This window comes from Oncorhynchus tshawytscha, linkage group LG09, assembly GCF_018296145.1.
Source record: "Oncorhynchus tshawytscha isolate Ot180627B linkage group LG09, Otsh_v2.0, whole genome shotgun sequence".
Classification (NCBI taxonomy): Eukaryota; Metazoa; Chordata; class Actinopteri; order Salmoniformes; family Salmonidae; genus Oncorhynchus; species Oncorhynchus tshawytscha.
The window spans coordinates 20,029,241-20,317,598 of NC_056437.1; the positions used below are offsets into that span (position 1 = coordinate 20,029,241).

The window sequence follows — 288,358 nt, forward strand, 5'->3', positions numbered from 1 at the left end:
TCGTTACAAGTCACCTGTAATGCATTTCAATTAACAGTTGTGCCTTGTTAAAAGTTCATTTGTGGAATTTCTTTCCTTCATAATGTGTTTGAGCCAATCAGTTGTGTTGTGACAAAGGGTGGTATATAGAAGATAGCCCTATTTGGTAAAATACCAAGTCTATATTATTGTCAAGAACAGCTCAAATAAGCAAAGAGAAATGACAGTCCATCATTACTTTAAGAGATGAAGGTCAGTCAATCCGGAACATTTCAAGAACTTTTAAAGTTTCTTCAAGTCCAGTCGCAAAAACCATCAAGTGCTATGATGAAACTGGCTCTCATGAGGACCGCCACAGGAAAGGAAGACCCAGAGTTACCTCTGCTGCAGAGGATTAATTCATTAGAGTTAACTGCACCTCAGATTGCAGCCCAAATGAATGCTTCACAGAGTTCAAGTAACATACAGATCTCAACATCAACTGTTCAGAGGAGACTGTGTGAATCAGGCCTTCATGGTTGAATTGCTGCAAACAAACCACTACTAAAGGACACCAATAATAAGAGACTTGCTTGGGCCAAGAAACCCGAGCAATGGACATTAGACCGGTGGAAATCCGTCTAATTTGGTCTGATGAGTCGAAATGTGAGATTTTTGGATCCAACCGTCGTGTCTTTGTGAGATGCAGAGTAGGTGAACGGAAGATCTCCGCATGTGAGGTTCCCACCGTGAAGCATGGAGGAGAAGTTGTGATGGTGTGGGGTGCTTTTCTGGTGAATGTTTGTGTTTTATTTACAATTCAAGGCACATTTAACCAGCATGACTACCACAGCATTCTGCAGTGATACGCCATCCCATCTGGTTTGAGCTTAGTGGGACTATCATTTGTTTTTCAACAGGGCAATGAGTCAGGGCTATTTGACCAATAAGGAGAGTGATGGAATGCTGCATCAAGTGACCTGGCCTCCACAATCACCCGACCTCAACCCAGTTGAAATGGTGTGGGATGAATTGGACCACAGAGTGAAGGCAAGGCAGCCAACAAGTGCTCAGCATATGTGGGAACTCCTTCAAGACTGCTGGAAAAGCATTCCTCATGATGCTGGTTGAGAGAATGCCAAGAGTGTGCAATGCTGCCATCAAGGCAAAAGGGGCTACTTTGAAGAATCTCAAATATAAAACATATTATGATTTGTTTAACACTTTTTTGGTTACTACATGATTCCATATGTGTTATTTCATAATGTTGATGTCTTCACTATTATGTCGAAAATAGTCAAAGTAAAGAAAAACCCTTGAATAAGTAGGTGTGTCCAAACTTTTGACTGGTACTGTATGTGTTTGGTATATGTGTTTTGAAATATGTGTTTTGATATATGTGTTTTGATATATGTGTTTGATAATGCATTTGAGAAATAATGTCATGTGATGATGATGAGACATTCTATTATTTTGCGTCTGTTGAAGTCATGCTTTATTAATATTTTGTAGTTGTTTTGACAAATAAAAAAGTGACTGTTTTGTTCCTTTTTTTGTATTAGTTGTTGTTTTTGCCACAAGCTTCATGTTCAACCCTAACCCAGGCTTCATGTCCACATCCCAGTTCAACCCTAACCCAGGCTTCATGTCCACATCCCAGTTCAACCCTAACCCAGGCTTCATGTCCACATCCCAGTTCAACCCTAACCCAGGCTTCATGTCCACATCCCAGTTCAACCCTAACCCAGGCTTCATGTCCACATCCCAGTTCAACCCTAACCCAGGCTTCATGTCCACATCCCAGTTCAACCCTAACCCAGGCTTCATGTCCACATCCCAGTTCAACCCTAACCCAGGCTTCATGTCCACATCCCAGTTCAACCCTAACCCAGGCTTCATGTCCACATCCCAGTTCAACCCTAACCCAGGCTTCATGTCCACATCCCAGTTCAACCCTAACCCAGGCTTCATGTCCACATCCCAGTTCAACCCTAACCCAGGCTTCATGTCCACATCCCAGTTCAACCCTAACCCAGGCTTCATGTCCACATCCCAGTTCAACCCTAACCCAGGCTTCATGTCCACATCCCAGTTCAACCCTAACCCAGGCTTCATGTCCACATCCCAGTTCAACCCTAACCCAGGCTTCATGTCCACATCCCAGTTCAAACCTAACCCTAGCTTCATGTCCACATCCTAGTTCAACCCTAACCCTAACCCTAGCTTCATGTCCACATCCCAGTTCAACCCTAACCCTAGCTTCATGTCTACATCCTAGTTCAACCCTAACTCTAGCTTCATGTACACATCCCAGTTCAACCCTAACCCTAACCCTATCTTTATGTCAACATCCCAGTTCAACCCTAACCCTAGCTTCATGTCCACATTCCAGTTCAATCTTAACCCTAACCCTATCTTCATGTCCACATCCCAGTTCCAGCCTAACCCTAACCCTAGCTTCATATCCACATCCCAGTTCAAACTTAACCCTAACCCTAGCTTCATATCAACATCCCAGTTCAACCCTAACCATAGCTTTATGTCAACATCCCAGTTCAACTCTAACCCTAACCCGAGCTTCATGTCCACATCCCAGTTCAAACCTAACCCTAGCTTCATATCCACATCCCAGTTCAACCCTAACCCTAGCTTCATGTCCACATCCCAGTTCAACCCTAACCCTAACCCTAGCTTCATGTCCACATCCCAGTTCAACCCTAACCCTACCTTCATGTCCACATCCCAGTTCAACCCTAACCCTAGCTTCATGTCAACATCCCATTTCAACCCTAACCCTAACTTCATGTACACATCCCAGTTCAACCCTAACCCTAGCTTCATGTCAACATCCCATTTCAACCCAAACCCTATTTTCATGTACACATTACAGTTCAACCCTAACCCTAGCTTCATGTCCACATCCCAGTTAAACTCTAACCCCAACCCTAGCTTCATGTCCACATCCTAGTTCAAACCTAACCCTAGCTTCATATCCACATCCCAGTTCAACGCTAACCCTAGCTTCATGTCCACATCCCAGTTCAACCCTAATCCTAACCCTAGCTTCATGTCCACATTACAGTTCAACCCTAACCCTAGCTTCATGTACACAACCCAGTTCAACCCTAACCCTAGCTTCATGTCCAGATCCCAGTTCAACCCTAACCCTAGCTTCATGTCCACATCCCAGTTCAAACCTAACCCTAGCTTCATGTCCACATCCTAGTTCAAATCTAACCCTAGCTTCATATCCACATCCCAGTTCAACGCTAACCCTAGCTTCATATCCACATCCCAGTTCAACGCTAACCCTAGCTTCATGTCCACATCCCAGTTCAACCCTAATCCTAGCTTTATGTCAACATCCCAGTTCAACCCTAACCCTAGCTTCATGTCCACATCCCAGTTCAACCCTAATCCTAGCTTCATGTCCAGATCCCAGTTCAACCCTAACCCTAACCCTAGCTTCATGTCCAGATCCCAGTTCAACCCTAACCCTAACCCTAGCTTCATGTACACATCCCAGTTCAACCCTAACCCTAGCTTCATGTCCACATTACAGTTCAACCCTAACCCTAGCTTCATGTCCACATCCCAGTTCAACCCTAACCCTAGCTTCATGTCCACATCCCAGTTCAACTCTAACTCTAGCCTCAACCAGAACCCTAACTCTTGCTTTATATCCACATTCCAGTTCAATCCTAATTCTTGCCTCAACCACAACTCCAACCCTAACCTCTGTTTATCTTACTTTTGATCCTACATTTGTCTTTGGACCTGTAAGGTGCTGGAGCTCGGCTCCACCTGGCTCTCCCTTTGACACAAGGTGTTGGAATCCAGCTCAAATCAACATTTGTACAGATAGTACGACAAATTGGCACCCCCTACTGGATTTACCTGTGAGTAGAAAATAGAAAAATTCCACAAGAGAATTTGAGTGGGAAAACCTATAGGTTCTACTCTTTTGATTGTCGACTTGCTGAGCTCAACTAAGTATTTCAGAGAAGTATGTATTGTATATCCTAAACAAATGAAGCCTTCAGGATTGAGATACTGTAATTCCACTGAGATTGTATTTTACACTAGAATTATGATGCTGTGATATTTCTCTGACTGCCAGTGATGGTTGCCATAGCCACAGAGAGATTGAGGCAGTATTCCAGAACTGTAGGATGGCACTGAGAAGTACTGACAACATCATCAAGCGGTTACACAGGGTCAGGTGCTCATAATACAAAAGAAAGTGGAATGAACAGCCTTTTTTAACAGTAGACTATCCCTGCTGCAATCTTTCCGTTTCTACGGTTCTGCAGTTGGCAGCAGTCTTTTTCTCATTCCTTTTATCACAGAACCGTGTGGCTTCACAGAACATGTGTTTTGTAGATGCATGTGTCTGGGAGTCCCAACCAATGCACTATTCATGACCATTCATCTCTTCTTAGGGCTAGAAAATCACATGACAACAGCTCCTGGTCTCCTCTGTTTCCCCCCCTTCATTTTACCTATCAATTGTTGTATGTCAAATTCTACTGTTCTTCAGACTTTGGTTCATCCTTTCATTTTCTTCTTCTTCTCTTTGTTCTTCTCTGAATCCCCCCTGATTATGAGGTGGTGCTCACTGCAACCCTACTGTGTCTAATCACCAGTGTGAATGAGCGCTTTTGATCTTCACCAAGCTTGTAGGAATCATGATTGGCACATCAACTGTCTGAAGTCTAGCAATGGGATCGCTTTAAAATCTGTTAATCAAATATTAATCCTGGTTTTCTGTTCACGTGTGTTTTTAGCATTGGCCCAGTTACAGATCTCTGAGCTTCTGCTTTTGATGTAGTTTTGATACTATTAAACCCCTTCTCTCTCTCTCTCGCCTGGGGTAATATGCTAATGGGGAAGGCTGCTGTGAAAAAGAGGGTTTGTGGTTTGTTGACTGTGAAGCAGATTCTGGTGTCAGCGTAGCACACCATCTTATGGTTATGTTTCGGTGACCAATGGTGATAAAGTTATTTCAGAGGCGCACCACACACACACACACACACACACACACACACACACACACACACACACACAACACACACACACACACACACACACACACACACACACACACACACACACACACACCTAATTGATATGCCAAATCGATCAGGTTCATTAGTGCCTTGCTGATTGCCAAATTCAGATTACCGTGGCGCTGATGCGTTTAATTTTCTCCCTGGGTTGCTTATGATGAAGGGTTTCCTGTGGTGACACTTGACAGGAAGGATCAGTATAAATCACAACACTCTGGCTAGTTCAGGTCTCTGGGGGGCCCTGGTTTACATTCATTATTTATCACAATTCAAGGAGACTTATATATCATGTATTAGCTATTATACAGGTATAGGATCTTAAATTGATCACCCGGTTGCAGGAGAACGTTCCTGCAATGCAGGAAAAGTAAAACTTGGAGTGTCACACCCTGATCTGTTTCACCTGTCCTCGTTATTGTCTCCACCCCCTCCAGGTGTTGCTTGTTTTCCCCAGTGTATTTATCCCTGTGTTTCCTGTCTCTCTGTGCCAGTTTGCCTTGTTTGTCCAAGCCTACCATTTTGTATTTTCCTGCTTTGCCTTGACTCCTTTTTCTAGTCCTCCTGCTTTTGACCCTTGCCTGGACTCTGTACCCACCTGCCTGACCATTCTACCTGCCCTGACCTCGAGCCTGCCTGCCACTCTGTACCTCCTGGATTCGGATCTGGTTATGACCTTTTGCCTGTCCACGCCCATTCTCTTGCCTATCCCCTTTTAATTTATTAAACATCTTAAATTCCAATCATCTGCCTCCTGTGTCTGCATTTGGGTCTCGCCTAGTGTCATGATATCTAGTGTATCGGAGGTTAAAAAAGGCTTCTCACATTAGAATTTATTTGATTTTCCTTTATGAAAAATGTATCAACCCCTGCTAAAATGTCCATTATTATCATCCACATAATACTTAACATTTTATGTTGCTGCAGGATTCTTTTCCTGTTTTAGCAAACTGACTCAAATGAAAATCCTACATCTGTAGAACTTTAACATCCCATTGGTGCTTTGTTGGCCTGTCTGAATGTCCATTCCTTTTCCTTTTTTCTTTTTCCTGTTTTTTTTGTGGATTATTCTGATTGGCAGGTACTGCTGTACTTCCAACTGTGTCGAGAACTAAATACAGAACATTATCCTGTGTTATAGCTCATTGTTGACCTTTATTGGTATTTCCAGATACAGCCTAATTTCAATGGACTACGCTGCTGAGTCAACAAGATCTACCAATTCACTTTAATCTCCTTGGTCACAGTTTATTATACACAATTGTGTATTTTAGCCATCCTTAGACGCTAACTTCTCTGCTTATTAAACTAGCTGTATTGTGAAGTCCTCCATGTTAATTCTACTACTAAATTAGCCTTGGTCACATCAGACTTTCACAGAGGTGTGTGGGGGAAGGAGGGGTACGAGGGTTTAGTAGGGATGAACAGGAGGCATTGAATGTGTCTCTGTGAATGTGGGAATTTTATTTTTATTTATCCATTATTTTACCAGGTAAGTTGACTCAGAACACATTCTCATTTACAGCAACAACCTGGGGAATAGCTACAGTGGAGAGGAGAGGGATGAATGAGCCAATTGTAAACTGGGGATTATTAGGTGACCGTGACGGTTTGAGGGCCAGATTGGAAATTTAGCCAAGGCACCGGGGTTAACACCCCTACTCTTACGATAAGTGCCATGGGATCTTAAATGAACTTAGAGAGTCAGGACACCTGTTTAACTTCCCATCCGAAAGACGGCACCCTGCACAGAGCAGGGTGTCCCCAGTCACAGCCCTGTGGCATTGGAATATTTTTTTAGACTAAAGACTGCCTCCTACTGGCCCTTCAACACCAGTTCCAGCAGCATCTGGTCTCCCAGCCAGGGACTAACCAGGACCAATCCTGCTTAGCTTCAGAAGCAAGCCAGCAGTGTTATGCAGGGTGGTATGCTGCTGGCATGAGTGGATGTGGAGGAATGCAATGCTGAGCATGACACGATGTGTGTCTATTTGAGCAAATGATTACTCTACTGTACTGTACAATGTCCATAACATACGTACAGTATTTCTGTGTGGGATCCCGGATGCATGAACATGCTCGTATGGGTAGGTCTATTGGCATGTTTCTTACTAGCTGTGCCCCTTGTTCTCGTGTATTATCTTTATATGTAGAGGCTGGCATTCTTAGCCCCCCGATATGCAACCTTTCAGGGAAGTTAGGAACCAATATACACAGGCAGTTAAGAAAGCAAAGGCTAGCTTTTTCAAACAAATTTGCATCCTGTAGCACAAACTCCAAAAGATTCTGGGACACTAAAGTCCATGGAGAATAAAAGCACCTCCTCCCAGCTGCCCACTGCTCTGAGTCTAGGAAACACTGTCACCACCGATAAATCCACGATAATTGAGAATTTCAATAAGCATTTGTCTACGGCTGGCCATGCTTTCCACCTGGCTACCCCTACCCCGATCAACAGCCCTGCACCCCGACAGCAACTTGCCCAAGCCTCCCTATTTGTCCTTCACCCAAATCCAGACAGCTGATGTTCTGAAAGAGTTGCAAAATCTGGACCCATACAAATCAGCTGTGCTAGACAATCTGGACCCTCTCTTTCTAAAATTATCCACCGCAATTGTTGAAACCCCTATTACTAGCATGTTCAACCTCTCTTTCGTATCATCTGAGTTCCCCAAAGCTGCCGCGGTCATCACCCTCTTCAAAGGGGGTGACACTCTAGACCCAAACTTTTACAGACCTATATGCATCCTACCCTGCCTTTCTAAGGTCTTCGAAAGCCAAGCCAAACAGATTACCGACCATTTCGAATCCCACCGTACCTTCTCCACTATGCAATCTGGTTTCCGAGCTGGTCATGAGTACACCTCAGCCATGCTCAAGGTCCTAAACGATATCAATAAAAGACAATACTGTGTAGCCATATTCATCGACCTGGCCAAGGCTTTCGACTCTGTCAATCACCACATTCTTATCGGCAGAATCAACAGCCTTGGTTTCTCAAATGACTGCCTCGCCTGGTTCACCAACTACTTCTCAGATAGAGTTCAGTGTGTCAAATCGGAGGGCCTGTTGTCCAGACCTCTGGCAGTCTCTATGGGGGTGCCACAGGGTTAAATTCTCGGGCTGACTCTTTTCTCTGTATACATCAATAATGTCGCTCTTGCTGCTGATGATTCTCTGATCCACCTCTATGCAGACCACACCATTCTGTATACTTCTGGCCCTTCTTTGGACACTGTGTTAACTAACCTCCAGATGAGCTTCAATGCCATACAACTCTCCTTCCATGGCCTCTAACTGCTCTTAAATGCAAGTAAAACTAAATGCATGCTCTTCAACCGATCGCTGCCCGCACCTGCCCGCCCGTCCAACATCACTACTCTGGATGGTTCTGACTTAGAATATGTGGACAACTACAAATACCTAGGTGTCTGGTTAGACTGTAAACTCTCCTTCCAGACTCACATTAAGTATCTCCAATCCAAAATTAAATCTAGAATCGGCTTCCTATTTCACAACAAGGCCTCCCTCACTCATGCTGCCAAACATACCCCCGTAAAACTGACTATCCTACCGATCCGTGACTTCGGCGATGTAATTTACAAATAGCCTCCAACACTACTCAGCAAACTGGATGTAGTCTATCACAGTGCCATCCATTTTGTCACCAAAGCCCCATATACTACTCACCACTGCGACCTGTATGCTCTCGTTGGCTGGCCCTCGCTTCATATTCATCACCAGACCCACTGGCTCCAGGTCATCTATAAGTCTTTGCTAGGTAAAGCCACGTCTTATCTCAGCTCACTGGTCACCATAGCAGCACCCACCAATATCACGCGCTCCAGCAGGTATATCTCACTGGTCACCCCCAAAGCCAATTCTTACTTTGGCCGCCTTTCCTTCCAGTTCTCTGCTGCCAATGACTGGAACGAATTGCAAAAACCGCTGATGCTGGAGACTCATATCTCCCTCACTAACTTTAAGCATCAGCTGTCAGAGCAGCTCACAGATCATTGCACCTGTACATAGCCCATCTGTAAATAGCTCATCCAACAACCTCATCCCCATATTGTTCTTTATTTTTTGTTCCTTTGCACCCCAGTATCTCTACTTCTCACATTCTTCTTCTGCACATCTGTCAATCCAGTGTTTAATTGCTAAATTGAAATTACTTTGCCACTACGGCCTATTTATTGCCTTACCTCTGTAAGGTCCTGGGTGTCGTGAGGGTGAAATCAGGCGCAGGAAAGCAGAGTTCCATAAGTGCTTTTTTTTATGCACACACGGTGAACTACGGTCACCCCACTTACGGGTGCTCAAACCAAATGCCCCAGACACAGGGAAACGAAAACAGTCTAGCACTAAATACACGAACATGTACATCTAATGCAAACACCAGGGTTACAATAATCAATCCCGCACAAAGAACCAGGCCGGCTGACTAATTAAGCCTCACTAATTATAACCAACTCTCAACAGGTGTACTCAATAAACACATAAGGAGGGAGAGAAAATAATCAGTGGCAGCTAGTAGGCCTGCGACAACGACCGCTGAGCGCCACCCGAACGGGAAGGGGAGCTACCTTCGGTCGGAGTCGTGACAACCTCCCTAATCTTACCTCATTTGCACACACTGTATATAGATTATTTTCTATTGTGTTATTGACTGTACGTTTGTTTATTCCATGTGTAACTCTATGCTGTTTGTGTTGCACTGCTTTGCTTTATCTTGGCCAGGTCGCAGTTGTAAATGAGAACTTGTTCTCAACTGGCCTACATGGTTAAATAAAGGTGAAATAAAAAAATTAAAACAATTCTTAAAGGCCCAGTGCAGTCAAACATGTGATTTTTTCCTCTGTTTTATATATATTTCCACACTATGAGGTTGGAATATTACTGTGAAATTGTGAAAATGATGATGATAGTGCAAGGGCTGTATGAAAAGACTGCCGGATATATATTCAGCCTGTTTTGTTTGAATGGAGTTTTGGCCTACTTGGTGACATCACCAGGTGATAAATTAGTTAATAGACCAATAAGAAAGAGAGCTCCAAACCTCTCTGCCAAAAACAACTAGTTGTCACTTTTCCCCTCCCCACTCAGACCACTCCTAGACAGTTCTAGCAAGATTCTAGCTTGAGAAATTGCTCTTTGCTAAGAAGCTATTATTTGCTATTTTTGACCATTTTAATTTAAAGCAATCACACTAAGGTGCTTTAAAAATATTTTCATTTTTTGTTGTACTTTTTCATGATATCCAATTGGTAGTTACAATCTTGTCCTGTCACGATCGTTATAATGATTGGACCAAGGCGCAGCGTGCATAGAATTCCACATGATTAATAAAAGATAAACTCACCAAACAAAACAGAAGAAAAAATTAAACGTGACGTTCTGGGTTGCTCACAGGCAGCTACACAAAAACATAGTCAAGATCCCACAAATCACAATGGGGAAATGGCTACCTAAATATGATCCCCAATCAGAGACAAAGATAAACAGCTGGATCTGATTGGGAACCATACCAGGCCAACATAGATATCTAATTCCCCTAGATAACCCACCCTTAATCACACCCCGACCTAACCAACATAGAACAGCTCTCTATGGTCAAGGCGTCCTATCGCTGCAACTCCTGTATCGACTCAGGAGAGGCGATGGTTGAGAGCCATGTGTTCCCCAAAATCCAACCAGCCAAGCTGCATTGCTTCTTGACACACTGCTCGCTTAGCCCAGAAGCCAACTGCACCAATGTGTCAGAGGAAACACTGGACACCTGGCGACTGTGTATGTACCCGGCCCGCCACAGGAGTCATTAGAGCGCGATGGGACAAAGACACCCCAGCCAGCCAAACCCAGATGACACTGGGCCAGTTGTGCGCTGCCTCATGCCTGGTATCGAACCCAGATCTGCAGTGACACCGCTAGTGCTGCGATGCAGTGCCTTAGACCACTGCGCCACTCAGGAGGCCCAAGGTACTTAATAGATATCCAGTGGCTGCATTGGACCTTTAAGCCATCCTATTACTGCCTAGTTAAATAAAGGTTCAATTTAAAAAGTCATATTACTGTAATATTCAAATCAATGACAAACATATTTTGTTCACTATGTGTAGCTTTCTGTTTTGCATTTGCATTTCATTGACCATGAGTTGGAGCTTACATGGTGCAAGGCACTCTATGGTGCAAGGTATGTTTTCACAGAGCACTATAGGATTTTAGTGTCTCGTTAGATGAGTGGGTTTAATATTCAAATGTAATGTTGTATCATTTAATTACATGCAAATGTCTAGTTTTACTGGAGGCTGTTATCTCAGTATGCGGGGCTCTCTTTTCCTGCTGTACCCAGAGTGTCCTTCCTCTCCTCCTCTCCTCTATTCCTCCATCCTTCTCTCCCTCCAGCCCCTTTTTCCCTATATCCCTCCCTCGGTCTGTCCTGCACGTGGGTGACAGGGCTGGGCTAGTGCAGCCTTCTCCTTGCTCCAGCTGCATCTGTTTGTCAGCCCAGAGGGAAATGTGTGTGTGTGTGTGTGTGTTTCACTGTTTCTCTCTGCTTGGGCGAGAGAGTATACAGAGCATACAGATTACTGGTCTTTACAACTATGTAATCAGCGTTTATATAGCAGTATTTAGCAGTGTTTCTTTTGGTGTGATTTAACCACCATCTTGCTACTAACCCAGAACTTGGATACAGCTGTTTGTTTCTATGACAACAGAGAGGGTTGTGTAGTGATGAGGTTGCCTTTTTGTTGTTGATTCAGCATCTCTTTCACAAGGGAAAGTGCAGCATTCATCTGAGCCCACTGTGTGAATGTGTGAGAGAGTGTGTGCCAGTGTGTCCATATGTGTGTGTCTGTGTGTGTGTGTGAGAGAGAGAGAGAGCGTGTGCATGTGCCTGCGCGCGTATGTGCGTTATTGAGAGCCCGGGAGGAAGGATGGTTGCTCATGTCTGAACTGCCTCCACACTCGCAGGGAAAGTCAAGGCAGAAAATAGCAGAAGGGGGGAAACAGACGCAGTGGTCTCATCTCACAGAGGACTGATTCTGTCCATCATTTGTTGGGGAAGCTAATCAAAGGGATTTGGCAATGCCTGCAGAGGTGAAAGGGGTAAGTGTTTTGATTTAGTATTTGTTTTCTCTTCTCTAGCCTCCCTATTTTCCCTCTGATGCTTTCCCTACAGGAGCCTCATCTGCAGCTGCGCTGTATTCTGTATGCTATGCTTGTTTCATGAAGGGGAAAGCATTATTTTCTCCTCTCAGATCAGTGTGTTGCAGTTTCCCATTCCTCGTGTGTGCTCAGGGACATGCTGTTAACACCTCTGCTCAGTGTGTATACTGCAGGCCATATGGAGAGGCTGTTAATCATGGTAACATTATGAGAGGAGGCTGAGTGATAACCACCCACAGGGGAATGTGCTGCTGCTGCTTCATACGCTTTTACAACCAGCACACCGCCAGCCAGCCAACCACCCAGCACACCGCCAGCCCGCCAGCCAGCCAGCCAGCCAGCCAACCACCCAGCACACCGCCAGCCAGCCAACCACCCAGCACACCGCCAGCCAGCCAACCACCCAGCACACCGCCAGCCAGCCAGCCAACCACCCAGCACACCGCCAGCCAGCCAGCCACCACCCAGCACACCGCCAGCCAGCCAACCACCCAGCACACCGCCAGCCAGCCAGCCAACCACCCAGCACACCGCCAGCCAGCCAGCCAACCAGCCAACCACCCAGCACACCGCCAGCCCAACCTGGTCTCAGAGCATTTTGCATTATTCTGAATGTAAATTCGAGACACTCCATTTAATATGATATGTTACATTTCGTATGGATGTCCATCACCTATTTCGTATGATATGTTGTAAATTATTGGTATTATATGTTATGAATTTGCGAAACGTACAATATGTTACGAATTTGCAAAACGTATGATATGTTACGACTTTGTGATATGTTACGAATTCTAGCTAGCTCGTTAACGTTAGGGTTAAGATTAGGGTTAAGTTTAGCAGTTAGGTTAAGGGGTTAAAGTTATGGTTAGGTAAAAAGGTTAAGGTTAGCTAACATGCTATCTAGTTGCAAAGTTGCTAATTAGCTAAAGTTGCCCGTGATGAGATTTGAACTTATAACCTTTGGGTTGCTAGACATTTGTGTTATACACCCACCCATCCACCCCAGGTTGCTAGATGTTCAGGTTATATGTCCACCCATCCATCCATCCCGACCAACCAACCTACTTTCGGTATTGCCTTAAGTAAAAGGTCCAATGCAGCCATTTTTATCTGTTTTATGTAACCATACCAAACGTAACAGTGTCTTGGATTAACATGCAGAATAATACAAAATGCTCTGAGACCAGGTTGGCCAGCCAGAAACTGCAAGTTAGAATGACATTAAATATGACCATGCAGTATTTCATTGTTTGTGCACCAGGGGGCTTCCTGCCACCTGCTTCCTGTTTCCTGCATCCCGCACAGACAAACACAAGGGATGAGAGGTGTCCTGTCCTCATTTTCAATGGTAATTAGTCTTGGCACCGCAGTGAATAAGATGGGAATTCCTAATGGCGGCAGATCACCTAGCAATTAAGTGTGTTGGGCTAGTAACCAAAAGATTGCTTGTTTGAATCTCCAATAATCTGTCATTGTACCCTTAAGCAAGGCACTTAACCCTAATTGCTCTGGATAAGATAATTTCATAAATGGCTTAAGCATCGCTGTGCTGGGAGATTGGACAATGCTGTGTTTGTGTAATGTGGACAGAAAATGTTTTCCTCGCACATCTTGACTGCGTTACAGCACAAAAACAAGTAACTTCTTGCTCTGATCCTGTCTAATTATGAACCCTGGGAGTAGATCTATTATGACAGATGATTACTGTATCTACATACATTTTGAGCACACGTTCATTTGACATCAAGTACTGGAGCAATACACATTCCTCTCTCCTCTATCTGATGAACACAAATTGACTGCATTGTCAGTGTTAATTCCAACAGGATCACAGTTTCTCCTCTGATCTGCATTAATACCTGGATAGAGGGCAGCATGATTCATCTATCAAAATGAGCTTGTGACAAGTATTAACTGTGGCTTGCGTCTGAAGTGCCCTTGACCCGGCGACTAAATCTGAACTCACTCAGCATAAGATCAGACTGTGGGCCTTTCCGCTATACTGTCGTACAGTCAGCCCCCATTGGACAGCTGAATGTAACAAGACACTAATCGTGTCACTTTGTCCCCTGCTTCAGTGCCTCTAACATCTATCTAATTCATCTCATTGGTAAACAGCAAATACAGGCTGTAGATTAAGGAATATGAGGATATTTATTTGATGTGATGGAGGAAAAGATATGAGGGTAGTTGAACAGTGTTCTATGGATGGATGAGTGCTTTGAGTGTTTGATGATAAGTGATGGCTGGTCAAATGGAGGTATGGCTGCAGTGTCTGAAAGATTTGTTGGATTGTCTAATCTAAAAACAGGGCCAGGTGTGATTTTTTTTCACAAGTCCCTAACCTCACTATCTATCCCTCTTTCAAACCCTATTACCATCGCTCAAGCCCTCCATCAAGCCTTCCTTTAGAGAACAGAGATACCCTGCCTATTCTAGCCACGCAGCTATTCATTTACCTCTGCTTTGCAATACCTCCAGTCATTCATCCCTCCAAGGCTGTTTAAGCCTGCATCATCTCCTGTCCTTTCCTCTCTTTCGCTCTCTCTCTCTTTCTCTCGCTCTCTCTTTCTCTTTCGCTCTCTCTCTTTCTCTCGCTCTCTCTTTCTCTCGCTCTCTCTTTCTCTCGCTCTCTCTTTCTCTCGCTCTCTCTTTCTCTCTGCTGTGTGACAACCATTGGGCTTTCATCTCTCCTTCTCTCTCTCTCTACTCTGACAAACGTATTTGCATGAAGATGAGGGCTCTCATGTTTGACATTGTATGTTTGGGAAATGGAGGCTGCGAGTGAATTGAGCTCTCCCATTGCATTAATGAGTTATCCATTATTATTATACCTCCTGCTCCACATTCTGTGGACTATTTTACATTCAGGCCCCTACTATTAAACCTTTGGATTTTATGTGGACTATTTTACATATTGCTCAATGAAGTTGGAATACCCCTGAATTCAGTTCTAGTATGTTTCAATAAGACAAGCAACCTGGTATTCTCATTTGTTTCTGCACAGTAGGATTGAGAGCACTTTCATTTAGTATGGTGAGATATGATGCAGTGAATTTTATGTTGACAGATTATCTGCTGGCTTGCAACAGATATTGGCACATAAATCTAAATTCTCCCTCATGGTGAATGCGGTTCTAATGATGATCCTATTGACTAAGATCTCAGATTCAGACACTCTTGGTCTTTAGTATGTGATCAAAACCGAATTGTCCTTGTCTAAAGACTATTAAGCAAAAACATAGAAACATTTATTATGGATCATTATGTTCTTATTTTATGCCTCTTTAGTCTATTTATAGACACATTTTAAGTGTTTATGTTGTATATTTAATAAATCCTTGTTTTGGGGAAAACTACAATCCCACTGGGCACAGATGTCAATTCAACATCTATTCCACGTTGGTTCAACGTTATTTAGTTGAAATGACGTGGAAATAACGTTGTTAAACCAGTGTGTTAGTTTCTTCTTGAAGTAAATAAGCATACATAACTAAATTACCCTGTATGCCTGAGGCTAGCTGCTGGATGGAAAGGACTGATTAAAGGCAGGACATTGTTATATCTCAGTAATTATGCCAAAACATTTCTCCTCATTAATCTTTTAACACATCAACTCTATCAGCATCTGAACCTCCATAATTACTACCCGGGCCAGCCCTAGGCACAAGTGACATAGGGGGTTGGCTAGCCGGGGGCCCCCGACCAGTTTAGGAACTTAGTCGGGGACTCAACTTACTGTTGAGCGTTAGAATAGTAGAATACGGCCTACCGAGTGGCGCAGCGTTCTAAGGCACTGCATCACAGTGCTATAGGCGTCACTACAGATCTGGGTTCAATCCCGGACTGTGTCACAGCCGGCCACAACCGGGAGACCCATGAAGTGGTGTACAATTGGCACAGAGTCGTCCGGGTTAGGGGAGGGTTTGGCCAGCCAGGATGTCCTTGTCCCATCGCGCTCTAGAAACTCCTTGTGGCAGGCCGGGTGCATGCACACTGATTCGTATCACCAGTTGTATGGTGATTCGTTCGACACATTGGTGGGGCTGTTTCGGAGGACGCATGGCAGTGAGTGGTGGGACAAGACTGTAACTACCAAATGGCGAGACATAGGGGTAAAAAAAAGAATAATAGAATTCACAAGGTGCAATAAAAAAATGGTTGTTCATCAGCAGTTCCTCTTGTTATGTCAGTCACTCAATTAGCTCATGTCAGCTATTTTTTGATTGGTAAGGTAGTCTACCCAACTATCTAAACTTGTAGTAATCATGGCACGAAGGGTGAAGGGTGCCCAGGGGCCCTGACCTCCAGGGGACCCCATTGATTTTCTTAGTTACTCTCACTCAGATATCATATTAACATGGCATAAGTAATGGAGAAATTTAGCCTTAAAATGGCAAAAATGTCTCTCCACTCCATGACAAAATGTGTAGAATTGCAGGAAATCAACTTGAAAACGTACATTTTTTCTCTCTGCCGTCAAGAGGGGGGCCACTAAAATGTTTTGCCCACGAGTTGGTGGGCTAGTGCCAACCCTGATTACTACAGCCTTCTCTACTCTTTTCCATTCCCCATACATGGCCACACATCAGTGTGGAAATTCTGAATAGTTTTATGGCCTTGCTCTATAGCCTATACAGTGAGGTGGGTGTTTGAAAGCGAGGGCTTAAAAATGAACAATTGCGAGCAAGTCAGCAGGGGAAGTGAAAGGTCAGCAGAATGGCAGTAGCAGATTGGTCCACGGGGCGAGAGGGTCTCAGGAGAAATCAAACCACCGCACTTTAATTAAACAGGTGGAGCTCATTCTCACATTTAGATAATACCCTCTCCGGCTCTCACCGGGCCTGTCACCTTTAGTTCATGTCTTTATTTCTCCCTCTCTTTACAAAGGGTACTGGGCCCTTTCTCTCTCTCTCTCTCTCTGTGAAACTTTCTCTTCTGCACTTGGTCTGTAGGAGTAGGACGTCTCTAACTAAATCTCTTCCCTTTGCTGTGCGTGCCATGTCTGTTGTGTAGGAGTCTGAGTGTGTAGCTAACTCTTTCTCCTGTTGTGTAGGAGCAGATCCCAGAGGGACCCTCCTCTCTGGGGGCCATGATCCTGGAGCCCAAGGAGCCCCCGGTGGAGCATCCATTGCCTGCAGATGATGACCTGGACACACCCACCTCCAACACCTCCGTGGTCACCTCCACTAATGGCAGTTCCACTACAGAGATACAATACTCAGAGGCAGAGGTCTTTATCCCCTATATAACGCTTACTCTAATTACTTAATTTATCACCCATATCCCCTATATAATGCTTACTTTAATTTCTTCATTTATCACCCATATCCCCTATATAATGCTTACTTTAATTTCTTCATTTATCACACATATCCCCTATATAATGCTTGCTTTAATTACCTCATTTAGCAATCAGCAGTCATCTCCCCCAGGATCATACTGTAATCATTCTCTGCTCCACTGTAATCTGAAGCATGGATTACTCCTTCATCATATCTCCTATAAAACTCCCTATCTCTGTGCATTAAGATTTCTCCCAGAACAATGGGAAACAATAATAAACCATTTCCTGTTGGACTGTGTTTTTCATCTGCAGCCCTGGCGAGCCATGATTTTAATCTGAGCCATCCGCCAGAGACTAATTGCAATTCAACAGAATGTACATTTAATGGCCATATTTTTTTGAACTGAAGACTGGTGTGTGCCAGGCTGACAGACTTTATCTTGGGGAAGTAGCAGCTAACAGAGAAGGACCCAAAGCTTATCCTAGTGTAGAGAATGGCTAGTGGTTACTATTTCCACAATCATACACTACATGACCAAAAGTATGTGGACACCTGCTTGTCGAACATCTCATTCCAAAATCATGGGCATTAATATGGAGTTGGTCACCCCTTTGCCGCTATAACAGCCTCCACTCTTATATGAAGGCTTTCCACTAGGTGTTGGAACACTGCTGCAAGGACTTGCTACTATTCAGCCACAAGAACATTAGTGAGGTTGGCCACTGATGTTGGGCAATTAAGCCTGTCTCGCAGTCTGCACTCCAACTCCTCCCAAAGGTGTTTGATGGGGTTGAAGTCATGGCTCTGTGCAGGCCAGTCAAGTTCTTCCACACCGTTCCCGACGAAATATTTCTGTATGGACCTCACTATGTGCACGGAGCATTGTCATGCTGAAACAGGAAAGGGCCTTCCCCAAACTGTTGCCACAAAGTTGGAAGCATAGAATCGTCTTGAATGTCATTGAATGCTGTAGCATTAGGATTTCCCTTCACTGGAACTAAGGGGCCGAGCCCGAAACATGAAAAACAGCTCCAGACCATTATTCTTCCTACACCAAACTTTACAGTTGGCACTATACATTGGGGCAGGTAGCGTTCTCCTGGTGTCTGCCAAGCCCAGATTTGTCCATCAGACTGCCAGATGGTGAAGCGTGATCCATCACTCCAGAGAATGTGTTTCCACTGCTCCAGAGTCTAATGGCGGCGAGCTTTACACCCCTCCAGCCGACGCTTGGCATTGCGCATGGTGATCTTAGGCTTGTGTGCGGCTGCTCGGCCATGGAAACCCATTTCATGAAGCTCCCGATGAACAGTTATTGTGCTGACGTTGCTTCCAGAGGGAGTTTGGAACTGGTAGTGAGTGTTGCAACCGAGCTACGCGCATCAGTACTCGGCGGTCCAGTTCTGTGAGCTTGTGTGGACTACCACTACACGGCTGAGCCGTTGTTGCTCCTAGATGTTTACACTTCACAATGACAACACATACAGTTGACCGGGATAGCTCTAGCAGGGCAGAAATGTTAAAAACAGACTTGTTGGAAAAGTGACATCCTATGATGGTGCTATGTTGAAAGTCACTGAGCTCTTCAGTACGGGCCATTCTACTGCTAGTGTTTGTCTATGGAGATTGCATGGCTGTGTGCTCGATTTTATACACCTGTCAGCAACGGGTGTGGCTGAAGTAGCCAAATCCACTAATTTGAAGCAGTGTCCATATACTTTTTGCCATGTGGTGTACTATAATTCTGAGTCAGACTATTTGAGTCATCTGACTTCATACATATTTACATCATATTTGTAGTGGTGCAAGATAAAAACACTGATTATATGTTGACCTTATTCTATCAAACAGATCATTTACATTTTCTGCAGTTTACTGTAGTTCTCAACACTACTAGCTGGACCTCAGCTTGTTTCATCACGGTCCAATCTAAACTCTAGGGAAATACAATTTCACTGGCAGTCAAACAGAATTCTTTATTTACTGGCCCACCTCAAAGCCAGAAATCTGCTGGAATAAAAATGATGGATCATTCCTGTGAGACAAGAGCTGGTGGGGGATTTTTGTTTTGTTTAATGGAGAGTTAAATGTTTATCAAACTGTGCCATTTTGTGTTCTCTGCTGGTGGGAAAAGAATTGTAGTAGTAGTTTTGTTGGTAGATGTACTAGTGGTGTCGTAATAGTGATAAACATAGTTTAAGGCACTGAGCACAGGTTGAGAATGTAGTCTCATTGGTTGGACTGGAGATGGGATTATTAGATGCTATATTGAGACTGAGTCTGACAGATGTACTGAGATTAACTGTTTGACTTCCTCTCTACAGGACCCCAAGGCTGTTAAACTGGGGAATGACCAGGCAGACACTCCGGGCACTCCAGACACCACCGCCCTTCAGCTTCCCCCAGCCCCGCAGCCTCCCTCGGTTCCCCACATCCCCTTGGTTTCAGACGACCCATCTCTGAAGCCCAGTCCTCTAACCAACGGCCAACACTCCTCTGAGTCCCTCACAACCCCTATCACAACCACTGTTACCACCAACACTCTCCCTCCTCCCTACAACAACACCAACAGTGAGCCCCAGACAGAGAAGCCTGAAGGGCAGAACAGCGCTTACACCCTCCCTGACCCTCCCTTTCCTGGCCTGGGTGGTGGCATGTGTGCTGGGTATGGCAGCCTGTCTCGTGGTGGTGTCCACCACAGCTCCCTCCACACCTACTGGCCCTCCAGGAACTACCAGCCCCAGCCTGGGGGTCACTACACCCTGCCCCTCCCCAGGGACATCTACGGCCAGGTGGGCCTGACCAACCAAACCGAGAGGGAAGGACCAGGGGATGACACACTGGGTGGAATTCACCAGCTCAGACCCATCACTACCATGGAGCTCCTGAGGGAACCTTCCAGAACCAGGTTAGGATATGGGCTAGCTAGTTAGGCACAAGCATGACAGCAGAACTCCATAGCAGCAGATCCAAGCTAATAAGACTGGTGAGTTACTTAAACTCAGAGGATGGACAATAGTAAAAGGATATTACATTTTTACCACACAAATATCAATACTCTCTCTGTAAATGAGTTTACCCTTAACAAAAGCTAATGCTTTCTTCAAGACAGGGCATTGATTTTCGCTGTGTGTATGTAGTCATTCGGAAAATGAGGGCATATTCTGTGTAATACTGATAAATAGAAGAGGAGTCATGTACTCTATCATTATCTGCATAAATGCTGTTTTCAGTGAAGAGAGAACTCTTCATCATACATACTGACCCTCACAATCTGATTCAATTGCTTGTATGTAGTTTATGAACACATTTCCAAAAGAGGAGACTAGCGAATCATACCATACAACTCAACACATTATTTCAGCTCAATATGGATTAGAACCTGTCAATGTCCATATTGCATTCCATAGCAGTGTGCCCCAGTAGGAGCTGCTAGCTGTAGTAGTCCCTGTGGTGTCAACATGGTGAGTAGGGCAAGAGAGATGACCAGCGGTTTAGGAGCATGTGGTGTCAATCAGGGGAAGCTGCTTGCCACCAGTCGATAAATAAGGTTTCACCTGTATTACTGACTGACAGCAGCACTTTCCTCAGCTCATAAGCTGTGAATGAGCTGTTTACAGAGGCTACTGGACACCCTCTCTCCTCCCTCTACCTCTGTCTCTCTTTCCATATCTTTTGCGCTCTCTCTTTCTCTCCATATACCAGGAACTCAGGCTGTGAAGATAAAATATCTGTTTGCACAACTGTTCAGCTAAAACACCTGAGCAAATAACAGTGATTGTTCAACAAATAAAATCTAATTGTTTTCTGTGCTTTCTGTCTGTCTCTCTCTACATATAGGCCTCTCTCTTTCCCTTGTCTCAGCCCCCCCTCCCCACTTAACCCCTCCATCCCTTTATATTTTTTCAGAGGTGGATACGAGGAGGCTCTCATGTCCCAGGTGGATGGGGATCCCATCTCCTTCTTCCAGGCCATGTCCAGGACCCAGATGCTACAGTTCCCCCACAAGCGCAGTAGCATGGTCAGCCTGGACAGCATCCGTAAGGACCCCCGCTGGAGGGACCCCAACCTGAGTGAGGTCATCACCATGCTCAGCCACCCCATGGACCCGGTCAAGTCCAACGCCGCCGCCTACTTGCAGCACCTGTGCTACGAGAACGACCGCATAAAGCAGGACGTCAGGCAGCTGAAGGGGGTTCCAGTACTGGTGGGCCTCCTGGACCACCCTAAAGCCGAGGTTCACCGCAAGGCCTGTGGAGCCCTGAGGAACATCTCCTACGGGAAAGACCACCACAACAAGGTGGCCATCAAGAACTGTGACGGCATCCCGGCCCTGGTCAGACTGCTGAGGAAGTCCAGTAACATGGAGGTCACAGAGTTGGTCACAGGTACAGTGAGCCTATGACAGAATTCCTGTACGAACATCTCTGCAATGGTCATGAGTCACCCTGATTATTACCCAAACACCTCACTTGACTAACAGTAACTTACATATCCATATTATTTTACGTATAGGAACCCTGTGGAATCTGTCCTCCCATGAGCCTCTGAAGATGATGGTCATCAATCACGGGCTCCAGACGCTGACTGATGAGGTCATCATCCCCCACTCTGGCTGGAGGAGAGACCTCACTGAGCACTCAAGACCCCAGGAGACAGAGTGGACAACCGTGTTCAAGAACACCTCAGGGTGTCTCAGGTACAATATAGCAGCTACATAGATGACAAGGTCATGGAACCTTACATGAGTAATTGAGGGTTTATTGCTCCATTAATAGGACATTTCTAAATTGAACGTAATGGTAAATGAGTTACTGACAGCTTGCTAATAGTGACGCTATGCTAACTAATAGTGACGCTATGCTAACTTAATCCGCTCCACTAATAGACCTGTGTTGTCCCAGGAATGTGAGCTCAGATGGGGCAGAGGCTCGCCAGAGGCTGAGGGAGTGTGAGGGGCTGGTGGACGCTCTCCTCCATGCCCTACAGTCAGCGGTTGCCAACAAGAAGACAGACAATAAGGTGACCGCAGACATGGTTGAGCACATGTGAATTCCAACTAAAACACTATGGCGGGAGTGCGAATCAGTAAGGTAAACTCACCCCATTCCGTACAAATGTGCGCAACCGCAACATTCAAACGAGGCTACAAAGAAAACTAATGGGACTGTAGCGACTGTGTTGGCTTCAAAATCGGGGGTGTGAACTAGGTTTCTATTCAAGCGTTGATCGACATGGTCATGGCTCTATAGTATTGGAGAAAAGTTGAAAAAAATGGACCCTCCGTTACATCGTGACGTGTCATGTCGTAACGTACAGCATGCATAAAGCAACTATTTCTGTCTTACAATCTCTCTCCACCAGGTGTAGCACTTCTATCATCCTTTAAAAACAAGAAATGGACAGTGACGGGGTAAGGGGGGATACCTAGTCATTTTTTTCGTCATCATTACATGCAATCATCATTCTCAAAGCCGCTGTTTACTTCTAAGATCACTTTAGCGCCGCCCTAAAAACCCGATTCAAATTCGATTCAAACCTTCAAATAGGTATGTAATGACACATTATATAAACTCTTTATAGTGTTCTATTTACATTTTAGAGGCGATAAGGTTATAAGTTGGACAGATCGAGTGAAAAAAAGCAATTTTCCCACACGACATCTCTCCTTCTCACTATCACGCGTTAGTTTCACTTCGCCACCCGCCAATTTTTTAAAATACCCTACGGGGCTCATTGCCTGCTTGAATTATGCAGAAACGGGCAGTGTTTAGGTCATGTAATTGATTCTGTTGGAAAGGGGAGAAATTGTGCTTTACAATGGTATTGACATTACAGTTGATCTGGAAGTATTACGATTTTGGGGCGCTAAAATAAGGGCAATTGTACGGACCAAGGTGAGTTTATGTGAGTTTACGTTACATCAACCAAAAGTATTCTGGACCACATGTGTGAATCAGATCCTCCCTATATTCTATGCATCTTCTGTCTTTGATAAGCATCTTTGTGTTGTTTGTGCTCCTCTCTCTCAGTCAGTAGAGAACTGCGTCTGTATCCTGAGAAACCTCTCCTACCACGTCCACAAAGAGGTGCCAGGAGCGGAGCGATTTCAGGAACCCGTAGCCAATCAGGTGCCACGGTCAGGATCAGGAGGGAAGAAGAAGAATGAGGCAGACTGTTTTGGAGGGAAAAAGCCCAAGGGTCAGTTACCGTTTTGTTTTTTTCAATGACTTTGGCAAATTTTTCAGATGTAAGTGGTATATTAAAAAAACTCTGAGTACAAAACTCTTAACTGATAACACTTAATTCCCCCTATCTTATGTTCAGAATCTTTGATTGTGCATTCATTGGGGTTTAGTCATTCATGCAATATCAAAGTTCTGTGAAATACCATGAGCACCTTTTGTTTAGTCACCAATACATCAGATAATGTTAGGCTCAACAGTCAGTCATTTTAACTACATTTTAATCCAATAGCAAAAAATACAAGATACACATTTCAAAACTGTGCTTTTTGAAGTACTAAATAGAAAGAATAGTAGATGGTGAATACAATTTTCCATACAGTATTTGAATATCTAAATTGACATGCATAAAACAATAAAGAAATGATATGTACCCAATGGCAGGTTGTGAGAAAAATATTTCAGTCTTACAGTTTCATTATCCTTATACAGTACATAAGCAGGACAAATAATCAGAAATAGGGGTATTGTAAAGCAGTTGGCTACTGTAAAAACGTACCTGTAACGATCGTCGTTGGAATGAGGTGAGGACCAAAGCGCAGAGTGGTATATGTTCATGATGATATTTATTTAAACTCAGAACACTAAACAAAATAACAAAGAGAAAGAAACGAAACAGTTCTATAAGGTGACAAAACACACTAGACAGAAAATAACCACCCACAAAACACAATCGAAAACAGGCTAACTAAATATGGTTCTCAATCAGGGACAACGATTGACAGCTGCCTCTGATTGAAAACCATACCAGGCCAAACACAGAAATAGAAAATCATAGAAAAACGTACATAGACAACCCACCCAAATCACACCCTGACCATACTAAAACAAAAGAACAAAACAAAGGAAGGCCAGAACGTGACAGTACCATGGTGTTGTATGCTATTTCTGCCCCATGCAACATCAAATCAAATCAAATCAAATCAAATTTTATTTGTCACATACACATGGTTAGCAGATGTTAATGCGAGTGTAGCGAAATGCTTGTGCTTCTAGTTCCGACAATGCAGTAATAACGAGCAAGTAATCTAACTAACAATTCCAAAAAAAACTACTGTCATACACAGTGTAAGGGGATAAAGAATATGTACATAAGGATATATGAATGAGTGATGGTACAGAGCAGCATAGGCAAGATACAGTAGATGATATCGAGTACAGTATATACATATGAGATAAGTATGTAAACCAAGTGGCATAGTTAAAGTGGCTAGTGATACATGTATTACATAAGGATGCAGTCGATGATATAGAGTACAGTATCAACGTATGCATATGAGATGAACAATGTAGGGTAAGTAACATTATATAAGGTAGCATTGTTTAAAGTGGCTAGTGATATATTTACATCATTTCCCATCGATTCCCATGATTAAAGTGGCTGGAGTAGAGTCAGTGTCATTGACAGTGTGTTGGCAGTAGCCACTCAATGTTAGTGGTGGCTGTTTAACAGTCTGATGGCCTTGAGATAGAAGCTGTTTTTCAGTCTCTCGGTCCCAGCTTTGATGCACCTGTACTGACCTCGCCTTCTGGATGGCAGCGGGGTGAACAGGCAGTGGCTCGGGTGGTTGATGTCCTTGATGATCTTTATGGCCTTCCTGTAGCATCGGGTGGTGTAGGTGTCCTGGAGGGCAGGTAGTTTGCCCCCGGTGATGCGTTGTGCAGACCTCACTACCCTCTGGAGAGCCTTACGGTTGAGGGCGGTGCAGTTGCCATACCAGGCGGTGATACAGCCCGCCAGGATGCTCTCGATTGTGCATCTGTAGAAGTTTGTGAGTGCTTTTGGTGACAAGCCGAATTTCTTCAGCCTCCTGAGGTTGAAGAGGCGCTGCTGCGCCTTCCTCACGATGCTGTCTGTGTGAGTGGACCAATTCAGTTTGTCTGTGATGTGTATGCCGAGGAACTTAAAACTTGCTACCCTCTCCACTACTGTTCCATCGATGTGGATGGGGGGATGTTCCCTCTGCTGTTTCCTGAAGTCCACAATCATCTCCTTAGTTTTGTTGACGTTGAGTGTGAGGTTATTTTCCTGACACCACACTCCGAGGGCCCTCACCTCCTCCCTGTAGGCCGTCTCGTCGTAGTTGGTAATCAAGCCTACCACTGTTGTGTCGTCCGCAAACTTGATGATTGAGTTGGAGGCGTGCATGGCCACGCAGTCGTGGGTGAACAGGGAGTACAGGAGAGGGCTCAGAACGCACCCTTGTGGGGCCCCAGTGTTGAGGATCAGCGGGGAGGAGATGTTGTTGCCTACCCTCACCACCTGGGGGCGGCCCGTCAGGAAGTCCAGTACCCAGTTGCACAGGGCGGGGTCGAGACCCAGGGTCTCGAGCTTGATGACGAGCTTGGAGGGTACTATGGTGTTGAATGCCGAGCTGTAGTCGATGAACAGCATTCTCACATAGGTATTCCTCTTGTCCAGATGGGTTAGGGCAGTGTGCAGTGTGGTTGAGATTGCATCGTCTGTGGACCTATTTGGGCGGTAAGCAAATTGGAGTGGGTCAAGGGTGTCAGGTAGGGTGGAGGTGATATGGTCCTTGACTAGTCTCTCAAAGCACTTCATGATGACGGATGTGAGTGCTACGGGCGGTAGTCGTTTAGCTCAGTTACCTTAGCTTTCTTGGGAACAGGAACAATGGTGGCCCTCTTGAAGCATGTGGGAACAGCAGACTGGTATAGGGATTGATTGAATATGTCCGTAAACACACCGGCCAGCTGGTCTGCGCATGCTCTGAGGGCGCGGCTGGGGATGCCGTCTGGGCCTGCAGCCTTGCGAGGGTTAACACGTTTAAATGTCTTACTCACTTCGGCTGCAGTGAAGGAGAGACCGCATGTTTCCGTTGCAGGCCGTGTCAGTGGCACTGTATTGTCCTCAAAGCGGGCAAAAAGTTATTTAGTCTGCCTGGGAGCAAGACATCCTGGTCCGTGACTGGGCTGGGTTTCTTCCTGTAGTCCGTGATTGACTGTAGACCCTGCCACATACCTCTTGTGTCTGAGCCGTTGAATTGAGATTCTACTTTGTCTCTGTACTGGCGCTTAGCTTGTTTGATAGCCTTGCGGAGGGAATAGCTGCACTGTTTGTATTCAGCCATGTTACCAGACACCTTGCCCTGATTAAAAGCAGTGGTTCGTGCCTTCAGTTTCACACGAATGCTGCCATCAATCCACGGTTTCTGGTTAGGGAATGTTTTAATCGTTGCTATGGGAACGACATCTTCAACGCACGTTCTAATGAACTCGCACACCGTATCAGCGTATTCGTCAATGTTGTTGTCTGACGCAATACGAAACATCTCCCAGTCCACGTGATGGAAGCAGTCTTGGAGTGTGGAGTCAGCTTGGTCGGACCAGCGTTGGACAGACCTCAGCGTGGGAGCTTCTTGTTTTAGTTTCTGTCTGTAGGCAGGGATCAACAAAATGGAGTCGTGGTCAGCTTTTCCGAAAGGGGGGCGGGGCAGGGCCTTATATGCGTTGCGGAAGTTAGAGTAACAATGATCCAGGGTCTTTCCACCCCTGGTTGCGCAATCGATATGCTGATAAAATTTAGGGAGTCTTGTTTTCAGATTAGCCTTGTTAAAATCCCCAGCTACAATGAATGCAGCCTCGGATAAATCGTTTCCAGTTTGCAGAGAGTTAAGTAAAGTTCGTTCAGAGCCATCGATGTGTCTGCTTGGGGGGGGATATATACGGCTGTGATTATAATCGAAGAGAATTCTCTTGGTAGATAATGCGGTCTACATTTGATTGTGAGGAATTCTAAATCAGGTGAACAGAAGGATTTGAGTTCCTGTATGTTTCTTTCATCACACCATGTCACGTTGGCCATAAGACATACGCCCCCGCCCCTCTTCTTACCAGAAAGATGTTTGTTTCTGTCGGCGCGATGCGTGGAGAAACCCGCTGGCTGCACCGCTTCGGATTGCGTCTCTCCAGTTAGCCATGTTTCCGTGAAGCAGAGAACGTTACAGTCTCTGATGTCCCTCTGGAATGCTACCCTTGCTCGGATTTCATCAACCTTGTTGTCAAGAGACTGGACATTGGCAAGAAGAATGCTAGGGAGTGGTGCACGATGTGCCCGTCTCCGGAGTCTGACCAGAAGACCGCTTCGTTTCCCTCTTTTTCTGAGTCGTTTTTTTTTTTTTTTTTTGGTTGCTGCATGTGATCCACTCGGTTACACTGGTTGTAAGGCAGAACACAGGATCCGCGTCGCGAAAAACATATTCTTGGTCGTACTGATGGTGAGTTGACGCTGATCTTATATTCAGTAGTTCTTGTCGGCTGTATGTAAAGAAACCTAAGATGACCTGGGGTACTAGTGTAAGAAATAACACGTAAAAAAACAAAAAACTGCATAGTTTCCTAGGAACGCGAAGCGAGGCGGCCATCTCTGTCGGCGCCGGAAGTACAACATTGTTCAAGCGCAATGGCAATTGCGCAATGGCAATTTTAGCATGTAACTCTTGGTGGAGCAAACTCAACCATTTTTTGGGGGGATGCATGCCAGCAAAGCCACTACACAATACAACACTAAACAATACATTAATTGCATTATAACGGTGACAAACGCGCCCAAAAACTGTTAGGGCCTACATAAATCTGTCCCAACAGCAGAACTTTCTTTTCAGCACCATGGAGGGAATCCTTACCACTGCGACACCCGGCTATCAGCGGAGCCTATTCTGGCAGCAAAACAGTTCATTCGGCCTAATTTACTGCCTTAAAAAAACATAGCTGATATGGCTGACTTGCTTAAACAAATGTGGTTTCTACTGACAATTAAGATATACAAACTATGGAATAAGGGAATGATGAGCGGTAAGAGGCAATCTGTAATTTCGATTAAGTCATTAATGAGCGAGCTAAGATGGACTAAGTCAATACAACGATTTGTTCAGTACTTTTGAAATGTACAGCGACAGAATTCAGAACATGGACTGTTCTTACAGTATTCTCCCTGTACACCAAGTCATAACTGTAGGATAAATAAAGGGGGCATATAAGCAGAGACGATGAAAGCTCTTACAATATTCAATGATGACATTTATCTAAAACAGGCTATAGGCTACATGTGCACCACCAAGTCAGAACAGTAGGCTAAGTTATTCTTAGGGCTAGTTAATCTAACTGCATTGTCCGATTTACAATAGGCTTTACAGCAAAAGCATGCCATGCGATTGTTTGAGGACGGCGCCCCACATCAAAATATTTTTCAACCAGCACAGGCTTCATATAATCACAAATAACGATTAAATATTCACTTACTTTTTGAAAATCTTCCTCTGATTTGCAATCCAAAGGGTCCCAGCTACAACATGTATGGTCATTTTGTTAGATAAAATCCTTCTTTATATCCCAAAAAGTCTGTTTAGTTGGTGCCATCGATTTGCGTAATCCACTTGTTCAACATGCAGAGAAAGGAATTCAAAAAGCTACCTCTAAACTTTGTTAAAACAAGTCAAAATACATTTATATCTAATCCTCAGGTACCCTAAAATGTAATTAAACTATAATATTTCATACGGGTAGATGTATGTTCAATAGGAAAGTAAAATTAGCAGGTGCATGTCCTCTTCATCGTGCGTGCGCACAGACTGATTTCCAACTCTGACTCCCTGTACCAAAACTAAAAATTCTTCCTCGTTTGGGAAGAAACAAGCCTGAAACCTCGAACAAAGACTGTTGACATCTAGTGGAAGCCATAGGAATTGCAATCTGGGAGCTGGAATTGCAAATGCCCCATGGTCCATGCTCCTACAGTGGAATGCTATCAAAAAAAATACATTCTGGTTGGTTTTTCCTTTGGAATTTTTCCTACCATATCAATTGTGTTATAGTCTCATACATTATTTTAACATTTATAAAAACTTCAAAGTGTTTTATATCCAATGGTACCAGTTATATGCATATCCTGGCTTCTGGGCCTGAGTAACAGGAAGTTTAGCTTGGGCATGTCAGTCAGACAGGAAGTGGAGAAAAATAGACCCTAGCCTGAAATGATGAGTGGGAAAGGGACCAAATTATTAGGGTGAGGCACATGGGATACTAACATCTTACTACACAACATAGTATTACTTTCTTAGCTATACTATACATATCTCCCTGGCAAATTACATAATTTACACAGCAGCATACAAAATATTTTTGGACTCACCTTGTTGTGCTGGGCTCACTTGAACAGGAATGTGGCGTGGCGGTCCTTCTTGTGGGAAGAGTTTGTCATCAAACTTTGCCATCAAAGTCTGGCATTCTCTGGATTTATGGTGCTTTCAAGACAACTGGAAACAAAAACAAAAAACAAGGTCGAATCATGATGTCGGTGATCTTCAGGTTGGAGCTCTAGAAAGAGGCCAGAGTTCCCAATTTAGATTTCTGACTCCACAAATTTCTTGTTGATAAACTATAGTTTTGGCAAGTCTGTTAGGACATCTACTTTGTGCATAACACAAGTATTTTTTCTAACAATTGCTAACAGACAGATTATTTCACTGTATCACAATTCTAGTGGGTCAGAAGTTTACATACACTAAGTTGACTGTGCCTTTAAACAGCTTGGAAAATTCCATAAAATTATGTCATGGCTTTAGAAGCTTCTGATAGGCTAATTGACATCACTTGAGTCAATTGGAGGTGTACCTGTGGATGCATTTCAAGGCCTACCTTCAAACTCAGTGCCTCTTTGCTTGACATCAAGGGAAAATCCAAAGAAATCAGACAAGACTTCAGAAAAAATATTGTAGACCTCCACAAGTCTGGTTTATCCTTGGGAGCAATTTTCAAACGCCTGAAGGTACCATGTTCATCTGTACAAACAATAGTACGCAAGTATAAACAACATGGGACCACGCAGCCGTCATACCGCTCAGGAAGGAGACGCGTTCTGTCTCCTAGAGATGAACGTACTTTGGTGTGAAAAGTGCAACTCAATCCAAGAACAACAGCAAAGGACCTTGTGAAGATGCTGGAGGAAACAGGTACAAAAGTATCTATGTCCACAGTAAAACGAGTCCAATATCATCATAACCTGAAAGGCCGCTCAGCAAGGAAGAAGCTACTGCTCCAAAACTGCAATAAAAAAGCCAGACTACGGTTTGTAACTGTACATGGGGACAAAGATCGTACTTTTTGGAGAAATGTCCTCTGGTCTGATGAAATAAAAATAGAACTGTTTGGCCATAATGACCATTGTTATGTTTGGAGGGAAAAGGGGGAGGCTTGCAAGCCGAAGAACACCATCCCAACCATGAAGCACAGAGGATGGCAGCATCATGATGTGGGGGTGCTTTGCTGCAGGAGGGACTGGTGCACTTCACAAAATAGATGGCTTCATGAGGGAGGAAAATTATGTGAATATATTGAAGCAACATCTCAAGACATCAGTCAGGAAGTTAGAGCTTGGTCGCAAATTGGTCTTCCAAATGGACAATGACCCCAGGCATACTTCCAAAGGACAACAAAGTCAAGGTATTGGAGTGGCCGTCACAAAGCCCTAACCTCAATCCCATAGAAAATTTGTGGGCAGAACTGAAAAAGCGTGTGCGAGCAAGGAGGCATACAAACCTGACTCTACACCAGCTCTGTCAGGAAGAGTCAAAATTCACCAAACTTATTGTAGGAAACTTGTCGAAGGCTACCGAAATGTTTGACCCAAGTTAAACAATTTAAAGGCAATGCTACCAAATACTAATTGAGTGTATGTGAACTTCTGACCCACTGGGAATGTGATAAAAGAAATAAAAGCTGAAATATATCATTCTCTCTACTATTATTCTGACATTTCACATTCTTAAAATAAAGTGGTTATCCTAACTGACCTCAAACAGGGAATTGTTACTCTGATGATTTATTTATTTCACCTTTATTTAACCAGGTAGGCAAGTTGAGAACAAGTTCTCATTTACAATTGCGACCTGGCCAAGATAAAGCAAAGCAGGTCGACACATACAACAACACAGAGTCATACATGGAGTAAAACAAACATACAGTCAATAATACAGTAGAAAAATAAGTCTATGTGAGCAAATGTGCTAATGTGAGCAAGTGAGGTGAGATAAGGGAGGTAAAGGCAAAAAAAGGCCATGGTGGCGAAGTAAATACAATATAGCAAGTAAAACACTGGAATGGTTGATTTGCAGTGGAAGAATGTGCAAAGTAGAGATATAAACAATGTGGTGCAAAGGAGCAAAATAAATAAATAAATAAATACAGTAGGGAAAGAGGTAGTTGTTTGGGCTAAATTATAGATGGGCTATGTACAGGTGCAGTAATCTGTGAGCTGCTCTGTCAGCTTGTGCTTAAAGCTAGTGAGGGAGATGTGTTTCCAGTTTCAGAGATTTTTGTAGTTTGTTCCAGTCATTGGCAGCAGAGAACTGGAAGGAGAGGCGGCCAAAGGTGGTTTTGGGGGTGACCAGAGAGATATACCTACTGGAGCGCGTGCTACAGGTGGGTGCTGCTATGGTGACCATTGAGCTGAGATAAGGGGGGACTTACCTAGCAGGGTCTTGTAGATGACCTGGAGCCAGTGGGTTTGGCGACGAGTATGAAGCGAGGGTCAGCCAACGATAGCGTACAGGTCGCAGTGGTGGGTAGTATATGGGGCTTTGGTGACAAAGCGGATGGCACTGTAATAGACTGCATCCAATTTATTAAGTAGGGTATTGGAGGCTATTTTGTAAATGACATCGCCGAAGTCGAGGATTGGTAGGATGATCAGTTTTACAAGGGTATGTTTGGCAGCATGAGTGAAGGATGCTTTGTTGCGAAATAGGAAGCCAATTCTAGATTTAACTTTGAATTGGAGATGTTTGATGTGAGTCTGGAAGGAGAGTTTACAGTCTAACCAGACACCTAGGTATATTAAATGTCAGGAAGTGTGAAAAACTGAGTTTAAATGTATTTGGCTAAGGTGTATGTAAACTTCCGACTTCAACTGTACTTTTTATCTATAATTTCTCTTCATATGACAAGGACTGAAAAGGATTTGCCACTAGATTGTTGACTTGATTCATGATGATGACTGCTTGTCTAGCTTGCTAGCTAAGATTTTGAAAGTATGAAGTTGACATGATCAGTCCAATCAAAGCTTCAGTAAATATAACGTGATTTGATGCCATTTTATCTGTGACCAATGATCTTGAGCCTTCTTGGATGGGCACTTCTAATGTAACTCTGTGGAGGCACCCAAGGGGCATGAATTTTCGAGCTCTCCTTGTAGACTTTGCAGTGACGTAGTGTCCTCATGAGTGACAGAACACTGAGCCAATCACGGCGCAACTAGAGAACTTTACCAATGGCTACGCTCTGTATTTTCCGCTGGCTGCCCCACCACCACAGAAAGCACTGAGCTAGGCTGAAATACATGCATTTTGGAGCTGCCTTAGGCAAGAAAGCAAAAAAGAGCCCACGTTTGTATGTGGCTTTATTAACTCAAAATATATATTTTTAACATTGTTTGCAAACTGATTTAGGGCTCAGAGCCCCACCTGCCCTGAATGTATCAATGAAATCAGATAATGAATGGAAAACAGCATATTGTTACACATACAACCCAGGTATTTCAGCAGTGCATTGTTCCAAATGGTAGCACATGAGTGACTCTTTTCATTTTGTCCTATTGACGCACACTGGCTGATCAAGAATGATCATGCAGTAATTAAGGCCACATCCAGTTCATTGTATTGTTAACAAATTAAAAGAAAATCATATAAAAAGTTAAAAAAGTGAATATTGCATTTTGAAAAGCAGATAGATTAAATATGTATCCAAATGAAAAGGTGCAGCGAACAAGTGCCTTTGTGAATTTGTTTGTTGTACTTGGTCAATTGAAAGTGTGCTTAGAGTTTCTAAAAATGAGCCATTTTGATGGTCTGTTAAGATTTTTGTGCTTAGAGTTGTGAAATGTACCACATACTTTGGCAAGCATGTAATAGGTGTAGAATTGGGTGATTTCTGGGGTGTCGTTTGTATTGCTGTAATGCTATATTTGTCATTTGAAAATGTCTTCCTTATTTGTCTTTTGATTTGTTTCCTTCCATCACCATTCACAAGAGGAGTGGTTCAATCAAAGTAAGTCTGTCTAAATAAATGAATTATATTTGACAATCAAAAAATGTAGTTTAATTCCAAAACGCTATATATGTATATATTCTCAAAAATGTTGGTAAAATAGCCTTTATTGTTTAAAGAAATTATGAAAGAGATTGATGAGTTTTCTCACTAACTATGGCATGGTATTGTTCAATGATAGACATGTATTTGTTTAAAATCTATTACTTGGTTTCATTTCAGAGAGACAAATAATACTATATATCTGCCTCACTCTCAGAGAAATAAGTTGTATTGCTAGGTATTGCACAGATAAATGTAATAAATAACTACATTTTTTATGAAGAAATTTACAAATGATACATTTATCAAATCAAATGAAATTGTATTTGACACAGGCACCGAATACAGCAAGTGTAGACCTTACAGTGAAATGCTTACTTACAAGGCCTTATCCAACAATGTAGTTTTCAGAAGAAATACCAAAACAATAAGAAATAAAAGTACAAATAATTAAAGAGCAAATAGGGGCAATGCAAATAGCCTGGGTAGCCATGTGATTAGATGTTCAGGAGTCTTATGGCTTGGGGGTAGAAGCTGTTTAGAAGCCTCTTGGACCTAGACTTGGCGCTCCGGTACCGCTTGCCTTGTGGTAGCAGAAAGAACAGTCTGTGATTAGGGTGGCAGGAGACAATTTTTAGGTCCTTCCTCTGACACCGACTAGTATAGAGATCCTGGATGGCAGTAAGCTTTGCCCCAGTGATGTACTGTGCCGTACGCACTACCCTCTGTAGTGACGTGCGATTGGAGGCCGAGCAGTTGCCCTTCCAGGCAGTGATGCAACCCGTCAGGATGCTCTCGATGGTGCAGCTGTAGAATGTTTTGAGGACCTGAGGACCCATGCCAAATAATTTCAGTCTCCTGGGGGGGAATAGGTTTTGTTGTGCCCTCTTCACGACTGTCTTGGTGTGCTTGGACCATGTTAGTTTGTTGGTGATGTGGACGCCAAGGAACTTGAAGCTCTCAACCTGCTCCACTACAGCCATGTCGATGAGAATGGGGGCATGCTCGGCCCTCCTTTTCCTGTAGTCCACAATAATTTCCTTTGTCTTGATCACATTGAGGGAGAGGTTGTTATCCTTGCACCATCCTTCCTCTCTATAGGCTGTCTCGTCGTTGTCGGTGATCAGGCCATCGGCAAACTTAATGACGGTCTTGGAGTTGTGCCTGGCCGGACTGAGCACGCACCCCTGAGGGGCCCCCGTGTTGAGGATCAGCTTGGCTGATGTGTTGTTACCTACCCTTACCACCTAGGGGCGACCTATCAGGAAGTCCAGGATCCAGTTGCAGAGGGACGTGTTTAGTCCCAGGGTCCTTAGCTTAGTGATGAGCTTTGAGGGCACGACTTCAACACCATCATTAAGTTTGCTGATGACACAACAGTGGTAGGTCTGATCACCGACAACGACGAGACAGCCTATAGGGAGGAGGTCAGAGACCTGACCGTGTGGTGACATCAATATAAGAATTTGTTTTAATTTCAATACAGTAATATGAAGCTCTTATCGACTGACTCTTTAGTCCAGGGGTTCCCAAACTGTTTCACTCAGGCCCCCCTTCCACCGTTGGGAAACATCCCTTGCCCACCCTGCACGCCACATCTATTTCTATGGGCACAAGCACTGTTCATGACATAAACTGTTTAGGTTTGAAGCATATTTGAAGCAATTTTACACTTTGTCATGGAGTGCAGAAGATATTGTGCAGTTTTAAAGCTAATGTTCTTGCAATTCTATGCATTTTGCCATTTCTAATGTGTATTCATGTGATGTTTGAGTGACTCAAACAATACGACATGATTCAGGGATTCAGGATTCCCACAGATTGAGAAGTTCTAGTTCATTATTGATGCTTTGCCTATTTGTTGGTTAGTCACAAAGCGTAGCAGGATTTCTGTGGGGCCGACGTTGTTGATGCACTTATTAATGAAGCTGGTGACAGATGTAGGAAAATCGCTGAACGTATTCCATATTCCATAGAGCAGGGTTCCCAACTGGCAGCGATTTTATTTGTCCCCCAAAGTTTTCAGAGCAAAAAAAAAACGTTTTAATTGTTGGACCTAAAATATTGTAAAAACTCTAGCATATCAGCTCTGAGTGATTTTCATTTAGGAAATCTGTATTCCCACATATGTGCAACTATGGGGCTTCTTGTGGTTCATTTGCAGTCTACAAATGATTTGTAATTATATTCTGGCCCCCTGACCTTCCGTTCAAGAAAAAAAATCAGTCCGCAGCTGAATTTAGTTGATGATCCCAGCCAAAGAGTTATGTTCAGATTTGCCAAATGGAGGGCGAGGGAGAGCTTTGTATGCATCTCTGTGTGTGGAGTAAAGATGATCTACAGTTTTTTTTGCCTTTAGCTGCACGGTGACATACTGTTAGAAATGAGGTACAACAGATTTCAGTTTTCAAAAACAATATTTTCATTCACATCTAAAATCAATGAATAAAAAAATCAGAAAACAGTAATATTTTACACACGCATGAAGGTACTCATAAGCAATCAATTCTGATGAAAAAAAAAACACAAATGTAAAAAATAGGTGCATATAGCGTTTTGGAAATAAACTCTTCAAATACATAATAATGTTCGGTCAACTATGAGACTCCAGGACCTCTTCTCTGTGGTTGCTTGCCCTGTTGTCTACCTCAAGTCTTGAGCTTCAATAGAAGACCTTGGTATTTCTGACTCATTATCATCGTCATGTCTTTATACACTTCCCATGTTTTGATATTTCCTATTTACTGTGTGTCATACCTTGAGATTTCAATTGTGCTTTTTGCTAACCACGGTCTGTGTGTGTGTGTGTGTGCATGCGTGCGTGCCTGCGTGTGTGTATTTTGTCTAGGCTGGAGAAACGGACCAGGTGACAAAAAATATGGTACACTGGATTTACCCAAACGCACACAACCAACGAAAGGTAAATATGTAGCATCTTTAGTGATCTGTGGATCTGCATTCCAAAGACCTACAGTGTGGAAAGCCTTAACCTTGGCATGAGGCATCTATAAAATGTATTGTGCATGATGTAGAATAGTTCCCAATGTGTTATAATGTCAAGAAGTGACTGGATTGTATGGGAACCAATCAGACACAAAAGTAGACCGTCTGAATGCTTTGATAGAACAACATGGTCCATACAAATGCTGTATGTCAGTTACTGTATGAGTACAATACAATATGGAATAGCTTGATGTGGTTTCTGTGGTTGCAGTACCTTCAGAAAGTATTCATACCCAAATCAAATCAAATTTGATTTGTCACATACACATGGTTAGCAGATGTTAATGCCAGTGTAGCGAAATGCTTGTGCTTTTAGTTCCGACCATGAAGTAATATCTAACCTAACAATTTCACAACAACTACCTTATACACACAAGTGTAAAGGAATGAATAAGAATATGTACATAAAAATATATAAATGAGTGATGACCGAACGACATAGAGTACAGAGTACAGTATATACATATGAGGTGAGTAATGGAGGGTATGTAAACATTATATAAAGTGGCATTGTTTAAAGTGGCTTGTGATACATTTATTACATTAATTTTTCCATTATTAAAGCGGCTAGAGTTGAGTCAGTATGTTGGCAGCAGCTACTCAATGTTAGTGATGGCTGTTTAACAGTCTGATGGCCTTGAGACAGAAGCTGTTTTTCAGTCTCTCGGTCCCCGCTTTGATGGACCTCGATTGTGCATCTGTAAAAGTTTGTGAGTGGTTTTGGTGACAAGCCAAATTTCTTCAGCCTCCTGAGGTTGAAGAGGCGCTGCTGCTCCTTCTTCACCACGCTGTCTGTGTGGGTGGACCATTTCAGTTTGTCCATGATGTGTAAGCCGAGGAACTTAAAACTTTACACCCTCTCCACTATTGTCCCGTCGATGTGGATAAGGGGCTGCTCCCTCTGCTGTTTCCTGAAGTCCACAATCATCTCCTTTGTTGTGTTGATGTTGAGTGTTAGGTTATTTTTTCTGACACCACACTCCGAGGGCCCTCACCTCCTCCCTGTAGGCCGTCTCGTCGTTGTTGGTAATCAAGCCTACCACTGTAGTGTCATCTGCAAACTTGATGATTGAGTTGGAAGCATGCATGGCCACGCAGTCGTGGGTGAACAGGGAGTTCAGGAGAGGGCTGAGAACGCACCCTTGTGGGGCCCCAGTGTTGAGGATCAGCGGGGTGGAGATGTTGTTACCTACCCTCACCACCTGGGGAGGCCCGTCAGGAAGTCCAGTACCCAGTTGCACAGGGCGAGGTCGAGAACCAGGGTCTCGAGCTTAATGACGAGTTTGGAGGGTACTATGGTGTTAAATGCTGAATATGTCCGTAAACACACCAGCCAGCTGGTCTGCGCATGCTCTGAGGACGCGGCTTGGGATGCCGTCTGGGCCTGCAGTCTTGCGAGGAGTTAACACGTTTAAATGTTTTACTCACGTTGGCTGCAGTGAAGGAGAGCCCACAGGTTTTGGTAGCGGGCCATGTCAGTGGCACTGTATTGTCCTCAAAGCGAGCAAAGAAGTTGTTTAGTTTGTCTGGGAGCAAGACATCGTGGTCCGCGACAGTAAGACATTGTGGTCCGCGACGGGGCTGGTTTTTCTTTTGTAGTCCGTGATTGACTGTAGACCCTGCCACATACATTACTCTATACTGACCCTTAGCTTGTTTGATTGCCTTGTGGAGGGAATAGCTACACTGTTGGTATTCGGTCATGTTTCCGGTCACGTTGCCCTGATTAAAAGCAGTGGTTCGCGCTTTCAGTTTTGCGCGAATGCTGCCATCAATCCACGTTTCTGGTTGAGGAATGTTTTAATAGACGCTGTGGGTACAACATCACCGATGCACTTGCTAATAAACTCGCTCACCGAATCAGCGTATTCATCAATGTTGTTGTTGGACGCTATGCGGAACATAATCCAGTCCAAGTGATCAAAGCAATCTTGAAGCGTGGAATCCAATTGGTCGGACCAGCTTTGAACAGACCTGAGCGCAGGTGCTTTCTGTTTTAGTTTCTGTCTATAGGCTGGGAGCAACAAAATGGAGTCATGTTCAGCTGTTGTGTTACAGCCTGAATTCAAAATGGATTCAATTGTTGTTGTTTTTTCCCTCACCCATCGACACACAGTACTCCATAATGACAAAGTGAAACACGTTTTTAGAAATGTTTGCAAATGTATTCATTTACATAAGTATTTACACGCCTGAGTCAATATATGTTGGCATCACCTTTGGCAGCGATTACCAATGTAAGTCTTTCTGGGTAAATCTAAGAGCTTTGCATACCTGGATTAAACAATATTTGCACATTCTATTTAAAAGTCTTCAAGCTCTGTCAAGTTGGTTATTGATCATTGCTAGACAGCCATTTCCAAGTCTTTCCATAGATTTTCAAGCTGATTTTAAGTAAAAACTGTAACTACGCCACGCGGTAACATTCAAAGTAATCTTGGTAAGCAACTCCAGTGACCTTGTGTTTTAGGTTATTGTCCTGCTGAAAGGTGAATTTATCTCCCAGTGTCTGTTGGAAAGCAGACTGAACCAGCTTTTCCTCTAGAATTCTGCCTGTGCATAGCCCTATTCCGTTTATTTTTATCCTAAAAAACTCTCTAGTCCTTGCCGATGACAAGCATACCCATAACATGATGCAACCACTACTTGAAAATATGAAGAGTGGTACTGTAATGTATTGTGTTTGCCACATTTATTGCAGTTTTACAGTATTTTAGTGTCTTATTGCAAACAGGATTCATTTTGGGAATATTTTTATTCTGTACAGACTTCCTTCTTTTCACTCTGCCATTTGGGTTAGTATTGTGGAGTAACTACAATGTTGTTGATCCATTGACAGTTTTCTCCTATCACAGCCATTAAACTCTGTGACTGTTTTAAAAGTGACCATTGGCCTCATGGTGAAATCTCTGAGCAGTTTCCTTCCTCTCAGGCAATTGAGTTAGGAAGGATGCCTGTATCATTGTAGTGACTGGGTGTATTGATACACCATCCAAAGTGTAATTAATAACTTTGCATTGTTCAATGTCTACTTTTTTTTTACCCATCTACCAATAGGGGGCCTTCTTTGCGAGGCACTGGAAAACCTCCCTGGTCTTTGTGGTTGAATCTGATTTTGAAATTCACAGATAATTGTATGTGTGGGGTACAGAGATGAGGTAGTTATTCAAAAGTAATGTTAAACACTATTATTGCACACAGAGTGAGTCCATGCAACTTATTATGTGACTTGTTAAGCACATTTTTACTCCTGAACTTATTTAGGATTGCCATAACAAAGGGGTTGAATAGTTATTGACTCAAGACATTTTAGCTTTTACTTTTTATTAATTTGTAAAAATGTCTAAAAACAGAATTCCACATTGCACATTGACATTGTAGGGAATTGTGTGAAAGCCAGTGACACAAATCTCAATTTAATCCATTTTAAATTCAGGCTGTAACACAAAGTCAAGGGGTGTGAATAATTTCTGAATGCCTTATATAGTGTTTGTATGTGCTTTTGTGTTTGAGGTGGGGGGAGGGAGCGGTGTGAACAGCTATTATAGGTTATATTCAGCATCAAATTAAGTGAGGATTTTAAGTATTTTGTGTCATGATGTGATTATAAGGCACTATGGATTTTTTTTCTTTTTTTGTGTATGAAATATGTGTGATTTATGCAGGCATTGTGTGATATCCCAGACTGTTGATAAGATTCTATACTAGTCATTGACATTCAGAAGATCAGACAGAAGATGACACCTTAGGAAAGAAGAGTTAGAACTGAATTGATTATACAACTCTCTTCTTTATGACGTTGACATCATCGCAGCAGCTCTGCCGCTGTGGTTTGGATATGTTCAGATACATTGTGTTTCACTTACATACATATTTATAAGGCAAGATATTTAAAAAAATCCCTGAGCATTGTAGATGTCTTTTGATGTAGAAGTCGTCGGGTTCAAATGGAAAGTTTGGTCATGGCCCACTAGAGCCCATCTGAGTGTGTATGAGGATTACTGAGGACACTGGGTAGCCATCCAGGTAGCACAAGTCTATACCCTCAACAGAACCTGTGCGTCCGGATGTAGAGCCTTCCCGCGCTCCTGCCAGAGGATGCAATCCTTGTGATAATCAGGTTACAAGCCCATGTAAGGATTAGATGGCATGTAAGCCTCGCAGCCAGCGGCAGCTTCCCAGCAGCTTCAGCTGGCTGAATATGGATGGAAAGCCTCTGGAAGACAGATTGTAACAGAGTTCCTGTGTATTTTCACTCCTTATGTACTCTAGCCAGGCTGCTGGGGATGTGGGTATAGCTAGAAGCCTCTCACTCCAGTAAAATAGTACAGTCTGTGAATGAATATGGCTGAAGTTAGTGGGGGATACCGTATGTACACAGATGGATTTGTTAGCGGAGAATAGCTCTGTGAGAGCTGATAAGATGTGGAGCCTACAGCATTCAGTTGTTAATAATAGAATAGACATCCATGTTTACATGCTGTGTGGGTGTTTGCACGTGTTTGTACAAAATTAAAGTTGGGAAAACATTTTGTAATTTCAAGCACAGTCCAAATCCCATAGCCAGGCAGAACATTCCTTCAACATAAAACCAGTGTGAATATTGAATTTGCGCACACACAAGTATGGCTGAGCTTTTAATTGGGATTATTATCTATTTTGTGTACATTATATATTCTTTCTGAAATACTAATCCAATGATAATTTTGTGCTTCATAGTCTGTCTATATTCTCTAGAGGAGGCATCTGATAGATCATAAATATTTGCTCCTTGTCTTGCAGTGATCTGTTCATGGTTCTGGACCATAAAACCATGACTATGAAAGAAGAGGTGTTTTGAGATTTTGTTTTTGATGTCATAGGAAACAACTATTGCATTTTTTATGTCATCCTGCGCTAAATCATCACACTTTGGCCTAAAAACTCCAATTTGTCAGAAAAAGTATACTCTACCACTTCATAAAAGAAACAGTAGGGTGCAAGTCCTCAGTTCTATCAAATCGGTTTTTCACTATGAAGTCTGAACTGTGCTAGCTTTATAAGCGCTATATGTGCTGTTTGGTTGCTGATTGGTGGCTTGAGAATCCACTGTGTCTCATCATATCAGTTCCAATGTGTATGAGAGTTCTCTACTGGTTGCAGATGTGCTGTTTCTCTCCCTCTTTCTCTGTAGGTCTGGAGCTGCTGTACCAGCCAGAGGTGGTGAGGCTGTACCTGTCTCTCCTCACTCGCAGTCAAAACCACAACACCCTGGAGGCAGCAGCCGGAGCTCTGCAGAACCTTGCTGCAGGTCACTGGGCTGTGAGTGAAGGGCAAAGGGGGAGAAGTTTATCTGAGGCTGTGGGAGAACAGAATATTTGTTTCTCATCCCCTCTCTACCCCCCTCTCTGTGTGATGGGTGTAATGAAATGTGGTTGAAAAGCTATCATGTATATACAAGTATGATGTGTGAATCCTCACAAGTAGCACAATAGGGGTGTGCAATTTATACATGACATCCTTCTATTATTCTCTCTCTGTGCCTTTTCTCAGTGGTCCAGTTACATCCGGGCCACAGTTAGAAAGGAGAAAGGTCTGCCTGTCCTGGTGGAGCTACTGCGTTCAGATGGTGATAAAGTGGTCCGGGCAGTAGCTATTGCTCTACGCAACCTGGCCATAGATCGACGGAACAAAGACCTCATAGGTACATGCACATAAACACGTATGCACACATCAATGCATGCACACACACGCGAGTGCACACACACGATACATAATTTTACCCATTGCCCCATAGGAAGCTATGCCATGAGGGACCTGGTCAGTAACCTGCCCAGTGGTCAGCAGCGACCAGCCAAGAACCTGGAAGGGGACACAGTGGTGGCCATTCTGAACACTATCCATGAGATCATCTCAGACAGCCCTGAGAATGCCCGTGGTCTCATACAGGGTCACGGCATCCAGAAACTGGTGGCCATCAACAAGACAAGGTAGATTTTCATAGCATAGTATCTTTGGTGTTGGTTATGGGAGATGGTTTCAATTGGCTAGATGCTCAGTTCACCGTGTTGTACTCTCTCCTTTATGCTAGCTCTGGTTTATTCTGTTGTTTCTTTGCTAGCCAATCTGTGCGGGAGACCAAAGCAGCATCTCATGTCCTGCAGACAGTGTGGGCCTACAAGGACCTGAGAAATAGCCTCTACAAGGGAGGCTGGAACAAGAGCCACTTTAAGGTTTCGCATGGCATGCTGTAGAAGGCTGTATTCCCCATTCACTACACAGTCCAAATGGGTGGCACAAACACAGTCTGATATTGAGCACTGTATGGGACACAATTAGTTCATAATGGCATACTGAGTCTTCTTTCTTTTTTACCTTCAGTCAACCACTAGTGGAATACCCAAAAAAACTAAGAGCGGAAAGGCAGCCTATGATGACATCACACTCCCTCTGATGGAGAAAAACCAAGGTCAGCATGAGACTGTAGCTTCAGCATAAGTGTGTGTGTGTGTGTGTGTGTGTAGGGAGATTGACATTGAAATTGGAAGTCTATCCATTCCTGAGGACATCAGGAAATGTCTTCAAAATCGGCCACTAGGGGCAACAGTGAGCGCTATTACTATCAAGTAGACTTGATTAATCCCATGACTCTGGATCAGGTTAGTTGTTTGATCCCAGTCATGGACACTGTTTTTTGTCATATCCCAAACAATAACCTTTACCATAACCATTCGGAATGAGTGCCTAACTTTACCCTTAACTTCGGTTTGGAGAAATGGAACATACAGGGCAGCAGGAGTCAACCCACAGATTCAAAAACACTTCAATATTTGATCTTTGGAGCAAATTCGAAATTTTCCTCATTTAGAGAACGTGGATGAATGTCTAATTCTGCAGTGAGACTGTGAGAACTTGTTGAAAGTGTGTGTGTTCATGCAGATGTAGGATCTTCATTTGAGCCAGTTTTCTACAGAAGGAAAATAATCATGCAGCCAGAGGACATTTGGATTATTATGTGGATTGCAATGAATAGACATTTGTCTGTGTTTCTTTAGGGCAAATCAATTCTGAAATGTCAAAGTGGAAATTACAAACTTAAATTTTAGAAGCCTTTTTAAAACTCAAATACACTACAAGTTTACATTTCCTGCTGTGCAGGAAAATTGTCAGAAACAAAAGAGTGATTAAATGAAGATCCTACATCTGTGTGTGAGCCTGTTTCTTGTCATTTGATCACAAAATGACCTTTGTTTATTGTATCCTGTCTGTTTTTCCCACAGATGGATACTCCACCGTGGAGCTAAGTGACAGAGTGGGCGATGGGTTACTCCAGGTCAGTAACACGGTACATATGAGCTCCTTACTATACCTAAAGGTCAGGTGTTTTTCAATGGTGACTCAAGATTTTAAGGGCCAGCGCAGTGAAAAATGTGATTTTCTAATTCCACACTATGAGGTTGGAATAACACTGTTGTAGTGCCATTTTATTGTAAGAGCTGTTTTAAAAGACTGAACATTTCTACCAGTTTTGGTGGGATGGAGGTTTGGCTTGTCTAGTGACATCACCAGGCAGTAAATTAGTTAGACCAATAAGAAAGAGTTCTAAACCTCTCTGCTAATAACAGACCATTCAGACCACTCCCAGACAATCCTAGCAAAATTGTTCCTTGAGAAATGGCTCTTTACTAAGAAGCTATTTTTGTGTTGTTTTTTTTACAATTTTAATTGAAAACAATCACAGTGTGTAACTTACCTGTTACTCAGAAATGATTTGATATTGAGATACAAACAGCCGCATTGGACCTTTAACTAAATAATGGTTCTATTTTGTTGCAGAGTATCCCAGAGAGGAAGCACTTCATCCGGGCTGGAAGGCCTGCAGTGGGTCTGGTGGAAAGCAAACCTCCACCCCTCGATTCCTGGGTCTGAGGTTGGCAGAAGGGATTATAGAGCAGGAAAATTACATTTCACTTAACCATTTTAGGATTGATGTTATACACATGTTCATTGCTTTTGCTATTGGGGGAGTCATAGATTACGAAAAAAATGATCATTGTTCTTTTTCTTTTTTTGTTTACAGGAGACGTGACAGTAAAAGAGCAAGTGGAACATCAACATTTGTGGAGGTCATTGTGGTGTTTATTCTTTAGACGGACTTTCTGTAGGTCAATTCACCATTCAGGACAACATGGTTATTCTCCCACCAGAAAATCAGAATGGAGTGAATATAGGATCTTACATTTACATGTTCAAAGTGTTATTCAAACTCTGGCTGCAGTTGAACATAACCTCTACTATATTTTATACATACTGGACAGTGGGATGAGTGGAGTGACACAGCTGAATGTAGTGCAGGATGAAAAACACAATACTAACACTTTCTATGAAATTAGGATTTGTCAAAACAAATTTTTTTCTTGACCTGCCTTTTCCTCGTGTTTCCATACTGTGTTGTTTCACTTCTGCAAATTGTCCATTACTTTCATGTGAGAGACAAGTTGGAAATGGGATTGTAAATGTGTAATAAAAGATTCATATTCTAAATGAAGGCATTTATATTGTAATATTCATGTTATTTATTAACAGTTGTGAACGTTATCTTGTAACCAAAAATGGAATGGATACGTTAACATTATACACTACCAAGTAATAGTGCCATTTTATCAGGAGCTGACATGATGAATTTGCTATATGCAGTGTTTGTTCTTGCGATGTTGAACTGAAAATGTAAGCAAATAAAATCCATAATTTCTCAATGTTGTATGGACTTAAATTTATCATATTTGTTCTCGTCTTTTTCTATTAGGACAAGGGCCAGGGGTGTATTCCACATACAGTTTAATAGCAGTTGTCCTGTGGTTATTTTACTTTCAGCATTATTTTACTTTCAGCAATGGACAGTTCCATCGTGGTCTTGCTAAACTACAGTGCTTGGAACAGAGACGAGAAACACAAACGAAATGAAGGGTGTGTTCGGAGTGCGCTTACGTAAATTCAGAGCATTGTCAGATTGTCCGTTCATAAATTCAGAGCGTTCTGGCCGAGAAGTAGGGTTGAACGGCAGTCAAGCACCTGTAGATTTTACGTCCGTCCCAACGCCCCGACCTGGGCGCGAACCAGGGATGCTCTGCACACGTCAACGGTCACCCTCGAAGCATCATTACCCATCGCTCCACAAAAGCCACGGCTCTTGCAGAGCAAGGGGAACCATTACTTCAAGGTCTCAGAGCAAGTGACATCACCGATTGAAATGCTACTAGCGCGCACCACCGCTAACTAGCTAGCCATTTCACACCCAAGCTAACTGGCTAAAGTTGGCTAGCTTACTAGCCACTTACAGTCAAGTGAGAGAACACCTTACTCTGAACATTTTATGCCCTAGCAGAGATGGTGTTTTCATGTTATCTAGAGCGTTAGTGACTAACTGTGCTGCTGGCAACAATTTAATTACTCGACATTTACTGACACCGGTCATATTCAACGGGTGTTTCACGTTCATAAATTCATCAGTTATTCTGCGCTCTGGTACACTCAGGCGAGAGTGCTCTGAAATTGAAGTAGATTGCCAGAGTGAATTTACGAACAAGTGTGCAGCAAGTTTGAAGGGTAATGCATTTTTTTTTGTTTATTATACCGTTGATGATATCACTTTTGTTTATTTTAGCCAATGAATGACACATTTGTTACAAGATGTAACCAAAATATACTCAGCCAAAGGTGAAAAAAGGTTGCTACGTTTGAATACACGACTCAAGTTCAGCACATCAGGTTTGCTAACAGCTTGCTAGCAACACATTGCTGTCCACCAAATTGGATGGTAGTTATCAATCAATCTCGTGTGGCTAGCTAAATTCATGTCATCTGAAATGCGCTAGCTAGCAGGCAAGAGCTAACTATGTTAACTAAAGTTTGAATGCTGTCTTTTGTTGGTGTTTACATACTGGAGAGGAAATGCAAAACAACGACGCTGGACAGAGTGGAATCAGGTGTATCAAAAATAAAGTTTATTGAGTCAAAGATATCTTGTCCTGCCGTTTATCGTGCACGGACCTAAGCAATATGACTCTGTGAGGAGTCAGAAAAATTAGGCTGCCCAGCCAGAGTTTACAGCAGAATGTATACACAGAATAATGTAGGTGGAGTCTCGTCGTGTTGATCTTCTGACTGGTCCTGAAGAGTTGGAGGCGGGCCTGCTCTTAGCCAGAGCAGGAGCCCCATTGGTGCACAGCAAAGTCCTTTGCTCTTGGCACCCGACCAGTAGGGGGGGGGTAGAGTGTGAGTGTACAGTGCTCATGAAATGTATGTGTGTCAAGGAAGCGTGGATATTGGTAATGTCTGCTTTAGGCTCAGGTGTTTCCTGTTTATGCAGGAGTGCATGTAGGGTTCAATGTCAGTGAGATAGCTTGGCACTCTAAGCTCGTTAGTGTTGCAGGATGATCTTTGTAGTTTACAGGGGACTATATTTGCGTGATGGCAGCTGTGTGTCCTTCGGATAATCATGTTATTGCACGTAGGCTCTAAACTTGACTGAGGACACTGGGCCCAGAGTTATCTGAGGGCATCCGGTTTAACCAGAGCTTTGGTCTGCTAGTAATGCTTTATATTAGATTATTTATATAACACTTTCAATCATAAATGTAAAAAAGAAAAGATTAGCTAACTAATAATGCTGGAAAAAGTTTAAGAAAAACACTGCTTTTTTCTTAGGTCCCAGAACAGAAGGAGGGAGGAGTCAATGCAAGGAAATGTTCACATTTATCTGGTGAGGACTTTAAATAATCTATTAGCTAGCTACAGTAGCTAGACAATCTAACTTAATAGATGTCTATTTTTAAATTTAAACCTGTTTATTCAATCATGCAGGAGAAGGGCCATCTACAGCCCCCCCTCAGACCACTGCCCTTGTCCCACCGGGCCTCGGTAGCAAGTACCCCCTGCTCTCTCAGCTAAGACAAAGATGTGGATGCCAGTGCAAAAGACCTGGAAAGGAGAACCTTATGATAAGTCTTTGCTCAAATACACCACAGACCTCCCTATTGGTAGGCGCCACTGTAGACTTTGTCCAATAAAACGACCCATCCCCAACCCAACTGATAAGAGTGGTTCAAACATCCAGAGGCCACACTCCGTTTAATCTCAGTGAGGCCAGACTTAGAGAAGCTCACCAGGCAGAGAACCCTCCCTGGTGGTCAGCTGGTTAGGCCAGTGACTCAGACCAGAGCCCACCAAGCAACCCCCCTCTGGAGACCAGAGCCCCCTTGACGTTTTCCTCTCACAGATCCCTTGTTAAGGTGCATGCTGCTGGAGGTGAGGACAGGGGAGGGAGAGGAGATGGTGGCTCCCTATCCCGTTCTCAGGGATCTTTGAGCCTCTGTTCTGATGCACCACCCCTGCTTTCCTCATCCACCGCTATCAGAATAGTTTGAAATGGTACCAGGCCATGCGCAATGAGAAGACCAAACATCATAAGAAGAAGCTTGAGCAGCTTTGGGATAAAGTAATCCCTATGCTCAGTATTTGCTCAATCCATCCATTTTAAAGGCCTTTTTAAAAAGTTCCAGGCTAACAGGGTATATGAGAGGAAGTGGGTTTGTCAACAAAATCGGAATATTGGCTCTCATAAGCAATATTACTGTATTCTCTCACTTTTTCCCCCCATTATGAGACATCAGAAGGGCCTCATGCTGAAAGAGGTAGGGGCTTTATTCTACAACATTTGAGACATAAAAAAAGAATCATAGTCATTCTAATGCAATGTCAATGGTTACTGAATTTATTCCCTTCTATGAATGTGATTCTCTTTTGCAAGATACCCTCTACTAATGATTGTAATTAGGGTTACAAAATTATGGGAAATTTCAATAAATTCCCTGGTTTTCCAGAAATCCCAGTTGGAGGATTCACATAGTCAGGAGGGAATAAGCATGAAATGCAGAATCCTCCAACCAAGATTTCTGGAAAACCAAGGAATTTATTGAAAGTTCCCATAATTGTGCAACCCTAATTGTAATTACCTATTCCCTGTCCTACCATTTGTTAGCAGGACCCTCTGGTATCCAGGGAAAACCCACCACCACTCTGGATACTGGGGAGGGGATGTCTGTCTTTAAACCCTGCCCAGGAGTGAACTTAAAATAGCTCCGGAAGAAGTTTTACGTGTGCTCCGGGCATGTGCTGACCAACTGGCAGGTGTGTTCACTGACATTTTCAACATGTCCCTGATAGAGTCTAATACCAACATGTTTCAAGCAGACCACCATAGTCCCTGTGCCCAAGAACACAAAGGAAACCTGCTTAAATGACTACAGACCCGTAGCACTCACGTCCGTAGCAATGAAGTGCTTTGAAAGGTTGGTAATGGCTCACATCAACACCATAATCCCATAAACCCTGGTCCCGCTCCAATTTGCATACCACTCAAACAGATCCACAGATGATGCAATCTCTATTGCACTCCACACTGCCCTTTCTCACCTGGACAAAAGGAACACTTATGTGAGAATGCTATTCATCGACTACAGCTCAGCGTTCATCACCATAGTGCGTTCAACACCATAGTACCCTCAAAGCTCTTCACTAAGCTAAGGATCCTGGGACTAAACACCTCCCTCAGCAACTGGATCCTGGACTTCCTGACGGGCTGCCCCCAGGTGGTGAGGGTGGGTAGCAACACATCTGCCATGCTGATCCTCAACACTGGAGCTCCACAGGGGTGCGTGCTCAGTCCCCTTCTGTACTCCCTGTTCACCCACAACTGCATGGCCAGGCACGACTCCAACACCATCATTAAGTTTGCAGACAACACAACAGTGGTAGGCCTGATCACAGACAACGAGACAGCCTATAGGGAGGTCAGAGACCTGGCCGTGTGGTGCCAGAATAACAACCTATCCCTCAACGTAGCCAAGACTAAGGAGATGATTGTGGACTACAGGAAAAGGTGGACCGAGCACGCCCCCATTGCTCGGCCTCTGACCGCAAGGCACTACAGAGGGTCGTGCGTATGGCCCAGTACATCACAGGGCCTAAGCTGCCTGCCATCCAGGACCTCTACACCAGGCGGTGTCAGAGGAAGGCCCTAAAAATTGTCAAAGACCCCAGCCACCCTAGTCAGACTGTTCTCTCTACTACCGCATGGCAAGCGGTACCGGAGTGCCAAGTCTAGGACAAAAAGGCTTCTCAACAGTCACTTTAACTATACATTCATGTACATACTACCTCAATTGGGCCGACCAACCAGTGCTCCCGCACATTGGCTAACCAGGCTATCTGCATTGTGTCCCGCCACCCACCAACCCCTCTTTTACACTACTGCTACTCTCTGTTCATCATATATGCATAGTCACTTTAACCATATGTACATACTACCTCAATCAGCCTGACTAACCGGTGTCTGCATGTAGCCTCGCTACTTTTATAGCCTCGTTACTATATATAGCCTGTCTTTTTACTGTTCTTTTATTTCTTTACTTACCTATTGTTCCCCTAACACCTTTTTTTGCACTATTGGTTAGAGCCTGTAAGTAAGCATTTCACTGTAAGGTCTACACTTGTTGTATTCGGCGCACGTGACAAATAAACTTTGATTTGAAGAGGAAAAGGAGCCCGTCCCCTGTCACCCAGCTGGGCGAGGAGATGGGGCTGCCAGTCATGGCGCCGGCAGCAGTGCCTCAGACTCCCCAGCATCTGAGTTTATGCTCAGCCCACCCTACACCCACTCCTCCCCCACAGATACCAGCGTTCCTCCTCACCCTGCTCCTCTTTCTAGCACATCTCTCAACACCCCAATACTTTCCCCTTCCTTCTCTCTCAGTATGTCTTCCAGTGCCCTTAGCACCCTATTACGCACACTGTTATTCACCTCAAATGCCCCTTGTACCCCGACAATATGGGACTTTTCGCAGGGAGTCAATGCTCCACACCAGCAGCGACATCTCAGGAAATAGGACTACATGTTGTGGGCTGGAGAGCTGTCCACCAGCAGCTAAAGGGACAGTAACTGTGCCAACCCTAAAGACTCTGTAACCATCCCTAAAGCTAGATGTCAAGCAGCTAGATGTCACACTCCATGCCCAGACATGTTCAATATTATAGAGGATACAGCGAAGCTGATTCTGATATGTTAAGGAGCAGTGAAATGAAGAAGACTTCAACACCAAAGAAAATAACTGAGAAATGTTCTCCTGCCATAGCGAAGACTTCCGTATCATCACATGCCAGTCCCACTCTGAAAGAATCGTAAGATTCCACCAGCTGACCCACGACTACAGAAACCAATGAAACCACCAGCCTCACCTGATGTTTCGTCAACTGAGCTAGACCTTGGGACACCCATCCCAGGCAGTAAGCCAACACTCACCTTCATTTTTTTCTACACTAATGATATACCACAGACCAAGAGATGTCCAGGTAAAAGTCCTAAATCCTCTCAAAAATCTTTTCTTGTCTCACATCATTATTTGGATACGGTATATTGATGATATTTTTGTTCTATGGAGGGGTGATGCAAAACAGCTCCAGGCGTTCCATACTTTTCTTAACTCCTGTTCTGAGCATCTGAGATTTACTATGCAATCTGATACACGTCAAATCAGTTTTATTGATCTTCTGATCTTGTGTGAAGATAATGTTCTATACACTGATCTTTACAGGAAGCCCTACTGATTGTAACAGTTTGTTGAGGGCTGATAGTTGTCACCCACTTCCCTTGAAAAATTGTTTGCACTACAGTCAATTCTGTCGAATCAAAAGAATTTGCAAAAAAACTAAATCAGATTGACAGAAATATGGCTGAGACGCAAAGAAAGTTCAAGGAGAGGGGCTACAAGAATGATCAGATTAATATTGCCATTGAGAAAATTCAAAACAAAACATGACCTTTTTCAAGGTCAGTCTCGCAAAAAGACGCATTCTTGCGTTCTAACTACCCGCTATTCAAAGTGCTCTGAACAAATTAAGGGAATTGTTCACAAACATTGGCACGTCCTAAAATCCGATGATAGTCTCGGTAATGTGTTTTCGACCCGTCCCTTGGTCGTATTCTCGCGGGGCAGAAATCTCAGACCAATTGGTAAACTCTGATTTACCACCCCAAGATATTACTGAACAACGTCTATTTGCGCCGCTACCTGGATGGAAATTACAAATGTAATGGCTGTGCTCAATGCAATGGCACTTATAAATGTAGATCCTTCAAACACCCACAAACAGGGGAATCGATCCCAATCAAATGTGTTATTACGTGCTCCACTAAGGCAGTTATTTACCTTATAACTTGTCCTTTTGGTAAAAATTATGTAGGTAAAACAAAACGCTAATTAAAAGTACGCATCTCAGAGCATCGTAGCACCATCAGGTGTAAAAACTTTACTTATCCAGTTGCGGCCCACTTCTTGGAGGCAGGCCACTCGATTTCGTCCCTACGTTATATCGGCATCGAACATGTCACCCTCCCTAGGAAAGGGGGTGACCTTGATAATTCATTGTTAAAACGAGAGGCTGCCTGGATCTTTAATTGAAAGACCCTTGCGCCCTTCAGTCTCAACGTAGACTTTGATCTGAAGCCATTCTTGTGACTTTGCCATTGTAATTGTTTGTAAGCTCGTGTAGTCAAATTAATCTATGATCGTATGCTATCCATTTGTTGTTTGTATGACATTTTAGTATTTGATTATTAACCAATGATATTAGGCCACTCTTGGTCATGATTACAGACACCTGTGTCTTTTGACACTATATAAATGAGTCATCCCGCAGTGTTTGTGATTATACCCTGATGAAGACAGCTTGGCTGTTGAAACGTTGGTAATTACATTTTTTGCATCTGAGCTCCTAGAGTGTATGGCTCTCTTATTTTCAAAAAGTCCTAAATTGCCATGTAAGTCATCTCCTCAGTCAACTACAGATCAGCAGGAACACAAGTCTCCTCAAGATAAGAAAAGTCCTAAAACCAAGACCTCTGATTCACCTAAATTAACACCTGCACAATCTTCATCAGAGAAGCAGACAGACAAAACTGAGTGTCATTTCAATACATCACCTCAGAGTGTTGTCAGTAGGAAGGCAGGCTCTGTAGTGTCACAACATGCTCTGTCCACCAAAAATACCAAATCCGAGTGCTGGAGGGAGACGGTTGTTACGCACGCCTCTATGAAGAGGGAACGCAACACCCTGCTACAACTCAATTATCTGTGAAATGAAAGAGGTATGGGACTGTAGATGTGAGTAAGGATGACAAAGGCAGAGCGAGTGGTACCGTTTACAAGGAATTTATTCCGTCACACGGTAATATGGGGAAAAGGGGCTGGACGGAACCAAAGCAAAGAAAGTAAATCTCAAAGCCCCCTCTGCTACCTTACCTGCCTACCCACTACTTACCTAATTTAGCACCACCTGGTGCCCTAACCAAAATACAGGGGGTGTTCCGCCCAGGTCTTACCTAGTGTGCCTAGACAGTGAATATACTATGGGTATATGTATGCCCGCGGGCCTCTTGCCTAATCACTCCCTCGGTGCCTTCCCCTTCCCCCCTGGGAACAAATGAGACAGAATATTAAACAATATCACAAAAACTAAGAAACAAAAAGGATATCAAATAAGCTCTATCTGATAATGCAACAAACTAACACAGTACATACCAACTGCCTGTATCACTCTCAGAAACAACAAACATAATATGACCATCAGCCATCAGCCTCCTCTCTCAGCCATCAGCCTCCTCTCTCAGCCATCAGCCTCCTCTCTCAGCCATCAGCCTCCTCTCTCAGCCATCAGCCTCCTCTCTCAGCCATCAGCCTCCTCTCTCAGCCATCAGCCTCCTCTCTCAGCCATGATCTTTCTGCAATGACCTCCCAGCAATGATTTCTCTACTGAACAACAGAATATTGGCTTTTATAACTGGAGAAGGAGTCTAATGGTATACAGCTGTAACTTGATGAGGGGGCGGGGTCAGCTCCAATTAGTCGTGGAGTCGACCCATCAGCTGCTTGGGGAGAATTCAGGAAGCTGTCTCCTGAAACACACTCAAATACACAAGCTCCAACACAGAAACTGGGGAATTTAACAACGGTCAACCAACAAGAGTTTTCCTCCCAGTGACATTCGTCTTAATACTTAAGGTTCTACAATCACAGCTTGTGAGTCAAAGTCAAAGTAGGACAGTGGGAGGAAAGAGAGACCTTCCCTTCCTAGCCTTAGAGACATGAAGGAGACATGTATAGCCCTTTGACAGCCTGTAGTAGCTAAACTCTCCAGCGGATTGTCTAGGGCTCCGACTGACACACAGAGGTTGTTCCCCTTCCCCAATAAGCCCTCACCCAAGATTCAGAGTAGAGGTCTTCACGGATCTACCCAGGATCAGAGGATCCAAGAGCCAATCCAGGATCAGAGCTCGTCTATGCGGCCCACCTCCAGCACAACCAACAACCCAGAAAGGAGACCTGCAGCCTCAAACCTGTTCGGTGCAGCCCCAATCCTGTTCAGAGCAAAAAAATGGTTTCTAGACACCGGACAAACCCAGGCCAAATAGCTACCCCCCTCAAAAAAAATCCCTGAATTATAGAGGTACTGGTACTCCTTTCCGGGGAAGTGAGGGGAATTTAACAACTACCCCTACCTCTAGGGGCCTGGCAACCTCCCATGACTGTCCATCTCAGAGTAAAGCCTCATATTCTGCCACACTACCACAGGGGGGAAAGAAAGAAAGAGAAAGAGAGAGAGAGAGAGAGGTGTCCACCCTCACCCAGAAGGCTTTAGAAAGAAAACAAGACTGCTAGAGGACAGGAGGACTTTAGAACTAAAGTCAAAATACAATGCACCAACTCAAAAACCCTCTAACTCTCACAAGGGTTAGACAAATGTACCCTCACCCTTCCAGAATCCTCCACCTGTGAGAAATGGTTCTCAGTCACATTCCAAAAAGACCAAAGGCACCCACTCACCCACAGCTCAGATTAACTGTAAATTAATATGGATTAAGTACAAGTGAAAGAGTAGACGCTTGTTGCTATGGAATAGTAGTCAGAAATGTTTTGCATTCTACAAGATCTGTGTGTGATGGGTGAGGACATGGATGGAAGTGAGTGTGCCAAAGGGCACTTGTTTATCTATGACTGTGTGTTCACTAGCTACTTATCTACAGTATATTTAGTGGGGCAAAAAAGTATTTAGTCAGCCACCAATTGTGCAAGTTCTCTCACTTAAAAAGATGAGAGAGGCCTGTAATTTTCATCATAGGTACACTTCAACTATGACAGACAAAATGAGAAAAAAAATCCAGAAAATCACATGGTAGGATTTTTAATTAACTTATTTGCAAATTATGGTGGAAAATAAACTTTTGTTTTTGACCAATACTTATCTCAATACTTTGTTATATACCCTTTGTTGGCAATGACGAGGTCAAACGTTTTCTGTAAGTCTTCACAAGGTTTTCACACAGTGTTGCTGGTATTTTGGCCCATTCCTCCATGCAGATCTCCTCTGGAGCAGTGATGTTTTGGGGCTGTTGCTGGCCAACACGGACTTTCAACTCCCTCCAAAGATTTTCTATGGGGTTGAGATCTGGAGACTGGCTAGGCCATTCCAGGACCTTGAAATGCTTCTTACGAAGCCACTCCTTCGTTGCCCGGGCGGTGTGTTTGGGATCATTGTCATGCTGAAAGACCCAGCCACGTTTCATCTTCAATGCCCTTGCTGATGGAAGGAGGTTTTCACTCAAAATCTCACGATACATGGCCCCATTCATTCTTTCCTTTACACGGATCAGTCGTCCTGGTCCCTTTTGCAGAAAACAGCCCCAAAGCATGATGTTTCCCCCATGCTTCACAGTAGGTATGGTGTTCTTTGGATGCAACTCAGCATTCTTTGTCCTCCAAACACGACGAGTTGAGTTTATTTTGGTTTCATCTGACCATATGACATTCTCCCAATCTTCTTCTGGATCATCCAAATGCTCTCTAGCAAACTTCAGATGGGCCTGGACATGTACTGGCTTAAGCAGGGGGACACGTCTGGCACTGCAGGATTTGAGTCCCTAGCGGCGTAGTGTGTTACTGATGGTAGGCTTTGTTACTTTGGTCCCAGCTCTCTGCAGGTCATTCACTAGGTCCCCCCGTGTGGTTCTGGGATTTTTGCTCAACGTTCTTGTGATCACTTTGACCCCACGGGGTGAGATCTTGTGTGGAGCCCCAGATCGAGGGAGATTATCAGTGGTCTTGTAGGTCTTCCATTTCCTAATAATTGCTCCCACAGTTGATTTCTTCAAACCAAGCTGCTTACCTATTGCAGATTCAGTCTTCCCAGCCTGGTGCAGGTCTACAATTTTGTTTCTGGTGTCCTTTGACAGCTCTTTGGTCTTGGCCATAGTGGAGTTTGGAGTGTGACTGTTTGAGGTTGTGGACAGGTGTCTTTTATACTGATAACAAGTTCAAACAGGTGCCATTAATACAGGTAACAAGTGGAGGACAGAGGAGCCTCTTAAAGAAGAAGTTACAGGTCTGTGAGAGCCAGAAATCTTGCTTGTTTGTAGGTGACCAAATACTTATTTTCCACCATAATTTGCAAATAAATTCATAAAGAATCCTACAATGTGATTTTATGGATTTTTTTTCTCATTTTGTCTGTCATAGTTGAAGTGTACCTATGATGAAAATTACAGGCCTCTCTCATCTTTTTAAGTGGGAGAACTTGCACAATTGGTGGCTGACTAAATACTTTTTTGCCCCACTGTATGTCCTCTGTTCACTCCATACTGTAGCTAAAGTACCAGGAGAGAAGACAGGCTTTCAGAATATCAGATCCCCCCCCCCCCTGCCCCACAGCAGGTACCTCAGGAGCCAGTGTCCCCTCTCATGTCCCCCTGCTACAGACCTAGCCCCAGTAGTCCAGAGCCCATGGCACTCAATGACATGGATAAGCTATCTGCTTGGTGTGCCACCCACCTCCACCCTTGGCCTCTGCCCTTCACCTGAAGACCCTGGTACATCCTCAACCCCTGGCCTCTGCCCTTCACCTGAAGACCCTGGTACATCCTCCACCCCTGGCCTCTGCCCTTCACCTGAAGACCCTGGTACAGCCGCCACCCCTGGCCTCTGCCCTTCACCTGAAGACCCTGGTACAGCTGCCACCCCTGGCCTCCGCCCTTCACCTGAAGACCCTGGTACATCCTCCACCCCTGGCCTCTGCCCTTCACCTGAAGACCCTGGTACATCCTCAACCCCTGGCCTCTGCCCTTCACCTGAAGACCCTGGTACATCCTCCACCCCTGGCCTCTGCCCTTCACCTGAAGACCCTGGTACAGCTGCCACCCCTGGCCTCTGCCCTTCACCTGAAGACCCTGGTATATCCTCCACCACTGACTCATCTTTTCATTTGGACCCTGGCCAGCCCCCATGGACTGAAGAACTACAACTCCTCCGGCAAAGACTCAGTAGGCCTAGGCCTAAGGGTTCAACCCTTAGTTTCCCAACCACACCCAGCTACCCTCCAGACTAGACGACACACACAGGACAGGTGAAAGAAGGCATTTAGTGATCATGCTTGTTTCGCTCACTCTTTTTTTTCTGCTCTAATGTAGATTTTGTTTTAACCCCGAGTGTCCTTACGTTGAAATGAATCATTTGACAGTGTGCTTTCACATGGATCCTCCTCTATACAGAGGGAAGAGACATCTACACAATCAATGGCACCACCACTGAAAAATAATACAAAGATGTGAGTCACACATGCTGCCTTTTAGCTGCACAAAACATGTTTACACACACACACACACACACAGCCACCCCTGGCTGTAAGATATTTCCCTGGTGTAGTACATGCAGACCCACACGGTATAGACTATGAACCCTGTGTTCACCATAGCTTTATTTCATCTTTTGGGGAGTATTGTCTTTGTGAATTCCCAGGTGAGAGAGGTTAGGATGAAGATAAGACTACAACATGCTGCACTGCGGAGCTGCAAGGAGTCATAAAGCAGCTGTTCAGAGACAGGACTTGCCTGACTAACTGGTGGAAACAGAAGAAGTTCACTTCAACAGGCTGAACATCTGCTCATACACCTGGGTTGTGTTTCTAACCTGTTCTCTGAGATGTATTTAGATAGAATAATTGAATAAGTACAGAGTCAAATATGTTTTGTAATTATATATTTTCCACTGGACTGGTTGTTTATCACCTTGAATATATGCTTTTAATGCTTGTGATACTGCTTTAGTTTGAGATCGGATTTGATCTTGCTTTCATTTTAACAAGCAGTCTGAAGAGTATAATGTTTTATTTCCTGTCCTTGTTGCACATGTGACCACACGAGGGCAGTCTCATGCCAACCTAAACATGTCATGACCTAGTCATAATGAAACAGGAAAAAGGAAATCAGATGTACAAAACACTGATTTTTTATCAAACTTTTGACATATTGAGGACCCTAAATCTATGCAACATTCTGTTTAGATTTGTTTGCTTGCATGATAAGTTACCACATGACAAGCTTCTGATGTGCTTTACCCTACAGCACAGACAGACTCTTGTCAGAGGTTCCTTTATTAACCATTCAGTCATGAGTCCACTACATTTCCTTATGTCAGATAGCGCAATGGACACACACACACACACACCACACGGGTTCTGCTTTGTCTTTATTGAATGTCCAAACCATTCCCTCTGGCCTCTTACAGTTTCTCTCAATCACTTTGGCACATTTTTCAGATGTCAGTGCTATATTTTCAAAACTCAACACAAAGCTCATTACTGATAACGAACCATGTCTTATGTTCAGCACCTTTGATTGTGCATACATTGGAGTTGAACACATCTTTCACCTCCGAGTCATTCAAGTTTGACATACCATGACAACATTTTGTTAGCAAGAAATCATTTTCACAATGGATCATTTTGAAGTGCTAAATAGGAATAATAAAGGGTAAATACAATTTTCCATACAGAATTTAGTTATGTACCGGTATGTACAAATTTTCAAGTTGATTGCAAAAGAGTTAATTTGAATCCTAAAAGCCCAACAGGGGTACATTGACCTTCTGAAATTGTAGGAATTTGCCAAGCCACTAGTTACTGACAAGAAACAATTTACGATGATTTATGTGTTACTACGGAGGAATGAAAAATCACCTCTCTTGTATATATTAGTGGTGTACTGCTAAGCAAGAAAAGTTGACTCAATGGTTTACTTTGTGATAAAAGCACCACATTTTGCACAGAGGTAGATGTACAGTTTATGTTGGAAGTTTACATACACCTTAGCCAAATACATTTAAACTCCGTTTTTCACAATTCCTGACATTTAATCAGAGTAAAAATTCCCTGTCTTTCAGGTTGTCGATATAGGACTCATTTTACTGTGGATATGGATACTTTTGTACCCGTTTCCTTCAGCATCTTCACAAGGTCCTTTGCTGTTGTTCTAGGATTGATTTGCACTTTTTGCACCAAAGTACATTCATCTCTAGGAGACAGAACGCGTCTCCTTCCTGAGCGGTATGACGGCTGCGTGGTCCCATGGTGTTTCATCTTGCGTACTATTGTTTGTACAGATGAACGTGGTAGCTTCAGGCATTTGGAAATTGCTCCCAAGGATGAACCAGACTTGTGGTCTACGATTTTTTTGCTGAGGTCTTGGCTGATTTCTTTGGATTTTCCCATGATGTCAAGCAAAGAGGCACTGAGTTTGAAGGTAGGCCTTGAAATACATCCACAGCTACACCTCCAATTGACTCAAGTGATGTCAATTAGCCTATCAGAAGCTTCAAAAGCCATGGCATCATTTTCTGGAATTTTTCAAGCTGTTTGAAGGCACAGTCAACTTAGTGTATGTAAACTTCTGACCCACTGGAATTGTGATACAGTGAATTATAAGTTTAATTATCTGTTTGTAAACAATTGTTGGAAAAATTACTTGTGTCATGCACAAAGTAGATGTCCTAACCGACTTGCCAAAACTATAGTTTGTTAACAAGGTATTTGTGGAGTGGTTGAAAAACAAGTTTTAATTACTCTAACCTAAGTGTAAGTAAACTTCCGACTTCAACTGTATGTACCCTGAAAATATATTTATATGGAGCCACCCACGATTTGGCCCTTAGGCAGCCACTTTAACAAAAAAAATACTTTAAAATGTAAATCCATATTTAGATTCCAGTCAATGTCTCTATACCAAGTCTAGAGTCTAACATTTTCACTTAGGGGTGTACTCACTTTTGTTGCCAGTGGTTTAGACATTAATGGCTGTGTGTTGAGTTATTTTGAGGGGTCAGCAAATTTGCACTGTCATACAAGCTGTACACTCACTACTTTACATTGTAGCAAAGTGTCATTTCTTCAGTGTTGTCACATGGAAAGATATACTCAAATATTCACAAAAATGTGAGGGGTGTACTCACTTTTGTGATATACTGTATGTATGCAAAGTTTGGACCATGTTGTGAAAAATGTTAGTCTTCTTTCTCTTGTACTGCTAGATATTGCTGCGCTGTTAAAGCTAGAAACATAAACGTTTTGCTGCACCTGCAAAACTGTGTAGGCAACCCATAAACGTTTATTATATTTTATTTAATAAATCAATCATTTATTTCCATACATATATGTTTCATATCAATATAATTAACTTTTTCTCATAATAGCAGAAACAAGTGTCATTAATATTAACAATGCACGATTCCACCCTTTCATTGAAAGTAATGCTGCAGCAATGAGGCACTTTCAGAGCAGGGAAGAGAAAACAAATAAGAAAAAAAAAATGTCAGAAAAATTACCACAGTTAACACATTTATTTTGTAAAAAGACAGGGCCGCTGATAATACTTCAATCATCAGCGAGGCAGAGGACATAAGTCATAAAGGCGACGAGGCCAGAGACAGTCCCAGGCCTAGCTAGAACTTCAACAACCACTAGCATTAGCCTGGCTTGCACTTCAACCAGTAGCATGACGTGGATAATTCTAATCAAGTGAGAGAGACTTTGTCATTTCTTCAAACAATTATCTTAATTTAATATTGATTAATTATTGCCTTAATGAGACTGGTCGACCCCACACTCTTGAGTGTTGGACCGAGAGCCTAACCTTTACAGAAAATATTGGTTCTTATATAGCGGACACTAAAAATGCTTAGTTATGGCTGGTTCCACCCCACCCATGCAGATCGGGGGCATCATAAGCAACTTTGGGTTAATATTGTGGTTATCTGCACCTGGTGTTGTTTTAACTCCCACCTGGCTTAGTCTCCCAGATCCAAGGATGATTTTGAGACAATGAAGGATTTTTCTTCTCCTAAACTATCTCTAATAAAACCTATTCTTGACCATACACCCAGATTAGCTGCAGGGAGCTAGAGTAGAGACCATAAAAACACAGCATTAGTAGAACAGAAATGTCTTACTATTGTTAAATATATAATTGTTAAATATCAAACAAATCAGCGAAATATGTATTTTTTCTCTCACATTCATTACTGCCTTTGTTGCATCATCATTAGTAGCGGCTAGCACTAGCAGCAGCGTGTTCAGTCAAGGTGGAGGGATGGAGAACTTTCAGCTAGATAGGGAGACACACCTGCATTGCCATGATGAACCAGGACCATTACCCAGTGAAATTGGGCATCAACTCAGACCTGAGCTCCACAGTAAGTACACAGTTATTTTGTTCCCACTACCTGGTATAAAAAGTTTTTAAAAACTTAATATTTTTCATAAACATTCTTTCCAATTCATCTGATCTCTCCTCTTCTCCATTTTCTCCCTGCCTATTTTTTCTTCCCTCTCTCTGCAGATTGTTCAGATGCAGTATGATTTCAGCATGTCTGTGTTCCTCCCTGATGAGGTCACTGCCAACATGTCCCTAATGGAGGAGAGCCTGATGGCTGAAAGTTTGTCTAGGACCTCTCCCTCACATTGCCTTCCTAGAATTGAGCTACTCTGCTTACCTCTGCTCACTGACCAGGGTGAGTATTCATTCATTCAACCTCATCCTGTCTTCAAATGGTTGTCTCCCTTCTCCTCTACCCCTCTCTTCTAAACCCTTAGGACCAATAAAACTTTAGAGTAAAGTAAAAATAACTATTTCTTTAAAAAATATGATGGAAGATAATATGTGTAAGGTCAGGTGTATATAATGAGTTAATGTCAAAAGTGGAGGGAATCATCTCAGTTTCTAACCTGTCAAGTACATGGTGCCTTCTCTCTTCTCTCTCCAGGTCTATCTGAGTGGCGGACACAGACATGATGAAGATCACCAATCAGGCAGCAAAGCACAGCAACCTCATTCACAAGGTGGCACACACACACACACACACACACACACACACACACACACACACACACACACACACACACACACACACACACACACACACACACACACACACACACACACACACACACACACACACACACACACACAGAGAGAGAGAGAGAGAGAGAGAGAGACTTAGCAGGTCCTAAGAGGGGACCAGCCAATAAATATAATATTTATTCATCTAAAGCTATCCCTTTAAAAATGGTGTACCTTTAATTAGAATTTTCTCGACAGACTCACTAGAATATATATCGAGAGACAGGTTCAGAATAGGCATCAAGGAAAGAAAGCCATCTAAATACGGGCATATTCGACTCAATTTCAGGACCAATTGGTAGATTAAAAAAATATCTGATCTTGTAGATTACTTAGGGTTAAGAAAGTATGTACGAATCATACATGATCAGGGTGGGAGATCCTCTAAGCACAAGATTTATTGAAGGAATCAAAAAACACTGTGTTTTGATTCATCCTGAAAGTTGCCATATTCAATTGTTCAAGCCATAAAATATTGGAAGGTGAGAAATGTGTACAATAGGGGTTGAATAATAGTCCTATATATATCTACCCTAATCCTCATTAATCACGGAACTGGGATGACAATGGTCCAGTTATCATGAACCGTGCTCCAGGCTCAAGGTTTAAACTGCTGCAGCATGTATGGTCTACCTTCCATAATGATTCAAATAGGCTACATGTCTCAAATTATTGGTCATCACTGCCGCAAAGTCCTAATAATGGCTAAACCCAGCCTATTTCAGCAATTGTTCTTCTTAAAATCTGATTTTAAACCAAACCCAAACCGAACCACAGTGCTAACCTTATGCCTAACCCTAACCTAAATTAAGACCAACGAACACATTTTGGTTTTCATGAGTTGTTACGATATAGCTATTCAAGTCCATTTGAACCTCTAAATAGCCTAATGTGATCTACTCCTATTATTTCTAGTGACCATCAGGAACAACCACATGGACATGACAGAGGAAAGAAAGGTAAACTAAAGATGTAACGGAATGATCCAAAATGTAGGTTACAAACTGAAGTAAACTAAAAGTCACTGCACTAAAGTGAGTTATTATGTATGTGGGTATTACTGACGGTGGGTACCGATAGTGAGTTATTATGTATGTGGGTATTACTGACGGTGGGTACCGATAGTGAGTTATTATGTATGTGGGTATTACTGACGGTGGGTACCGATAGTGAGTTATTTTGTATGTGGGTATTACTGACGGTGGGTACCGATAGTGAGTTATTATGTATGTGGGAATTACTGACGGTGGGTACCGATAGTGGCTAATATTTGACATGGGTTTTTTTAAAGGAAAAGTCTGGTCATATAATTAAACATTATACAGTGTGTGAATAAACTCGGTAGGTTAGGTGCTACTATCAGTGCGCTACTAGTAGTGCGCAGGGATTTCCATAGGCTACAGCCTAGGCTTGTGTCTCCAAATGTCACCCCCGCAAATTATGAAACCATAGAATAAAGACACAGCTATTTATACTTCACTGTGGAAAAGAGACCGAAATACCTGTCATTTTGACATGCTCTTATCAAATTATAAATTACAGTGCATGGAGATTGGTGTTATTTTTATTTGGAAAAAAACAAGTTGAGCTTTTCCACAAGTTGAGCTTGATCCATTTTCCACTTATTCATGGTTTCCTGGGCTTAAATGTTATGGAATTCTGAGGGAATTAAGTCAAAGTCAAAATACAGTTTATCTGTAGACACATCTCTGCCACACCTCAGTCGTAATGATCTCCACCCCAAACGAATAGCTGGCTGGTATATGCTTTACCACAGGCTTACATTGAAGGTCAGAATAAGGGTAGAGAAAAAGGTGCATAAAAAGGGAATGAAGTTGTGTGCATTACTCAGGTCTGGATTCCCCTTGAAGAATAGCCCACACAACTGTTTTTCTCATTTGGAAACTAATGGCTACATGTATTTGAACAACTTTCATCACCCAGTCATACTATGTATGGCAGTATAGCTAAAGACCACTGTGACTTCCGGCGCCGACAGAGATGGCCGCCTCGCTTCGCGTTCCTAGGAAACTATGCAGTTTTTTGTTTTTTTACGTGTTATTTCTTACACTAGTACCCCAGGTCATCTTAGGTTTCATTACATACAGCCGAGAAGAACTACTGAATATAAGATCAGCGTCAACTCACCATCAGTACGACCAAGAATATGTTTTTCGCGATGCGGATCCTGTGTTCTGCCTTACAACCAGTGTAACGGAGTGGATCACATGCAGCGACCAAAAAAAAAAAAAAGACTCAGAAAAAGAGGGAAACGAAGCGGTCTTCTGGTCAGACTCCGGAGACGGGCACACCGTGCACCACTCCCTAGCATTCTTCTTGCCAATGTCCAGTCTCTTGACAACAAGGTTGATGAAATCCGAGCAAGGGTAGCATTCCAGAGGGACATCAGAGACTGTAACGTTCTCTGCTTCACGGAAACATGGCTAACTGGAGAGACGCAATCCGAAGCGGTGCAGCCAGCGGGTTGATCCACGCATCGCGCCGACAGAAACAAACATCTTTCTGGTAAGAAGACGGGCGGGGGCGTATGCCTTATGGCCAACGTGACATGGTGTGATGAAAGAAACATACAGGAACTCAAATCCTTCTGTTCACCTGATTTAGAATTCCTCACAATCAAATGTAGACCGCATTATCTACCAAGAGAATTCTCTTCGATTATAATCACAGCCGTATATATCCCCCAAGCAGACACATCGATGGCTCTGAACGAACTTTATTTAACTCTCTGCAAACTGGAAACGATTTATCCGGAGGCTGCATTCATTGTAGCTGGGGATTTTAACAAGGCTAATCTGAAAACAAGACTCCCTAAATTTTATCAGCATATCGATTGCGCAACCAGGAGTGGAAAGACCCTGGATCATTGTTACTCTAACTTCCGCGACGCATATAAGGCCCTGCCCCGCCCCCTTTCGGAAAAGCTGACCACGACTCCATTTTGTTGATCCCTGCCTACAGACAGAAACTAAAACAAGAAGCTCCCACGCTGAGGTCTGTCCAACGCTGGTCCGACCAAGCTGACTCCACACTCCAAGACTGCTTCCATCACGTGGACTGGGAGATGTTTCGTATTGCGTCAGACAACAACATTGACGAATACGCTGATACGGTGTGCGAGTTCATTAGAACGTGCGTTGAAGATGTCGTTCCCATAGCAACGATTAAAACATTCCCTAACCAGAAACCGTGGATTGATGGCAGCATTTGTGTGAAACTGAAGGCACGAACCACTGCTTTTAATCAGGGCAAGGTGTCTGGTAACATGACTGAATACAAACAGTGCAGCTATTCCCTCCGCAAGGCTATCAAACAAGCTAAGCGCCAGTACAGAGACAAAGTAGAATCTCAATTCAACGGCTCAGACACAAGAGGCATGTAGCAGGGTCTACAGTAAATCACGGACTACAGGAAGAAACCCAGCCCAGTCACGGACCAGGATGTCTTGCTCCCAGGCAGACTAAATAACTTTTTTGCCCGCTTTGAGGACAATACAGTGCCACTGACACGGCCTGCAACGGAAACATGCGGTCTCTCCTTCACTGCAGCCGAAGTGAGTAAGACATTTAAACGTGTTAACCCTCGCAAGGCTGCAGGCCCAGACGGCATCCCCAGCCGCGCCCTCAGAGCATGCGCAGACCAGCTGGCCGGTGTGTTTACGGACATATTCAATCAATCCCTATACCAGTCTGCTGTTCCCACATGCTTCAAGAGGGCCACCATTGTTCCTGTTCCCAAGAAAGCTAAGGTAACTGAGCTAAACGACTACCGCCCGTAGCACTCACATCCGTCATCATGAAGTGCTTTGAGAGACTAGTCAAGGACCATATCACCTCCACCCTACCTGACACCCTTGACCCACTCCAATTTGCTTACCGCCCAAATAGGTCCACAGACGATGCAATCTCAACCACACTGCACACTGCCCTAACCCATCTGGACAAGAGGGATACCTATGTGAGAATGCTGTTCATCGACTACAGCTCGGCATTCAACACCATAGTACCCTCCAAGCTCGTCATCAAGCTCGAGACCCTGGGTTCCTGGGTCTCGACCCCGCCCTGTGCAACTGGGTACTGGACTTCCTGACGGGCCGCCCCCAGGTGGTGAGGGTAGGCAACAACATCTCCTCCCCGCTGATCCTCAACACTGGGGCCCCACAAGGGTGCGTTCTGAGCCCTCTCCTGTACTCCCTGTTCACCCACGACTGCGTGGCCATGCACGCCTCCAACTCAATCATCAAGTTTGCGGACGACACAACAGTGGTAGGCTTGATTACCAACAACGACGAGACGGCCTACAGGGAGGAGGTGAGGGCCCTCGGAGTGTGGTGTCAGGAAAATAACCTCACACTCAACGTCAACAAAACTAAGGAGATGATTGTGGACTTCAGGAAACAGCAGAGGGAACACCCCCATCCACATCGATGGAACAGTAGTGGAGAGGGTAGCAAGTTTTAAGTTCCTCGGCATACACATCACAGACAAACTGAATTGGTCCACTCACACAGACAGCATCGTGAGGAAGGCGCAGCAGCGCCTCTTCAAACTCAGGAGGCTGAAGAAATTCGGCTTGTCACCAAAAGCACTCACAAACTTCTACAGATGCACAATCGAGAGCATCCTGGCGGGCTGTATCACCGCCTGGTATGGCAACTGCACCGCCCTCAACCGTAAGGCTCTCCAGAGGGTAGTGAGGTCTGCACAACGCATCACCGGGGGCAAACTACCTGCCCTCCAGGACACCTACACCACCCGATGCTACAGGAAGGCCATAAAGATCATCAAGGACATCAACCACCCGAGCCACTGCCTGTTCACCCCGCTGTCATCCAGAAGGCGAGGTCAGTACAGGTGCATCAAAGCTGGGACCGAGAGACTGAAAAACAGCTTCTATCTCAAGGCCATCAGACTGTTAAACAGCCACCACTAACATTGAGTGGCTACTGCCAACACACTGTCAATGACACTGACTCTACTCCAGCCACTTTAATCATGGGAATTGATGGGAAATGATGTAAATATATCACTAGCCACTTTAAACAATGCTACCTTATATAATGTTACTTACCCTACATTGTTCATCTCATATGCATACGTTGATACTGTACTCTATATCATCGACTGCATCCTTATGTAATACATGTATCACTAGCCACTTTAACTATGCCACTTGGTTTACATACTTATCTCATATGTATATACTGTACTCGATATCATCTACTGTATCTTGCCTATGCTGCTCTGTACCATCACTCATTCATATATCCTTATGTACATATTCTTTATCCCCTTACACTGTGTATAAGACAGTAGTTTTTTTGGAATTGTTAGTTAGATTACTTGCTCGTTATTACTGCATTGTCGGAACTAGAAGCACAAGCATTTCGCTACACTCGCATTAACATCTGCTAACCATGTGTATGTGACAAATAAAATTTGATTTGATTTGATTTGATTTGAGTCCGTTCTTAAAACCGGCGCGCACATGCGCCATCGTGCGCTATCGTGCATACATTTATTTTGTCCACCTACACCAAACGCAATCACCACACGCAGGTTAAAATATCAAAACAAACTCTGAACCGATTACATTAATTTGGGGACGAACAGTGTGGGTGCAATAATTGAATAACATGGATTTTTAAATGTATTTTGCGATGTGTCCGGTCTCGTCAGCATGTTACTGTGCCTTTATGCGTGACGCCTACACTGAAGCTGTTTGTGCAATAGACATTGATATAGGCTATGAGTTGATGATAGGGCGGCAGGTAGCTTAGCAGTTAGAGTGCTGGGCCAGTAACCGAAGGGTTGCTGATTTGAATAACTGAGATAAGGTGAAGAATCTGTCTATGTGCCTTTGAGTAAGGCACTTAACCCACATTTGCGCCAGGGGTGCAGTACTATTATGGCTGACCCTATAAAACAGCACATTTCACTGCACAGATCTGGTGTATGTGACAATAATATATATATATTTATATGCACAAAGTATGTAGACACACTATTTCAGCCACACCTGTTGCTAGCAGGTGTATACAATTGAACACACTGCCATGCAATCTCCATAGACAAACATTGGCAGTAGAATGGCTTTACTGAAAAGCTCAGTGACTTTAAACATAGCATTGTCATAGGATGCTATGATGCCACTTTTCCAACAAGTCTGTTAGTCAAATTTTTGCCCTGCTAGAGCTGCCCGGTTAACTTTAAGTGCTGTTATTGTGAAGTGGAAATGTCTAGGAGCAACAATGGTGAAGTGGTGGGCTACACAAGCTAACAGAACGGGACCTCTGAGCGTCCTCTGTTGCAACACTCACTACCGAGTTACAAACTGCCTCTGGAAACAACGTCAGCACAATAACTGTTTGTTGGGAGCTTCATGAAATGGGTTTCGTTACCTGCCCCAACGCATAGTGCAAACTGTAAAGTTTGGTGAGGAGGAATACTGTTCTGGGGCTGTTTTTCATGGTTTGGGATAGGCCCCTTAGTTCCAGTAAAGGGAAATCTTAATGCTAAGCCATACAATAACATTCTAGATAATTCTGTGCTTCCAACATTGTGGCAACAGTTTGGGTGTCACGTTCGTCATAGTGAGGAGACCAAGGCGCAGCATGATTAGAATACATTATTTTTTAAATAAACGAACAACACTTGACAAACTATACAAAACAACAAAACTATCGTGCCGCTATGCACAACGAGTGCTGACACAGGCAACTTTACATAGACAATAACCCACAAACTATCCAAGGCATATGGCTACCTAAATATGGTCCCCAATCAGAGACAACGAAAAACAGCTGCCTCTGATTGAGAACCAATCTAGGCAAACATAGACATAAAAATACCTATTCTGGAAAAACCCCATAAACATACAAAAACCCTAGATAGGACAAAAACACATATATCACCCTCGTCACACCCTGACCTAACCAAAATAATAAAGAAAACAAAGATAACTAAGGTCAGGGCGTGACATTGGGGAAGGCCCTTTCTTGTTTCAGCATGACAATGCCCCCACGCACAAAGCGAGGTCCATATAGAAATGGTTTGTCGAGATCAGTGTGGAAGAACTTGACTGGCCTGCACAAGGGCCCTGACCTCAACCCCATCGAACACCTTTGGAATGAATTGGAACGTCGATTGCGTGCCAGGCCTAATCGCCCAACATCAGTGCCTGACCTCACTAATGCTATTGTTGCTGAATGGAAGCAAGTCTCTGCAGTAATGTTCCAACATCTAGTGGAATTCATTCACATAAGAGTGGAGGCTGTTATAGCAGCAAAGGGGGGACCATCTCCATATTAATGCCTATGATTTGGAATAAGATGTTCGATGAGGAGCTGTCCACATACTTTTCATGTAGTGTATATACAGTGCCATCGGAAAGTAGTCAGATCCCTTGACTTTTTCTACATTTTGTTACTTTACAGCCTTATTCTAAAATGGATTAAATAAATAAAAAATCCTCAGCCATCTACACACAATACCCCATAAGTATTCAGACCCTGTGCTATGAGACTCGGAATTGAGTTCAGGTGCATCCTGTTTCCATTGATCATCCATGAGATGTCTCTACAACTTGATTGGAGTCCACCTGTGGTAAATTCAATTGATTGGACATGATTTGGAAAGGCACACATTTGTCTATATAAGGTCCCACAGTTGACAGTGCATGTCAGAGTAAAAATTGTCTGTAGAGCGCCGAGACAGGATTGTGTCGAATTTTTGCAACATTGAAGGTCCCAATGAACACAGTGGCCTCCATCATTCTTAAATGGAAGAAGTTTGGAACCACCAAGCCTCTTCCTAGAGCTAGCCGCCCGGCCAAACTGAGCAATTGGGGGAGAAGGGCCTTGGTCAGGGAGGTGACCAAGAACCCGATGGTCACTCTGACAGAGCTCTAGAGTTCTCCTCCTTCCAGGAGGACAAGCATATCTGCAGCACTCCACCAAACAGGCCTTTATGGTAGAGTGGCCAAACGGAAGCCACTCCTCAGTAAAAGGCACACGACAGGCTACTTGGAGTTTGCCATGAGGCACCTAAAGACTCTCAGACTATGAGAAACAAGATTCTCTGGTCTGATGAACCAAGATTGAACTCTTTGGCCTGAATGCCAAGCGTCACGTCTGGAGGAAACCTGGCACCATCCCTATGGTGAAGCATGGTGGTGGCATCATCATGCTGTGGGGATGTTTTTCAGTGGCAGGGACTGGGAGACTAGTCAGGATCGAGGGAAAGATGAACTGAGCAAAGTACAGAGAGATTCTTGATGAAAATCGGCTCCAGAGCGCTCAGGACCTCAAACTGGGGCAAACCTTCCGACCCTAAGCACACAGCCAAGACAACGCAGGTGTGATTTCGGACAAGTCTCTGAATGTCCTTGAGTGGCCCAGCCAGAGCCCGGACTTGAACCCGATCAAACATCTCTGAAGAGACCTGAAAATAGCTGTGCAGCAACACTCCCCATACAACCTGACAGAGCTTTAGAGGCTCTGCAGAGAAGAATGGGAGAAACTCCCCAAATATGGGTGTGCCAAGCTTGTAGCATCATACCCAAGAAGACTTGAGGCTATAATCGCTGCCAAAGGTGCTTCAACAAAGTACTGAGTAAAGGGTCTGAATACTTATGTACATGTGATTTTTCCATTTTTAATAAATTAGCAAACATTTCCAAAAACCTGTTTCTGCTTTGTCGTTATGGGGTATTATGTGTATATTGATCAGAAATCCATTTTAGAATAAGGCTGTAACCTAACAAAATATGGAAAAAGTTAAGGGGCTGAATACTTTCTGTATATATGATCTCATGGTAATCAATTGCCTTGGGTTTCATGGGGAAAGGGGGATCTTAGTTGGATGTAGAAAGGGTTTTAGGCTAAGACTAGCTCTTAAAAGTGCAACCACAAGTAGCAGCAGACTATCACTTGTCATGGGTCATGGCTAGGGTCACAGCTAAGGTAAAAAAATACATATAGTATCAGCGTTGACTTGTGACCCCTATTGATGCTGACAGTGGAGTAAACCCTGTATGCCTAACTAACACAATTGATTCCTTCTGTGAAGCAATCTTTATAGGCCTACAGTATTCTGACATGGTAGGCTGATTTCATTGTTGGGATGTATTGGTATTGTCAAGTAAAGTAATAATCTAGATCATAGATTTTCGGAAACACATGAGTATGAGGTCTCTAGAATGTCTCCATGTGGAGCACGCGCGACTGCCGCTGTAGCTATAAATGCAGTTCATGCGCACGGTGCACGCCTCCTCGTTCGCCGGATGCGTAGACCGGTATGGATCCGATGTGAGAATGAAACAAACAAGCTAAATAGTATTTGAAGGTCTTTTAGTGCATTGGGAAAAGTTCAGTCGCTCTCTCTGTATCTATTTCATATTTAGTGTGGGGACTATCTGATATTTTGTTGTCTTTTTTTTTATTTCACCGCACACGTGGAGGTCTTTAAAAAGGCACGTAAGGTATGGGCTTTCTTCTACAAATCTACGTATTACAATTTGTCTTTATATTTTTCTTTCTCAACTGAATGACATTGATAAGATAGAGAGATCGCCTTCACTTTATTTCGGGAAATGTAAGGTTAATGAAATAATAACGAGTATGAAAGAACTCTGTCAGATTCTCGTTATAGGAATGTCAAATTTATATCAGAATAAAATTAATTAGGATGTTTAAAAAAAAATCCCATTCCCATGCATAAAAGTTCAATTGAAATTGACTTGAGATTCATTCCTATCAGAACATCTCTGTGAATACTTGTTTCGATAATGTGTTAATAAATAACCCCAAATAATGATATTGTATATATTTTATGCATTTTTAAAATTATAACGTGAGAAATAATGAATTTTTATTATTTATTGTTTGATTTAAATGAAATGCTTTTGCATGATAGTATAGGGTGTACAAAAAAAGTACAAAACCGCCCTATTTAATAAGGTTTAACATTGGCTGTGTATGTTTAGAAATCTTTATACACATTATAAGCATATCATAAACATGATAGTATAGTTATAAAGAGCATTATCAAAGCTGAATGAATAAGAGATATCAGAACTAACTGGAGTTGTTGAACGTAAAACATCTTTGTTGACAGTGCTTTCAAAGAGGATGAAAGATGTTTGTGACAGTCATTGGTATTACTTATGACAATCATTGGCATTGTGATATTATCATAATGCCAATGACTGTCACAAACATCTCTCATCCCATTTGAAAAACAGAATATATTCAGGCAAATAGAATGGTTGTTGAGCGCTCCAAGCTGAGTGGTTGTCATAGAGAAGTTCTGATATTCATTAATCGACATTCACCATCTTGCTATACTTACAACATCATTGTCACCTCACTACCCATAATTAATTGTAATGCTTCTTATGCATATCATTGTCGCTTCATGGAGACAGCTAACGAACATGCCTTTTTTGGTGGATTACTGAAACATACTGTACACAGGATCCTGAGGTTCCTACAGTGGATTGGCCTAAACCATACACTGCATTCTCAATTGATCACCTGGACAACCATATATATCTACCAGAAGTCGATAAAACAAGTCAACAAAAAACATAATAAACCAAAGTGACGAAAGACTAAATGTGATTTAGCTTTTTTTTTTAAAGACGCCAAATATTTGTAATGATTTACTCCCGTTTAATAAATATGTTATTGTTTTTTGGGGTATTTTTAGCCTGGTCTAATAAGAGGAGTTCAAGATGGAGGACACATTGGAACTTCAATTGACCACTACTCATTACATGACCTCTGACCTTATTCTCTCAACAAACCTCACCAACCTGACCGACTGCACCAACACCAACTCCAGCTGCACCGTCTCTAGCATCAAGCTCTCCCCTTACTACCAACACTCTTTGGCTATAGCAGCCAGCTTTACCCTAGCCTACCTGTTCATCTTCATGCCATGCATGGTGGGTAATTGCCTGGTGTGCCTCATTGTGGTTAAGAACCGTCACATGCGGACAGTTACCAACCTCTTCATCCTCAACCTGGCTATCAGTGACCTGCTGGTGGGCATCTTCTGCATCCCGACTACGCTGGTGGACAACCTCATCACAGGTACAGTAATACCTTATAGAAGCATGGCAAATCTCTTGTACATCAAGCTGCCTCACACTACAGAGACAAGTACACCCACTGGACAGGAGGCTAGTCTATCGCAGGGCCTTACCTCCAATCCATCTCATTAATGCTGAGTGTCAAGCAGAGAGGTATAGAGTCCTACCATTTTTCGAGTCTTTTTGGTATGACCTTCCAATCTCAGGGAGGAAACTCTAACCACAAAGCCACTGAGTTGGTTTTACCCTACTGCTATAATGATTCTGTAAATTAATAAAACACGATACTCTGTATTCATTGCTGTTAGCTTTGATGAAAAGAATGATGCAACCTTTAGAAAAAGACAGTTATTTCTCTAACTGATTTGCCAGTTTCCTTTAGCTATTGATTACAAACAAGATAAACTCATCTTGTGCCTTGAAAGAAACATAATTCTAGCTATCCCCAGTAGTCATTCACATGTATTGTATGACTCTGTTTCAGCAGGGGTCTTATATATGTCTGAAGTTGCACATGCCCCAGCCTAGCCAGCTCTGCAATGGTTTAGATAAATTCAATTAATTCTCACAGTAATAAATCTGCACACATCTCACAAGCTGAACTGCCAGTCTGTTATTGAATTGTATTATTTTAATTTGTACTATTAATAATAGCAAGCCTTTTTAACATTGTCTTGAAAAAAAAGCCTTTGGTGAACTAACACTCGCACATGACTCTTTTCAACCTTACTAGCTCTGACTTTGCTGATAGCTACTTTATTGAGGAAAATATACTTACCATGACTGTGCTATGTGGTTGTCCCACCTAGTTATCTTAAGATGAATGCACTAACTGTAAGTCACTCTGGATAAGAGCATCTGCTAAATGACAAAAATGTAAATGTAAATTGGATATTGCAGATTCATGTTTGAATAGTTCAGAACTGAGAGAAAAATAGTAGGTCTGAACATGATGATTTCAGCTGTCTTTCATTTGACAGCCTGATGAATAGCTTTACATTTTTAGACAGTTCTTCACAATCTCTTCATCTCTTCAATACAGACATTAGTTGAGTCCAGGCAGTAAAAGTGCTTTTAGAAAACCCCAAATGTACAAAAGTGTGAAATAATCATTGCCATAAAATCACTCAGGCGGTAAGTCTTAACTTACAGTAATTACTTTTTCAAAACACACCTTTTGTTGGCTACATATTCACGCTGGGTAGGTATAAATACTTGATCCACTCTTGTGCAAAAAGGTATTTTGGCATCTTTCATGCAGGTTTTAAATGTACAGTACTCCTGAAGTTGTTTATTATTTGTGACCAAATCATGTGTACCAAACTAACGCACGTGTACCAAACTAACTCATGTGTACCAAAAATGCCCAAAACACATGTTCACAGTATGGCTATTGACTCTCATTGACATGTCTGGCAGCTCACCAATAAAGTGTTATTGTTGCTATTGTTGTTTGGCAGGCTGGCCCTTCAGCAATGCAGTGTGTAAGTTAAGTGGCCTGGTACAGGGGATATCAGTGGCTGCATCTGTCTTCACCTTGGTTGCCATCGCCGTGGACAGGTAAGTCCCCCACCTCTTCCCTCCCCCATTGTCTCCTTTAGGCATGCAGGGTACTTGTTAGTATCTGCACATGTGAATTGGAAGGGGAAAGAAACGCTTTCGTGTATGCATGTTAAACACTTTGTGTTTTACAGTAAATTGTTTAATCTACAGATTTAGGATCTTAATTTGAGCCGGTTTGCTACAGCAGAAAAAGAATCCTGCAGCAACAGGAAATATGAATTATAATTAATCAACATTTTTTTGTTGATAGATTTTTCATTAGGGAAAATCAAGTCTGAAATGTTAAAGTAGTAATTACAAACTTTAGAAGCCATTTAACCCTTGAATACTCTACAAGTTTGCATTTCCTGCTCAGCAACAAAATAGTGATCAAATGAAGATCCTACATCTGTATGCGGCAAGAATCCTTGGTGAAATGAATCGCTTCATCACTTCTCACCTATCTCTCCTCTCTCTCTCTCCCATTAGATTCCGCTGTATTGTTTACCCCTTTAAGCCCAAGCTAACCCTTCTCGTTGCTAAGGCAACTATAGGGCTGGTGTGGGCTCTTGCACTGGTGATCATGCTTCCGTCGGCTGTGATGCTGACGGTGGATCAAGAGAAGGGTCACTTCGTGGTATCCAGTGACAACAAAATCTACCCTCTCTACTACTGCTATGAGACCTGGCCTGACCCGGAGATGAGGAAAGTTTACACCATGGTCCTGTTTACACACATCTACCTGATGCCCTTAGCTCTTATCATGATCATGTATGGCTGCATCGGAGCCAAGCTTTCTGCTACAGCTGTTCTATCCAACAGTGGGCACCCAGATATTAAGTCCCCTATCTCCCAGAGGAAGGTCAAGGTAGTTAAAATGCTAATCGTGGTGGCTCTCCTCTTCATGCTGTCCTGGCTGCCACTCTGGACCCTGATGCTCCTCACAGACTACGCCAGACCTGAAGGGGACCAGCTGGACCTTCTGACAGGCTACATCTTCCCTTTCTCCCACTGGCTGGCCTTCTCCAACTCCAGCATCAACCCCATCATCTATGGCTACTTCAATGAAAACTTTAAGAAGGGCTTCCAGGCTGCCTGTCGTCCTGGATCCTGTTGCAGCGTGGTCCCCCAGGAGCAGGCGGTGAGCAAGGATCATCAGGGGTGCAAGGCCAGAACCACCCGGGACACAGCCCTCAGTGCCAACCCTCTCACCAGCCGGGGGGTGAGAAACCGCATCCACACCGACAGCGACCTGACAGGCTGCGTGTGTCTAGAGATGGAGCAGAGGAAGGCAGAGTGCTCGGCTGAGGCAGGAGGCTGGCGGGGCTCAGAGGCAGAGGGAAGTAACAGTAACGGTGGAGTGTCAATAAAAAGGGGTGTTCATGCGGAGGATGTCGATGGACTCTCTCCAATGGGGGTTGCTGTGTGTCAGGCGTGGGAGCATTGAAAGGCAGTGGGGTGGACAACAACAGTGGGGTGGACAACGACAGTGGGGTGGACAACAACAATGGGGTGGACAACAGTGGGATGGACAACAACAGTGGGGTGGACAACGACAGTGGGGTGGACAACGACAGTGGGGTGGACAACAGTGGGATGGACAATGACAGTGGGGTGGACAACAACAATGGGGTGGACAACAACAGTGGGGTGGACAACAACAGTGAGGTGGACAACAACAGTGAGGTGGACAACAACAGTGAGGTGGACAACAACAGTGGGGTGGACAACAACAGTGGGGTGGACATCAACAGTGGGGTGGACAACGACAGTGGGGTGGACAACGACAGTGGGGTGGACAACAGTGGGATGGACAACAACAGTGGGGTGGACAATGACAGTGGGGTGGACAACAACAATGGGGTGGACAACAACAGTGGGGTGGACAACAACAGTGAGGTGGACAACAACAGTGAGGTGGACAACAACAGTGAGGTGGACAACAACAGTGGGGTGGACAACAACAGTGGGGTGGACATCAACAGTGGGGTGGACAACAACAGTGGGGTGGACAACAACAGTGAGGTGGACAACAGTGGGGTGGACAACAGTGGGGTGGACAACAACAGTGAGGTGGACAACAGTGAGGTGGACAACAGTGGGGTGGACAACAGTGGGGTGGACAACAACAGTGGGGTGGACAACAACAATGGGGTGGACAACAGTGGGATGGACAACAACAGTGGGGTGGACAACGACAGTGGGGTGGACAACAGTGGGATGGACAACAACAGTGGGGTGGACAATGACAGTGGGGTGGACAACAACAATGGGGTGGACAACAACAGTGGGGTGGACAACAACAGTGAGGTGGACAACAACAGTGAGGTGGACAACAACAGTGAGGTGGACAACAACAGTGGGGTGGACAACAGTGGGATGGACAACAACAGTGAGGTGGACAACAACAGTGGGGTGGACAACAACAGTGGGGTGGACAACAACAGTGAGGTGGACAACAACAGTGGGGTGGACAACAACAGTGGGGTGGACAACAACAGTGGGGTGGACAACAACAGTGAGGTGGACAACAGTGAGGTGGACAACAGTGGGGTGGACAACAGTGGGGTGGACAACAACAGTGGGGTGGACAACAACAGTGGGGTGGACAACAACAGTGGGGTGGACAATAGTGGGGTGGACAACAACAGTGGGGTGGACAACAACAGTGGGGTGGACATCAACAGTGGGGTGGACAACAACAGTGGGGTGGACAACAACAGTGGGGTGGACATCAACAGTGGGGTGGACAACAACAGTGGGGTGGACAACAACAGTGAGGTGGACAACAGTGGGGTGGACAACAGTGGGGTGGACAACAACAGTGAGGTGGACAACAGTGAGGTGGACAACAGTGGTGTGGACAACAGTGGGGTGGACAACAACAGTGGGGTGGACAACAACAGTGGGGTGGACAACAACAGTGGGGTGGACAACAACAGTGGGGTGGACAACAGTGGGGTGGACAACAACAGTGGGGTGGACAACAACAGTGGGGTGGACAACAACAGTGGGGTGGACAACAACAGTGGGGTGGACAACAACAGTGGGGTGGACAACAGTGGGGTGGACAACAACAGTGGGGTGGACAACAACAGTGGGGTGGACAACAACAGTGGGGTGGACAACAACAGTGGGGTGGACAACAGTGGGGTGGACAACAACAGTGGGGTGTATACATGGTGAGGTTGGATAATGAACAGGTTGGGGATAAGAGGGTATTGTCATGACATTTTACTGTGAAAGAGCTCTTTCCACCTGACTGTAATGCTAGACGTGTCCTATACAGGAGCCCTCAAATCAACTGTCATTACAGAGACCCATTATAATATAATACATGTGAGGGAATAATAAAGTGAACCACCTCCATTTCTGTCCTCCAGCTCAGCTTACTGTCCTCCAGCTCAGTTTACTGTCCTCCAGCTCAGTTTACTGTCCTCCAGCTCAGTTTACTGTCCTCCAGCTCAGCTTACTGTCCTCCAGCTCAGCTTACTGTCCTCCAGCTACAGAGTTGTTCGCTACAGGTTGCTTAGATACATAATGGTCTAGGGAAATCTTTAGGTAATGTAGGAGGACATTCATATGTTACTACTAACTGGGTATTACTGACATTCATTAACCATTTGAGTTGACCTTATGGCTGATATCCAATACACTCCCCCAGAGAGCCAAGAAAGAGTTGGCCACAAAAAAAGACAATGGAGATCACATTTTCACATGCAAATAGCACGTTGTTTGATTTCTTCTGGTCAAGGAATGACATTCCATGATAGCAACATTTCTTTGAGTTAAACTATACAAATTCTGTTCACAATGTTTGCTGTTACTTACTGCATGAATATTGATGTGTTGTGAACCATATTATGAGCCTATTCCGGATGGTAGAATGCAGAGCAGATATGACGCCGAGAAAGTAACTGAAATCAACTGGCAACGGTAATGCAATTGTGTGTTTTCTTGGTGTAACCTTACATGCTCTAATACAGGGGTTCTCAAAGTGGGGGCCACAGGCAGTGGAGGCTGCTGAGGGGAGGACGGCTCATAATATTGGCTGGAATGGAGCAAATGGAATGGCATCAAACACATGAAAGCCATGTATTTGATTAAATTCCACCAATTCTGCTCCAGCCATTACCATGAGCCCGTCCTCCCCAATTAAGATGCCGCCAGCCTCCTGTGCACAGAGGTACTGCAGGGGGTCCGCGACCAGAACAAATGTTTTGCATTTTATAGATTTTTATATGAATATTACCTACAGCAACAGATTAAACACATTTTAGGGATTAGTGGAATACGTTTAGAGGGTGTAATACTATACAATGTTGTATTATGAATCTAAAATTGATGTTCTGAATAATATTATGAATCTACAATTTAGGTTCTTAACCCTGGGCAACATAGGCCTGGGAGGCTTACAGGCATGTTGGTATCCACTGTACTCCACCAGTTATAGCATTTTCAACTCAATACTTCTTGTAGTCCTCCAATTTGTGGGGGGACATAAATGCACTGTAATTTATGCTTTAAAACGGCAACGTTTTCTCTCTGCCTCATGGCAACGTGTAGAAATTCAGGATATTAGCTTTAAAGCTGCAGCAACAAAAAATCTCTCTGCCCATGGCTAAATGTGCAGAATTGCAGGAAATTTGTTGAAAACTGCTAAATCTTCTCTACAATGTCAAGAGGTGGGCCTTTCAAATGTTCCTTTACAGGGCCGGAGACTTGTTTTTTTTCTTCCATGCACTGCCAAAGTCAGAGTAATTATTTACTTGAGTTGTATTCTGATTATGAGGGGTCCCTGATGAATTTGCTATCACAAAATGGGTCCCCGGAACCAAAAGGTTTGAGAACCCTTGCACTAACAGGTGGCTTGCAAACTTGAATTATAAACAGGTTGATGTTGGTGTGGACTGTGTATGACTACAGATCAAAGTGTTGTGTTTACAATGTGAAAAAGTTATTTATCTGTGTTTGTGATTGTCAGTATATTTTTGTGTATTTATTTTTGCAGCTTCTACAGAATGTTGCTTTAACTATTGGAGTAGTAAAATAGGGTCACGCTTATTTGGATAGTCCGGATAGCATCTACAGATGGTCATATTATCAACAAACTATCTATTGATAAGCAGCTACTAGCTACGGTTACGGTTAGTGTTAGGGTTCGTTTTAGAATAAGGGTAAGGGTTAAGGTTAGAGTGACTAGATACCTAGCTGAAATGTACTGATAGTCTGTAAAGCATCTACCGATGTACTATCCAAATAATGTGTAACCTAAAATAGTGCAAGACGATGATATGGTTGTCTATAGTATAGAAGTGATCTTGAGATACGTTTGCATTACCAGATTGCAGTTTGTCGATGGACTGTTCTAGATAAGTATGTTTCGTAGCTTTCAGTTTAAATAAGACTGATATCCACCTCACACAGAGTTTCGAGCTATTTGTAATAATTGTGTCATGTTAGATATTGTCTTTAGGTGCTGCTTTGGCTGTTAAGTGGAAATTGTTGTTAAATGGTCTTCTTGTATAAAGTGTTATCAGGTGAAGCTTTGATGGAAATTTGAGTGAAACTATCCAAATGACAAAAACGACTCCCATTTCTTCTATACTGTACTGCATGAGACAGGTTGTACTGCATGTGGATGTTTTTGTTTCAGAATAGTCCCCATCCTCTCATCGTATTCATCCCATCAAATGTTATTTTCCTGTTGATTGCTCGTTAGTGCATGTGGTATGGAGATAGCTCCAATTAGTTCCTTTTCACGTCAAATCCCTAAATCAGAAACAGAAGGTAATAACTCCCCTGATCAATAATGTATCATAATTGTTTGTTATCTTTGAATAAATTCCACTAAAACATGCACACCCCCATGTTGTGTCTTGTTACTGGGGTTAAAAAAACAGTACAGGTGTAATATCTTAATTTCTTTACCAGTTTCTCACAGCAGGAAAATAATCCTACAGCAACAGGACATGTGAATTAATATGTGGATTATAATTAATTGACATTTTTAAGTGGAAATTACACATTTTAGAAACCTTTTTAAACCTTGAATACAATACAAGTTTGCATTTCCTGCTGTGCAGGGAAAATTCTCTGCGACAATAGTGATCAAATTAAGATAGCCATCTGTACTTCAGTAGTCATCAGTAATAAAAACATTAGTTGTTAACGGGATTTACCATTTCGATCATGTCTATCTAATGTAATTTCTCGACATGTATAAAACATGATGCAGAACGTGTGCGTTTATGTTTAAACATAGATTAATGAGTGACAGTTCGTGTCATTTAAAGACATCCTCCAGCGATTGAAAAAAAACTTTTACTGTTGAAAAGTGATATCCCAAGTATAAATACAGTATATTAGTGGTACACACACTAAAGAGGGAAAAAAACAGTTTGGGGCAAAATAGACACAACTGCACATTTCAAGGAGAAGGGCATTCATGGAGTTGGTCTTTTGGGGATTTGTGATGTCATCTGCCTCCCCCTGCTTGAGGAACAATAAATAAAATAAAATTGTATTTGTTACATGCGCTGAATACAACAGGTGTAGACCTTACAGTGAAATACTTACTTACAAGCCCTTAAACAACAATGCAGTTTTAAGCAAAATACCTGCTAAGTAAAAAGAGAGACTTTTTATAGCTTGGCTATATACAGGGAGAACGGCACAGTACAGAGTCAATGTGCGGGGGCACAGGTTAGTCGAGGTATTTGAGGTAATATGTACATGTAGGTAGAGTTATAAAAGTAACTATGCATAGATAATAAACAGAGTAGCGGCAGCATAAAAGAGGGGGGCAAATCAAATAGTCTGGGTAGCCATTTGATTAGCTGTTCAGGAGTCTTATGGCTTGGGGGTAGAAGCTGTTTAGAAGCCTCCTGGACCTTGACTTTGAGCTCCAGTACCGCTTGCCGTGCAGTATCAGAGAGAACAGTCTATGACTGGGGTGGCAGGAGTCTTTGAGTCAATTTTTGACAATTCCAGGTCCTGGAAGGCAGGAAGCTTGGCCCCAGTGATGTACTACGCTGTTTGCACTACCCTCTGTAGTGCCTTGATGTCGGAGGCCAAGCAGTTGCCATACCAGGCAGTGATGCAACCAGTCAGAATGCTCTCGATGGTGTAGCTGTAGAACCTTTTGAGGATCTGAGGATGCATGCCAAATCTTTTCAGTCTCCTGAGGGGGAATAGGTTTTGTCGTGCCCCCTTCACAACTGTCTTGGTGTACTTGGACCATGTTAGTTTGTTGTTGATGTGGACAACTAGGAACTTGAAGCTCTCAACCTGATCCACTACAGCCCCGTCTATGAGAATGCTCGGTCCTCCTTTTCCTGTAGTCCACAATTATCTCCTTTGTCTTGATCACGTGGAGGGAGGTTGTTGTCCTGGCACCACATGGCCATTGTCAGGGATCAGTCCTACCACTGTTGTGTCATTGGCAAACTTAATGGAGTTGGAGTCATACCTGGCCATGAAGTCATGAGTGAACAGGGAGTACAGGAGGGGACTGAGCATGCACCCTTGAGGGCCCCCCGTGTTGAGGATCAGCGTGGCAGGTTTGTTGTTACCCACAGTACCCTTACCACCTGGGGGCGGCCCATCAGGAAGTCCAGGATCCAGTTTCAGAGGGAGGTATTTAGTCCTCAGAGGTACAATAGTGAACAAAAGTACTATGTCACAAGGATACCTGGGCCACCTATTGAGATGTGCCTTTTGTTAAGGAAATCAGGTAATAAATGAGCTGAAAAGGAGACTGAGTAGGACCTTAATAGTGACTGGCTGCCAGTCAGCAGATGATAAAAAGCTAGCGGTGAGATACACTGTGTATCGCTGTGCTTGCCATGTCATCAGGCCTCCCCTAATCACCATAATACATAACAAGGGATCTTGAGGATACCGTTAAATGGGGTACATGTTCCATATTTAGGAGGCAGTCCAGAGTGGATTTAATTTGACTGGTTGACTCTATAGCCATGCGGCCTAGATCCAGTAGATGCTATTTGTGCCGGTAGTTTACTTTGTAATGCGAGGAAGTTTACGTTGTAATGCGAGGTAGTTTACGTTGTAATGTGAGGTAGTTTAAGTTGTAACGTGAGGTAGTTTACGTTGTAATGTGAGGTAGTTTACGTTGTAACGTGAGGTAGTTTACGTTGTAATGCGAGGTAGTTTACGTTGTAATGTGAGGTAGTTTACGTTGTAATGTGAGGTAGTTTAAGTTGTAACGTGAGGTAGTTTACGTTGTAATGTGAGGTAGTTTACGTTGTAATGTGAGGTAGTTTAAGTTGTAACGTGAGGTAGTTTAAGTTGTAACGTGAGGTAGTTTAAGTTGTAATGTGAGGTAGTTTACGTTGTAATGTGAGGTAGTTTAAGTTGTAACGTGAGGTAGTTTAAGTTGTAATGTGAGGTAGTTTACGTTGTAACGTGAGGTAGTTTAAGTTGTAACGTGAGGTAGTTTAAGTTGTAATGTGAGGTAGTTTAAGTTGTAATGCGAGGTAGTTTACGTTGTAACGTGAGGTAGTTTAAGTTGTAACGTGAGGTAGTTTAAGTTGTAACGTGAGGGACATAAGGTAGAGAAAGCTTTGTAATACAGGCCTTGGAGTTTTGAACAAAGTGAGTTCTTTTAGTCAGACTTTAGCTAATGGCTGTCTGTTAGATCATAAGAATTGAAATGTTCCAACTGAGAAGTCCTGTATGTAGAAGGAGAGCATATTTCTTGACCCTAGAGATTATGGTCATAAAATTCATTAGTTTTGTTACAAAGCAAAATGTATGATTTCACTGAAATGTACTTTTGTTGACCATGTGTTTCTGAAAGGGTTTTAAACACAATACATACAACTGAACTTCCACCATACCACCTTGGATATGCATTCAGCATTGGATAACAGAAACAGAGGCAGAGAGCAAAGTGACTTTAGATAATGGACGCTCTGCAATCCTGCCAAATATAGTACTCTAATGGAAAATAGCCAGCCACTATGAAAATGAATCACTTACATAATAATAAAACAACACTTTTGTCATTACCTATAGCAACACTTCAAGCAGCCATTAACAGCATTGGATCAAAGGAATCCAAACAGGACTTACACAACTACTATTAATAGTATATTATTGTTATGTCACAATATGTGCTCCTAAAAAATAATGAGGCTTTCATCTACAAACAGAATCCTTTACATCTGAGAGTGTGAAGATGGTTCAACCCTTTACCACATGCATTATGGAAGAACCATGGAAAACATGTTGGATTGGTTTATATCACTTAGAATGACTACAGTGCTTATTTATGGGGGATGCTATATTATAAATGATTCTACCAATCTACTACCACTATAGCACAGTGTTTAAACTAAAGTATGCAATCTGTCATTCAATGAGAAATGTTCATACACTAAGAATACAAAACATTAGGAACATCTGCTCTTTCCATGACATACACTGACCAGGTGAATCCAGGTGAAAGCTATGATCCCTTATTGATGTCACTTGTTAAATCCACTTCAACCAGGGTAGATGAAGGGGAGGAGACGGGTTAAAAATAAGGATTTTTAAGCGCCTTGACACATGGAATGTGTACGTGTACCATTCAGAGGGGGTAAGTGCCTTTGAACGCGGTATGGTAGTAGGTGCCAGGCGCACCGGTTTGTGTCAAGAACTGCAATGCTGCTGGGGTTTTCACGCTCAAAAGTTTCCTATGTGTCTCAAGAATGGTCCACCAGCCAAAGGACATCCAGCCAACTTGACACAACAGTGAGAATCACTGAGTCAACATGGGCCAGCATCCCTGTGTCTGTGCACATAGAAAAGAGAGTTGCATGTCATGTAACTTCACCAAATAACTTGTTTTTTGAGCCGCTTTTTATTTTATTCGGAGAAGCCTGGACATCTGAGGTCTCTGGTTCAACTGCAAAACGTATTGAAATAGGTGACGTTCTGCTGTAACAAAGTTATTCAGCTCAGTGGTCTTGAGAATCAAGACCCTCTATTGAAACTTGCGCCTGTCAATAGATTTCAACATCTGCAAAGGGCTACATCTACAGGGAACGACCTATGACCCCGAGGCTGTCCTGACTTACCATGCAGAGACATTACGCAGTATAGACTGCAAAATGATTGGAAAAGCAGAATTGTCCCCTCAAAACACACTTCTCATATAAAATGAGATTAATACATTTTTCACTCGGATGTCATTTGATGACATACCTGTAAATAGGTTTATGACAGACATATTCATTAATCTACTTGTTGCAGAAATCCTTGGGTATAATCAGTGGAATAGAAAAAAGAGAAGAGTACAATCAGACTTTGATCCGTTTTCTAACTGCCTGACAGCTCAGACTCATTAAAATGATAATACGTCGGAGTGCAATGATGTATACTGTAGATTACGTTTTTTTATCCTTAAAAACTTTGCACTCAAAGTCTGTCAATGTTTATAGACAATAAAGTAAATAAAAGATCATACAATGTTTGAAACACAACAAAGAATGTAATGATAGCAGTTGTAGTGAATTCATCATACAGTTCGGATGTGACAAACACACCTGATGACATCACTCCAGCCTTGGTGACACAGTTGAACCAACAATCGGGAAGCCACTCAGACAATAACAATAGCCCAAGATTGCACAAATCAAATCAAACTGTTGATTACTTAATGACTACAAGTCTCTGTCCCTTGTTATTTAGGCACTTGTACAGCCACTTGTATTATTGTCCCGTTTTGTTAGATAGATGACGACTTGCTTATCATGAACTATTTCTGTCGCATCGTGTTGTCATGACATTTTTCCGAACCTCAGAGGAGACAAACTGATTGAAAAATTGTTCAGTGTTGGAGATAACTGCTAACCTTTGCTAAAGCGTAACCACCATGCCAGTCAGTATTGCGAGGCTTAACAGTACTGTGAAAGCATTCCTCCGTATCAATGCTCAGCCTGACCTCAGAGCCATACAAACATACTTTACGTATTTCTGAGCACTTTCAAGTAGAAGGGTATAATTGCAGACAGCAATTAAGGGTGTTTTCTGATATAGGCGTTTCTTGATATCAAGTTACACCCATTAACACTCGCCATTGGTCAGTGGCTGTTTCTTTCGAGCTAACCCTTTTCCTAACCATAACCTCAGTCTCCTAACCTGTCAAGCTAATTCACCTAACCTGCCACGTGAATGATTCTAACCTGCTATGCAAACAAATCATCTGTGTCGAGAAACCATCAGTGTCATAACACCGGAACTGACCAATTGCAGGTATCAATGGGCGTTTCCTGATATTAGGGAACACGTACATCAAGGAATCCCCCGAATTGCGGTCTGCAATTACACCATATTCCCTCCAAGACGTACAGTATGATACATACCTACTAATGGTTGAGTTACATTAGACAGAAATGAAAGTAGTGAAATTGGTCAGGGAGGATGAATAGGTGTAATCTGCGACCATTTAACAATTCAAAGGTTGCGTGTTCGAGTCGCATCGAGGACAACTGCAGCATTTTAGCTAACCCTTCTCCTTATTCTAAACTTTACCCAATTCACCTAACCTTTGTTGTTAGTTCCCCTAACCACCATTGACAATTCTCCCCGTAACTCTCCTTTGTCGTTAGAGCACAACAAGCAATCTGGTCTCAGAGAAAAACCTATATGTACATATCTACCTCAATTACCTCGTACCTCTGCACATCGACTCGGTACTAGTACCACGTGTATATAACCAAGTTATAGTTACTCATTGTAGATTTACTCATTATGTTATTTTTTATTATTTCTCTTTTTTTCTCTCTGCATTGTTGGGAAGGACCATAAGTAAGCATCTCACTGTTAATCTACACCTGTTGTTTACAAAGCATGTGACAAATCAAATTAGAATGCTATATGATAAGTTAGTTAAGTCATCCAATTCTTATGCTGTTGTATGACCGGGTAAGATGCATTATACAACACGTCCTATAATTACAGAATAATACGAATTGCCCTGAGACCACGTTGCAGGACTATAAGCACTACTTCACTAAGAAATCTCATCTCATCATCCTGTATAGTACACTGCTAAAACAATGGCCATTACAGTCCTATACAGAATCATTTTGAAGACCATTTAGGGAGAGAGCCCTAACTATTAAGAGAGTACAATACCAGTAACGCTAAGAGTGTACAGCATTGCCTCATGGCCTGGTCCATATGTTCCTGCATGGACATTTCTGCATGTTGCATTGATATACAGTACCAGTCAAAAGTTTGGACACAACTACTCATTCAAGGGTTTTTCTTTATTGTTACTATTTTCAATATTGTAGAATTAAAGTGAAGACATCAAAACTATGAAATAACACATATGGAATCATGTAGTAACCAAATAAGTGAAAAAAAAATACAAATATATTTTTCAAACTTTACCTTGATGACAGCTTTGCACACTCTTGGCATTCTCTCAACCAGCTTCATGAGGAATGCTTTTCCAACAGTCTTGAAGAAGTTCCCAGATTTTTAAATTGTTTTTTAAAACTAGGCAAGTCAGTTATGAACAAATTCTTATTTTCAATGATGGCCTAGAAACAGTGGGTTAACAGCCTGTTCAGGGGCAGAACAACAGATTTGTACCTTATCAGCTCGGGGATTTGAACTTGCAACCTTTCGGTTACTAGTCCAACGCTCTAACCACTAGGCTACCTTGCCGCCCCAAGTACTCACATATGCTGAGTACTTGTTGGCTGCGGTCCAACCCATCCCAAACCATCTCAATTGGGTTAAGGTCGGGTGACTGTGAAGGCCAGGTCATCTGATGCAGCACTTCATCACTCTCCTTGGTAAAATAGTCCTTACACAGCCTGGAGGTGTGTTTTGGGTCATTGTCCTGTTGAAAAACAAATGATAGTCCCACTAAGCGCAAACCAGATGGGGTGGTGTATCGCTGCAGAATGCTGTGGTAGCCATGCTGGTTAAGTGTGCCTTGAATTCTAAATAAATCACTGACAGTGTCACCAGCAAAGCACCCCCACACCATCACACCTCCTCCTCCATGCTTCACGGTGGGAACCACAGATGCAGAGATCAGCGCTTGATGGTTGACTGACCTTCATGTCTTAAAGTAATGATGGACTGTCGTTTCTCTTTGCTTATTTGAACTGTTCTTGCCATAATATGGACTTTACCAAATAGGGCAATCTTCTGTATACCATCCCTACCTTGTCACAACTGATTGGCTCAAATGCATTAAGAAGAAAATAAATTCTGCAAATTAACTTATAACAAGGCACACCTGTTAACTGAAATTCCAGGTGACTACCTCGCTGGTTGAGATAATGCCAAGAGTGTGCAAAGCTGTCATCAAAGCAAAGGGTGGCTACTTTGAAGAATCTTAATATAAAATATATTTTGATTTGTTTAACACTTTTTTGGTTACTACATGATTCATGTGTTATTTCATAGTTTTGATGTCTTCACTATTATTCTACAATGTAGAAAATTGTAAAAATAAAGAAAAACCCTTGAATGAGTAGGTGTGTCCAAACTTTTGACTGGTACTGTAAGTACGGAGGGACTGCACTGAACACTATGAAGGTTTCTGCCCAATGAAATGCCACTGCCCCAGAGGTTGTCGTTATGTAGCACAGCAGTTAGGCTACACCACAGAGGACTTCATTAAAATCAGCTACGAGATGTCAATCAATAGATAATATCTGTTTATCAAGATCATTTGAAGTTTTGTAATTGCTCTTGCAGATTTTAGATGGTGCTTATTAAATTAATTCATTTTTTATCTAATCAAGAAATGTCATGACACATCTAATCAAGAAGTGTATTGACACACTAATGTTTATTGTTGAACTACTGAACTACTGATAAGCAGAATTTGTCGGGGCATGAACTCTGCAAGGTGTCAAAAGCATTCCACAGGGATGCTAGCCAATGTTGACTCCAATGCTTCCCATAGTTGTGTCAAGATGGCTGGATGTCCTTTCGATGATGGACCATTCAAACCGGTGCACCTGGCACCTACTAGCATATCAAAGGCACTTAAATATTTTGTCTTGCCCATTCACCCTCTAAATGGCAAACATACACAAACCATGTCTCAATTGTCTCAAGGCTTAAAAACATTAACTTGTCTCTTCCCGTTCATCTACACTGATTGAAGTGGATTTAACAAGTGACATCAATAAGGGATCATAGCTTTCACCTGGATTTACCTGGTCAGTCTGTTATTGAAAGAGCATAAATGTTTGGTAGACTCCGTACAGTACTGTACAGTAACCTGAAGAAAGGAAAGCACTGTCATGGATCTATGGTCTCTGGATATACTCTGACCTCTTGTGGGACACCTGCAGCACTGCATTAGATTGTCAATGAGTGTTACGAGTTATGATCCTTTCTAATTCACTTTTCAGCCTGCATCACCCTATGAGATTGAGAGGTTATCCCAGAGGTTACTCTTTCCAAGAAAATGCATTAATGCTGATATCCAGTGCCCTCACTCAGGTGTCATAAATAAATACAAAGTTTATCCTAAAGAAACAGATACCACATTGTAGGTTAAAGATAATTTAAGCTGAAAGTTGTGTGTACAAGTCTCCCATCCGCAATGATCCATGAACAACCAGAGAAAGCACACACGCAAATGAGTAGATAGAAGATGAGTGGAGTTGGAGTTAGTGGTCGTCAGCAGGCTGGCTGGCCCAGAGAGATGCAGGGTGCGGTAGATAGAAGATGAGTGGAGTTGGAGTTAGTGGTCGTCAGCAGGCTGGCTGGCCCAGAGAGAGGCAGGGTGCGGTAGATAGAAGATGAGTGGAGTTGGAGTTAGTGGTCGTCAGCAGGCTGGCTGGCCCAGAGAGAGGCAGGGTGCGGTAGATAGAAGATGAGTGGAGTTGGAGTTAGTGGTCGTCAGCAGGCTGGCTGGCCCAGAGAGAGGCAGAGCCCAAGTGACATCTCCAACATGTCAGCACAGTGAAGTGGACAACACATCCCGCCCTGCCCTCTGCACCCAATCACAAGATCAACAAGGACAAAGCTGTTTTCCCTCGACCCCCACACCACCCTGTCAGCCCCGAGACAAACTGCCGTTGGATAAGGTAGAACTGTTCCGCAGGTATCCTCTGCTGAGGATCCTATTCTATTTCCATACTTGATACTCATCCTTTGGACCTGAACCCGCCTTTGACTCAGGCAGTCATGGTTACTCCAGTGTTCTCCATACTGGGCTACATCTACTCTCTGAGCCTCCTGCCTCTGCTGCTGCCTGGTTCGAGCCATGGCAGTCCCATCATGTCACCTGAGGAGTTTCGAAGGGGCCCTGGGGCTAGAGGTCTGGTGGATACCTCCATGTTGGAGCAGAATGAAGACCTGGACATGCAGGACTTTCAGGGTCAGTTTCTGTCCACATTGAACCTCACAGAGCTGGGCCCCCGGCCAAGGCCCCGTGAGGCCCGTAAAGAGCCACCAGAATACATGCTGGAACTGTACAACCGCTTTGCCAACGATCGCACGGCCATGCCCTCTGCCAACATAGTGCGTAGTTTCAAGAATGAAGGTACAACATGTACTTATATTTGTCTGAAGACATTGTTTTTTAAATGTTTAACTTTTCATCTTTTTGAAAAAATGTATCTTTGGATATGATTAATTGTTTATTTAGCTAACATTATAAAGCAACTCAAATTAACTTGAGAACAATAGCACTCTATACAATAGCACTCACTCATACAATCTATTGACCAATACAACTTAAAAAGTATATTAAAAATGTACACTGATACTCAGCTGTTCTTTTAGAGAAGTTAAGATTTGACTAACTGTAAATCACTCTCTGTTTGGATAACTGAGATTAACTTTAAATGATTCAAAGTGTTATGGAGTTCGCCTTAAATTTGGACAAGAATGAAATATGATATTTACCCTTAAAGAAACTTTTATTAAATTGTAATTGGTTTAACAGTTACTTATTTCCTCTTCTTGAAGTCAAATGACATGATATGATCGCAATTTATTCTAACCATATAAAAAAATAGCTAAATTAAAAGCCTTATTATTGATGCATTATTTAATATAAAATTGATTAAATCCAATTTGAGTCTAAACCCAATTCAGACCTTCATTGATATTTTAATTCCAGATTCCTCCTTCTACAGTGTGACGGTCAGGGGCGTGAGGACACACCCCCTGCTATTCAACATCTCCATCCCCCACCACGAGCACATCCTCACCGCCGAGCTCCGCCTCTACACCCTGGTCCAGAGGGATCGCAGATGCTACGCCGGCCTTGATCGCAAGGTGACCATCTACAAGATCCACGAGGGGGGGCACTGGAGGAAAGAAGAGGGGAGGGACGAAAGAAGGAATGAGCAGGAGACAGACAAAATGGAGGAAATGGAGGTGCTGGCAACCCGGCAAGTTTATGGTAAAGACGATGCCTGGATTACCTTTGACCTGACCCATCAGGTCAACCTTTGGTGTAAGGCAGAGAGCTCCGCCCACCGACTGGAGGTCCACATTGCAAGTCTGGGTTCTGATGGTGGGAAGACCCCCCAGGTCAGAGAAGAGGATGGAAGGAAAGAGTTGGTCGATGTGGATGTTGAAATGGGCTCAGATGGTAAACACATGCCAGTGGTGATTGTGTTCTCAGATGATCAGAACAGAGACCATCGTGAGGAGGACAAGCGGGAGCTCAACCAGTTTACAGAACATGAGAATGACCTGCCGGCTGACCTGGAGCCGAGTCCACAGATGAATTGGGGAGACCAGGCTGGGAGCGATGCTAGGAACACTGATGGAGAGGAGCTGGACGAGGAGACTCTCATGCAACTGCACTTCAACCTCATTTATGACACGCCTCCCCGAATCCGCCGCAACACCAAGGGTGACCCCTGTAAGAAGACCCCTCTCTATGTGGAGTTTAAGGACATTGGCTGGGATACTTGGGTCATACAGCCCCTGGGCTATGAAGCCTATGAGTGCAATGGTGTATGCAGCTACCCTATGACCTCTGAGGTCTCGCCTACCAAGCACGCCATTGTCCAGAGTCGGCTGAGCAGTAAGATTCCACAGAAGGCGTCACCAGCCTGCTGTGTTCCCACCAAGCTAGAGCCCATCTCACTCCTTTATGTCGAGGACGGAGGAGTGGTCACCTACATGCACAAGTACGAGGGCATGGTGGTGTCAGAATGCGGCTGTAGATAGTCATAGAACTGACTGTAGGTTCAGGAGAGAGGTATAGAGACTGTGGATTAACGTAGACTGAGTGGTCATCAATTTCACTATCAAGAAGAAAATCAGATCAAAAGTGCCTATTTGAAAATAATACATTTCTGCAATCAGACATATAGTGTAAACAGAATGCATACAGTAAACCATATTAAGGGCATGAATAATTTCTATATCTATATTTTGCAGCATCAACTACATTGTATGACAAAGATAAACAGTGGAGGCGTAAATAGGAAGATGACATAGCAAGAGGGTCCTGCCTGTATGTGCATTCAATTATGTACATTTGCCATTTGTAAAAGTACATTTCTTATTATATTGAGATTATATAAATGCTATTTTACAAAGCCAGCTATATAATTTTTTCTTTTTAAAGAAAAAAAAAGTGAAATGTGAATATCATGCTGTTCTTTGTAGTTTGTGATCTTTCATTTTGGCGATATTGGTATGTACCGTCAGATATGCACAAAACTTTGTTGGTTTAAGTAGCTCTTGGTTTAAATGGTTGGTCCTGTATGGCTTAGTTGGTAGAGTATGGTGCTTACCAGGTCAGTATTGTGGGTTTGATTCCTGTGTCCACCCATATGTAAAATGTATGCACGCATGACTCTTAAGTTGTGTCTGCTAAATGGCATAAGAACACCCCCCCCATACACACAAAATGTTACCCATCCAGCTTCAATTCGTCAGGGCATGGACTTTACAAGGGGTCGAAAGCGTTCCACAGGGATGCTCGCCCATGTTGACTCTAATGCTTCCCACAGTTGTGTCGAGTTGGCTGGATGTCCGTTGGGTGGTGGACCATTCTTGATACACACGGGAAACTGTTGAATGTGAAAAACCCAGCGGCGTTGCAGTTCTTCACACAAACCGATAAGCCTGGCATCTACTACCATACTCCGTTCTAAGACACTTAAATCTTTTGTCTTGCCCATTCAGCCTCGTCTCAATTGTCTCAAGGTTTAAAAATGCTTCTTTAACCTGTGTCCTCCCCTTCATCTACACTGATTGAAGTGGATTTAATAAGTGTTATCAATAAGGGATCATAGCTTTCACCTGGATTCAGCTGGTCAGTCTATGTCATGGAAAGAGCAGGTGTTCATAATGTTTTGTACACTCAGTGTATATTATAAATGAAAGAAAAACTACAACAGATAACTCGTATATATCCTACATGCTAAGACAAAGAGGCGTATTCTAAAGCAGAGCAGAATAAATTGTGTTTGAAGTTCATTACAAATGTGAGTGCTTTCAGGGTTGGGTAGGTTTCTTTCTAAATTGAATACGTTAAAGTTACTATCAACCTGTCCAAAATTGCAGTCAGTAATGTAACGTCTAGATGACCCAAACTCAGTAACGTAATCTGATAACTTTTTTATTATTTTCCCCTTAAGTGGCATTAGAAGAAGACAAAAATGATCCATCAAACACATTTGGTGTGTCATCAGAGGTCTCTGACTTGAGGTCAGACTCGCTCAGGTGGAACAAACTTAAACCTGCATCTTTTTCCAATTCTGAATTGAATGTCATTGAGAAAACAGAAAGGTGTCTTTTTTATTTAACTAGGCACGTCAGTTAAGAACAAATTCTTATTTACAATGACGGCATACCGTATAGTAAAAAAATAAATAAATCCGCAAACACCCTTTCTGGATTTAAAAGTAATCCAAGAAGTGATCTAGTTTTTCAAAAGTATCTGTAATCAGATTACAATATGTTTGCTGGTAACGTAACTGATTACAGTTACTATTTTTTTGTAATCAGACAACCCTGTGTGCTTCCATGATTGACTAGACATAGCCTAGTGAAATGTGTTAGAGATTACACTTTGTTTGAGGTTCTCCATTAAAGGCATGCAGACAAGCCAAGAATACAAGTGCACTACAGCAGAAGTGAACCTGAAATTAATATTGCTTTGAATAGAGTGGCATTGTGCATAAATGGCACTGAACAATGAACTTGCTATATGGACAACCTTTCAAGAGTGTTAAGTCAGAGAAGAGAATGTGAAAGCAAAGAAAAACTATACAAAAGTGTCATTACTTTTCTTTATTGCAGATCTCGTTTATCTCTGCAATACATCAAACCTCTCCAATTGTAGAAAACAGAAGCAGAAAGGTACAGATGATGCACAGAGCCATAGATTAAGTTTGTTTGCTAAATGTTATTTTTCATGAATACATAATACTGTCCATGTCCATAGAACCAAATGGTTGTTTCAAATCCATTCTATCCACTTATTTGTGGGGTAATCTATTTGCCCCAGTCTGACTCACACTCCCTCCCCACAATCACACTTCCTTCTAAAGCCACATGCCACGCGAGCCACTCCCCCCCCTCAATGTGATGGTGATAAAGAGGTGTTAGGGCCTGGAGACTTGTAGACCATCACTCAGGATGAGACGCCATTCCAAGTGGTGAGCAGTTGGGAGAGGGTGCTGTCAGATTCCTGGGCCCCAACACCAACAATCTCTATGGACGATCCACCCCCCAGACAGCCTCTCTGTATTGGACGTTCTCTCTCTACCCACCGCTGCCTCCCACCTAACATTGTCTGACATGGCCACTCGGCAGCCCTAATCATGGCTTTGTCTACAGGACAGATGGAAAAACACATGTCACATCATTACCCAGTTTCTGTTGTCAGTGGACTGAAGGCGAGACAACCTCTATGCAATAACGCTGAATGACTGAGTCCAGATTTGCACTTCATTGCCATGCATTTGTGAATCACAACTATACTGTATTTACCTATGGGGCTGTTTCAGATATTATTTCAGAGTACTCACTTTATGAATTATGATGGTTATTTATTTTGTCAATTTCATTTGACATTTAATCCTGTGGCAATTAATTATCTTCAGGAAAAATAAACTGTTTTGCAGCATGAAGACATGGTTGGTTTATGGTGTTGTTGAACTAAATTCCAGATCAAATCTCCAGAGTGTTGGATATGCACATAGACCTATGGTACATTTACTTTACTTAAAACAAATGACATACCACCCCTGTACCCCACTGCCAGCTTGCCTCTGAAGCTAAGCAGGGTTGGTCCTGGATGGGAGAGCCAGTAGGAGGTTCTCTTTTCTCTGAAAATAAAAAGATCCCAATGCCCCAGGTCTGTGATTGGGGACATTGCCCTGTGTAGGCTGCTTTGAATGTATGTTAAATGGTGTCCTGACTCTTTGTGGTCACTAAAGATCCAATGGCACTTATTGTCGGGGTGTTAACCCTGGTGTCCTGGCTAATTTCACAAAATCACCCTTAAACCATCATGGCCACCTAAAAACCCCATAGCTTCCAATTGGCTCATTCATCCTCCTCCCCCCTGTAACTTCCCTAGGTTGTTGCTATAAATGAGAATGTGTTCTCAGTCAACTTACCTAGTAAAAAAAGGGAACAATATAAATGTCTAGGCAATACACAACGAGGAGCAGAACTGATGAACTAAATACTTCTACGTGAGTTTGTAGACAGGTTTAACATGTTAAATTACATTTGTCTGTTATGAATGGAATATCGAATGAACACATACCAACGATATGAAACCACAACTGATCTTATCAGCCCAGGACTAACTTTTAGCCGACCAGCCTGGCCACTGAGCTCCAGCAAAGCGCTCACAAAACATGCGCCCCCTGCTGCTGACATGAGCGGCACTGCACTCACTGGAGTCGCAGGGAGTTTGTTTGTAGCTGGCGCTATAGCATTGTTTACGAGTATATTGCAAACATGTTGGTTTTGTTCAGTCACTGGCACAATTGAAAAACGTAAAATACAGTCGCATAATATCTCATAACGAGAAGATAATCGAGTATTGGCTCGAAATTCGATTCAGAAAACACTGGTTTTGTTGACGACTACCGTTAGCAAGCTTTAGCTGTCGCTAAAGTAACTAGCTATGTGATAATCGGCTGTACTAAACACTGGACACACAGGTAAGAAATGTGTGTATTTTTAAGTCCGATAAATAGATAGCTTTTACTTATTTTTTGCTTGTATGTAGTTTCCACTGACTTACAATTTAACCACACGGGGCACATCATCCTTGGGTTTGTAAACGACTAACGGTAGCATACTTAGCTAGTTGTTAGGAAATGTGTCAAGATGTCATTAAAAAAAGTAACCTTTATTTAACTATGTAATCCAGTTAAGAACAAATGCTTTATTTACCGGGAAACAGTGGGTTAACTGCCTTGTTCAGGGGCAGAACGACAGCGTTTTACCTTGTCATCTCGGGGATTCGATCCAGCAACCTTTCGGTTACTGGCCCAACGCTCTGTAATAGTCACTAAGCTACCTGTCACCCCAAAATGTTAACTTACTACTGATAGGCATTTGGTAGTCTCTAAGACACGATTTGACGCGTTTTATGCAACGTTAATTTGTTTTTGTAGCTAAGTAATATTTTTGTTTCTGTAACTTAAGGTTTTGTAGAAAAGTAGCTAGCTAACGTTTGTCGGCATCATTCATTTGCTGTCAGGCAATGCTTTTCTGCGTTGACGTGAAATCACAGAAATAGTAGCAAGTTAGTACAACTAACATTATTTTCTGTCTCCCTTACTGCAGACTGTCCTGGACACCCCGAAGTATGTAGAGTGAACAGGACACATGTCATTCTCACCCTAGCAAAAGGCTTCTGAGATTGTGTTTGACTCATTCCTAGAGTGAGAATTAAGCATATGATTGAACATCAAGTAATAGACTGTAGAACGGTAAGCAAGATGTCGATCACAAACACCCCCACAAGCAACGATGCTTGCTTGAGTATCGTGCACAGCCTGATGTGCCACAGACAGGGTGGAGAGAGCGAGACATTCGCCAAGCGAGCCATCGAGAGCCTCGTCAAGAAACTGAAGGAGAAGAAAGATGAGCTAGATTCTCTCATCACAGCCATCACCACCAACGGAGCTCACCCCAGCAAGTGTGTCACCATACAGCGCACCTTGGATGGACGGTTGCAGGTAATGGGGTAGCTGAGTAATTTAATATTATTGCACCAAAAAAAGTGTTTATTGGACAAGTTCAGGTAGTCCCTCCCTGTTTCAGTCCCATTGGTGCCTAATGAATACCAACCTGCTGATAGAAGATATTACACTCACATTACGGGCTGAACTATTTTCAGATGACTGCTGTGCTTATTAGTTCATAACACGTCTTCTCTGTGCTCTCAGGTCGCAGGGCGTAAAGGCTTCCCCCATGTGATCTATGCCACATTGTGGCGGTGGCCTGACCTGCACAAGAATGAACTGAAGCATGTGAAATACTGCCAGTTTGCCTTTGACCTCAAAGCTGACAATGTGTGTGTTAACCCATACCACTACGAGAGGGTGGTATCACCAGGGATTGGTGAGTGGGATTTGTTTTCTCCACTCTCTTGAATACTGTTGTTTAACCCCTCTGAATTTTAAGTTGGATCTTATTTGTGTCCCTCTACTTCTCTTCACAGACCTTTCAGGACTGACTCTTTCAAGCTCGGGTAAGGAAGGATCTTGCCCTGTACTAATAATTTGCAGTTCACAACAGAGGATTCAAATGAAGTTCCCCAAAACGTTGACCCTCTCACCCTCCCTGCCCTACCAGGCACACTCATGGTCAAAGATGAGTATGAATTTGAGAACCAGCCATCTCACTCTGGTGCGGATGGCCACCACCAGACCATCCAGCACCAGCCCTCCAGACCAGGGGGTCCCCAGGAGTTGTTCAGCAGCTCGGCTCTGCTCCCTCCCCCTGAGGGCAGCAGCTCAGCCTCTACCTCTGCTTTCTCCAGCCTCGCTGCTGGAGCCTCAAGTGAGATACTGCATTGTGTTGAACCCTCCCCTGTCTTGCAGTTCATTACTCCCCTTAAATGTAACACTTCATTTTGTGGTGAATACGCTCCTGACATAAATACAGGATACAGTGGCTCCCTCATACCCCAGTCAGGGTCATGCTGAGAAGCTTTTTCCTTTTTCTGAGGTGTCCTTCCTAATCACTTTTGTTTGTGTGTCTCTGTATTGTGGAGTGTCTGTGTGTGTCTGTGTGTCTGTGTGTCTGTGTGTGTGTGTGTGTGTGTTTGCATATGTTTTTCCTATTCACTCTCTGGCCCATCCTGCTCCTGCCTTTATAGCCCAGTCCACTAGCCTTCTGTCAGGGAGCCATAGCACTGAAGGGCTGCGGCAGTTATCCTCAAGGCCAGGCCCAGGGCCTTCACAGGGGCAGAGCGGCTTCTCCCTGGCACAGAGTGCCACATACCATCACAGTAAGCACCCACACTTGGCCCTCCACATTTCATACAATACCAAGTTTGGGGTTGATTCCATTTGCTTCTTGAATTTACCAAATTTAAATGGAATTGACCCAAGCCCTGTCAAACACCATTAAATTGAGTTGGCACCTGCATCCAACAGCCTAAAAATAACAGCTTAGCACTCACACTGCCTATGTCACGAACAATCACATAAATTACCTGCACTTTCAAACAATCATTACAGGTAGCACTCACATTCATCTGCCTTCCATAGACCATGACAATGGAAACCTACAATGAGTGTAACAAACATTAGGAACTCTTTCCATGACATTTGCTCCCGACTGGCGCAGTGGTCTAAGGCACTGCATCTCAGTGCAAGAGGTGTTGTTACAGTCCCTAGTTCGAATCCAGGCTGTATCACATCCGGCCGTGATAGGGAGTCCCATAGGGCGGCACACAATTGGCCCAGCGCTGTCCAGGTTTGGCCGTCATTGTAAATACGAATTGGTTCTTAACAGACTTCCCTAGTTAAATAACAAAATAATAATAGACTGACCAGGTGAAAGCTATGATCCCTTGTTGATGTCACCTGTTAAATCAATCAGTGTAGATGAAGGGGAGGCGACCGGTTAAAGAAGGATTTTTAAGCCTTGACATGAAGTGTATGTGCACCATTCAGAGGGTGAACGGAAGACAGAAGATTTAAGTGCCTTTGCACAGGGTGTAGTAGTAGGTGCCAGGCGCACCGGTTTGAGTGTCAAGAATGGCTACACTGCTGGGGTTTTCACGCTCAACAGTTCCCCGTGTGTATCAAAAAGGGTCCACCACCCAAAGGCCATCCAGCCAACTTGACACTATGCATTGAAGTCAACATGCGCCAGCATCCCTGTGGAACGCTTTCGACACCTTGTAGAGTCCATGCTCTGACGAATTGAGACTGTTCAGAGAGCAAAAGGGGGGTGCAACTCAATATTAGGAAGGTGTTCCTAATGTTTTGTGCACTCAGTGTACTTCCGCCAGCCCACAAATTCCTGCCCTGTTGCTTTTCACCGTAACCCCATTTACTTCTCATAATCTGGATGTTCTCTCAAAAAGCTTTTCAGCATTACCACATTGCCTCTCTAGGGGGTTAATTCCTCCTTGGTCAGTTATAGAATTCCTCTCAGCCCTCTGACAGGAGGCCGTTGTTATAGTTGATTAGGTATGTGTTTAGTGTGATTGAGTTATTTTTAGGTCATGGTATTTTTCTGCTCATGGTATTTTCTATCTGTGCTTATGGTCTGATGCAACTGGTGATTGTTCTGATTTCAGATGCCGCCTCAGGCTGGCCGAGAAATGGGAACTTCACCCCCTCAGTGCCTCACCACCAGAATGGGCACCTGCAGCACCACCAACCCATGACCCACACCCCACACTACTGTGAGTGGCTGTGTTATCCCCCTCTCTGGGCATATATCTAAGGGTGCTGCCAACATCTGAGCCTTAAAGATTATATATCCCTCAAATCAACAAGCTAACCTTGAACTAATGCAAAAATGGAGTTCTTGTAAAAGGAAAGAGCTGTTTCCCAGAAAGGATGTAAATGTGCACATATAATGTCAAATAGTCAATGTTAAGTCATTCAACATTCATTTGTACTCCTTTGATCCGAGCAGTACAAACTACACCCAACAGCACCGTTGTCTTAATTACATGACATTCTCTTCCAGGGATGGTCAACAATGAGATTGCATTCCAGCCCCCCATCTCAAATCATCCGGGTGAGTCTGTGTGAAACGTTACTCAGAGAGTTAGTTCTGCATGTACGGTATGTGTCCCCATTTGATCCGGTATGTGTTGTGAATTAGTACAGAGACCATGTGAATTGAATGTGGTGGTGTTCTGTTGCAGCCCCTGACTACTGGTGCTCCATTGCCTACTTTGAGATGGATGTTCAGGTGGGGGAGACGTTCAAGGTTCCGGCCAGCTGCCCCACGGTGACAGTGGATGGGTACGTGGATCCCTCAGGAGGGGACCGCTTCTGCCTGGGCCAGCTCTGCAATGTCCACAGGACAGAGGCCATCGAGAGAGCTAGGTACTCTACTGTCGTGTCTTTGGCTATGGTGGATTAAGTGATATTATGACATGCTATTCTATAAAATCCTTTCTCTGTAATTAATATTACCTGATTGAGCTAATCATGTAAATGTAATTAACTAGAAAGTCGGGGCACCACAAAATAATATTTATAGAGCTTTTATCTTCCGAATAAACTCTTAAAGACCTAGTAATATTTTACATCAATAGCAGTCAATATTAATCGTCAACTTATTTCGGTCTCATCTGAAAATGGTAAATTTATCTTCACGAACCCTGGCTAACAAGTTGAATCAGCAATACATAATTGGGTTTATTTATTTACTAAATACCTAACTAATCACACAGAATTACATATACACAGAATGAATCATACCTTGATTACAAATTATATCATGAAGGAAAACGTCCCTAGCGGTTGGAACAGATATGACAGCTGGTAACCCCCAAAAAATGGTCTGGGTTTGAGTGAAAGAGCGGGAAGACTGAGGAACAAAGGGAGAAGCGACGTCTCTATCATAAATACAGTATTTCATGCATTCTAAATTACCGCCCATTTGGAAAAGGAAAATGCAATAAATATTTACTCTGAGCTGCACTTCGGTAAGTTGGTGGTAGATGGAAGGCTGTATTGCCCAACCGAGTCCTTTGTCCTTTGAAGAATGTCTCTTGTGGTAAATTGAATACTTTGTAGTAACGTCGTTGTGTGTTAGACGGGATACTCTGTCTGTTCTTTCCTAGCCCACGTTTGCAGCTGCTGTTGCTAACTCAACGGCTAGGAGGTATCACTTCTGTAGTGAATAAGAGTTCAAAGTTCATCCCATTTGCAACAAGCTCACGCTGAGGTTGGCTTAGTTCTGTAGTTGACATGTTAGTCCTTTTAACGTATGGACCGTCGTCCTCACATCCTCGGAACAGGAGGTTACATTTTCGTCAAGGCTTTATATAGTGGAGCGAGAAGGGCTGTAAACTATGAAAACACACCCATGTCTCTTCACAGGGGCGGGCCACTGATTGAGCCGAGCCCTAACCTTATGAAATCCCAAATCTCTCATATGGAAGCTAAAATTAAATTTCATCTCTTCACCAATAATTTTATATTCAAACATTTAAATTGAACAACAATTCCATGTGAATCTGATAACTACAATGTGCAGACTTTCCGCTGTAGAGTTTGTCATCCTATCATTGATGAGAATGTCTCAGATGACAACCGAACTGACATCATATTCATTAAGTACCACCGCATATGTTCAATTGGTCGGATTACCAGAATCTAGTTCATTTTCCCCCACCTTCTGATGTTCCCAGAATCTCTGTTAACCAAGGGGTTTTCAAATGTCACATCAGTAGGGTAGAGAGAAGAAAAGGGGGGAAGAGGTATTTGACTGTCATAAACCTACCCCCAGGCCAAAGTCATGAACCTACCATATCAAATAGAAAAAAGGAAAGATTTATAAAACAAGTCATGATTTAATGTCTTTGCTAAATGAAATGACTAAGCAAAACATCATTCATAGTTTTGGAAAAATACACTAGCGAAATGTGAAGGCTTTTACATAATTAATTTTTTTACTGTTTGTCTCCGTCTGCTTCTTTCCTTCCTTCCTGGCTTTAGACTTCACATTGGTAAAGGGGTGCAGCTGGAGTGTAAAGGGGAAGGTGACGTGTGGGTGCGTTGCCTTAGCGATCATGCAGTGTTTGTGCAGAGTTATTACTTGGACAGGGAGGCAGGACGGGCCCCTGGAGATGCAGTGCACAAGATCTACCCCAGCGCCTATATCAAGGTGACAGATTTTATTTCAGTGTTATTCTAATGTATTCCATTGAGGTTGTGTACTTTATTAATATTATTATACTTCTATTCTTATTGTTGTCACAAAGTTGAGAGTTGACTACTTGGGAAGGTTTATTGTTTCAAAACAGGTTAAAATCCATTCCGTTTTAGACTGTTACCTAGGGATTGTTACACAGTATCCAATAATGACACAAACAGGTTTTGAAATTTTTCCAAATGTATTAAAAATAAACATCACATTTCCATAATTATTCATACCCTTTACTCAGTACTTTGTTGAAGCAAGTCTTCGATATGACGCTACAAGCTTGGCACACCTGTACTTGGGGAGTTTCTCCCATTCTTCTCTGCGGATCCTCTTAAGCTCTGTCAGGTTGGATGGGGAGCGTTGCTGCACAGCTATTTTCAGGTCTCTCCAGAGATGTTAGATCAGGTTCAAGTCTGGGCTCTGGCTGGACCACTCAAGGACATTCAGAGACTTGTCCCGAAGCCACTCCTGCATTGTTTTGGTCATGTGCTTAGGGTCGTTGTCGCATTGAAGGTGAACCTTTGCCCCAGTCTGAGGTCCTGAGCACCCTGGAGCAGGTTTTCATCAAGGATCTGTCTCTACTTTGCTCTGTTCATCTTTCCTTCGATTCTGACTAGTCTCCCAGTCCTTGCAGCTGAAAAACATCCCCCACAGCATAATGCTAACATCACCATGCTTCACTGTAGGGATGGTGCTAGTTTTCCTCAAAGCATGACACTTGGCATTCAGGCCGACGAGTTCCATCTTGGTTTCATTATACCAGAGAATTTTGTTTCTCAAGGTCTGACAGTCCATCAGTTTCCTTTTGGCAAACTCCAAGCAGGCTGTCATGTGCCTTTTACTGAGGAGTGGCTTCCGTCTGGCTTCCGTCTGGCCACTCTACCATAAATTGGTACTGCAGAGATGGTTGTCCTTCTGGAAAGTTCTCCAATCTCCACAGAGGCCACTGTGTTCTTGGGCACCTTCAATGCTGCAGAAATGTTTTGGTACCCTTCCCCAGATCTGTGCCTCGACACAATCCTGTCTCGGCGCTCTACAGACAATTCCTTCGACCTTATGGCTTGGTTTTTGCTCTGACATGCACTGTCAACTGTGGGACCTTTTATAGACAGGTGTGTGCCTTTCCAAATCATGTCCAATCAATTGAATTTACCACAGGTGGACTCCAATGAAGTTGTAGAAACATATCAAAGATGATCAATGAAAACAGGATGCACCTGAGCTCAATTTCGTGTCTCATAGCAAAGGGTCTGAATACTTCTGTAAAATAAGGTATTTCAGTTTTAAGTGTGCAAGAAATCTAAACCTGTTTTCACTCTGTCAATATGGGGTATTGTGTGTAGATTGATGAGGAACATTTAGAATAAGGCTGTAATGTGGGAAAAAGGCAAGGGGTCTGAATACTTTCTGAATGCACTGTAAGTATACATTTTTAGAGAAATAAGATTGGTCTATTTCAACAATGAAAAGGCTTGGTCTAAACTAAATGATCAATTTGCCATTGTTACGTACAAGGATATACCATGGCATTTAAAATTCTGAAGTGACTACAGTTCCAGATTTTCTGATTGAGATTTCTGCTCTAGTGCAGGATTTTTTTTACGCCAGCATTATAGCTGCAGCTCAGTGCTCCGCTGCGTTTTGGTTGGCGATGAAAGCCTTTGTCTGGTGTAGCCTACACACTTCATGTTGTACATAAAGGACATGGTCGACATGTTGCAACTAATGCATTCCATGTCTCATTAGGCTGTTGAGCATAAGTACAATTTCATGTTGTTTTCTCAGCAGAAGTTAGGCTACATGCAGCTATTTATTTACATGTTGTACACAAAAGACATGTAACTCTGGCTAATGGCTACAATATGACAACAATTATAAAGATTAGCCTACATCATAACACAAAATGCAGATTGTTTTTTCTCTAATGCAATGTGTAGGGACTGTGTCCTGCATGTGCATCTGCAATATCTGTCACAACAGACAGAGAAGCTTGTAGCCTCCATAATGGCCTTGAATGCTTGTTCAAATCGCTGCAGGGTTTTTATTTCAGCTGTTCAGAAATCAGGCAGAGACATACAGTAGGCTACATCATCATGGTTCAGAAGAGGTAGAGAGTAAAGAGAGAAACATGAAGGGAGGGGAAGTGAGCAGCAGCTATGTAGATTTTGTTGCGTAAAATAACAAATGCACAGAACGTGATCCGTAGCTTTGAGAAAGTGGTTTCCGGCAGGGCGGGTTGAAAATTCCCTCTTCGCTGCCACAGCCTTTTAAATTCTTAAAGGTCAAATGCAGCTGTTTTTATGTCTATCAAATCATTTCTGGGTAACAATTAAGTAACTTACTGTGATTTGTTTCAAATCAAAATGGGAAAAAATAAACATTCTTAGCAAAGAGCAATTTCTCAAGTAAGATTTTTGCTAAGTGTGTCTGGGAGTGGTCTGAGTGAGTAGGCCAGAACTCCATCCCACCAAACAGACTAAGATTTCAGGCGGTCTTTTCAAAGTGCTCTTACACTTAAAGGGCATTATCATAAATCTCACAATTTCAGTGTTATTCCAACCTCATAGTGTGGAAATATTTATAAAGCACAGAAAAAACATGTTTTTGACTGCACTGGGCCTTGAATTTATTAAAACAAACCTTTTAATGTAATTTTTATGGCACGCATGCCCGGTAACTTACATACACCTGTTTCAAGTGTCTAGCTTGTTGTTTTGGTTGGCCAATCGAAGCTGCACTACAGTCAGATGCTCAATGTGTAGCAAGTGAAGTGAGAGATCTTTAATCAATGCAAGATGGAATTAAAATTCAAAGTGAGCTAAATGAGAGAGATTAGGCCAACAGGTAGGCTGTGGGTGTTTATTTGTAGACTAGGACAGGGAGAAAGAAAGCTCAGCAAAATGTAGTAGCTAGCTGTCTATCTTAGCTAGCTTGTCTACTGTGCAGTCAAGACCAGCACTATCAGATGGGATGATAAATAACCAATGGCAGCTACAAGTCTCTCTTACACTCTGCTTGCCCTGCTCCCCCGTCTCACACACAGCGGCCTCTCCCCCGCACACTGAAACAGCAGCCGAGAGCCACCATCTCACCCTCCTGCAGCAATAAGTGCTCAGGTTAAAAAAAAAACAAGTGAAAATATATTTAGGCTAGGGGGTGCTGATCTTGTCATACTCGTAATCATATCCGTTTTATCACACTTGATACTCATCGGATTTACTTGTGATTGGAAACCCGGACGTGTGTTTTAAATGCTGGTAAAGCATATACGATACCAGTCAAAAGTTTGTACACACCTAGTCATTCAAGGGTTTTTCTTTATTTTTACTATGTTCTACATTGTGGAATAATAGTGAAGACATAACTATGAAATAACACACATGGAATCATGTAGTAACCAAAAAAGTGTTAATCTCTCTGGGATATGTGGGAAGCTAGCGTCCTACCTCACCAACAGCCAGTGAAAGTGCAGGGCGCCAAATTCAAAACAAAAATCTCCTAATTAAAATTCCTCAAGCATACTCCTAATTAAAATTCCTCAAGCATACAAGTATTTTACACCATTTTAAAGATAGAATTCTCGTTAATCCAGCCACCGTATCTGATTTCAAAAAGGCTTTACAGCGAAAGCACCACAAATGATTGTTAGGTCACCACCAACTCACAGAAAAACACAGCCATTTTTTCCAGCCAAAGAGAGGAGTCACAAAAAGCACAAATAGAGAAAATTAATCACTAACCTCTGATCTTCATCAGATTACACTCATAGGACTTTGTTCGATAAAGTGCATATTTATATAAAAACATCTAATTTTACATTGGCGCGTTACTTTCATTAGTTCTAAATCCCAGTTCCACAAATGTTTGATTTGTTCATAAATTATGTCCAAATAGCTTCTTTTGTTAGCGCGTTTGGTAAACAAATCCAAACGTGCGTTCAGGTCCAGCCGAACATCGGACAAAGTTCAAAAAGTTATATTACAGCCCGTAGAAACTTGTCAAACTAAGTATAGAATAAATCTTTAGGAAGTTATCATAAATGTTCAATAATGTTCCAACCGGAGAATTCCTATGTCTGTAGAAAAGCAATGGAACGAGAGCTAACTCTCTCGTGACCGCGCCTCAGAGCATGTGGCACTCTACCAGACACCTGGCTCAATCAGCTCTCATTCGCCCCCACTTCACAGTAGAAGCCTGAAACAACGTTCTAAAGACTGTTGACATCCTAGTGGAAGCCTTAGGAAGTGCAATATGACCCAATTTACACTGTATATTGGAATGGCAAAGAGTTGAAAAACTACAAACCTCAGATTTCCCACTTCCTGGTTGGATTTTTCTCAGGTTTTCGCCTGCCATATGAGTTCTGTTATACTCACAGACATCATTCAAACAATTTTAGAAACTTCAGAGTTCTCTATCCAATACTACTAATAATATGCATATATTAGCATCTGGGACAGAGTAGCAGGCAGTTTACTCTAGGCACCTTATTCATCCAAGCTACTCAATACTGCCCCCCTGTCACCAAGAAGTTAAACAAATAAAAACATATTTTAGTAAGTAGCCACCCTTTGCACGCTCTTGGCATTCTCTCAAACAGCTTCATGAGGTAGTTACATGGAAAGCATTTCAATTAACAGATGTGCCTTGTTAATTTGTGGATTAATTGTGGTTCATTTCTTTATGTGTTTGAACCAATCAGTTGTGTTGTGACAAGGTAGGGGTGTTATACAGAAGGTAGCCCTATTTGGTAAAAGACCAAGTCCATATTATGGCAGGAACAGCTAAAATAAGCAAAGAGAAACGACAGTCCATCATTACGTTAAGACATGAAGGTCAGTCAATACGGAACAGTTTAAGATTTTTGAACGTTTCTTCGGGTGCAGTTGCAAAAACCATCAAGCGCTATGATGAAACTGGCTCTCATGAGGACCGCCACAGGAAAGGAAGACCCAGTTACCTCGGCTGCAGAGGATAACTAATGAAGTTACCAGACTCAGAAATTGTAACCGACACATCTCAACATCAACTGTTCAGAGGAGACCGCGTGAATCAGAATTGCTGCAAAGTAACACTACTAAAGGAGACTGATAAGAAGAAGAGACTTGCTTGGGCCAAGAAACACAAGCAATGGACATTAGACCGTTGGAAATCTGTCCTTTTGGTCTGATGAGTCCAAATTTGCGATTTTTGGTTCCAACAGCTGTGTCCTTTTGAGACGCAGAGTAGATGAACGGATGATCTCCGCATGTGTGGTTCCCACCGTGAAGCATGGAGGAGTGATGGTGTGGGGGTGCTTTGCTGGTGACCCGGTCAGTGATTTATTTAGAATTCAAGGCACACTTAACCAGTATGGCTACCACAGCATTCTGCAGCGATACGCCATCCCATCTGGTTTGCGCAGGGGGACTATCATTTGTTTTTCAACAGGACAATGACCCAACACACTTCCAGGCTGTGTAAGGGCTATTTGACCAATAAAGAGTGATTGGAGTGCTGCACCAGATGACCGGCATATGTGGGAACTCCTTCAAGTCTGTTGGAAAAGCATTTCAGGTGAAGCAGTTTGAGAGAATGCCAAGAGTGTGCAAAGCTTTCATCAAGGCAAAGGGTGGCTACTTTGAAGAATCTCAAATATAAAATATATGTTTTGTATAACATTTTTTTTGGTTACTACATGATTCCATATGTGTTTTCATAGTTTTTGTGTGTTCACTATTATTCCACAATGTAGAAAATAGTAATAATAAAGAAAAACCCTTGAATGAGTAGGTGTATCCAAACTTTTGACTTGGTACTGTACCTCAAGTGCGCATTACTGCTCTATCACTCAGAGCGCATCGTTGTGTTCGTTCACTCATTCACACACATTGTTCAAAGGTAAACGTTAGGCTTGGGCGGTATCCAGATTTTCATATAGTCTCATGCCAGGATTTACGATATTACCGGCATAACACACAAAGGGCCTTTAAAAACGCAAGTCCTCTTTTACCAGAATGATATCAAAATTAGCACAAACTAATAGCGAAATCACATAGCTAAATGCTAACACGTGAAAACAAACTAATTGCAAAGATGGTCATCCAGCTCAAAGTTATACAAGCGTAGCTATTAGCTACCGAATGTGTGGACATTTACAAGCAAAAGTGAATGAGAAATTATGCAAATTAACAAAGTTTCTGATGCATGCTTTTCTGAAGAAAGAGCAGCATCTACGCGGAGCAGAGGAGGAGAAAAATGCATGTAAGAAGCATAGGGAAAAAATGACTCATCCAGAGCCTTTTGACTTCTGGCAGAAAGCCGTTGTAATATCTGATGGCAAACATTATTTAGTATCGCCGATAGACAGAACACTATGGACTCACAAGCTTCCGCTTTCTCCCATTGTGCTATTTACAAACAAACAGGTGACTGGCTCAACTGTTCTGGAGAAGCGTCATAATGTGACAGGTGAAATGAAGAATGCAATCGGCTTTATCTCCTTACACATTGCACAAGTTGAATGCAGGTATTCACTTTAAAAAGTAGCTACAAATATCCAAATTCATTGAAAAACTTAAAGTAAATTGTTTTGAAGGTATTGAACCCATCACATGGCTTTTTCCAAATATCCTGAGACTGTATACCGCCCAAGCCTTGCAAACAACACCGGCAGATCAAAATGCACATGATTTACTTAATTGTTCCTATTCAATTATCAACAAAATAGACTAATAAATAGCATGGTTGGCTACTACTCCCTGCATTTATTTAGATGAAAGTAGGCTAATTCGCTTGTCCCATAGATTTGTTTCACTTTGGAGAGGAGAAAAGCATTTCTCTCCCAACACTTATGCCACATTTGTGCGATCAAAATAAACTATCTACTTTTTATTTTCTAATAATCTGTCGCTCGGTGAACATGCCTAGGCGAGAATAAATAATAGCAAACCAGCATGAGCTTGTATCACGACATAACGACAGCAACTGCTTGCGGAGGACTACAGGAGCGAAGTAGCTACTCTTAGCAAGCAAGAAGCAAACCTACATAAACTACTGGGGAACCCACTCACCTTTTTCTTCCACCCCAGTAGCCAGATGCCGCTCTGGTCTGGTGAAGGTTTCACTGCCGTGTCGGCTCTCCACTACTGCCGTGTCGGCTCTCCACTACTGCCGTGTCGGCTCTCCACTACTGCCGTGTCGGCTCTCCACTACTGCCGTGTCGGCTCTCCACTACTGCCGTGTCGGCTCTCCACTACTGCCGTGTCGGCTCTCCACTACTGCCGTGTCGGCTCTCCACTACTGCCGTGTCGGCTCTCCACTACTGCCGTGTCGGCTCTCCACTACTGCCGTGTCGGCTCTCCACTACTGCCGTGTCGGCTCTCCACTACTGCCGTGTCGGCTCTCCACTACTGCCGTGTCGGCTCTCCACTACTGCCGTGTCGGCTCTCCACTACTGCCGTGTCGGCTCTCCACAGCCGACTGGCCGGTGCAAGGCAGGGTTCCATGCCAAAAGGGGTCTCCCCTTCCCTGGAGAACAGAGCTGCTCTCGACCCAACCTACCAGCCATGGAGGTACAGTGCCTTGCGAAAGTATTCGGCCCCCTTGAACTTTGTGACCTTTTGCCACATTTCAGGCTTCAAACATAAAGATATAAAACTATTTTTTTGTGAAGAATCAACAAGTGGGACACAATCATGAAGTGGAACGACATTTATTGGATATTTCAAACTTTTTTAACAAATCAAAAACTGAAAAATTGGTCAATTGGATCATTCAGAGATCCTCATTGAACTTCTGGAGAGAGTTTGCTGCACTGAAAGTAAAGGGGCTGAATAATTTTGCACTGACAATTTTTCAGTTTTTGATTTGTTAAAAAAGTTTGAAATATCCAATAAATGTCGTTCCACTTCATGATTGTGTCCCACTTGTTGTTGATTCTTCACAAAAAAATTCAGTTTTATATCTGGAGCCCTGGAGCCAGAGGTTCTGGCGCCTTCGTCCATGGTGGCTTCCCAATCAAGATCGGATCCGGAGGTACCTGCATCTTCAACCTCGATTCTGTCTCCCTCTGCAGTGGCTTCTACTTTCGGGTTCAGATCCTCGGAGCTCCCAGCCTCACTAGACCTCGAGGCTGCCTGAGAGACTGACCCATTCAACATCACCAGCTGTCATCATAGGCAGCTCTATGGTGAGAAACATCTTGGTTCCCAAGGCAAAAACCCTGTGTTACCCAGGCGCACGAGTACAGGACATAACAAGGCTGCTTCTGACTGTTCTACCACAGATGCCGGGAGCTGACATTGTTGTCGTCCGTGTGGGGTCAAACGACATCAGGTGGGTTAACTCGGAACATTTGAAAATGGATTTTAAAGAACTGATTTTAGCATTAAAAGACTCCAAAAAACCTGCTAATTTCAGGTCCGGTACCATCGTTGGGCATTACACATCTGGCTAAAAGACTACTGTAGCTCTGCTGGAGTCACTTTTATTGATAACTTTGACACCTTCTTGAAACAGAAGATACTCTACAGGAATGATGGAGTCCATCCAAATCGTCTTGGCTCCTGGACTCTGTTCATGCATTTCAAGGCTGTGTTGAAACAATGACTTGTAAATGATCCAAGACCTGCTCAGTTAATCCCTACCATTGTGATAATTAGTCGTCATAATGCTGCATCAAATGTACATGATCTTAGGGGCATTGGAAAACGCAATGTAAGTAATTTAATTTATGTACCCCTAATTGCACCAAATACATCTGTTTATCCTACAGCTATTGTAAGCAGTAATCATGAGCCGAAAACCAAAGTGACTATTAGAACTGAGGCGGTGTGCAATAGTAGGAAGACCACTTTATGCAGCTCATCCTGTACGATCAGCTCCAATGTAAATAACATGAGTAAGTCTACCTCTGATAAGCTTCCCAGTAAAAGCATTAAAAACAAACAACCCAGAAAAGTGCTAAAAATTGCCCATATTAACGTATGTAGCCTAAGAAACAAGGTCCATGAAGTCAATAACTTGCTTGTAACAGATGACATTCATATTCTGACTCTCTGAAACTCACTTAGATAATACCTTTGATACAATGGTAGCACTACATGGTTATGCCAACAGGGGCGCTGTTGCAGTCTATATTCAGAACCATATTCCTGTGAAACTTAGATGAGGAATGGAAAAATTGTATGGTTGAGAGGGATGAGGCAAAAGGTATGGCAATTAAGTCTGGCAGCCCAACTGATTGGCAAATGTACTGCAAATTAAGAAACCATGTGACTAAATTAAATGAAAATAAAAATAAACTACACTATGAAACAGATGTATATAAAGAATGATAGTAAAATGCTTTGGGGCACCTTAAATGGAATCTTGGGGGGAAAATGCCAACTCGGCTCATTCATTACAAAGCCCACTGATATTGCAAACTACTTTAATGACTTTCATTGGCAAGATAAGCAAACTTAGGGATGACAGGCCAGCAACAAACACTGATGAAAGACAATTGTACTTTTGAATTCTGTAAAGTCAGTGTGGAAGAGGTGATTAAATTAATGTCAGCTTTTGAAATTAGTGCAGCCTTTGACATTATTGATCATAGTCTGCTGCTGGAAAAACATGTGTTATGGCTTTACACCCCCTGCTATAATGTGGATAAAGAGTTAGACAAGTAACAGAACACAGAGGGTGTTACTTCCAGCCTCTCAAGTATACTCCAGTTAGAATCAGGAATTCCCCAGGGTAACTGTTTAGGCCCCTTGATTTTTCAATTGTTACTAACGACATGCCATTGACTTTGAGTAAAGCCAGAGTATCTGTGTATAGCGTTGAGTCATCCGCATACATATCAGCTACTACAGCGACTGAAATGACTGCAACACTCAACAAAGAGCTGCAGTTAGTTTCAGAGTGGGTGGCAAGGAATAAGTTGGCCCTAAATATTTCTAAAACTTAAAGCATTGTATTTGGAACAAAACACTCACTAAACGCTAAACCTCAACTAAACCTTGAAATAAATCATGTGGAAATTGAGCAAGTTGAGATTACTAAACTGCTTGGAGTAACCTTGATTGTAAACTGTCATGGTCAAAACATATTGATGCAGTAGTAGATAAGATGGGGAGAAGTCTGTCTAATAAAGCGACGCTCTGCCTTAACAACACTATCAACAAGGCAGGCCCTAGTTTTGTCGCACCTTGACTATTCAGTCCTGTGGTCAGGTGCCACAAAAAAGGACTTAGGAAAATTGCAATTGGCTCAGAACAGGGCAGCACAGCTGGCCCTTAGCTGTACATGGAGAGCTAATATTCATAATATGCATGTCAAACTCTCCTGGCTGAAAGTGGAGGAGCGATTGACTTCATCACTACTTTTATTTATGAGAGGTATTGACATGTTGAATGCACTGAGCTGTCTGTCTAAACTACTGGCACACAGCTAGGACACCCATGCATACCCCACAAGGCATGCCACAAGAGGCCTCTTCATAGTCCCCAAGTCCAGAACAAACTATGGGAGGCACACAGTACTACATAGAGCCATGACTACATGGAACTCTATTCCACATCAAGTAACTGATGCAAACAGTAAAATTAGATTTAAAAAAACACCTTATGGAACAGCGGGGACTGTGAAGCAACACAGTGACACAGACACATGCATACACACACAATAACATACGCACTATACATACACATGGATTTAGTACTGTAGATATGTGGTAGTGGTGGAGTAGGGGCCTAAGGACACACAGTGTGTTGTGAAATCTGTGAATGTAATGTTTTTAAAATTGTATAAACTGCCTTCATTTTGCTGCTTTGGCAGCATCTAATGGGGATCCGTAATAAATACAGATGTCGTCAGCAATGGAATAATTATAAGAACAGACAAACTAGTCTACTGAACAACGTCAAGTAGCCAGACAAAAACAACCATATGGCCTCTGCAAAGTCGACAGGAAGGAAATAACTGCATTGAACAACGACTAGCTACAAATTCTGATTCATACACAATGTTTGGAGAAGAGGATACTTGTTCCCTGAGACGTTTGATTGAGTGAAACAGAGCCGCGAGTGTCTGTGGGGAAATGAGAGCAGAGGGAAAATGGCTTGTTCTGATCCAATCGTTGCAGCAGGCTCATCCGATACCCTGACAGAAGAACTCGCCAATAATTGTTTAGAGTGCACAGCGCTTCACACTGAGTGAAAGAGATGTGTGCTGGCAGCTGAAAATGACCTTTTTTCTGAACACAGATAATTACCAAAAATACTCATGTCATAATCGTATTTGTAACATTCTCCATATCCATTAGGATACTTGTTTTGTCTGAGTACTCGGCACAGCCCTAATTTTGACTATCTGGAAAAAATGTCATATGATTTGAATAGTGAAGTTATTTCAGATGACCATCCCTCGTTGAACCCCTATCCCTTCTACCCTGTTGTGTGTAGGCCCTAACCCTGCCTTTCCCCCTTGTGATGTGCAGGTGTTTGACCTGCGTCAGTGCCACAGGCAGATGCAGCAGCAGGCAGCCACATCCCAGGCGGCAGCCGCAGCACAGGCAGCAGCAGTGACTGGAAACATCCCCGGGCCTGGCTCTGTGGGAGGCATCGCACCCGCCATTAGTGAGTCTCTCTACATACTATTCATCCTTTAACCTGTCTGCCCAGCAATCTATCAATTTGTCTTGTCTCAGAGCATCTCAGGACCTCACAGAAATGGGGAAGTGTATGTACTGTCTCAGATATGAAACTCTATATTCCCCCGAGTAGGTGGTGAATAACTGAGTGAGTCATTCTGTGATGTACAGTGAGGGGAAAAAAGTATTTGATCCCCTGCTGATTTTGTACGTTTTCCCACTGACAAAGAAGTCATCAGTCTATAATTTTAATGGCAGGTTTATTTGAACAGTGAGAAACAGAATAACAACAAAAAAATCCAGAAAAACGCATGTAAAAAATATTATAAATTGATTTGCATTTTAATGAGTATTTGACCCCTTTGCAAAACATGACTTAGTACTTGATGGCAAAACCCTTGTTGGCAATCAGAGGTCAGATGTTCCTTGTAGTTGGCCACCAGGTTTGCACACATCTCAGGAGGGATTTTGTCCCACTTCTCTTTGCAGATCTTCTCCAAGTCATTAAGGTTTCGAGGCTGACGTTTGGCAACTCGAACCTTCAGCTCCCTCCACAGATTTTCTATGGGATTAAGGTCTGGAGACTGGCTAGGCCACTCCAGGACCTTAATGTGCTTCTTCGTGAGCCGCCACTCTGTTGCCTTGGCCGTGTGTTTTGGGTCATTGTCATGCTGGAATACCCATCCACGACCCATTTTCAGTGCCCTGGCTGAGGGAAGGAGGTTCTCACCCAATATTTGACAGTACATGGCCCCGTCCATCGTCCCTTTGATGTGGTGAAGTTGTCCTGTCCACTTAGCAGAAAAACACCCCCAAAGCATAATGTTTCCACCTCCATGTTTGACGGTGGGGATGATGTTCTTGGGGTCATAGGCAGCCAAAGAGCTCCATTTGTCTCATCTGACCACAACACTTTCACCCAGTTGTCCTCTGAATCATTCATATGTTCATTGGCAAACTTCAGACGGGCATGTATATGTGCTTTCTTGAGCAGGGGGACCTTGCGGGCGCTGCAGGATTTCAGTCCTTCAGAGCATAGTATGTTAACAATTGTTTTGTTGGTGACTATGGTCCCAGCTGCTTTGAGATCATTGACAAGATCCTCCCGTGTAGTTCTGGGCTGATTCCTCACCGTTCTCATGATCATTGCAACTCCACGAGGTGATCTTGCATGGAGCCCCAGGCCGAGGGAGATTGACAGTTCTTTTGTGTTTCTTCCATTTGCGAATAATCGCACCAACTTTTGTCACCTTCTCACCAAGCTGCTTGGTGATGGTCTTGTAGCCCATTCCAGCCTAGTGTAGGTCTACAATCTTGTCCCTGACATCCTTGGAGAGCTTTTTGGTCTTGTCCATGGTGGAGAGTTTGGAATCTGATTGATTGCTTCTGTGGACAGGTGTCTTTTATACAGGTAACAAACTGAGATTAGGAGCACTCCCTTTAAGAGTGTGCTCCTAATCTCAGCTTGTTACCTGTATAAAAGACACATGGGAGCCAGAAATATTTCTGATTGAGAGGGGGTCAAATACTTATTTCCCTCCATTAAAATGCAAATCAATTCATAACATTTTTGACATGTGTTTTTCTGGATTTTTTGTTATTCTGTCTCTCACTATTCAAATAAACCTACCATTAAAATTATAGACTCAACATTTCTTTGTCAGTGGGCAAACGTACAAAATCAGCAGGGGATCAAATACTTTTTTCCCTCACTGTAGCACTAAACTACAACCTCTAACCACTGAGTGTTTTTAACCCCCATCCTCCAGGTATGTCTGCGGCTGCGGGTATAGGAGTGGATGACCTGCGCAGGCTGTGTATCCTGAGAATGAGCTTTGTGAAGGGCTGGGGGCCTGACTACCCCCGGCAGAGCATCAAGGAGACACCGTGCTGGATTGAGATCCATCTCCACCGGGCCCTGCAGCTATTGGATGAGGTGCTGCACACCATGCCCATTGCTGACCCTCAGCCCTTGGACTGAGTTATAGAACTGCAACACATTCACGAACTGTCCATAGCCAGCCAACCCTTGAACTGACTGATGGACTGCCCATGCCCCGTAGGCTAGTCCATCTTAACTATTTATCATCCCGCTGTCTGCTGTGCTGAATGGGATGAGAGAGCAGAAGAATATATATGATTTATATTTTATACCCGCTGGCATCACAGCCAGCCAGAGTTTCCGCTCTGAAGATACCAGCTCATGAATCCGTTTTATACTCTCCTCAGAATCAGGATACACAGTCATGACTCATGGATGCTTTTCATTCTCTTTTTTTCTATTCATAAATATCTATTTTCATACCTTCCTATTCATGTCAGTTTATATACTGTATTTTTGAGTTGTCAATGCTATGTTTTTTTAACGACATTAGCTTAAATTAGCACTTTATTGGTTTGCTTTTCATGTGCTTGTTTTCAGTATGTTGTTGATTGTTTAGAAAATGTATTTCGATATGCAGTGTGAGGGAGGTTTCCACATTTATATTTGAAAGTAGGTATGTGTGTCTCAGAATATTCAGCTTTTGTAGCAATGAGTGTGATCCAGGCCAGAGCTTTTGGAAGATGGTGTTCACATCACTGACTTAAATTAACATTTCAGATGCCTCAATGTCTAGACAGATGCCGGTTGTACATTTCAGTTTTGGTCCATTTTATCTCCACCACTATAAGTTCTGTAATCATGACTTGGAAGAATTGACTTAAGGGCTGTGATGATACCAATATCGCAATATTTTTCCCATGGTAAAAATGAAAACATGAAGCAAACCAAACTCTTTGATCCTTTTAACCTGCTGTATGGAAAATATTTTGCTATAGCTTGGAGAGAACATAAATAGAACTCTGGATGACATGTTTGTTTTCCTAAAGAAGTTAAATCTGCTTTGCATTTTGTTTCCTTGCCATGACACTAACGAGTATTGCGATACTGCTATCGTCCCGCCCTGGACTTGTGATAACATTCCTTAGAGATATTGGAGGAAAGTCTGAAGCCATATTGATACCAAATGGACCCATATGAAATGTGTCATAGCAGTCATGTGAAACTTGTAAATACATTTTTAAGACCAGATTCTGCATTTGAGAATATTAGCAATCATGTGGTTCTGGATTACTTGTCAGTTTAGTTATAAATTATATTTATACTCATTTTGCTACCTAATTATGACCATGTTTTAAAGAAAGTTAAATGATATGTAGGCTAAGGAAACAGTGCTCATTCTTTACCTTAATTTCTACCTATTAATGGAAATAAAATGTATTATATTGAATGTGTATAATTTCTGTTTGGTGTTATCACAGCAAGATTTTTGGACGTTGATCGCATCCTTATAGGAAAAATCCACTCATCTTTTGGTATTTTTATATTAGTCCACTGGTAAGACATAACCTGACATGCAAAACATTATGGTAAAGATATAGGATTTTCAAGAAGCTAACAAAAACAACTGGGAACTCGAGCTCCGACTGGAAAAAAATGTTTAACGGTCATCTAATTTGGGAACACTGACCTCTTTCTAGAACTCACTTTCCAACCTGAAGATCACTGACGTCATTATTTCTCAGAGCTCCCAGTTGTCTTGAACACACAAGTGTCACTTGTCACATTGAGTTTTGTATCATTCATCTTGAACACTTGACTGCTGACATTCAAAACATTTTGGGACTGTATTGACTGTGGAATAATGGAAAAAAAGTCCAAAAGATGGTTTGAGTAGATATTTCCTCTAAGCAGCGGGTGGTTGTCCTATTGCCTCTCACCAGAATGTGACGTTAATTTCCCGACAATTCTACAAGTTGAATTGCCACCGTTCGCCATACAGCAGGTGATCACTAACACGCCCACTGCTTTTATCCGTTCATCTTCTCGGTGTGTCCATTCTCTATGACAACTTAATTGAGACAACAGCAATGACAATTATTTTCAACAAGAAAAAGTTTATTAATTTAAAAGACAAGCCACAAATTTTAAGAAAACAACACTAAGCTAGCCTGAGCTCAAGTCTGAAATATTCAGAAAACCAAACTACGTGTCTTTAATAGTTCCTATATTTTCATCATTACGACAAACTAAATGTTAATATATGCCTTTATAAATATAAAAGTTTCCCAGTTTTCCTCATCTTTTATGTAAAATACACAATACAAATCACCCTACACTTATTGGTTAGCTCTTGCCAATTTAAGAAGATATAATATACTAGCTAAGAGGTAACTTGAAACAACACACAAAAAGAAAGTCACTTGAGATGTACAGTATGTATACACAGGTAACTGCCAAAATAAAGGAAACATTAACATAGTGTCTTAATAGGGCGTTGGGCCACCACGAGCCAGAACAGCTTCAATACACCTTGGCATACAGTGCCTTCAGAAAGTATTCACACCCCTTGGCTTTCTCTACAATGTTACAAAGTGGGATTAGAATGGATTTGTCATGTTTTGTTAATCTACACAAAATAGTCTGTCAAAGCGTAAGAAAAAAATCTAACATTTGTAAAAATAAAAAATGTTTACAAAAATAAAACGTATCTTGATGAGAGAAGTTTTCAACCACCTGAGTCAACACAGAAAACCTTTGGCAGTGATTACAGATGAGTCTTTCTGGGTAAGTCTCTTAAGAGCTTTGCACACCTGGATTGTGCAACATTTGCCCATTATGCTTTAAAAAAAGTCTTCAAGCTCTGTCAAATTGGTTGTTGATCATTGCTTGTCAACCATTTTCAGATCTTGCCATAGATGTAAGTCAACACTGTAACTCAGCCATTCAGGAACATTCACTGTCTTCTTGGTAAGCAACTCCAGTGAAGATTTGGCCTGTGTTTAGGTTTATTGTCTTACTGAAATGTGAATTTATCTCCCAGTGTCTGGGGGAAAGCAGACTGAACCAGGTTTTCCTCAAATCAAATCATATATCAAGCTTTATTTATACACAGCACATTTCAGACATGGAATGTAACACAATGTGCTTTACAGGAAAAAAACTAATTAAAATAAAAGCTGAAATATTTACTACACAACAAACATATGATAGGATTTTGCCTATGCTTAGCTCCATTCCGTTCCTATTTATCCTGAAAAACTCCCCAGTCCTTAACGATTACAAGCATACCCATAACATGATGCAGCCACCACTATGCTTGAAAATTAGATGAGTGGTACTCAGTAATATGTCGTATTTGCCCCAAACATAACACATTGTATTCAGGACAAAAAGTTCATTGCTTTGCCACATTTTTTGCAGCATTATTTTTTAATCTGTACAGGCTTCCTTCTTTTCACTGTCAATTAGGTTAGTATTGTGGAGTAACTACAATGTTGTTGATCCATCAATCTTCTAACTGTTTTAAAGTCACCATTGGCCTGATAGTGAGTTAATTACTTCAAAAGCTGCCCATCTTTGTGAGGAATTGGAAAACCTCCCTAGTCTTTGTGGCTGAATCTTTGTTGGTGAGACTTGTTAAGCACATTATTACTCCTGAACTTATCTAGGCTTGCCATACTTGACAAAACATTTGCTTTTCATTTTAAATGAATTTGTAAAAATGTCTAACATTATGGGGGTATTGTGTGTAGGCCAGTGTCAAGAAAATCTCAATTTAATCAATTTCAAACTCAGGCTGTAACACAAAAACATTTGAAAAGAAATCAGGGGTGTGAATACTTTCTGAAAACACTGTAGATTCTACAAGTGTCTGGAGCTCTATCGGAGTGATGCAACACTATCCTTCCATGAGAAATTCCATCATTTGGTGTTTTGTTGATGGTGGAAAACGCTGTCTCAGGCACGGCTCCAGAATCTCCCACAAGTGTTCATTTGAGTTGAGATCTGGTGACAGACAGCCATGGCATAGGGTTTACATTGTTTCATGCTCATCAAAACCATTCAGGTGACCACTCATGCCCTGTGGATAGGGGCACAGCCATGCTAGCCAAAACAAGGGCCTGCCCAGCATTTTTATACATGACCCTAAGCATGGTGGGATGTTCATTGCTTAATTTGAATTAATTCAGGAACCACACCTTTGTAGAACCACCTACTTTTTTAAACATACTTTGTATCCCTCATTTACTGAAGTGTTAACATTATCGTGGCAGCTACCTGTATATGAATACAATACATTATCCAAAACGAGGAAAAAGAGAAATCAATGTTTTTTTGGCTGAAATAAAACATCCAAAAAGAACAAAACAAATATTTAAGGAGACAGTAAATAAATATCCTTTCTTCCCATTTTGTCTATATTTACATCTTGGTTACATCTGGGGAGTTTTCAACTAAAAGGTTTCCCCATAAATCCACTGCCAAATGCGTGTGCTTGCATTAGAGCGTGCTACAGCGGGCCACAACTCACTAGACTGTCAAATGGCACTTAAAATAGAACAGGAAAATATTCCAAATCATACTGAATAAAGCAAACATACAGCAATCAGTGAATATCATACAACGAAAGGAAATGATCGTGACAACAATGAAAGTCATAGTACAGTGTTGCTATTGGCAAATATCCCAGTCCAGTTATACTCCAATCTTTGTTAGTTTAGTGATACAGTAAATCTATACAATAGTAGTTGTCTTCTAATGCGCAGTCCAAGCTCCATCCATTGTAAACTGTCCTGTGTGGTCATTGGTCAGTAACAGTTGACCAGTACTCATAGTTTAGATGAGATCAGGATCAAGGGTAGAAATGTACGATCCCTCAGGCCCATATCCTCCTCTCACTGTGAGCAGCCATTTTCACCTCACTACCATAAAACGCCTGTCTAAAGAGCCTGTATCTGGAACCATGGAGTCAGACCAGAGACGTAGGCCCCCCTGCCTGGGCAAAATCAAAGGCACTGGGTCTCGTGGATCAGTGAAGCTGCCGTATTCTCACCCCTCCCAACTGACATAGTTTGAGAGTAGCTGATATGTTTTGCAGGATGTCAAGATATTTTTCTTTTCAGTTTTTTGTTGTAGTTGCTGGATCTAACCTTTAACATTGGAAATGGGCTCAATTATCAAGGAACCAAAAAGGGAAGGCCCTAATATTTTCAATCTTAAACAAATATAAATTTACGACTTTTTGTGAATGGTCAACTATGAATAAAACACAATTGATGTTAAAACAGGCAGGTTTGATGAGGTTACAGAGTGAATACAGCATTTACTGTCTGGCACATATATATAAAAAAAAGAAGAAGATAAACCAATAGATTCTAGCAGCACAAAAAAGGCATGCAAGACCAAAAAAAGCACTTTCAAGATTCTAAAGCACATCTGTAAGCCGTTTGCACTCCAGGCACAAATGAATACACATTTAATCTTAACATCTTCAGTATTTTCATGACAAAAGGGTCAAAGTCCAAGAGCCATATCTAACGGCATGTTGGGTGACAGTACAGTCATTAAGAAAGATCTTGTCATTTCTGTGAGGTCAGAGTTTGGCATGTAAACAAATGCCCAAAGGCCTTCAATTACCTGTAAGCAAGGTCGATGACCTTCAGTTTAAAGTGAACACACTTTATCTTCCGAGAAAACTAATGAAAGGCAATATAATTCTACTTGTCCTTTCTCCTATACCTGTAAAGAAAATGTAGTTTATCAAATAAATCCACTTCCACTGAAAACACAATTCCAGTCCTTTTGCAGGTACATTTTGTTTCTCAGAAGTTATAATTCCATTTTCAAGACTGGTTTACGCATGGATACATGTGCATAACTTAAGAATAATTTCTCAAATAGTAAAACAAAAGCACTATGAATACTAATAAATGAAGTCGAGGCAAAGCATTGGTGCAGACTCCAGATGAGAGTTAAAAAACAGAAAGGTAACTTCAGTAGTATCAACAACAAGATTCTTCCAGTTCAACACATTGTTCCTGTGTGTTCTCCATTTCCTAAAAGCTATCAATAACAGTTCAAGTACAAAATGTGTATCCAGTGTCATCAGAGAAGCTGGTCCCCATGCCCCCACCCATTTCACAGTCAATCAACCAATCACAGAAGAGCTACAAAAGAAACAATCACAGATGACAATCAGATCAACCACATGAAAACAAAACAAACAAAATGAATACATTGTATCATCCTTATATATATATATATATATATATATATATCTTTAAATATCAGAAAATATCTACTTTTGGTCCACTATACAAATATGCACTTTAGAAGGGAGATAATAAGGGGTGATGACGTTGTGGACTAAGAACTGAAGGGGCTGAAATGACTGTATTTTAGTTGTGTGTGTGGTGTAACAGGCATGTATAAATAATGTTAGTGTGCAGCGTTGAAGGAGTAATACGGTTAGTATGTCAGAACAAGTTTGGTGACTGTGCTGTACGTGTCAACGGGCTGGCAACACTGGTGTGAGGTAGGGTGACTAGTGGGTGTGCTCAAACATGTTCAGACTCATTCATACACACACAATCAACATCTCAATCAAGTCCTCCCATCTGCACATGCACACACACTTCACCCAATAGCAGAGGCCAAAGCAGGAGCAGGCCTCGAGTGTGGAAAGAGTGAGAGCAGGTACAAACAAACAAACAAAACATTTCATAGAACCAGCACAGAGAACTCAACAAGCACCTCTGAACCTGCATCTCTCCAGCCCTGCAGTAACACTGATGAGCCAGCCCAAATCCAGCCACAAGTCACCAGAGACACAAAGTTGTTGCTGGGACAGTAACGCAGAGGAGCTGTGTGTGTCTCTGTGTGTGTGTGTGTGTCTGTGTGTGTGTGTGTGCTATCCTTTCCCTCAACCACACAATCAGTCAGGACTACATGGACAGCTGCAGTAAGGGTTAAGGCACTACGATGAAGCCGAGGTACATAGAATCCCTGACATTCACTCTGCTCTGCAACACGGCACTGTTGGGACAGGAAACAGAACACGCAGCACCCTCGCCGTGGTAACTGTGGCGGCCATGATGGCTCTCTTTCGCTCTGCCAGTTTCCTCTGGTTGGTTGGTTTTTGGTCCATTCAGAACTCAAGAAACCTACAAAAAAAACACACCTACTGTACTGAGAACATATCAGTAGATAATAAATCCAACTAATGTAATTTTGTCACACTATCGAGCATCTAAACCCAACCAAACCAAGGCCATAAGTCAAGCACACCCCACACTATGCATGAAATGTGTAGAAAAGCCAGTGTTGTAGAAGTGGTGTACTACAGCTTGTCTGTTTAACCTCGTCTCTCTGTCTCTACACAGTAAACAGCATAAATAACAGAATGTCTTCCTTCATGGGCAGAACTAACTTCATGGATAAAAGCCATTAGTGCTTATCAGGGGATCATGGCTACAATTATACACTACTCAATAAATCATAGGATGCCAAACAACACATTACAAGCAATAAGCAAATCATAATCCACCAAATGTCATATCTCAACAATGCTTCGCAAGACTCATGACTTTAAAAAAATACTATGTCATTCAACTGAATTCTGTCTGAACATCTGGTAGTGTAAGAGAATAGCACCTGTGTGGTTGTTTAGATATATACTAAACAAGCCAATCTAAGAGAGAACCAAGTGTTTTCTGTCAATCAATGCCGTTGTTCTTCTGGGACTGGTGGCTTGGATTTGAGCTTTTAAACATCAGGAAATATGTGAATCTCTAAGTAAGGACACCTTCCCTTCTACACAGCTACAGTAGGGTCAGCCAGTGTCTCACGCCTATACAACCCCCCACCTCCCAATCCCCCTCCCTGACCCAGAGGACAGCCACATGACAGACAGAGACAGCCCGTCCACATGACTCTCCCCAGCAGATCCACATTCCCGTCTAGCTCTACTCATCCATCCACTGCTTGTGTGACGCCAGCTGTGGTTGTGATGTTTTTCACACTCCCTTACTGGTCAGGGTGGAGGGGGGAGGAGTGTGTCTAGACGAGTGCAGAGAAAACACAGCGTACGACAGAGGGGACAGTACAGTCGTGCGTGACAGCGAAAGACAGAGAGAGGAGAGGTTGCCTGGGGGGGGTCATCTCCCTCTCAGACGGAGGCGTAGGTGTTGCCGGTGGCACTGCAGTGGCGGATGGTGGTGGTGGCGGCGGAGGTGGTGAGGATGTGCTCAGCATGGTTCTGGGGGGGCTGGGGCAGGGAGTGCAGGATGCCCGGCTGGAGCACCCCCACCACGGGGTTACTGCGGTCCTCCAGAGCCCCCACCTGAATCACCTGGATCACCTGATGCTCATGTTCCACCTCAGCCTTCTCCCGCTTTGCCAGCGGCTCCCCGGACTCCTCCATGTCCTCCTCCAGGTCACTGTCCATCTCACTCACCTCGTCTAGACAGAGGGACAAGGTCAGTCAGACAGATGGGCAGGAAGACCAGAGGTACAGAGTTAAAATAATAATTCTCCAGGATTCTCAGGAGTCCTGCGGGACCATTGTTTTGACAGGAAAGGCAGCACACAAAAAAATAGCTTTTCTAAATGTAACATTTGAATGTTACATTTAACTAAATCAATGGGTATTAATTGAAGGCGCTGCTCTTTAAGTGACAACACGTTGAGACCAAGGTAAGAGGAGTTAAGGCTCCTGAAAGCTGAATGACCCACAGCCATGCTGGACGGACATATCTCAAAGATCTTAAGAACTCCATGTACTGTAGACGCAGAAACCTACAGAGACTTAGCCTGTAGACACAGAAACCTACAGAGACTTAGCCTGTAGACACAGAAACCTACAGAGACTTAGCCTGTAGACACAGAAACCTACAGAGACTTAGCCTGTAGACACAGAAACCTACAGAGACTTAGCCTGTAGACACAGAAACCTACAGAGACTTAACCTGTAGACACAGAAACCTACACATAAACCTACAGAGACTTAGCCTGTAGACACAGAAACCTACAGAGACTTAGCCTGTAGACACAGAAACCTACAGAGACTTAACCTGTAGACACAGAAACCTACACATAAACCTACAGAGACTTAGCCTGTAGACACAGAAACCTACAGAGACTTAGCCTGTAGACACAGAAACCTACAGAGACTTAGCCTGTAGACACAGAAACCTACAGAGACTTAGCCTGTAGATGCAGAAACCTACAGAGACTTAGCCTGTAGACGCAGAAACCTACAGAGACTTAGCCTGTAGACACAGAAACCTACAGAGACTTAGCCTGTAGACACAGAAACCTACAGAGACTTAGCCTGTAGACACAGAAACCTACAGAGACTTAGCCTGTAGATGCAGAAACCTACAGAGACTTAGCCTGTAGACACAGAAACCTACAGAGACTTAACCTGTAGACACAGAAACCTACACATAAACCTACAGAGACTTAGCCTGTAGACACAGAAACCTACAGAGATTTAGCCTGTAGACACAGAAACCTACAGAGACTTAGCCTGTAGACACAGAAACCTACAGAGACTTAGCCTGTAGACACAGAAACCTACAGAGACTTAGCCTGTAGATGCAGAAACCTACAGAGACTTAGCCTGTAGACGCAGAAACCTACAGAGACTTAGCCTGTAGACACAGAAACCTACAGAGACTTAGCCTGTAGACACAGAAACCTACAGAGACAGCTTGGGGTTGGCTTACCTTTGTCTATGTTAGCAGGTGACATGGCGTTGAGGTCATCAAACTGCAATACAATAAGCATCACACAGAAACCATACTGAAACTGAGCCCAAGGGTAATGGGACTGTTACAATTATGTGTGTGTGTGTGTGTGTGTCTATATATATATGTATATATAACGTGTTCATTTCTTCTGGCCCTTACTTCTCCCATGACACTGATAGGTGTCTGACCGGTTGCCTGGGCGACGCGGTGTTCCACCAGGTAGAACATGTACTCGTCGTAGAGCAGGCGGATCAGGTGGAACGAGCCAAAACTGGCCGCGCTGCGCAGGGTCAGGTCCCGAATCACCATGGAGCTGAAAAAGAGATGAACAGGAACAATGAATATGATAAACAATACAACACACTACTTAAATTGGGTAAGAGGGCAAAAACATAGAAATTATTCTATTTCGATGGACGGTACAGTAGCTGACCTGTAGAAGGACCACTTGAGCAGGAACTGTCGTGCCGCCCTGGGGAAGCTGGGCCTGTCCTCGAAGGGCTGTAGGACCTGGGTGACCACGTTGTCCAGCCAGGCAGCCCACTGCTCCAGAGAGCTCTGCTGCTGCAGGGTGGCCTTGAAGTCCTGCTCTAACCTCTGAACCACACCCTCCTCACACTGACACACCCACGACGCCTGCTCCTAAAGAGAGAGACGAGAGAGATGGGACGGGTCAGTGTGGACTTGCAAATACACAGATGCACACACATCCTTTGATGAAATAAACAGCTAATTCAAGTAGAGAGAGGACTAACAGATGAGGACAGATGGCAATACAATGGACAGATGTATCCCTCTAAATAAATACACAGACAATCAAACAAAACCATAGCCAGACAGCCGGACGGACAGCCAGAGGGACAGACGGACCTGCACGTTGGCGAAGTCGACGCGGTTGAGGTCACTGAGCATCTGATTGATCTGGGAGGTGTTCTGCAGCACGGCGCGTGCTGCCTGGGCCAGGTGGTTCAGACTAGTGTAGCGACGCAGCGTCTGAGCAAAGGCACTAACAGCGGCAACCTGCAGCCAATCAAACGGCAGCCAATTAGAATCAGACCAAAACTAACAGATAAAACAGGAAAGTCAGGATCAAAGCAAATAATACAAAAATAGGCCATTTAAGTTGATTTGTCAAAATGTGTGTAAGTAAGTGAGCAAGTAGGTGTGTTTTTACCTTGGTCTGGATCATTCTCTGTGGAATGGTGTTCATGGCATTGTTGAGCCAGCCTTCCAGGCTTTTGGCAAAGTTGCGGATGGCTTGAGTCAAGGCACCTAGAGGGACAGATACAAAGCACAGCAGTCTATTTAATGACCAACATTTGAATTCTGATATCCAACTAAGGACGAGTGAGAAAGTGCATGTGTGTGACAGCCACTCACTGGGGATGGGTCTGAGGACATCAGGGATGAGGATCTCCACTAGGGCCTGGTACATCAGGTGGTCACAGGAACTCATCCACTTGAGCACAGCCTCGTTCCTACAGAGCACCAGCAGTCTGCAGCAGGGCAGACGGCCCTCAATCTCACTCACACCACTGTGGAGACCAGGTTCAAGAGTTACACATACTCTCATATACTGGATCAGATTCACCTCAATCTCACTCACACCACTGTGGAGACCAGGTTCAAGAGTTACACATACTCTCATATACTGGATCAGATTCACCTCACTCTCACTCACACCACTGTGGAGACCAGGTTCAAGAGTTACACATACTCTCATATACTGGATCAGATTCACCTCAATCTCACTCACACCACTGTGGAGACCAGGTTCAAGAGTTACACATACTCTCATATACTGGATCAGATTCACCTCACTCTCACTGGCCCTACTGTCTGGGATGGGGTTGACTTTTGACCAGCCACATTACATCTCTCCAATCAAAAGACATCTGTCCATTCGGAAGACATTTGAAACATTTCCTTATCAAAAGGATATTTGAAGCATTCAAGAGGATGAAGAGTTTAGGCTTTTACTATAATGAAATGTGTTTCTAATGGGCATATTTCTCTAATGGACATCTGTTTTAAGGAAGTGAATGTTATTTATAATAAGATTTACATGGAGAAAATCAGACCTCTCTGAAATGAAAATGGATGGCCCTCCATTCAGCAAAATATATTTGACCTAAACCCTCCCTGAACTCTTAAAAAAAGTGACCCTCCCCTATACCCCAAATAACAATGAAAACAAAGTGGATAGCAGAGAACATTCTGCCGTTTACCCTCACTTCTTGGACAGACAGACAGCCTGAGATGTGCTGTTTTAAAAACTGTTCTTCGTCCTGTAAGCATTACATGGCAAACGCAGGAATTGTGGGCTACAGTTTGGGCTACACACAAATATGACCTCTCTATGTAAAGGTGAGACTCTCACGAACATGTTGGTTTTGCTCTAAGATGCACACAAGCCTCAAGATTCGTCTGACGGTCTCCCGCTACCAGTTGAAACAATTTACGGAAGTACAGTATATATGGAGACAGTTTAGTGCCAAAAATAAGGGATTAAATACATGTAAAAAATATTGTTTCCTGATCTTTCTTATCTCTCAGATGTAGGACAGATCCTTCAGAACAAACTTCCTTTAGATGTATTTTGGGGGGGACTATCTGTTCCATGTAGTGAATCTGTTATTCAATGCATTTCTATGGGCTAATATCAGTAAGGCCACAAAATGTTATCCATCAAATCATTTTTGGGATACTTCAAGGGGTCTTAAAATTCAAAATCAAATCGCAAAATGATCCTTGGTATGACCTTAAAACAATTCCACATAGCTTAGTAGTAACAAGGTAGTCGGTATGCAAGCTAGTGAATTTTTTGGACTATACCTAGTCAAAGACTTTCTTTGGAAAAGCCTTTGACTCTCCTCCTGAACTGCCCCCGTAGCCCTACACAGCACAGCCATTGGTTAGACAGCTCACAAAAACTGTTTTTGATCAGCAAGAGCAGAGCAGGCCGGGGCTCAAGGTTGGAATATCCATTACAGGGTGTAATGCAGCCTAGTTTTATTTACACCATCCCAGCAGCGATCTTACAGATATAACTTGCCTTATGCTTTCCCCGAGCATGGACTTTGTAGCCTATAGGCGTACTTGATATTGGGCACCCAGCGGAGAATCAGAGGTGAGGGGTGGCATCAGGTATACACTGAGTATACCAAACATTAGAAACACCTTCCTAATATTGAGTTGCACCCCGCCCCCCTTTTGTCCTCAGAACAGACTCAATTCGTTGGGGCATGGACTCTACAAGGTGTTGAAAGCTTTCCACAGGGATGCCATGTTGACTCCAGTGCTTCACATAGTGGTGTCAAGTTGGCTGGATGTCCTTTGGGTGGTGGACCATTCTTGATACACACAGAAAACTGATACACTGAGAAATATTTAAATTTCATCAATTACATATTACCTGACCCTCCCCTGGACTACATACAAAAAATATATACTAAACCTTTCCTTTGACTGAAATTTAAAAAGCATGACCCTCTCCCATTTTCCTCCAGGTAACCATTTTGTAAATCTCGATCCATCCCTAATGGACAATGATTAATGACAACAAGAGAGAGGGAGAGATAACGAGTGAGAGAGTGTGTGTGAGAAACGGAGAGAGAGAGAGAAGAGAGGAGAGAGAGAGAGACAGAGAGAGGACCTGTTTTCTGTGATGGTAGTGCCCTCCACTGAGTCAGAAGGAGAATAGCGCCAGAAAGTCTGCCACAGCTTCTCTATTAGACTGAACTGGAGGTTGACCACCACATCCAGAATGGCCTGCAAGAGACACACGACATGGTCAACATCACACAATTCTCATTCACAGTCATTCTGATTAGCATGGATGATCTGGTGTGCACCCATATACTTACATGTACATATTCTCATTCACCCCTTTAGATTTGTGTGTATTAGGTAGTTGTTGGAGAAGTGTTAGATTACTTGTTAGATACTGTCGGAACTAGACGCACAAGCATTTTTGCTACACTCGCAATAACATCTTCTACCCATGTGTATGTGACCAAAAAAATTTGATTTGATTAGTGGAGATGAAGACTTGGAAATATCATGCATGCCAAAGAAAGCTCCCATTCATTTGCACATTTAGCATAATACAAAACTTTGATGTGAAATGTTGTTAGAGGTGATGGATAATCTCTGACCTCACAGTGCTCTCTGTAGAGTGACTGGAGAGCTTTGATGTCGTCTGGGCTGACGTTGTCCACGTTGGTCTCTCCCAGGTCCAGCTCCACAAAGTCTGGCAGGGCCCGCGATGTGTCTGTCAGGAGGGACACATGGAAACCAAGGTCAACAACAACTCACGTTATCAGTCCAGTAAAAAGCAGAGAAACAAACAGGGTAGATATTTAACAAGGAAATGCTAAAGGCTGAGAAAATGGTATCAATGGTTCAGTGCAGGGTATAACCGACAGAGGAACACTTAGGAGACTGCTTACAGAACTCAGCAGAGGAGCACTTACTATCAAACAAACTATGTCAATAAATAGACCTTCTGGGAGCATCAAACGCTATCAATCTATTGACGCTGCAAGTCAGTTAGTAAGCATACACACTGCTCACTCACCCAGGTACTGCTGGTGGTGCTGGCTCTGTGCGATGACAGTCTGCTCCGCTGCACTGGGGGTGTGCTGGCCTCCGCCTGAGAAGTTCTCCCCAGATACACCATCAACCTTCTGCATCGGCTTAAACCTACAATAACAATGCCTCAGTCAGTACTGTATATGTGTGTGTGTGTGTATGAAAGCCTGTATGTGTGTGTATGAAAGCCTGTATGTGTGTGTGTGTGTGTGTGTGTGTGTGTATGAAAGCCTGTATGTGTGTGTATGAAAGCCTGTATGTGTGTGTATGAAAGCCTGTATGTGTGTGTATGAAAGCCTGTATGTGTGTGTGTGTGTGTGTGTGTGTGTGTGAAAGCCTGTATGTGTGTGTATGAAAGCCTGTATGTGTGTGTATGAAAGCCTGTGTGTGTGTGTATGAAAGCCTGTATGTGTGTGTGTGTGTGTATATGAAAGCCTGTATGTGTGTGTGTGTGTGTATATGAAAGCCTGTATGTGTGTGTATGAAAGCCTGTGTGTGTGTGTGTATGAAAGCCTGTATGTGTGTGTGTGTGTGTATATGAAAGCCTGTATGTGTGTGTGTGTGTGTATATGAAAGCCTGTATGTGTGTGTGTGTGTGTATATGAAAGCCTGTATGTGTGTGTGTGTGTGTGTGTGTGTATATGAAAGCCTGTATGTGTGTGTATGAAAGCCTGTATGTGTGTGTATGAAAGCCTGTGTGTGTGTGTGTGTGTGTGTGTGTATATGAAAGCCTGTATGTGTGTGTATGAAAGCCTGTATGTGTGTGTGTGTGTGTGTGTATATGAAAGCCTGTATGTGTGTGTATGAAAGCCTGTGTATGTGTGTATGAAAGCCTGTATGTGTGTGTATGAAAGCCTGTATGTGTGTGTGTGTGTGTGTATATGAAAGCCTGTATGTGTGTGTATGAAAGCCTGTGTGTGTGTGTATGAAAGCCTGTGTGTGTGTGTATGAAAGCCTGTATGTGTGTGTATGAAAGCCTGTATGTGTGTGTATGAAAGCCTGTATGTGTGTGTGTGTGTGTATATGAAAGCCTGTATGTGTGTGTATGAAAGCCTGTATGTGTGTGTGTGTGTGTGTGTGTATATGAAAGCCTGTATGTGTGTGTATGAAAGCCTGTGTGTGTGTGTATGAAAGCCTGTATGTGTGTGTATGAAAGCCTGTATGTGTGTGTGTGTGTATATGAAAGCCTGTATGTGTGTGTATGAAAGCCTGTGTGTGTGTGTATGAAAGCCTGTATGTGTGTGTATGAAAGCCTGTATGTGTGTGTATGAAAGCCTGTATGTGTGTGTATGAAAGCCTGTATGTGTGTGTATGAAAGCCTGTATGTGTGTGTGTGTGTATATGAAAGCCTGTGTGTGTGTGTGTGTGTATATGAAAGCCTGTGTGTGTGTGTATGAAAGCCTGTGTGTGTGTGTATGAAAGCCTGTGTGTGTGTGTATGAAAGCCTGTATGTGTGTGTATGAAAGCCTGTATGTGTGTGTGTGTGTGTATATGAAAGCCTGTGTGTGTGTGTATGAAAGCCTGTATGTGTGTGTATGAAAGCCTGTATGTGTGTGTGTGTGTGTATATGAAAGCCTGTATGTGTGTGTATGAAAGCCTGTATGTGTGTGTATGAAAGCCTGTATGTGTGTGTGTGTGTATATGAAAGCCTGTATGTGTGTGTATGAAAGCCTGTGTGTGTGTGTATGAAAGCCTGTATGTGTGTGTATGAAAGCCTGTATGTGTGTGTGTGTGTGTGTGTATATGAAAGCCTGTGTGTGTGTGTGTGTGTGTGTGTGTGTGTGTGTGTGTGTGTGTTGTACCTCTGTTTCTGTTGGACAGGCTGCTGTCTGAGGGCCATGTACTGCATGTCCTCCTGCAGTCTGTTGAGAGGAGAGTCCGGCTTCAACCGGATCCCATAGTAGTGGTACTTCGAGTTCCCTCTGCAACACACATAGTCAGGAATGATCAGCTAACTGTTCTCAGTACTGAAGAACACTACACTAATCAAAAACATGCTGTAATACCAAATGAGAAATCCTAATGAAGACAGACGGGAAAAAAATAAAAGGCCAAGGAAAAGGGAAATACTCAACTGCAGGAGTTCGAGGAGATACAGAGAGCAGGACTGGAGATGTAGAGATAGGATAGTAGAAGAGGAGAGAGAGCAGGACTGGAGACGTAGAGATAGGATAGTAGAAGAGGAGAGAGAGTAGGACTGGAGATGTAGAGATAGGATAGTAGAAGAGGAGAGAGAGTAGAACTGGAGATGTAGAGATAGGATAGTAGAAGAGGAGAGAGAGAAGAACTGGAGATGTAGAGATAGGATAGAAGAAGAGGAGAGAGAGAGTAGAACTGGAGATGTAGAGATAGGATAGAAGAAGAGGAGAGAGAGAGTAGAACTGGAGATGTAGAGATAGGATAGAAGAAGAGAGAGAGAGAGAGAGTAGAACTGGAGATGTAGAGATAGGATAGAAGAAGAGGAGAGAGAGAGAGTAGAACTGGAGATGTAGAGATAGGATAGAAGAAGAGGAGAGAGAGAGAGTAGAACTGGAGATGTAGAGATAGGATAGAAGAAGAGGAGAGAGAGAGTAGAACTGGAGATGTAGAGATAGGATAGAAGAAGAGGAGAGAAAGAGTAGAACTGGAGATGTAGAGATAGGATAGAAGAAGAGGAGAGAGAGAGAGTAGAACTGGAGATGTAGAGATAGGATGGTAGAAGAGGAGAGAGAGAGTAGAACTGGAGATGTAGAGATAGGATAGAAGAAGAGGAGAGAGAGAGTAGAACTGGAGATGTAGAGATAGGATGGTAGAAGAGGAGAGAGAGCAGGACTGGAGATGTAGAGATAGGATAGTAGAAGAGGAGAGAGTGTGGGACTGGAGGACTGGAGATGTAGAGATAGGATGGTAGAAGAGGAGAGAGAGCAGGACTGGAGATGTAGAGATAGGATAGAAGAAGAGGAGAGAGAGAGTAGAACTGGAGATGTAGAGATAGGATAGAAGAAGAGGAGAGAGAGAGTAGAACTGGAGATGTAGAGATAGGATAGAAGAAGAGGAGAGAGAGAGAGTAGAACTGGAGATGTAGAGATAGGATGGTAGAAGAGGAGAGAGAGAGTAGAACTGGAGATGTAGAGATAGGATAGAAGAAGAGGAGAGAGAGAGTAGAACTGGAGATGTAGAGATAGGATAGAAGAAGAGGAGAGAGAGAGTAGAACTGGAGATGTAGAGATAGGATAGAAGAAGAGGAGAGAGAGAGTAGAACTGGAGATGTAGAGATAGGATGGTAGAAGAGGAGAGAGAGCAGGACTGGAGATGTAGAGATAGGATAGTATAAGAGGAGAGAGTGTGGGACTGGAGGACTGGAGATGTAGAGATAGGATGGTAGAAGAGGAGAGAGAGCAGGACTGGAGATGTAGAGATAGGATAGTATAAGAGGAGAGAGTGTGGGACTGGAGGACTGGAGATGTAGAGATAGGATAGTAGAAGAGGAGAGAGAGAGTAGAACTGGAGATGTAGAGATAGGATAGAAGAAGAGGAGAGAGAGAGTAGAACTGGAGATGTAGAGATAGGATAGTAGAAGAGGAGAGAGTGGGACTGGAGGACTGGAGACGTAGAGATAGGATAGAAGAAGAGGAGAGAGAGAGTAGAACTGGAGATGTAGAGATAGGATGGTAGAAGAGGAGAGAGAGCAGGACTGGAGATGTAGAGATAGGATAGTAGAAGAGGAGAGAGTGTGGGACTGGAGGACTGGAGATGTAGAGATAGGATGGTAGAAGAGGAGAGAGAGAGTAGGACTGGAGATGTAGAGATAGGATGGTAGAAGAGGAGAGAGAGAGTAGGACTGGAGATGTAGAGATAGGATGGTAGAAGAGGAGAGAGAGAGTAGGACTGGAGATGTAGAGATAGGATGGTAGAAGAGGAGAGAGAGAGTAGAACTGGAGATGTAGAGATAGGATGGTAGAAGAGGAGAGAGAGAGTAGAACTGGAGATGTAGAGATAGGATAGTAGAAGAGGAGAGAGTGGGACTGGAGGACTGGAGACGTAGAGATAGGATAGAAGAAGAAGAGAAGAGAGAGCAGGACTGGAGACGTAGAGATAGGATAGTAGGATAGTAGAAGAGAAGAGAGAGCAGGACTGGAGGACTGGTGACGTAGAGATAGGATAGAAGAAGAGAGAGCAGGACTGGAGATATAGAGATAGGCTAGAAGAAGAGGAGAGAGAGAGAGGTCAATACTAGAGCGTGTCTGTTCTCTCAGTAGCTTACCGTGTGCCCAGGCGACGCGTGCGGAGCCCCATGAAGATGGAGCGGATGAGTTTGCCAAAGGAAGCAGCGTTGACCGGGTCCAACTTCTGCTCCTGGCAGTGGCGCAGGTAGTGGTTGTAGAGGGTGGAGCGAGGCAGACTCACCCCCTCCGCTGTCTCATAGTTATCCAGGAGCCACTGCAGCTGGGAGGGGGGTATGGTGTCAATTACACACATGTATGTCACTAGCAGATAGTCCCATGTGTCATCCTCCCCCACTTGTCTGTAAAATACCATCACCCACTGATCTGGCATTAAAAGCACAATTAACTAAAGGAGTGAAAAATTTCAAATCAGAGCACAGGAGGCATCCCCATCACCACAGAGTGAAAGAGAGCAAGAGAGCAAGAGAGCAAGAGAGAGAGAGCTGTATATACTAGGAGAGAGGGAGAGCTGTATATACTAGGAGAGAGGGAGAGCTGTATATACTAGGAGAGAGGGAGAGCTGTAGATACTAGGAGAGAGGGAGAGCTGTAGATACTAGAAGAGAGGGAGGAGAGCTGTAGATACTAGAAGAGAGGGAGGAGAGCTGTAGATACTAGAAGAGAGGGAGGAGAGCTGTAGATACTAGAAGAGAGAGAGAGAGAGCTGGAGATACTAGAAGAGAGAGAGAGAGAGCTGGAGATACTAGGAGAGAGAGAGAGAGCTGGAGATACTAGGAGAGAGAGATAGAGCTGGAGATACTAGGAGAGAGAGATAGAGCTGGAGATACTAGGAGAGAGAGATAGAGCTGGAGATACTAGGAGAGAGGGAGAGCTGTATATACTAGGAGAGAGGGAGAGCTGTATATACTAGGAGAGAGGGAGAGCTGTAGATACTAGGAGAGAGGGAGAGCTGTAGATACTAGAAGAGAGGGAGAGCTGTAGATACTAGAAGAGAAGGAGAGCTGTAGATACTAGAAGAGAAGGAGAGCTGTAGATACTAGAAGACAGGGAGAGCTGTAGATACTAGAAGAGAGGGAGAGCTGTAGATACTAGAAGAGAGGGAGAGCTGTAGAAACTAGAAGAGAGGGAGAGCTGTAGATACTAAAAGATAAGGAGAGCTGGAGATACTAAAAGATAAGGAGAGCTGTAGATACTAGAAGAGAGGGAGAGCTGTAGATACTAGAAAAGAGGGAGAGCTGTAGATACTAGAAGAGAGGGAGAGCTGTAGATACTAGAAGAGAGGGAGAGCTGTAGATACTAGAAGACAGGGAGAGCTGGAGATACTAAAAGATAAGGAGAGCTGTAGATACTAGAAGAGAGGGAGAGCTGTAGATACTAGAAGAGGGAGAGCTGTAGATACTAAAAGATAAGGAGAGCTGTAGATACTAAAAGATAAGGAGAGCTGTAGATACTAGAAGAGAGGGAGAGCTGTAGATACTAGAAAAGAGGGAGAGCTGTAGATACTAGGGGGGAGGAGAGCTGTAGATACTAGAAGAGAGGGAGGAGAGCTGTAGATACTAGAAGAGAAAGGGAGCTGGAGATACTAGAAGAGAGGGAGGAGAGCTGTAGATACTAAAAGATAAGGAGAGCTGTAGATACTAGAAGAGAGGGAGAGCTGTAGATACTAGAAGAGAGGGAGAGCTGTAGATACTAGAAGAGAGGGAGGAGAGCTGTAGATACTAGAAGAGAGGGAGAGCTGTAGATACTAGAAGAGAGGGAGGAGAGCTGTAGATACTAGAAGAGAGGGAGAGCTGTAGATACTAGAAGAGAGGGAGAGCTGTAGATACTAGAAGAGAGGGAGAGCTGTAGATACTAGAAGAGAGGGAGAGCTGTAGATACTAGAAGAGAGGGAGAGCTGTAGATACTAGAAGAGAGGGAGAGCTGTAGATACTAGAAGGGAGGGAGAGCTGTAGATACTAGAAGAGAGGGAGGAGAGCTGTAGATACTAAAAGAGAGGGAGAGCTGTAGATACTAGAAGAGAGGGAGAGCTGTAGATACTAGAAGAGAGGGAGAGCTGGAGATACTAGAAGAGAGGGAGAGCTGTAGATACTAAAAGAGGGAGAGAGCTGTAGATACTAGAAGAGAGGGAGAGAGCTGGAGATACTAGAAGAGAGGGAGAGAGAGCTGAGATATGAGAAGAGAGGGAGAGAGAGCAGGAGATACTAGAAGAGGGGGAGAGAGAGCTGTAGATACTAGAAGAGAAGGAGAGCCGTAGATACTAGAAGAGAGGCAGAGCTGTAGATACTAGAAGAGAGGGAGAGCTGTAGATACTAGAAGAGAGGGAGAGCTGTAGATACTAGAAGAGAAGGAGAGCTGGAGATACTAGAAGAGAAGGAGAGAGAGCTGTAGATACTACAAGAGAGGGAGAGAGAGCTGTAGATACTAGAAGAGAGGGAGAGCTGTAGATACTAGAAGAGAGGAGAGCTGTAGATACTAGAAGAGAAGGAGAGCTGGAGATACTAAAAGAGGGGAGAGAGAGCTGTAGATACTAGAAGAGAGAGAGAGAGCTGTAGATACTAGAAGAGAGGCAGAGCTGGAGATACTAGAAGAGAGGGAGAGCTGGAGATACTAGAAGAGAGGGAGAGCTGTAGATACTAAAAGAGGGAGAGAGCTGTAGATACTAGAAGAGAGGGAGAGAGCTGGAGATACTAGAAGAGAGGGAGAGAGAGCTGGAGATATGAGAAGAGAGGGAGAGAGAGCAGGAGATACTAGAAGAGAAGGAGAGCCGTAGATACTAGAAGAGAGGCAGAGCTGTAGATACTAGAAGAGAGGGAGAGCTGGAGATACTAGAAGAGAAGGAGAGAGAGCTGTAGATACTACAAGAGAGGGAGAGAGAGCTGTAGATACTAGAAGAGAGGGAGAGCTGTAGATACTAGAAGAGAGGGAGAGCTGTAGATACTAGAAGAGAAGGAGAGCTGGAGATACTAAAAGAGGGGGAGAGAGAGCTGTAGATACTAGAAGAGAGGGATAGCTGTAGATACTAGAAGAGAAGGAGAGCTGGAGATACTAAAAGAGAGGGAGAGCTGTAGATACTAGAAGAGAAGGAGAGCTGTAGATACTAGAAGAGAAGGCGAGCTGGAGATACTAGAAGAGAAGGCGAGCTGGAGATACTAGAAGAGAGGGAGAGAGAGCTGCAGATACTAGAAGAGAGGGAGAGAGAGCTGTAGATACTAGAAGAGAGGGAGAGAGAGCTGTAGATACTAGAAGAGAGGGAGAGAGAGCTGGAGATACTAGAAGAGAAGGAGAGCTGGAGATACTAGAAGAGAAGGAGAGCTGGAGATACTAAAAGAGAGAGAGAGCTGTAGATACTAGAAGAGAAGGCGAGCTGGAGATACTAGAAGAGAAGGCGAGCTGGAGATACTAGAAGAGAGGGAGAGAGAGCTGGAGATACTAGAAGAGAAGGAGAGCTGTAGATACTAGAAGAGAGGCAGAGCTGTAGATACTAGAAGAGAGGGAGAGCTGTAGATACTAGAAGAGAGGGAGAGAGAGCTGTAGATACTAGAAGAGAGGGAGAGAGAGCTGTAGATACTAGAAGAGAGGGAGAGAGAGCTGTAGATACTAGAAGAGAGGGAGAGCTGTAGATACTAGAAGAGAGGGAGAGCTGTAGATACTAGAAGAGAGGGAGAGAGAGCTGGAGATACTAGAAGAGGGGGAGAGAGAGCTGTAGATACTAAAAGATAAGGAGAGCTGTAGATACTAGAAGAGAGGGAGAGCTGTAGATACTAGAAGAGAGGGAGAGCTGTAGATACTAGAAGAGAGGGAGAGCTGTAGATACTAGAAGAGAGGGAGGAGAGCTGTAGATACTAGAAGAGAGGGAGAGCTGTAGATACTAGAAGAGAGAGAGCTGTAGATACTAGAAGAGAGGGAGAGCTGGAGATACTAGAAGAGAAGGAGAGCTGGAGATACTAGAAGAGAGGGAGAGCTGTAGATACTAGAAGAGAAGGAGAGCTGTAGATACTAGAAGAGAGAGAGAGCTGTAGATACTAGAAGAGAGAGAGAGCTGTAGATACTAGAAGAGAGGCAGAGCTGGAGATACTAGAAGAGAGGGAGAGCTGGAGATACTAGATGAGAGGGAGAGCTGTAGATACTAAAAGAGGGAGAGAGCTGTAGATACTAGAAGAGAGGGAGAGAGAGCTGGAGATATGAGAAGAGAGGGAGAGAGAGCAGGAGATACTAGAAGAGGGGGAGAGAGAGCTGTAGATACTAGAAGAGAAGGAGAGCCGTAGATACTAGAAGAGAGGCAGAGCTGTAGATACTAGAAGAGAGGGAGAGCTGTAGATACTAGAAGAGAGGGAGAGCTGTAGATACTAGAAGAGAAGGAGAGCTGAAGATACTAGAAGAGAAGGAGAGAGAGCTGTAGATACTACAAGAGAGGGAGAGAGAGCTGTAGATACTAGAAGAGAGGGAGAGCTGTAGATACTAGAAGAGAGGGAGAGCTGTAGATACTAGAAGAGAAGGAGAGCTGTAGATACTAGAAGAGAGAGAGAGCTGTAGATACTAGAAGAGAGAGAGAGCTGTAGATACTAGAAGAGAGGCAGAGCTGGAGATACTAGAAGAGAGGGAGAGCTGGAGATACTAGATGAGAGGGAGAGCTGTAGATACTAAAAGAGGGAGAGAGCTGTAGATACTAGAAGAGAGGGAGAGAGCTGGAGATACTAGAAGAGAGGGAGAGAGAGCTGGAGATATGAGAAGAGAGGGAGAGAGAGCAGGAGATACTAGAAGAGAAGGAGAGCCGTAGATACTAGAAGAGAGGCAGAGCTGTAGATACTAGAAGAGAGGGAGAGCTGGAGATACTAGAAGAGAAGGAGAGAGAGCTGTAGATACTACAAGAGAGGGAGAGAGAGCTGTAGATACTAGAAGAGAGGGAGAGCTGTAGATACTAGAAGAGAGGGAGAGCTGTAGATACTAGAAGAGAAGGAGAGCTGGAGATACTAAAAGAGGGGGAGAGAGAGCTGTAGATACTAGAAGAGAGGGATAGCTGTAGATACTAGAAGAGAAGGAGAGCTGGAGATACTAAAAGAGAGGGAGAGCTGTAGATACTAGAAGAGAAGGAGAGCTGTAGATACTAGAAGAGAAGGCGAGCTGGAGATACTAGAAGAGAAGGCGAGCTGGAGATACTAGAAGAGAGGGAGAGAGAGCTGCAGATACTAGAAGAGAGGGAGAGAGAGCTGTAGATACTAGAAGAGAGGGAGAGAGAGCTGGAGATACTAGAAGAGAAGGAGAGCTGGAGATACTAGAAGAGAAGGAGAGCTGGAGATACTAGAAGAGAAGGAGAGCTGGAGATACTAAAAGAGAGAGAGAGCTGTAGATACTAGAAGAGAAGGCGAGCTGGAGATACTAGAAGAGAAGGCGAGCTGGAGATACTAGAAGAGAGGGAGAGAGAGCTGGAGATACTAGAAGAGAAGGAGAGCTGTAGATACTAGAAGAGAGGCAGAGCTGTAGATACTAGAAGAGAGGGAGAGAGAGCTGTAGATACTAGAAGAGAGGGAGAGAGAGCTGTAGATACTAGAAGAGAGGGAGAGCTGTAGATACTAGAAGAGAGGGAGAGCTGTAGATACTAGAAGAGAGGGAGAGCTGTAGATACTAGAAGAGAGGGAGAGAGAGCTGGAGATACTAGAAGAGGGGGAGAGAGAGCTGGAGATACTAGAAGAGAGGGAGAGAGAGCTGGATACTAGAAGAGAGGGAGAGAGAGCTGGATACTAGAAGAGAGGGAGAGAGAGCTGGATACTAGAAGATAGGGAGAGAGAGCTGGATACTAGAAGAGGGAGAGAGAGCTGGAGATACTAGAAGAGAGGGAGAGAGAGCTGGATACTAGAAGAGAGGGAGAGAGAGCTGGATACTAGAAGAGAGGGAGAGAGAGCTGGATACTAGAAGATAGGGAGAGAGAGCTGGATACTAGAAGAGGGAGAGAGAGCTGGAGATACTAGAAGAGGGGGAGAGAGAGCTGGAGATACTAAAAGAGAGAGAGCACAGCTATGCAGGCAAGGTGAGGCGTTTAGAGTGGTGACTTACATGGCTGTTGAGTAGTGAGCTTCTCTGACTGGATAAACCTTCAGTCTTTTGGAGCGTCTCAATCGCCATTTCAATCTGATAGACCAAGGAGCAAAAAAAAATGGAAGGAAAAACAACCAAGGACAAAGTTGCAGTGGAACAATGAAAATACTGACACATAGAAAATCTGAAAATCCAGGACAGATCCTAAAGCAAGCATCACCAAAATTACTCCTAAAAGCCCTGCTTTGCGAAGCCAGTTTAAACTTAAATTCAATTTACTGTCTCTATCTGTACATGGACATACTTCTTCTTTTGAAAGTCAAGCAAAACAATGAAAAAAGTTAACACCACAATAATATAAGAAATGATCTCAGAAGTTGTGAAACTACCATATTGTGAAACTACCATATTCAGCCACCGGAAGGTAGCACAGATCCACTGCGGTGGACTGCACTCAAGTCTAAACGCTTCGCTACACAGCAAAGCAGAACCAACAAATATTATGGAGGAGATTACTATTTATTTACACCTCAGGTAAAACACAGCACAAGAGGAAATTCCTTTTCACAGTACTGGATGGGTAGATGACTATAGAAAACTGAAGTACTAGCTGAGAAGACCACAGGAAATAGGGAGACAACACAATTACAGACATTCTCAGACACCGACATGAAGTAGCTAAGTGGTGCTATAGTTACTGAAGAAAGGCTTCAGATATGCATTATGACAGGCAGAAGAGAGTGGCCTGGCCGTCAGGGACAGACAGGGAGGGACAGGGACAGACGGGGACAGACAGGGACAGATGGGGACGGACAGGGAGGGACAGACAGAGACGGACAGGGAGAGGGACAGGGACCGACAGAGGGACAGACAGGGACAGACAGGGAGGGACAGAGACGGACAGGGAGAGGGACAGGGAGAGGGACAGGGACCGACGGGGACAGACAGAGGGACAGACAGGGACAGACAGGGACAGAGGGAGAGACCGGGAGGGACAGAGAATAGTAAGTAGAGGGGGGCCGTACACTCACAGTGGCCGGGGAGGCTCGGGTGGTCTGGGCTGCTGGGTGGGGGGCAGAGTTATCCATGGTGTTGCCCCCGATGAGGTAGGCCCCAGAGCTGCTGATGATCTGCCCCCCAGCCAGACCCATGGTCAGCCCCCCGTTCCCCCCTCCGTTGTTGGCCATGCCATGGGATGACACCACCGTGGACACCTGGGATGAGCTGCCCTGCGTGTCAAAGTAGCTCCCTCCACTGTTCTGGCTGTACAGCTGGGGCTCGGAGTACGAGTATGTCCGTCTGGGCAAAAATAGTGGAGGAAAAGGTTACACATTTCCCCCCCAGAGCAATAGGTTCAGGATAATTGCCCTTTACATAAAGGCAAGTTTCAATAGAGTGCTAGAGTGCTTATTGGATGTGAATTAGCGGTACCATTCTGAGCCTTCGTGGGCATGCAATATTCCTGTGTTATTGAAAGTGGAGTTTCCATAGTTACTCAAATCACCTGAGGAGTGGCCGTGCTGACAGAGATTTCTGTGTTTGTCGTTTTGACTGCAGTCACTCCATTAACCTGGCCTCTGATATAATGGCACCCTTCAGTGGCTTGACACAACTCCCTTTATGATAGCAGGTCTCAATTCACGTGGACCAGACACATATTCTCTCTCAACCCTTTATAAGACCTATGCCAGAACTCTGATCGTACGAAAACAAATTGCAGTCAGAGGTCAGTGTAACTGCAGTATGCTGTGTCCAAAATAACGCTTTTTATTCTGCGATTACTGTGTCCAAAATAACGCTTTTTATTCTGCGATTACTGTGTCCAAAATAACACTTTTTATTCTGCGATTACTGTGTCCAAAATAACACTTTTTATTCTGCGATTACTGTGTCCAAAATAACACTTTTTATTCTGCGATTACTGTGTCCAAAATAACACGTTTTATTCTGCGATTACTGTGTCCAAAATAACACTTTTTATTCTGCGATTACTGTGTCCAAAATAACACTTTTTATTCTGCGATTACTGTGTCCAAAATAAAGTTGACTGCAGTTACTGCACTTTTAAAGTTTGAGGCACTGGCATGATTCTTGTTGACAAATCATCTGAACTGTAAGAAATATCCACTGCCCTTTTTCATGTAGAAGACATTACTGTACTCTTTTCAGTCTACTTCTGTGGAGGAGACAAGAATGTGGTACTAACAAACAGTTAACAGACTCAAATAGATCGTGTGTAAGTGTGTGCTCAGCTCACTTGTTCTGCCCTGAAGTGAGACTGTGTTCAGCTCGCCTGTTAGCCTGGCTGTACCCCTCCCTGAGCCCCTCCCTCAGAGACCGCTGTGTGACTGTGAGTCTGTCACTATGGGACAGGCACAGCCTGGGCTAGTCAGTAGAGTGTATCCTGTCCCCCAAGCCCAGGAGAAGACTCCGTAGCACTTCTAGATACTCCTGGTCATCTCCAGGTGACTGCACATATTCAAACAGTACTTCACTGTGCTTGTACTGCCCCTGCCATGTTTGTGTGGCAGAAATGCTGCTGTGAAGTGACTTTAGCTGTTGCCATTGACTACAGAGAATACATTAAAGCAACTATGTATAGTGCCACTGCAGCAGAGGGGTGGCAAAAAATGGGTGAACAACACGAAACACTCACATGTTCCCGTTGGTATAGACGCCACTGTTCTCCTCCACGTACTGCACCGGTTGTGCTGGGTATACATGCTGAACCTGTTGAACAGTCTGGGCCTGCAACAACACAGTGAAGCGTTAGATACAAATCTCACTTTCACACACACACACACACACACACACACACACACACACACACACACACACACACACACACACACACACACACACACACACACACACACACACACACACCTGAGAGGACACCTGCTGGGCGGAGCCTGCAGGCTGCACAGGCACAGCGGTGTGGACAGTGGAGGCGGATTCAGCGCCTGCCTCAGGGGTCTGCATAGCGCCTGCAGAAGAGAGAGAGGACACATTGGTCAACTGGGTACGACCAGAGCCATAGACGGAGGGGACTATAGCAAGCCACAAGCTCTGAACTCTGGCCTAGCACCACAGTGGCTAAACAAACTCCACTGCAACGAACTCTTACAAGCAACCTTCTTCTCAGTTTGGTTTGCATATACAGTACCAGAACAATTCATGAAAAGGAGTGTCTGGGTCTGGGAGTATAAAATCAATATTACATAAATCCTAGATGATTTACCAATATTATTATTATACAGTGAGGGAAAAAAGTATTTGATCCCCTGCTGATTTTGTACCTTTGCCCACTGACAAAGAAATGTTGAGTCTATAATCTTAATGGTATGTTTATTTGAACAGTGAGAAACAGAATAACAACAAAAAAAAATCCAGAAAATGCACGTCAAAAAAGTATTTGACCCCCTCTCAATCAGAAATATTTCTGGCTCCCAGGTGTCTTTTATACAGGTAACGAGCTGAGATTAGGGGCACACTCTTAAAGGGAGTGCTCCAAATCTCAGTTTGTTACCTGTATAAAAGACACCTGTCCACAGAAGCAATCAATCAGATTCCAACTCTCCACCATGGCCAAGACCAAAGAGCTCTCCAAGGATGTCAGGGACAAGATTGTAGACCTACACTAGGCTGGAATGGGCTACAATACCATTGCCAAGCAGCTTGGTGAGAAGGTGACAACAGTTGGTGCGATTATTCGCAAATGGAAGAAACACAAAAGAACTGTCAATCTCCCTCGGCCTGGGGCTCCATGCAAGATCTCGCCTCGTGGAGTTGCAATGATCATGAGAACGGTGAGGAATCAGCCCAGAACTACACGGGAGGATTTTGTCAATGATCTCAGGGCAGCTAGGACCATAGTCACCAACAAAACAATTGGTAATACACTACGCCGTGAAGGACTGAAATCCTGCAGCGCCCGCAAGGTCCCCCTGCTCAAGAAAGCACCTATACATGCCCGTCTGAAGTAGAGGTAGACCGATTACGATTTTTCGACGCCGATACCGATTATTGGAGGACCAAAAAGGTCGCAATTGTAAATGAGAACTTGTTCTCAACTTGCCTAACTGGTTAAATAAAGGTGGGGGGGAAAAAGGAGAGAAAAAAAGAAGCCAATACCGATTAATCGGCCGAATTTTAATTATTTATTTGTAATAATGACAATTACAACAATACTGAATGAACACTTATTTTAACTTAATATAATGCATTAAAATCAATTTAGCCTCAAGTAAATAATGAAACATTCAATTTGGTTTAAATAATGCAAAAAACAAAAAGTGTTGGAGAAGAAAGTAAAAGTGCAATATGTGCTATGTAAGAAAGCTAACGTTTCAGTTCCTTGCTCAGAACATGAGAACATATGAACGCTGGTGGTTCCTTTTAACACGAGTCTTCAATATTCCCAGGTAAGAAGTTTTAGGTTGTAGTTATTACAGGAATTATAGGACTATTTCCCTCTATACCATCTGTATTTCATATTCCTTGCGACTATTAGATGTTCTTATAGGCACTTTAGTATTGCCAGTGTAACAGTATAGCTTCCATCCCTCTCTCTTTTAGTGACATTTGAAACGCTATTAGCGCGTGCTAACTAGCTAGCCATTTCACTTCGGGTTACACCAGCCTCATCTCAGGAGTTGATAGGCTTGAAGTCATAAACAGTGCATTGCTTGACGCACAACGAAGAGCTGCTGGCAAAATGCACGAAAGTGCTGTTTGAATTAATGTTTACGCGCCTGCTTCTGCCTACCACCGCTCAGTCAGATACTTGTATGCTCAGTCAGATTATATGCAACGCAGGACATGCTAGATAATATCTAGTAATATCATCAACCATGTGTAGTTAACTAGTGATTAAGATTGATTGTTTTTTATAAGATATGTTTAATGCTAGCTAGCAACTTACCTTGGCTTACTGCATTCGCGTAACAGGCAGTCTCCTTGTGGAGTGCAACGAGAAAGAGGCAGGTCGTTATTGCGTTGGACTAGTTAACTGTAAGGTTGCGAGATTGGGTCCCCCGAGCTGACAAGGTGAAAATCTGTCGTTCTGCCCCTGAACGAGGCAGTTAACCCACCGTTCCTAGGCCGTCATTGAAAATAAGAATGTGTTCTTAGCTGACTTGCCTAGTTAAATAAAAGTTTTTTTTTTAAATAATAAAAAATATATTTTTATTGGCACCCAAAAATACAGATTTCCGATTGTTATGAAAACTTGAAAATCGTCCCTAATTAACCGGCCATTCCGATTAATCGGTCGATCTCTAGTCTGAAGTTTGCCAATGAACATCTGAATGATTCAGAGGACAACTGGGTGAAAGTGTTGTGGTCAGATGAGACCAAAACGGAGCTCTTTGGCATCAACTCAACTCACAGTGTTTGGAGGAGGAGGAATGCTGCCTATGACCCCAAGAACACCATCCCCACCGTCAAACATGGAGGTGGAAACATTATGCTTTGGGGGTGTTTATTTTGCTAAGGGGACAGGACAACTTCACCGCATCAAAAGGGACGACGGACGGGTCCATGTACCGTCAAATCTTGGGTGAGAACCTCCTTCCCTCAGCCAGGGCACTGAAAATGGGTCGTGGATGGGTATTCCAGCATGACAATGACCCAAAACACACGGCCAAGGCAACAAAGGAATGGCTCACGAAGAAGCACATTAAGGTCCTGGAGTGGCCTAGCCTCTAGTGACCAGAGTCAGGACACCTGTTTAACGTCCCGTCCGAAAGACGGCTAGAAATTCTCCAGAAATCTCAGAGATCAGGTGGTAAACTCAGAATATCCCTGAACAACATCTATTTGCACCCCTACTGGATGGAAACTACAGATGTAATGGCTGTGCTCAATGCATAGCCATTGTAGATCCTTCAAAACACCCCAAAACAGGGGAGGAGATCCCAATCAAAAGGTGTTATCACATGCTCACATCCTCAGGTAGTTATTTATCTTATAACTTGTTATTGTGGTAAAAATGAGGTTGGTAAAACGAAGCGCGAATTAAAAGTAAAAATCTTGGAGCATCGTAGCACCATCACGTGCAAAATCTTGACATACCCAGTGACGGTCCACTTTTTGAAAGCAAACCACTATATTGTCCCTACGTTATATCGGCATCGAACATGTCACCCTCCCTAGGAGAGAGGGTGACCTCGACAATTTATTGTTAAAACAAGAGGCTGCCTGGATCATTCATTTAAAGACCCTTCGATCTGAAGCCATTCTTGTGATTATTGTGATTTTGATATTCATTGTAAATATTTGTAGGCTTATGTAGCCAAATTGTATCTATTTTATATGTTCTATTTATATCTGTAAATCAACCAATGACATCAAGCCACACCCGGCCATGATCACAGACACCCGTGTGTCCTTTGAAACTATATAAACTAGTGACCCGCAGTGTTTGTCATTATACCCTGATGAAGACAGCGTGTCTGTCCAAACGTTGGATATTAGATTATTCAATTATTGCATCTGAGCTCCTAGAATGTGCGGCTCTCCTTTTTGTTTTCATGGGTCTGGGATTTGAAAATCAATATCACCTCACAGAGACAAAAATCCTTGATGATTTGACAATAACTATAATATGATTATTATAATATACAGGTTGACTAATGAACAGTGATCATTCAGATCCTGGCAAGACAGGAAGTAAGCTTCTGTGCCAATCGTCTATGCACAACATTCACTTTTACATTCACAGTACCATAGAAATGGCAGGTAGCTTAGCGGTTAAAAGTGTTGGGCCAGTAACCAATAAGGTCGCTGGTTCGAGTCCCGGAGCTGACTAGATGAACAATCTGCCAATGTACTCGAGTAAGACACTTAACCCTAATTGCTCCAGTAAGTCACACGGTACTAGGAACCCATCACACTGACTGTACCTGTGATATTATAGCTGCTGTACTCATGCAACATGCAACTGTGGCCAGCAGTACAGAATGTACTCAGGTCACTAAGGTAGTGTATGAGTCAGTGGTCCAAGCAGCGAGTTCCTGTCTCTGTGTTCATAGCAATAAAATCAAGTTAATATTTAACAGCCCTAATGAGCTGCACTTTCAGTCTCTGCTCTCACAAATCTGGATTTCTTTACAACTTCCAACTTCCAACTGTTTTGTATCATTCATTGTATCTTTTGATTTATTTATTGCCAAACACATTTAGGTTAATTTTGTGAAAATCTGGTCATGTCCACTGTCAAACCACGTTTTTTTTTACCTCGTTCTCTCACCTCTGCATTAGAACACATCCATAGGTTCCCAAAATGCAGGGTGTCAGTGATTTAGAATCCACCTTTATTGGCTAACGACCAAACCTTGAACACACAGAGCTATAGTGAGATGAGGACTTGGGCAGAGGGAGACATTCACAGTAACGCTGCATGTAGGCTAATCATAGAACAGCCACCTCTCCTCCTCCTCCGTGGTGGTCTCCCCCCTCCTCCTCCTCCCCCCTCTTCTGCTCAACTTAGTTTCCATGACCAAGCCTCTCCTGGTTAATTAAACTGTCTCCTAATAGCTCTGCATCTCTCCAGGGTCTGCCTTGCCTGCACCATCTCTCTCTCTGTTCATCTTTAGTGATATACCGGAGGTTAACAGGTGTTGTGGTCTGAATGCACAGAGATCGACATCATTCCCATTCAACTCAAGAGGCTGGATTGAATAGGATTTTCCCCCCATCCTTTATTGCTAAAAAACTGAAACAGTTGAGCACTGATTCAGACAGGTGGTTCCATGCTGTTCACAGAAAGAACCAGAGACCTGGCAGAACATTCTGCTGCTGTTGTTCTGCCGTCAGTCACGACTTTCAAACTGAAACCTCTCAGTGGAAGGAACATAGCCTATACTTTTATGGTGCGGCAGGGGTTGAAGTATTCCCCTTGTTTCTGTAATGTATTAGCCAGTTGATACAACCCAAGGCAGAAAGACTTTCAACATGTTGAAGAGCTCTCAGAATCCAGCGAAGATGAAAATCCTATATGACTTAATTCACTTATTGTTCCATCTCTGATTCGTTGATGATTCGTTAATGTCTCTCAGTTAACTTTCCATATGTTCTGCTGATAGCCTGACAACATGGTGTAAAAAGCTCCAAAAGCCCAGGTAACTGACCACAGGGCGGTGCTAGGAATAAAGCAGACAACAGAAACTAACTTGACAGTGACGGTCAGTGCCAGGGAGATGATGCTGACATGGCTAAGTGATGGATCCAGAGGTTACCTGCAGGTCACGCTCTCTCCTCTAGTCTCTACAGGTTCCATTTTTCTTCTGCTCCATGCACTCTGCCAAAGGAGAGCTAAAGTGCAGGGCCCTGTCTGACTATACTACACAAAGCCCACCTGCTCCCTGCAGCCTGCCCCTGACGAGACCCCTGATGATTAGGAGACAAGGAGAGGAATGACTTTCTGGATGTAAACAGGGCACCTGCCGCCCCTTACACCCCCCCCATCCCTAGGCACTTTGTTCAGCCTGCTCTCACTCCCCTGTGGCCCACTTAAGCGCTGTGCTCCACTGAGCAACTGCATGTTCTACAAAGCCACGTAGAAACAAAGGCCACTGAGGAGGGCAAGACTCGCGTAGCCTCTCCTTCACCCTTCCCGGCTCCTTCCCCCCAATTTGGCTGACAGCTGAGGAAATGGGGAGGGCTATTACATCAGAGCAAGATGTCATCACATTATCAGAGCCAATAAAGGAGCAACTTGAATGACGTAACCAAAATGAATACATTATGTTGAAAGTCTAAAATACTGATGCCTCCTATATCCATTTGAGACTGATAGCAAGTGGATTGTCCAAAACCTAAAAATGTATTGATGAATGTCCTGAAACAACATGTTTTGGGGAAAGGGGTTGTAACACTGTGGAAGAAAGGCAACCCCAAATAAAGAGGCATGCATCATGTTAGACCTATGTGGTAATGAGTAAGTTTCCATGCACACCAATAATCTAGTTTTAAAATGATTATGGTAGTAGACGGAGTATGGCATTAAGCACAATAAGGTGGTTAACATAACTATCTTAAATCAGCGTACGATCATAATCAAAGGAAAGCATGCGCCTATTAAAACACCTGGTTTTCTGAGCAATTTTTTGAATTAGTAGGACACGTAAACACCTTAAAATCGGAGTTACGTCAATGTATTATATATGCTCATGTGCTAGCACCACCCGAGTCAGCCTCCCTTTTTCCCTTACAATTATGGAACACTGATACAGTACACCTTGTCATGTAAAAACACAATGAGATGACAGACAGAGGTGGGCTTATTTAAACATGGGAAGGTCTCCTGTTCGGTCAACAATGTCTGATCCACATGTAGTGTACACAGGCTGCTGTGCATGTAGATAAGAGAACAAAACACACAGTTTATGCTGCTAAGCTATGAAAATGGATGGATGAATAATTGAATGAATCAGCTGCTCTTTAAGTGATTGGAAATGGAACAGGATCCAGGGAACAGGTGGCATGGTCCTATTTTTGCCCTACACCTGACTTCAGGTAAGTGGTAATGTGATCTGATAACTAGCCGTTTCTGACATCCTGTCCTCTGTCCACAGAGGTGCGTGTGTGTGTTGCCTTAAACATCTATGGAGAGGGGAGGAATCGGCTGAATATAAATCAAGAGGAGGGAGTCACACACACACGACAGTGGTTGCATGTTCCTACGAAATAGGCCTAGCCTATAACTAATGGGTCCTATATGAACAATGTAGAACAACAAGTGTCAAAAGACAGACTTTCAGATGCTCGTGATTTAGAACTAGAGTCCTCAGATCACAGCAATAACTTCTAAAAATCAAGCTGTGCAAATAATCATTAAGCTAATTCGTTGTAATTTATTCATTTAAATTAATTGTTTTCCCGATGTTGCTTTTGCCAGTCTGTTCATTTGGAATTGATGCCTGCAGAGGTTTCTTAATGCATCAGGGCCCACACAACACATTCAGTGGAATATGACGTAACAGATTTCTTGATGTAGCTTGCAATGCTATAAAGGTAAGATTGAAATTATTTTATTTTGAGAAGCACTGCAGTAATGATGGACAATTTAATATCTAGTTTTTTTGTCACTGGCCTACACACAATAACCCATAATGTCAAAGTGGAATTATGTTTTTGAAATGTTTACAAATTAATCAAAAATGAAAATCTGAAATGTCGAGTAATTCGTATTCAACCCCTTTGTTGTGGCAAGCCTAAATATGTTCAGGAGTAAACAAGTCACATACCTTGCATAGACACACTGTGTGCAATAATAACAACGTTTAACAAGATTTATGAATGACTACCTCATCTCTGTACCGCACACATACAATTATGTATTGAGCAGTGAATTTCAAAACACAAAGACCAGGGAAGTTTTCCAATGCCTCACAAAGGCATCTATTGGTAGATGGGAAACAAATAAAAAAGCAGACATCGAATACTTCTTTGAGCATGGTGAAGTTATTAATTACACAAGTTATTATCAATACACCCAGTCGATATAGGCGTCCTTACTAACTCCGTTGTCGGAGAGGAAGAAAAACACTCAGGGATTTCACCATGAGGCCAATGGTGACTTTAAAACAGTAACAGAGTTTAATGGCTGTGATAGGAGATAACTGAGGATGGATCAACAACATTGTAGTTACTCCACAATACTAACCTAATTGACAGAGTGAAAAGAAGAAGGAAGCCTGTTCAGAATTAAAATATTCCAAAACATGCATCCTGTTTTCAACAAGGCAGCACAAAAGTAATACTGCAAAACATGTGGCAAAGAAATTAACTTAATGTCCTGAATACAAAGTGTTATGTTTAGGGCAAATCCAATACACACTACTGAGTACCACTCTCCATATTTTCATTGTGATGGCTGCGTCATGTTGTCGTCGTTAAAGGACTGGGGAAGTTTTTCCGGATAACAAAGAAACGGAATGGAGCTAGGCAAAATCCTAGAGGAAAACATGGTTTAGTCTGCTTCCTCCAGACAGCGGGAGATGAAATCACCTTTCAGGAGGTCAATAATTTAGCAAATTGTGTTTTAGGTTAAAAACGTGTTTTTGCTTTGTTATTATGGGGTATTGTATGTAGATATTTCCCCTCATTAATCTACACACAATACCCCATAATGAAAAATAAAATGTTTGCAAATAAAAAATAAACTGAAATATCACATTTACATAAGTATTCAGACCCTTTACTCAATACTTTGTTTAAGCACCTTTGGCAGCGATCGAGTCTTCTTGGGTATGATGCTACACGCTTGGCACAACCGTTATTGGAGAGTTTCTCGTACTCTTCTCTGCAGATCCTCTCAAGCTCTGTCAGGTTGGATGGGGAGCATCGCTGCACAGCTAATTTCAGGTCTCTCCAGAGATGTTCGATCAGGTTCAAGTCCGGGCTCTGGCTGGACCACTCAAGGACATTCAGAGACTTGTCCCGAAGCCACTTGTGTTGTCTTGGCTGTGTGCTTAGGGTCATTGCCATGTTGGAAGGTGAACCTTCACCCTAGTCTGAAGTCCTGAGCGCGTTGGGGCAGGTTTTCATCAAGGATTTCTCTGTACTTTGCACCGTTAATCATTCCCTCTATCCTGACTAGTCTCCCAGCTCCTGCAGAACATCACCACAGCATGTTGCTGCCACCACCATGCTTCACTATAGGGAATATCCCTAGGGATGGTGCCAGGTTTCCTCCAGACGTGACGCTTGGCATTCCAGCCAAAGAGTTCAATCTTGGGTTTCATCAGACCAGAGAATCTTGTTTCTCATGATCTGAGAGTCCTTTAGGTGCCTTTTGGCAAACTCCAAACAGGCTGTCATGTGCCTTTTACTGAGTAGTGGCTTCCATCTGGCCACTCTACCATAAAGGCCTGATTGGTAGAGTGCTGCAGAGATGGTTGTCCTTCTGGAAGGTTCCTCCATCTCCACAGAGGAATTCTGGATCTCTGTCAGAGTGACCATTGGGTTCTTGGTCACCTCCCTGACCAAGGCCCTCCTCCACCAATTGCTCCGTTTGGCTTGGCAGCCAACTCTAGGAAGAGTCTTGGTGGTTCAAACTTCTTCCATTTAAGAATGACGGAGGCCACTGTGTTCTTGGGGACCTTCAATGCTGTAGAAATGTTTTGGTACCCTTCCCCAGATATGTGCCTCGACACAATCCTGTCTTGGAGCTCTACAGACAATTCCTTCAACCTTATGGCTTGGTTTTTGCTCTGACATGCACCGTCAACTGTGGGTCCTTATATAGACAGGTGTGCGCCTTTCCAAATCATGTCCAATCAATTGAATTTACCACAAGTGGACTCTAATCAAGTTGTAGAAACATCTCAAGAATGCATCCTTATTTTATTGATCACCAGAGCTCAATTTTGAGTCTCATAGCAAAGGGTCTGAATACTTGTAAATAAGGTATTTGTTTTTTATTTGTAATACAAATCTGTTTTAGCTTTGTCAAAATGGGGTATTGTGTGTAGAAGAGGGAACATTAAAAAAATAACAATTTTAGAATAAGTCTGTCACGTAGAAAAGGGGAAGGGGTCTGAATACTTACCAAATGCCCTGTACGTACCAAGACTGAATGTTCCTGAATGGCAGAGTTACAGCTTGGACTTAAATCTGACCTGAAAATGGTTGTCAAGCAATGCTCAAAACAGACACACACACACTTGCAAAAGTATTCATCCCCAGGGGCGTTTTTCCTATTTAGTTGCATTACAACCTGTAATTTAAGGGATTTTTATTTGGATTTCATGTAATGGACATACACAAAATAGTCCAAAAAATAAATTCCCCAAAATAAAAAAAAACAGAAAAGTGGTGCGTGGATATGTATTCACGCCCTTTGTTATGAAGCCCTTAAATAAGATCTGGTCCAACCAATTACCTTCAGTAGTCACATTATTTAATTAATTAAGTTCACCTATGTGCAATCTAAGTGTCATATGATCTGTCACATGATCTTAGTATATTTATATTACACACACACACACACACACACACACACACACACACACCTGTTCTGAAAGGCCCCAGTGTCTGCAACACCACTAAGCAAAGGGCACCACCAAGCAAGCGGCACCATGAAGACCAAGGAGCTCTCCAAACAGGTCAGGGACAAAGTTGTGGAGAAGAACAGATCAGGGTTGGGTTCTAAAAAAAAAAAAAATCAGAAACATCCAACGGAGCACCATTAAATCCATTATTAAAAAATGGAAAGAATATGGCACCACAACAAACCTGCCAAGAGAGGGTCACCCACCAAGCTTGGTCGTCATAGTTGAAGTGTACCTATGATGAAAATTACAGGCCTCTCTCATCTTTTTAAGTGGGAGAACTTGCACAATTGGTGGCTGACGAAATACTTTTTGCCCCACTGTGTGTGTGTGTGTGTGTGTATATATATATATATATATATATATACACACACACACACACACACACACACACACACACACACACAGTGGGGAGAACAAGTATTTGATAACCTGCAAAATCGTCAGTGTTTCCTACTTACAAAGCATGTAGAGGTCTGTAATTTTTATCATAGGTACACTTCAACTGTGAGACGGAATCTAAAACAAATATCCAGAAAATCACATTGTATGATTTTCAAGTAATTAATTTGCATTTTATTGCATGACATAAGTATTTGATACATCAGAAAAGCAGAACTTAATATTTGGTACAGAAACATTTGTTTGCAATGCAATTACAGAGATCATATGTTTCTTGTAGTTCTTGACCAGGTTTGCACATACTGCAGCAGGGATTTTGGCCCACTCCTCCATACAGACCTTCTCCAGATTCTTCAGGTTTCGGGGCTGTCACTGGGCAATACGGACTTTCATCTCCCTCCAAAGATTTTCTTTTGGGTTCAGGTCTGGAGACTGGCTAGGAAGACCCAGCCACGACCCATCTTCAATGTTCTTACTGAGGGAAGGAGGTTGTTGGCCAAGATCTTGCGATACATGGCCCCATCCATCCTCCCCTCAATACGGTGCAGTCGTCCTGTCCCCTTTGCAGAAAAGCATCCCCAAAGAATGGTTTTTCCACCTCCATGCTTCACGTTGGGATGGTGTTCTTGGGGTTGTACTCATCCTTCTTCTTCCTCCAAACACGGCGAGTGGAGTTTAGACCACAAAGCTCTATTTTTGTCTCATCAGACCACATGACCTTCTCCCATTCCTCATCTGGATCATCCAGATGGTCATTGGCAAACTTCAGACAGGCCTGGACATGCACTGGCTTGAGCAGGGGGACCTTGCGTGCGCTGCAGGATTTGAATTCATGACGGCGTAGTGTGTTACTAATGGTTTTCTTTGAGACTGTGGTCCCAGCTCTCTTCAGGTCATTGACCAGGTCCTGCCATGTAGTTCTGGGCTGATCCCTCACCTCCCTCATGATCATTGATGCCCCACGAGGTGAGATCTTGCATGGAGCCCTAGACTGAGGTTGATTGACCGTCATCTTGAACTTCTTCCATTATCTAATAATTGCGCCAACAGTTGTTGTCTTCTCACCAAGCTGCTTGCCTATTGTCCTGTAGCCCATCCCAGCCTTGTGCAGGTCTACAATTTTATCCCTGATGTCCTTACACAGCTCTCTGGTCTTGGCCATTGTGGAGAGGTTGGATTCTGTTAGATTGAGTGTGTGGACAGGTGTCTTTTATACAGGTAACAAGTTCAAACAGGTGCAGTTAATACAGGTAATGAGTGGAGAACAGGAGGGATTCTTAAAGAAAAACTAACAGGTCTGTGAGAGCTGGAATTCTTACTGGTTGGTAGGTGATCAAATACTTATGTCATGCAATAAAATGCAAATTAAATACTTACAAATCATACAATGTGATTTTCTGGATTTTTGTTTTAGATTCCGTCTCTCACAGTTGAAGTGTACCTATGATAAAAATTAGACCTCTACATGCTTTGTTAGTAGGAAAACCTGCAAATTCGGCAGTGTATCAAATACTTGTTCTCCCCACTGTATATATCACACACACACACATATTATTATTCTGTTTTATAAATTTTAGAATTGTTCTTCCACTTTCACGTTAGAGCATTGTGTCGATTGCTGACACACAAAAAAGACAATCAACTAGATTTTAATCTCATTTTGTAATCACAAAATGTGGAAAAAGTCAAGGGGTGTGAATACTCTCTGAAGGCACTATAACAGTCATTTCTTGGCTTGTTTGTCAGGGGAAGGTAATGTGAGGGAGCTCACAAACAATTAGGGTCAGGGGACCCACATCTCCACACACACCTGTTCCTCTCCCCTAGCAGGGCCAGAGGGCTGCGGCTGGCTGCAGCGAACTCCCAGTGGACCTGACTGTTAAGAAGGATAATGCAACGTAAAGAAACCTGGTGCTTTCCCTTCCTCGCAGAGGGGTCCAAATCCATCTATAATGATCATCCAAGAGGACATAATAGCCTCAAAATCACTAGGAGGAAACTGATAATCTATATATTTGCTGTGAACAATTATACAATAATGTAGCCTATAATTGATCAAGTAAAAAATGGTCTATCGGTAAGGAGTAGCATGAGTGGATATATATATATTTTTTTAATCTGGGCAGCAGGGCCTATACACCGCTCTTGACTGAGCAAACACCAAACTAGCATTCAGTGCAAAGATGGCTAGGATATTTCCATGTTGCAGATGAATAAAAAGTGTGGTGCACCTTAATGCAAATTGCAGAGGTTTGAGAGAGTAAAAAGGTGTTCAAAACCTTTTTAATGATGCGTTGTTGGAGAGAACTGGGATATAGCCCTGATAATTACTACAACGCCAGCCAGTCTATTCCAGATACAATAATAATTCCCGCTTTAAGAACCTGACTGTCTGCTGCCCCTTTCATTGTCCCGACGACTCTATACTAGAAGTTGACAGATTAATCGGAATGGCCGCTTAATCAGGGCCGGTTCAAGTTTTCATAACAATCGGCGCCGATTTCAGATTATTTCATTTTTTAATTTGAATTTGTATACCCTTTATTTAGCTAGGCAAGTCAGTTAAGAACACATTCTTATTTTCAATGACTGCCTAGGAACTGTGGGTTAACTGCCTTGTTCAGGGGCAGAACGACAGATTTTCACCTTGTCAGCCCAGTGATTCCAATCTTGCAACCGCACAGTTAACTAGTCCAACGCTCTAACCATTGCACTCCACAAGTAGCCTGCCTGTTACGCGAATGCAGTATAAGCCAAGGTAAATTTCTAGCTAGCATTAAACTTATCTTATAAAAAAACAATCAATCATAATCACTAGTTATAACTACTAATCCAGTTTAGCAGGCAATATTAACCAGGTGAAATTGTGTCATTTCTCTTGAGTTCATTGCACGCAGAGTCAGGGTATATGCAACAGTTTGGGCTGCCTGGCTCATTGCGAACTAATTTGCCAGAATTTTACGTAATTATGACATACATTGAAGGTTGTGCAATGTAACAATAATATTTAGACTTAGGGCTGCCACCCGTTCGATAAAATACCGAACGGTTCCGTATTTCACTGAGATAATAAACGTTTTGTTTTCGAAATGATAGTTTCCGGATTCGATCATATTAATGACCAAAGGCTCGTATTTCTGTGTGTTATTATGTTATAATTAAGTTTGATTTGATAGAGCAGTCTGTCTGAGCTGCAGCAGGCCCGTAATCATTCATTCAAACAGCACTTTCGTGCGTTTTGCCAGCAGCTCTTTGCAAGCACATCACTGTTTATGACTTCAAGCCTATCAGCCTAATGGCTGGTGTAACCAATGTGAATGGCTAGCTAGTTAGCTGGGTGTGCGCTAATACTGTTTCAAACTTCACTCGCTTTTAGATTTGGAGTAGTTATTCCCCTTGCGCTGCAAGGGCCGCGGCTTTAGTAGAGCGATGGGTAACGATGCTTCGAGTGTGGCTGTTGTCGATGTGTTCCTGGTTCGAGCCCAGGTAGGGGCGAGGAGGGGGATGGAAGCTATATTGTTACACTGGCAATACTAAAGTGCCTATAAGAACATCCAATAGTCAAAGGTATATGAAATACAAATGGTACAGAGAGAAATAGTCCTATAAATACTATATTAACTACAACCTAAAACCTCTTACCTTGGAATATTGAAGTCTCATGTTAAAAGGAACCACCAACTTTCATGTGTTCTCATGTTCTAAGCAAGGAACTTAAAACATGAGCTTTTTTACATGGCAAATATTTTTACATGGCACATATTTTTTTACATGGCACATATTACTTTCTTCTCCAACACTTTGTTTTTGCATTATTTAAACCAAATTGAACATGTTTCATTATTTATTTGAGGCTAAATTGATTTTATTGATGTTTTATATTAAGTTAAAATAAGTGTTAATTCAGTATTGTTGTAATTGTCATTATTACAAATTTAAAAAATTGGCAGATTAATCGGTATCGACTTTTTTGGTCCTCCAATAATCGGTATCAGTGTTGAAAAATCATAATCGGTCGACCTCTACTCTATACCGCTCTCCGTTTTCAAGGCGGGTCTGAGAATGTAGGCCTAACGAAATGACATCTGAAAACCCCAGGTACAATCCCAGTTAGAATTTAATATTCAAAAGTTATCAACCTCGTATCCCGTGCCATGAATGTCTGTGAGAAAAAGAGACATGACTGTCATTTGCAGTAAGTTTTAGGCCACATTTCCCCTGCTTGGTGGAATCAGTGGGTGCGTTCCTCTGTCCAGCTGTTGCTGACATCTGCCAGATCTTACAACGCCTGGATAGGTATTTTACCTATCAGCCAACCATATCATATGTTATAGCAATCTGTCAGTCAATGACACCGTCAATGACATAACATGCAACCATTGGCTGATGCATGCAACATCTGAGCAGGGGAACACAGCCAGTGAGTCCAGAACGCAGCTGAAACAGGGTGGTTACACTGCCATTAACCCATCAGTTAGCTACCTACCCAACCCCACAAGTAACTAAAAAAAAAAAACTTTAAAAAAACAACACCTGTCATCATCAGGTTCAGTTTGTTTTTGATCTGCCAAACAGCAGTTATTAGCCTAATGTAACTTGTCAATTAAAGAAATTTGATAGATGACTGCATTTATTATTTGTGCTTTGTCTTAAAGACTTCTTTGCTTTGTCTTATCAACTTCACTCTTCTACCTGCTCACAGCACAATTCCATCTCTCTCTGACACACACACTACAACTGTAACTAAATGTCAATGTGATAGCTATCGTTTCTTTTACTTTTTGCATCAGCTTAAACAATTCTAACGTTAGCTAGATAGTGCTCTGTGCCATAGCATAGGCATTTCAAACTGGCTAGCTAGCCATAGCTAGATAGGTTATGACTTATGAAACTAGCTAGCTGGTTAACGGGTAATGGATTGTGACGACACATTCAACTAAAAAAATCTGAAATCAATAACCATTGAAAGGTTTAGCTAAAGTATTTAGCTAGCTAACTTGGCTAGCCGCTCTCGCTTAACACAGGGTTAGCTACCGAAGCCTTTGTGGCACCTGCTCCGCAACGCTAGCTACAAAGGAAGCTAGCTGGTTAACCAAGTGTATGCTAGCAAGCAAAGACAAAAGGGAAAAGCTACTGCTAACCTCAATTAGCAATAATTACTGAATGAACATGGTAGCTCGAATTTATTTAAAATGCCAAAGCAAGTAACTACCCATATTTCGTATAATATTACTGAAAATGTGCGGTATCTTGACAGCCATCATACCAGGAAGTTGGCGATGGTCATTGAAACACACAAATCAGACACCTGCTCTGACTGTATCTAGCTAGTTGCTAACTAGCGTTAGCCAAAACAAGCTAGCTAGCGTTAGCTGTCATTGCACGGCCGATGAGCCACAGCAAACTCGGATAGAATATCTAACGTTAGCAAGCTAGCAACATAAAAGATTTATTTTGCGTATAAACGTTGTTTATTAGCTTGCTAGTTTAGCTACTTTCGCAAATAAGCACATTGCTTTCTAGCGTTACCTGGAAGGAAATAACATTAACGTTATCTCAGCTAGCTAACCATAATAAAGGAGAGCAGATATGAATTTGCTTTGCTTAAAATAGCACGGTAGACATTTTATAAAGTATAATCATTTGGCGTGAATTAGAGAAAACACATGCTGGTATAAATAGTAAGTATATTCAAACCTGGGCTGAGGACTGGTTGATGAGGATGAGGATGGTGTGGTGGTAATGATGGAACGAGAGGTTGTTGTTGTTGGTGGGTTACAGTCGCCAGGACTACGGTGACTATGGCGCTGCCTCACAGGGCAACAGTTGCTATAAAACTCACCGGGCGCAACCTAACCTGAGTATTCTGTAGGAGGAGCTACAATGATGGCGTGTTGGATGGGTGTGCTGCTGAGAAAATAAAAATATGATACAAGAAAACCAGCTTTAGTATTATAAGCGGTATTGCAATTAATTAAGGAGGATGTTATCATAAATATATGGAATCATCAATTTACTCATCCGCTCTGCAAACATTGAGGTGGATAGGGGTGTACTGTTCATGTGTAATTTAATCTAATGTATGAAAGTTGCGGATAAAAGTAATTGTTATAGAATAGTTCATTATGCGCACATTACAACATGGAAAACAGTATTAATAATCACATTAGTTCATTGAATCAAGTTGTTTTCCCAAAGCGGGACTACCGTGCACCACTGGGTGGTAAAGAGTGGTTGAGATAACAAAGAAAGGAGGCAACTCCCACTCTCATTGTTGCACACACACACACACATCTGTGATTTTTAAGACAATCTAAGCTTGAAAGATACAGACAGATCATGTATAAAAAAGATTGTGTTTTAGTGATATACATCATCTCATTAAATGATTAGACTATTAGACAAATGTCTATGTTATTGAGGGACATTTTATAGTTTCTGTCTAAATAGTGGTCCCTCAATGCCTTTCAATGCACAATTGCTTTATTCGATCCAAACAATAAAGGGCCTTTTTTTTTATAGGTTTTTGATTTTTTACTGGGGTTACTTCTGTAATATAAATGACTTTGTCACTAATTAACAATTTCTATTTTTTAGGACCAAATTAAACATGTCAGGGTTTCATCATCTACCAATGCAACTAAATGTAATAAATGACAAGCTTTCTTTTTACGTTACACATTTATGTATAACAGTAGATAGACATGCCTTCTTACAAAAAACTCAAATTTTCTCTAGGCTTAATCATACATTTTTTATTAAAAAACAATAAATCAAGTCAGATTCCTCAACATATTCCCACAAAAATATATTTGATTTATCAAAGGACATTCTGTTTCATGAAGAACAACGCCCATTTGAAGAACAACACCCATTTGAAAAAGAACACACATATGCCTTCAATGTGCTTCTTATGGTATTTACATTGTGTAATTCCATAAAAGGGGGGACAATATTTTGATATAACTGTACAAATGCATTCAAATAATGTAAACATAAAAACATCCTCCAAATCTCAATATCATTGGCATCCACAGAACTGCGATTTGTTTTCAGTATACAATCTTTAGGAGGCACTTTCATCGTGGGCTTAGACTCTGAGATCTGATGATACTGACTTGAATGAAGACAGCATCTAAAGATGTCAGAATTATCATGACTTGCCATGATGAAAACAATGTTCATTGACTAATATCAGTTAATAAGTGATGTGGACATGTTCATTTTGCCTATTTAATTAAAGCTACTAAATGTCCCCTCTTGTCTACAGTTCTCACCCAAGATGGGCATCACACTCAGGTCAATGTCAAGGAACATGTAGCTGAAGAACAATATAGTTGTTGTACGAGTTGTATTACAGAGTATCTGTTTTAGAAAAGAGGTAGATTTGTTGACGTCACCCCTCAGTGTAGATACAGGAGAGCTGGCTAGGGCAACGGTCCACTGCACTGACATGTAAATAAGCGTCCTCTGACATCACTGGCACTGGGTTAACAAGCAGATCCTGTGATGCACCCTGCAGGTCATATACTGTGGATGCAACAATAACACACAAGAGTCATTATTATAAGATAGATGCAAATGAATGCATGTTGATCCGTAATGTACTGTATTGTCCTTTGTGTCTCTTTATTACCTGTGAGCCCAGACAGAGCTCTTTGGGAGATGTCTAGTCTGTTCTGAGTTGTGAATGTTGGAGAAAGGCTATCATCAAACTCTGGGATCTCCATCAGGTGACAGGAGTTTGTCTGCTTGGTGGATTTATGTGTACCATTATTGTATAATGGAGAGTACACCATCTGGATCTGACCACTAAAACCTGAGGAAAAAAGAACAGGTACTTCTTGTTATTTTAATTTCTGAATAGATGAAGGGGGAGACTGTAGTATCTGTTTTCATTCTCTGATGTTTCCCTATTTTCATCTTCATTAATTTGTATTTCTTCAGAAGCAACTTGGCTTTATTTTAATTTAATTTATACATTTGATTTGAACAGGGACAATTTACAACAAAACATAAAAGTCTCAGAAGTGAGAAGTAATGCGTTGCACCAGAGCTAACAGCTCATTTACATAATCTACATCCCCGGGCAGGTGAACAATAAACATGAAAACATTATATACAATCAGACAACCCACTGGGCACAGATGTCAATTCAATGTCTTTTCCATGTTGGTTCAACAACACTTTATTTAAATGACGTGGAAACAATGCTGATTCAACAAGTGTGTGCCCAGTGGGAACCTACATACATAGACATATTAAAACCAGAGTTCATATCTTTCTCTAAATACGGTATAGATAAAAGTAATAACAGTTAGTTGAAGTTCTATGAACCATTACAATCACCATGGTATCTTATTGAAGAACTATTATTCATCTGATATATAAAAACAACAGAAATGGTGCACAGCGTGCTTGTGTGAACACCTTGTCAACATTAAGTACTGCTGTCCAGTAGGAAAAAAGTGATATCTATTTTAAGCTATGATTGAGAGTGAAGCTGCTTCTTCTTTCCTACGTAGAAGAACATCAGCCACCAGCTGCACAACTGATAGAAATAAGCCAAGATCAACCTACAGAGTGTCAAACCACCCACACAATTCTTTAATAGACTTTTTCATAATAAAACAAACAATAACTCTCATTGCGGAGTATAAATTTCCCAGAGGAATTGTACCATTGTTTTCTTTCCCCAGGCACATTTCCACAGTCAATAAGCGAAGCCCCTTTGTAGGTGCAGGTGTAATTCTATGAAGATCTCTGTGATGCATTATCGAATGTCACTTTTGACATTCCAATGAAGGATATCGCTAACTCAGCACATTAACACGTAATAGATGCAGCGAACATATGATGTACCTGTAGTTAGTAGGTGTCATTTACCTGGGTGTTGGTCTGTGTTTACTACAGGAGTGTGACTGGGATGATTCAGGGGTGTGCTGGTCTTTAGGGATAAGACAGTAGGATGGTGAGTGTGAGGACTGGAGGGGCCAGGCAGTTGGTGTTGGTGGGACCCGGGGTTGAGTTGGTGGGACCCGGGGTTGAGTTGGTGGGTGGACCTATCAACAAACCTGAAATGTTTCAAATATATGAGTGAATATCAGGCTGTTAAAATGAGACATACAGTCAGCTACAAAAGTATTTGGACAGTCACACATTTGTTGTTGTTTTGGCTCTGTACTCCAGCACTTTGGATCGGAAACGATACAATGACTATGAGGTTAAAGTGCAGACTGCCAGCTTTAATTTGAAGGTATTTTCATCCATATTGGGAGAACCGTTTAGAAATTAAAGCACTTTTGGTACATGGTCCCTCCTTATTATTGGACCAAAAGCATTGGGACAAATTCATTTATGTGTATTAAAGTAGTAACACGTTAAGTATTTGGTCCCATATTCATAGAACGCAATGACAACATCAAGCTTGTGACTAAAATAATTGGTTGGATGCATTTGCTATTTGTTTTGGTTGTGTTTCAGATTATTTTGTGCCCAATATAAATTAATGGTAAATATTGTATGGTGTCATTTTGGAGTCACTTTTGTTGTAAATAAGAGTATAACATGTTTCTAAACACTTCTACATTATTTACCATTAATTTATATTGGGCACAAAATAATCTGAAACACAACCAAAACAAATAGCAAATGCATCCAACCAATTATTTTAGTGTGTCACTGTCCCAATACTTTTGGAGCTCACTATAATTTAATCTGCATACCGACTGCACAATATCATGATGCTGTTAACCCTACTCTCTGCCTCAAACCATTGAAAGCTCTTTTGGTCAAAAGACAAACAATATCATGATGCCGTGAACTCCACTCTGCCTCAAACTACTGACAGCTCTTTCAGTCAAAAGACACTGACAAGAAGACGTCTGTTTAAGAGGCAGCAGCTACTTCGTAACTGAGGCATAGTAACATAGCACACTTCTCGACTTTAAATAACCAATTTGAACTAAGCACAGATAGAAGTTTCTTATTTAGCAGACAGAATGTGAGAGAAATCTTAATGACCTGTTTGTTTTTTTGTTGTTGCCCAGACTGGATTTTTTTTTTCTCCCAAACTAAGCATCAGAAAGTAAGAGATAAGAAAATGCTTCAGAGGGCAAAACAATGAGTTGGTTGAACGCTTTTATTATGTAGCTGTAAACCTTTTTCATTTTTCTTACTGGCACCAGTGTAATTAAAATAATTGAGGTGTTTACAATGCAATTGATTAAGGGAATAACGATGAACAGGTTGAATGAGTGAATAACGAAATCACATAAAGGCAGTGAAGAAAATGTCAACAGGGATTTTACAATCGATTTAACATCTAGAAAGGTAATAACAGCAATTCTCTTCCCACAGCCTCTGAATGGTATTTTTCAGATTTTATGATTCACTTATTGAATTCCTGAGCCACTCAAGTTGGTGCCTATAGCTTCCACTAATGCAGGCCCTTGAGACCAATGACCAACGCTTTCAATGGCTGATTGTGTACCTAGAATCCTGTGGTGAATGCTGCGGCCTACCGCTGCTACCAGGACAATCAGTGTCAGTGAGAAGCCATGAGCATCTGGCTGCCCAAAACGACAGAAAACCCTCCTTCTCCCCGTCTTTGAAGTGCATGGACGAAGTTATGTTTTTTTGTGAGCTGAACAAGCAACAGTGTTGCTGGCCATTCCCAACCTGTAAAACCTCTTCTCAACAACTCTCTTCACAGCTCAGATGCAGCGTGCCACAAAAAGCCTATTGGAGTCTTTCACAATGGGAGAAAATTTTGCTTTATTTTAATCAGATTATTCTAACTATGAGCCTACTGCCATAAAGCCATGACAACCGATGTTTAAGTACTTATTTGTTGCAGATGAGAAAAAAATAGAGAAAAGGGGAGAGGCATTTGAATCAGTCATGGCTACAGGGACTGTGCCAATGGGAACTCAAAATGAATAGAAAATAGCAAGTCGCTTGCACAACAGATGCAACTGGGCCTGCAGGTTCTCTTCACAGAAAGTAGATGTGAACATGTTTAAAAAACCAAACCACATTAACGGGATGGATGAGAAATTGTCAGAGAGTCGGACACTATGCAATCAGTGATGCCATTAAAACACATACAGTGGGGCAAAAAAGTATTTAGTCAGCACCAATTGTGCAAGTTCTCCCACTTAAAAAGATGAGAGAGGCCTGTATATTTTCATCATAGGTACACTTCAACTATGACAGACAAAATGAGAAGAAAAAATCCAGAAAATCACATTGTAGGATTTTTAATGAATTTATTTGCAAATTATGGTGGAAAATAAGTATTTGGTCAATAACAAAAGTTTATCTCAATACTTTGTTATATACCCTTTGTTGGCAATGACAGAGGTCAAAAGTTTTCTGTAAGTCTTCACAAGGTTTTCACACACTGTTGCTGGTATTTTGGCCCATTCCTCCATGCAGATCTCCTCTAGAGCAGTGATGTTTTGGGGCTGTTGCTGGGCAACACGGACTTTCAACTCCCTCCAAAGATTTTCTATGGGGTTGAGATCTGGAGACTGGCTAGGCCACTCCAGGACCTTGAAATGCTTCTTACGAAGCCACTCCTTCGTTGCCCGGGTGGTGTGTTTGGGATCATTGTCATGCTGAAAGACCCAGCCACGTTTCATCTTCAATGCCCTTGCTGATGGAAGGAGGTTTTCACTCAAAATCTCACAATACATGGCCCCATTCATTCTTTCCTTTACACGGATCAGTCGTCCTGGTCCCTTTGCAGAAAAACAGCCCCAAAGCATGATGTTTCCACCCCTATGCTTCACAGTAGGTATGGTGTTCTTTGGATACAACTCAGCATTCTTTGTCCTCCAAACACAACGAGTTGAGTTTTTACCAAAAAGTGGCACAAATTTGGAAGCACAGAATTTAGAATGTTGTATGCTGTAGCGTTAAGATTTCCCTTCACTGGAACTACGGGGCCTAGCCCAAACCATGAAAAATACCCCCAGACCATTATTCCTCCTCCACCAAACTTTACAGTTTGCACTATGCATTGGGGTAGGTGGCATTCTCCTGGCATCCGCAAAACCCAGATTCGTCCATCAGACTGCCAGATGGTGAAGCGTGATTCATCACTCCAGAGAACATGTTTCCACTACTCCAGACTCCAATGGCGGCAAGCTAAACACCACTCTAGCTGACGCTTGGCATTGTGCATGGTAATCTTAGGCTTATGTGTGGCTGCTCGGCCATGGAAACCCATTTCGTGAAGCTCCTGATGAACAGTTCTTTGCTGAAGTTGCTTTCAGAGGCAGTTTGGAACTCGGTAGTGAGTGTTGCAATCGAGGAGAGATGATTTTTACACTCTACACACTTCAGCACTAGGCAGTCCTGTTCTGTGAGCTTGTGTGGCCTACAACTTCGCGGCTGAACCGTTGTTGCTCATAGAGGTTTTCACTTCACAATAACAGCATTTACAGTTGTCCAGGGCAGCTCTTGCAAGACAGACATTTTGCGAACTGATTTGTTGGAAAGGTGGCATCCTATGACGGTGCCACGTTGAAAGTCACTGAGCTCTTCAGTAAGGCCATTCTACTGCCAATGTTTGTCTATGGAAATTGCATGACATTGTGCTCAATTTTACACACCTGTCAGCAACGGGTGTGGCTGAAATAGCCAAATCTACAAATTAAAAAGGGTGTCCACATACTTTTGTATATATAGTACATATATTTAAGTATTTTGTTGTTGTAGTGAGGACAGTAACAGAACATTCCAAAAAATTATACTTTAAGTTAAAAAAAATGTAATATATGTTTTTTTATCTTTATGTTTATCTTACATAATATAATTTTAAAGTATGCATTAAGGTGTCTGTAATAGAATAAACGTGGCAAAAACAAATGTTGACATTAAAAATGCATTTCTATAGCTTCCAAAAGGCTCATAATAACGTCTGGAATGGAGTAAATGGAATGGTATCAAAAATATGTTTTTCATGTGTTTGATGTTTGATACCATTCCAGTCACTCCGTTCCATCCATTAAACTCCATTCCAGTTATTATTATGAGCCGTCCTCCCCTCAGCAGCATCCACTGGTTTATTATAAATTGATTATTGCATTTATGGTGAGAATACTTCATTACAGCGATATAAATATGTGACTAAATATGACTATGATGAATGGTATCCACTTTTCTAGTTCAAGACTGTCTCTTACACTTTTTTACATTTAAAACAGAATTACAGTATATTAGGCACATATAGTTTTAAAATGGAAATGGTCTCACCATAAATGTCTTAGAATATTATATCCACATAACCACAACGGCAACACATACTAAGTGACAGAAGTCAGGGAAGTTTAGCATGGTCCAGGTTGTGACAGCTGCCTATGAAAATTCATAATCTAACCATAGGAAAAACACAATTTTACGACTAATAATTGTTCATCCTAAATGCAAAAGTTCCCTCCCCATATAAATGTAAAACCGGCAACGACAATAAACAAACTCTAGAATTGCCTCACAGCTGAAAAAACGTATGTGGTGAACTCAAATAGATTAGTTAAATAAAGGTTAAATAAAAAAATAAAAAGACCAAAAGACTAATAATAGTCTTTATGCTGTGTGGCTGTATACCTATAACTGTCCTGCTGGGGGCGCAGCAGAGCCAGGTGTGAGCTGTTTGAGGAGGGTTGGCCCTGTGGAACAGCTGGAGGGAAAGGGATGGATAGAGACACACAGTGGTTAGACTGCCCACTGGTCAGCAGATCTATCAAACACAGACAACAAAGGAGAGATATGGATACACCGAACAATGCTACACACAGCATTCGGCTATTCCAGCTACACCCGTTGCATAAGCCTCTAACTCAGACTCAAACTAAGGAGTATAAGAACATACACTTCATGACCCAAAGTATGTGGACACCTCGTCAAAAGTATGTGCTCGTCGAACATCTCCTTCCAAAATTATGGCATTAATATGGAGTTGGTTCCCACCTTTGCTTCTATAACAGCCTCTACTGTTCTGGGAAGGCTTTAGATGTTGGAACATTGCTGCGGGGACTTGCTTCCATTCAGCCACAAGAGCATTAGTGAGGTCGGACACTGACGTTGGGTGATTAGGCCTGGCTCGCAGTTGGCTTTCCAATTCATCCTAAAGGTGTTTGATGGGGTTGAGGTCAGGGCTCTATGCAGGCCAGTCAAGTTCTTCCACACTGATCTCAACAAAACATTTCTGTATGGACCTCACTTTGTGCACGGGGGCATTGTCATGCTGAAAGAGGGAAGGGCCTTCCCAAAACTGTTGAAAAACAGCCCCAGACCATTATTCCTCCTTCACCAAACGTTACAGTTACATCCGCAAAATCCAGGTTTGTCCACCGGACTGCCAGATGGTGAAGCGTCACTCCAGAGAACGTGTTTCTACTGCTCCAGAGTCCAATGGAGGCGAGCTTTACACAACACAGTTCGACGCTTGGCATTGTGCATGGTGATCTTAGGCTTGTGTGAGGCTGCTTGGCCATGAAAACCCATTTCATGACGCTCCCAACGAACAGTTCTTCTTTGGAACTCGTAGTGATTGTTGCAACCGAGGACAGACGATTTATACACGCTACTCGCTTCAGCACTCTACGGTTCTGTTCTGTGAGATTGGGTGGCCTACCACTTTGCAGCTGAGTAGTTGTTGACCTAGACTTTCCACTTCACAAACAGCATTTCCAGTTGACCCGGGGCAGCTCTAGCAGGGCAGAAATTAGACGAACTGACTTGTTGAAAGATGGCATCCTATGATGGTGCCACGTTGAAAGTCACTGAGCTCGTCAGTAAGGCCATTCTATTGCCAATGTTTGTCTATTGAGATTGCATGGCTATGTGCTCAATTTTATACAGCTGTCAACAACGGGTGTGGCTGAAAAAGACGAATCCACTCATTTGAAGGGGTGTCCACATACTTCTGTATGTACAGTGTATGAAACCATGGCCTTCACATTCTAGTAAGGCTATATTTTCCAGAACTACTGTACTAAAGGCACCGTCAATGCATGTGAAAAATGCTTACCTGTGTAGAGATCTAGGGAAGGTATTGGTGATTGGCCCAGCTTGCTTTTAATCATGTCCAGAGAGAGGCTGGGTAGCAGGGGTTGGATGGTTAGACAGTCCGTTAATGCCTCTTGGCCCATGTCAATAGATGACCTCAGCTTAAGACCAATCACATAGAAACAGATGTACAGAGATCAGCATAAATGCAAGCAGAGAATAAAGTAACTTGCTAATGAAAGAAGCTGTGAATGTGGGAGCGCACATTTGTAAACTGTACTTAAAAAAAAAATAGAAACAACTCACCTCCTGTGGCTGGTTGTACAGTATCTATGGTTACATAACCTTAACTCGAAGATAGAGTTAATGAGGATGATTTTTATCAACAGGAACTTTAATAGTCTGAGTATTACAACGCAGCAAAGCAAATCAACTAACTAGAGAAGATGTATACAATATTATGTGTAGGCATAGTGTACTGTACGAGTGAATGTGTTTGTGATACAACAGAAGTGTCCCCATCACGTACAGTAAATGGGGAAACTAAGAGGCAGTGAAAGAGAGAGAGTGAGAGTGTGTCTAAAGAGTCTAAATAGACATTGAGACTGCAGTCACACTTTGACTGCAAAGTGTGATGGAGCTGATTATCAGGTATAACTGTTAAGAGCAGAGTCCAGGCAGCTCCATACTGACCTTCTTCCTCAACTGCCTCTCTTTGGAGGAATGGGATTTGATGTGCTTGCGCAGGGAGCTTGGGTCAGTGTAGCGCTTAACACAACCAGGGATCTGACACGCGTACGGCTTCTGCACAAACACACAGACACAAAATGTAAATTGTCACAAAACCAACAACTTTTGGCTTTCAATGTGTGTTTTCAAATCAAATCAAATGTTATTTGTCACATGCGCCGAATACAACAGGTGTAGACCTTACAGTGAAATGCTGACTTATAAGCCTTAACCACCAATGCAGTTTTAAGAAAAATAAGTGTTAAGTAAAAAATTGCTAAGTAAAAAATGGAAAATAACAAATAATTAAAGAGCAGCAGTAAAATAACAGTAGCAAGGCTATATAATGGTGTCATGTTCTGACCTTAGTTCTTTTGTTATGTCTTTGTTTTAGTATGGTCAGGGCGTGAGTTGGGTGGGTTGTCTATGTTAGTTTTTCTATGATTTGGTATTTTTGTGTTTGGCCTGGTATGGTTCTCAATCAGAGGCAGCTGTCAATCATTGTCCCTGATTGAGAACCATACTTAGGTAGCCTGTTTTTCACCCTTGAGTTGTGTGTGATTGTTTTCTGTTTTGTGTCTACACCAGACAGGACTGTTTTCGTTTTGTTCATTCTCCTTTGTTATTTTGTTTAGTGTTCTCGTGATAATAAATTATCAACATGGACACTTACCACGCTGCGCATTGGTCCGATCTCTCCTACTCCTCCTCAGAGGAGGAAGAAGAAAATCGTAACAAATGGGGGTACCGGTACAGAGTCAATGTGCAGTGGCACTCTTTAGTCAAGGTAATTGAGGTAATATGTACACTACCGTTCAAAAGTTTTGGGTCACTTGGAAATGTCCTTGTTTTTGAAAGAAAAGCATAGTTTTTGTCCATTAAAATAACATCACATTGATCAGAGTTAGTGTAGACATTGTTAATGTTGTAAATGACTATTGTAGTTGGAAACAGCTGATTTCTTTATGGAATATCTACATAGGTGTACAGAGGCCCATTATCAGCAACCATAACTCCTGTGTTCCAATGGCATGTTGTGTTAGCTAATCCAAGTTTATCAATTTAAAAGGCTGATTGATCATTAGAAAACCCTTTTGCAATGATGTTAGAATAGCTGAAAACTGTTGTTCTGATTAAAGAAGCAATAAAACTGGCCTTCTTCAGACTAGTTGAGTATCTGGAGCATCAGTAACTCCCTTCACAGAACAGTGCAAACTGGCCCTAACCAGAATAGAAAGAGGAATGGGAGGCCCCGGTGCACAACTGAGCAAGAGGACAAGTACATTAGAGCGTCTAGTTTGAGAAACAGACGCCTCACAAGCCCTCAACTGGCAACTTCATTGAATAGTACCCGCAAAACACTCGTCTCAACGACAACAGTGAAGAGGCAACTCTGGCATGCAGGCCTTATAGGCAGAGTTCCTCTGTCCAGTGTCTGTTATTTTGCCCATCTTAATCTTTTCTTTTTATTGGCCAGTCTGAGATATGGATTTTTCTTTGCAACTCTGCCTAGGTCAGCATCCTGGAGTCGCCTCTTCACTGTTGACGTTGACATTGGTGTTTTGCGGGTACTATTTAATGGATCTGCCAGTTGAGGACTTGTGAGGAGTCTGTTTTTCAAACTAAACACTAATGTACTTGTCCTCTTGCTCAGTTGTGCACCAGGGCCTTCCACTCCTTTTTATATTTTGATTACAGACAGTTTGAGCTGTTCAGTGAAGGGAGATCTTCAGTTTCTTGGCAATCTTTCGCATGGAATAGCATGGAATAACTTCTCAGAAGAAGAATAGACTGAATAGTTCTGTTGCTGGACATTTTGAGCCTGTAATCAAACCCACAAATGCTGATTTATTTATTTCACCTTTATTTAACCAGGTAGGCAAGTTGAGAACAAGTTCTCATCTACAATTGCGACCTGGCCAAGATAAAGCAAAGCAGTTTGACACACACAACAACACAGAGTTACACATGGAGTAAAACAATCAATAATACAGTAGAAAAATAAGTCTATATACAATGTGAGCAAATGAGGTGAGATAAGGGAGGTAAAGGGGAAAAAAAGGCCATGGTGGCAAAGTAAATTCAATATAGCAAGTAAAACACTGGAATGGTAGATTTGCAGTAGAAGAATGTGCAAAGTAGAGATAGCAATAATGGGGTGCAAAGGAGCAAAATAAATAAATACAGTAGGAGGAGAGGAAGTTGTTTTGGCTAAATTATAGATGGGCTATGTACAGGTGCGCTCTGTGAGCTGCTCTGACAGCTGGTGCTTAAAGCTAGTGAGGGAGACAAGTGTTTCCAGTTTCAGAGATTTTTGTAGTTCCTTCCAGTCATTGGCAGCAGGGAACTGGAAGGAGAGGCGGCCAAAGGAAGAATTGGTTTGGGGGTGACCAGAGAGATATACTGTACCTGCTGGAGCGCGTGCTACAGGTGGGTGCTGCTATGGTGACCAGCGAGCTGAGATAAGGGGGGACTTTACCAAGCAAGGTCTGAAGCGAGGGCCAGCCAACGAGAGCATACAGGTCGCAGTGGTGGGTAGTATATGGGGCTTTGGTGACAAAACGGATGGCACTGTGATAGACTGCATCCAATTTATTGAGTAGGGTATTGGAGGCTATGTTGTAAATGACATCGCCAAAGTCGAGGATCGGTAGGATGGTCAGTTTTACAAGGGTATGTTTGGCAGCATGAGTGAAGCATGCTTTGTTGCGAGATAGGAAGCCAATTCTAGATTTCACTTTGGATTGGAGATGTTTGCTGTGAGTCTGGAAGGAGAGTTTACAGTCTAACCAGACACCTAGGTATTTGTAGTTGTCCACATATTCTAAGTCAGAACCGTCCAGAGTAGTGATGTTGGACGGGCGGGCAGGTGCAGGCAGCGATCGGTTGAAGAGCATGCATTTAGTTTTACTTGTATTTAAGAGCAATTGGAGGCCACGGAAGTAGAGTTGTATGGCATTGAAGCTCGTCTGGAGGGTTGTTAACACAGTGTCCAAAGAAGGGCCAGAAGTATACAGAATAGTGTCGTCTGCGTAGAGGTGGATCAGAGACTCACCAACAGCAAGAGCGACATCATTGATGTATACAGAGAAGAGAGTCGGTCTAAGAATTGAACCCTGTGGCACCCCCATAGAGACTGCCAGAGGCCCGGACAACAGGCCCTCCGATTTGACACACTGAACTCTATCAGAGAAGTAGTTGGTGAACCAGGCGAGGCAATCATTTGAGAAACCAAGGCTGTCGAGGTTGCCGATGAGGATGTGGTGATTGACAGAGTCGAAAGCCCTGGCCAGGTCAATGAAGATGGCTGCACAGTATTGTATCTTATCGATGGCGGTTAAGATATCGTTTAGGACCTTGAGCGTGGCTGAGGTGCACCCATGACCAGCTCTGAAACCAGATTGCATAGCGGAGAAGGTATGGTGGGATTCGAAATGGTTGGTAATCTGTTTGTTGACTTGGCTTTCGAAGACCTTAGAAAGGCAGGGTAGGATAGATATAGGTCTGTAGCAGTCCCCCCTTTGAAGAGGGGGATGACCGCAGCTGCTTTCCAATCTTTGGGAATTTCAGATGAAAGAGAGGTTGAACAGGCTAGTAATAGGGATTGCAACAATTTCGGCAGTAAAAGAAGGTTTCTGGGGACGATAAAATAGCTTCAAGGTATAATGTACAGAAAGGTATGGTAGGATGTGAATTACAGTGGAGGTAAATCTATGTATTGAGTGATGAGAGAGATATTGTCTCTAGAAACATCATTGAAACCAGGTGATATCATCGCATGTGTGGGTGGTGGAACTGAAAGGTTGGATAAGGTATAATGAGCAGGGCTCTACAGTGAAATAAGCCAATAAACACTAACCAGAACAGCAATGAACAAGGCATATTGACATTAAGGAGAGGCATGCTTAGTCAAGTGATCATAAGGGTCCAGTGAGTAGTGAGGTTGGTTGGGGTAACGGCGATTCAGACAGCTAGCCAGGCCATCGGTGTCACGTCCTGACTGTAGTTCCTTTTTTATGTCTCTGTTTTAGTTTGGTCAGGGCGTGAGTTGGGGTGGGCATTCTATGCGTTTGGCCTGGTATGGTTCCCAATCAGAGGCAGCTGTCAATCGTTGTCTCTGATTGAGAACCATACTTAGGTAGCCTGTTTTCCCACTCTTGTTTGTGGGTGGTTATTTTCCATTTCAGTGTTTTCACCATACGGGACTGTTTCGGTTTTCCTTTATTCTCTTGTTCGGTTGCATTCAGTGTTCAGTTTATTAAAGGTATCATAAACACATACCACGCTACGCTTTGGTCTACTCCTTCTTCCACCAACGAAAAGCGTTACAATTGGTAGAAAGCTAGCATAGGATGGAGGTCTGTTTTTAGTCACCTCGTGCCTTTCAGCCGGTAGATTAGTGGGGTCCGTGTGGTAGAAGGGATCAATCTATCAAAAATAGATATAGTTATAGTGACCCAAGAGAAATTGTCCGATAGACCTATTCAGATAGCTAACGATTAGCGGGCCGCAGATGGGCGTTCAGGTATCGTCGCGACGGAGGGGCCAGTTGGATAACTTCCTCGGGCAGATAACGTCGGTAGTCCAGTTGTGAAGGCCCGGTGGGGCTCCGCATCGGTCCGGATAGGTGATTGTAGCCCAGGAGTGGCTGATGGAACTCTTCAGCTGGCTCGCTCCGGAATAATTGATGTTTGCTCCGGGATCAACGTAAGCCAATAGTCACACGGATAGCAGCTAGCTAACTGCGAGATCCAGGTGTAAATGTCCAGAGCTTGTGTTGAAATCCGGGGATATGGAGAGAAAAATAGCTTTTCGAGCTAAAGGATAGCCGATGACCACAAACCATGGTCAGCTGAATACTAACGTTAGCCAGTAAACTGGCAGTCCAGTTAGCTTCTGGCTAGCTTATGGTTAGCTTCTGGCTAGCTTCTATTGTGGATTTCAGATTTGAGGTAAATAATACTTTTTTATTTTTAAATTGGTGATGCGGGTTGCAGGAGAGTGTTTTGAAGTTGAGTTTTCAGAAAAGAAAATATATAAAAGATATGCAAAAGAAAGATGTAAATATATATATACACACGGGACACGACAAGATGAGGAGAAAGGACGTCTGACTGCTATGCCACCTTGGTATGATGCTCTAGATACTCAACTAGTCTAAAGAAGGCCAGTTATATTGCTTCTTTAATCAGAACAACAGTTTTCAGCTGTGCTACATCATTGCAAAAGGGTTTTCTAATGATCAATTAGCCTTTTAAAATGATAAACTTGGATTAGGTAACACAATGTGCCATTGGAACACAGGAGTGATGGTTGCTGATAATGGGTCTCTGTATGCTTATGTAGATATTCCATTTAAAAAATCTGCCATTTCCAGCTACAATAGTCATTTACAAGATTAACAATGTCTGCACTCTAATTTCTGTTCAATTTAATATTATTTTAACGGACAAAAAAACGTGCTTTTCTATCAAAAACAAGGACATTTCTAACTGACCCCAAACTTTTGAACAGTAATGTACATGTAGGAAGAGTTAAAGTGACTATGCATGGATAATAAACGGGGAGTAAGAGCAGCGGGGGGCAATGCAAATCATCTGGGTAGCCATTTGATTAGCTGTTCAGGAGTCTTATCTTTGACAATTTTAAGGGCATTCCTCTGACATTGCAAGCTATTGAGGTCCTGGATGGCAGGAAGCTTGGCCCCCGTGATGTACTGGGCCATACGCACAACCCTCTGTAGTGCCTTTTTAATATACAGTTTAAGTCGGAAGTTTACATACACCTTAGACAAATACAGTGCCTTGCGAAAGTATTCGGCCCCCTTGAACTTTGCGACCTTTTGCCACATTTCAGGCTTCAAACAAAGATATAAAACTGTATTTTTTTGTGAAGAATCAACAACAAGTGGGACACAATCATGAAGTGGAACGACATTTATTGGATATTTCAAACTTTTTTAACAAATCAAAAACTGAAAAATTGGGCGTGCAAAATTAATCAGCCCCCTTAAGTTAATACTTTGTAGCGCCACCTTTTGCTGCGATTACAGCTGTAGGTCGCTTGGGGTATGTCTCTATCAGTTTTGCACATCGAGAGACTGAAATTTTTCCCATTCCTCCTTGCAAAACAGCTCGAGCTCAGTGAGGTTGGATGGAGAGCATTTGTGAACAGCAGTTTTCAGTTCTTTCCACAGATTCTCGATTGGATTCAGGTCTGGACTTTGACTTGGCCATTCTAACACCTGGATATGTTTATTTTTGAACCATTCCATTGTAGATTTTGCTTTATGTTTTGGATCATTGTCTTGTTGGAAGACAAATCTCCGTTCCAGTCTCAGGTCTTTTGCAGACTCCATCAGGTTTTCTTCCAGAATGGTCCTGTATTTGGCTCCATCCATCTTCCCATCAATTTTAACCATCTTCCCTGTCCCTGCTGAAGAAAAGCAGGCCCAAACCATGATGCTGCCACCACCATGTTTGACAGTGGGGATGGTGTGTTCAGGGTGATGAGCTGTGTTGCTTTTACGCCAAACATAATGTTTTGCATTGTTGCCAAAAAGTTCAATTTTGGTTTCATCTGACCAGAGCACCTTCTTCCACATGTTTGGTGTGTCTCCCAGGTGGCTTGTGGCAAACTTTAAATGACACTTTTTATATCTTTAAGAAATGGCTTTCTTCTTCTTCCATAAAGGCCAGATTTGTGCAATATACGACTGATTGTTGTACTATGGACAGAGTCTCCCACCTCAGCTGTAGATCTCTGCAGTTCATCCAGAGTGATCATGGGCCTCTTGGCTGCATCTCTGATCAGTCTTCTCCTTGTATGAGCTGAAAGTTTAGAGGGACGGCCAGGTCTTGGTAGATTTGCAGTGGTCTGATACTCCTTCCATTTCAATATTATCGCTTGCACAGTGCTCCTTGGGATGTTTAAAGGGAAATCTTTTTGTATCCAAATCCGGCTTTAAACTTCTTCACAACAGTATCTCGGACCTGCCTGGTGTGTTCCTTGTTCTTCATGATGCTCTCTGCGCTTTTAACGGACCTCTGAGACTATCACAGTGCAGGTGCATTTATACGGAGACTTGATTACACACAGGTGGATTGTATTTATCATCATTAGTAATTTAGGTCAACATTGGATCATTCAGAGATCCTCATTGAACTTCTGGAGAGAGTTTGCTGCACTGAAAGTAAAGGGGCTGAATAATTTTGCACGCCCAATTTTTCAGTTTTTGTATGTTAAAAAAGTTTGAAATATCCAATAAATGTCGTTCCACCTCATGATTGTGTCCCACTTGTTGTTGATTCTTCACAAAAAATACAGTTTTATATCTTTATGTTTGAATCCTGAAATGTGGCAAAAGGTCGCAAAGTTCAAGGGGGCCGAATACTTTCGCAAGGCACTGTACATTTAAACTCAAGTTTTCACAATTCCTGACATTTAATCCTAGTAAAAATTCACTGTCTTAGGTAAGTTAGGATCACCACTTTATTTTAAGAATGTGAAATGTCAGAATAATAGTAGGAAGAATGATTTATTTCAGCTTTTATTTCTTTCATCACATTTCCAGTGGGTCAGAAGTTTGCATACACTCAATTAGTATGTGGTAGCATTGCCTTTAAATTGTTTAACTTGGGTCAAACGTTTTGGGTAGCTTCCCACAATAAGTTTTGTGAATTTTGGCCCATTCTTCTTGACAGAGCTAGTGTAACTGAGTCAGGTTTGTAGGCCTCCTTGCTCGCACACGCTTCTTCAGTTCTGCCCACAAATTTTCTTCAGGATTGAGGTCAGGGCTTTGTGATGGCCACTCCAATACCTTGACTTTGTTGTCCTTAAGCCATTTTGCCACAACTTTGGAAGTATGCTTGGGGTCATTGTCCATTTGGAAGACCCATTTGCTACCAAGCTTTAACTGATGTCTTGAGATGTTGCTGCAATATATCCACATAATATTTATTTTCTCATGATGCCATCTATTTTGTGAAGTGCACCAGTCCCTCCTGCAGCAAAGCACCCCCACAACATGATGCTGCCAACATCATGCTTCACGGTTAGGATGGTGTTCTTCGGCTTGCAAGCCTCCTCCTTTTTCCTCCAAACATAACAATGGTTATTTTGACCAAACAGTCCTATTTGTTTCATCAGACCAGAGGACATTTCTCCAAAAAGTATGATCTTTGTCCCCATGTGCAGTTGCAAACGGTAGTCCGGATTTTTTATGGCGTTTTGGAGCAGTGGCTTCATCCTTGCTGAGCCGCCTTTCAGGTTATGTCGATATAGGACTCGTTTTACTGTGGATATAGATACTTTTGTACCTGTTTCCTCCAGCATCTTCACAAGGTCCTTTGCTGTTGTTCTGGGATTGATTTGCACTTTTCGCACCAAAGCATGTTCATCTCTAGGAGACAAACCCCCTCTCCTTCCTGAGCAGTATGACGGCTGCGTGGTCGCATGGTGTTTATACTTGCGTACTATTGTTTGTACAGATGAACGTGGTACCTTCAGGCATTTGGAAATTGCTCCCAAGGATGAACCAGACTTGTTGAGATCTACAATTTGTTTTGAGGTCTGGCTGATTTCATTTGATTTTCCCACGATGCCAAGCAAAGAGGCACTGAGTTTGAAGCTAGGCCTTGCAATACATTCACAGGTACACTTCCAATTGACTCAAATCAATTAGCCTGTCAGAAGCATTTAAAGCCATGACATAATTTTCTAGAAATTTCCAAGCTGTTTAAAAGGCACAGTCAACTTCGTGTTTGTAAACTTCTGAACCACCGGAATTGTGATAGTGAAATAATCTGTCTGTAAACAATTGTTGGAAAAATTACTTGTCATGCACAAAGTATTTGTTTGTTAACAAGAAATTTGTGGAGATTTGTGGAGTGGTTGAAAAAATGAGTTTTAATGACTCCAACCTATGTAAACTTCAACTGATATCGGCAACACGACCTGCGTCCCCGATATCGCTGTCTCTTTCTCCTGCGAATGACGGGGATGTGGGCCTTGTCGGGTGTCTGAAGTAAGTCCTTTATATCCGACTTGTTAAAGAAAAACTCTTCTTCCAGTACGAGGTGAGTAATCGCTGTCCTGATATCTAGAAGCTCTTTTCGGTCATAAGAGATGGTGGCAGAAACATTATGTACAAAATAAGTTGTGAAAAAACACACACAATAACACAATTGGTTAGGAGACGTAAAACGGCAGCCATCTCCTCCAGCGCCATTGTCCCACCATATGTGTGTCTGTCTGAGTTTATGCCACTCAACTCACCGTGTCCAGGTGTGTGCGCTGATGTTTGGCTCTGTCACTGGAATTGCTGAAGGCTTTGTGGCAGCCGGGGTGCTGGCATATATAAGGCTTCTCTCCAGTGTGGCTGCGCAGGTGGATCTTCATGTTCTCCAGCCGAGAGAAAGCCTTCTGACAGCCCTCAAACTGCAACCACAGACACAGGGCACAGGGACAGGAGTGATAGTGTACAATTAGTATACCTATCATGAAACTATACTGTACATCTTGGGCCACAAATCAATAGTTCAGGCTGTCTGGGATACTTGGGATGTCCCAACTCTGACAATACCCCATTGGAATTGACATTTAAAATGGTTAGGTTAAGGTTAGGGTTTAGGGCACGGACAACCCAAGGATTGCAGATAGCACTAACCACAAAACAATATCCGGGAAAAAACAACACTGACAAACACTATATAAGAGGTGAGGTTGTCAATGTAACCAGCAGGGTTCAGTATATGTGTGTAAACAGACCTCAATGTCTGTAAAAACGATCTTGTCTCTAGGGTCTCGTAGGAGCTACATGACAGAGTAACTCATTGTAGAAAAATGCTACCACCAACTGGTAGAAGGGCTAAGGTAGAGAGGTTTGTTCCTTGCCAAAATAACTTGTTCTCTGCCCAGGTCTACTGCACTCGCTGTCACAAGCTATGAGATACAGTAGTAGTGTAGTTAATTCAAGTCAGCAGAACTGAATAGCTCTCCTTTGTGCAGTACTACCCACCTCACTGCAATGACTTCACCCTCAAAACATGTGAATCATCACAGTTTCTTACTGTAAGCCAAGCCTAGCACTTTGCGCTCTCTGCGGTCATGGTGCTTGGAATGTTCTTACTTCAGCATCACAGAGTAAAGTCATGGAACCGTGACCCATTTTATTATTGTTCCTCCAGGACTGGATTCCTTGCATAGCTATACCTCTCCCTCAGTCTGAACTGACTAAATACAGTTCCTTTAATATTTGACTCATCGCATTCGTATGGGACATATTTCCCATTCCTTTAATTAATGTAATAACATAGCACTAACTTCAAACTCTATTTCTCTTCTGAACTCTATCTGAATCAACATTGCTGGTATCTTCTTGCAGGACAGTATCTTCATGAAATTCACATATCTAACGTACAGTACAGGCAAAGCACTACCTACTCCAGAGACACTACACTCGCAAATGTTCTCTCTCGAAGTTGGAAAACAGCAGGCACAAACATACACTCTGCAGAGCAAAACCACAACCACCAGCAGAGTACTGTCATTATGCCAAAACTAAATTCCAGTAAAGCCATTATGACTCCGTCTGATGGGAACCATATGTTCTTAATGTCAAAGGAATGGAGTAAAGGATATATTTTATAATCCTTAAGTAACTCAAGAGGAATCGAGGGATGCGGATATGCCTGAGAATTCTATTAGTGCTCAACCGTCTATTAGGGATAGAAAATTGATTCTGCATGACTGTATCATAGTAAATGTGTGAATTTGGGGGTATTTTCAACAGCATTTTAATGCTTACAGATGGAGTCTCCCATGCAACGATGACGATCTCTCTCCTTGTGGGTGTTTACCATGCCCTGCATGTCTGGGGACATGACCTAACAGCCGTTGTGTATTACTGAAAGTGGAGAAAGCCAGTCTTACACAAGTCTTCCTCACACACAGCAGGATATTCTGTCCAAATGTTGTCTAATACAGTGGCATCCTAGGAAAGTACCCTATGACCAGACACTCAAAACAACAGTGTAGAGAAAGGGATCAGCATCGGACCATTCAGACCGGCTAGCATAAGAAAAACACAGGCCATGGAGAATGAGCAGGATAAATAGTAATTCAACCTGGGGATGGGAAAAAAACTAAGAACTAGCATCACACTATACTGCCAGGAGCCCAGCAGTGCCCCCCTCTAATAAAGCTAATAGTCCCCTTTTAGCTGCTTTGAGAGACAGAGGGTCTGAAGAGATAGCAACATGGCTCCTCGGTGGAGCTAAATGCCACAGCCAGCCTCCTGACAGGCCCTGGCAGCCTCCTATGCCCTGGGGAACAATGACCCGCTCACATCGTGCCAGCAGAGTCAGTCTAGTGCCCACAGTAGTGCCTTAGCCTCCCTCTACTCTCTGACATCTCCAATCTCTCTTCTCCACTCTCTTGACATATCCCCTCTCACATCTCCACTCTCTCTTCTCTCTCACATCTACACTCTCTCCTCCCTCTCTCATCTCCACTCTCTCCTCCCTCTCTCACATCTCCACCCTCTTTCTCACATCTCCACTCTCTCTTCTCTTTCTCACATCTCCACCCTCTCACATCTCCACCCTCTCTCACATCTCCACTCTCTCTCACATCTCAACTCTCTCTCTTCTCCTCACTTACTTCTTCTCGCTGTTCTCTCTCACATCTCACATCTTCACATGGCATTTTTCATACTCTTATCTACAGCTCAACTCCCATTCTTATCCTCTTCAGACTCTCATGTCTCACTTCACTCTCACATATCCTCTCCTCATTCTCAGTCAAATTATCCTCTTGTCTGCTATCATCTTCTTTAAATGTAAAAGTTTAGTGCATGAGATTTTTAGGTCTTAAAAGTAACTGCCCAGTGAAAATCTCACTTTTAAAAGTTAATATTCTGTTAACTCATACCCAAATAATGTTGACTCATCCTACACTCATATTTGTGGCCAAAGCATGAATTGGAGAAAAAACACTTAAAAAACCCAACCTCAAATTTGTATCTCAAACAGACCGTTTAAAAAATCCTTTCTATTTCCACATAGAACACAATGTCATGATGGCTCATTGGCTGAGATGGCCAATCAGTGGTCTACTCATGTAAATATTTTTACTGACTGGTCTACACCCACACCATTCTGTTGTTGGGATACACCTACACCGTTCAAACACAGAAAAATCTTCAATTTTTACATACTCAATTGCAATTTTTGTGAAGAAAAACTATTTCACTCATATTGTAATTCATTTTAGGTCATATTTCATAGAACTCCGGAAACACTGGACAGTTACTTTAAAACAAGAGCTAAAAAGTTACAGAAACTTGAGAAGAAGCTGGGTTGTTAAAATACTTTGAAGTCTGAATCGTTTTTTTGTTGGTGCCAAGTTATTTCCCTCCTTGCGGTTGTAGAGATGCCGCTAAAAATCTTGGCAAACCAAAAATCTCACCAGGCCTGCATTCAGTGGTGGTGTGGGCAGAACTAGAATTTCAAGCTGTCCATTGTAAGGAACTAAGTGGATTAACACAGAACTACTGGGGTTTCAGTCTGAATGTCTTCTTTCAACTTAACTGATATGCTTAAATGCACACTGTGATTCCACAAGTGAACCTATAACTCATTTGAACCTGGTGCAGAATAGAACACCCAACACCAAGAAAATGTAGATTTCAGAATCAGATTTTTTACAGTATGAAAGGGAAATGGCATATGAATGAAGGCCTTTTTTTTGGTTAACCGTAATTGACATACTTTGAGGCCCAATCAATCAAAACGGGTAACTTCAGATATCAGATATACACCAGTCAACATATCGAGAGCTTGGAATGATAATCCACTGGGAACACACTAGTTGAAACAATATTGTTTCCAAGTAATTTCGATGAAATTACATTAAACCAACGTGGAATAGACGTTGAATTGATATCTGTGCCCAGTGGGAAGGGTTTATCTGCATTTTTGCCAAAACTGAGTTATTGACACAGACTTGTTCCTTACAATGTTCTCTACCTATACAATATTCTAAATACCCCAATTCATGTTGTTAAGTTAAAAATAATACAAGAATTGGGGTAGATTTATAGGACTACTGTTTGCAACCCTATTCCTGTCAATCATTCCTCACAATAAGCCAGAGCGTAAATCTTGAACAATTGGCTGGCATGGCATCTAAGACCTGGTTCTCTCTCTCTGTGAGAGGCTCTGTTGTCTAAGTCTGGATCTGTAACGGTTCTCTTTTGGTGAAGGAGAGTCGGACCAAAATGCGGCGTGTAGATTGCGAGCCATGTTTAATCAACAAACGTAAAACACGAATCAATACAAAAAACTACAAAAAACAACAACCGTGGAAACGTAACGAAAACCGAAACAGCCCTATCTGGTGAAAACACAGAGACAGGAACAATCACCCACAAACACACAGTGAAACCCAGGCTACCTAAATATGGTTCCCAATCAGAGACAATGACTAACACCTGCCTCTGATTGAGAACCATATCAGGCCAGACATAGAAATAGACAAACTAGACATGAAACATAGAATGCCCACTCAGCTCACACCAAGACCAACCAAAACATAGAAATATACAAAGTAAACTATGGTCAGGGTGTGACAGTACCCCCCCACCTATAGGGGAGGGTCTGGGTGGCCATCTGTCCGCGGTGGCGGCTCTGGTGCTGGACGTGGCCCCCACTTCACCGTAGTCTTCCTCCACCTTGTCCGCTTCCGTGACCTCCTAGCCACGGCAACCCTACTTAATAACATGGGACAGAGGGGCAGCTCGGGACAGAGGGGCAGCTCGGGACAGAGGGGCAGCTCGGGAGTGAGAGGAAGCTCGGGAGTGAGAGGAAGCTCAGGCAGGTTGATGGATCTACCAGATCCTGGCTGGCTGGTGGTTTCGGCAGATCCTGGCTGACTGGCAGATCCTGGCTGACTGGCGGATCTGACAGATCCTGGCTGATTGGCGGATCCTGGCTGACTGGCGGATCCTGACCGACTGGCAGATCCTGGCCGACTGGCGGATCTGGAAGAGTCTGGTTGACTGGCAGATCTGGAAGAGTCTAGCTGACTGGCAGATCTGGTTGACTGGCAGATCTGGAAGAGTCTGGTTGACTGGCAGATCTGGAAGAGTCTGGTTGACTGGCAGATCTGGAAGAGTCTGGCTGACTGGCAGATCTGGAAGAGTCTGGCTGACTGGCAGATCTGGAAGAGTCTGGCAGATCCGGAAGAGTCTGGTTGACTGGCAGATCCGGAAGAGTCTGGTTGACTGGCGGATCCGGAAGAGTCTGGTTGACTGGCGGATCCGGAAGAGTCTGGTTGACTGGCGGATCCGGAAGAGTCTGGTTGACTGGCGGATCCGGAAGAGTCTGGTTGACTGGCGGATCCGGAAGAGTCTGGTTGACTGGCGGATCCGGAAGAGTCTGGTTGACTGGCGGATCCGGAAGAGTCTGGTTGACTGGCGGATCCGGAAGAGTCTGGTTGACTGGCGGATCCGGAAGAGTCTGGCTGACTGGCGGATCCGGAAGAGTCTGGCTGACTGGCGGATCCGGAAGAGTCTGGCTGACTGGCGGATCCGGAAGAGTCTGGCTGACTGGCGGATCCGGAAGAGTCTGGTTGACTGGCGGATCTGGAAGAGTCTGGCTGACTGGCAGATCTGGAAGAGTCTGGCTGACTGTCGGAACCTGGCAGACTAAAAGATCTGGCTGCTCCATGCTGACTGGCGGCTCTGGCTGCTCCACGCTGACAGCTCTGGCGGCTTCTTACAGACTGACAGCTCTGGCGGCTCCGTGCAGACTGGCAGCTCCTTGCAGACTGGCAGCTCCTTGCAGACTGGCAGCTCCTTGCAGACTGGCAGCTCTGGCTGCTCCATGCAGACTGACAGCTCTGGCTGCTTCATGCAGACTGACAGCTCTGGCTGACAGCTCTGGCTGCGCTGAACAGGCGGGAGACTCCGGCAGCGCAGGAGAGGAGAAAGGCTCCGGCAGCGCTGGAGAGGCGGGGCGCACTGTAGGCCTGATGCGTGGTGCTGGTACTGATGGTACTGGACCGAGGACACGCACAGGAAGCCTGGTGCGGGGAGCTGCTACCGGAGGGCTGGGGTGTGGAGGTGGTACTGGATAGACCGGACCGTGCAGGCGCACTGGAGCTCTTGATCACCGAGCCTGCCCAACCTTACCCGGTTGAATGCTCTCGGTCGCCCTGCCAGTGCGGCGAGGTGGAATAGCCCACACTGGGCTATGCAGGCGAACCGGAGACACCGAGCGCAAGGCTGGTGCCATGTAAGCCGGCCCAAGGAGACGCACTGGGGACCAGATGCGTAGAGCCGGCTTCATGGCATTTGGCTCGACGCTCAATCTAGCCCGGCCGATACGCGGAGCTGGAATATACCGCACCGGGCTATGCACCCGCACTGGGGACACCGTGCGCACCACTGCATAACACGGTGTCTGCCCGGTCTCTCTAGCCCCCCGGTAAGCACAGGGAGTTTGCGCAGGTCTCCTACCTGGCGTAGCCCTACTCCCTGTGAGCCCCCAAGAAATTTTTGGGGCTGACTCTCGGGCTTCCTTGCCAACCGTGTTCCCTCATATCGCCGGCTCCTCTCTCCGGCTGCCTCTGCTCTCCTCGCTGCCTCCACCTGTTCCCATGAAAGGCGATCCCTTCCCGCCAGGATCTCCTCCCATGTATAGCAACCCTTGCCATCCAATATATCGTCCCATGTCCAATCCTCATTGCGCCGCTGTTGCTGCCTTTGTTGCTTCTCCTGTGGCTCCTGCCTGTTGACACGCCGCTTGGTCCCGTTGCGGTGGGTGATTCTGTAACGGTTCTCTTTTGGTGAAGGAGAGTCGGACCAAAATGCGCCGTGTAGATTGCGATCCATGTTTAATCAACAAACGTAAAACACGAATCAATACAAAAAACTACAAAAAACAACAACCGTGGAAACGTAACGAAAACCGAAACAGCCCTATCTGGTGAAAACACAGAGACAGGAACAATCACCCACAAACACACAGTGAAACCCAGGCTACCTAAATATGGTTCCCAATCAGAGACAATGACTAACACCTGCCTCTGATTGAGAACCATATCAGGCCAGACATAGAAATAGACAAACTAGACATGAAACATAGAATGCCTACTCAGCTCACACCCTGACCAACCAAAACATAGTTTACTTTGTATATTTCTATGGTCAGGGTGTGACAGGATCCTGTCAGGATTCAGGACTTTGATTGCTTAGACTGTTTTTGTTCAGTAAGTCTTGGTTTTCTGACTGTTTTTGTCAATAATGTACTGACCATGTTCTACTTCTTTTCAGTAGGACTTTTTTTTATCTTATGCTGCCAAGTCAAACCTGGGATGATGGGATGGTGTACAATGGATACAGATGTATGATCTTAATTTGAGCCAGTTTGCTACAGTAGGAAAATAATCCTGAAGCAACAGGAAATGTGAATTATTATGTGGATTATAATTAATGGACATTTTTGTAGGGGTTGATACATTTTTCGTAAGCTTTTTTAAACCTCAAATACATCGAATGTTCTCCAGCAACAGGGTGATAAATGTAAGATTCTACCCATAATAACACACAGTTATAGTAACAGTATTCCACTTTTCATGTAGTCTAATTTTGGCTAGCCTAACCACTGATCAAGCAACATTATGGACTAAATGTTCAAATCCTGTTGCTGCAGAATTATTTTGTTGCGACAATACGGGTCAAATGAAGATCCTACATATGTACGTACAAAATGGCACTCTATTCACTAAATAGGGAATAAGGCACCATTTCTGACACATCCAATGTCTATTCTGTTTATGGGTAGGGGGTCAGATTACATGGTACACAGACCCATCCGACCTGAAGTATACCTTTAACTGCATTTACAACACAGTAGAGCTAGGACGATTAACTGAAAATTAACGACACCAATCACTTATCGCAGGCATTTTGCTGATATCGTTCAATGCAATAAGTAGCCTATACTAGAGAAATGTAAATACGTTTGAAATAAGTTTGCTAATATGGGTGATTGTACTAGAGTTGATGGCAACAACCATAAAACTAGTCATAGTAGTTCAAAGGATAATGCATATTAATGTTATAAATGTATTGTTATATCATTATCGCATCAATTCAGGTAATTTAGGGCAAAATATGGATTTTAGTCCATATCACCCAGCTCTAATATACAGTGTAGTACAACTCATCTGTCAACCGATAGAGACTAGTGAAGAGAACCAAAACGTGGCACATTTAAGAGAACCACCAGCAGCAGCACTAGGCCTGGGAGCACCTGTCTCGGGGGGAATCCAGCCAATTCCCTCATCAGAACCAGGTCCAAGGATACATGGCTTTCAGATTAACTCCATTCAACTGTCTCTCTGCTTGGCCATATAACCAGACCGATCAGAACTGGGCCAGGGGGCATCACCTTCACAGAACCCCAGCCAAGTCTGTACCTGACTTGGCACTAATAAGTCTTATTGGCTACTGACAGGCCTGGTAGAGCAAGAGAGGGAGAGAGAGGGGAGGGGGGGCAGATGGGGAGAGAGAGAGAGCAGGAGGCTTACTGACTGGTACCCTGCCAGATATTAAGCACTGCACTGTCTTTGTGCTGATTTAATAACTACAACTCTCATGTCAATTTTCACAGAGCTGGCTAATTAGCCCATGGCAACAGTTAAAAGGAGAAAGACCAAATTTCTGACCCCAACCTTTAGCCTTCAAACGTACATCAGAGCACACAAAGGCATTAAAGAGGTACAACATGCGTACTTCAAGATGTCTATTTCCCTGGCTGGTTGACTCACAGTAGACAGGAGAGACAGTCGGGAAGGGAACTGCTGCACTCACTAACCCCCTGTAACACACTTATGGAAAAAATAATGTTAACCATTATGCATAAGGGGGATGGTATGTAAAGCTGAGGTAAAATTGGATTCAGGTAAAGCCAATGGATTCTGAAGTGGATGTCTAAACAGATACACACTTGCATGTTAAAGGCAGTTTTGAGGCCTTCACCAGAGATTGATTTGCTATGTACCGTGCACTTGTTGGGCTTCTCTCCAGAGTGGACTCTCATGTGGATGAGGAGTTTGTAGCGGGCATTGAACGGCTTGAACCTGCGTGGACACACCGCCCAGAAGCAGGTGAAGTCTTCGCCCTTCCGCTGGTCCACATGGCGCTGCTCTATGTGCCTAACCAGCTCCTCCTTTTGGTCATACACAGCACTGCAGTCCACCCAGCGGCAGCAGTGCCCCCCACTGTAGTCCTCCAGCATGGGGAAGAGGGACAGGGGATGGGGCACGAGGCTGGTCCCATGCCCAGGGGGAGCTGGGGGGGGCTGAGAGACAGGGCCCTGGGACTGGGGCTGACCCTGGATGTGTCTAGGAGGTCTTTGGAGGTGGCGGTGCTGGTAGTGAGAGTGGTAAGGAGGTGGGGGGCCCTGCGGTGGACTATCTGATCTGATGATGGTGGCCAACTCAAGCTGAAAGTGTAGAGATGGCACCAGGTCATTAGTGTTACTGGCAGCCCTCTGTGGTGTTCTTCCCTCCTCTGGGAGACACTGCTGCTCCACCACCATGTCAGCCATCTGGCTCTCCAGCGTCCTGCCCTGCTCCAGCCTATGCATGCGGCCACACTCCAATTCAGGTTGGGGGTCACTCAGTGGGGTCAGAGCGAGCGTGGAGGCTGTGAGGCTGAGGAGGCCTGGAGTCTGAGGATAGGGGATACAGCTCCCTCTCACCCCCAGGAAGTGGCCACAGACCTCAGGCTGGAGGGGTGAAAGGGTGTGGTGGGAGGTCGGAGAGCTCCGGGAGCCATTGATGTAAGCCACCAGCGAGGTGGGCGAGGTACGGATGATGGAGTTGAAGTCAAGGCCATAGCCGTCTGACAGAGGTGAGATGGAGAGGGCCCTCTTTTTGGAGTGGGCTGAGTACTGCCGGGGGCTGTTGGCATCTCCCCCAAACAGGTAGGAGGGCAGGGAGGCAGAGTTGGAGATGCTGGTGCCCCCAGACATGGCAGTGCCAGGGGGCAGGCTGAGCAGCTCACCCCCCTTGCTGGCCTGGGTGGAACCCTGTTGTGGGCAGAGTGGAGGAAGGAACCGGTAGCCATAGGGCCACTCCTGTCTGCCACTCAGAACTGAGTGGGTCTCTGCTAGGCTCAGGGTGGTGGATGCCAGGGAGTCTCTGGAGAACAAGGACCTGAAGAAAGGATAGAAGTACAAGGGAAATCTCACAAATGAGTAACACAACTGTTTAATATAGTACTGTATGTTGACGTTGTTTAGAGTACAGAAATCAGTGTAATGACAAGAGTATGGTGGAATACTCCCTCACCTAGAGTGGTGCAGAGGTTGACTCACCTGGTATCTGTGTACGGTACCACCAGGCCTTGTGGGGGTTGGGGGTGTGGTACCAGAGGAACAGAGGTGTAGGACTGACTCGTGACAGGAGATACTGGACCCAGGCTCTGGACCACCATGGGACTACTGGTGACCCAGAGGTTAGCACCAGCCTGCTGGCCCAACACCTGCATACTTGGTCCTGAGACAAAGTAACCTGGTAGAGACAAGTTCACCATTAGAGGGTTGAGGGTTCACCACCAAGATCATATTCTACAGGGACATAGGAAATTAGACCATATGCTTTACAAATCAAAACAGTGAAAAAAAAGATGATATTTTATGGGTTGGAAAAACACTTTCAGTGTAAACTTTAACGACTAAAATATGTTTTTATAATATTTGAGAATTAACAATAACCAAAATAAAAACTAGACAGTCAGCGGGAATTGAACATTTAAAAAACAATGAATTTAGCAGTATTGATTTTGTTATTATCTTTGAGGAAACGAACACATAATTATTATCCATGGCAAAATGCATAGAATTGCAGCATTTTCTCAAAGCTCCATGGCAAAATTTGTAGAATTGCAGGAAATTAGCTTCAAAACTTTTTTTATTTTATTTATCTCAGCTCCATGTTGAGATGTATAGAATTGCAGGAAGTTGACAAATGCAAAAATTTCTCCACACCAAGATGAGGTTTCCTCTAAAATTCAGCCGTGCCGGCCACGCCCATTGCCAAGCTGTCAACGGTGGGTGCAGCTGGTGGATGGAAGTCAGGCGCAGGAGAGCAGAGATGAATGGACAAAGCACTTTACTTAGGCAATCATAATACAGAACCCAACCGTGTCACAACACAAAATGCCCAAGGAAACAAAATGAGGCAGCAAAAGTACAAAACCCAAGTACAAAGTACCGGCTGCCACAAAGCACGGGTAATAAAACAAAACCCGGCGCAAACCAGCTGGAAGCGTGCCAACCTTGACAATAAACAATACCCCACACAGACATGTAGGGAACAGAGGGTTAAATACACATGTAATTAGTAGGAGATGTAAACCAGGTGTGCAGGAAGACAAGACAAAACAAATGGAAAATGAAAGGTGGATCGGCGATGGCTAGAAGGCCGGCGACGTCGACCGCCGAACGCCGCCCGAACAAGGAGAGGAACCGACTTTGGCGGAAGTTGTGACACACGCCTCCTACCACGCTCACCACCTAAGATCCCTTTTTATCCAGAAAAAACCTTTATTACAAAAATCATATTGAATCAGAAGCCTATATCTGAGCACTCCAGCCTCAACATTGCAGTATCGTTGCTTGTGCTAAAGTCTTTCAATCAACATTGTTTAACACAGCTCGAAACAAGATTAAAAATAACCACTTTCTTAAGTTAATTAATGATAGAATGAAGCTTTTCTAAGTAAATTATAGACAAGACAACTTGTCAATATAATAGAAAGAAGGTTGTGGAGAACTCTCACTGTGTGTATTTGTAGTGAGCGCTTTAACTACTGCAGTCTTCTACAATGTGGTTGTGGCATTGTCATTTGCATCCAACCAGTCATCATACTGTGTCTTAGGTCTCTCTTTATGTGGTGTTGTGTTGTCTCTCTTGTCGTGATGTGTGTTTTGTCCTATATTTATAATTAAAAAATATATTTTTAATTCCAGCCCGTCCCCGCAGGAGGCCTTTTGCCTTTTCGTAGGCCGTCATTGTAAATAAGAATTTGTTCTTAACTGACTTGCCTAGTTAAATAAAGGTTCAATAAAATAAATAAAAATGTATCTGACACACATTTCTAGTTTTTACTGTCAGTAGCTGACTTTGATAGAGATGCAATGAATCCATGGTTCAGGGTCTGTTCATCTCCATCACAGTTCACTTCACCATATTAACACAGCAACCTGTGTTTGCACACCAGGGACCCGTGAGACAGACATCTTCAACAGAAATCAAACACAAACCTAATGGTTTTTGTCGTGTTCAGTAGACCCTTACAGAAAAACCACATGAATTTCACGTGATCGCATGTAAATTGTTCCAGAAACATGTTTTCCTGTGATCACATGTGCTCTTATGTGAAGTTAATGTGATAAGATTTGAACATGTAAAGCAATGTGATAACATGAAACTACACAATAAAATGTGATCACGTGAAATATTTTCCAAAAACACATGTTTAAATCATGTGGTTTTTCTGTAAGGGGAAGCTTATGAATCCTGAAATTCCCCCTAAGAAACCTGAACAGAGACACTTTCTGCTTTCTGCTCTGTTCATTACAGATGAGATTTATTTTCTTCCTCTTTTTCCTCCTTGGGTCATTTGGGGACAAGCTTTCTGCTTGGTTAATTATCAATAAACAGGCCAGGGTCAAAGGAGGTCTGGGGTGGGTTGGAGGTTAGGGTGGGCAGACGATATTGGGGTAAAGGGAAGTATGAAGACGTCAATGTACAGTAAATCAGTGCTACTTTGAAGAGAGGGGAGAAGAGAGGGGCTGATTGAACAACTCTGCTTACAACAGATCACTGTGAGCCTGTCTTCTGTTCTAGGACATGTGCACACTGGGATCTTTCAGTTGAGAGGAAGAAGAGTTCCTCAACACAGGTCCTGTCAGAGCATATCCAAAATATCTAAGTTTTAAATAATAGTTTATGGTAGGAAACCACAAGTGGTTACTTCAATAGGACACTTCAAACTTATTTGGAGTGACATCCTCATTTACAAGTGTATCAGCATTTAACATTATGAGTGATGACCACTGCTCTAAGGTCATTAAGGTCACACTATATCCTACTGATGGGAAAACATCTGAGGCTGCTCAAGTCCATAACAGTTATCCTACATAGAAGATCAGGACATCATCATTGGCTGTTTACCCATGTGTCAATGTATTACTCTGTATTTAACGTTGTTTATTACAAGGCTTTCAAGAAATTACCTTTGACACTAGTCAGAGCAGTCAGACGCCAAGCACTGATTAGTGGTAGGAACTTTTGCCCTGACATCTGTAAGACACCTAAAACATTTGGCTGTTTCCCATTGGTCAACACCTGCTTGCGTAGGCTCAGGGCAGGAACCAAAGTTTGTCCTGGTGCTGAGGGGTACTTGGGAGTAGTGGACACACCCCCGCTCTGCCCCTGCTACCCACCGGAGATGGGCTCAGGGTGGCACAGCATCCCAGGTAGAGGGTGGTGCGTATAGGTATCCCGATGGATGGGGCCTGCTGTCCTGTGATCATGCCCAGGGAAAGGGGCACACCAGAGGGGGAGACCAGGAGGTGACAGCCCTTACCGTTCATGTCTGACCCCGTGTCTTCTTCACAAATAGCCTTTGGAGAAAATAATGCCTTGTCCCAAAATGCTCCTCTTCCCAAAAGTAATGATTGAGTCTTGCAGAAGAGGAAGAGCAGCATCTAAATCAGCATCTCTCAGTTGAATGCATTCAGTTGTCCAACTGACTATGTATACCCTTTCCCTTTCCCTCATCTTCGGCCCTCAGTGGTCTGTCCATACGGACAAAGACATCTGAAATGTATCAGTGAGACAGGCATATTTTATAGTCATGAGTAATAAGGGAGTCACAAACTATAACTGGCATAGGGAAGAATTCACTGTTATCTTCAAAACAATATTTTTTATTTTATTGTTATTTAACTAGGCAAGACAAATTCTTAATTTCAATGATGGCCTAGTGGGTTAACTGCCTTGTTCAGGGGCAGAACGGCATATTTTTACCTTGTCAGCTCAGGGATTACTTCACAGGAGAGGCATTTGAATGTAAACTTTTTTTTAATCTAAGTGTGTTTTTTGTCAGAAATGCTTTCTGGAACATGTGAACTTTCATATGCCTTAATAACAAACTTGTATGCCATCTGTAAATACAAATAACATTGTTCAATTACGAGCCTAGTTTGTTTAGCCACGGAAAAAAGAGAGGAACCTTCACGCTAGCCATGATCTGCTGAGATAATGAATGGGCTGGACTTGTCAAGAGATGAGTTTGGATTGGTCTGCCATGTAGCACGCTTCTGTCTATAACAAAGGGCTGCTCAGTATGTGTAGGTAATAACTGCGAACATGTTGCTCTCCACTTTCTGGAGGACTGAGTTTTGAAATCAGTGGAATGACTGGTGGAAGAAGAGGATGATACCTAAAGAGATGGAGAAAATTCTGTCGTTTGTTTGCAAATATGTGGAGGGAGTCGAAAAGAGAACAAACAAAAGGCTGTTGTGTCTCCGGATTACATCTTAAAACTAAGGGTAACCATGGCATCCGTGACAAAGGGAGAAGTGTCCATCCATGTATACGGGTAAGATAGTCTAGCTAGCTACATTTTCAGATATTATACATTTCTGATTTAGTCAGAAAGTTGTTTTCATTTCAAGTTAAAGCATACTGTTAGCTAGCTAGCTAACGTTAGCTGGCTAGCTCGCTAGCTAATGTTACATGTATGATCTGTATAGTAATATTATTCATATCTCAAAGCCATTTGCATTGCTAGTTTTTGCCTAATGTTAGCTGGCTAGCTAACATTGAACCTGTTTAGTTAGCTACCCACAGATTCATGCAGGGTAGTAATGTTATGAATTGGGATGATGGTTAATTGTTTAGCTAGCTAGCTACATGTCTAAACAAAAGACTCCACTATGCAAGTAACCATTTCATTACACCTTTTGTATCCTGTGCATGTGACAAATAACTTTGATTTTATTTGATATAGTATGTGTTTACCAGAGACGGAATGTGAAGAACAAGACCTGCACCAAAATCAAATTAGGATATAAAGTCAACGAGACAGTGTCCAAGTTCTAAAATTCTCTGGTAGAATGCCCTGCTTTTATTTCGTCACACTCACAACGGTAAGCTATTTTCTGTAATTGGCTCGCCATTAACTTGTCAATAATGATCTTGTTGTGAGTTTATTTTCCTGTAATATTTAAGACAAATGAGCTAAAGTGAAGACGTTGTCAGCTATATGAAATGGCTATTATTTGAACTAGCTGGCTAGCTAGCTAACAAGCTAAAAATTAACCAAAACATTGTTTAGAAAGTTGCTTTTAGTTGCCTGGTTTGCTAGATTGACATATACTAAATACATGTTTAAATGGGTGGGTTTATTGGTGCTGATATACACTAGCTATGCTATTTTGGACCACAAGTCTGTAGTTTTTGAGTTTATACTTTTTCATAACGATAGCAACACGTTTGATGTCAGACGACAATAGAATGTTCATGATGTCACTGCATCAACTGTCGATAGACGTAGTATTAACCAGCCTTTAGTCTTTAAATCTTTGGTTGTTTAGTACATGGCCTCATGTGAATCCTTTAAAGAGATGGGTGGGGCTAAGGCTTAAGAGGGTGTGAATAATGCTGAATGGGTGTAGACAAGAAAGAGCTCTCCAGTAGGTTTACCAAAACATTCTCGGTCCATTTTCTCAAAAACTAGGTTACAAGTTTATCAACATTCAAAGCAGAATTACTTTCCCCATTCTCCCTTAACTGTAGTGTTTGATATACCATTTTCTAACTCTGAGTCTCTACTTTTATCCAATGAAAAAAAACAATTTAAAATGTTGCTACATAAGACTGTATCAAGCCAACCTGTCACATATAGTCTACTCTACTCTCTCACCTACAAAAGCTAAATATTGCATCCATTTTCAAGCATGTCTACAATGTAATACACTTATATAAATTCTAAGTTCACATATGGTGATTAGGACCAAACTGTTTATGAACAAGGATAATAATACAGGATTTGCAAAATAAGTGTATTCAAGAGGTGATACAGGCCTAATGAATTCACTAATGCACTTTCTGTCCAACACACGTGATAGGCTATGGTCAATAAAATCGTACATGTTATTTAATTAAAAACAACTTTATACAAAACCAATTGCAGTTTCAAATTACTGTTGGCTAACGTTACGTAATTTGCAAAATGTGTAATTTGGTAGATTCGAATTTATTAGCAGAGTCATTTTAAAGAAAAATCATTTACTATTTTATACGTTTGTAGTATTAATACATTACGCAGATTTAACGTTTACAGTAAAGTCAACTAAAGTCAATGACAATCCCAAACCATTGAATTGGAAATACAGCCACTGACATTTTTACTCACCTGAAAAGTATTCACTTAAACTATCTTCTGTGAATTTGCGCGCAGTAGATTGACAAGGTGGAACTGGAAACTGGAAACGGCAAGGTGACGATGACTTCGATAAAATAATGTATCTAGGTTATACAATAATTTCTCGATATCACCACGCTGTTGTTTAGATATATTATACCCCTCTATGTTCTCTGAGAGTTTGAGAAATTGTGAGGAAGTTAGTGGCACTCGCGCTCCTCTTGTTTGTAGTCTACGTAGGCTATTCGTTTTAGTCATCATCTCCAGCAGGGACGTGTATTCGGTTACTGTTTTGCCCTTGTGTGTGAGAGATATGATTCCATTTTGAAGAGGACGTTCTGTAACTGCTCTATGCAAATCCAAAAGCCGTTGGTAGTATTTTACAACTGGGCAAATTATTGACATTGTGGACAATTAGCTGAATATTAGGCTACATCATATGATCGATGTGGCCTAGCCTACTTTTCATATTCATGGAAGTTCATTCACAGGTCAGAGCTGGTCAGATGAATATGTTTTATGAAAAAGACAAGTGTCATCTTCCTCTGTCTGTCTGTCTCTCTCTCTCGCTGTACCTTTCTGTGTGTGTGTGTTTGTGTGATAGAGAGAAAGAAAGAATGAATGAAAAAAAGACAGTCCCATAGCGTGGCGCACAATTGGCCCAGTGTCGTCTGGGTTTGGCCGGGGTAGGCCGTCATTGAAAATAAGAATTTGTTCTTAACTGACTTGCCTAGTTAAATAAAGGTAAAATAAAATAACTTCCTATTTTTTAAGCCTGTTTTATTTAGCTATAAGGAACTTAATTTCTCCGTCTAGAAATATTCCCAGTCCAAACTCATAGAAAAAAGGGCTCCAAAAGTGTTATTTGGCTGTCCCCTTTTTGGTTCTAGGGAGAAACATTTTCGGTTCCAGGTAGAACTATTTTGGCTTCTATGTAGAACCCTCTGGGGAAAGGGTTCTACCTGGAACCAAAAGGGTTCTGCCTGGAACCAAAAAGGGTTATTCAAAGGGTGTTCCTATGGGGACAGCCAAAGAACACTTTTAGGTTCTAGATAGCACCTTTTTTTTTAAAGAGTGTACCCCTCCATGGTCATGGCTATAAATGGATACAGCTTTTGTCAAATTAACATAAAATAATCAACATTTTAGCATTTCTCTAACCTTAACCCTTTTCCTAACCTTAACCTAATTCTCCTAACCTGCTACGAAAAGTCAAATATGCCAAAAGCTGTATCCCATCTAGTCAAAAACTCCCTCCACACCAACCCCACCAACCTCAGTTCAGGCTCTATTGTTAACTACTTTTCTCCTGGCGTCTCGAGTGTTTACCCTGTGGATCTTGCTCCAAGTTGGCATAGCAACAATTGTGTTTACTCTAGGGTGACTTGAAAGTAGTCTGCTTGGTAACCCGTATAGAGGAGGAACCCTCTGGACAGGGGCAACACAGTCAATAATAGTGTCAAGAGAAATGTAAGGGGAATAAACGACACATTGTGCCACTCAGTGCCAAATAAATGCATTTTCTATGTTGTCTCAGACAGGGAGCTGGTCAAAAACACTATATTGGGGACATTGACGTATGTGGGTACCATAGATATAGAATCATTTTAGCCAAATCAGTGTGATATCAGGGAGGTTCTGAGATTCTCAGGTGTACAGGCATGTATTATGCCTTTTGTGATCAGTGGGTCATCTTTCAGCCCCCATTCCCTCTCTGATTAAACCTGTTTAAGTGTCAAGAAGAAAATGCAGGTAAAGTAATGAGAGTATTACTGGGGAAATACATGTCGAATGATAACTTATATTGCATTTGCACTGTAACTCTGCATTGTGAATTTTAGGCTGTGTATTAGAGTGGAAGTGAGGCAGAATGGTAATTTGGCCTCATCACTTCAATGTCAACTTTCAGCAAGAAGTCAGTGTGATGAGGATATCTAGTGGAGTGTAGAAGTATGATTAATCCTCAACGAACAGGATTCCACCAGAGTATGCTGTTGGGAGGATGTGCTCATTGTAATGGCAAGGATATAGAAAAAATTAAACAGTATCAAACATATGGAAACCACATGTTTGACTCTGTTCCATTTATTCCATTTCAGCCACTACAATTTCCAGGTCGCAATTGTAAATGAGAACTTGTTCTCAACTTGCCTACCTGGTTAAATAAAGGTAAAATTAAAAATAAAAATAAACAATGAGCCCATCCTCCTATATCTCCTCCCACCAGCCTCCTGTGTATTTCACACGTCCCTTTCCCTATTCTCTCTTGCTGTCAATATTAATTAATTCCCCATTTATCATTTAATAATTCATTGCATATGAATAGTACTGTGTGTAATATTAATCAGCTCACAGGACTGATGTATGCTATGTATGATTTTCTGTTCTGTAACATCCTTGTATGTAAAAAGTTCTCCCTCTTACCAGCAGGGGCTACTGTTAGTACACCAATGAGATGGTTTAGGAGTCTAGTAGTACAGTATTTAAGTGTCCCTTTTGGACAGACATAGCTCTTAAAATACATGAAATGGCAACATTTGCAGCCTGTGGAGGTCAACTGTATGATTGGATGTTGTTTACAAGATTATCATGACAATTCTATGTACTTTCAGGGTATGTTTCCTTCAAGCAGCAACCTTCTGTTGATCCCACTGTGATTTGGCCTCTCCTTTCCCTCTCCTTTCCTTGGCTAAGCTAGCTACGGTGGGTTTGTAAATGTCAGAGCGTGGCAGAATATAACAGCAGTAGGGCTGGGGGCAAAGCAACAACACAGACTCCATCTTCACTACAAACACTGATACAGCAGTAGGGCTGGGGACAGAGCAACAACACAGACTCCATCTTCACTACAAACACTGATACAGCAGTAGGGCTGGGGACAGAGCAACAACACAGACTCCATCTTCACTACAAACATTGATATAGCAGTAGGGCTGGGGACAGAGCAACAACACAGACTCCATCTTCACTACAAACACTGATACAGCAGTAGGGCTGGGGACAGAGCAACAACACAGACTACATATTCACTACAAACACTGATACAGCAGTAGGGCTGGGGACAGAGCAACAACACAGACTACATATTCACTACAAACACTGATACAGCAGTAGGGCTGGGGACAGAGCAACAACACAGACTACATATTCACTACAAACACTGATACAGCAGTAGGGCTGGGGACAGAGCAACAACACAGACTCCATCTTCACTACAAACACTGATACAGCAGTAGGGCTGGGGACAGAGCAACAACACAGACTCCATCTTCACTACAAACACTGATACAGCAGTAGGGCTGGGGACAGAGCAACAACACAGACTCCATCTTCACTACAAACACTGATACAGCAGTAGGGCTGGGGACAGAGCAACAACACAGACTCCATCTTCACTACAAACACTGATACAGCAGTTGGGCTGGGGACAGAGCAACAACACAGACTCCATCTTCACTACAAACACTGATACAGCAGGAACACCACGATAGGGTTTATGTCCATTGTAGATGGTGTTTACTGTTTATGTAACCCTTAGGGTAAACTCAGCATTCTTTCTAACCATGTATTTGTGTACTGTATACTGTAGATACAGTAGCTTAGCGATGGTCTAGGTAAAATATTGCTGTTTTCTGTGTCACACATTAAACTGCTATTGTGAATGTAAACAGTATATACTGTAACAGTTTATGTGTAAACAAGTGTATACTTTGGTAAAGAGAGAGGGGGGTGTAGAGGGGGGAAAGGGGTGACAACAATTTCTGGAAAGAGATCCATTTGTACTTAATGCGTTTATGGGCTTTCTGACACTTAACCAATCATTCCATACTTAATGACAGTAGCAGCACTTCCAAAAGCAGCAAGCACTGGTGTCAATGTGAAAGACTATTGGCGATTTTTCTTGAAGTTATATTAAAATAGTCACTTACTGTAATGCACATCCCGCGTGACTGCTGGCTAATTAATCCACGTTTGATTTGCTAATGACAATACAAGTCAAACACAAGGTTACTACAGGCTGACTCAACCCTTTTAGTGTAGGCAGAGTGAGACAGAGGGAATGTGTGTAGTGATTTAAAGTTGTCAATTTATTTGAATCATACCTTTTACTACATTAAAAAATTACAGAGTCATTATTTATTTTTTCTGTAATGCAAAATCAAGGATACTTAAGAGATATTCAATAGATACTCCAACAAAAGTCCATTACATAAAGGATGGATTTTTTTTACATCATGTCAGACAACCTGTAACATACAGTAATATTTTTTACCTTTATTTAACTAGGCAGGTCAGTTAATTAAGAACAAATTCTTATTTACAATGACAGCCTACCTGGGCCAAACCTTAACGACGCTGGGCCAATTGTGCGCCGCCCTATGGGACTCTTTATCATGGCCGGTTGTGATACATCCTGGAATCAAACCAGGGTCTGTAGTGATGCCTCTAGCCCTGAGATGCAGTGCCTTAGACCACTGCGCCACTCGAGAGCCTGTCATGAGTGGCTTTCCACTGTAAACAACGGTGTGGAGTAGGTGTTAAAAAGTGCTGGCACTCTGAGCCTCCCTGGAAACAATGCCTCATCATCACTCTAAAGGCCATAAACTCTCTCTCTCCGCTCCTCTGAAGTATGGATGATGCCATCCATTGTGTGAATGCCAATGTAAAGGAGGAGTGTAAGGCATCCATCCTCCTGCCCTCTGAAGGCAGTCCCTCCAGGTATAATCCTCCAGACAGAGATGAGCGAGGAAGAGATGGGCCTCTAAATGTCTCTCACTTCCATCCATCAATCTTACTCTATTTCACTTATAACCTGGGCAACAGAATGACCACTAACTGAGGAAAATGTATGGATTGCAGTCAGAAGATGGATGCAGAGACATAGACAGAAGCCCCTACTCTTTCATTCTGACCATGTGTTCTTTTTCTGTTCTCACTGTTGTCTTTGAGAACAGGATGATTCTAATAAAATACTGCTGACAGAACAGCTCGTGTTGAAAACAGCCGTCGGGGCAAAGGCTTGTTTTTCATTTCAGTAGGCCTGCAGGGTCAGGCCTGGGGGTATGTGTTGTAAACTCACTTCTCTTTGGATGTTATTAACAGCACAATTATATGGGACCTCTGATATGTTGCCTAATACACTCTTAGAAAAAAGGTGCTCCTGTATCTAGAACCTAAAAGTGTTCTTCGGCTGTTCCCATAAGAGAACCCTTTGAAGAACATTTTTGGTTCCAGGTAGAACCATTTTGGGTTCAATATAGAACACTTTCCACAGAGGGTTCTACTTGGTACCAAAAAGGGTTATATCTGGAACTTAAAAGGGTTCTCCCATGGGGACATCCGAAGAACCCTTTTGCAACCCTTTTTTTAAGAGTGTACTGGACATCCTTCAGCTCCTCGACTCCCTCTGCCAATCTGACAGGATTCCCGGGCCAGCACTACACCTAAATTAAGGCAGACAATGGAAACTAGTATTTTTGTAAAACAAAATGAAAAGATAATAGACATTTGTCCTGTTTTAAAAGCTTTGAAATGGACATTCACAGCTCATGAAATGTTTTCTGTATGGAAGTACTTCTTTGTATACATATGAATGGAAATCCAGTAACTTGAAACATGAAGCACAGTGTTGTTCATCATCTTCTTCCACTGCAGTGGTGATCTGTGGATGTGTAAACATAAAAGAGCTGGAGCTGCAATTTCCCAGAGCTATTGTGAGTTTTGAGAGGTAGTTGAGAAAATAAGCAAGACCTGTGCCAGATGAGTTTGTGAACATCCCAGGGGGGAAAAAATGATCAATAGGCTTGCTTGTGAATTAGGTAGGCCTACAGGATTTTAGACTGAATTGAATTGAACTTGGGTTGAACATAGTTCTCATTTGACTCCTCTCGATGCAGTGAGTAAATATGAGCACTCATAGGAGATGAGTCTCCACATTCCAAGTAGTTCTACTTGGAATGTTGAGTGTTGAGCATGAACTTTGAAATGACAATACAAATGCAGCATCACTTCAAACTAGAGGTGTAACCACTTCAAAAAAGAGATGTCACCGTTACATAAAACTTTACACTTTTTACATCCTTATCTGACACTTTCAAACGTATTCAACCTCTTGAATAATAGACATGACATCACATTAAATGTGACAGGCCATCAAAAGTTGTGTTTGATAAGTGTGTAGCTGATGCTCACTGAATAGTGTAAAGTCATGCAGGGGCTACTCAATCTCTCTGTAACATTATGTCTGATACTGATTGTATTAAGTCTTCAGGTTCCAATCTCTCTCATTAGGGAGCCTGGGCAGTGGACCCTCCACGTGTCATTAGCCCCCTGCATGGCACCTCCTGGTCAGGCCCTCCTATCTACACATTCATCTTCATTAAAGAGGTGATACTAGCCGCTCTCTGAGCAGATGGTCATTAATAGCCCCCCTCCTCCTACTTCTACTGGGACACTACCTGGAGGACAACCATCACATCACCCCTCTAATTGCACCATATAGTCATACTAGCTACCCCTCACTGGAGTGGAGGAACTCCCACGAGGCCACCTGACAATGACACTAGCTAGGCCTGTTCGAAGGTTTTTTTCAGACACATTGCATGTGATGAAGCAAACTTTTAATGACAATCTGCATCCAAGGTCATACTGTAATAACTAGCATTTGACTTGGTGAGGTTGGATGTTAACATTTCTTGAATGTCTTGACAGTATGACAGCATGTTTGTATGGCCATAGAATGAATTAAAACCTATTTGCAATCGACTTGGAGTTTGTAAAGTGTCAGATGGGAAATCAAATCTGTCCATACGGTGGAGACTTCTTACTGTATGTTGGAAAGAACATTCCCATAACACAGTTGTGTATGTACTGCTGATGGCATCCACCTCACCTTATTAACCGGAAGCTGTGTTGTCCTTTTAAGACAGTAATTAGCTACCTTTATCTCAGTATCTCTCCCTGATCGTGCTTTACATCACTTTCTAACTTCAGCAGTAGAATGATGACTACAGTATCTTTCTATACAGGTCTTGTCTTATAAGGCTTGATAAAGACATAGGCTATCCTTTCTCTCTTCCTCCATGTCCCATCTGTCCAGTAGAGCTGTGTGGGATGCAGGTGCAGTGGTGGACCTGCCATCTGGTATTTCTGGCAAATGCCTAATGGGCTGGTCCATTTTTAGCCCAGTAGGCTTGTCTAACTTGTTATTTTTTGAGGCGCAAACGGATCATTATCTGGTTAATATTGGGGGCCTTAAAGGGGAATTTGACCTAAAATCAAACATTTCCCAATTGATTCCATACATTGGAACTTGTTACGTGGAGTTTGCCTTCTCCCCCTCTCTTTCCTGGCATTGCTAGCTCTGCTCCATTGTCAGTCAAAGAACGATCTAGAAATCAGAGTATTGTAGACAAATCTTTGTTTTATTGAAAGCATATGGCCGATTGAACTCTGTTTATCAAAAGCACCAATGGTTTTGAGTCAGGAAATGTGTACTTTTCCACCTAAAATGATTGCAATTATTTGATATCATTAATTTATGTGGCCGACTGCAACAACAGCGGAGGTGGGTAAAAACTGAGCATGCATGCTCTCGTGGGGCAAAGTCTGTGACGTACACTACCAGTCCAAATTTTGGACACACTCACTCATTCAAGGGTTTTTCTTTATTTGGACTATTTTCTACATTGTAGAATAATAGTGAAGACATCAAAACTATGAAATAACACATATGGAATCATGTAGTAACCAAAAAAGTATTAAACAAATCCAAATATATTTTAGATTCCCTTTGCCTTGATCACAGCTTTGCACACTCTTGGCATTCTCTCCACCGGCTTCACCTGGAATGCTTTTCCAACAGTCTTGAAGGAGTTCCCACATATGCTGTTGTGCACAAATTTGCCTGATCAACTTTATGAGTTGCGCTGGATGAGGCAAATGGTGGTCACACCTGATACTGACTGGTTTTCTGATCCACGCCCCTACTTAAAAAACGTATCTGTGACCAACAGACACATATCTGTATTCCCAGTCATGTGAAATCCATACATTAGGGCCTAGGCCATTCATTTAAATTTACTGATTTCCCTATATGAACTGTAATTCAGTAAAATCTTAGAAATTGTTGCATGTTGTTTTTACATTTTTGTTCAGTTTAGTGTATTCAGCTGTGTTTACTAGGGATGGGGGGGGGGGGATTGTGTCTCCCTTCTGACCCACCAGGACTGGAGTTGCCTATACATGATATAAAATGTATACAACACATTTTCCAACAACAGGTTTCTGTGCCAATGCACCACATAACGAATAAACAAAGCATACCGACTTCGGGCACTTCAATATCATGGTTTGCATTTTCAACACCACAACAAATAGATGTAAATCTCGACAAACCTATCTCCCTACCTTGTAGGTCTACCCAGTATCAAAGGCTTGGCTTGACAATCTCTGGATGTCATTTAACTTTTTGGTGTTTTGAAACAGATGACTCTTTCCATTCACCAAATGGCTGCTGCACAGTTTGAATTGATTTATTAATTGTATTTGTCAGGGGAAAAAATACATATATATAGTACATACACAGTACAAAGATTTTTAAAAGTGACTGGGATTGCAAATAAAGCCTGGACTTATTTCCATTGTGGTCCCTATTTTTTTTACATCAATACATATAGAATTACATAGATACCGATACATTACATAGATACAGTGTCAGACTATCAGGTATCAAGGTAAGACCCAAGTGCAGACTGTGTGAAGTAACAATGTTTATTGTAACAACAGGGGCAGGCAAACAACAGGTCAAGGCAGGCAGGGGTTGATAATCCAGAGTAGAATCAAAGGTACAAGACGGCAGGCAGGCTCAGAGTCAGGGACAGGCAGAGTTCAGTAATCCAGAGGTGGAGCAAAGGTACAGGATGGCAGGCAGCCTCAGGATCAGGGACAGGCAGAGCGATCAGGCGGGCGGGTACAGGGTCAGGACAGGCAAGGGTCAAAAACCAGGAGGACGAGAAAAAGAGAGGAGCCGAAAGGGACAAACGCTGGTAAGCTTGACAAACATTACAAACTGGCACAGACAGACAGAAAACACAGGTGTAAATACCCAGGGGATAAGTGGAGAAGATGGGCGACACCTGGAGGGGGGAGGAGACAAGCACAAGTACAGGTGAAACAGATCAGGGCGTGACATACAGACACATTGTCACGTCCTGTCCTTAGTTCCTTTTTTTATGTCTCTATTTTAGGTTGGTCAGGGCGTGAGTTGAGGTGGGCATTCTATGTTTGTATTTCTATGTGTTTGGCCTGGTATGGTTCCCAATCAGAGGCAGCTGTCAATCGTTGTCTCTGATTGAGAACCATACTTAGGCAGCCTGTTTTCGCCCTTGAGTTGTGGGTAGTTGTTTTCTGTCTCTGTCTCTATACCAGAAAGGACTGTTTTGTTTGTTCCCTTTGTTATTTTTGTTCTAGTGTTCAATGTAATTAAAAGATCATGAACATGTACCACGCTGCACCTTGGTCCTTTCCTTCTTCCACCTACGACAGCCGTTACAGAACTACCCACCATAACCGGACCAAGCAGCGTGGTAACCAGGAGCAGAGGGTTCTGGACTCCTGGACATGGGAGGAGATTTTGGAGGGCAAGGGACCCTGGGCACAGGCTGGGGAATATCACCGCCCCAGGGAAGAGCTGGAGGCAGCTAGAGCCGAGCGGCGGCGATATGAGGAGTTAGCACGGCAGCGCAACAGGGACGAGAGGCAGCTCCAAAAATGTATTGGGGGGGCGGCACATGGGGAGTGTGGCTAAGTCAGGTAGGAGACCTGAGCCAACTCCCCTTGCTTACCGTGGGGAGAGGTTGACTGGGCAAGCACAGTGTTATGCGGTGAGGCGCACGGTGTCCCCAGTGCGCACACATAGCCCGGTGCGCTACATCGCAGCTCCTCGTATCTGCCGGGCTAGAGTGGGCATCGATCCAGGAGGAATGAAGCCGGCTCAGCGCAACTGGTCTCCAGTGCGTCTCCTCGGCCCGGGTTATATGGCACCAGCCCTACGCACGGTGGCCCCGGTTTGCCAGCACAGCCCAGTGCGGTCTGTTCCACCCCGCCGCACTTGCCGGGCTACAGGGGGTATCCAGCCAGGACAGGTTGTGCAGGCTCGGTGCTCGAGACCTCCAGTGCGCCTCCACGGTCCGGTCCATCCGGTGCCTCCTCCACGCACCAGGCCTCCTGTGGCAGCACCAGGTGCAGGAGCTCCAGGTGCTCCCGCCTGTCCAGCGCTTCCAGAGCCTCCCTCCTGTCCGGAGCCGCCCGTCAGTCAGGAGCTGCCAGAGTCGCCCTTCACTCCGGCGCTGCCAGAGTCGCCCTTCACTCCGGCGCTACCAGACTCTCCTCTCTATTCAGGGCCCACTGAAAGGGTCCACAGTCCGGCGGGGGGGGTACTATCACGTCCTGACCTTCGTTCCTTTTTTCTCTATGTCTCTATTTTAGGTTGGTCAGGGCGTGAGTTGGCGTGGGCATTCTATGTTTTGTTCTATGTTTGTATTTCTATGTGTTTGGCCTGGTACAGTTCCCAATCAGAGGCAGCTGTCAATCGTTGTCTCTGATTGAGAACCATACTTAGGCAGCCTGTTTTCGCCCTTGAGTTGTGGGTAGTTGTTTTCTGTCTCTGTCTCTGTACCAGAAAGGACTGTTTCCTTTGTTCCGTTTTGTTTTTTTGTTCTAGTGTTCAGTGTAATTAAAAGATCATGAACACGTACCACGCTGCACCTATCTACACATTACGTAGATACAGACACATTACGTAGATACAGACACATTACATAGATACAGACACAGTACATAGATACAGACACAGTACATAGATACAGACACAGTACATAGATACAGACACATTACATAGATACAGACACATTACATAGATACAGACAGTACATAGATACAGACACAGTACATAGATACAGACACAGTACATACAGTGCCTTGCGAAAGTATTCGGCCCCCTTGAACTTTGCGACCTTTTGCCACATTTCAGACTTCAAACATAAAGATATAAAACTGTATTTGTTTGTGAAGAATCAACAACAAGTGGGACACAATCATGAAGTGGAACAACATTTATTGGATATTTCAAACTTTTTTAACAAATCAAAAACTGAAAAATTGGGCGTGCAAAATTATTCAGCCCCTTTACTTTCAGTGCAGCAAACTCTCTCCAGAAGTTCAGTGAGGATCTCTGAATGATCCAATGTTGACCTAAATGACTAATGATGATAAATACAATCCACCTGTGTGTAATCAAGTCTCCGTATAAATGCACCTGCACTGTGATAGTCTCAGAGGTCCGTTAAAAGCGCAGAGAGCATCATGAAGAACAAGGAACACACCAGGTAGGTCTGAGATACTGTTGTGAAGAAGTTTAAAGCCGGATTTGGATACAAAAAGATTTCCCAAGCTTTAAACATCCTAAGGATGTTATCATCATTAGTCATTTAGGTCAACATTGGATCATTCAGAGATCCTCACTGAACTTCTGGAGAGAGTTTGCTGCACTGAAAGTAAAGGGGCTGAATAATTTTGCACGCCCAATTTTTCAGTTTTTGATTTGTTAAAAACGTTTGAAATATCCAATAAATGTCGTTCCACTTCATGATTGTGTCCCACTTGTTGTTGATTCTTCACAAAAAAATACAGTTTTATATCTTTATGTTTGAAGCCTGAAATGTGGCAAAAGGTCGCAAAGTTCAAGGGGGCCGAATACTTTCGCAAGGCACTGTAGATACAGAGCTGCTGGTGAACCATGTTGTGCAGGCATAATCAAAATGACGGTTTGCATCCAATTGACGACAGATTTTTACCTTAACCCTAACCCTATTCCAAAATCTGCATAAAAACAATACGCACATTTTCCCATTGTGTTTCTATCAAATTGACCTGTTGTGGATAGAAGTTTGTGCTTAAAAACATAGTGCACATGCAAATTACTTTTGTGTTTAAATTCCCAAGCACCAAATAAAAAAATAGAAGATAAATGGGTTTCCGTAGCATTTTCAATTCTAGGCCGACTAAAAATGTTGCGCAGGGATATATATGCCCACTCTCGTATTGGCATTTGCACTCTAGCCAACAGCTTGCAGATACAGTGCAAGTATAGACGATGACGATACTACATGACGATTATTATGTACAAAAGTGCAATATGATTTTTATTTGTCAAACAGCAGCCGAGCATCGATCATCATGTCACCACAATATGCCCTCAATATTTATTGAAAGAAGCATCATCACCATGCACTTTCACCACACTGTGAAGTTCATCATAACTTATTTCATCTGGTGACTGATCGATGCTTGGCTGCTGTTTGACAACTACAAATAATATCGCTCTTATCCATTATAATCTCATAATGTAGGTAGCCTTTTTTTTATCAGGGAGTGCTGCAGCATCCTCAGCACCCTACTTCCCGCAGCTATGCCTAATCCTAACCTTTTATACATTTTAGCTAACCCTTCCCCTAACCCGAACCATTTAATCATTTCCCTAACCCTAACCTTTTAACCATTTTATCTAACCCTAACCTTTTTAACTATTTTATCTAACCCTTCCCCTAACCTTAACCTTTTAACCATTTTATCTAACCCTTCCACTAACCCTAACCTTTTAACCATTTTATCTAACCCTTCCCCTAACCTTAACCTTTTAACCATTTTATCTAACCCTTCCCTTAACCTTTTAACCATTTTATCTAACCCTTCCCTAACCTTTTAACCATTTTATCTAACCCTTCCCCCTAACCTTTTAACCATTTTATCTAACCCTTCCCTAACCTTTTAACCATTTTATCTAACCCTTCCCCTAACCTTTTAACCATTTCATCTAACCCTTCCCCTAACCTTTTAACCATTTCATCTAACCCTTCCCCTAACCCTAACCTTTTAACCATTTTATCTAACCCTTCCCCTAACCTTTTAACCATTTTATCTAACCCTTCCACTAACCCTAACCTTTTAACCATTTCATCTAACCCTTCCCCCTAACCCTAACCTTTTAACCATTTTATCTAACCCTTCCCCTAACCTTTTAACCATTTTATCTAACCCTTCCCCTAACCTTTTAACCATTTCATCTAACCCTTCCCTAACCCTAACCTTTTAACCATTTTATCTAACCCTTCCCCTAACCTTTTAACCATTTTATCTAACCCTTCCCCTAACCTTTTAACCATTTTATCTAACCCTTCCCTAACCTTTTAACCATTTTATCTAAACCTTCCCTAACCTTTTAACCATTTTATCTAACCCTTCCCTAACCTTTTAACCATTTCATCTAACCCTTCCCCTAACCTTTTAACCATTTTATCTAACCCTTCCCTAACCTTTTAACCTTTTATCTAACCCTTTTAACCTAACCATTTCATCTAACCCTTAACCTTTTAACCATTTTATCTAAACCTTCCCTAACCCTAACCTTTTAACCATTTTATCTAACCCTTCCCCTAACCCTAACCTTTTAACCATTTTATCTAACCCTTCCACTAACCCTAACCTTTTAACCATTTCATCTAACCCTTCCCCTAACCCTAACCTTTTAACCATTTTATCTAACCCTTCCCCTAACCTTTTAACCATTTCATCTAACCCTTCCCCTAACCTTTTAACCATTTCATCTAACCCTTCCCCTAACCCTAACCTTTTAACCATTTTATCTAACCCTTCCCCTAACCTTAACCTTTTAACCATTTTATCTAAACCTTCCCTAACCTAACCTTTTAACCATTTTATCTAACCCTTCCCCCCTAACCTTTTAACCATTTTATCTAACCCTTCCCTAACCTAACCTTTTAACCATTTTATCTAACCCTTCCCTAACCCTAACCTTTTAACCATTTTATCTAACCCTTCCCTAACCTTTTTAACCATTTATCTAACCCTTCCCCTAACCCTAACCTTTTAACCATTTTATCTAACCCTTCCCTAACCCTAACCTTTTAACCATTTTATCTAACCCTTCCCTAACCTAACCTTTTAACCATTTTATCTAACCCTTCCCCTAACCCTAACCTTTTAACCATTTTATCTAACCCTTCCCTAACCCTAACCTTTTAACCATTTTATCTAAACCTTCCCCTAACCCTAACCTTTTAACCATTTTATCTAACCCTTCCCTAACCCTAACCTTTTAACCATTTTATCTAACCCTTCCCCTAACCTTAACCTTTTAACCATTTTATCTAACCCTTCCCTTAACCTTTTAACCATTTTATCTAACCCTAACCTTTTTAACTATTTTATCTAACCCTTCCCCTAACCTTAACCTTTTAACCATTTTATCTAACCCTTCCACTAACCCTAACCTTTTAACCATTTTATCTAACCCTTCCCCTAACCCTAACCTTTTAACCATTTTATCTAACCCTTCCACTAACCCTAACCTTTTAACCATTTTATCTAACCCTTCCCCTAACCTTAACCTTTTAACCATTTTATCTAACCCTTCCCCTAACCCTAACCTTTTAACCATTTTATCTAACCCTTCCCCTAACCCTAACCTTTTAACCATTTTATCTAACCCTTCCCCTAACCCTAACCTTTTAACCATTTTATCTAACCCTTCCACTAACCCTAACCTTTTAACCATTTTATCTAACCCTTCCCCTAACCTTAACCTTTTAACCATTTTATCTAACCCTTCCCTTAACCTTTTAACCATTTTATCTAAACCTTCCCCTAACCCTAACCTTTTAACCATTTTATCTAACCCTTCCCCTAACCCTAACCTTTTAACCATTTTATCTAACCCTTCCCTAACCTAACCTTTTAACCATTTTATCTAACCCTTCCCCTAACCTTAACCTTTTAACCATTTTATCTAACCCTTCCCTTAACCTTTTAACCATTTTATCTAAACCTTCCCCTAACCCTAACCTTTTAACCATTTTATCTAACCCTTCCCCTAACCCTAACCTTTTAACCATTTCATCTAACCCTTCCCCTAACCCTAACCTTTTAACCATTTTATCTAACCCTTCCCCTAACCCTAACCTTTTAACCATTTTATCTAACCCTTCCCCTAACCCTAACCTTTTAACCATTTTATCTAACCCTTCCACTAACCCTAACCTTTTAACCATTTTATCTAACCCTTCCACTAACCTTAACCCTGAATTGGTGCATCTTCTTATTTCTTATTATTATGTTTATTTCTTGTGTGTTTTTGTTCGAGCTTTTATTATCTTTAGTTGTAAATTGATATTGATTACTGCATTGTCAACGGTGATTTGTTGTAGATCTGGTTTTGAGTTGAAATAAGCAACATCAATGTTACTGTATCTACATCCGGGCACAGATAACTCCAGCAGTCTCAGCGATTCCCAAATGACTTCTATAATGATTCCCCACCAGAGAGCAGTGTCAGTAGAGTGAATATGTTACCCATCTTCACCATATTCATTTTCATCCAGCAGACAGACACAGGTGTCCTGGCTCCACTCCCTCTAGTCCTCACCATTAGTGGGACTGAATTATACCTCTGTCCCAGGGAAGCTCCATACACTGCTGTGGAGAGAAATAAGACTAGCTCCTCTCATTAAGAAGCTCATAAGAGATACTCTTGTACTTGACAGAATGTGTTCTGTACCGTACAAGTAAATCACCAACAGGATGTTGTTCTATGTCTGTCAGTGAGCCTGCATTGTTTCTACAGAATGTATATGTGGTCAAAGACCAGGCTCCAGAGGGGGTTTAAGTTAACAGCATGTCGTATTTTGTCTCATCGTCCTCTTCTGTGGCTCTAATGAAGAGAGACAAAGTGACAGACTAGGTCGTTGTACAACCCAGGCTACACAGAGGTGACAGTAGAACGTGTCATACAGAGAGTGGTGGCATGTTGCGGAAACCTCAATCTATCTTACACTCACACGTACAGCAGGGTGTACAGAACAGCTTGTTTGTTACTGGCAACATTCACATGGACACATACAATGAGAGACCAGGCCATCTTTATGTGTCTTGTCAATGGTCTACAGAATTCACTGAAATTGAATGAAGTGGTGCATCTGAAGCTGTTCAGATGGCTAAGTGAGGACCTTTTTAAGCAACAATGTATTTGTTTTTTATGATTCTGTGATTGATGTTGTGTTTTTATTCATATTTATTTCATTATTGTATTGTGTTTTTCTTGCTTATATCTTGGTATGTACAGTAACTAGGTCTATGTTTTGTAACTTTCCCCAGGTTGTTGCTGCAAATGAGAATGTATTCTCAGTCAACTCAACTGGTTAAATAAAGAATAATAAAACATTAAAAAATGTGCCATGTGGAGACAAATGTTGCACAGAGAAACACAAGTTTGTGAAATATATTATGCACTTAAAATGGTTTTTGGTAGGATCATTTTCATATAAATTGAACAAGCTGTACAAACACACCTCCAGTCTGTTTCCGGTGGATTCTTTTATCAAGCATTTAATTTCCTCATTATGTTTACTTATGTTGCGTTATGTTTCAATGCTGTTGATTAAAATACATTTATCTAATAACGCCCACACGCCCTGCCCCTTTTCCCACAACGCACCTATTTTAATGTGTTCTGGGCATCGCTTTGTCCTGGAGGTAAAATAGGAAATGTTCAAAATGCGGTGGAATATGAAAAGCAATCATATTTTCTGTATCAGTAAGCAGGTCTGCGGTAGCTGGGGGTCATTCTTGCTCTCTGATCTTGCTTGGGGAGGCATTTTGTAAGAGCCCTTAGGCTCACCTAGTTAATTATCTTTTCAACTTTTATAGTAATGTACTCCTTTATTTTCCTCTTCACATAGCAAATGCTTTTCCCAACTGAGGAGAGACAGGAACTGTAAACCACATCCACTGCATCATGAACTGGTGTATTTTAGGCTTGAACACCCTGAAAAAAATATATATTTATAGATGTTTTTTATTGATTCACTCCTGTTTTGATTTGAGTTGTTAGAACACCTGTCTGTTATGTGTTCATGAGATAATGATTATTTGTGAAAAAGTGTTTTCCCTCTATTTATTATCTCACACACTAAACCCGCCAAAACAAATCAGCACTCGATTGCTGAACATGGGTTCAGAGGAATACAGCAGTGTTGAGGCAGAGTGCTTGTAGTGAGGACGACTGGCTACTACTCTGAACTTTGTGTGGTGAGCTTCCAGCAGCATACAGTGCCTTGCAAAAGTATTCATCCCCCTTGGTGTTTTTCCTATTTTGTTGCATTACAACCTGTAATTTAAATAGATTTTTTATTTAGATATCATGTAATGGACACATACAAAATTGTCCAAACTGGTGTAGTGAATTCTTTTAAATAACATTTAAAAAATTAAGAAAAATTAAAAACGGAAAAGTGGTGCGTGCATATGTTTTCACCCCCTTTGCTATGACGCCCCTAAATAAGACCTGGTGCAACCAACTAACTTCAGAAGTCACACAATTAGTTCAATAAAGTCCACCTGTGTGCAATCTAAGTGTCACATGATCTGTCACATGATCTTGGTATATATACACCTGTTCTGAAAGGCCCCAGAGTCTGCAACACCACTAAGCAATATGCACCACCAAGCAAGTGACACCATGAAGACCAAGGATCTCTCTAAACAGGTCATGGACAAAGTTGTGTAGAAGTACAGATAAGGGTTGGGATTTAAAAAAATATTTGAAACTTTGAACATCCCACGGAGCACCATTAAATCCATTGTAAAAAAAAATGGAAAGAATATGGCAAGGAGGGCATTAATCAGGAGGGTATTAATCAGAGAGGCAACAAAGAGACCAAAGATAACCCTGAAGGAGCTGCAAAGCACCACATTGGAGATTGGGGTGTCTGTCCACAGGACCAAGCCGTACACTCTACAGAGCTGGGCTTTATGGAAGAGTGGCCAGAAAAAAGCAATTGCTTACAGAAAAAAATAAGCAAACACGTTTGTTTTTCACCAAAAGACATGTGGGAGCCTCCCCAAACATATGCAAGAAGGTACTCTGGCCATCAAGGAAAACGCTATGTCTGGCGCAAAAACACAACACCTCCCATCACCCTGAGAACACCATCCTCACAGTGAAGCATGGTGGTGGCAGCATCATGTGGTGGGGATGTTTTTCGTCAGGGACTGGGAAATTGGTCAGAATTGAAGGAATGATGGATGACGCTAAATACAGGGAAATTCTCGGGGGAAACCTGTTTCAGTCTTCCAGAGATTTGAGACTGGGACGGGGGTTCACCTTCCAGCATGACAATGACCCTAGGCATACTGCTAAAACAACACTAGAGTGGTTTACGGGGAAACATTTAAATGTCTTGGAATGGCCTTGTCAAAGCCCAGACTTCCATCCAATTGAGAATCTGTAGTATGACTTAAAGATTGCTGTACATCAGTGGAACCCATCCAACTTGAAGGAGCTGGAGCAGTTTTTCCTTGAAGAATGGGCAAAAATCCCAGTGGCTAGATGTGCCAAGCTTTTGAGACAAACCCCAAGAGACTTGCAGCTGTAATTGCTGCAAAAGGTGGCTCTACAAAGTATTCACTTTGGGTGGGGGGTGAATAGTTATGCACGCTCAAGTTTTCAGTTTTTTTGTCTTATTTCTTGTTTGTTTCACAATAAAAAATATTTAACATCTTCAAAGTGGTAAGTGTTTTGTGTAAATCAAATGACACAAACCCCCCAAAAATCTATTTTAATTCCATGTTGTAAGGCAACAAAATAGATAAAATGCCAAGGGGGTGAATATTTTCGCAAGCCACTGTTTCACCCTGCATCTCACTGCTGTCTTGCATCTGAAGCTACGCAGGGTTTGTTCTGGTCAGACCCTGGATGGGAGACCAGATACTTCTGGAAGTGGTGTTGGAGGGCCAGTAGGACGCACTCTTTCCTCTGGTCTAAAAAAATATCCCAATGCAGTGATTGGAGACATTGCCCTGTGTAGGGTGCTGTCTTTCAGATGGGACATTCAACGGGTGTCCTGACTCTTTGTGGTCACTATTGTAAAGGGACACACATGATCTTTTCCATGCATTAAATGGAAAAATAATAATGAATGTACAGTGGGAATTAAGTTTATTTATTTTACGCGTTGCAACAAGGCATATCTGTATGTAAAAAAACAAAGGATTTGTCAAAAATATACTAATCTCTTGTGGACAGATCTATGCAAACATAACTGGTGCCGTATAATCTGGCTGCAAGGAATGGAATGAGTGGAATGGGACATTCACTCACTCACCCATTCACACTCTTAGCCCCCTCACTCACTCCATCTTTCCCTCACTCCCTCACCAGGGGTGGAAAGATGAGTATCCCAGTCAACTAGAAGTAATGTTACTTTAATTACATTTTACTCAAGTAGAAGTAAAATGACTGACTTTGGCAAACTATTTCCCAGCAGCCCCAGATGATGCTTCTACACCTGTCCCCGGCATGGACGACCCCTTGGTCCTGACTCTTTCCAACCTGCACCTGCAGATCAACATCCAGGAGGGGGAGAATGCCAAGCTGAAGAAGAAGAGCTACTACCTCCATACTGAGGTACTGAGGGATGAGAGGGCTGTTCAATGGGTCCGCGAGAACGAAGGCAACTTGGCTAAGCTGGAGAACATTCTCCTTGTGGAAAAAGAGAGACTGGAGCAGTGCACTGGCTCACTGGTGGCTGTCATTGATGAGATAGAATAGGTCAGGCTGGAGGGGGACAAGGTGTTTGACTAAGTCCAGAAGCTGCATGACACCCTGGAGGGTCTGCACCAGAAGGTGGAGTGCCAGAAGGTGGAGCTTTCACAGGAGGTGGGGGAGGAAGAGTCACAGGGGCTCACCCAGGAGTACAAGCAGCTTGGCAACCTGGAGCCTCAGCCTGAGGAAGTGCAGCAGGTTGTGGTGGTGGTCATGGAGGAGGAGACGAAGGAGGAAGAGCCCAATGTGGAGGAGCCAGAGAAGCCTCAGAAGAGGAAGGAGAACAAGGCCAAAAATAAATGCAACTGCTTCTCTTCCCTGTGGAACTAGGCCTGATATGAACAACAGGGAACTCACCGTGCAGAAGAAGAAGTATCCCCCAATATTCCTTTGACCAATTGATTTAATAAATACACTTTTTAATTTGTTTTACAAACCAACTTGCTAGGTAAGAAATACTAAATAGATCTATATAGATAAATAAATCGAATAAATAAATAGATATCTATCTAAATAGATAAATAAAATAAATCTAAATAGATAATCCTGAATTATAATAATGTAATATGATTATAATAACTGATCAGAAATTATTTATGAATAAATAAATAAAAATATGCTGTCTGTGTCAAAGAAAAAGATGGAGGAGGAGAGCCAGATGTAGATGTGTGGAGTGGCTATTTTTATGTTGTAGAACTTAGAGAAACTTCTAAAGAGAAAACAACTTGATAACTTTGTTTCTCTCGTTGTTAACTGTGAACCCATCCACTAAGTGAGCTAACTCCCCTCCCAGCCACTCACGGGCCCATCAGTTGTAATCAGAGCAAAATTAAGGTTTGATTTTGAGTGTTGACCCCTAGTGTCAGAGCACAGGTCATTAGTTTGATGAAGTTCTGTAGAGGAAGCAGCATCCTGTGGGACCCTGGCTTTAATTACTCTAATATTACATTAGAGAGAAGCGCTCAGTTCTCCCTCTCCTTGCTCTTGGCACAATCAAGATAGGCCTTTGAAGTGTTTTACTAGGAGTGCAGGCTTTGTTAAAAGACAGGGATACATAGACACCCTCTGAATTGCTAAATAAAACCTTTGGAATAAGGGGGCTGTAGAGAGGAGATAGTATGTCTTTTTATTAATGTAAAAAGAAAATGGTCAAATATTTGTTTTCCCAGAGAACAAATGCATTAAATCAAGGAATAATGTAATGCTTACCGGATGAATATCATAGAGACAGTTAGAGGATACAATAATGTATCTGTTCCATTATGTCATCTGTGAGAGAATGGACAACGTCATTAAGACCATCTACATTTTTAAGTAGTCCATTTTCTTCTTCTACTGCTTCTATGAGTTGGTAAACAAACTGAAAGGGTGCATACTGACACCTGGAGTAAGTTGTTTGAACAGGTATAAAGCCAAGGTTGGGATTTACTACCACCTGCAGTTATGGAATGTTTGCTCACAAGTATGATTAATTGGAATTATATTTCTTCAAAATGGTGAAATTCCTCAATGGCGCCACCCATGCTAAATCTGGCTTTTGCGCACTAGAGTCCTCCATATATCACTATGATGAATGTCAATTTCCCATCCTACCCCTGAAGCCCAAATGGACCAACCAGCTTCGAGGAACGTTTCCCTCTCTTCGGGCTCACAAAATTTCACTAAAAGTCGCCAGTCAGCATCGCCCAAAGGTTCCCCGCCCACTTCGCTTCTCATCACTTTTCTTCCATTAAAAATGAATGACTTCCGTTGTTTCATTGCCACAGATTGTCTTCAGTTAACGTGTACTGTTACTTGTGGAGTTTGCTAGTGCCAGCCTAGTTAGCTGAAATTGTAGCTTGTCTTGCGAACTTTAATAAAATCTTTTTCAGTTACCTTTTTCTCAATTGAATGGAAGTAACCATTGACCTACAAAAAGCTACATTTGATATCATAATAGTCTGCAACGTTACTGGGAGAACTGACACAGAAACTAGCCCCACAGCATCATTTAGCTGAAGTTCACCTACCCTCCCAGCTAGCACAGTGGATCTGGGCCAATTCCGACTGAGAGTCGGGACACTCTGCTGAGAGTTAGACACGACCGACGTCATGTGGCCCAAGTCTGGGCCGCCTTAGGCAGTATTACAGGGGTATTGAGCCATGCTGTAGTGACTCCTGTGGCGGGCCAGGTGCATGCACGCTGACATGGTCACCAGGTGCATGGTGTTTCCTCCAACACCATTTTTTTCCTGGTGGATGGGTATAATTTGTATGCATAAAATGTATAATAGTAATATTTAAAATGACCAAATCTGGTAATTTTATAGACATTTATTTAAATTTGCATCGGGCCTTTTCTGGGGTGATTCTGGTAAGATGACGGCAAAGTCAGCTGAATTCCGGTACATCGGGCCGATTCTGGCCAGTCATTCCTTTTGATTCTGGGCCGAGTCCAACACCCAATTCCGGGCCGATTCAAATCAGTTCCCACCCCCCAGAAGAGGGGCCGATTCCTCATCGCTATCTGGTCCACATATGTATTATTTTTATACAATTTAGTGTGAACATGCCACGGAAAAGGACTAATACTTGTGTTGATGATCCCGACTCCTGTGAGAATGTCAGCATCCATGTTTTTCTTGACAGCAGAGAGCAGATCATGACGACATGGTAGCCTACTATTTTGGTGCATTCGTTTTAGCCTGCTGAGGATGCAGGGTCAGCGCCGGCTGCATTTTCATCTCGTTAAACTCGATGGTGAAGCCACAAAATAATATTGCAAGCAAACGGGCGAGTCAGAACGAACGCACTGTCTTTTCATCTTCAATCTGAGCCAGAGACCGCCTCTGCAGGAGACAGTCACCAGTGGAACATTCACTGCCCTTCACGCCAAGGGACTGGTCCGTGGGTAAAGACATTTGTCACCATCCATTGAATTTTAGTTTTTGGACATTTAGCTACTGGTTTTTATCCAAGAGTTATCAGGTATTACAATATAAAGACATGGAAAGGAGATGAAAATGGAATTTATTTATTTTTATCAGCTAATTCCTTTCATAAAATGTATTGTAAAAGTGTAGCAAAACATTTAGATCAAATGGATTGAATCGTAGAGTATAGTTCTTAGGAGGTAGACTTACTTCTTAGACTTTTACCGTGAGGCAGTGACCTACCTCTCTGCTCTCTGGGAAACACTCATTACAGCTCGCAGGGATATGTGTGTGCTTGATCTGGGACCTGTAAACCACATCCTCTGGGCTGCCTGGCAGAGGGTAGAAAGAGGACAGATAGAGGTGGTAGTCTGGCCTGTCTGGTGTATCAGAGGTGTTGACAGGTCTCACCAGAGGAAGGAGATCACACATCACTCTATCAGTCACTTTGTAAAGAGAGGGAGTTTCCTCCCACTCTAACCAGGGTAGGATGGGATTGGCTAACACTATTAAGTCTGTCACTCCAACGTTGCTAAGGAAGGAAGTTCAACTTTCATTTTTGCGTTAAGTAATCTTATGTCTTATGTAACCATACCAAACGTAACATATCATAGTAATTATTAGACCAGGCTGGTTGTTAAGCCCTTCCTTTGAGAAGAAGGCAGCCACCCTTAGCACTGATTGATAGTAAGACGTTCTGAACTCTCATGGGAAGGCAACTGTGTTTTATGAAACTCATATATCAAAGATAATAGATTGTAAAACCAGCTTGGCTCAGCTTTCTTTTTAGCTTATGAATACAATTAATAAGCAACAACAAATGGTGAATAAATAATCAGTTGGACGCCCTTGAGAATGGTTATAACCTGATTGAAATAATTTCCCAAGCTCTCTTAATACCACAACTCACTAAGGGGAGAAGATGAGTGCACACACACACACACACACACACACACACACACACACACACACACACACACACACACACACACACAAACACACACACACACACACACACACACACACACACACACACACACACACACACACACACACACACACACACACACACACACACACACACACACACACACACACACACACAGCGATGGGTACTGCAGTGCAAGAGATGGCAGCCAGAGCTGTTGATCAGGATGCCGCAGATGGGAGTAATACATCCGTTTAGCATTAATCAATGTCGCTCAGAGGTTCATTGAGCAGCGCACTCACCAGAGCCCACATCCTACCTTTGTCTCTCCAAGCCTTTTAATATAATTGGACATTAAACTCCTGTCATTATTCCTCCTGCTCCTAGACTTATTTATGCCTTTCTAGCTTGCTTGTCTTTACCTTTTCATTACACCCTGCCATTCTACATCAGCAAACTCATTAAGGGGTATGAATCAAAGGAGAAGGCTGATGTATGGCTGAAAAGTGTGATTTAATAAATCTGCGTTAGGGGCGGCCATGGTACAAGACACATCATTCATGTTGTTTACTGGCATTTATGTGGCGCTAGGTGAGGGCACTCTAACGATAAAGACAAAGAGGCCGAAACACAAAGGCAAACAACAGTGCTGCATTCTAATCTAATGCACACTCCCACCTACTGTAAGTGACTGGATCATCATCATACCAACGGAAGGCAGCCAGCTACATCCTAAAAACGTCACTGTTGCTGTAATTCACACCCTGCGCCAACACATGTCAGTGTAGCTGCTGCTTCTTACTACTCTACAAATAGATCCTTGATTTACATGCCCATGGTTAGTGTTGCTTGTGTTTATCTGGCATTTTCCAACACATTTCACAACACATACTGTATCTATGTAGTTTTCAGGGATATTGTTATAATTTCTCCATGATTGACATACAGTACATTTGGAAAGTATTCAGACTCCTTGACTTTTTCCACATTTTGGCACTTTACAACCTTATTCTAAAATGGATTAAATAGTTTTTTCCCCTCATCAATCTACACACAATAGCCCATAATGACAAAGCAAAAACTGTTTTAATACATTTCTGCAAATGCAAATGCATTAAAAAAACTGAAATATCACATTTACATAAGAATTCAGACCATTTACTCTGTACTTTGTTGAAGCACCTTTGGCAGCGATTACAGCCTTGAGTCTTCTTGGGTATGATGCTACATACTTGGCACACCTGTCACGCCCTGGCCATAGAGAGGCTTTTTATTCTCTATTTTGGTTAGGCCAGGGTGTGACTAGGGTGGGCATTCTATGTCCTTTTTTCTATGTTTTATATTTCTATGTCTTGGCCTGGTATGGTTCTCAATCAGGGACAGCTGTCTATCGTTGTCTCTGATTGAGAACCATACTTGGGTACTCTTTTTCCCCACCTGTTTTGTGGGACGTTAACTTTGTAGTTCAGGGCACATAGCCCAAAGCTTCACGGTTGTTTTTTTGTTCAAATCAAATCAAATCCCAAAAAATTGTCACATACACATGGTTAGCAGATGTTAATGCGAGTGTAGCGAAATGCTTGTGCTTCTAGTTCCGACAGTGCAGTAATAACCAACAAGTAATCTAACTAACAATTCCAATACTACTGTCTTATACACAGTGAAGGGGATAAAGAATATGTACATTTTGTTGACGTTGAGTGTGAGGTTATTTTCCTGACACCACACTCCGAGGGCCCTCACCTCCTCCCTGTAGGCCGTCTCGTCGTTGTTGGTAATCAAGCCTACCACTGTTGTGTCGTCCGCAAACTTGATGAGTTGAGTTGGAGGCGTGCGTGGCCACGCAGTCGTGGGTGAACAGGGAGTACAGGAGAGGGCTCAGAACGCACCCTTGTGGGGCCCCAGTGTTGAGGATCAGCGGGGAGGAGATGTTGTTGCCTACCCTCACCACCTGGGGCGGCCCGTCAGGAAGTCCAGTACCCAGTTGCACAGGGCGGGGACGAGACCCAGGGTCTCGAGCTTGATGACGAGCTTGGAGGGTACTATGGTGTTGAATGCCGAGCTGTAGTCGATGAACAGCATTCTCACATAGGTATTCCTCTTGTCCAGATGGGTTAGGGCAGTGTGCAGTGTGGTTGAGATTGCATCGTCTGTGGACCTATTTGGGCGGTAAGCAAATTGGAGTGGGTCTAGGGTGTCAGGAAGGGTGGAGGTGATATGGTCCTTGACTAGTCTCTCAAAGCACTTCATGATGACGGAAGTGAGTGCTACGGGGCGGTAGTCGTTTAGCTCAGTTACCTTAGCTTTCTTGGGAACAGGAACAATGGTGGCCCTCTTGAAGCATGTGGGAACAGCAGACTGGTATAGGGATTGATTGAATATGTCCGTAAACACACCGGCCAGCTGGTCTGCGCATGCTCTGAGGGCGCGGCTGGGGATGCCGTCTGGGCCTGCAGCCTTGCGAGGGTTAACACGTTTAAATGTCTACTCACCTCGGCTGCAGTGAAGGAGAGACCGCATGTTTTCGTTGCAGGCCGTGTCAGTGGCACTGTATTGTCCTCAAAGCGGGCAAAAAAGTTATTTAGTCTGCCTGGGAGCAAGACATCCTGGTCCGTGACTGGGCTGGATTTCTTCCTGTAGTCCGTGATTGACTGTAGACCCTGCCACATGCCTCTTGTGTCTGAGCCGTTGAATTGACATTCTACTTTGTCTCTGTACTGACGCTTAGCTTGTTTGATAGCCTTGCGGAGGGAATAGCTGCACTGTTTGTATTCGGTCATGTTACCAGTCACCTTGCCCTGATTAAAAGCAGTGGTTCGCGCTTTCAGTTTCACACGAATGCTGCCATCAATCCACAGTTTCTGGTTAGGGAATGTTTTAATCATTGCTATGGGAACGACATCTTCAACGCACGTTCTAATGAACTCGCACACCGAATCAGCGTATTCGTCAATGTTGTTGTCTGACGCAATACGAAATATATCCCAGTCCACGTGATGGAAGCAGTCTTGGAGTGTGGAGTCAGCTTGGTCAGACCAGCGTTGGACAGACCTCAGCGTGGGAGCCTCTTGTTTTAGTTTCTGTCTGTAGGCAGGGATCAACAAAATGGAGTCGTGGTCAGCTTTTCCGAAAGGGGGGCGGGGCAGGGCCTTATATGCGTCGCGGAAGTTAGAGTAACAATGATCCAAGGTCTTTCCACCCCTGGTTGCTCAATCGATATGCTGATAAAATTTAGGGAGTCTTGTTTTCAGATTAGCCTTGTTAAAATCCCCAGCTACAATGAATGCAGCCTCCGGATATATGGTTTCCAGTTTGCAGAGTTAAATAAAGTTCGTTCAGAGCCATCGATGTGTCTGCTTGGGGGGGGATATATACGGCTGTGATTATAATCGAAGAGAATTCTCTTGGTAGATAATGCGGTCTACATTTGTTCTTCGCTTTGTCGGCGTCATTTTTAAATAAAGTTCAAATGTACGCTTACCATGCTGCACCTTGGTCCAGTCCTTCAGCCAGCCGTGACAACACCCCATATTTGGGGAGTTTCTCCCATTGTTCTCTGCAGATCCTTTCAAGCTCTGTCAGGTTGGATGGGGAGCGTTGCTGCACAGCTATTTTCAGGTCTCTCCAGAGATGTTTGTTTGGGTTCAAGTCCGGGTTCTGGCTGGGCCACTCAAGGACATTCAGAGACTTGTCCCGAAGCCAGTCGTGCGTTGCCTTGGCTGTGTTCTTAGGGTCGTTGTCCTGTTGGAAGGTGAACCTTCACCCCAGTTTGAGGTCCTGAGCACTCTGGAGCAGGTTTTCATCAAGGATCTCTCTGTACTTTGCTCCGTTCATCTTTCCCTCGATCCTGACTAGTCTCCCAGTCCCTGCCGTTGAAAAACATACCCACAGCACGATGCTGCCACCACCATGCTTCACCATAGGGATGGTGCCAGGTTTCCTCCAGACGTGACACTTGGCATTCAGGCCAAAGAGTTTAAACTTGGTTTCATCAGACCAGAGAATCTTGTTTCTCATGGTCTGAAAGTCCTTTAGGTGTCTTTTGGCAAACTCCAAGCAGGCTCTCATGTGGCTTCCGTCTGGCCACTCTATCATGAAGGACTCGTTGGTGGAGTGCCGCAGAGATGGTTGTCCTTCTGAAAGGTTCTTCCATCTCCACAGAGGAACTCTGTCAGAGTGGCCATCGAGTTCTTGGTCACCTCCCTGACCAAGGCCCTTTTCACCCGGTTGCTCAGTTTGGCCAGGTGGCCAGCTCTAGGAAGAGTCTTGGTGGTTCCAAACTTCTTCCATTTAAGAATGATGGAGGCCACTGTATTCTTGAGGACCTTCAATGCTGCAGAAATGTTTTGGTACCCTTCCCCAGATCTGGGATGTACATTCAATGTACATGTACATTCAATTGATTGGACAAGATTTGTAAAGGAACACACCTGTCTACATAATATCCCACAGTTGACAGTGCCATAGGTGGACTCCAATTAAGTTGTAGAAACATCTCAAGGATGATGAATGGAAACAGGATGCACCTGAGCTCAATTTTCGAGTCTCGTAGCAAAGGGTCTGAATACTTATGTAAATTGTAAATAAGGTATTTTTAGTAAATTAGCAAACATTTCTTAAAAACTGTTTTCGCTTTGTCATTATTAGGTATTTTGTGTAGATTATTGAGGATTTTTTTGTGGAAAAAGGGAAGGGGTCTGAATACTTTCTGAATGCACTGTATGTTTTTTTAATTAGGCTCCTCTCTCCTGCACCTTCTTAACACAATGTTTGCCAATTAATGATGGAGTTCACCAGCAGGGGAGAGGAGGAAGGAGAGGTGAGAGTCTATTGGCTCCAGGATCCTAGGAGACTCCCCAGTCATCAACTGTATGCATGGCCAGGCGTAGAACCCTTCTTCATGGGTGTTTAAGCAAGCACTTTAAATGGAAATGTACTTGACACTTTAGGAGATGTAATCATCACAGATTAGAATGCAGCTGACTTCCCCCAGAATATGCAGTGGACTTCTCTCTCTTTCTCACTCCATCGCTTTTTAATTTTCTTCATCATTTTACATCTTTGAGAAATTTTATTTGTCTGCTCTTTATAACGGAACAATTGGAAAATGTGTGGGTAGTCTCTTTGACAAGCACAGAGCCTGCTGTAGGAGGGGATGTGATAATGTGTTGACAAATCTCAGACAGTAGCTAATTAGCCGGCTCTAAGAAGTGACAGATGTGGGATGCTCTTCTTCATGCGTTTATAGACAGACAGCAGATCAGATCTGAAGGGATAAGTTTGACAGTGAAGTAAATGAAGAGAAAAAAAACTCCACTGAAAAGAAAGGGAGATTCTTGACAGGATGCAATTAGCGTTTTGATATATTTTTAAAAAATCATCAAATCATAATTGTAGTGGATGTAACACCTTTAGATTTTTCATAATACCTTTCGAATTTGCTTGATGGCTTGTTCTTCTCTTTGTCTCTTCTTTCTCCTCCTATCTCTCTGCCTGGTTGCCTGTACAGTACAGTGCCTCATCTCCAGGTCTTCCTTCTTGAGGGACCTGCCCTTCCATTACCACAATTACAGCCTGTGCACATTTCATTATCCTAATATGTCTATGGCTTGGCTGCTGCATCATGTGTGAACACATCACCCAGCTGGAACCCACTCTATCTCTGCTCCCCACTACACTGCCACTACCACCCCCACGGCCAGCCTGACAGACATACAGCTCCACACAACAGGTGGAGAGAAAGAGAAAGGAGGAGGAGAGAAAGGAGAAAAATATTAATGGAGGGATAGCAGGAGATGGAGAGAGGGAGCACGATAGGGGGAGGTCTGAGAAATTGTGAAATAATGAGATACAGGTATGGAAAAATAAGAAAGGTGGAGGTAGAGTGATAACCAATGAGAAAGTGGATGGGTAAAAGTGGATGCTAACCAAGGAAAAAGTGGATGGTGAAAGTGGATGCTAACCAAGGAGCAAGTGGATGGTGAAAGTTGATGCTGACCAAGGAGAAGTGGATGGTGAAAGTGGATGCTAACCAAGGAGAAAGTGGATGGTGAAAGTGGATGCTAACCAAGGAGAAAGTGAATGGTGAAAGTGGATGCTAACCAAGGAGAAAGTGGATGGTGAAAGTGGATGCTAACCAAGGAGAAAGTGGATGGTGAAAGTGGATGCTAAACCAAGGAGAAAGTGGATGGTGAAAGTGGATACTAACCAAGGAGAAAGTGGATGGTGAAAGTGGATGCTGACCAAGGAGAAAGTGGATGGTGAAAGTGGATGCTAACCAAGGAGAAAGTGGATGGTGAAAGTGGATGCTAACCAAGGAGAAAGTGGATGGTGAAAGTGGATGCTAACCAAGGAGAAAGTGGATGGTGAAAGTTGATGCTAACCAAGGAGAAAGTGGATGGTGAAAGTGGATGCTAACCAAGGAAAAAGTGGATGGTGAAAGTGGATGCTAACCAAGGAGAAGTGTTTGGTGAAAGTGGATGCTAACCAAGGAGAAGTGGATGGTGAAAGTGGATGCTAAACCAAGGAGAGGGTGGATGGTGAAAGTGGATGCTAACCAAGGAGAAAGTGGATGGTGAAAGTTGATGCTGACCAAGGAGAAGTGGATGGTGAAAGTGGATGCTAACCAAGGAGAAAGTGGATGGTGAAAGTGGATGCTAACCAAGGAGAAAGTGGATGGTGAAAGTTGATGCTAACCAAGGAGAAAGTGGATGGTGAAAGTGGATGCTAACCAAGGAAAAAGTGGATGGTACAAGTGGATGCTGACCAAGGAGAAAGTGGATGGTGAAAGTGGATGCTGACCAAGGAGAAAGTGGATGGTGAAAGTGGATGCTGACCAAGGAGAAAGTGGATGATGAAAGTGGATGCTAACCAAGGAGAAAGTGGATGCTAACCAAGGAGATGGTGAAAGTGGATGCTGACCAAGGAGAAAGTGGATGATGAAAGTGGATGCTAACCAAGGAGAAAGTGGATGGTGAAAGTGGATGCTGACCAAGGAGAAAGTGGATGCTGATCAAGGAGAAAGTGGATGGTGAAAGTGGATGCTGACCAAGGAGAAAGTGGATGGTGAAAGTGGATGCTGACCAAGGAGAAAGTGGATGGTGAAAGTGGATGCTAACCAAGGAGAAAGTGGATGAAAAGATATAAAGATATAGCGAGAGAAAGAGAGAGAGAGAGAGAGAGAGAGAGAGAGAGAGAGAGAGAGAAAGAAAGAAAGAAAGAATAGCACCATCATGTTCTCTAGTGATTTAAAACATGTGCTAGTGAAGCGGGATGCAGATTTTGTTCCCTGTCTCTCCAGCGTGGTGAGTGAGTGGCCGTGCTGAGAAGTGCTGGACTGAGAGCTGCAGGCTTTTGTTCTCTGTCTCAGATGGTCTGTCTGTCGTTTACGCCCGAGCCAGCTCACTGGGAGCTGCAGTCTGCTTCATATTAACTGCCTCAGAGGTCAACCCAGTTTGATCATTATCTCCTAACAAGCAGCTGGGAATCCCCCTCCTCCTTCTGGTCCATTTATCAGCACTTTGCATATTCTACTCTGTCATATCCTAATACTCTCTCTCTCTGTCTCTTCCTCGCTACCTCTCATATGATGAAAAAAACCACTGTGACATATTTCATTCTTTGACTCTTCACTATTGACTCTTCACTACACTACATTTTGTAGTATGAATGTCGCTGATATTACACATACTCAGTGCTGAGATGGAAAATGTTAATCTCAAACTGTTTTATGGATCACTCAACTGCATCTCACTCATTTCCAATCAGTTATGGACATCTGATCTTCGTGGGCAGTACAGTATGAAATAATTCCATGCGTTAGGTAATTGAACACAAGCATAAAGCTAAATAAAACCCAGTCCTTGATACATCTATAAACCCTACTACAGGGTAAATTAGCTCGCAGTCAGACATTTCTTCCCTTAAAAAAAGACATCCACTCCCCGCCTCTGCACGCCGTGCCTTGTCAATCTCACACACTTTCCATGGGAAATTAATTCCATTATTAAACATGCCACACTTCACAAATTTCAATTACTGGGAACAGCACAAGGAGAGGAGGGGAAATGGAGAAGAGAGAAAGTAATGCACGCCCAGGCTAATGCATGAATATTGCATTAGGCCAAGAGAGTAATCAAGGCTGGTAACTCAAAAGTCAAGTGTCTCAAGGGTCCATTTATAAACATGACTTCTGACCAGATGGCCATCAAAGACAGGTCCCTTTATGAGATGCATTTACAGTGCTTTTTCAGAAAGTATTCAGACCCCTTGACTTTTTACAAATTGTGTTGTGTTATAGCTAGAATTTAAAATGGATTAAATTCAGATTCTTTGTCATTGGCCTACACACAATACCCCATGACGTCAAAGTGGAATTACATTTTTCAAATGATTTTTTACAAATGAATCAAAAAATTAAATGTATTGTGTCAATAAGTATTCAACCCCTTTGTATGGCAAACCTAAACAAGTTCAGGAGTCAAAATGTGCTTCGAAAATCACATAATAAGTTGCTTGGACTCAACTGTGTGCAATAATAGTGTTTAACATGATTTTTGAATGACTACCTCATCTCTGTACCCCACAGATATAATTATATGTAAGGTCCCTCAGTCGAGCAATGACTTTAAAACACAGATTCATCCACAAAGACCAGGGTGATTTTCCAATGCCTTGCAAAGAAGGGCACCTATTAGTAGATAGGTAAAATGTTTATAAAAAGCAGACATTGAATATCCCTTTGAGCATGGTGAAGTTATTAATTAGACTTTGCATGGTGTATCAATACACCTAGTCACTACAAAGAGACAGGCGTCCCTCCTTACTCAGTTGCTGGAGAGGAAGGAAACCGCTCAGGGATTTCACCATGAGGCCAATGGTGACTTTAAAACAGTTAGAGTTTAATGGCTGTGATAGGAGATAACTGAAGATGGATCAACAACATTGTAGTTACTCCACAATGCTAACCAAATTGACAGTGTGAAAAAAGAAAGCCTGTAAAGAATAACATATTTAAAAACATGCATCCTGGCAATAAAGTAAAACTGCAAAAATGTGCCTAAACAATTCACTTTTTGTCCTGAATAGAAAGTGTTACATTTGGGGCAAATCCAATATAACACATTACTGAGTACCACTCTCTAGATTTTCAATCATAGTGGTGGTTGCATGATGTTATGGGTATGCTTGTAATAATTAAGTACTGGGGAATTTTTCAAGATAAAAAATAAACTGAATAAGGTTAAGCACGGGCAAAATCCTGGAGGAAAACCTGGTTCAGTCTGCTTTCCAACAGACACTGGAAGATGAATCCACCTTTCAGCAGAACAATAAACTAAAACACAAGGCCAAATCTACACTGGAGTTGTTTACCAAGAAAACAGTGAATGTTCCTGAGTGTCAGAGTTACAGTTTTGACTTAATACTTGAAAATCTATGGCAAGACCTGAAAATGGGTGTCTAGCAATGATCAACAACCAATATGAGAGAGCTCTAAGAATTTTAAAAAGAATAATGGGCAAGTGTTGCATTGTATGTATTTGGTAACATTGGCCTTTAAATTGTTTAACTTGGGTCAAACGTTTTGGGTAGCCTTCCACAAGCTTCCCACAATAATTTGGGTGAATTGTGGCCCATTCCTCCTGACAGAGCTGGTGTAACTGAGTCATGTTTGTAGGCCTCCTTGCTGGCACATGCTTTTTCAGTTCTATATTTTCTATGGGATAGAGGTCACGGCATTGTGATGGCCACTCCAATACCTTGACTTTGTTGTCCTTAAGCCATTTTGCCACAACTTTGGAAGTATGCTTGGGGTCATTGTCCATTTGGAAGATCCATTTGCAACCAAGTTTTAACTTCCTGACTGATGTCTTGAGATGTTGCTTCAATATATCCACAACATTTTTCTTTCCTCATGATGCCATCTATTTTGTGAAGTGCAGCAGTCCCTCCTGCAGCAAAACACCCCCACAACATGATGCTGCCACCCCCGTGCTTCACGTTTGGGATGGTGTTCTTTGGCTTGCAAGCCTCCCCCTTTTTCCTCCAAAAATAATGATGGCCATTATGGCCAAACAGTTCTATTTTTGTTTCATCAGAACAGAGGACATTTCTCCAAAAAGTACAATACTTGTCGCCGTTTGCAGTTGCAAACCGTAGTCTGGCTTTTTTATGGCGTTTTGGAGCTGTGGCTTCTTCCTTGCTGACTGGCCCAGGTTATGTCGATATAGGACTTGTTTTACTGTGGATCTAGATACTTTTGTAGCTGTTTCCTCCAGTATCTTCACAAGGTCTTATGCTGTTGTTCTGGGATTGATTTGCACTTTTCGCACCAAAGTATTTTCATCTCTAGGAGACAGAACGCATCTCCTTCCTGAGCTGTATGACGGCTGCGTGGTCCCATGATGTTTATACATGCATACTATTGTTTGTACAGATGAACGTGGTACCTTCAGGCATTTGGAAATTGCTCCCCTAGGATGAACTAGACTTGTGGAAATCTGCTATTTTTTTCTGATTTCTTTTGATTTTCCCATGATGTCAAGCAAAGAGGCACTGAGTTTGAAGGTAGGCCTTGAAATAAATCCACAGGTACACCTCCAATTGACCCAAATGATGTCAATTAGCCTATCAGAAGCTTCTAAAGCCATGGCATTATTTTCTGGAATTTCAACTTAGTGTATGCAAACTTCTGACCCACTGGAATTGTGATAGAGTGAATTATAAGTGAAATAATCTGTCTGTAAACAATTGTTGGAAAAATTACTTGTGTCATGCACAAATTAGATGTCTTAACTGACTTGCCAAAACTATAGTTTAACAAGAAATTTGTGGAGCGGTTGAAAAACGAGTTTTAATGACTCCAACCTAAGTGTATGTAAACTTCCGACCCACTGGAATTGCTATACAGTGAATTATAAGTGAAATAATCTGACTGTAAACAATTGTTGGAATAATGACTTGTGTCATGCACAAAGTAGATGTCTTAACTGACTTGCCAAAACTATTGTAAGGGTGCGTGCTAGTGGCAGGGAAGTCAGGCGCAGGAGATCGAACTTGGTATAACAGAGCAATTTATTAAGTACTCAAAAACTCAGAATAAATAAAAACCAAAATATACAAAATAATGTAAGTGGGGGTACAAAATCCGTCACACACCAAAACATAACTTGCACAATGCTTACAAACAATCAATCACCGACAAGGACATGAGGGAGAAAAGAGAGTTAAATAAACAACATGTAATTGATGGGATTAGAGCCAGGTGTGATACAAGACAAGACAAAACCAAAGGAAAATGAAAAGAGGATCAGCGATGGCTAGAAAGTCGGTGACTGGACAAGGAGAGGGAACAACTTCAGCGGAAGCCGTGACAATTATAGTTTGTTAACAAGACATTTGTGGAGTGGTTGAAAAACGAGTTAAAATGACTCCAACCTAAGTGTATGTAATCTTCCGACTTCAACTGTATTTCTTTATTTAATTTTCAATAAATTAGCAAACATTTCTAAAAACATGTTTTCCCTTTGTAATTATGGGGTAATGTTTGCAGATGGGCGAGGGAAAACATTTAATCCATTTTGAATTCAGGCTGTAACACAACAAAATGTAGAATAATTCAAGGGGTATGAATACTTTCTGAAGGCACTTTATGCAACTTTGAAGAACTTAAATGTGGGAATGAGGTAAAGCCTTAGAAAACAACACAAAGCTGCCCCTTCACCTTTTGTAGTTATCGAAATAAAAATGAGCTAATGCTGTAATATGATCATTTGCTTTATGCCTCCCCCCCAGACTTCGTAATATTTCCATTATCGTACAATCCATACAATTTACCTTGAGGGTTGGAAGTATTGAAATGAATGTCAAGGTTTCTGTAACATTTTTTTCGGAAATAGGAAATGCACATTCCCAGAGGATTGCAGTTTTCAGTTTCTCCCATAGAGGACATACCTCTGTTAATTTCCACATTCCAGTCCCTGTTTTTCTAATATTCTGCCGACCTGAGCACTATTTCCATTTGGCATAAAATGTCCCCAGCTATGAGTCGGAGAGGAAAAAAGGTCAAAGCAATTTATATTTGACACATGGAGTTTGATCGCTCTGTCATCGCCTCAGGGTCCAAACACACCACACACACACACACACACACACACACACACACACACACACACACACACACACACACACACACACACACACACACACACACACACACACACACACACACACACACACACACACACACACACACACACACACACACACACACACACACACACACACACACACTCACTCCTCCTCACTCTGTATGAGAAGGTGTCAACCCAAGGAGACTTGGGTTGCACGCCTATGATGCTTCTTGGTAAGCAGCAGAGGAGGAATGGCTACATGGTGCAGGGATACAAGGGCGTTTTGGGTTTAGTCATTTTTGAAGGGATGATTTTTAAAATAATATTTCTGAACGGCAGCTATCTAGCTTTGTTTTCAGCCCTAAGATAAGTCTGTTAATCTCCCATCAACAATAACAAGGGCCTTGAGACAAATAAAGACAGCATGAACTGAAGGCAACACACTCTACTGTGAAGATGCTTGAGGATGGAGAGAGAGCGAGACAGACAGAGGCTGGGTTGACAGGCAATGTGTCAGTGTGGAACATCATGAGTGGAGTGGATGAAATGGTCACAACAGGGAGTTATTTATTGTACACATCTGCCTGTGTAATGAAATACAAGACTGAGGGAGTCTGGGTAGTGGTCTGCTGCCTCCATGAATGCTCATCATGGTGATTTACGATAAGGCTGGACGAGGAGGGGGACAAATGACCTTCACACACAGTTATCAGACAGAGATATCAATGGGTAGGGATCTCTGTATCATGTCCCCCCCAGGACCTCCCACAGATTTGTGTCTGTGTGCGTGCGAGCGTGCGTGCATGTACATGAGAGCAAGAGAGAGCGAGCGAGAGGAGGGTGGGTGTGTTGAGTAAAAGTGACATTTGAGCTCGGCCTCAGGAGATGTATGGCTGATGTGGAATGTGTGTGTGTGTGTGTGTGTGTGTGTGTGTGTGTGTGTGTGTGTGTGTGTGCTTGTTTGTGTGCATTGTGAGACAATTATATATGAGCTTCTCTCCACAGCCAGCACAGTGTGGCACAGGAAAACTCAATTTCCCTTTCAAAATGAGTCATAATCAAAAATCCTATTCACTTACTGGCAGTCAAACCATCTGCTATCTACCAAACCATTATTCAGACTGCCCCACCAGGAGTTGGACACCTAATGTCACTATAATTGCCTTTCACATCAGTTACCGATATAAATCACCTATTAAACATTTATAATCAATCCATCATTTTCAAATCATACCGTATTTGTAATTTGACTGTTTACATTACATTCCTAAATAACTCCTTATTTGAATAATCCATCTGTAGATGCTCTACAGACTATCTGCAGACTATCAGTAACATTTCAACTAACTATCTACTAGCCCTAACCTTAACCCTAATCTTAAACCTTACCCTAACCCTTATTCTAAACCTAACCCTAACGCTAACCATAACCTTAGCAAGCGGTCACTTATCAACAGATAGTTTGTTGATAGGATGACTATTTGTAGAGAATCTACAGATGGACTATCCGGTAGCCTAGAGATTAAGAGTGTTGGGCCAATAACTGTTTTGAATCCCTGAGCTGACTAGGTGAAAAATCTGTTGATGTGCCCTTAAGCAAGGCACTTAACCCTAATTGCTCCTGTATGTCGCTCTGGATAAGAATGTCTGCTAAATTACTGAAAGGTCAAAGAGTAAAAAATCCAAATATATGTTGACCTCTGATTTGGTGTGTGTGGATTGACTATCTCTCTGTCATACCCTACATCTGTAAAGTATCCCCTGCCACTAATGGTGTTTTGTCAGACTGACAGACAGGTTGTTATGACGCCTTTCAGTGAACTGACTAGATGTGTGTGTCTCTGTCTGAGAGCTTGGAACTGGCTATTGCATGATGCCTCTGCCCATGCCTTGGCTGGGCACTGGATTTGTGGGTCTGCTACTGGTTGCAGCGGGACATGTCGTCACCCACATAGGGGCCTGTTGTTTAGTGTCTTTGACACCCCTTAGCCTGCTAGAGTCAGCAATCCTATTCTCCACAGTTTCTCTCTTTCTCCCTTCTGAGAAGTGCAGTGCATAAACGCATGGATGCAATATATGTTTATATTATACACTTTTAACACATATTATGCACCTGAATACTCCTGCTCACACCTACAAATGCGTTGTTGTATCACAAAGCCTGCAATATAACAGGCTTGAGTAATAATTACTTTTGCAGCTCAATAATCATGACATTGATCAGCCATATCAATTTAGATTAGCAAGTCATGCAGCACAATGCATTGTTCACTGTAAATACAAACATTTATCGTCACTGTGTAGGGACATATTCATTCATATACTGTAATGCCCATGAGTGGACTGGAGAAATGCACTGTGAGAGACAGGATTCGGACTCAACCAGTGGTGACTTGGATTTGGACTCGACCAGTGGTGACTTGGATTTGGACTCGACCAGTGGTGACTTGGATTGGGACTCGACCAGTGGTGACTTGGATTTGGACTCGACCAGTGGTGACTTGGATTGGGACTCGACCAGTGGTGACTTGGATTTGGACTCGACCAGTGGTGACTTGGATTGGGACACGACCAGTGGTGACTTGGATTGGGACTCGACCAGTGGTGACTTGGATTTGGACTCGACCAGTGGTGACTTGGATTTGGACTCGACCAGTGGTGACTTGGATTTGGACTCGACCAGTGGTGACTTGGATTTGGACTCGACTAGTGGTGACTTGGATTTGGACTCGATCGGTGGAGAGTTTGCTGTCAGAAAATCTCTCTCTTTTGCATAATTCAATATAAAGTACCAGGTACAACAGTAAATGTTAGATATCTGCATTATCTACTTAGCCTTACAAATGTGCAACACTGTAAAGAAATGTAGCTTTAACAATGGTTGGACCGCAGCTCTTAGCACTACCAAGGGACTCGAGACTTGATTATAAAGGACTCAGACTGGTACTCGAACACTAGAGATTGGGGACTCAAGGTTCATTGACGACTACATCACCGGAATAGGGCAACCAGATTGTGGAATCCCTAGCCCTGGCTCAGAGATTCACTCAAATGAACCGGATGGATAGCAGTGAAGAGCTCGTTGCCGAAAAAAGGGCTCCAAAAGTGTTCTTTGGCTGTTCCTATAGGAGAACCCTTTTGGGTTCCATGTAGAACTCTCTGTGCAAAGGGTTCTACTGTTCTCTCTGCTACCGCACGGCAAGCGGTACCGGAGCACCAAGTCTAGTTCCAAAGGGCTCCTTAACAGCTTCTACCACCAAGCCATAAGACTGCTGAACAACTAATCAAATGGCTACCTGGACAATTTGCATTACTTTAGTTAATTTAGTAAATATTTTCTTAATTCTATTTTCTTAAAACTGCATTGGTGGTTAAGGGCTTGTAAGTGAGTATTTCACGGCGCATGTGACATTTTTAAAATATTTATTTGACCTGGAACCAAAAAGGGTTCGTCAAAGGGTTCTCCTATGGGGACAGCTGAAGAAACCTTTTAGTTTCTAGATAGCACCTTTTTTTCTAAGAGTGCAGACCTTAATGTCAGTTTCAGCATATCTGACTGAGATCTAAAGCCGTTTACAGCTGGAGCCACAACCGTGTTGTGTCCACATAATTCATGAAAAACGAATGGACATCAAAACACGAACACCAAGTAGGTAATCACTGCATAGTGAAAGATGCATTGCACCGCCACAGATTAATTGTTGCCATTATTGAATCAATATTCATAACAATGTCTATGTTGAATTATCTTGATTTTAATTTGGTTACATTCCTAATCAGTACGAGCAAGAATACGTGTCTGTGTGCGTGTCCGTGCACATGCTTGTGTGTGTGTGTGAGAGAGAGACAGTTTGTACGTGTAGTGATTGGCAGTGTATTACAGCTAGGAGACTACCAGAGGTCTTCAGCCCGGACAAGGGTGTGTCTGTGGACCAGGGTGTGTCTGTGTCATAAATCAGATCAATCCATACTAGAGCCAGCAGTGAGCAGTTTCCTACCCAGATAGTATAGTATCTAGAAGCTTTGGCAGTAACTCCTTTTTTTTCCCGACACCTACAGTATTTTTTAATCTTTATAATAACATTGACTGGCGCTGGGAGATCTGTGTGTTCCATTTGTCAGGCCTTTTAACTGGAGCACCTGTTACTCAGGTCCACAGATCATAAACCCAATAAAATAGGACAATTTGTGTTAAATTTACCAAGCTGTGCTGTTATTGGCTCTGGGCTCGTCAGTCCCCACCTTTATCAATTCCAAGTGGAGCACCTTGGGTAGTGAGAGGGCCAGGGCCATCCAGGTTATTGTCCTATTGATTTATGTCCCTCAGCATGCCAAAGTTAAGGACTGACTGGCCAGAGACAGCCTGCTGAGAGACGACCACTACCTACTGGGAGTAGAATATAAACTACTGCCCTGTTATAGTCTCTCTTTATACATGCTGTTGACAGAGTTATGTTAGGGAAAGACATACTGTACTGGGAAATTACAGTGAGGAGGATGGCCTAAATCTGGCAACCCAAGCATCATATAAACAATGGCACATGCATTGATATAGGCTATTCTCACTGCGGTTGCCAGTATCTGTTTGGAATCTTTAATTAATTGTCAGCTAATACAATGTTCTCATTTCAAATCCAATCAGAACTGAGTGATTGGATTTGAAAAACTAATTTAGATTTTTGTTTTTTTACAAATGAAAACAGTAGAGTACATAACTACAGATGCTGGATTTGAATTTGATCACTGTTACTGCAGGAAATTTCCCAAACAGCAGGAAATACAAACTTGTAGTGTGTTCAAGGTTTAAAAGGTGTATTTTTAAAGACAGCTTGGTATTCCGGGTGGTGCAGCGGTCTAAGGCATTGCATCTCAGACCCTGGGTTGATTCCAGGCTGTATCACAACCGGCCATGATTGGGAGTCCCATAGGGCATACCAGAATTGGTCCAGTTTTGTCCGGGTTAGGGTTTGGCCTGGGTAGGCCATCATTGTCGCTGTAAACTGACTTGCCTTGTTAAATATAGGTTAAATAAAAAAATATTCTATAGTTAGTAATTTCCACTTAAAAAATGTCAGACTTGATTTGCCCTAACTAAAAATGTATCATCCCTGTTTCTGCAGGATTATTTTTCCTGCTGTGTGAAACTCAAATTAAGATCCTACAACAAGGTAGGGCCCAGTCCTGAAATAGAGTGAGGATGTTAACAGGAAGATGCCAGTCATCTCTTTGATTGGGGTGTGACAGCTGGAAATCCAATACTTGGGCAGTGGCTCATGCATACTGGAGTTACTTAACAAATATTAAAATAGTGAAAAGTATAGAGCTTTAGAGGGAACAAAGGCATCGTCCCATTTCAGACCTGTCACTCTGACAGATTACTCCTTTTTATTCCTCCATTGGGAACAAACTCTGGTCAAACCTTTTAAAAAAGGTGAATAACTAAGGATCTGTAATCTCTCACCATTAACAATTCCCCCAATGAATGATAGCTTGGGAAAACCTTCTCATATCTGGTCAATTAGATTTGTAAGAGGGTAAAGTAGAGGAGAACCACTCATCTGAGCCCACAATAGCTAACCTCTGCTGAAGATGTTGCCACAGTAGGCAGGAATTAAAAAGCATGATAAGCAATAACATTATTCTCAATAAGGTGCGTCATTTTTAGAACACATGCACACACTTCCTATTATTTAAAAAAATCGCTGACATAATGAACTTCATCAACATATATCATGCTTACAACTACACTCCTCCATGCAGTCACACACGGCTCCCCACATTACCAGTCCTCTATTACAGAAACATGTCTCATATCGCTCTGCTTATTAACTTCCCAGTGACAACATTAATAGGGTGCGATGGTCCGTTCAGTTCTTTCCCCTCTCCGTGTGCTACCCTGGGCCTTGGGCCCTCCCCTGCATGCGTTCCCCCTGCCTCTCTCTCTCTGGAGGGGGGAATTGCATGTCATTACAATGTAGTCAATAATGGTTTGCTTGTGGGTTTCATTCTGGTCACAGAAATATATTGAACTCTATTGGACAACTTTCAAAATTGGAAAGAAGATTAACACTGTCATCTGAATGTGTAACTGCTTCAACTGCCAGAATAAATTGTATGTAAGAAAAACGTGTATTCGTAGCCAATTTCTAAATCTACTGTAATATGTGTGTATGGAATGAGGACTTTCCATGCATGGATGCTGCTGGTCTAGACTGAGCTGCATCCTGGCAAGCAGACTCAGGTAATCACAGCTCGCATCAAACCAATCACAGACCCATTCAGGGGAGGCATGTACTCTATAAAACACTGTCAAATGAATGATCACACATCTTCATAGAGAAAGTAAACAGACGTGTGCGCACACAGACAGACAGACAGACAGACAGACAGTCAGACATAGACAGACATACACACACACACACACACACACACACACACACACACACACACACACACACACACACACACACACACACACACACACACACACACACACACACACACACACACACACACACACACTGCATTAAGAGTTAGACCCATCTGGTCTCCGTGGTAGCATAGCACTCAGTGGACTCTTATTTCATTATCTCAGCGTGTTATCAGTGACCCGGAGAAAAGTGACATCTGATTTACCTCAAGATCAATTTGTATGTAAATTGTAAAACTGGAGGGCAATAGAGAGGTGGCATTATAAAAGCTGTTTTCAAGTGTGCAAGCAGGTTTGTGGGTTTGGTTCAGTTAGCCCGACAGTCCCCACAGAGAAAGACTAATGGAGATGATTTAGGTAATGGGACCCCTTGGGCCAAGGGGGCGGATCTCTGAAGAGGGCCCATAGTACAAAAAATACTTTCACACCTTATTCTAAGCCATCCTGTTAATGTCAAAGTCATTCAAATCTCGTTATTTTCAATTTAATGTGCTTTTCAATAGTTGACATTATAAAGCTATTGTGTTTTTTGTTGTTGAAGTTATCGGAAGGATAACTGTCATCTAAAGAACTTCATTTTCTGAAAGCTGGCACATATTCCTTCATATCTCACTCAAATGATTGACATAAAGACATTTCTTTTGAATTATTTAGCAGACTTTCAGTAGTAAGTGCATACATGTTCTTTTTTTCTCCTCTGTACTGGTCCCCTGTGGGAACTGAATCCACAACCCTAGCGTTGCAAGGGCCATGCTCTACCAACTGAGCCATACGGGAAATGTAACTGTATGTACACTGTAATGTCTCTTTATGTAACGAACAAATGATTAAGGTACATAAAGATGACATCACATGAGAACATCATCACATAGTATCATCATGCTTCCTGCTTTTAGACACCCACTGTGTACAGCCTCTCTGCCAGCCCTGCTAGCCATCAGTGTGCCTTGAAAATATTACAGCCAGCCAGAGAGAGGACCTTTTATCTGGAGAATATAAATTGATGTTCTGCCTCACACATATTCAGCCAATTTCCACCTCTTTGATTCCGGACCAAAGCAGAATTTGTCAGATCACACATGTCGTGTCACTCTGCGCCCGGAGCAGGGAGGCCTCAGCTCAGCGCCTCACATCATCCTCAGATTCACACTCCATCCACACATGGTGCAACAACTTCTCTGTAGAAGTCAGCAGCCTCTCCTCAACTAAGTCTCTACTGATGTACCTGTAATGACTCTAAAAAAATACCCTCAGGCAGCCTGGCAGTTTTGTAGGAGCACAGTAGAGTATTTTTGAAACAGAATAGCCTTCAACAAGAACAAAATGTAAAATACCAGAAAATAGACACACATTGGGAGGAGCACCATTGTGGCAGTATGATAGAACTTGCACTTACAAGATGTGGCAGTGCAGAATAAATGCTTGCATGCTTGTTTATTTTCCCCAATGGACAATGTTCTTAATGAGTATCAGAAGATGCAGATTAAGCAGGCTACATATTGACTGCATTACCGCTGAGGCCATTAGGTCTATAGACAGTATTCATGTATTCATATGAATTGCTGATCAAAGCCAGAACCAATGGTAAAACTAGCTCTTAATTTAATTACTGTCCGGCTAATGTTTGTCTTAAGTGGTCAGGGAGAGTTGCTGGAGTGGAGTGTGGGACCAGGGGGAGGGGTCAGGGGGAGTAGCTGGGGTGGAGTGTGTGGTCAGGGGGAGGGGTCAGAGAGCGTGGCTGGGGTGGAGCATAGAAAGCCAGGGGGCTTGGTCAGGAAGAGTGGCTGGGTGGAGTGGCTGGGTGGAGTGGCTGGTGTGGAGGGTGGGGCCAGAGGGAGTGGCCAGGGAGAGTGGCTGGGGTGGAGTGTGGGGACAGGGGGAAGGGTCAGGGAGAGTGACTGGGGTGGAGTGTGGGGACAGGGGGAAGGGTCAGGGAGAGTGACTGGGGTGGAGTGTGGGGACAGGGGGAAGGGTCAGGGAGAGTGACTGGGGTGGAGTGTGGGGACAGGGGGAAGGGTCAGGGAGAGTGACTGGGGTGGAGTGTGGGGACAGGGGGAAGGGTCAGGGAGAGTGACTGGGGTGGAGTGTGGGGACAGGGGGAAGGGTCAGGGAGAGTGACTGGGGTGGAGTGTGGGGACAGGGGGAAGGGTCAGGGAGAGTGGCTGGGGTGGATGGTGGGGACAGGGGAAGGTTCAGGGAGAGTGGCTGGGGTGGATGGTGGGGACAGGGGAAGGGGTCAGGGACCACTTGATTATGCAGGTGATTGACAGCTGACCTTGAGAACTGATGTCATCTGACACATGACAGGTAATCAATATCTATATTGCATGCCTTTTGTCACTGCTTAGATCAATATGACCGGCAGCGGTTTGTTACTAATTGGTACGATACAACAAAGGGAGAATTAGAATTAGATTGTAGTATCTTAGGGCCTATCATTTAAAAGATACACTCTTTGAAAAAAGGCTTCTAAAATGGTTATTCGGCATGTCCCTATAGCAGAACCCTTTTGGTTCCAGGGGGAACCCTTTTGGGACCCCAGAAGAAGGTTCTTATCTACATGGAACCCAAAAGGGTTCTATCTGGAACAAAAAAGGGCTATTCTCCTATTTGAACAGCTGAGGAACCCTTTAACGTTCTAGATAGCACCTTTTTTTCTAAAAGTATAGATATGGAGAGAAAAAACACTTAAATGTACAGTGCAGGGAAAAACATGATTTGACTGTGTTTTATATATACTTCCACACTATGAGGATGGAATAATACTGTGAAACTGTCAAAATGATATGATAATGTCCTTTTAGTGTAAGCTATTTTTGTTTATTTTTGATCCTTTTAATTGAAAAACAATCACAGTAAGGAACTTAATTGTTACCCAGAAATGATTTGATATTGAGATAAAAAGCTGCATTTGTGTAAATTATTCTGCCACAAACAAGCAAACATACACACAGACACGCCTTCAAATCGGCATTAAATATGGGCCTGCGACTGTCATGTAACATTAATCCAGAAATGATGGCTGAGGGTAGTTTAATTTGATCTACAAACCAAAACGGGCTAACTAGCCAATCAGAGCCTGCCAATCCCAGTGACACAGGGAAAAAAAGCTATTTGTGTTATTAGATGGCTAAATAATCTATGACTGAAAACTGCTAGTGAATATGACAATGATTGCATTACTCACTAACTGGGCCTTCCATTTCTAAGTGAATCAGTAGCTTCCTTCATGTCACTTCTGGTGACAGTGTGTCAGTGCTCTGTTATGGTCCCAGCTATTGGTCCCAGCATGGCTTCTGGGCAATAGAAACCATCACACAGGCATAATAACAAATGAACCATGCAGTGCTGTTTTGTAAAACGAAAAACGAAAAACGAAAAACCCAAATTCCCATCAAAATGAAATATCCCAGAAGTGTTCATCCACAAGTACTGTAGTGAAGAGATGCAGGTATTTCACACAATGTCCCTTTTATTTGATAAGTTCAAAAAGATGGCAATTGATGTAAATGGTCAGTCACATATTATGGTAAACATAAACTAAACTGCAGGCCAATCTCAGGTCTACTGGTTGCTATGGCACTAAGAGATCCCCTTTCCTACTGTTCCAGTGGTGTTGTACCATGCTATTGAGACATATGGGGTACTTACAGATTTTATTAGAGGAGAAAACTACGGTGAATATAGCCGGAGCCAGGAAACAGTTTCATAGGGTCAACTTGATCCATTTTTACACCCAATACAGAGGGTTAAACTATATGCCATCAAACATACATTCCCTCAGTGCAGTTTAGTCAGTACACCACCTGGGTGCATGGAGGGTACTATACAGCATGCACCAAACATTACTAATTCAGAAGCACTATATTGTATCGCTTTACAGCAGGGGTTTGACTGTCCTCCAGTGACCCAAATCATCCTTCTATGACCCAAATTAAGAACAAAATAGTGTATGTATTCTCATAACTCCCGACCCACCTCTCACATGCCCAGGGCCCACTTTGGGTCTCAGCCCACAGTTTAAGGAACCCTGCTTTACAGCATGAGGATACGTCCTGGACCATGTCTTCCTCAACCCATTAACCCCCTCACATGCTTTCATCTCCACTCTTCCTCCAACCCTACCCGAGGTACTAGGGTTTAATGGCTCCTCTCCACTCGGCTGAATGGGGTGAAGCACAGCCTAGCCTGCAGCACAGGACACACACTGGAACCTGTCGGGGAGAAGGCTGGAGGACTCTTGATGACCTGGTTCGTTTTTTTATGTCTTCCATAAATTACTCCATTAACATCTCCATAAAGGCTCTAATAAAGGCCTAGGGTGTTCAGCTAAGGAATGAAAACATCTGCTTCTGGTGATAGGGAGTCCAGTGAGGCTTTGGTTCCACTTCATAGAAGATCTGGTGGTTCTGTAGATCTAATGTTTGTCTGGGTTGCAAAATTCCCAGAATTGAAATAAATTCTGTGTTTTTCCAGAAATCCTGGTTGGAAGATTCCGGATGTCCTGCTTATTCCCTCCTGATTCCCTGGGAACATGAGGGAATTCATTGAAAGTTCCAGGAATTTTGCAACCCTAGTCTGGACTGACTGGGTGACACAGAGTAAAACTCTGAATGAATTATATTTCATATCAAATGAATGGGCATAAAATTGACCAGATGAAATGGAATCCAATTTACTGGTACTCTGAAGTAAGAGCACTAGTGTGTGGACGCATGATGACAAAAGTCTCAAGCAGTGGGCTTCATGATGGAGAAGACGTTAAGTAAACATTATGGTAAAGACATTACGCCATTTAGATATGGACTGAGATTGAAATATCCATGAAGAGATGGAATGCTTTTCCATTTATTAAGAGCAATATGGAGTCAACAATATGCACTTGGAGTTATTCCTCCAGAGTAGCAGTTTATTTAACTACAGCAATATCAAGATTGGAAGACAATAGGTAAGGGAGGCTTCTGGAAACAATAAATATTGTAAGAAATGTTCTTCTAAAAGAGGTTAAAGAAGGACAAGTAGAACTGTTATTTGTTTGTACTGTAGAGATCAGATAAAACACACTGTTCATGCTAAAATCATCTCGGAGAACAAATGTAGACAAAAGAACAAAGACCCAAAACACAAAGAGCCTGCATGCATTACGATTTGTGCTCCTCGACACTCCAAAGAATTAATCCCTCAAACAGTTTTGACAATCAACCCTGTAGGGGGTAGCTAATGTTATGGCAAGGGACTTCATTTAAGTAGCCTGCTTCTTCACTCCTTTTCTCCCCAAACTGAGTGATCTAATTATTGCATGTTAAATGGGCATCTGGTAAATGGTGCGTATAATGATGCGCTTGCACTGAATTAAGTGCCTGCCTGTCCTGCTGCAGGGGCTAACACACAAATTGGCCTTCTCCTGCTCTCTCCGCCTCCTTCTCCCGCCTCCTACCATCCCTTCTGCCATCAGTCTTGTCCTCTGTCCCTGATGTGGGCGAAGGCAGGGTGGGTACCCTCTCAGAGGGAGAGGGAAACGCCCCAGGTCCTGTCTGGATTAATGAAGGCAGGCCTCAGATAGTTTTGGTCCATAACCCACCATTGTTGGGGGGAATGAGGGGAAATTGCAAAGTCTCATCAACTTAAAATTGAATCCAAAATCATGCAGTCAAATTAAACAGTATTAGATGGTTATTTTGATCAATACTTTTGTAGGATAAATTGTAGTCAGTTTAGTCTAATTCAGTAAGTGTACTGTATTTTGTTCTATTGTTTGAATGTTCTATCATCTAAGTGGGTACATTGGGGGTCTGTGTGTAGGCCCCAATGTGTTCTGGCTGGTTTTGCTTTGCATTTTTACTTATACACACCCTTAAAACCCTTTTCATGTATTTTCTGTTCAAGGATTTTCCTTTTTTGGTATTCCCTTTCATACATCAACCAAAATACATTAAACCTAAATATCTTACCCATTTTTTATAGTAAAGTTATTTACCACTGAGACTCTCCAAGTGTTATTGACTCCCCGATCTATTATTGACCTTGGTCTGGGGTGGCTTGCATCAGACTACTGGTTCCAACACCGTGTGTTGCCTAGTCCTCTTGAGTTAATCTAACAGAGTAAATATCAAGACTAGAATATCAGACTGTCCCCGACTCTCCGTCTGTCTCACTGTAATCTGACCTTTTCCTACATGATCTGCTGTCAGACTGTTGCCAATATGAGCCAGACAGACTGAGGAAAGGTTTCCCATCTCCGCCTGTTTAAATGTCTGTTGACAGCTTCATTACAATGCCAGGAGATGAGTCTACAACAAGAGGATTCATGAAAACGTCATCTCACTGCAGATGTAGATGTACAACACACATACATGTCTCCCACACACTAACAATAAGGGTTTAGGTTCGTTTTTGGTTTAAGTGTGGCCTTTCTAGTTACAATAGCGCTAGTGGTAGGTAGGCAGCCCACACTGAGCATCTGACAAGTAACAACATCTGGGTGCCCAGGATATTCGTAATATCCGAGTGGGCCCATGCAATGTGATCCTCAGAAAATGAGAAAGAATGGTATCACCACTGGGGGCAGCAGAGGACAGACAGTGTGAGAATATTGTGTCTCTTTACTCACTGTGATATACTTCCTGTTGTAGAGTCACAGTAACACCCTTAGATCATTGAGGTTCTGACACTTCAAGGGTGACTGGAGCTGAATGGTGATTTGAGCAGAGTTCATGGGTTTGGAAAACAGGGACCTCTGCTCAAAGTTTGTAATTACTGTGTGTCAATAGTCATTATAGGGCTATTTATAGAAAAATATGCCCATCTAATGATTGGATGGGGGTGGAGTTGGTTGCGGACAGTAATATTGACTACAGGGCACTGGTGAGAGAAACACAGACTGTCCCAGCCAGGATGCCAGCCTCTCCTGTCCCTCCCACCCATCTGCCCCTGCTCCACTTGTAAAGCGCCAGCCTCAACCACAAACCACCTGACCTTGGTTCATGTGATTAATGACGGACATGGAGGGAGAGTGCGTATGCTTACTGTCTCGGTAATGGACACATCAATCAGTGACATGTCACAGACTCAAATTAGACATCATTAACTCTGATAAGACGTGTCTAGAGTGTATCTAGTGTGTGTGTGTCTAGTGTGTGTCTAGTGTGTGTGTTTTGTGTGTGTGTGTCTAGTGTGTGTGTGTCTAGTGTGTGTCTAGTGTGTGTGTTGTGTGTGTGTGTGTCTAGTGTGTGTGTGTGTGTGTGTGTGTGTGTGTGTGTGTGTGTGTGTGTGTGTGTGCGCCGTCTTTCAATGCAGGTCTCTTATGCATATGCATGTATAACCTTGACTATACCCAGTAATGCGAGAAAATTACAGCTACCTATGTATGATAAAAATGAAAACACCAAGCATGTACTGCAAGCTCTGTTACAAGACCTTCAGCATGTACAGTATATAGGTATAATCACATAATGTAATATAATATAATCACAGTCTCCTCTGAGATAAACCAACCAAGAAGGTATCTGTATCGCTCTCTTTTTAGTGGCTTCATCCTCGGCAGAGAGAGAAACAAAAGTGAGAACAGGATGATTGACTGAAGCTGAGTTGTGTGGCAGCCCAGACACCCTGCTCTTCCTGTGCCAGGCCTGTGGTGTTGTGTGTGTGTATGTGTGTGTGTGTGTGTGTGTGTGTGTGTGTGTGTGTGTGTGTGTGTGTGTGTGTGTGTGTGTGTGTGTGTGTGTGTGTGTGTGTGTGTGTGTGTGTGTGTGTGTGCAGTGGCGGTTGGGCCTGGGAGCTACTGGGAGCTAGTGTGGCTGAGGAGAGGCGGAGCAGGCTGGAGCTGTTCACTCCAGTGCCTCTGCATGCTGAGGACAGCTGACACACGCTGGTATTAAGACAGACTCATCAACCGTCCACCGGTACAGAGAGCCTTTGGACATCAGAGGAGATGAGGAGGGAAGGAGAGGAGATGAGGAGGGAAGGAGAGGAGATGAGGAGGGAAGGAGAGGGACATCCAAAAACTTGCCTGTCCCCACTGGATAGCTCACCTGTTCCTATAAAATGCAGCCAACTTTCCTCCCTTCCACATGTGCATGAACTTTTACACCGCAAATGTAAAAATCTGTAAACAGGCACACGCAGACATTCACAGACACCCACAGACATGCACACACATGTTGTTCTTCTATCATCATGGGAACCTAAAATGTATTCCTATTCAGAATCCTATTTTCCCTAAACCTTACCCTTACATTAACCTGTAACCCTAACCCAAACCTAACTCCTAACCCTAACCCTTACATTAACCCTAAACTTAACCCATAACCCTAACCCAAACCTAACTCCTAACCCTAAGCCTTACCCTTACATTAACCCTAAACTTAACCCGTAACCCTAACCCAAACCTAACTCCTAACCCTTACATTAACCCTAAACTTAACCCGTAACCCTAACCCAAACCTAACTCCTAACCCTAACCAGTAATCCCCTTACATTTACCCTAATTCTAACCAAAACCCTAATTGTATACCTAAACCTAACACCTGATCTTAAAATAGCCTTTGTCCTCATGGGGACGTGGGCAATGTCCCTACGAAGGATCATTTCCCTTGTTTTACTATCCTGGGTACTTTGGGGGATTTTAGGCCCCCACAAGGATAGAAAAACCAACACACTTACACGCACACGCACGCACGCACGCACGCACGCACACACACACACACACACACACACACACACACACACACACACACACACACACACACACACACACACACACACACACACACACACACACACACACACACACACACCTTACCGGAACATTGGGGTAAGCCACTCAAAACTACCTTTGCTTACATTACAGTATGGTCATTAGGTCCATATTTTTGCATGCAGCAGAATATTGCACTGACCGTGTGTCTTGACCACATGTCTTGACCACATGTATTGACCATGTCTGTTGACCTGGAGTGCTGACTGCATGTGGTTTCCAGGCTGTGGTGCCACCATCGACTGTATAAGGAGACAGCAGGGCTGACAGCTTGGTTTTGTGCTACCCTGCATGAGCCTTGAGCACTACAGATGCCACCCCACTAGTGGATATGGGCAATGTGGCACAAAAGGTGGGACTTGATTGGTACCAGTTTTAAAAATGTCCATCTCTGGTACTTGTTTAATTGTATTAGTAATACTGTTATTAAGTGAAATAATACAATACAATTGACAACGCCATGCCACGAGTAAAATATATTACATCAAAAGCTGATATGTAACTGTCAATTCTAGTGTGCCTCTCAGTCAAGGCCTTTGAGACACAGGCCTCTCTGTACTACCACACCATACCATGACATCCATTCAATGGATGTACTGTCATTCTTTGAATGTCACCCGACAAGTTTGTCTCTCCACAGACAAAGCAGCAGTCTTAGAAAAGCACAGTGCAATCTGTTCGCAACGGACTAATAGACAGAGCACCACAGCAGCGCTAGTCCACAGGGGGATGCAGGAGTGCTATCACGCAGCTCAAGGTCATTGAGGTTTGCTGCATGCACAACATCACACCACCAAACACAACAAACAAGTAAAACATGGATTTCACTCCTCTCTTCCTCCCTTCCTCCTCTTCCCTTCTCTTCTCCTGGGAGTCTGCAGAGTGAGCTGCTGGAAAAGGTGCCTTAGCGGTGAAGGTCACCTTTGATGGCTACGTCTAGTTCTACCTGCACTCCACTGGCGAACAAGAAATCCATCACCTGGCATCGCCATGGTAATAGACTCATTTTTTTCTGGCTGCTGCTGGTTGTCAGGGAGACCCACGAGGGAGTGGTGAATAATTGACCCGGTGCCAGAGGGAACGTGGAGGTCAGCAGAGCCAATGACGATGAGGACACCCCTCAGACTCTGGTCTACCCACACTACTTCAAATACTGGGAGGTACAGAGGTCCTGTAGGGGAACAGGGGCAGTGACAGTGAGCCAGGGAGTGAGACAGAGAAAGATCAAGAGACTAGAAAGAGAGTAAAGGAGAGCGTGCAAAGGATAGGTAGAGAGAAAGCAAAAGAGAGATTGGGAAACGGGGAGTGAGAGACAGGGAAACGGGGAGTGAGAGGGAGGGAAACGGGGAGTGAGAGGGAGGGAAACGGGGAGTGAGAGACAGGGAAACGGGGAGTGAGAGGGAGGGAAACGGGGAGGGAGAGGGAGGGAAACGGGGAGTGAGAGGAGGGGAAACGGGGAGTGAGAGGGAGGGAAACGGGGAGTGAGAGACAGGGAAACGGGGAGTGAGAGGGAGGGATGGGGAGATGAGGATGGCGTTTTTTAACACCATGGCCTGACTGGAGAGGGATGTCACAATGCCACCTTGACTGAATAATAATATTGACTATGGGACTGCAGAGATCAGAGAACTGTTTTGCATATTATTAATCTAACAAACAAGACCCAGACATTTTTCTCAGAGTGAGACACTTTGTGACTGATAAGGAGTCATCAGTGAGAGAGTTAATAATCTTATTCAATATGATATGTGGACACAGAGAATTGGGTTCTGGCTGGGATATGCTAAATATAGTCCAGTATGACGCAATCACATTCATTCCATAAATGTCCTAAATCATATTCATTTCCATATCTGTGAGTCCTCAACATGTTCTATTCAGAGTGTGCCCAAAGTGTCCAAAGGAAGGATGACGTTATTACAACCTGAACAATATTCTGCTTATGAATAGTCATATATTCTGTCTTTCATGACAGACAAAAAGCTGTTGATGTCAATGACAGTAGCTATGTCACTAAAAAATGCATGTTAACGGAGGTTTTTCATACAGTAGGGAGGGGACATAAAAGGAAAATGTTTCTGTATGTAAAAACAGAGCAGATTGTGTGGCGGTGTTCCCTTTAGACTGGTTCATGTGTAGGATGTAGTGTGCAGGCTGCTCTTGTCCTGCAGCAGTGCTGCCTACAGGGCACAGGGTCCTTGCATCTACACATGTATATGAGCTCCCAGCCCTGGCACAGATACTGGGGATGGCACTAACCCATGAGGGAGCTGGCAGGCTCTCCAAAATGTCTGCCAGGGCCTTGGTGCCCTCCTTCTGTTTATATGCCATACAATACCGTCCATTTAATTTTCCCTCCTCTTTTGAGGAGATATTGTCTGGTGTTCTTTTGAACAATCAAACCTATATCAGGCAGTACATGAATAAGTTCAAATGTTGGCACCTACACTAGCTATGGTTGTAATCCAACAATTCCAAGATAGATGCAGTTACAACCAAAATGTCTGACACCTTGATAAAGTTGAGAAAAAAATACAAATAATACAAATACAGAAGTATATTGTTATGATCCAAAACAATTAGGAAATGAAATTATTTTATTCTAACGCAATTGCTCAGAGAAAAATTATTTGATTTAACAAGTAATATATTTTTTCTCAAAAGATAGGGGTAGAAATGATTGGCATCCTTGTCTGCAACACTCTGGCACCCTCCCCCCTTGCGAGGAAAACTGCGCTGAGCCTTGTTCTTTAAAAAAAAAAATTGTCACGATCGTTAGTATAGACGGACCAAGGTGCAGCGTACGTAGAGTTACACATTATTTATTAAAGAAAGTGAAACTTAGAAAAAAAACCAATAAAGAATAAACTAAACGTGCCGACAATGCAGTGCGAACAGGCAATTAAACATAAACAATATCCCATAACCCACAGGTGGAAAAAATGCTACTTAAAGTATGATCTCCAATTAGAGACAACGATAACCAGCTGCCTCTATTTGGGAATCATACAAATCACCAACATAGAAAATCAAACCTAGAACCCCACATAGAAAATATAAACTAGAACAAAAAACGCTAGTCACACCCTGACCTACTCTACCATAGAAAATACAGGTTTTCTATGGTCAGGACGTGACAAAATGAGATTAGAGAACACATTTGGAGGGATCGTAGACCATTCCTCCATACATAATCATCCCAGATCCTTGATATCCTTCATCTGAGCTTATGGACTGCACTCTTCCATTCAAACCACATGTTTTCGATGGGGTTCAAGTCCGGAGACTGAGATGGCCATTGCAAAATGTTTATTTTGTGGTCAATTAAACAGTTATTTGTTGATTTTAATGTGTGATTGGGGTTATTGTCTTGCCGGAAGATCCACTTGTGGCCAAGTTTCAGCCTCCTGGCAGAGGAAACCAGGTTTTTGGCAAAAATGTCCTGGTACTGGGTAAAGTTCCTGATGCCATCGACCTTAACAAAAGCCCCAGGACCAGTGGAAGCAAAATAGCCCCATAACTTAAAAGATCCACCACCATATTTTAAAGTAGGCATGAGGTTCTTTTCTGTGTATGCATCCTTCTTTTAACACCAAACCCATCACTTGTGTGCGTGGCCAAAGAGCTCTATATTCAGGTTATTCCATTGAAAACATGTGGTTTGAATTGAAGAGGGCAGTCCAGAAGCACAGACAAGGGGTATACAGTATATTTTATTTTATTTTGGAGTGCTGCATCAGATGACCTGGCCTAAAACAGTTACATTCCTCTACAGATAAGTCACCCAATCAATACAAATGGCACCAGATCATCAAAATGAAGTACACTGCTCAAAAAAATTAAGGGAATACTAAAATAACACATCCTAGATCTGAATGAATGAAATATTCTTATTAAATACTTTTTTCTTTACATAGTTGAATGTGCTGACAACAAAATCACACAAAAATGATCAATGGAAATCAAATGTATCTAGATTTGTATCTAGAAATATAGAAATGTATCTAGGTCTAGATTTGGAGTCACACTCAAAATGAAAGTCGAAAACCACACTACAGGCTGATCCAACTTTGATGTAATGTCCTTAAAACAAGTCAAAATGAGGCTCAGTAGTGTCTGTGGCCTCCACGTGCCTGTATGACCTACCTACAACGCCTTGGCATGCTCCTGATGAGGTGGCCAACTCCTGGACAGTCTGTGGTGCAACGTGGCGTTGGTGGATGGAGCGAGACATGATGTCCCAGATGTGCTCAATTGGATTCAGGTCTGGGGAACGGGCGGGCCAGTCCATAGCATCAATGCCTTCCTCTTGAAGGAACTGCTGACACACTCCAGCCACATGAGGTCTAGCATTGTCTTGCATTAGGAGGAACCCACATTTTTCTTTTACAGATTGACCAATAGTGTTTATATAAATAGTGAAGAGAACAGATCCAAAATTGACCTCTGTGGTACACCTTTATGTACAAGAAATTCAGACTTAACCCCATCAATCACAATAGCATGATTTCTGTCACTAAGATAATCATGAAACCATGAACAGGTGTCAGAGTTCAGGCATATCTAGGAAAATGTTTTCAATAAAATAGCATGATTAACAGTACCAAAAGCTTTTGACAGGTCCACAAACAAAGCAGCACATTTCATTTCAGTGTCTAAAACATTGACAAGATCATTAATAACTTAAGTGATTGATGTAATAGTGCTATGCACAAACCCAGATTGGTTTACATTCAAAGTCTATTCCACATCTGTACAAAGTTGCACATTTACCAAGGATTCCAAGGATTCAATCATCTTAAAAATGTGGTGTTCATGCTTGAAAAGGGGAAATAATGATTAAGATCACTACTATCCCTGCCTTTATGTAGTGGCAGCACAACAACTGATTTCTCTACATTTGAAAAGTACAATGTTAAATAAAAAATGTGGGTTGTTGAGCCAATAATGATGGGCGCTGCGCACTTAAGCAGACCAGGATCCAATTGGTCAGAACCCTGTGGATTTCTTGTTGTCTATTTCTAGCAAAGCATCCAGGACTAAAAGAAAAGCTCTGATTATACGTTCTCTGATCATTCAGCAAGTTTTCCCTATTAGCATCCAGCCCAATATCATTGTGAAGAGGCTTAGAAGTTATTTCAATGAGATAGCCCACTGAAATAAAATGGTGATTAAATGCATCAATGAGGGCATTTTTTTTCCGTAATAAGGTCAGTGTCTGAATTAAATTGTTGTGGCAGAGAGGAGGAAGTGGAACCCTTCAGGGATTTGACAGTTTTCCAGAATTTAGCCATGTTCCCATTACAATCCAAAAGACAAATGACATAATAATCAGATTTAGCCTTTCTGATTTGACACAATGATTCCTAGTTGCATAAAAAGGATTGGACCATTTCTGAAAACATTTTGCCTAAAATTACATACCCAAATCATTAATATAAAAAAATATAAAAAACTTGTACCCCTTTTTCTCCCCGATTTTGTGGTATCCAATTGGTAGTTACAGTCTTGTCTCATCGCTGCAACTTCCGTAAGGACTCAGGAGAGGCGAAGGTTGAGAGCCGTGCGTCCTCCGAAACACAACCCAACCAAGCCGCACTGCTTCTTGACACAATCCCCACTTAACCCGGAAGCCAGCCAATGTGTCGGAGGAAACATCATGCACCTGGCGACAGTGTCAGCGTGCAATGCGCCCGGCCCGCCACAGGAGCCACTATTGTGCGATGGGAATAGGACATCCCTGCCAGCCAAACCCTCCCCTAACCCACACAATGCTGGGCCAATCGTGCACCGCCCCATTGGCCTCCCGATCGCGACCCAGTTCCTACATTTGAATATAAAAAACAAAACTACACTACATTGTATCTCTGGGTCCCTCAGGGTAATAAATCAGAGCAAGATTACTGAATGTAAGTACATTATTTAGCTTCTGAGGTGAATGTTACAAACCAGTTGCCATGATAAACGTGTTTTGTTGTTGTGCACTCTCCTCAAACAATAGCATGGTATTTTTTGTTGTTGTAATAGCTACTGTAAATTGAACGCTGCAGTTAGATTAACAAGAATTGAAGCTTTCTGCCCATATAATACATGTCTTTGTCCCAGAATTGGCTGTTGTTTACAATGTCACTATAGTCACATTATCACATATTGAGCAACAACCATCCCAGTTTAGGGACACTGATCCTGTAGAGTTTTAAAGCCTGCCAGTCAGGGCCTAAGCCTATGTTCCTGGCCTTGACCCAAGTATCATCTCTTTTATGAATGACTTCTGATCATTCCGGAGTGTACAGGCCTTCAATCTACCTTTAACCCTTCATTTTTTGAAAGGAGCATGATTATTCACAATAGTATTGAAGACACCTGCAAAAAGGCTCAAAGCTAAATCAGGTTCACGGATAGCTGAATTACAATCAAAGTCAGTGAAATAAATATAATGTCCAATAGCCTGTTCACTGAAGTTTTTAAAGTTTCTCTTTGTGATGATATAAGGCTTACATTTTTGTAGTCTCACATTTCTAACACAAACAACTGGGCAATAGTCACTAATGTATTGGGCGAAGACACCAGTAGAAACACATTTCTCTGGTGTATTTGTAAAACTAAGATCAATCAGAGTTGACATTGAAAGATCTCTAGGCTTGGGCCGTGTAGGCTTAGTCACCAGCGGGGTTAGGTTTAGATCATTACACATGTATTTTAGATTGTCGGAGGCGTGCATCTCCCAATCATAATTTAGGTCACCCAGGATAATAACTTCTGATTTAGTAAAAGAATACAACGAACTAATTAACTACTCAAATCAAAATCAAATCAAATCAAATTTATTTATATAGCCCTTCGTACATCAGCTGATATCTCAAAGTGCTGTACAGAAACCCAGCCTAAAACCCCAAACAGCAAGCAATGCAGGTGTAGAAGCACGGTGGCTAGGAAAAACTCCCTAGAAAGGCCAAAACCTAGGAAGAAACCTAGAGAGGAACCAGGCTATGTGGGGTGGCCAGTCCTCTTCTGGCTGTGCCGGGTGGAGATTATAACAGAACATGGCCAAGATGTTCAAATGTTCATAAATTACCAGCATGGTCGAATAATAATAAGGCAGAACTCGAGTGCACAAAGGTTAGTCGTGGGAGGACGCTATACCAGTTATTGATACATTTTTACCCAGACAAAGGTATAAAGATAGTAGAAAAAAATTGTCAAGGTAAATGGATTTCAGTAACTCCACCTCCTCTACCCTGTCTGTCAGCTCTGAACATATTATAACACTCAATATTAATATCAGAGTCCAGAATGTCTCCAGAGATCCAATAACGCTATAGTCAATGAACAGCATTTTTACATAGTATTCCTCTAGTCCAGATGGGATAGGGCAGTGTGTAGTTGGATGGTGATTTCATCTTCTGTGGATCTATTGGGGCAGTATGAAAATTTAGGGGGGCTAGGATGTCAGGTAAGGGGAAGGTGATAGGATCCTTAACTAGCCTGTCATGATGACAGAAGTGAGTGCTACAGGGCGATAGTCATTTAGTTCAGCTACTTTTGCTTTCTTGGGTACAGGAACAATGGTGGACATCTTGAAAAAAGTGGGGACAACAGATTGGGATAGGGAGAGATTGAATATGTCTGTAAACACTCCAGCCAGCTGGTCTGCGCATGCTCTGAGGACGCGGCTAGGGAAGCCGTCTGGGCCGGCAGCCTTGTGAGGGTTAACACGCTTAAATGTCTTACGTCGGTCTCGGATAACGAGAGCTCTCAGTCCTTGGGAACGGGCCACGTCGGTGGCATTGTGTTATCCTCAAAGCAGGAAGGTGTTTATCTTGTCCGGGAGCAAGACATCGGTGTCCGCGACCTAGCTGGTTTTCCCTTTGTAATCCGTGATTGTCTGTAAACCCTGCCACGTACGTCTCGTGTCTGAGCCGTTATATTGTGACTCCACTTTGTCTCTGTACTGACGTTTTGCCTGTTTGATTGCCATTGAAAAGATGAGAGTAATTAAACTGCCACATCTAGTTATATCATTGTAGTCTTGATTGAAACATTTGCACTGGGATTAAATGTATGTTAGAATAGTACAACATCCCCTATACACTTCCTGATGAACTTAATGCAACCTTGAATTGTGAAGAGAGGGTCCAGGCTCCTAAAAGGATCTCATAATCATGATCTCATAATCTAGGCGAAAGAAACGCACACCTATTTAGGCGAGGTGCTGGCTAGCAGAGTAGAACACTTAAAAAATAAAGGAGAGCCGAACACTAGGAGCTCATATGCAAAAATATTTATTTCCAACGTTGCGACAGACAAGCTGTCTTCATCAGGGTATAATGACAAACACTGCGAGATGACTCATTTATATAGTGTCAAAAGACACACACAGGTGTCTGTAATCATGGCCAGGTGTGGCCTGATATCATTAGTTAATTCTCATATATTAAAATAGCATACAAAAAACATAAAGTGGGGCAAAGAAGTATTTAGTCAGCCACTAATTGTGCAAGTTCCCCAACTTAAAAAGATGAGAGAGGCCTGTAATTTTCATCATAGGTACACTTCAACTATGACAGACAAAATGAGAAAAAAAATCCAGAAAATCACATTGTAGGATTTTTAATGAATTTATTTGCAAATTATGGTGGAAAATAAGTATTTGGTCAATAACAAAAGTTTATCTCAATACTTTGTTATATACCCTTTGTTAGCAACGACAGAGGTCAAACGTTTTCTGTAAGTCTTCACAAGGTTTTCACACACTGTTGCTGGTATTTTGGCCCATTCCTCCATGCAGATCTCCTCTAGAGCAGTGATGTTTTGGGGCTATTGCTGGGCAACACGGACGTTCAACTCCCTCCAAAGATTTTCTATGGGGTTGAGATCTGGAGACTGGCTAGGCCACTCCAGGACCTTGAAATGCTTCTTATGAAGCCACTCCTTCGTTGCCCGGGCGGTGTGTTTGGGATCAATGTCATGCTGAAAGACCCAGCCACGTTTCATCTTCAATGCCCTTGCTGATGGAAGGAGGTTTTCACTCAAAATCTCACGATACATGGAAGATTCATTCTTTCCTTTACACGGATCAGACGTCCTGGACCCTTTGCAGAAAAACAGTCCCAAAGCATGATGTTTCCACCCCCATGCTTCACAGTAGGTATGGTGTTCTTTGGATGCAACTCAGCATTCTTTATCCTCCAAACACGACGAGTTGAGTTTTTACCAAAAAGTTATATTTTGGTTTCATCTGACCATATGACATTCTCCCAATCTTCTTCTGGATCATCCAAATGCTCTCTAGCAAACTTCAGACGGGCCTGGACATGTACTGGCTTAAGCAGGGGGACACTTCTGGCACTGCAGGATTTGAGTCCCTGGCGGCGTAGTGTGTTACTGATGGTAGGCTTTGTTACTTTGGTCCCAGCTCTCTGCAGGTCATTCACTATTGTCCCCCCGTGTGGTTCTGGGATTTTTGCTCACCGTTCTTGTGATCATTTTGACACCACGGGGTGAGATCTTGCATGGAGCCCCAGATCGAGGGAGATTATCAGTGGTCTTGTAGGTCTTCCATTTCCTTATAATTGCTCCCACAGTTGATTTCTTCAAACCAAGCTGCTTACCTATTGCAGATTCAGTCTTCCCAGCCTGGTGCAGGTCTACAATTTTGTTTCTGGTGTCCTTTGACAGCTCTTTGGTCTTGGCCATAGTGGAGTTTGGAGTGTGACTGTTTGAGGTTGTGGACAGGTGTCTTTTATACTGATAACATGTTCAAACAGGTGCCATTAATACAGGTAACGAGTGGAGGACAGAGAGGCCTCTTAAAGAAGAAGTTACAGGTCTGTGAGAGACAGAAATCTTGCTTGTTTGTAGGTGACCAAATACTTATTTTCCACCATAATTTGCAAATAAATTCATTAAAAATCCTAGTATGGGATTTTCTGGATTTTGTTTCTCATTTTGTCTGTCATAGTTGAAGTGTACCTATGATGAAAATCACAAGCCCCTCTCATCTTTTTAAGTGGGAGAACTTGCACAATTGGTGGCTGACTAAATACTTTTTTACCCCACTGTAAATGGATAGCGTACGATCATAGATACAATTTGGCTACATAAGCATTTACAATAGCAAAATCACAAGAATGGCTTCAGATCAAAGTTTATGTTGAGACCGAAGGGAGCAAGAGTCTTTAAATTAAAGATCCAGGCAGGCTCTCGTTTTGACAATAAATTGTCGAGGTCCCCCCCTCTCCTAGGGAGGGTGACATGTTCGATGCCAATATAACGTAGAGACGAAATCTAGTGGTTTTCTTCCAAAAAGTGGGCCGCAACTTGGTAAGTAGAGTTTTTGCATCTAATGGTTCTCCGAGATACGTACTTTTAATTTGCGCTTTGTTTTACCCACATCATTTTTACCACAAGGACAAGTTATAAGATAAATAACTTCCTTAGTGGAGCACGTGATAACACCTTTGATTGGGATCTGTTTCCCTGTTTTGGGGTGTTTTGAAGGATCTACATTTATAAGTGCCATTGCATTGAGCACAGCCGTTACATTTGTAGTTTCCATCCAGTAGGGGTGCAAATAGACGCTGTGCAGGGAAATCTTGGGAAAAACTCTGAGGTTTCTCCCCTGCGAGAATTCCGCGAGGTTTCTGCCCCGCAGAATGGTCTAAGAACCCTCCCAATGTGTTCTCCAATCTCATAAAACATTTGAGAGAAAGTCTCAGTGTCGTTATCCTCGCAAGGGGAGGGTGCCAGAGTATTGAAAACGGGTGCCAATAATTTGAGATTATATTTTATTATTACTTACTAAAATCTCTTTCTCTGAGCAATTGTATTAGTATGAAATAATATAACTTCCCATTTTTGGGGGCATACAATATAGCTCAGTATTTGTATTATTTCGTTTATACAGCCTTTTTTTGCTCATCTTATTATTTTCGGTCATAACTGTACCTGAGACCCTTTCCAGTAAATATAACAATTGGGAGTGTAAAAGTGTTGGCGTACTGATAATTGTGTAGGAGTTGCAACTCTATTGTCGTCAAGGTTATTTGTCAACCAATTTCTTATCTAAGTCAGAGCAGCCACCTCTATCTTCGCATTTACATTCCTGCCGGCCTCTCTCGCAACACCTCAGGTGTAATGCTTCAATGTGCACTCCAGCTAAGCTATTATTTAATTGGTCTATAAAGAGGGCCAGTGAAAAAGTATGAGCCATGCAATGATAATGATATTAATACTGTAATAATGACTGAAGCGCTCTAAATGTCCCTTCTTGATTTCAGACAGTAGAGAGTGTTATTTGTAAAGATTGCAACACAGCTTAGAGCCAGCCGTGTTGTGGATATTAATCAGTCTAAAATCGGAATATTAAAAATCCTCTCATCGGTTGATCTACAATAGCTTTCTCTGTTGCTCCCCAAGGTGGAATGAACCAATTTATTATGATGTTTCTATGTTGTAGATGTATTTGATAAACTGCTGTTGCTAGGAATGCCCTTTGTGTGTGTCTGCTGTAATTAACACATTGAGCACAGCCTTGCACAGTGTTGTTTCTACATAACATGTGAAATCGCCCTCGTAATAAAAACATTCCAGGAACGTAATTGATTGTGGTAACAAAACATTCTGTATCTAAAGCGTAACAGGAAATCAGGTGTAGGAGATGATAATGAAGTCATCTTAGAGTAGACGATCAGAGGATCTAAGGAGGAAGTGCTAATCATCTTTGGGCCTGGGAAAGGATTGTTCTACAGGCTGTGGGCTCTGCGACTGTTTATGTGCCCAAATCTCATAAATCAGATCTAAGCATCTCAAAGATGCACCACTACAGTGTGTGAGGAGGTGCGGATAAGGACAGATATCCTAATCCCTTCTCAACTTTTAGCCCCCACTCAACAATACAAGTCACATACACCTACCTGTGTATACATATGTATATCTTAATGACTGTTAATCAAAAACTTTCATCCATACTCCTTTAGTAGCCAGTACCGTAGAAGATGGTGTTTGTGTGTACATGTATATATCTGACAGGAAGACCCTACACTGAGAGTGTGTATAAAGACAATGTCATGTGAATGTGTCTCAGGGAGACACCAGCTGTAGGGCTGACGCTGCCTCCTCAAACTGGGCTAAGCACTCACAGACAGCTTCTCACACAGCCTCTCTCACAGACAGACAAGACAGTGGCGATAGTGGAGATAGACTCTAAGACAATGGGCTGGGCCTCGTCTCATCTCTGTGCTCCTCACACGGGACACAGGGATCTGGCACACTCAAACTTGGCCTGATCTTGAACGAGGCTTTATCAGGTTTGGCCACAAAGCCGATTAGTGGATTCCACCACAGTCTGGTAGAACAGAGAGAGGCTGGCTGTCTTAGCTCACCTCCCATAGGAATCCACTGGGCGACAACTGCATACTGTACAGCTCTGTTTGTGAAAGAATGGGAATGTAAGGAAACAGAGAGAGAGAGATGGGGCCCTAAACAGAGAGTACACAGTGGCAGAATACCTGACCACTGTGACTGACCCAAAATTAAGGAAAGCTTTGACTATGTACAGACTCAGTGAGCAGCCTTTCATTGAGAAAGGCCGCCGTAGGCAGACCTGGCTCTCAAGAGAAGACAGGCTATGTGCGCACTGCCCACAAAATGAGGTGAAATCTGAGCTGCACTTCCTAACCTCTTGCCAAATATATGACCATATTAGAGACACATATTTCCATTAGATTACACAGACCCACAAAGAATTCGAAAACAAATATATCTACCTGGGTGAAATACCACAGTGTGCAATCACAGTAGCAAGATTTGTGACCTGTGGCCACGAGAAAAGGGCATTTATTTATGTTTATTTATTTTCCCCTTTGTACTGTAAACTATTTACACATCGTTACAACACTGTATATATATTTACTGTTCACTTTTTATTGTTTATTTCACCCATTTCACTTGCTAGAGAGAGAGAGAGAGAGAGAGATAGAGAGACCCTGAGAAAGAGAGAGAGAGAGATAGAGAGAGACCCAGAGAGAGAGAGAGAGAGACCCTGAGAGAGAGAGAGAGAGAGAGAGACCCTGAGAGAGAGCGAGAGAGAGAGAGAGAGCGAGAGAGAGAGAGAGCGAGAGAGAGAGAGAGAGAGAAACAGGAGAGAGAGAGACAGGAGAGAGAGAGAGACCCTGAGAGAGAGAGAGAGAGAGAGAGAGAGAGAGAGAGAGAGAGAGAGAGAAGAGAGAGAGAGAGAGAGAGAGAGAGCAAGAGAGAGAGAGAGAGAGAGAGAGAGAGAGAGAGAGAGAGAGAGAGAGAGAGAGAAACGAGAGAGAGAGACAGGAGAGAGAGAGAGACCCTGAGAGAGAGAGAGAGAGATTAACCTATAGAAGAGTTCCTTAAGCAAGCTGGTGCTGGGGCTCTATTCACAAACAGACCCCCAGGACAGCAACACAATTAGACCCAACCAAATCATAAGAAAACAAAAAGATAATCACTTGACAGAATTAACCCCCAAAAAAGCAACCTGGAATGCTATTTGAACGTAAACAGAGCGTAAACAGTAGCAGATTACCTGACCACTGTGACTGACCCACAATTAAGGAAATCTTTGACTACACTCAAAAAAGGGTTCCAAAAGGGTTCTGGGGCTGTCCGCATAGGAGAACCCTTTTTGGTTCCATGTAAAATTATTTTGGGTTCCATGTAGAACCCTCTCTGGAAAGAGTTCAACATGGGACAGAAAATGGTTCTACCTGGAACCAAAAGGGGTTATTCAAAGGGTTTTCCTACGGGGACAGCCAAAGAATCCTTTTTGATTCTAGATAGCACCTTTTTTCTGAGTGTATGTACAGACTCAGTGAGCAATGCTATTGAGAGAGGCCGCTGTAGGCAGACCTGGCTCTCAAGAGAAGACAGGCTATATATGTTAGAATTGTACAAAGGCCTTGAGAACATTTGTTTCTGAGTGGCCAGATGACAGTTACATGACTTGTACATCGGTGACATGCTAAAAGTAGACCTATGTATAAGAAGCATATTGTATATTCTTCAGAGTAATCATCAGCCTTTACGAGCATCTCCAAGATATTCAGAGCAATTCATAGCCCATATGTAGACCACAAACTCACTCCCCACTCTGATTTCCCAATGTCGCCTCAGCACCCTCGCAAAACTACACATAATGGAACTGGAAAATATATAATTCATTACTAAACTTTGTGACATTTTGTAAATATAATAATATATAATCATAAAATGCACATTTATTATGCATCTGGCTGTAGTTGTAACAGAAATGTTGGTTTCTCATATATGTAGGCCATCTATCGGTCTGAATTAATTGAAACATTAATTAATCATCTCTTTGACGTTTCCTTCATATTTTCCGATTCTCTCCATATCAGTTGGCAGGGAGCCTTTTTTTTTGCCAGCGAGAGACTTAGTCTGTATCATACTCTCATGAAAAGAGATAGAGATATGGAAAAGGGAAAGATGATAGTAGATCAGATAGATGAAAGGCGATAGGTATATGAGATGGAGGAAGTGGCCAGAGCGGTACAGAGACCTTAGACAGGAAGTCTCATTTCTCATGATCACTCACAATCCCAAGAGGTCAAATTACTCACAGTATCAAATCAAATCACATTTTATTCGTCACATGCGCCGAATACAACAGGTGTAGGTAACCTTTCAGTGAAATGCTTACTTTACAAGCCCTTAATCAACAACGTAGTTCAACAAATAGAGTTAAGAAAATGTTTACTCAATAAACGAAAGTTGAAAAATGAAATCCAAAAGTAACGCAAGAAAATTACATAACAATAACGAGACTATATACAGGGGGTACCGGTACCGAGTCAACATGCGGGTATGTTAGTTGAGGTCATTTGTACATGTAGATAGTGTGGCCATTTGATTAATTGTTCAGCAGTCTTATGGCTTGGAGGTAGAAGCTGTCTTTTGTACATAGACTTGGCACTCCGCTTGCCGTACGGTAGCAGAGAGAACAGTCTAGTGATGTACTGGGCCTTACGCACTACCCTCTGTAACGCTTTGCGGTCAGATGCCAAGCAACTGCCATACCAGGAGGTGATGCAACGGGTCAGGATGCTCTCGATGGTGCAGCTGAAGAACCTTTTGAGGATCTTTGGACCCATGACAAATCTTTTCAGTCTCCTGAGGGGGAATAGGCATTGTCGTGTCCTCTCCATGACTGTCTTGGTGTGTTTGGACCAGGATGTTGGTGATGTGGACACCAAGGAACTTGAAGCTCTCAACCTGCTCCACTACAGTCCCGTTGATGAGAATGGGGGTGTGCTCGGCCCTCCTTTTCATGTAGTCCACGGTCATCTCCTTTGTCTTGATCACGTTGAGGGAGAGATTGTTGTCCTGGCACCACTCTTCCAGGTCCCTGACCTCCTCCCTATAGGCTCTCTCATTGTTGTCGATGATGAGGCCTACCGGAACCCCCATCACAGCTAGCCAGCTAACTAGCTAAAAGGTAGTTAGCCACTAGCAGCGGTCTACACCGTTAACACGGACACCAGCCAGCTTCAGCTTGGTCAATACCTGCCAGTCTGCACAGCGCGATATCAACCCAGAGCATACCGGACTGCTTTTTCTCTACCACATCACCGGATTCCTACTGCAAGCTCTGGACCATTACACCGGATCATTGCAGCAAGCTAGCTGCAACCTGAGTGGCTACTGCTGGCTATCGCGTCTGTCCCGAAGGAAGCACCAGTTAGCCTTGAGCTAGCCTCGAGCTAGGCCCAACTCCCGGGTAGCCGAAGAGGTCTTCCAGCTATTTATTGGGCTAAAATCTATATTTTTCCAATTGGCCTGGACCCATTTTGCTGACACGGAGCCCTGCCGATCCATCATGACTGGTCTGCCGACGTAATCGTCCGAGGAGGTTTCGACAGGCTTTTCCATTGCGACGTCACAGTAGACCCATCTGCTAGCACCGGCCCGCTACCCCTGGCCCGCTAGCTTTCTGAATCGCCATGTCTCTAGCACGCCTAGCGTAGTAGCAACTTCCGAACAGCTCCCTGATCCACCTATTGCTGCTCATTAGACCCCATGATCACTCGGCTACACATGCCTCTCCCTAATGTTAATATGCCTGGTCTACTGCTGTTTAGGTTAGTTATTATTGGTTTATTTCACTGTAGAGCCCCCAACCCCACCAAACAGGCCCTAGATAGCTCTTTTGTCCCACCCCGCCACATATGCAGAGACCTTACCTGGCTTAACTGGTGCCTCCAGAGACACTACCGCTCTCACCGTCACTCAATGCCTAGGTTTACCTCCACTGTAGTCACATCCTACCATACCCTTGTCTGTTCATTATGTCCTGAATCTATTCCACCACGCCCAAAAATCTGCTCTTTTTATTCTCTGTTCCCAATGCACTAGTCAACCAGTTCTTATAGCCTTTAGCCGTACCGTTATCCTACTCCTCCTCTCTTCCTCCGGTGATGTAGAGGTTAACCCAGGCCCTGTAGCCCCCACCACCACACCTATTCCCAGGCCCCAGGCACTCTCATTTGTTGACTTCTGTTACCATAAAAGCCTTGGTTTCATGCATGTTAACATCAGATTCCTCCTCCCTAAGTTTGCTTTATTCACTGCTTTAGGACACACCGCCAACCCTGATGTCCTAGCCATATCTGAATCCTGGTTTAGGAAGGCCACCAAAAACTCTGACATTTCCATCCCCAACTACAACATTTTCCGACAAGATAGAACTGTCAAAGGGGGCGGAGTTGCAATCTACTGCAGAGATAGAACTCTGCAGGCTGTCATACTATCCAGGTCTGTGCACAAACAATTCGAGCTTCTACTTTTAAAAATCCATCTTTCCAGAAAGTCTCTCACCGTTGCCGCTTATTATAGACGCCCCTCAGCCCCCAGCTGTGCCCTGGACACCATTGGTGAATTGATTGCCCCCCATCTATTTTCAGAGTTCGTACTGTTAGTTGACCTAAACTGGGATTTGCGTAACACCCAGGCCACCCAACAATCTAAGCTAGATGCCCTCAAACTCACACAAATTATCAAGGAACCTACCAGGTACAACCCTAAATTTGTAACCATTTGCACACTCTTAGATATCATCCTGACCAACTTGCCCTCTAAATACACCTCTGCTGTCTTCAACCAGGATCTCAGCGATCACTGCCGCATCTACAGAAATTTAGTGTGTCAAATAGGAGGGCCTGTTGTCCGGACCTCTGGCAATCTCTATGGGGTGCCACAGGGTTCAATTCTCGGGCCGACTCTTTTCTCTGTATATATCAATGATGTTGCTCTTGCTGCTGGTGATTCTCTGATCCACCTCTACGCAGACCACACCATTCTGTATACATCTGGCCCTTCTTTGGACACTTTGTTAACAAACCTCCAAACGAGCTTCAATGCCATACAACACTCCTTCCGTTGCCTCCAACTGCTTTTAAATGCTAGTAAAACTAAATGCATGCTCTTCAACCGATTGCTGCCCACACCCACCTGCCCGAATAGAATCACTACTCTGGACAGTTCTGACCTAGAATATGTGGACAACTATAAATACCTAGGTGTCTGGTTAGACTGTAAACTCTCCTTCCAGACTCACATTAAGCATCTTCAATCCAAAATGAAATCTGGAATTGGCTTCCCATTTCGCAACAAAGCCTCCTTCACTCATGCTGCCAAACATACCCTCGTAAAACTGACTACCCTGCCGATCCTTGACTTCGGCGATGTCATTTACAAAATAGGCTCCAACACTCTACTCAGAAAATTGGATGCAGTCTATCAGAGTTCCATCCGTTTTGTCAACAAAGCCCTGTATACTACCCACCACTGCGACCTGTATGCTCTCGTTGGCTGGCCCTCGCTACATATTCGTCACCAAACTCACTGGCTCTAGGTCATCTCTAAGTCTTTGCTAGGTAAAGCCCCACCTTATCTCAGCTCACTGATCACCATAGCAACACCCACCAGTAGCACTCGCTCCAGCAGGTATATTTCACTGGTCATCCCCAAAGCCAAAACACCTCCTTTGACCGCCTTTCCTTTCAGTTCTCTGCTGCATATAACTTGAATGAACTGCAAATATCACTGAAGCTGGAGACTTATATTTCCCTCTCTAACTTTAAGCATCAGCTGTCACAGCAGCTTACCGATCACTGTACCTGTACACTACCCAATCTGTAAATAGCACACCCAACTACCTCATCCCCATATTGTTATTTACCTTCTTGCTCTTTTGCACCCCAGTATCTCTACTTGCACATCTATCACTCCAGTGTTAATGCTAAATTGTAATTATTTTGCCTCTATGGCCTATTTATTGCCTTACTTCCCTAATCTTACTACATTTGCAGACACTGTACATAGATTTTTCTATTGTGTTATTGACTGTACTTTATCCCATATGTAACTCTGTGTTGTTGTTTTTGTCGCACTGTTTTGCTTTATCTTGGCCAGGTCGCAGTTGTAAATGAGAAATTGTTCTCAACTGGCCTACCTGGTTAAATAAAGGTGAAATATTGTTTTTATATAAAAGTCCCAGGGTCCTTAGCTTAGTGATGAGCTTTGAGGGCACTATGGTGTAGTCAATGAATAGCATTTTCACATAGGTGTTCCTTTTGTCCAGGTGTGAAAGGGCAGTGTTGAGTGCAATAGGGATTGTAATCATCTGTGGATCTGTTGGGGCGGCATGCAAATTGGAGTGGGTCTAGGGTTTCTGAGATAATGGTGTTGATGTAAGCCATGACCAGCCTTTCGAGGCACTTCATGGCTACAGAGGTGAATGCTACTGGTCTGTAGTCATTTAGGCAGGTTGCCTTGGTGTTCTTGGGCACATGGACTATGGTGGTCTTCTTGAAACATGTAGGTATTACATACTCGACCAGGGACAGGTTGAAAACGTCAGTGAGGACACTTGCCAGTATGTCCGCGCATGCTCGGAGTACACATCCTGCTAATCCATCTGGCCCTGTTTAAAAGTCTTACTCATATCGGCTACGGCGAGTGTGATCACACAGTCATCGGGTACAGCTGGTGCTCTCATGCATGCTTCAGTGTTGTGTCATGACGTTGGCCTGGGGGGTAGGTTTATGACAGTCATAAATACCTCTTCCCCCCTTTTTTCCTCTCTCTAACCTACTGAGGTTACATTTAAAAAAACCTTGGTTAACATAGAGATTCTGAGAACTTCAGGAGGTGGGGGGAAATTAACTATATTCTGGTAATCCGAACAATTCTTGAAACATGTAGGTATTACATACTCGACCAGGGACAGGTTGAAAACGTCAGTGAGGACACTTGCCAGTATGTCCGCGCTGCCCCTGAACAGGCAGTTAACCCACTGTTCCTAGGCCATCATTGAAAATAAGAATTTGTTCTTAACTGACTTGCATATGAATATGAATATGATGTCAGTTCGGTTGTCATCTGAGACATTCTCATCAATGATAAGATTACATAAACTCTACAGTGGAAAGTCTACACATCAGAGTTATCGGATTCACATGGAATTGTTGTTCAATTTAAATGTTTGAATATGAAATGATTTATGATGGGATGAAATGTTATTTTACCTTCTAAAATGTGATGTGTGGGTTTTCATAAGATATTGCTGCTCACTCAGTGGCCCGCCCACGTGAAGAGAAAGAGGTTGTAAACTATGACACACAACCCTTTTCTCCCTTCCTATATAAGCCCTTGACGACAACAGAACTTCCTGTTCCGATGAGGTAGGATGACGATCCTATGTTAGAATGGTTCAGAAAATAACTACAGGACGAAGCCAACATCAGCTTTGAACTCTTATTCACTACAGAAGTGATACCTCCTAGCTGTTGAGTTAGCGACCGCAGCTGCAAACGCTCAATCAGGTGATATTAATTACGGAGAAATTCTTTTATAGAATAGTATGTAATATCACTTAATCCGGCATAGCCAAAGACACGACAGTTGCTTGCTTCGAAGCGCGGATAGAAGTCACTCTTGTCTGGTCAGCTTGTGTTACTGGACAGCTCCAGCTGGGCTTCCCTTTGTAGTCTGTAATAGTTTGCGAGCCCTGCCACATCTGACGAGCATCGGAGCCGGTGTAGTACGATTCAATCTTAGTCCTGTATTTACACTTTGCCTGTTTGATGGTTTGTCTGAGGGCATAGCAGTATTTCTTATAAGTGTCCAAATTAGAGTCCCACTCCTTGAAAGTGGCAGCTCTACCCTTTAGCTCAATGCTGATTTTGCCTGTAAACCATGGCTTCTGGTTGGGGTATGTACGTATGGTCACTGTGGGGACAACATCATCGATGCACTTATTTATGAAGCCAGTGACTGATGTGATATACTCCTCAATGCCATCGGATGAGTCCCAGAACATATTCCAGTCTGTGCTAGCAAAGTAGTCCTGTAGCTTAGCATCTGCGCCATCTGACCACTTCCGTATTGATGTACTGGTACATCCTGCTTTAGTTTTTGCTTGTAAGCCGGAATCAGGAGGATTTAATTATGGTCAGGTATGCCAAATAGAGGGCGAGGGAGAGCTTTTTATGCGTCTCTATGTGTGGAGTAAACATTTTGGTAGAAGTGAAGTAAAACGGATTTAAGGTTTCCTGCATTTAAGTCTAGGAGCACCGCCTCTGGATGAGCATTTTCTTGTTTGCTTATGGCTTTATACAGCTCATTGAGTGTGGTCTTAGTGCCAGCATCGGTTTCTGGTGGTAAATAGACAGCTACAAAAATTATAGATGAAAACTCTCTTGGTAAATCATGTGGTCTACAGCTTATCATGAGATCTACCTCAGGCAAGCAAAACCTCAAGATGGATATGTAAGGATATTCTGTAAGTAAGGTTTTGAATCATGTACAGTTTTTGATTAGTTTGTATGCAACATTTGTTCGACCATTTCATTGCGCTTTCATTTCTTCAAGCTTATCTACCCTTATCTACCCTTACATAAGCTCTGTCCTCTGTTTGGAAAATGTAATTGAACAACTGGCATGTCTGTCTTGTATTGTGATGATCACAAAAAGCTACCAGACCACATGGTACATGAGACATGTCTCGGTAATGGAATGGGTTTATCACAGTGTGACTCAGAGAATAACAGCCCAGACACAACAGCCACGTCAGGGTGCTGGGCGGACCAGAGATGCATGCTGGGAAAAGGAAATTGGGGCCCTGTATAAGAGCTGTGCTGAAACCACAGGAACAGAAATGGATAGAACAAATTTTACTTTCCTAGTCATATTCTTTCAGCAAAGTTGAATTGACATACAGTATGAATGGTATTTATTTACATGCAATCTACAATATTAACACAGCACAGACTGTCTTAGCATAGTTGCTTATGGCTGTGTGGATTCTGTGCATTGTCAGGTCTGTGCTGTGCATGTCTGCCTGGGAGATTAGCCCTGATAATGGCACATGGTGCAGACGTTTATTGGGATGACTCTTGTCCTGGAGGTGGATATGAGCAATTTCCACTAGATGGGCCAGCTGCAAAGTAAACATTTTGACTATATATTGTAAAAATTAATTATTGCTGTTGTTGCTTTTTGGTCTTAATTTAAGGTTATGGTTAGGCATAAGGTTAACAGTGTGGTTAAGGTTAGGGTTAAGGTTAGGGTTAGGTTTAAATCAGATTTGATTACTTTGTGGCTCTGCCAGATAGTGACGGCCCTGCAGAGCTGCCTCCAGTACATGAGACATCCCAATAAATGTCAACCAGTGATAATGGCAGAGATAATTTTCTGACTCCACACAGCTGTATTCCCATCTGCCTGCTCTCACCCCAGAGAAGGGCCTTAATTGATAAGCATAATAAACACATTAGCTATTCACACGGCTATGAAAGCTCATCTACATAGAAATGTAAAACGGATAGTGGTCCCTTCCTCCCTAAGGTGTTGTGGTGACATTCGTCTTTGACATAATGTTCCTCAGGTTCATTTGCAAATTACAACCCCTCCTATCCATGTTCTTAAAGAGAGCCGAGAGCGATGATAGGTCTACACATAAATGTCATGTTTAGTAAATAAACACAGTGTCATCCACTAATAGGAAACTGGTATGAACTGGCATTTCCAATGTGTTTTCTGTGTAATTTAGTTTTTTAAATGTATAACAGCACTATGACAGCAGCTATAGCTGGGCATATCAAGTGGATTCCTTTGTATGTTGGTGGTCCATTGCGCTTCTCACTATGTTGATCGAAACTGGTATTAATTTAAAAACGGGGACATTGTCATATATTTTCTGCATTGTTCATCACCCCACCATGTAAGCATCTGCCATTTTCCTATGCTGTTACCAAGGCTACAGTGTTGGAGAGCGCAGCCCTAACAAACACCCCCATCTGCTGTACTGTACGAGCTCCATGGATCCTGCCCACCACCACCCACCCCACACAACACACTTCCCCAAAAACTTCCTCTGCCAACAAGCAGTTCATTAGCCGATCTTGAAAGCATCAGTTAAAACTTTCCTCCGTGGCTTTGCATTATTGTATCAGCAGCGCGTCATAAATCATGTTCTTTCTCCCACTCCAGGAGCGAGGGGGATCGCAGGGATCTTTTCCAGAATAGATTGGAAACCCTCAACCATACTACTCATTTTAGAAAAGTTAAGAATCGCACGCGTCATACAGAGATGGTTGCTGCCTAGAGCCATGAAAACGATGAATTCCTTTTACTCTTGTAGAAGCAGGCCTGTAACAACATCTAACGTAATACTCCCAATTATTCCTATGGATTATGATCATACAGTCCAAGTATGCCATTATACATCGCTTTTATGCCATTTACTCCATCTTGTTATATTTAACCCACAATGTGTGGTCTATGTACACAGCCATCCCCATCATGTTTAGGGCCACAGGGTCAGAGTGGCTATGTGAAATCTCTAGCCACACATCCCCGGGGAAGAATGTGGGGATGAATGTGGGGATGAATATATGAATTCTCCAGTAACACATCCTGTGTGTGTGTGTGTGTGTGTGTGTGTGTGTGTGTGTGTGTGTGTGTGTGTGTGTGTGTGTGTGTGTGTGTGTGTGTGTGTGTGTGTGTGTGTGTGTGTGTGCGTGTGCGTGTGTGTGTGTGTGTGTGTGTGTGTGTGTGTGTGTGTGTGTGTGTGTGTGTGTGTGTGTGTGTGTGTGTGTGTGTGTGTGTGTGTTGCAAAGAACACAGATTATTTGTTTAATGGTCTGTGTAGGATAAGACATGAATGTTCATTTTTTTTTATTTGGGCCGAAAACCTCGCAAAATCAATTTCTAAATGTTGCACCATTCTCTCTCAAAAATCTATACACAATTCTAACCAGAACCTTAATTTTGTGCTTGTCAGTTTAAAGACATTGGGTTAAAGGCGGGGGGGTTCAAGCTCTAATAATCATGATACCAATTTCAGAACCCCAAGCAGTGAGCACCTACAGCAGTACATTGACTTGAGCCATGCAACAGCCATGTTGTTCATCAACATATAGTATCATTTTAATGCAATTGTGATACATTAATAGTGAAATATGTATTTCCAGGAGACAGGAGTTATGTTGGAATATTCCTTCAAATGTACAGTATATTTATTTTGACATGCCAATACTAGAAGAAGTGCTGTTCGACTCTGGTTTATCCTAATGGTGTAGGCATGCTGTGTAATCTCATTCTCATAATGGTTTAATAGGAAAATGGCAAATTAGCACTATTATGCTAAGTAAATTAAGCTCCTAAATAATTACATTGAAAATCTACTGTTGCATATCTTTTGCATACGAGTACCAAATCGTATCTTTGTATGTGTGTGTACTTTGCATGTGTGTGTACTGGCATGCAATACATGTATTTCTATTTGTGTGAGTGGGCGTACACAGTATGTGTGGGAGATTTGTTGTGTATGTACAGATGTAGGATCTTAATTTGGACCGTATTGTCACAGCAAAATGTATCTGCAGCACCAAGATTTGAATGTTTATTCCAGAACGTTGCTTTATCAGTTGAATTACATGCAGTTGAGCCCATAAAAATGTCAAACTCAGCAACAAAAGAGTGATCAAATTAAGATCCTACATCTGTATGTGAAAGTACCATTCTTACAATTGTGTCTTTGCTCTCCATACCTTGTTGTCCTTTTTGCTGATTTTTTGTTATCAGGCTGAATCTGACTGGCATCCATCCAAAGAGGTTGCCTACTGCACTCCTGCACCACCTTGACCTGCATGAAGACAAAGGGTATGTATGTATAACTTTTTAAAGAGTATCTTAAATACAATAAATCCCATTGCATGTGAATCAGTACTGTACATTTAAATAAATGAGTATGCTCTGTACAATCTCATGAAGTAATGACCTTTTCCCCCTCAATATTAATTGATACAGTACAGTGCATACTGTACAGTAGAAGCATTTACACCATGCTCTCATCTGCATATTTCTCAGTAAGGTATTGGACTTAACAAGTGAACCGTTGCATCAGCCAAACAAAATTGTTCATCATATTCTGGCATGGCTAGCATGTATTTAGGATCTAGCACAATTTTTCTCTAATCCTATTAGATTGATTAAAGCATGTTAAATACTATGAAATACAGTAGTGTATTTAACCAACTAAAAACAATCAAGGCTAACATATCCAACAGCATACTATGTTTCCTCTCCATAGAAACTGTTAATTTCTGTTAAATCTGAATTACATGCAGTTGAGCCCAGTAAAGACTGAATTGTTTGGAAAAGGTCCAACTTTCCCCTCAAACTCTGCTGCACTCCATTAGCTAATGTTGTTAAATGTAGCTAAACTGAAGAAATAAGTTAGAATAAGTAAATAAATAGAGATTGTACTGTGATTAATGAGTAGGGGGCTGGGAAGGTATTGAGGTACCCCACTGTCTCTCCAGTAAGGATTGGGTAGTGAGCATCAGGAGGCTGGTGAGGGGAGGACAGCTCTAGAATGGGGTGACTGGAATGGTATCAAACCCATGGAAACCATGTGTTTAATGTGTTTGACACCATTCCATTAATTCCTTTCCAGCCAATACTATGAGCCCGTCGGCCCAGGGCCTTTTTGGGGCCCAAGACGAGATTTGAAAAGCAGGCCAATTTGTTTAGTGGCTCCCCTCCTGGAGAGTTTAAAAGTTAATGTCCTGCAATTCTACACATTTTGCTATGGGGCGGAGAGAAAATGACTTTGCTTATGCCTGGAGCCAGCCCCGCGTCCTTCCCAATTAAGGTGCCACTAGCCGCATGTTGTAGTGAGGTACCCCACTGGGTCGTTCCATGTCATTTCACCAAACCATGACACACATCATCTCAGATCATTCTGAAATAATTTCTGTAGTTAGAAAGAGATAAGATTAGCATTCCTGCAACACTATTTTGTTGAAATATTAAGCTCATTAATTGCACCCAAATTGGACATTTAAATGTCGGATTCACATAATATTAAATAAATAGAGTACATTACATCTTATTTGGACCAAACTCTTTTCTATTTGGACCAAAACTAATTTTTCTGTGGGTGGCTTTTGACCAAAGACATGGTGGAAAGCCACCCAGGGACCCACAACACCCCACGCCAATCCCACGCCAACAACAAGTCTGCCCGTACCATCAATATTACTTGCCAAAGTACAATCACTGGACAATAAATTAGAGAGGTATGATCACGAATATCCTACCAATTGGACATCAAAAACTGTAACATCTTATGTTTCCCCGAATCATGGCTGAATGACAACATAGAAAACATTCAGCTAGCGGGATATACGCTGCACCGGCTAAACAGAACAGCACACTCCGGTAAGACGAGGGGGGGTGGTCTGTGTATATTTGTAAACAACAGCTGGTGCACAAAATCTAAGGAAGTCTCTAGATTTTGTTCGCCTGAAGTAGAGTATCTCATGATAAGCTGTAGACCACACTATTTGCCAAGAGAGTTTTCATAAATGTTTTATTTACCACCACAGACGGACGCTGGCTCTAAGACCGCACTGAGTCAGCTGCATAAGAAAATATGCAAACAGGAAACTGCTCACCCAAGCGGTACTCCTAGTGGACGGGGACTTGAATGCAGGGAAACTTAAATCAGTTTTACCTCATTTCTATCAGCATGTTAAATGCGCAACCAGAGGGGAAAACAATTCTACATCACCTTTACTTCACACACAGAGACGTGTACAAAGCTCTCCCTCGCCCTCCATTTGGCAAATCTGACCATAATTCTATCCTCCAGAATCCTGCTTACAAGCAAAAATTAAAGCAGGAAGCGCCAGTGACTCAGTCTATAAAAAAGTGGTCAGATGAAGCAGATGCTAAACTACAGGACTGTTTTGCAGGAATGTTTTGAGGAGTACACCAGATCAGTCACTGGCTTTATCAATAAGTGCATCGAGAACATCTTCCCCACAGTCACTGTATGTACATACTGTATGTACATACAGACCTCCCTACTCTTCTGCATTTGCACACACTATACACAGATCTTTCGATTTTTCTTTTCTATTGTGATATTGACTGTTTATGTGTAACTCTGGGTTGTTGTTTTTGTCGCACTGCTTTGCATTATCTTGGCCAGGTCGTAGTTGTAAATGAGAACTTGTTCTCAACTGGCCTACCTGGTTTTAAATAAAGGTCAAATAAATTTAAAAAATAAAATAAAACATACCCCAACCAGAAGCCATGGATTACAGGCAAAATTCGCTCTGAGCCAAAGAATAGAGCTGACGATTTCAAGGTGCGGGACTCTAACCCGGAAGCTTATAAGAAATCCCGCTATGCCCTCAGATGAACCATCAAATAGGCAAAGCGCCAATACAAGACTAAGATTGAATAGTACTACACCGGCTCCGACGCTTGTCGGATGTGGCAGGGCCTGCAAACTATTACAGACTACAAAGGGTAGCACAGCAGCAAGCTGCCCAGTGACACAAGCCTACCAGACGAGCTAAATCACTTCTATGCTCGCTTTGAGGCAAGCAACACTGAGGCATGCATGAGAGCATCGGTGTTCTAGACGACTGTGTGATCACACTCTCCGCAGCCGATATGAGTAAGACCTTTAAACATGTCAACATTCACAAGGCCGCTGGACCAGACAGATTAGCAGGACGTGTGCTCCGGGCATTTGCTGACCAACTGGCAGGTGTCTTCATTCACATTTTCAACATGTCCCTGATTGAGTGTGTAATACCAACATGCTTCAAGCAGACCACCATAGTCCCTGAGCCCAAGAGCATTAAGGTAACCTGCCCAAATGACTACAGACCCGTGCTTTGAAAGGCTGGTAATGGCTCAAATTAAGACCATTATCCCAGAAAAACTAGACCCACTCCAATTTGGATACCACTCAAACAGATCCACAGATGATGCAATCTCTATTGCACTCCACATTGCCCTTTCCCACCTGGACAAAAGGAACACCTACGTGAGAATGCTATTCATTGACTACAGCTCAGCGTTCAACACCATAGTGGTCTCAAAGCTCATCACTAAGCTAAGGATCCTGGGACTAAACACCTCCATCTGCAACTGGATCCTGGACTTCCTGACAGGCCGCCCCCAGGTGGTAAGGGTAGGTAACAACACATCCGCCACGCTGATCCTCAACACAGGGGCCCCTCAGGGTTGTGTAATCAGTCCCCTCCTGTACTCCCTGTTCACTCATGCACGGCCAGGCACGACTCCAACATCATCATTAAATTTGCCGATGACACAACAGTGGTAGGCCTGATCAACGACAATGATAAGACAGCCTACAGGGAGGAGGCCAGAGACCTGGCCTTGTGGTGTGAGGACAATAACCTCTCCCTCAACGTGATCAAGACAAAGGAGATCATTGTGGACTACAGGAAAATGAGGACCGAGCACCCCCCCATTCTCATCGACGGGGATGCAGTGATTATCCAACTTGAATAAACGCTTGGAGGTAAGGATGACAGCAGTGGTTTATTCTAAGGCGATACGGATATCACTTATTATTGATATCTATACAGCGCATTGATGTGAATCACATTGCTGTTCTCTCATTTAGCTATTCGCGCCTTATGGATTGTGGATGATGTGGATGGCTGTTCATAAACGCAAATGTGTATATGAACCCACTACTGATTGAATTCAAGAAGTTTAAGTTAATTAAAGTTAATTCTTATTAGTAGTGGTTTGTTTGCAGCAATTCGACTTTGAAGGCCTGATTCACGCAGTCTCCTCTGAACAGTTGATGTTGAGATGTGTCTGTTACTTGAACTCTTTGAAGCATTTATTTGGGCTTCAATTTCTGAGGCTGGTAACTCTCATGAACTCATCCTCTGCAACAGAGGTAACTCTGGGTCATCCTTTCCTGTGGCGGTCCTCATGAGAGCCCGTTTCATCATAGCACTTGATGGTTTTTGCTTTAAAAGTTCTTGAAATGTTCCAGATTGACTGACTTAAAGTGTCTTAAAGTAATGATGGACTGTCATTTCTCTTTGCTTATTTGAGATGTTCTTGCCACAATATGGACTTGGTCTTTTATCAAATATGGCTATCTTCTGTATACCACCCCTACCTTGTCCCAACAGAACTGATTGGCTCAAACGCATTAAGAAGGAAAGAAATTCCACAAATGAACTTTTAACAAGGCACACCTGTTAATTGAAATGCATTCCAGGTGACTACCTCATGAAGCTGGTTGAGAGAATGTCAAGAGTGTGCAAAGCTGGCAAAGGGTGGCTGCTTTGAAGAATCTCAAATATAAAATATATTAATTATTTGTTTTAACACTTTTTTGGTCACTACATGATTCTATATGTGTTATTTCATAGTTTTGATGTCTTTCCAATTATTCTACAATGTAGAAAATAGTAAAAATAAAGAAAAACCCTTGAATGAGTAGGTGTGTTCAAACTTTTGACTGGTACTGTATATATATCATTTATAAGTCCAAAAATGGATGTAGTAACTACAGATTGCCCCTTTAAGTCTATCAAAAGTGTACGAGTTTGAGCATGTGTCCGTCCATTAGGCCTATGGATGTATTTTTCTTATCATCATGAATTAGATTGAGCAATCAAAGCCCCACTTTTATTCCATAGGCTGGGATCTGCACTATGCAGCTTTTGCAAGAGAGCATTTTCACTGGCTGTCCACTGGTTTCAAAAACGATGATTGATAGGCAACTTAAACTTCTTGAAATCAATCAGTATTGGGTTCAAATACACATTTGCGTTTATGAACAGCCATCCACATCATCCACAATCCATAAGGCGCGAATAGCTAAATGAGAGAACAGCAATGTGATTCACATCAATGCGCTGTATGGATATCAATAATAAGTGATATCCGTATCGCCTTAGAATAAACCACTGCTGTCATCCTTACCTCCAAGCGTTTATTCAAGTTGGATAAACTTTGGATGCCGACAGCAGTCGCACCATTGGAAGACAGCTTGGACTGTAGCCTACAAAAACCTTTCCTGCTATTTTCCCGCTATCCATCAAACACATTTGGTGTGTCATCATAGTGGTCTCTGATTTACGGTCAGACTTCCTCACATGGGACAAATTTAAACTTACGCCTTTTTTCAATGCTGATTTGAATGTCATTGAGAAGACAGAGAAGTGTGAAACATCCTTTCTGAATTTAAAGTAATCCTCAAAGTAATCATCTAGTTTTTTTTAAGTATCTGTAATCTGATTACAATGTTTTAACTGGTAATTTAACGGATTACAGTAACCGTTTTTTTGTAATCCCTTACATGTAACGGATTTCATGAGCCACAGCATGTGACATTTATTCCGTTTCTCCCCAACCCTGCCTCCCCACTATCACATACTAGTGTCACTTGCTTGATACTCATTATCACTTGCGTGTTACTATGTAAAAGAAGACCGAATGTACCTAATAAGTGAGGCCAATGCATTCTCTTAGCCATTCTATGAGATACGATGCAATAAACATCCACCGAAAGCGTAACTGCAGAGGCCCAGTAGCAGCAGTACATCAATTAGCTGAAAAAAAGGATGCAATATTCCCTTTAGAATATGAAGGCATCACTGACTGTCTGTGGTAGAAATGCAGCAACATTACTGTGATTAATGACCCCTATCACACACACACACTTCAAAGTAGAAAAGTCCTAAAAAACCCTGTTGCCCTTCCGCTAATGCTCCAGTCTACTTGACCCAATTGTGGCCCCCATCGAAGCTCAAGGAAGCAGCTTACTGAGAGCGTTATTAACTATCCCATTTCCCTGTCATTAAATTTCTATTGCATTATAGCATTTAATGTTTAATACCACTATAAATTCACCAGCATGTGTCCTTTACAGTCTGAGCCTAAACCCGAGATGCACTTCTCCTGTCCTAAGCCACAGCATGTGACATACAACCAGCACTCTCACGTCATCCCGCACACATCGACGCCTTCTGATATAGACGAGGGAGCAAATGGTTTTTACTGAGCCACCCAACAGACCATCCTCCCACATCTCCATGCCACATATCTCTACTGCATAATACTGTAGCTTGTGTGCTGTATCAGCTGGTGTCATAGGGATCTGCAGCCGTGTCGGGAATGTAAGGCACGCCCTCCCCTGTAGGCTTTTTCCTTTCACCATAATTAGATGGTAAATGATGAATGAATGTAGGATGGGATGTTAGGTCTGACTGTTGAAGACAGTTATCCCAGTTTGGTACTTCTTCTTTTCATTTGATCCAGGTTTAATTCCAACCAAACAATTATCCATTTCAGACAGATGTGGTATTTTACCTGTAAAAAAGACAAGACAAGGTTTACATGACCCCTTTCAAACAGCCCCTAATTTACCACTTATTTGCAGGTATACCCCTTTTATACATATCAGTGGGTAACTGGCAAACTGGGAGGAGTGCGGGTTGGTGGGTGTTGTTAACTAAGGAGGGTGTTTGCAGTTCAAGTTAGGGAGGTGTTAAACAATCAAAGTGTTCATGAATTTACCTGCAAATCAGCAGAGAACCATTCATACATACCAGATGCCTGTATTTTGGTTACAGGATCTGTGAAAATGCAGGAATCATGACTAAGTAGGATTTAATTGACCATGTTGTTTACCTCCTACCCATTTCAGGTATACAACATGTCTGTATATGAAAGGGATATATGTTGCATGCATCAACAGACCATAACAACTTACTTGACACCTGAGGTCAAGGATAGGATCAAATATATTACTTGAAGCGCATTCTTATTAGACAACTGTTGAGACATACGGTACCAGTCAAAAAACCTACTGTTTCAAGGGTTTTTCTTAATTTTGCCAAGAGTGTGCAAAGGCAAAGGGTGGCTACTTTGAAGAATCTCAAATGTCAAATATATTTTTATTTAACACTTTTTTGGTTACTACATGATTCCATATGTGTTATTTCATAGTTTTGATGTCTTCACTATTTTCAATGTAGAAAATAGTAAAAATAAGGAAAAACCCCTGAATGAGTAGGTGTTTCCAAACTTTTGACTGGTACTGTAGCCTCACAAATAGGTATTTTTTCTCTTTGCAAGTTTCAAACACTCGTCTCTTTGTCTGGTTGTATTTGCAGTCTCCCATCAAGGCAAATGTTGATATACGTTTCAGTTATCTGGAGAATGTGCAGTGTTGTGTTTAGGCCATCGGTCATCATATTTTATTGGACAGGAGAGTTTGAAAGGCACGACATTGTAAAAGTACATATCCATACCTCAAGATGGCAGCCCAGCGACTTCCATACATCTTGTTGAATGTGCTTCACAACATTCTACATTAGTTCTCATACAAAATCTCAGTTTAGGATTATAAGGTTGAAAGTATTGAAACAGTATTAAGAGGCTTGAAAGCATTGGAACAGTGGCAGCAGTACAGTCACCATTGGCTTATTTTACTAAATGTTCCAGGTCCCATTGGGACTGGTTTACAGTACAGTACAGGACAAAACAAAAATATGACAAACTTGAAAAAAGGCTAAACTTAAAAATGGAACCATTAGTGGTGAAACTGCCACGTCTGTTTTCAATATTACATCATCAAAGAAGTTACTGACGAAACAAGAAAAAATAAAAGTTCTCCCTCAGACATCATTGCACGCTTGATACAACAGCAGAATATCTACTACTCACCTCTGTTTGGACGCTTCTTACCTTCGTTTAGTCAACAAAACAAAAACAATAAAAAATGTGCCTGGGGCGACCAGTGACGCTGTTTCACCTTTCGCAGATCTTAGCTTTAAACTTGATTGTAGGCTATTCCCATTTGGCATGGGCCCTAAAAAGTGACATATGCTACTACATGTGTCAGTGTCCTGCCGTGAGGAGACACCAGTCCTTTTTGTAGGTGTAGCTCCTCCTACCGAGACAAACCAAACAACAAACGATTACAAAGAAAATTCCCCATAACTTAGCTAATATGGTGTCATAAAGGAATCAAAGTAAATTATAATGAAAATTATACTTAAATGGTCAAATAGGATAAATTACAAATTGTTCAAAAATATACTAAGGCCCATCCTACTTGTTCTGAACCCTGGGCACCCCTCTAGTGTCCTTGGAATTTCCTAATTTAGGTTTACCCTTTCCTGTTTGGACAGACGGATGGAGACAACAAACAATATTGATTTCAATGTAATGTTTTTTGTTGCCCTTTTTCTCCCCAATTTCATGGTATCCAAATTGGTAGTTACAGTCTTGTCTCATCGCTACAACTCCCGTACGGACTCTGGAGAGGTGAAGGTCGAGAGCCGTGTGTCCTCAGAAACACAACCCAACCAAGTGTCACAGTTTCTGTTTCATTTTGAGTGTTTCCTTAGGTTACCGCTGGAGGGCACCCTTACCTTGTTTCTAGTTCCCAGGTTACCCTGATTGTTTTTATTGGTTTCACCTGTGTTTGATTGCCCTCTCTGTTCACCTGGTTGCCTGGCTATTTCAGTTCCTCTGTTGGCCTGGATTCTTGCTTAGGTCCTGTGTTTTGTTTAGTGCACTATTGTGCTGTTGCCTTGTTTCTGTCAAGACTTTAAGTAAAGATCTGGATTTACCCTTACCTCTGCTTGCTGTGTTTCTTTGCGACTGGGTTTGAGTTTGTACAAACATCATTGTAAAAGTAGACCTAAGCCAATAATGGACCCAGAAGAGATATCTCACCTGTCCGAGGAACATGCCAAACTCCACCATTTACGGTCAGCTCTCACCCACCATGGAACTGTGATTGGCCACCATGAGGCGTGCCTGCAAGCATTGTCGGGTGATTTAAGAACTTGTGTCCACTCTGTGGACATCACAGATGGGACCAACGGCTGCTGCACATGTGGCTGTTCCTAATCCTCCACTCCCTACCAGCTCAGTGTCTTCCTCCCTCCGGGAGCCTCATCTACCAGCACCGGAGCGCTATGAGGGGTATCCTGGGAGGTGTCGTGGGGTCCTCTGCGAGCTGCAGGCATCAACGTTTCCCACCGAGCATTCCAGAGTGGCATACGTCATCTCCTCTCAGGACGGGCTCTGGCCTGGGCCACGGCCATATGGGAGCAGCAATCAGACATTTGTTTTAATTGGCAAAGCTTCACCAAGGAGATGAGGAGGGTTTTTGATCACTCCATCAGTGGCAGGAACACTGCTCAAAGACTCGGATTACGCCATTGACTTTCGGACTCTCGCCACTGAGAGTGGTTGGAATACAGAGGCACTTCACTCAGCCTTTCTGAACGGACTCAGCGGGGTCCTCAAAGATGAACTGGCTTCCCAGGACAACCCTGACACTCTGGAGGAGCTCAATGTTCTGGCCATCCGGATTGACAACCGGCTCCAGGAACGTTGTTGTGAGAAGATGGAGGGGTTCCGAGTTTCGGGTCTCACTGAGGGATTTGATTTTTTCAGGTGTCCCACTGCCTTATGCTGCGCCTGCTTGTTCTGTACCCCGTCAGAGTTCTCAATTCGGTTCTGGTTCCCCTGCATATACTTCAAAGGAGCCAATGAAATTGGGACACACCAAACTTTCCGCTCTGGAGAGAAGGCGCAGTATTAATGAGCAACATTGTCTTTACTGTGGACAGTCTGGACACTTCCGTGACTCTTGTCCTTAGCTGACGGGAAACGGGATGACTCGCAGTAAACTGGAGAATACTGGCGAGTCAGTCTCCAGCTGCCGACCCGGTATGCACCATGCATGCCAACCTGCGGTAGGACAATGGGCAGTTGGACATTCCTGCATTCATAGACTCTGGGGCTACCGGCTGATTTCTGGATTTGGATCTGGATTTACCCTTATCTCTGCTAGCTGTGTTTGTCTGCGACTGGGTTTCGAGTTCGTACAAGCATTATTGTAACCCCAAGCCGCACTGCTTCTTGACACAATGCCCACCTAACACAGACAACAGCCACACCAATGTGTCGGAGGAAACACCGTACACCTGGCGACCATGTCAGCGTGCACTGCACCCGGCCTGCCACAGGAGTCGCTAGTGCGCGACGGGACAAGGACATCCCTGCTGGCCAAACCCTCCCCTAACCCAGACGACGCTGGGCCAATTGTGCGCCGAACCCATGTGTCTCCCGGCTGCGACAGAACCTGGACGCGAACCCAGAATCTCTAGCGGCACAGCTAGCACTGCGAGGCAATGTCTTAGACCACTGCACCACTTGGGAGGCACTTTTCAATGTTTTACAATAAAAATTACATCATTTGCAAATATAAAAACTTGTCTGAGTACGTGCTGGCAAAATCAATGTGCCAATAGGTCGTTACCATCTAAACAATGCTGTACAAACGTGGCGGTTCTATGGGGGTGTGCCCAAAATTACATTTTGTCCACCTAACCAAATTCAGATGATATAAATCGACCTATAAACTATGCATATCTCTGCGACGCTTTCTATTCAAAATAAAGTCGAGGAGTAAAAAAAACCATGTACAATTATAAGATATGTAACTAAAGCTTATAGTAGGCAGCAGGTAAGTATTACGCGTGTTTTATCTGATGTGTGTTGGCATGATATGATGCTCACTAAGGTAAACATGAATAAATACCACAAAGTACATTTTGCTCTGCCCAGAGTACCCGTGAAGTACCCCCTCATGTGCATTTTTACTAGTAATCTTATGGTCTCATGAGTCTTCTCAAGTATCTCTTGTGGATGGCCAAGTACCCCCGGGGGTCCTAGTACCCCTGGTTGAGAACCACAGTACTAGGTAAGCCTCATAAACCTCTGCTAAGTCTAATGTGTCCAACACAAGGTTGAAAGTGCTCAGGTTGAAAGGGTCCCCCTGTTTATTTCAGGGTCTGCCCACCCCACTCCCTCCCTCTCTTTACCAATCACCCACAGCTGTTTCCAATTTCTGCCCAAATCCAGCCCAGCTGCCCGTTGCCCCCCCATCCTGCTGAAAGAGGTTAATGAAAGGGTCCAGGGCCCATGATGAAAAGATAGTGCTTGTGTTAAGGTTAGGTTCAAATCTAAAGCAGGCCGCTGGGCCGGAAAGGCCTGCTGTGTAATGGGGAAACGTCCTGGTGACACATCTGTACTGTGTTGCACCAGCAGAGTTACAGTAAAAACACTTGAGATGGTCCATACGCTTAAAAAGGGAGCACCAAATGTATGATCTTATGATAAGAATTTGAAATGCATGTTTGAAGCTGGTTGTGTATGCCATGCAACACTTGGCCTTGCCCATATCTACATAGACTTGAACCGGGATGTGGAACATGCCATGATAGACATACAACGAGTCATGCGTCCTCCGATACACTACAAAGCAAGCTATATCTACTCAGGGTTTTCTTTTTTTCTTCTTTTGTTGTTGTTGATTTTTACCCCTTTTTCTCCCCAATTTGCAGTACAGCGCCCTTAACCACTGCGCCACCCGGGAGGCCCTTACTCAGGGTTTTCTAAGGCTAACCAGTTAGCTTCAGTTAGCTTCACAGTCCAGCTCAGGCTTCAACCGTACTACGATGGTGGATATATGCCTGTAACTGTGCGTGCATGTGGCACGCGGCTTGTCGAACGCCGAACCCTTCATTGAGACAATGGTGAAATATCAATGGGCGAGTCAGTGTCACATTTTAACATGTTTCAAATTCAAAATGAAAGAAAGGTTATCTTGCAAATTCAGCAGGCTATGGTGTGAAATAGGCTTTTAGAAGTGCAGTCTTTATTTTACAACTTATTGTTAATGCCGACTTTGGTGTGCTTATCAATGCACAAGCACCTTTTTTCCCACTCCTAATGATAAAATAAGTGTATTACATCATACAAAAGTGTTTAAAATGCATTCTGTCATTAATACATGTGCAATGCAATATCACTGAGTTTACAAAACATTAAGAACACCTGTTCTTTCCATGACATACACTGACCAGGTGAAAGCAATGATCCCTTATTGATGTCACTTGTTAAATCCACTTCAATCAGTGTAGATGAAAGGGAGGAGACAGAAAGAAAGATTTTTAAGCCTTGAGACAACTGAGACACGGATTGTGTATTTGTGCCATTCAGAGGGTAATTGGGCAAGACCAAAAATGTAAGTACCTTTGAATGGGGTATGGTAGTACGTGCCAGGCGCAATGGTTTGTGTAAAGAACTGCAACGCTGCTGAGTTTTGTACGCTCAAGTTACCCGTACCAAGAACGGTACACCACCCAAAGAACATCTAGCCACTTGACACAACTGTGGGAAGCATTGGAGTCAACATGGGCCAGCATCGCTGTGGAACGCTTTAGACACTTTGTAGAGTCCATGCCCCCACGAATTGAGGCTGTTCTGATAGCAAAAGGGGGGGGGGTGCAACTGAATATTAGGAAGATGTACAAAAGTACAGTGTAGAAAGACAGAAAATGTAGTCCCCTAAAAATTTAAAAAACACACTAAAAACCCAAGCTGGTCTCTCATTCCAATATTCGATAGGGTCACACTGCCAAGAAACAAGAACACACAATGTGCCATCTGGTAAATCACAGTCTTCTGTTCTCATCAACACTGCCCAATCTGGAGTCTCTCAGAGAAGCTGTCAATTGGCCACATTATCCAGGGGGCATACACTGACTGGTATCATATCACTGACATGTTGTAAAAAGTACATAGAAAGAGTATGCATACAGTATGTTTGTAATCATTCATTCTCTGCCTTCATACAGGACATGATAGTATCAATCCATCCTTGAGGTTTTCTTGGTTATCTTCAAGGATAATCTGTCCCTTAGGTGATCTGGTAAGTGTTTTACAACATCTTATCTGAGAATCATTGCTCTCCCATCAGAGCCAATATTATTTAATGAGAAGCAACAGAATTAGCCTACTTGTGAAGAAACAAGACTCTAAGACATACATGGATAGGCTCCCACACTCTGACATGAAAACAGGGAGTCTGTTACATCGCCTGGCCACCATTTAGACGCTATTCTTCAGGGGTTGGAGGATTTAAACGTGGCCAATGATTGGCTGCAAAGGGCCTAGGGATCCTGCCTGAAGAATAGCTTTCAGCCAATCCCTGGTGAGGGAGAAGAGTTCCATGCTTCACTGACCAGTAATGGGGAAAAAACCTCCAGACTATTGCACATGTGCCTGATTTACATGCAATAGTTGTAATTGCCTGAGTTTGAGTCCTATATTAGGATTAGTCCAGTAGCTTAATGTGCTGTTACTTGGGAGTTGTGTACCTGCTAATGCTCTCGGCCCCTTACGTTCCTGTAGGATTTTAAATTCATGCACTGTCTCAATCGTCAATCACGCTGACTGTTCTAGGGAGGTTGTAGCTGTGAGGCTAGCTGAATGTAGCAGAAGTACAACCAGACATATTAAATTAAATTGCAATTAATTTTACAAAGAAGAAAATGAGGAATCATTTTGTAAAAGAATAGCACAGAAAATTCCCACAAAACAAAACAAAACAACAAACAAAACAATTCTGCTATACAAGACTGAGTAATGGAATAGTATACTTCGTTTCCTGACATTGGTTTCTAATCAATCTGCATCCAATATATTCTGATGTGATTTTAGCAAATACAGGACAACCTCTAATAAGATTTAGAGTGTTTAGATAACATGTTCACAAAAAGGGCACACAAACAAACACACACACACGTACTAGTACACACACATGCTCCAAACCTTCCCAGCTATCCCCCCTGCTGTTCAGTTTACTGTCTCCTCAGCTCTCGTGGCTCCTTTGATGTCCCCCACACTCATCCTAAATCCTCTCTGATGGTCTCTGCATGAAACTATATGAAATATACAGAAGGTAGAGCTTAAGGTAAACATGATAATATTCTCCACATGCTTCCTCAACATGCAACAAACTTTCAACTAAGGCCCATCTGTAGATTTGCCTCTCTCTCTCCCTGATCTGGTTCCTCTGCTTAGAGGCTCAGGACACTCCCAGCTGAGAAACTGAATTAAAAAACCTCCGGTCTCTGTCCTGTAGAGATAGAGAGAAACACACCAGAAAAGGTTGCATTTGTAATAATCCTTATCAATATCCTTATCTGTTTTATACTCACAAAGGGAAGCAGTGTTGTTTTTCATCTTGTGATGTTCTCTTCTCACTGGCAGGTTTATCTCAGCATTCCATCTGCAAATGGGACATGCCACAGACATGAGGACCAGTGAACAGCACGAGATGGGACTTTGCCATTCTCATAACTCCTATTATTATCCTAAATAGGTAAGAACATCTTAAAGGCAGATGTACAGTGATAATTCTGCTACTGCTGTACCTCTAGGGCACAGATTATTTTCAGACAGAAGTGTTCTTTAAAAGCAATTTGCGGAAAATGGCGTGAAGTACTGAATTAAAAATACTTTAAAGTCGTTTTTTGTGGTATCTGTACTTTACTTTTACTATCGATATTTTTGACAACTTTAATTTTGACTCCCCTACATTCCTGAAGAAAATTATTTTATTTTTACTCCATACATTTTCACTGACACCCAAGAGTACTCGTTACATTTCGAATGCATAGCAGGACAGGAAAATGGTGTTGGAGTGTGCCCCCGGCTATCCGTCAATTAAAAGTACAAGAAATTGTGCAAATCGTGTTTGCTGAAATTATTTATAGTTTTACTTTGATACTTAAGTATATTTAAAACCCAAATACTTTTAGAATTTTATTTAGGTAGTATTTCAGGGGAACTTTCACTTTTACTTGTATCTTTACTTTTACTCAAGTATGACCATTGGGTACTTTTTCCACCACTGTTTGTGGGTCAGAAAAAGGGCAGTTAATTGAAAATATATAGGTGCATTATAATTTCTACATACTTTCTATCTAGTTTCAGATGTTCAAGAGTGGCCTGGAGTGTTTGTTTTTTTACCCCGAATACGGTTGAAGTCGGAAGTTTAGATACACCTTAGCCAAATACATTTAAACTTCGTTTTTCACAATTCCTGACATTTAATCAGAGTAATAATTCCCTGTCTAAGGTCAGTTAGGATCGCCACTTTATTTTAAGAATGTGAAAATAATAATAGCGATAATTATTTATTTCAGCTTTTATTTCTTTCATCACATTCCCAGTGGGTTAGAAGTTTACATACACTCAATTAGCATTGCCTTTAAATTGTTTAACTTGGGTCAAACGTTTCGGGTAGCCTTCTACAAGCTTCCCACAATAAGTTGGGTGAATTTTGGCCCATTCCTCCTGACAGAGCTGGTGTAACTGAGTCAGGTTTGAAGGCCTCCTTGCTTGCGCACGCTTTTTCAGTTCTATGGGATTGAGGTCAGGGCTTTGTGATGGCCACTCCAATACCTTGACTTTGTTGTCCTTAAGCCATTTTGCCACAACTTAGGAAGTATGCTTGGGGTCATTGTCCATTTGAAATACCCATTTGTGACCAAGCTTTAACTTCCTGACTGATGTCTTGAGATGTTGCTTCAATATATCCACATCATTTTCTTTCCTCATAATGCCATCTATTTTGTGAAGTGCACCAGTCCCTCCTGCAGCAAAGCACCCCCACAACATGATGTTGCCACCCCCACAACATGATGCTGCCACCCCCACAACATGATGTTGCCACCCCCTCAACATGATGTTGCCACCCCCGTGCTTCACGGTTTGGATGGTGTTCTTTGGCTTGCAAGTCTCCCCCTTTTCCCTCCAAACATAGCGATGATCATTATGGCCAAACAGTTCTATTTTTGTTTCATCAGACCAGTTGCAAACTGTAGTCGTGCTTTTTTTATGGCAGTTTTGGAGCAGTGGCTTCTTCCTTGCTGAGCAGCCTTTCAGGTTATGTCGATATAGGACTCATTTACTGTGGATATAGATACTTTTGTGCCTGTTGCCTCCAGCATCTTCACGAGGTCCTTTGCTGTTGTTCTAGGATTGATTTGCACTTTTCTCACTAAGGTACGTTCATCTCTAGGAGACAGAACGCGTCTCTTTCCTGAGGGGTATGACGGCATGGGGGGTCCCATGGTGTTTATACTTGCGTACTATTGTTTGTAAAGATGAACGTGTTACCTTCAGTCGTTTGGAAATTGCTCCCAAGGATGAACCAGACTTGAAATACATCCACAGTTACACCTCCAATTGACTCAAATTATGTCAATTAGCCTATCAGAAGCTTCTAAAGCCATAACATCATTTTCTGGAATTTTCCAAGCTGTTTAAAGGCACAGTCAACTTAGTGTAAACTTCTGACCCACTGGAATTGTGATACAGTGAATAATAAGTTAAATAATCTGCCTGTAAACAATTGTTGGAAAAATGACTTGTGTCATGCAGAAAGTAGATGTCCTAACCGACTTGCCAAAACTATAGTTTGTTAACAAGAAATTTGGAGTGGATGAAAAACGAGTTTTTAATGACTCCAACCTAAGTGTATGTAAACTTCTGACTTCAACTGTATATGTTACAACATACACTCCTACCACTACTCCTAACTACTACTGTTGCGGTCAATGGTATGTTGTAATCACTGCTTGTGTTCTTGGTCTAATGGAAGCACATGTCCTTCAACTATGGGAGAAAAAAGCAACACGCAGATTTCTTATATACGTACTATATGGTCCAGTCTAACTCAAATCAAATCAAATCAAATGTTATTTGTCACATACACATGGTTAGCAGATGTTAATGCGAGTGTAGCAAAATGCTTGTGCTTCTAGTTCCGACAATGCAGTAATAATCCAACAAGTAATCTAACTAACAATTCCAAAAAAAACTACTGTCTTATACACAGTGTAAGGGGATAAAGAATATGTACATAAAGATATAGGAATGAGTGATGGTACAGAGCAGCTTAGGCAAGATATAGTAGATGGTATCGAGTACAGTATATACATATGAGATGAGTATGTAAACAAAGTGGCATAGTTAAAGTGGCTAGTGATACATGTATTACATAAGGATGCAGTAGATGATATAGAGTACAGTATATACGTATACATATGAGATGAATAATGTAGGGTATGTAAACATTATATTAGGTAGCATTGTTTAAAGTGGCTAGTGATATATTTTACATCATTTCCCATCAATTCCCATTATTAAAGTGGCTGGAGTTGAGTCAGTGTGTTGGCAGCAGCCACTCAATGTTAGTGGTGGCTGTTTAACAGTCTGATGGCCTTGGGATAGAAGCTGTTTTTCAGTCTCTCGGTCCCAGCTTTGATGCACCTGTACTGACCTCGCCTTCTGGATGATAGCGGGGTGAACAGGCAGTGGCTCGGGTGGTTGTTGTCCTTGATGATCTTTATGGCCTTCCTGTAACATCGGGTGGTGTAGGTGTCCTGGAGGGCAGGTAGTTTGCCCCCGGTGATGCGTTGTGCAGACCTCACTACCCTCTGGAGAGCCTTACGGTTGAGGGCGGTGCTGCTGCGCCTTCTTCACGATGCTGTCTGTGTGAGTGGACTAATTCAGTTTGTCTGTGATGTGTATGCCGAGGAACTTAAAACTTACTACCCTCTCCACTACTGTTCCATCGATGTGGATAGGGGGGTGTTCCCTCTGCTGTTTCCTGAAGTCCACAATCATCTCCTTAGTTTTGTTGACGTTGAGTGTGAGGGTATTTTCCCGACACCACACTCCGAGGGCCCTCACCTCCTCCCTGTAGGCCGTCTCGTCGTTGTTGGTAATCAAGCCTACCACTGTTGTGTCGTCCGCAAACTTGATGATTGAGTTGGAGGCGTGCGTGGCCACGCAGTCGTGGGTGAACAGGGAGTACAGGAGAGGGCTCAGAACGCACCCTTGTGGGGCCCCAGTGTTGAGGATCAGCGGGGTGGAGATGTTGTTGCCTACCCTCACCACCTGGGGGCGGCCCGTCAGGAAGTCCAGTACCCAGTTGCACAGGGCGGGGTCGAGACCCAGGGTCTCGAGCTTGATGACGAGCTTGGAGCTTGGTACTATGGTGTTGAATGCCGAGCTGTAGTCGATGAACAGCATTCTCACATAGGTATTCCTCTTGTCCAGATGGGTTAGGGCAGTGTGCAGTGTGGTTGAGATTGCATCGTCTGTGGACCTATTTGGGCGGTAAGCAAATTGGAGTGGGTCTAGGGTGTCAGGTAGGGTGGAGGTGATATGGTCCTTGACTAGTCTCTCAAAGCACTTCATGATGACGGAAGTGAGTGCTACGGGGCGGTAGTCGTTTAGCTCAGTTACCTTAGCTTTCTTGGGAGCAGGAACAATGGTGGCCCTCTTGAAGCATGTGGGAACAGCAGACTGGTATAGGGATTGATTGAATATGTCCGTGAACACACCGGCCAGTTGGTCTGCGCATGCTCTG

General features: G+C 42.8%; 6 protein-coding genes across 12 annotated transcripts; 4 read left to right on the forward strand and 2 right to left on the reverse strand.

Annotated features, from left to right (window-relative positions):
* Positions 1–11,809: 11,809 nt before the first annotated feature.
* Positions 11,810–45,593, forward strand: LOC112257536 (armadillo repeat protein deleted in velo-cardio-facial syndrome). 3 transcript variants are annotated; one of them, XM_024431179.2, is made up of 17 exons: positions 11,810–12,134; positions 17,254–17,430; positions 19,810–20,393; positions 21,395–21,873; positions 22,001–22,184; positions 22,390–22,507; positions 23,518–23,686; positions 33,775–33,792; positions 36,683–36,754; positions 42,011–42,138; positions 42,370–42,520; positions 42,614–42,806; positions 42,938–43,049; positions 43,198–43,285; positions 44,097–44,149; positions 44,653–44,746; positions 44,897–45,593. In XM_024431179.2, the coding sequence occupies exons 1-16, from the start codon at positions 12,114–12,116 to the stop codon at positions 44,743–44,745; spliced, it is 2,640 nt and encodes an 879-aa protein (XP_024286947.1). In that variant the 5' UTR covers positions 11,810–12,113; the 3' UTR covers position 44,746; positions 44,897–45,593. The 3 variants fall into 3 exon arrangements, with proteins under 3 accessions (XP_024286947.1, XP_024286948.1, XP_024286946.1); XM_024431178.2 differs by lacking the exon at positions 11,810–12,134 and adding an exon at positions 13,400–13,545; XM_024431180.2 differs by lacking the exons at positions 11,810–12,134; positions 33,775–33,792 and adding an exon at positions 13,399–13,545.
* A 25,864-nt stretch (positions 45,594–71,457) lies between these two features.
* LOC112259317 (neuropeptide FF receptor 1-like) lies at positions 71,458–76,454 on the forward strand. Its single transcript, XM_024434033.2, has 4 exons — positions 71,458–71,653; positions 72,883–73,268; positions 74,728–74,827; positions 75,299–76,454. The coding sequence occupies exons 2-4, from the start codon at positions 72,908–72,910 to the stop codon at positions 76,254–76,256; spliced, it is 1,419 nt and encodes a 472-aa protein (XP_024289801.1). The 5' UTR covers positions 71,458–71,653; positions 72,883–72,907; the 3' UTR covers positions 76,257–76,454.
* A 13,332-nt stretch (positions 76,455–89,786) lies between these two features.
* LOC112259318 (bone morphogenetic protein 10-like) lies at positions 89,787–92,650 on the forward strand. Its single transcript, XM_024434034.2, has 2 exons — positions 89,787–90,347; positions 90,930–92,650. Exons 1-2 carry the CDS (start codon positions 89,990–89,992, stop codon positions 91,991–91,993), a joined length of 1,422 nt encoding a protein of 473 aa, XP_024289802.1. The 5' UTR covers positions 89,787–89,989; the 3' UTR covers positions 91,994–92,650.
* A 2,748-nt stretch (positions 92,651–95,398) lies between these two features.
* On the forward strand, positions 95,399–117,047 carry LOC112257537 (mothers against decapentaplegic homolog 4). Of its 3 annotated transcripts, none has more exons than XM_024431181.1 (12): positions 95,399–95,481; positions 96,590–96,984; positions 97,195–97,369; positions 97,470–97,499; positions 97,604–97,810; positions 98,130–98,261; positions 99,564–99,671; positions 99,962–100,012; positions 100,143–100,326; positions 101,947–102,115; positions 113,619–113,757; positions 115,541–117,047. In XM_024431181.1, the coding sequence occupies exons 2-12, from the start codon at positions 96,703–96,705 to the stop codon at positions 115,750–115,752; spliced, it is 1,689 nt and encodes a 562-aa protein (XP_024286949.1). In that variant the 5' UTR covers positions 95,399–95,481; positions 96,590–96,702; the 3' UTR covers positions 115,753–117,047. The 3 variants fall into 3 exon arrangements, with proteins under 3 accessions (XP_024286949.1, XP_024286950.1, XP_042182602.1); XM_024431182.2 differs by lacking the exon at positions 95,399–95,481 and adding an exon at positions 95,659–95,958; XM_042326668.1 differs by lacking the exons at positions 95,399–95,481; positions 98,130–98,261 and adding an exon at positions 95,659–95,958.
* Positions 117,048–121,838: 4,791 nt separating this feature from the next.
* On the reverse strand, positions 121,839–159,454 carry LOC112257539 (transcription factor RFX3-like). 2 transcript variants are annotated; one of them, XM_042326666.1, is made up of 17 exons: positions 159,298–159,454; positions 143,027–143,127; positions 142,797–142,888; positions 141,172–141,439; positions 140,159–140,233; positions 134,185–134,366; positions 131,744–131,863; positions 129,928–130,052; positions 129,506–129,621; positions 129,004–129,119; positions 126,729–126,883; positions 126,523–126,620; positions 126,219–126,368; positions 125,782–125,990; positions 125,508–125,661; positions 125,325–125,367; positions 121,839–124,056 (listed from the first exon to the last, which is right to left on the reverse strand). In XM_042326666.1, exons 2-17 carry the CDS (start codon positions 143,120–143,122, stop codon positions 123,764–123,766), a joined length of 2,292 nt encoding a protein of 763 aa, XP_042182600.1. In that variant the 5' UTR covers positions 143,123–143,127; positions 159,298–159,454; the 3' UTR covers positions 121,839–123,763. The 2 variants fall into 2 exon arrangements, with proteins under 2 accessions (XP_042182600.1, XP_042182599.1); XM_042326665.1 differs by having other exon boundaries at positions 141,166–141,439.
* An 885-nt stretch (positions 159,455–160,339) lies between these two features.
* LOC112257538 (zinc finger protein GLIS3) lies at positions 160,340–195,417 on the reverse strand. 2 transcript variants are annotated; one of them, XM_024431184.2, is made up of 10 exons: positions 194,849–195,407; positions 188,736–188,931; positions 187,416–188,574; positions 178,624–178,785; positions 169,312–169,422; positions 168,641–168,779; positions 167,215–167,287; positions 162,487–162,674; positions 161,237–161,419; positions 160,340–161,130 (listed from the first exon to the last, which is right to left on the reverse strand). In XM_024431184.2, exons 2-10 carry the CDS (start codon positions 188,906–188,908, stop codon positions 160,997–160,999), a joined length of 2,322 nt encoding a protein of 773 aa, XP_024286952.1. In that variant the 5' UTR covers positions 188,909–188,931; positions 194,849–195,407; the 3' UTR covers positions 160,340–160,996. The 2 variants fall into 2 exon arrangements, 1 of the variants encoding a protein (XP_024286952.1); XR_002954588.2 differs by lacking the exons at positions 160,340–161,130; positions 167,215–167,287 and having other exon boundaries at positions 161,284–161,419; positions 194,849–195,417.
* Between the last annotated feature and the right edge of the window lie 92,941 nt (positions 195,418–288,358).

Bases quoted from the DNA above. Each gene is read 5' to 3' on its own strand.
- LOC112257536 (XM_024431178.2), top strand. From the start codon at position 13,516: ATGAGAGGTGTCCTGTCCTCATTTTCAATG. The intron at 20,394-21,394 runs GTTAGGATATGG...ATATTTTTTCAG, and splicing joins AGGGAACCTTCCAGAACCAG to AGGTGGATACGAGGAGGCTC. The intron at 44,150-44,652 runs GTCAGTAACACG...ATTTTGTTGCAG, and splicing joins TGGGCGATGGGTTACTCCAG to AGTATCCCAGAGAGGAAGCA.
- LOC112259317 (XM_024434033.2), top strand. From the start codon at position 72,908: ATGGAGGACACATTGGAACTTCAATTGACCACTACTCATTACATGACC. The intron at 73,269-74,727 runs GTACAGTAATAC...GTTGTTTGGCAG, and splicing joins GGTGGACAACCTCATCACAG to GCTGGCCCTTCAGCAATGCA. The intron at 74,828-75,298 runs GTAAGTCCCCCA...CTCTCCCATTAG, and splicing joins GTTGCCATCGCCGTGGACAG to ATTCCGCTGTATTGTTTACC.
- LOC112257538 (XM_024431184.2), bottom strand. From the start codon at position 188,908: ATGCAGGTGTTGGGCCAGCAGGCTGGTGCTAACCTCTGGGTCACCAGT. The intron at 188,575-188,735 runs GTGAGTCAACCT...TCCTTTCTTCAG, and splicing joins GTACCGTACACAGATACCAG to GTCCTTGTTCTCCAGAGACT. The intron at 169,423-178,623 runs GTGAGTTGAGTG...GTGTTTGTGCAG, and splicing joins AGCGCACACACCTGGACACG to AAGCCGTACGCGTGTCAGAT.
- LOC112257537 (XM_024431181.1), top strand. From the start codon at position 96,703: ATGATTGAACATCAAGTAATAGACTGTAGAACGGTAAGCAAGATGTCG. The intron at 97,500-97,603 runs GTAAGGAAGGAT...CTGCCCTACCAG, and splicing joins ACTGACTCTTTCAAGCTCGG to GCACACTCATGGTCAAAGAT. The intron at 102,116-113,618 runs GTGACAGATTTT...TGTGATGTGCAG, and splicing joins ACCCCAGCGCCTATATCAAG to GTGTTTGACCTGCGTCAGTG.
- LOC112257539 (XM_042326665.1), bottom strand. From the start codon at position 143,122: ATGCAGACCCCTGAGGCAGGCGCTGAATCCGCCTCCACTGTCCACACC. The intron at 129,120-129,505 runs GTCAGAGATTAT...TGTCTCTTGCAG, and splicing joins TCTACAGAGAGCACTGTGAG to GCCATTCTGGATGTGGTGGT. The intron at 125,662-125,781 runs GTCAGCTACTGT...TCTCTTTTTCAG, and splicing joins CTCAAGTGGTCCTTCTACAG to CTCCATGGTGATTCGGGACC.
- LOC112259318 (XM_024434034.2), top strand. From the start codon at position 89,990: ATGGTTACTCCAGTGTTCTCCATACTGGGCTACATCTACTCTCTGAGC. The intron at 90,348-90,929 runs GTACAACATGTA...TTTTAATTCCAG, and splicing joins GCGTAGTTTCAAGAATGAAG to ATTCCTCCTTCTACAGTGTG.